Source organism: Diospyros lotus, chromosome 6 (genome assembly GCF_014633365.1).
Source record: "Diospyros lotus cultivar Yz01 chromosome 6, ASM1463336v1, whole genome shotgun sequence".
Classification (NCBI taxonomy): domain Eukaryota; kingdom Viridiplantae; phylum Streptophyta; class Magnoliopsida; order Ericales; family Ebenaceae; genus Diospyros; species Diospyros lotus.
Genome location: NC_068343.1, coordinates 8,244,991 through 8,529,060, shown reverse-complemented (window position 1 = coordinate 8,529,060; position 284,070 = coordinate 8,244,991). Strand labels below are relative to the sequence as shown.

Here is a 284,070-nt window from a genome sequence, read left to right as displayed (position 1 = left end):
AGTTATCTAAGACCCGCTAACGTGGCATGCCACTTGGCATTTTAAAATATTTTGAGTGGGCCCCACATGTACACATGTAAAAAAAAAAAATGTTAAATATATGTTATATATATATATATGTGTGTGTGTGTGTGTTATAGATATATTTACAAAAAAATATAGGCGGAGGACGAGGACGACGATGATGGAGGACAATGATAGCGACAGGCGACGATGTTGGGTTGGAGGTGATGGCGGATCTAGAAGTTGTAGATGGTGATGGAGGCCGAATCTAGAAGCCTGATGATCGATCGTTGACTTCGATGGGGTCAGCTTAAGTGATCAATAGCGAGGACGAGATAACTGGCAATGGATGTCATATGCCGGCAAGAGCAGATGATCATCAATTATTTTCTGTGAGGTGGCCTTGAGCAGAAAGAAGTTCAAATCAGTGATTGATCTAACTTCTAGATCGATCATTATCGCCATGAGCAGGAGGAAGCTTAGATTAATCGTCGCTTTCAACTTCTAGATCGGTCGTCACCGTTGCCATTTGTCGTAGTAGTCGTCGCCATCGCCATCCTCTTTCATCACCGTTCTCCACTTGCCTGCTTCAATTTCTCTATGCATGTATATATATATATATATATAACACATATATATTTAACATCATTTTTTTTTATTTTTTTACACGCGTGTACATGGAGTCAACTTAAAATGTTTGAAAATGGCAGATGACATGCCACGTCAGTGGGTCATGGACAGCTCTCGAATTAGATTCGAGTTGTGGATAAAATGATAATCAATTAATTAAATCGAGATTTTATTGTCAAAATTAAAACTTTTAAATAAAATTATAAAATTGAAAAAATATTTAGATAAAATACAAAGGAAAATTGGGAGTTGGATTGAACCAATTCATCCAAGCTATTTGATAATGCGGTGGCCGATCACCTTCTTTTGCCTTAGACCAGGTACCTACAATGGAGTCGGGGACTTGCTCTCCTAGGATCACTCCGATGTTCAAGTTAGATTATGAGGTTAACATAAGCTTTAAGTATCTTAGTTTAGGATTTAACTAGAAAAAGTTAAGTCTTACCCGTTCCTTCTCTTCATTTTTATCCGAGATAAGGATTCTTTTTCAAATCTCTGGGATCCCTATCCCGTTCTTCACGGAGTTGTGATCTTCTCGATATAGATCCCCTAATTGTTGGTGAGGAGTTTGAGGTAATTTCCATTTCCATAATTTTCGGTGTGATGATAGATCTCGATGAATTCAAAAAATCTCCACCGAGTAACATGCTAACTGGTGTAGTGATATGCATCTATCACTTGTTTTTTCTGGGTTTAAGTAGAATGATGTCAGTAGAATAGTTCATTAGTGGGCATGTGACACTATTGTCAATGACTATGTATTAGAGTAATTACATACCCGAGGTATTTTCCCAAATCACTACTATTTGATGACATTTTGATTCTTTTAAATACTAAGAGATTGGAGGTATACGTTGGAGATTGAACACAAATTGAACTGTCATTGCAGTTTACCAAGTTTGAGTTGTTTTGAGGTTGAGGATCGCTTGTTGGTTGCAAGATCGAGTGAAGCTTCATAATTGAAACTAGTGAACTTGACTAATTTCTTGTTGCTTGGATCGTATTTAGCTAAAAAAACTAAAATAATCTTCTAATCCTTGAGTTAACATATCAAATAACGTACACGTGTCTGGTTACTCACCCCCCAATGCATCAACGACCGAGAGTGGGCAATAGCTGTGTTATATGTCGATTGATTGATTGGAGAGAAATTAGACTAAAGATCATGTAGGAATGATAATTTAGTAATTAGTATTTTAAATGTTGATTTGAGGATAATTGATAAAAAGTATTATTACTTTTTGCATTTATTGTATACGTATAAAGAAAGCTCAAAATTATTAATTCTATTGCATAGTATAAATTAAAAAATTATTCTTGCTGTCAATAAAAAATAAAATATTGAACACCCAAAAGTTCCAAATACCGACAAAATTACAAAACTACAAAAAAAGAAAAGAAAAAAGAAAGAAGTAATTTTGTATATATATATAAAAAAAAATAGTTTTTAGAGTATCCAGCAGCGTAAGCATGAGAGTGCCTTGAGTAATTCGTCCGAGGGGTACGTCCTTGCGGTGAAGCCGGAGCAGGTGGCTGGTTCTGATGTTGGCTGTCGCTTGCTTGGGGAGAGGAATCAACACAAATAATATCAAGTTTGTACACTGGTAACTTCTGCAAAGGGGAGGGGAGAGAGAGAGAGAGAGAGGCTACGAAAAGGACTCATGAGAACCCGTAGCCGACAGCCGGTAGAGGCAGGCTGAGGACGGCTACCAGTGAAGTGAAGCCGCTCCCTCTCATTCCCATTCAACAGAGACAGCCCCCTTATTTGACTGACACTCTCCTTCTTCCCTCACTTACCTAATTTCTAAATGCAATTCCCTATTTCTTAACAAAAAAAAAAAAATAAAATCAAATGGGCTTCCAAAATTTGTATTCAAAATATCAATCCAAACTGATTTTTTTAATGTTTAAATTAAAGACCCGTTATCTTATTTTTTTGTATTAATTAAAGACCCACATTTGTGAAACTATGTTGTGGATGGAGCCGTTGGTTAATGATTAAAAGAGGAGGATGGACGGATGGATGGCTGGATGGCGGTGTTGATTTGGGGGGGATGAAACGTGATTGATGGTGAAGCGAGAAATCCGGCAAATAATCAGACAAACTAGTACGGAGAGAGAGATAGAGAGAGCGACAGCTTTGAAATCAGAGGGCCGGGGAGGGGCCTCAGTCAGCAGCACTATTATTGGCGTTGATTGTCTCCTTCGCTCTCTCTCTTTCATTCCGCCCACGCCATTCCGACACTCCTCTGCGCCCAGCCATCATGGAGATTCTCTCCCCCAACCCACTTTTTTATTATTATTAAAAAGTCTTATTTCATTTTTATGTGAAATGAAAATAAAAAGAAACACAGCCCCACCCCCCACTGATGAATGATTAAGAAAAAGATAAGGAAAAACCGAAGAATGGAGGGAAATTCGGAGGCCGAAACAAACGCATCTACTTTTCGAGCCGACTGAAAATGTTGGGACAACAGAGCTGAGAACTCTGCCAAAGCTGTTCACCGTTTGGATATAACCATTAGAAGAAGATGTCTCATTTCTTCTACACAGAATCTCCTCTCCATCCATCTCTATAAAACCCCGCTTCTTAATTTGCTTCCAAAAGCAGCCAAACATCTCCTCCCTCCTCATTCTAACCAGCACCAGCCTCGATACCCACCGTCAAACCTCTTCATCCTAAAATTTCAATGCTTTTCTGCTGCTGACGACCAAAATGGCGTCTGATTCCGGCGATCGACGACCCGCAAGGTCGGGTCCGCCCTCGGCCGAGCCGGAGCACCTCCCCTGCCCGCGCTGCGACTCCATCAACACCAAGTTCTGCTACTACAACAACTACAACTACTCCCAGCCGCGCCACTTCTGCAAGTCCTGCCGCCGCTACTGGACCCGCGGCGGCACCCTCCGCGACATCCCCGTCGGCGGCGGCAGCCGCAAGAACGCCAAGCGCTCCCGCACCACCGTCACTGACACCACCAACACTTCTTCATCCGCTTGCGCCGCCCGGATACCGCTCCCTACCGGCACTCCGGTTCTGGTGCCTATCTCTGCCGCCGATAACGGGGGCGCCGTACAGTTTGTGGGGCACGCCAAGCCTGGGGTGAATGGGTGCGGAAGCTTTACTTCGTTGCTGAGCACTCAGGCGCCCGGGTTCTTGGCGCTGAGCGGGTTCGGGTTGGGGCTCGGGCCGGTGTTTGAAGATGTGGGCTTCGGGCTTGGAAGGCCATTTTGTCCGTTTCCGGCGGTGGGCGACGGCGATGCTGGCGATAGAGGCTTGGGGAACATGATCGGACACGCGTGGCAGCTGGAAAGCGGGGAAAGTGGGTTTGCGGGTGGGGATTGCTTTTCTTCCCTGCCGGATCTTGCTATTTCAACACCTGGGAACTCCCTGAAATGAGACGGTGTTTTGTGTTTGATTACTTGTTTTGGAGATGTTACATAGAATGGGTTTTGTCGTCTTAAGCAGATTTCAAAATTAAGAAATCAGACTTTTGTCTTCTTGTTTTATTCCACCATCTTCTTCAATGTTAGATGTATTTAGCTTACTACTTCCACACCCGTTTCTTATCTTCCCCTTTCCCTTCCCCATACATGTTTGCTCAGCAGCAAGGATACATACTCCTCATTGAATTGAACATGGTTAGGTTAGGTTAGGGCAACAAGTTAATGAAAATTTAGTTTTATTATTTAATTATTAAAACATGTGAACAAAAAAAAAATAAAAAAATGTTGGGTTAGATTCATTTAATCACAAAAATTAAGATATTGTAATTAATTAATATTTCAGGATATTAAGATATTGTATATATTTCAGAATTGAGACTTAAAAAGGGACAGTTTTGAGTAAGCAGTTTCCTTAGCTTTGTTGTGTGAACTGTGACGTGGGTTTCCACGACTTTGAAGCCTAAAAATCTTTTTAAACAAACAATGGATATGGATGGGCTTCTCTGAATGAATCATGAATTACACGCGCTGAACAAAATCCACGCAGCCGAGCCGACTCTATGTATTCACCATTCACCCTCTATTCTGTTTTATATTTATAATAATAATATGGGGATGGGAGATGAAATAACATAAAAGATTACTGTTCTGTTCTCATTTCAAAAATGAAAAATAAGTGACAATTCCATCGTTTTTTACTTTGAGCTTTTATAAAAATATAAGTAATATTATTTATTAAAAATATTCCTTTATTTGTTTTTTTATTCTTATCTTTTTATTTATTAGGGACATTTGTTAATTAAGATATGAATAAAAAAATTAAGATATAAGATGCATCTCGAACTTTTATTCTTTTTAACATGTTTGTTAAGTTTATTTGATTATTTTTAAAAAAATTATTAATGATCTTTTATCTTAATTTTTCAAGTATATATATCTCTTTTATTCAAGATAAACATATCTTGGTTCCTATATATAAGAAAAAATGATTTTTGCGCCTTCTAATGTATTTTAAAGAATTTAACAAATAATTTAAAAAAAATTTTAAAATACTTTCTAACTCTATCTTGATTATTTTATATTTTAATTTAAAATTATTTTAAACTTAATATTTTTTTTATCTGATTCATTTTAACTGACTAATAAAGAAAATCTGAAAATTATTGAATGGGCCAAACAGGTGAACGGTTTATAGATTTTGGGCTGATATCGTGTCTTTACTGACGAGTGACGAGAGGGCCGCCTTCAATCTTCTTCCCCGCTCTGCTAGGGTTTTTAAACCAGGGTTTTTCAGAAGTTCACTCCTCCTCCATTTTCAGATTCCATTTCTCGAAAATGGCGTTCTCCTTCACGCCACAGCAGCCCCAGCCCCAGCTATTCCAGCCGCAGCAGCCGTCTCCGTTCCAACAAAGCAGCCCATTTTTCCAACCACAACCGCAACAACAGCAGCAACTATTCCAACCCCAACAACAGCAACAACTACAATTTCAGCCGCAGCCGCAGCAGCAACAACAACAGCAACAGCAACAGCAGCTGTATCTCTTCACCAATGACAAAACCCCCGCGAGTTACGGCACCAAGTGGGCCGATCTCCACCCCGACTCCCAAAAACTTCTCCTCCAAATCGAGTATGTTTGGACATTATATAATTGTCCGTTTTGGATGTAATTGTTGTCTTTTAGGGTTTTGAGTTGCTATGCAAGTGGTTTTTGTTCGTAGGGAGAAGATACTGGAGTACAGGGACGAAAGCCAGCTGCTGGACCAGTGTAGTCGGCTTTACGATTCTTCGGTCGCCAGTGACGGGTTTGTGCATGACGCTAACCACATTGTTCAGGTTGTTAACTTTCCACTTTACCCAATTTATTGCTGCTCGTGTCATTTTCGCAGTATAAAATACCCAATTTTGTCTTAGTTGGCTGTAATTTAACCCCAATAACGGTCTGTTTGAATGATCATCAGTGCCATTCCATCCAACATAAAATTACCCCTTTAACAAGCATTGTATGTTACTTGTCTGTGATGGATATCTGATTAATTCAATGAAATTAGAGTATAATTAGCAAACTAAATACTTCAGCCTGGATAAGCTGACATGTCGTATCTTCCCTGTACATACAAAAGCATTTTCCCAGCATTGTAGACCATAATTAAGTTTTTATGATAAATTTTGATGTTTATAAATAGTATCTGTTCCTAAAAGTTTTCTTAAGTTTCAAGAGTGTGGAGAACAAGCCTTCTTCTGTTGCTGAAGAAATACTTTTGGTTAAGATAGAAATGCAGGAGAATGTCTTGAATCTTGACCCGATCATAAGCTTAATAACATAACATTCTACATGTGTCACGGTTAGATATGATTCAGAATTACATAAAATAACATTTGTTGGCTACATGAATCTAGATGGTTAATTATCTCTATCTTTTGTAAGACCCTTATTAGAGATATATAATAATTTGTCCTTGAACAGTTAGTTGAAAATATAATCAATCTGATTGAAGTTGAATGGGTGAACTTGAAGTATCCTACAGTTAATTAAACTGTACTCATGTTTAGGTCAATGTGTTCTATAATCTGGAGCTTCATCATATAAGGATTTAACTAGGTTCAAGAGGGCCAGAGTATACTTGTTGGAACTTGGCACTGCCTTTGAGATGAGAATTTGGCCTGATGTGTAGCTTTCTCAAGCTTATTTGCTGATTCTGCTGGAAAATCATCTAAGATGATGCTTTGATATCTATAGCTGTTGTCTCCCACATTCAACTAATCTCGCAGATCTATGCAACAATCTTCTTGCTGTTGTCTTTTCTGTCTTATTCTTTGTACTGCCAAGGGTGTAAGCAGGCCAAGCTTGGCTACTCAGAGAGGTGTTTAGTGAAATTAAAGCTTGGCTGGCTGGGTAAATTGGTTGAGGTTTTGAGCTCACCTTTGGCTCTGTATATTGACTGGTGTGTATATATATAAAGAAAGATTGGTTTTGGAGGGAAAAAAATTGTGGTTTTGGAAAAAAAAAAACTTATTTTTAAGCATTTCTCATGAAAATTAAAATTATCTGATGCATGGAGTGCTCAGGCTACAATGTCAAACAGATCTAGTAAGTATTAACCAAATAAAAACTCAATGGTATAACCAGTTGTTAGATCTATTGAGTAATCCATAAATCAACACCAAATTGGAGGTCTTTAACAAAAGAGGGGAGGATTATTCAGCACATTGCAGTACTTTAGCTTCTAAGGTTCCTTAACTGTCTTAATTTTCTCATCAGTTCTGATTTTATTGCATGATCTTGTATTTTCATGGCAGGAACTTGGTGGAATCAGTGTAGCAATGGAGCGGCAGAAAGCTGTTCTGCAGGAATTTATGAATGTTGTGAAAGATATGCTACGGCACACAGAGGTTGCTATTCGTTCATACATGATGTTACGCCCAAGGTTTATTCATCCAAATACTGGTGCTGCTTCAAATCCCACTGCACCATTGCAGGCTTCGGGAGTGATGGTGGCTCAAAGTGCAAGTAGTCAACCAAAACCAACCTCGTTAGTGCCAGTCTTTGATTTCTATAGTGGGCTCCCTAGGAAACCATCTCCATTTTTGGAGCAAACAGTTGCCAGATTTGAGAAATATGTTGGTCAATGCCGCCAGTGGATTGAAGAGATAGAGCAGCTGCTCCTTGTAGATTCTGACAGGAACTCATTGAGCTCCAGCTCCTCATTGTTGCAGTCTCTTCCCAAGGTCATGTTAAACGTGCATGAATTTTTTGTTCATGTAGCAGCTAAGGTAAAGTGAACTGAAGTTCTTGTGTTTTTTAGCTGCTTGGTGTTGGTGTTTTTGTCTATTTATAATATTTATTCATGCATATTTAGAGGAAAAAAAAGAAATAAAACAAGCAGTGTGAAGCTCAAAACATTTTGAAAGACAGGGGACTATGTTCAGCTCATTCTTCTTGTACTATATATTGATAGCGGTGTTGCAAAAAAATGAATGCATTTTCCCATAAAATTTAACTTCAAAAATGTGAGAAACTGCATTGCTTTTCTGTAAATATGCCTCCTGTACTTATGCATGAGCATTCAGACTTGGAGCGCTACAAGTGTTTCCTACGGCCTTTAAAGATGCAGCTTCTCTGACTAGCTGCTTATATGATCACAGTTGCTTTCTCATTTGAGGATGCTGTTTTGTCATTTCTCATCAATATTTAACTTGCTTGTCTATAGGTGGAGAGTATTCATCAATACATTGAATCAATGAAAACAGCATATCTTGCTGACCAGCGCCGTCGTGGGGATGGGAGTGATCCGTTTCTTGAGGCTGATCGACGAGAAACAGCCAAACAAGAAGCTGCTGCTCGAAGGGTACATCCAACCCTGCATCTACCTGCAATTGCACAACCATCAACTCAAGTTGCAGGATCATTTGCCAGCTCAGCAACATCTGGGGCATCAACTGCTCCACGGACTTCTACAGCTATTGCAGTGGCTTCATCAGGGAGTGGGTCCTCACTTTTTGCTACTCCATCTACCATGTCTTCGTCATCTTCTCTATTCTCCACTCCCATTGCTTCTGCTCCAACGTCCTCCTTATTTGGAGCATCTGCTGCTTCCCCACAGACACCACTTTTTGGCTCATCCACCCCCGCCTTTGGCACTACTTCATTGTTTGGCTCTACCCCTTCTGCCGGTGTTTCTACATTTTCAACGCCATTTGCATCAGGTTTGTTCTGTCAACATCATTTACTACTGGTTAGTTTGGGTCCAGAAATTTCAATCACTAGTTAATCTCTTAATTATGCAATTATTGCAGTTTCCTCTGCAGATGTTACTAATGACATATATGATGTGATAACTACTTTATATTGTCCTAAATTATCATTTCTTGATTAATGAGGAGCATCATTTCTCCTTGGTATGTTCTGATTGAGTTTTAATTGCTTCTTTATTATCTGATTGAGTTCGTTACGTTGCCCTAGGTGCTGCAATGGGGTCAGGAGCAAGTTTTGGCACCACGTCTGTAAGTAGCTTCATTGGCAATATTTTCCTTTTATTCTCTAATGGTTCATTCCATCTGTATTTCCTACAAATTTGGAACAAGTCTTAACTGTTAACTGAAACCCTTAACCCTATGTATATGATTTCTTCAGACTAGGAAATTATCATTTCTTTTTGTCCTTTTTTTTTTGGTGGGGGGTTGTTAGGTTTTCTTGAAATTGGGGTTATCCTGTATGTGCATCTACATCTTCTGAGGCTTTTGACAGCTGACATGAGCCCCAACAATCCTAAAATTGGCTCACCCAATACTTACTAATTGAAGGGCATCTGTCTAGCAACTAAAATAGCTACCACCTATGAAGATTCTCGGGGATTCAAGTTTGAAAGTTTGATGTTTGAGCAAAATATTCAAATATTAGGATTCCATTTCTCCAGCTTCTTTTGTTAAATTCTCTTCTTTCCACAAAAGAATACTTCTGAGTGAAATTGACCCTTGTGAGTATGTTGCTAGTCTTGATGAACCCACAAATGTTGAAGACATATATACAAGGAATCATGGAGACCTCCCTTCTGTCTGCGGGGAGGGGATTAACCAAACTATAATCTAACATATATCGTTGGAGTGCTGAGGACGGTGCAGCTTTTTTTATATTATTCAGTTAGCCGGCAACATGCTTTTGTTCGGGTATGCAACTGATTCTCCTATCCATTGCAGAAGGCGAGAGTTAAAAGTCGCACAGGTCGACGCTAGTAGCCACCACTGGAGCTCATCAAATTGCAAATCTACTCGGCACTCAAGCCTCTGAACAAACTCATTTGGTGGGAATTATGCTTTTCAAGAGATCTCCAATGTGGGCTGTTTTTCTCGGAGACATGGATCTGCCATATCCACGTGGTGGATTCCAAACTTGCTAAGAGGAGGCTAATTTCTGGATGCTTTTGGGTCTCCACATCCAAGTCTTGTTTCTTAGATGATATTCAGATATTCAGATGATGAAGAGGTAATGCCCTGAGTATGAGATTCTCGTCGCTGTAACATGTGAAAATACAACCTTGCTAGATGTATTTGTCTGTAGGTTGAAGTTTTGGGCTTGTATTCCCTGATTAGACAAATTGAATGAACGCTCAAGTTGATCTGAAATCTGGTGCAATTAACTGTTACATTTGTCTTTTTTTTTTTTATTGCTAAATATTACATGTAGACGACCTTTGCGTCTTTTCTGGCGTTCCATAGAATTTTTTTTTTTTCCTTTAAGTTTGTGTTGATAGTGAAGCATAACGGCACCATTTAGGGCTGGAGGGTCAGATTCAATTCACCGTTTACGTGTTGGCGGATTGCTGCTCAGCAACTGCCCGAGATCGTGCCCATTCTCTTATTGATGGTTTTGTCCTTTACGAGAAGCAATGCTGGTCGTCGATGCTGTCTTTATCCGGTGCAATCCCAGTCTCTTCTATTTCCATTGTGCGTCTCTTATTTATTGTATAGTGCCTTGAGATTTGTGAGACAGAGAGAGCGAGAGTGAGAGAAAGAGAGCAGAAGTGGGTTAGCGAGGGGTTTCTCATTTCTGGTTGTTCTACCCTTTGTCCTTTTCCTGTTCTTTTCTTTGGTTTTTTAGGGTAAGCCTCTGATCTCTATTTTGTATGGTTATGGGATCTCTATTTTGTATGGTTATGGGACGATTTTGTTAAAAAAACCATTTTGTGTTTAGAGAGTGGTTGTGAGGCTTGTACATTTTGAGTGTTATAAATCCTATTTACTCCGATTGTGGAGTGTGCTCTTCTTCACTGAAACTCAACCTAAATGTAGCTCATTTAAGGGTGAATTATGGCAAAAAATCTCTGTGTTATTTTCTTCCATCTTTCTTTTGTTGTATGCATAATTTCTGTTGCTTTTGGTTTATGCTTCCGATTGAATCTCTGTTGTTGGGTTTAAAGATTTTCAGTGATAGGCCGTGTGTGGCTTGTTTGGTATTATTTGCCCAGTAGTTTGAGTTTTAGTTTTAATTATTATTTTTGTATTCATTTTCTATTTTAATTAACTAGTAAAAATTTTAACATGCTATTTGAAAAAAATTCAAGATAAAAAAAGAAAACTAGAAACAAAAGTTGAACCAAATGAACATTTAGTTTTAGTCTTTTGTTGGGTCTTTCGTTGTTTTTTGTAATTTAATAAATGAGGAAAACAATCTCTTTGACGTAAAGACGTGGTAATTGCAAAATGCAGGCTATATTTCTTATTTTCTTTCTTATTTTTTTTTTCGCTTGGTATATATTTCTTATTTTCACGTAAATAGAGAGTGTTTTTGGACCAAGAGATCCTGTGAAGTTGATCATTTGCAAACTATATTCCTTATTCTTGTAATACACGCCATGAAGGTAAGGGGAAATGTCAAAAGGTACTAAGTGTAGCACACTTCAAGCTCTAGCCAGCGCCTTCATTGGAGCTAGCGTTCGGAAAAATATCCATCTGTTCCTCTCCGGACGGCTAACATGAGGAAGCATAGAAATGTTTCATCTTAATCCTGCAGCCTGAAACATCAAGGAACCCAGGACCCTTGCTTGTTATAACTAGAGCTTATTCTTTCAAATTTCATCTGTTTCTAATTTTGTCATGTTTCCTTGTAGTCTTAGCAATTCAACTTGAATTTCACCAATCTCTGGGTGAAATTGATCACCCGAAGAGAATACATGGATATCATTTATAATCTCAATCCAACTTAGACCAGGATCCTTTTCCAACAATAATTCTCTGATCTTTCTCCTCATTCTTGTGACAGCTTCCCATTTCCCTGTAGCTGCATAAAGATTGGTAAGCAATGTATGCGTCGCACTGTCATCTGCATCCATTCTCAAAACACGCTCAGCAGCACGAACCCCTATTTCTAAATTCTTGTTAGTAATGCATGAGCTTAACAATGCTCTCCATAAGTCTGCATAATCTTCGCTAAAAAATGAATCCAAGATCATTTTCTCTGCCTCCTCTAATAGCCCAGCTCGACTTAACAAACTAACCATGCAAGAGTAGTGTTTAGGCCCGGGTCTCAATCCATTTTCCTTCATGGAATCCCATAGCAACTTTCCTTTATCGACCAAGCCACAATGGCTACATGCAGCAAGGAGAGAAACATACGTCACTTCATCCGGTCTCAGATTGCTCGCCAGAATGTCATCAAAAGCCTTCATTGACTCTTCTGCCTTCCCATGGTGGCCATATCCTCCAAGCATTGCATTCCAGCACTTCAAATCTGGGGATGGCACTTGGGAAAGTACCAGTTCAGCAGCTTGGAGTTTCCCAGCTTTGGCATACATATCTATTAGACTCCCACTGACTGTTATTTCAACTTCATAACCCGTTTTCACTGCCTGGCAATGAATCATCTCACCTTGTTTTGTAGTTGCAAGGTCAGCACAAGCACTCAGAACACCACTAAGAGCAAAGCTATCAATCTTTTGGCCTTCCTGCAACATCTCATGGAAGAACTTAACTGAATTCTCCCCATCAGCCATTCTGCAATGACCCATGATCATCTGTGTCCAGAAAATGACATCCTTTCCCGAAATTGAACTGAAAATTTTATGAGCAGAATCACTTTCAGAATTATTGAAATACATAGACACCAGCGTGCTTCCTACACAGGTACTCATCTCATATCCCATTCTGATAACTTGGGCATGAAGTGGTTTCCCATATAGAGAAGCAGGAAATAATCCTATTGCAGATATGACGGCTGCAAATGTGTAATCATCCGGTTTGGCAAACAATACTTGCTGCAACCGTACAAATATATACATGGCCTCTAGTCCGAGCCCATTTTCTGAACATCCTGATATCATGGAGTTCCATGAAACTAAATCGGGTACTTCAATTCTACTGAAGACTTCAAATGCCGCGTGCATGTCCCCAGAACTGCAGTACATATCAAGCAGTGAATTCTGCAACGGTAAATCCATTGGTGTGCCGGATATCATTAGTTGGGCATGCACAAGTTTCCCGAAGGAATGATCTTTCCTTCTGCTACAAGCATTAAGGATGGTCGAATACGTGAATTGGGTAGGAAACATAGAGCTCCCCACCATGTTGCCATATAAACGAAGACCACCCTCTATCTCATCATTTTTCACATACCCAAAGATCAATGAGTTCCAGGCCACAACATCTTTGTACACTATGGAGTAGAAAACATCTCTTGCAGACACCAAATCCCCACAATTCGAATACATTCCCAGTAACGAGGTTTGCACGCACGTATTACCCAAGAATCCAAACTTCATGACCTGGGTATGAAGCGCCGAGCCTAGCACGCAATCTCCAAGCAAGGAGGACGCCTGTAAGAGGCTGGTGAATGTGGAACCATTTGGTCTAAGTCCTTCAACACCCAAATGCTTGAGCAGTTCGAAGGCCGAGAGCGCATGAGTGCTTCGAGAATAGGCCGCAATTAGTGCGTTGAAGGAAACAATGTTTCTGTGAGGCATTTCGTCGAACAGTAGGCGGGAGTCGCCGAGTGAACCGCATCTTGCATACATGGAGAGGATGTTGTTCTCCAGAAAAGGCGATTTGGAGACTCCCAGGGTGGAGGAGGTTAGGATGATGGCATGGAGTTGGCGCGCTCTTCTGAGGGAATTTATGGAGGCGCATTTTTGGACGAGGAGGGCTGCCAGCGAAGAGGGTTCGCATGGCGGTAGCATAAAAAGGTCGGTAAATCTACGGTTTGTTTGAAGACTGGAATTTTAACTCTTACAACAAGCGTAAGCCCTGGTGGCATCGAGGTGGTAACTGGTACGGAGCTGGGGCATGAGATTGAGGGGAGGGCGAAAAAATGAGGAGTTGATTTAGATTTGAATTTTGTGGGAGGGGCACTGGGTGAATTAATATTTGGGATTATCATTTTTTACGTGATCCTCCTTAATTTTGATAAAAGAGATAAATTTAAAAAAAAAAAAAAAACCCTAATGGCTAAGAGCTAGCATAGCAAGGTTATAAAGTGAACTACCAATTTATTATTTTAAATAACAATAAAAAAATCTCGTTAAAGCAATTGAACCGGTTCGTTTCCGTTCCTTCTTCATAAAAGGAAAAGCCCGGTTCCTCTCCCTTTCTGAAATTCTTTACTAGGTCATTACCATGCTCGCAGAGCCACGAAGGGCGTCGCCGGAAAATGCATCATCCACACTCGCAACTCTGCCGTCTCATTCACCACTCTCTGCGTCCCTTCGCCGTCAGTTGGACTATTCTGTGCTTTTCTTCTTCATGTCTCCCTTCTCTTCTTTCTCCGTTCGTGCATTCTGTTCCCTCTTCTTTCTCACTCCATTTTTTTCTCCGTTTATCTCAGTATTTGCAGGATGAATCAGCCGTTTTCTTATCCAAAGATATTGAGAAACGCCTCTTAATAGCTCTCTCTCAGGTCTCTTCCCTTTGCCCTTTCTGTGTGCTTATTATTTGTTTTAATTTTTGGGGATTTTGGTTTCCTTCTCTGTCATATATGTTTTGAGTGTTTGTTTTCATGAATTGGCTTTCAGGTCTTTAGAGAAATTCAGCTTTGGATACATGAGTTTGATTGCGATTCCGATACTGTCAGTCTCTCTCTCTCTCTCTCTCTCTCCTCAAAGCACATACTGAATCACTTTCTTACTGATGATTTTGAAATTTGGTTGGACATTCGGAACCTTCATTTAGAACTTTAGCTTGGAACTGGACATGATGGTGGAAGTACCTGCTCGCAGCAGCAAATGTTCGGCTGACTCAAAGCCACTTCTTGGCGATCACGACTGCTTAACTGGAATTATTGGTGACTTGGTAACTGTTCTTTATCATTAATTAGCTATAGATCGAAGATGTTGTTATAAAGCCATAATCCTTTTGCCTCTTTATACGTTGTTGTATTAACTCATCGACATGATGAAGCCCTAAATTTTAAAAGAAGCTATAATAAAGCTCGTGTATGCCATATTGCGCTCCACTAAAGATAACTGAGAGATGCTGTAGTGAATTAGGTTCTTTTACTATAGTTGTTCTATCTAGACATAATGTTCTCACATATTTTATGATTAGTTTGAAAACACAAATTTTTTTGCCCCTTTTTCCAATTATGAATTTCTGATCCTTCATATATACTGAAACGTTATTCTGTTATGCGTGCATTTTGTAGAACTTTTTTTCCAGCCTGACATGAGAATAGAAAAGTTTATCAAGTGAATTTCTTATATCACTATTTATCAAAGTATATAGATATTTTAGTAATCATAATTTACCTGGTTCTTGCATTTTCTTACTTTATTATGGGACCTGAATTGATGTATAACTGCAGGGGGAAAGTTCTGATTTCCCCTGTGCTAACTTCTGCATTTGACTTTGTAATTTTTTGGCAGGTACTTTTATTATCAATTGAAAACAATATGTTCAACATTTAGCAGGCAACATTCTCGTGGTTATCTCTGATTACATAATTTTGTCTGTAAGTGTAAAGTTGCTAACCTGGATGTTTAATGCTTTTATTTTTGTTGTTTAGTCTTGTGCTTTATCTTCTAAAACTTTACCATTATACAGGGGAGCAATTGGGATGATTTTATGCAGTCATTTTGTGTTTGCTTGGAGTTGGTGATTTCTAATGCTCTTCTTCATTCTTTGGAACAACAAACTAAAAATGGCGTGGTTCTGAATTGTGTTATTGCCATAGCCTTGAAACAGAAAATGAAAAATGCAAATTGGTCTTCAGTGGCTTGTGTCGTTCAAGTTTTGCGTAATATATTGAAACATTTGAAGCGGGATTTTGATAATCAACTTCTTGAAGTATACTTAGATTCAGTTGGTTCCTGTCTTTCAAATGTACCTTGGAATTCAATAAATGACCTTCATATCAGTCAGAATGGTGAGGCTTTAAAAGTTTTGAGTGGGGATGCTTTATACACTAAAGCAACACAACTAGATGCAAGAGTGGTGTTTTATGGTACTCTTGTTCAGTTTTTCTGTTCCTTGGTTAATCAAAGTGGCCGGGTGGAAACTGCTGGTGGATCTTTCAATAAGCACCCAGTTCTTCATGAAATCAACAATCTTATCCCTAGACTTTTAGCCTGGTGCCTCAGCATTGTGGATCAAAAAAATGCATCCTTGTCTGAGTACTTCAGACACAAGATACTGGTATGAATTACCTTAATTGCTATTTAGATGAATTGAAGAAAAAAAGAGCATAGTTCTGTTGCATAGATTCACCATTATGCCACTGATTAGGATGCCCTTTTCAGATGCTAATGATCAGGCTTAGTTCCCAAAACCGTTTGAAGTGTTCTCTTCTTTCCTCATGGTTGCAACTTATCCACAAGTACTTTGAAGATCTTTTGCTTCTACCAGTGACTCCAACAGAGTTTCAGCAGGACAGTCTAGAAGGCTCTCCCTTTTTAGTGGGTACTACTTTTGCCAGAACGCATAATATGTCTTCTACCCATTTACAAAGGTTGGCTGTGTTCCTTTTTCTGAGGTGTTCCTTCAGTTTGGTTGGCCTGGGAGAGGAAGCTGCTGAACATTGTGGCTGTGCAAATTTGAATACTTCCACTAATCACGACTCCAATACTAATCCTGAGTGTTGCAGAAGAAAGGAAGGGTTATCCGAGCTTTATGGGTGGCTCCGACAGCATCTACCAGCTGAAACATTTGTGGGCTATGAATTCTATTATGAAAGATGCATTGGCTTTTCCATATCCTTCCTTAGGCTATTTATCCACGAGGTTATTTCCATACTCCCTTTAAACTATTTTGCTAAATTTATTTTGTTTTTAAGATTTATATCTTCCTCCTTGAAGCTGAAACATTTGCATATATGCTTTATTTGTTTATTCCAAATATTCTAAACATATAGGTGTTTTGTACCTCCACCTATGTTTGGTTTGTATAGTTGCTACCTGGTGGGGCTTACTGATATCCGGTGTACAAAATTGTTAGCAGCAGGTGTCAAAATTTATAATTTGTTTTAGTTTCAGATTTGGTTTGTTAAAATCATGGTATTCTTTCTCTACCATAACTAAGCAATAAATTGTTGGATTGTTGGAATGAAGAATTCTAGTAGGGAACAAAAGGGCACAGCATGGGAATAATGAGTTGGAGTCACATGGTTTTGCTTTTGTCCTACCAATAGTGATTTGATACAACAGCAATAACAATCACAGTTTTAATCTCTCTATGTGGGGAGCAAGGCTGATGTGATATTGGTCAATGGTCATAATTCAGGCATTATTGTAGATAATCTTCAATTGGGGAATACAAAGACAGGTGTTAGTCATTATTGTCTTTTATATGGTGTAAATGCGATGTTTTTTCTTTTTCTACATGCCTTGGGGGAGTGACTAACCATTGAAACTGTTTATAAGTTAAGCTATTTGCCTCATGCAAGAAATTCCATTGATTTTCAGCATCCAGGCCTTGAGAACATTTGATTGTTTAGAAGTAAATAAACAAAAAAGAAAGAGAAAATTCAAGTTATTCGGGTTAATTTTGGTGGGGGTATGCTTACTGAGTTCCATAGGTTGATTATTTCTTTTCTTTCCCATTCACTTGCATGTATATCTGTGGAAATGAAGGCCTTTAATCCTTCATCCCTATTCTGGAGTTATTTTGTATTTATGCACATTGTACTAGTTAAGAGCTCTTTCTTGACATATGTGAAGGCTGACTATAGTGACTGGTGACTTTGGCCCACTCACACCTACTGTTTGGAAGTTTGGGGTAGAGGTTGGAGCAGGGACAGAAGAGGAATGGGATGTAGGGGCTATAGTGGGTGGAGTCTCCATGAGAATGCTGGTTGTTGTTTTACTTGGTATAGATGTTAGTGTGAGAATACCAGTTATTGTTGACTTGGTAGATGATGGAGTTTTCTCATTGTGGTTTGGAGATCATTAATGGCTAATTTTTTGAATGGAAAATCTAAGGGAGGGAATTGGGAGATTGATGGTGGGCATTAATGATGTCGGTCTCAGTTGATGGGAATTCTGGTTGTCATTATACTTTGATAGAGAGATTGAGGTTGCTAGTAGCGATTTGCTGTGCTGTACAGTGGTAGTGGCTTTTTTGGATGGAGAATGATGGTACTGGTTTCCAGTGAGTGAAATGACAGTGTTGCCCCTTCAACAGTTTCTTTTGAAGTGTTTACGTGTCCGGTAGTCATATGCTATAGCCTCTCAACTGCCCTTTGTTGTAAAATACTACAAATTATCATGATACTATGATTTGGATTTCTTGACCAATTGATTAGGCAGATTTATTCATTGCGATATTTACTTACCTGATATACTTCTTTATAATCTCAGTATTGATAGTTGCTTTCATAGCAATCCTTTAAATAACTTCCCCTTCTCAATGTTTATTGCTAGTTCCCTTTATTTTGTTGGGGAGTCGAAGTATGTTTTCTTTATTGAGGTTATAGTGGCAGTCTGAAGGTATTCCAATTGAAAATTGTGGTTTTTTACCATTTAAATGTACTCCATTTGTAATAATCTGCGTATGTGATTTTCTTCAATCGTTCTTATTTTATTTACTTATTTTGTGGGCAAGAATGTCAAATTCAGTCAGAGAGAACTGGAAGGTAAAGGTTATGTTAAATTTCTTCTTCTATTAGTTCCTTTTTCCTAGATTATGTGCCTTCTATATACCTTCTGTGTCTTAATCTCTTATCTACTCTGTTTTCTAGGATGATATCCTGTTTGAAGTGCTCTTGCAACTGTTTTATGTGCCTTTTCATGCCAATCTAAAGTGAGTGATACACATACTTTAATTATTTCACTGGTGATGATGTTTTTTTTTTTGGCTAAGATGGTGATAATGGTTTTTGGTGAAAGATATTTCAATGGGCTTTTTGTTTTCATGTAGGGTCTGCCAAGATAGGTGCGCCTTTCATGAAATGAAGGATGATATTCTTTTTCACATTTCAAACCTTTTCAACCCCTTGCACTTATTTCATCTATTTCTTGCAGAGGCAAGTCCAGTATTCTGATATGATGGAAACACCCAAGACTTACGTTTCCCTCATTTTCATTTCATTTCCCTTATATTTTACTTTTACTGGGATAAGTTATTAGATAAAGTATTAAAATGATTTTTGCTTCTTTGTTACAGTTACACTATGATCATCAAGTGCTTCTTGATTATCTAATTTCAAAAGACACAGGAGCTAGTTCTGCTGAATATCTTTTGAGGTAGTTTTAGTTTCTTGAATTATACTGTGATCTCTCTCTTAAGTTTTGAAAACTAGATTTACATGAATCAGGCACCTGAGAAAATTGTTTTGCCTGCTTTAGCAGTGTTGAGAAGTATGCCTTTGGTTTTGCTGCCAACTTTATTTTGGCTCTCTCTCTCTCTCTCTGTCTGGTTTTCTTGCTCGGATAATTAATGCGAACTATTCTACTAGAGGATGCAACTTCTGGTTGGGCTCTATATCATGTACTTTTATCCATGTAAGCATGGTTGCACGAGGATGTTGTGATGTGCTTCTCACTTGTTTTGTTTTGTTTTTGTTTCTGGAAATCTTTCTTAGGTCTTTGCGGGTTGTATGTGATTCATTAGATGAATTTTTGGAGTTCAAGGTGGAAGGGAAATTTGCAAATGTGAGCAATATATATAAGCTATCTAGGAAGAAAAGAAGAGTTCTTGTGGATGGTCCAGATTTCCAGGGACATGTAACCTCTTCAACAGTAAAGAGCACTGTTACTCCCCGGTCACATGGAGACCAGTGTCAAAAAGGCCTTATGCATGCAAGAAAGCGTTGTAAAACTAATAGGCTACCATTTGAGTGTGCCAAGAATTGCTTGCTTTCACTGAAAAACTCCTTGCAAAATCTCCACGAGAAGAATTTGTTCCCATATAATCCAGAAGTGCTCCTGCGACGGTAAACTCTCTCTCTTCAAAATTTCAATCATAAGGCTTCCCAAATCCCTTATTTTACTTCAGTAGAATATCATTGACTTGGTAATGAAACTCACTCCTTGCTAATCAAATGAAACATAAGTTGTAGAGCTATTTATTCTCTTTATTTTTTCTAGCATGTTTTCCCAAATGCATGGACGAACTTCCTGTAAAAGACATGGTCATCTGACTATATTACCAAGGACATGGACTTCCAGATAATAAAAATCCATGCCTTCACTGTTAGTAGTAGCTGCATTATTTATTTTTGAAGATTGTCATGCTACATTATGTAAAACATGTGCAAGCTGCCAATCTATAGTTTAGATTTTTATCATTATCCTTCAGGTCTATCTTCTATGTTTTTAGGATACAGAAGCAATTGCTCCAGGGAATCTTCTGCTTTTAGCAATTCCAATAATATGCTATAGTTTAATTGAAGTGGTTTAGGAAGTGGTTACATATGGTACTTTGTTGGTGAATGCAGAGTCATATAATATTTTTTTGACAAATGGGCCTTCATATATTATTGTTGTATGCAATGTTTTATTTAAGCTTTAAGAAGTATAAGGAAGAGCTTGTCCTGAACAGACTTTCTGGAGGGAGCACATCAGGAGGGCTTTCAAGGGCTTAGAGAAGTTGGTTGCTTTTTGGAAGGGAACATTTCTCGAGTCCCTTTTTCCTGTAGACAAGGAAGGAGGGACCCTTTCCTGAATCATAATTCATTTCATTGATGATTTGCCCATGCCTGTAGATTACTGCTTCTTTTGCTTTGGGGCTCATGATAGCTGCCCTTTTTATTGAGTTCGTCCCCTTATGGTGCTTTTCTGTTAATATATTGTTATAGAAAGAAGTCTGAATGTTTATTCATTTCCTTAAATTACATTTTTAGTCATTTAAGTAATCTGAATGTTTATTTTTTCCTCAAAGTTATTAACTTATCCATGTGCATACATGCATCCTGCATATGTAAGCTAATATGAATCTGTATATCCATGTTAATGTGTACCTCTTGAATAGCTCTTGGGTGCTACCTGTGGTGAAGTGACCAATTCTGGTTTTTGTCATGTCTACTTTCAGCTAACCAACCAATTGACTTTCCCACTTTTATGATTAGATCAGTAAGCTGTGTTACAAAATGCCCCTCCTCCAAAGGCACTCACACAGATACACAAAAAAGAAGGAAAAAAACCCAAATCTATTGTTGGGTTCTAATGAGTTGACTGTTTCCTGTTGCAGTTTAAAGAGATTTGAGGAACTTTGTATCAAGCAGTTGTCTTAAGCAGTAGATTAACTTTCATAAAATGAATGAATTATTCCTTGAGGTCTGTCATCAGACCACCATCAAATTTTTTTCCTTGGTAGCTCGTCCAGGTTCATGTTCTGACACCTGAACAAAAAGCTTTCCTCAGGAACTGGAATTCATTTGGAAATGCTCTTCCCTAGACTTATAACAGGTATGTTACAGATTCTGATGGCTTCTTAAGTGCTAACCAATCTCTAATTGTAGCCTGAAATGTTACAAATCAAGTAAAACAATTGCTGTTGCAACAGAGACAATGAAGTTTGTCCATGGCTTGGATGCTTATACGAAATGTTTTGTACGAGTTTAATTCAGTTGACGTGTTTTCATATTTAACAAGTATCAATTAATAAATGTTGATTGATTTAATTGATTCATTGGCTTCGTGTGTAACCATTTTGGACGTTTTGTTTTCATCTAGGGAAGAATGCTAATGCATATTCTCACCTGTAATTCATCTGCCCGCAAAAGAAAAGTTTACTTGGAAATTTGAGTGATTACCCAGGTAAACTGTCTAATTTAGTATGATTGCTAATTGTTACTATGATTATTGCAAACATTGTTACTATTCTGTTATTCTGATTTGTACTATTAGTGATTGATTATCATCAGAACAATATTTCAAGCAATTGCTTCAAAGAGGGGTACTATTAGTGATTGATTATCATCAGAACAATATTTCAAGTAATTGCTTCAAAGAGGGAACTTTAATGTTGATGCTTCACCTGACTTTTACAGATTGAAATTTAGACTTCTGAGGCCTTAACGGGATTTCTCCAAGTGCCCAAGTCATGGTAAACTAGGCATGCGGAACAGTCCTGTAATGGGAATAGATGATGATGAGGGGCACTTCCTGCGGAGATTGCAGTTACTCGGTGATCGTCAGGTTGCAAAACTATAGATTTGGACTGGACTTTACCATCTTTGCCACTCACTTCTACCAGCTCGACTTCATTTGTGCACACTTCTTTGAGGTGTTGGGTTTCTTGGGCGGCTATGCCATCAATTTGAGTCGTTACTAGAAGGAGAGTAATTCCTGGTGGCTGGAGCCTGGAGGTATTGAAGAAGACGGCAAAAATCACCTGACAGTAATTTAGCCTCCTGACGGAACACAGAGTCTCAGCTAGACAGTAAGAGAGAGCAAGAGGACAAGGGCAAAGGGCCAAGAGCTCCTAGCAGGAGCCTATTAGGCCTGTACAAGACTGAGTCTGAACAAACTCTGGAAACGAGTTTGGTTGGATGACCTTCGACACTGTGTTGGTAGGGCATATGCATCCAATCTCTATTAGTTGAGGCAGATGTGCCTTGACGGATACTTGGTCTTGATCAGTTCCAATCCAGTGGCTCTCTACTTGGGACTTGTTATTGAATTTGAGGTGGAGCTGTCCTTGGAGATAAACCTGGGACCTGAGCAGGACCAAGGATTTAAAGCAGGAGATTCTTCTGCCCTTTTGGGACTATGTTAGTTGTTAGAGCCACTGGTTGATGGCTTGAGTCTCAAGTAGAGAGCGACTGCTAGACTAGGTTCCTACGTGTCCTATCAGGAGCCGATTTTGTCAGTAGGAAATTGCCACGCGTGGGCCAAAAAACAAATCTTTCTGACTTCCAAATAAAATCATCGAGTGTGACCCTTTTGATCTCACTAAACTTTCCCTTTTCTATATGTATTAATTTCTTGGGGTGAGGCTAAATAAGAATCATTTTTAAATTGTTCCAAATGAAACTGACGCATTTCATTTTAAATTGTTCCAAATGAAACTGACGCTTTTCATTTTAAATTGTTCCAAATGAAACTTACGCTTTTACTGCAAGCCCACCGACGGCCGGCCGGCTTTCATTCTTATATAAACACACAACATAATTTATCTATGCTTTTACAGCTTATTTCTTGTTCAGAAAAAGCAAACTTAATCAGCTTAGCTGTGCTCAGTAGCAATCTCCAAGAGACAATCGCATAGTTCTCGAGGCTTGCATAGCATTGGCATATGATCTGCACCCTTAATTTCCTTGACCTCGACCGAGGACCCAGTGTTATCGATCATCCAGAGTTGGAACTCTGGAGTTATAGCTTTATCCTCGTCGCACACAACAAAAACCCGCCTCACTGATCCAAAGCCTTCAGTCGACAAGTTATTAGAACTTGCCAAATCCTCCAGAAACAAAGATCCTGGCCTTACCAACATCTTCGCTAGCGTCAGATCCTGTGCGCGCACACACGCACGTCAATGTTGCAATTCAAATAAGGTCGCATTATGCGTCTACATATAATAAAATCTCATTTGCCTTTCTAGCACGGGCTGCTAGTGTGCCCGAGCGAGCGACTGTTCGTTGTGGTGTGGGTCATGTTCCTAACCATAATAATGTCTTGGGAAATTTTATCCGCAGTCTGTGTTTTTACTCTTCATAGCCCGCACCTCATGAAATTCCACATCAATTTTAAATTTCCTTTTTTACCCCTCCCACGGCCACATTCTCCTCCAGCCGCCAGCCTCCACCTCGCCTCTCTTTTTCTCTCCAACACACACACAAACACATACATATATATATACACACATGCGGCTGTTATGGCCGACCTACACACACTCTTTCTCTCTTTTTATGCGAAGCCATATATACACGAAAAGTATGGCCGCGGCCATGACAGCCGTAGCCATGGCAGTAGTCGACTGGCTCGAGCCGAGGAACGCTGGATTCCCCGACTGTTGGCAGTCGGGGAACCTAGCTTTCCCCAACTGCTGGTAGTTGGGGAAAGCTTCTTTCCCCAACTGTTAGCGGTTGGGGGAAGAGGTTTTATATTTTTTTTATTTTAATTAAAATTTTTATTATAATAAAATAAAATTAAAAATTATTAATAATATAAATAAATAAATTTTAAATATCTATCTTTTAAGTAGTTATAGTTTAATTAATTTTAAATTTTAAATCATTGTAATTAAGTGTTGAATTTTTAATATTTAAAAAAAATTAAAATTAATTAATTTATCTTATTGAATTACTTAAAGATACACATATTTAAAAAATCCTATCATCATTTAAAATTTAAAATTAATTAATTTATAATTACTTAAAATATAGATATTTAGAATTTATTTATTTATATTATTTTTTATTTTATTTTATTATAATAAAATAAATTTAATTAAAATAAAAAATAAATAAAACCTACCTTCCCCGACTGTTGGCAGTGGGGGAGGCCAGCCCTTGCAGTCGGGGAAACCAGCCTTCCCCGACTACTCAATTAGGGAAAGCTGGTAATATGATCGCGGCCATGGCCAACCCACTCTCTCTCTTTGCGACAGTCCTCTCTTTGCGACAGTCGCTAGGTGGGTTAGCTTCCATGACCGCAGCTGCCTTCCTTGACTGTTGGGTTCCATGGCCGCGACCATGGAACTAATTTCGTGTGTATATATATAGAGTCATGCTATATGTACATCATTTTTGTACATCTTGGGCTACACAAGATGTATCAATGACAAAAATACCCTGCGCCTCTCCATGCGCCTCACGTGCCTCTATGCGCCTCAGAGGGATATTTTTGTCATTGATACACTTTTGTGTAGCTCAAGGTGTACACAAAGGTGTACTAATAGCATTTTCCATATATATATATATATAGGTGTGTGAGTGTGTTGGGTTGCATGGCTGCGGTCATGCTGTGTGTATATATATATATTTATATAGGTGCGTGAGTATATATATATATATATTTGTGTGTGTGGATCGGTCATGACAGTCAACCCACTCCCTCTTTCTCTCTCTCTCTCTTTACGACAGTTGGGGGTGATCGAAAGAAATAATGGACTATGGGGTGGAGTAAAATAAGAATTTTAAAATTAAGAAAGAATTTTGCAGGATGCGGGCTATGAAGAGCAAAAACACAGGCTGCGAATAGAATTTCCCTAATGTCTTTATCATCCGAGTGAGAGTGGCGTTCTATAAAATTCTTCTTTACCATTAGGAAGGAGGATTCTTCTTCTATCTTGTGCCTTTGGGATATGGAACAAAAGTAATTAATTATTAGTATTTGAAAATATTTTCAAAATTTGTAAGTTATAAAAAATAGTTATTTTTAAAAACAGTTGTCGGATTGTGTTACCTTGAAAGAAGATCATTATCATCAAAGAACAAAGAATATTTAAGATAATAATAATTGTTTTGTTATTCAAAATAAAGATAAACCTGACTAACTAAAGATTAAAAAAAAAAAAAAAAAACTTAATTAATTGAATTCAAACTAAAATCTATAACACAAAAACCACCCAGTTTAATTAAAAGGAAAGAAAAAACTAATCTAAATCTACACGGAAGGAAACTACTAAAATAATCTAATCAATATCTAATATCTTCACACTATCAACTAAAATTGGTTATGTTGATTTAGAGACAAAAGAGAAATTTTACCAATATACTACTGTAAGTCCGGTAGCCACCCTCCATAGTTTAATTATATTTGTTTTCCCAACTACTAGTTAAACACTTAAAAATGTAATATTTTGATTGATATTGTATGTTAATATTTTAAATATTTGCATTGATATGAGATAAAATACAAAATATGAATAAAAAATTTCATCACAAATCAAATTGAGAGAGAATCCAAAATATGTAGTATTCTTTTTTCCTTTGGACAGCGCGAGAATTGCTCTTCCCGTGTGTTGTAGATGGCGTAAATTTTTGTAATTTCTGTCTGTAAGTTTCTTTTTTCTTTTCATGTATATATTAACATTAATCCCAGAGAGAGAGAGAGAGAGAGAGAGAGAGAGCCGTACGTACTTCAATGGAGCAGAGTTGGTACAGGCTAGAAGCCAGGCACTTGGGACCAAAGAACATTGATGTAAGAGGCTTTTCTGGAGTTCCATAGCTTTCAAACTTAGTGTCCAACCATATCTCTGGCGATGTCCTCTTCCAGAACTGTAACCCAAGAAATACATAATAATTAGCACCAAATTTCTGTTTATATATATATATATATATAGGGGTGCGTGTGTGTATATGTACCTGCTCCAGAACGTAGGAGGGCTTGTGGAGGCTATCCGGCATGAACGCCGTGAGGAAAACGGCGACTGCAATCTTGTCGGGGAACTTGTCCATGGCAAGAGCCAGGCTGAGGCCACCGAGGCTGTGCCCTACCAGTATCACCTTCTCGCCTTCGGGGAGCAACTTCAAGGTCTCCAGCAACGGTAGGCTGTACTCGTAAAGTGACCTCACCTCTTGTATGCTCTTCGCGGCGGTGTTCACGCCAGAAGCCAACAGGTCCACCGCCGTCACCCTGTGGCCGCCGGACTCGAGCAGCGGTTTGAGCTTGTACCAGCACCAGGCGCCGTGGCATGCTCCGTGAACTAGAACAAAATGCTTCTGTTGCTTGGCAGCAGCCTCCATCTTTGATTTCTGGCCGACACAACCCTGCACCCCTTCTTCTACAGGCGACTGGCGAGTTTGATCTTTTGGACGGACACCTGGAAAAAAAAATAATCGTGGCGTGGTCAGTGACGGCACTTATCACTTATGTTTGGCGACGTAGCGCAATTCACGTGCTGACTAATCGTCGATGGCGGCCAGTAAAAAAATAGAATATTTTAAATGAAAATAACTAAAAAATAAGATATGATTTGGTTTGGTTTGGACTCCCATTTGCCGAAAATCAGCGCATTTGATGTGAGCAGAGTTAGAAAAAATATCTCCACTAGTCTTTCTTCTTCTTCTTTTTTTTTTTTTTTTTCTTATAATATAATATCACTTTAAAATCAAGGAGAAGTTAAGGGATTTAATTTTTTATATAATACTTACGTCAAATCACTCCATGCACGGATTTAGTAGTGAGCTATCCGGATAATGCTACACGAACTGAAAGTTGGACAACTTGGTGAACAACTCAATTTTTTTTTATATTTTATATCTAAATTTTGAATGCCCGCTCATGTTCTCTTTCCTCCTCCCTCCCTCTCTCTCTCTCTCTCTCTCTCTCTTTCTGCTTCCCCTTCTCTTGCCTCATTCCTCTAAATTTTAAATGCCCGCTCATGTTCTCCTTCCTCCCCCTTCCCTCTCTCTTTCTCCTTCCCCTTCTCTTGCCTCATTCCTCTGCCTCCGACGTCCGCCTTCGTCTACCTCCGCCCTCGTCTACCTCCGCCCGCCTCCATCTGCCTCCACCTCCGCCCGTCTCCGTCTACCTCCGCCCGCCTCCATCTGCCTCCACCTCCGCCTCCATCTGCCTTTGCACGCCTCCACCTCTACCTCCGTCTGCCTTCACCTCCGTCAGTCGTCCGCCTCCGCCCCTCTCTCTCTCTCTCTGGATCTTTTGTTCTTACCTGTCGCTTCTCTCCTATCGCCGTCCACCTCCGTCGCCAACGCTTCATCTCTCTCTCTGGGCCTCCGTCTCCAGCAACGCCTCTAAATAAATAATATATTTTGGTTTAAAAATATTTTTATGCTGTTATTTATTTGTATAACATGAAATAAAATACTATAATTTTATACAACTTTACATATAATTTTTTACTTTTGTAAAATGTTACATATAATTTGACTTTTATTTTTTTTATGATGACTAGTGAATGTCAATTATCCATTCATTTTTCCTGTTCAGTGCCTATCTTGTAAGATTTTTATCATCTCGTAGAATAAAAATGTTGCATTTATATGCAAGCGTGTGGATGGTCTTGGATTTGGATGACAAGTAGTAATAAGCAAATTTTGTGATTCTTTGCCTGAAAAGCACAATTCAATACAACACAATAAATATTAAAATGATAAATTTCCCCTACTTATTAACTATATATTCAAATGAATTGAGAATTGTTGACTTGAATTCCATTATATAGACATTCCAGTAGGCCTTTCTTTCAAGGCAAATATATGCTTTCAAAGTATGCATATTTGTCGAAAGCTGAGTTAATAAAGATATCTATATGCATTCTATTGTTAAGGGATAATCATAACTATTGAACATATTTTAAAATATTTTGATCTTTAGTGACCTAAATATGAATTTCAATAAATATTATTTTTATAAAATAATCAAATAAATATATAATTATATATGAAAAATAACCTTTAACCAATCCTCCTCAAATAGATATTTTCTTCACATATCATAAACGGTAATAAATACATAAATAATTTGATTAATTCCCGAAAAAAAAAAACTAATAACAAAGTATGAAATCTGCTTTGTAAAAATAATATAAATAATATTTTCTACCCTAACTATCAAACATAGAACCAAAATAAATCATGTTATTTAATTTTTATTTCAACAATCAAATTATTATAAAAAAACAACAAAAGTAAACAGAAAAAAGAAAAATATATAAATATACGTAAATATATAAATGGTGCGGTACAGATGGGGGCTCAACGGTGGCGGTCCGAGCGACGGTGTGGTGGGTGCGGGCGGCGATGGAGGGTCTTTGTGGCGGACGAGTGGGGGCGACCGGTTGGGGGAGGCAATGGCGGTTCGAGAGGCGGTGTGAGGGGCAACGGTGTTCTGTGGCTGGTGGTGTGGGTGACGGCTGTGTGAGTGATGGAGGGAGAGATGACGGCGGTGTGAGCGGGGGGCGACGGCGGGCGGTGTGAGCCGCGTTGGCGGAGGAGACGGTGGCCAATAGAGAAAGAGAGAGAGAGTGAAAGAGAAAGTGAGTGAAAAAAGATGCAGTAAGGTTGAGCTAGCCCAACAAAGAGCACAAAGAGAGTGAAAAAGCAGAGAGCATAGAGAGAGTGAAAGATCTGGGAAAGTGATAGAGGGAATGAGAGGTGAGAGTGAAAAAAGGGTGTCTCCATCAAGGCTAAAGTAGTCTTTTACCCTAAGGGTTAAAATAGTAATTTTGATGGAGTTGTTCACCAAGTTGTTCAACTTTCAGTTCGTGTAGCATTATCCGAGCTATCCTATGTTGCTCAGGTCAACCCGTGTTACTCGTGGTTGACCCAGTACAGCCAATGATGGGCAACCGAGTGTGATTTTGTTCACCTTCTTTAACGAGGGTGAACGTAACCCCCAATGTTTTAAAAAATTGCACTCGGGCAACTCTCAAGTTTTTAAAAAATTTAAATTTTAAATATGTTGGTCAATGGGGATAAGGGTATCAAGTAGTTGCTTCTAATTGTAAAAAACCACCGATCACGATGGTCGGTGGCGACTGTCAATGCATTTACCCGCGTTGGATTTGGACAAAAATTTAAATTTAGATCTACAAAATTTGACTATTAAATTTTACTTATTTTTGGGTATGTTGGTTGATGGGAATAAGGGTGTTAGGTGATTGTCTCTAATCATCGAAAACTATCGACCACAATGGCTTGTGGCGACTACCAGTGCGTTTTTCAATACTAGTTGAAAATTAAAAATAAGATATATAAAAATCTAACCCACTTTTTTTTTTGTGTGTGTATGTTAACTTCCCTTGAACGTTTCTTTAATTATGTTTTAATTGAAGGGATTTTTTTTTTCATTTTTTGTTATAAATTTGTTAATTACATATTTGAAATTATGACATAAATTATATTTTCTGTCATAAACCTTGTCAAGACTCGGCTACCCAATTGAATTGGAGATCAATGATTGAACTAGAGTTTGCCGTGAAACTTATCAAGACTCAGTTGCATAATCAAATTAGAGATTAATAATTTAATGATAATTTAGTTGTGTATTTAAAAAAATAAATATTTAATAAAATTGACAATGATGTTATTATGCGACGTTATTAAAATATGAAAATGTATTGATTGTATAATTTATTGATATATTTTTTAATTATATTATTTTAAATTTTTTATACTATATAATTTTTATCCATCTTGCCTAAAATTTCTGCCCTTGCCTTCTACTGTAAGTCTTTTATCTTTGACCCATTCTTAAAAATTCACAAATAATATAGATTCAGTACATTTATTTTATAAGAGTTTAATTTATTAAAAACTACAAAACATCAACTATTGATGTTAGCCCACAATAACAAAATTTGTGACATTCTCTTACTTGGGATTGTTGTTTATTTTTATAAACCTTTAAATATATATTTATATATATATATATATAGTTTACACACAGATGTCATTACATCATTGTTAAATGTAAATTTAAATTTATCCATAGTTACAAATGTTAACCAATATTTTATTGACATGGATCCAGAGATAAAATAGCGTGGCAATGAATAACGCCCCACATGTGATCCTATAAATGTTAGTTTATTGTTGCTCCTCAATATAATTTTTTTTTTTATAAAAAATTCTTCAGTAATAAGCTAAAGAAATCAAAATTCTTTATCAAAATGTTTCAACAAATAAACTAGTGGAATCTCTAAACTTCAATAATAAGCCAATATGACTTCATAAAATATCATGTTGGTCCCCTAATTATGATTAACATAAGTTGCCCAGAAAAATACCTAAGAGGAGAATAAATTAGAATTTTTTAAAAATTAATAATTTTAACTTTTTTAAAAACTCTTAAATTTGTGATCTTAATATGTGGTAATTGCAATTGGATTGATAATAGTAAAATCACACAACCACGTAGAACAAGAAAAATTTATAGAAGTTCGACTTTAAAGAGTTTAATATTTTCTCTAAAGACTTAGCTTGAGGTTCCACTAAAGAGAATCAACATTAGCTTTTAATTTAAACTAGAACCAACATATAATCCTTTATCTAAACAAGAACCACTAGCATATTACTAACAAATATAATCCACTTACATAACAAGTGAGTAAAATAATCCATTCACACAAGTGAGTAAAAATAACAAACTTACAACTAGAGATAATTATAAACAAGTCACCAACGATTGAAAATTCTATTAGACAGCACACTTCTAGCACTTCGAATCTTCTCACTCTTGTTTGAATGCTCTATCAAATTTGTTCTCCACTTTGAGCCTCCATACTTATCCTAATATATACATTTTTCAAATACACTAATCATCAAAGAAAATATTAATATGAAGTTTGAAATTTAAAAAATGTTTAGATTTTCTCAAACAATAAGAAAACATGTCTCATATTAAATTCAAAATATATTTACTTTTTGCATGAGAAATTAAGATTTGAAAATTCAAATATAACATTTTGAGACATAAATGATTAAAATAAGAAAACATGTCTAAAAACAATTTCCTTTTAATTCAAAATAAATTTACTTTTTGCATGACTAAGAGAAAATATGTCTAAAAATAATTATCTTTTAATTCAAGATTTAAAAATTCAAATATAAGTTTTTGAAACATAAATACTTAAAACAAGAAAATATGTCCAAAAACAATTATGCTTTAATTGAAAATAAATTTACTTTTTACATGAGTAAGATAAAATATGTTTCAAAACAATTCTCCTTTCATTCAAAATAAATTTGCTTTATGCATGAGTAAGAAATGCATTTATCAAGATATAAAAAATTTAAACATAAACTTTTGAGATATAAATAATCAAAACAAAGAAACATGTCTAAAGATAATTCACTTTTAATTCAAAATAAATTTACTTTTTTTATGAGTAAGAGAAAACATATCTCAAAACAATTATTCTTTAATTCAAAATAAATTTACTTTATGCATGAATAAGAAATGCATTTATCGAGATATAAAAATTTTAAACATAAACTTTTAAAACATAAATAATCAAAACAAAGAAACATATGTAAAGACAATCCACCTTTAATTCAAAATAAATTTACTCTTTGTATCCACTTTTAATTCAAAATAAATTTAAATTTTGCATGAATAAAAAATATATTTATATCATAAAAATATTTTTTGTTATCATCAAAATCATATTTACTTATCATTGAGCTTAACAACATAGGTAATCATAATTTTTAATAATAATAATTCATAATTAAAATGTAACAAAATGTATATTATAAGCGAAAAAGCTAAATTAAATGCATCCATCATTGCATATTTAGAAAATAACTGCCTTAAATATACACTCAAAAAAATATAAAAAATTGTGGAATAAGGCAATCTACAAGAAAGGAAGAGAAAATTTCAAACATCAAAATTATCAATGCATCATTGAATTTTCTCAATTCTCAGGTCTACGACAAACAAATCACTTCCAATAAGTTATTGGAAAATTGATCTATAAGCAGCAAGAAATTAGCCATGTTTGAGTTTTATTAAAAAGGTTAACAGATGAGTTATTAGAAACGAATAAAATAAAAATTTTAAGTACTACATATGCAACCGTTCCATAAAACCCCGATTCAGCACAAAATTCCTCAGAAGAGACAAATAAAGAAATTTAATGAGAACCCAATAAACAAGCCAAAAGCTTCAAAATTTTTGAAAAAAAAAAAAAACGAACCATAATTCTAGCATAAGAAAAATCTAAGAGTGTGTTTGATTGCATACTTTTTTCATGAAAAATGGTCAATTTCTACCAAAATTCTAACTTTTGTAGTATTTAATTAACCAATTTTTTTCTAAAAAATAATTTCTCACTTTGGCTCACGTGACCCTCTGTTTCCACTTTTTACTGGAATTTATTTTTCCATGGAGGACTGGAATAGATTTTTCAGGTAAGGAAAGATGAGCGATTTGACAGAGGTAGAGGAGAAGAAGAGTGGTCGAACGAGAGAGAAGGCGATTGAACGAGAGGTAGCGATCGAGGGGACAATGAAGATGGTGATAGGGGAAGCTCGACAGTGGCTATGGAGGTAGCGGTGTCATTGGCCAACGACAAAATCGACGAAGAGGGACTCCAAAAATGGCGATCCAAATAGTAGCGATGGCAAAGATGAGTTGAGTTATGGACTGTGTCATTGGCGATGACGAGATCTATAGCAAGGATGGAAGTAGAAGAAGATGAGGAGAAGATGATGGCGATGACGAGATCTATGGAAATGATGGAAGGACAAGATGATGATGATGAGGAGGAGGAGTCGTCATTGGTAGGGGCGGAGATGATGGTTGTGAATGATTGCGATGAAAGCGGCAAGATCTGCAACGAGTGATGGAGTTGGTGATTGACGATGTTGACGGTGGTGGCGACCATGGGGGCAGCAACGACCATGGCATCCTCAAGCTGTATATATATATATATATATATATTTAATTTTTTAAATATTTTGTGTAATATATTTAATTTATTTTTAGATAATTTTTTGGAATTCAATTAAGCCATCAAACATCTTCAATTGATATCTTACTTGAAATTTAATTCTAAGTAATTCAATTATTTGAAATTCATTTTTTTTCCACTTAAATTCTACCCTTGTAATCAAATGCACCCAAAAATATCAAAAGAAGTATTCAAAATCTTAAATTATATATGTTGTTGAAATTGAAAAAGTCAAGTAACATCACGAAACAAATATTCAATCACAAAAATTAGGATTTTGTATCCATTTATGCCTCGATCTAATATCATATGTTGAATTAATATACAAAATTATACACAAATGTAGAACATGTTTAAGATTTTGAATTCATACATGTTTAAACCATGATCAGGAATAAAATGACAATAATTTACAAATCTCCACTAATCAAGAAAATTGTTTAACCCAATCTCTCTTTCTTCTCACAATGTGATGCAAATTTTAATAGGTAAAATTGAAGAGACAAATCAAGAAAACTTAACTTATTATATGACAAATTATATCAAGCCATCAATTAAGGCTCAATATATTCACTATCAGCCCTTATATATATATATATAAAAGAGGTGACTTGATCTATTTTTAAAAGATAACAAATAATATAAGATCAACACATTTAACTGGTTGTTGGACTCCAAACTAATAAAAACTAGAAAAACATCTCCCAGCTAGCAAATTCATTTATGTCGTTATATAGCTTCTGTCGTTTGTTTGTGGCCTCTTTGTCAAATGTCAAAGTCCATTTTGTTTGCCACTTGGAACGTGCAAAGCTTCTTCGCTTCGCCCGTGCTCGTGCTGCTCGTGCTCATTCATATTATAAATTTATTTTCCTTGGAACGTGCAAAGCTTCTTCGCTTCGCCCGTGCTCGTGCTGCTCGTGCTCATTCATATTATAAATTTATTTTCCCTTCCCTTTCAGCTTCTTCATCTCTTCTCCTTTTTTTTTTTCATTCATTCTCATGCCGTCTCCGACAATTGCAAGTGGCCTTCCTCCACCTAGAGGTGTCAAAAGGGCCGAGCGGCCCACGGGCCGCCCGGCCCAGCCCGTGACGGGCCGGGCTTTGGCCCGGCCCGTTACTGTTCATACGGGCCGGGCCGAGCCCGGCCCCCATTGGGGGGCCGAGCTGGGCCAAAGAAATTGGGCCCACGACCCGGCCCGGCCCGTGGCCCGTTGGGCCTTATGGGCCGGGCCCATGAGGCCCTTACTCATTTTTTTTTTAATTTTGTTATTCTTAGGTAATTATTGATATTGGATGCTAAAAAATTTAATTTCGCAATATATATAAATAATAACCATCAATTAATTTATTTAAAATTTTTAAGTTAAATTTTTTATATATTTAAATTATAAATAAACATTCTCCTTTTTATATGTACATTATTTTTCATATCAATTCACAACAAAAATTATAAGGCATATAGAATTTTGAAATATAAAATAATGAAATAATATTTAAAACTTAAGAATTAAGATAGAAAATATTTAAAAAAAACAAATTAATTTTTATATATGTATTATTTTGATATTTATATATGTATATATTATATGTATTATTTTTAAAAAAATTATTTAAAAAAAAAAGGGCCGGGCCCACCGGGCCCGGCCCACTAGGCCCTGTGGGCTAAGGGCCCGGCCTGGCCCTCTAGCCCACGGGTTGGCCCGGCCCGGCCCTTTTGTAGGGGGGCCGTGGGCCGGGCCGGGCCCTATCAATTATAAGAGGGCCCGGGCCCGGCCCCGGCCCGGCCCTTTTAGTAAAAGGGTCGGCCCGGCCAGTTTAAAAAGCCCGTGGGCCGACTCGGGCCGGCCCTTTTGATACCTATACCTCCACCACAGCAAAAAAATATCTATTGACACTGAATTTGATATATTCATATATAAAATCAAATCAATCAAATTATTCGAGTTGAATAGATGATAGTTGAGTGACTTGAGTCAAATACAAAATTATCTGAATTTGAATGTTTGTTAATTTATTTATATATATTAATTGGTACGAGTCAAATACAAAAACTTAAAAGGTTTGGACCCAAACTCTATCCGATCGAGTCTCATCTAAGCCAATTTTTTAAACGTAAGACTAAACCAATCTATTAAAAGAAGAAAATGAACTCAAGTTGTGATTCCGAAGTCTATCAAGACTCATAAAAATGAGGAAATAAGTAAATAAATAGGTCCTGTTTAAAGTTAAAATGAATATGAGAAATTCATACTTTGAGTTATAAAATAAGTCCTAATTATTCATTTGAAATTGAAATAAATTTTAAAAAATATATATATCTAAAAATAGAAATATAAGGTATATTTTAAATATTTATTAAATAAATAGATAAAATAGGCGATGAATTTGATAAAAGAATTTGCTAAACAGGAGGGAATGAAGAAGAAAGAATGGGGAAAGAGACTTTGGGCTTGATTCATCATACTTTATTTCAAAATAATTCTGGCTATTTATCAGCTACACATTACAGGAATCAGAAGTAGATATCTCCCACAACAAACACAACTAACAGAATTGGAAATAATGGGAAAAACTGCTAGCTATTTTTAGGCAGCCCTCAACCCACAACTCCTACTGTAAAGGCCACTGTTATTCAACAAGGGGGTGTTTGTTAATTAAGATAAAAGGGAGAAAATGTCAGATATGGGAAGCTTTCCGAATGTTTGGTCTTTCCAACGTGTTTGTTAAGCTTATCTGGCCATTTCCGAAAAAGGCATCACGTGACCTCTTATCTCCCCCTTTCAAGATAAATTTATCCGACCTCCCCCATCGGATAAATTTATCTGGCTCTTTCAAGATAAGCCTCAATTACTTATCTACCCCTTGTAAGATAGTTAATGCTATTTAATACATTTTAAAGATTTAAATTTATTAAAAAGTTTATTTATTTATCTCTTATAATTAATATTATTTAATATATTTTTAAATTATTATATGTTTTGACAATTTTTAAAATTTAAATGACATTATTCATTTTATTAATTTTTAAAATTTAAATTTCTCTCTCTCTATATATATTTTATTAACTAATATAATTCATTTCATCAATTTTTAAATTATTTTATTTAATTTTATATTTTATTATCTATTATGAAAATATGTTTTGGCTATTTTTAATTATGTAGGTGGAATTATTGTAATCCTAACAATTATTATTTATATTTTTCAACTCTTTTTAAATTTATTTTTGAACTCGAATTTAGAAAATAAAATATTATTTTTAATTTTAATCTTAATTTTTTTGACAATTCATATTAATCATAAAATACTATTTTAATCATAAATTTGGTAATAGGGATATTTTGGTAAAAAAACCCTTATCTTGGTGCTTATCATATGTATTAACAAACATGTGGAAAGAAAAAATACAGTTATCAATGGATTCTAAAAAATTTAACAAACAGTCTGATAGAAATCTTGGAATGCTTCCCGGCCTTATCTTGATCATTCCATATCTTGGTTCGGAAAGTATCCCAATCTTATCTTGATATCACCTTATCTTGCTCATTTTAACAAACGCCCCCCAATAATATAAGCAAATACTTGGTCCTACCTATGTAGCTCACCTTGCCACGCATTACGCACTTATCTTTCCTCCCCTCCCAAAGCATCATTGTCCGCAATGATGAAGTTAGGATAAGTTCAAGAGAACCGCCATAAGTTCTCACAAGTGGCGTCTTCGATACGAGCCCCTGCCCATTTATCCAAAGGACCTTGCTATTTGGATAGACTTGGTCAGGTAGAATTATCTTTTTTTTATTATTATTTTAATTATTGATGTTAAAAAAATTATGTCATTTAACATTTTGTTTACCAACAATACATTCTTTAGTCACAATTCAAAATTTCATTCTCTCTCTTCCTTGTTAAATTTAAATTTTAGTCTCTCACCCGATTTAATGAATTTTTAGAATCCCAAGAGTCACAATGGTTTTAAATACGAATTATTCTATTTTGTTCGAATTGATTGACTCAAGAGATCACTAAAGACATCAAATGACAAAAATATCAGTGATGAAGCCCACCCAACAATTCAGGCAGGCCCCAATTTCTGGCGAGCTGCATCTAAGATGCGGGTTGCATCTAAGATACAGTCCGCCAACAGGTTGCATCTTCCAGCAGACTGCATCTTAGATGCAATCCGCTGGAACTTAGATGCAGTCCAGCGGTAACTAAAATTTATAATTTTGTGACTAAATAAAAAATTAAAACTAAAAAAAAAAAATAGTTTTTGTGGGCTGCTAATTTGGCAGTTTACTGAAGCTTAAAACCAAATCAAAATAGTTCCAACGGACTGCATCTACTGGTAGAAGATGCAGTCCGCTGGACTGCATCTAAGTTCCAGCGGAGATGCAGTCCGCTAGACTGCATACTGCATCTTGCTGGTGGACTGCATACAAGATGTATGCAGTCCGCCAGATAGCGAACTGCATCTCAATGCGGATTGCATCTTAGATGCAGTCCGCCCGTTAAGTTCGAGACAAGGCGGTAATTTTAAGATAATTTATGAATAAAATAAAATAGAAAGAGAATGCAAATAGAATATATTGATTACAGCTAATGGTGTGCTGTCACCTAAGTATCATGACTGTCATTATTCATTTTCATAACTAATTTTTTTTGTTTTAGAAATATGTAACTTTAATGTGTTGGGCAGTAGTTTTAGGCGGGAGTTTTAAGAAGGAAGCATACGAATGAAGACATGAAATTTTTATAAGGTTAAAATTATTTTTTTGTTTTGTTTAATATAATTAAAACATTATAAAATAATATAAAACAAGCATTAAATGCCTTTTTATATCCGAATAGATTCTGCTCAAATAGATTTATCGTTATCCAAAATCTCACTCTTGGGCCGATATGTGCCTTTTTGAATGACACAACGATCGAGCACCTTCTCTGGTATCGACATGGTAGTTGAGTCATCTGAAACAGGTGGGAGTAAAGGAAGAGCCGGCGGGTGTTCGCCTAGATGTTTGCGCAAGAGGCTGACATGAACCACATCGTGAATTTGAGCGCCAGAAAGCAAGGCCAAACGATAAGCTACCTGTCCGATTTTTTCTAAGATCTCAAATGGCCCAAAGAAACGTGGAGACAATTTCATGGAGCTACGGAAGGCCACTGAAGTCTGGCGGTAGGGGTAGAGCTTTAAGTATACTAGGTCCCGCATCTGAAACTGAACCTCATAGCGTCCGCGATCGGCTTACTTCTTCATGCGCCCTGAGCCAACTACAGATTTCTTTTTGGAGTTCTGAGAACAGTCGTACGCTCATGAAGGAATTCATCTACTGCTTGGACTTGGGTGGTACCAGGAATATATGGAAGCAAAGTGGGATGAGGAATGCCATAAACAATTTCAAAGTGGCTGGTTTTCGTGGCTGAATGTAGGCTGGTGTTGTAGCTGTATTCAGCCCACTGTAACCAATCTAGCCACTTCTTTGGTTGATTCCCAACAAAACAATGCAAATATTGCTCCAAAATGCAATTAACAACTTCTGCCTGCCCATCAATCTAAGGGTGATAACTTGAACTCATCTTGAGGGCAGTTCCTTGGAGTTTAAAAAGAGTGCTCCAGAATGTACTTACAAAAATTTTATCTCTATCACTTACTATAGAATTCGATATTCCATGGAGCTTGACAATATTAGTCACAAAAGCTTGGGCCACTGCTGAGGTCGTGAACGGGTGTCGTAAGGGAACGAAGTGGCTATACTTTGAAAGCCTATCTACCACAACCATTATTATGGTATGGCCTTGTGAAGAGGACAGTCCCTCTATGAAATCCATGGACAAATCAGTCCATATTTTGGTTGGAATTGGAAGAGGCTGTAACAGGCCAGCGGGGCTGAGACAATCGGCCGGTTTTGAAGCGTTGACAGGTACTGCAATTTCGTAAAAAGTTCTTCACTGATTTCTTGAGTCCTGGCCATGTAAAATTTTGTTGAATGCGCGCCAATGTTTTATGGTAGCCGAAGTGCCCCCGGTTGGCGAAGAGTGATTATCAGCTAAAATAGTTGGAAGCAAGGTTCAAGTAAGACTCAAGTAGATTTTATTTTTTAAAAACCAAACACCATCACACTTGATATAAAGAGGTTCTGCCCTGGTGGAATTCTTCTGAGTCAAAGTTGAGTAGAAAGAGTTTTGTTCTACCTCCAATCGAAGTTCTGTCCACCAATCCACCTTAGGAGATGATATAGCCAGTAGATTAATCTCAACTTGTCTGGATAAAGCATCAACCCCATTATTCTCTTGTCCATGTCTGAATTCAATTTTATAATCATACCCAAGTAATTTAGGGAGCCAATGAGCTTGAGCCGGGGTAGTAATGCATTGCTCCAGAAGGAATTTCAAACTCTTTTGATCAGTTATCACAATGAAATACCGCCCCAACAAATATGGACGGCATTTTCGGATAGCCTTCACTAATGCGAGTATCTTCTTCTCATAGGTTGAAAGGGTCAAGGCAGTCCCTTTCAAGGCTTCGCTGAAAAATGCAATAGGTCGCCCTTGCTGTGACAAAATAGCCCCAATGCCCACACCACATTCGTCACATTTTACCACGAATTGTTGAGAAAAATCAAGTAATTTAAGTACAGATGGAGAGGATAAAGGTTCATTTAATTTATTGAAAGTCATTTCTGCCCCAGGAGTCCAGGTAAAGCTCCCCTTGGTTAAGAGACGGTGTAGAGGAGCTGCAATACTTCCAAATCCACTAATGAACTTACGGTAGTACCCGGCTAAACCCAGAAATCCACATACTCCTTTTGTGGTAGTTGGAACAGGCCATTCCATGACAGCTTGGATTTTTGTAGGATCCACAGCCACTCCCTTTTTTGAAATAACATGACCCAAGTAATCCACTTGTGCAACCCCGAAACGACATTTAGATTCCTTGGCAAATAATTGATGTCCACTTAGAATGCGCAACACCGTTTGAAGATGGATTAAGTGTTCCTGCCATGATTTACTGTATACCAGAATATCATCAAAAAATACAAGGATGAACTTACGAATGAAGGGTCTAAAGATGTTATTCATCAAGCTTTGAAAGGTGGCCATCGCATTGGTGAGTCTAATTGGCATCACCACGAACTCGTAATGTCCCTTGTGTGTTCAAAATGCAGTCTTTGGGAATATCACTGTCATGGACTCTAATCTGGTGATACCCTAACGCAAGTCCAACTTCGAAAAATATTTGGAGCCATGAAGTTCATCAAGCAATTCATCAATAATCGGAATTGGGTATTTATCTTTTACTGTAATTTCATTCAAAGCCCCGTAGTCCACACAAAACTGCCATCTGACGTTTTTACCAATAAAACTAGGGATGAAAAGGGGCTGCAACTAGGACGGATTAACCCAAATGCAGTAGCTCTTGAACCATCTTCTAAATTTCAGATTTTTGGTAATATGGATATCTGTAAGGCTTGACATTAACCAGTTCAGTGTTAGGTTGCAAAGGAATCCGGTGGTCATGCATGTGGATCGGTGCAAGCTACGTGGGTGACTCAAATACTTGTTTGAATCTGTGAAGGAAATGAGAAAGATCAATAGAATAAATGTCTCTGTTTTTGGTCTCACCTGGGAACGTTAGTTGAAGAAATAAACTGGAGCCTTGGATGCAATGACTTTCTTTGTCTTGTAAAGCTTCAAACCCCAAATGTTTGATTCCCCGAAGAGTATAGGTCCTACCTTCGTCCTTGAAGGTCATAGTGAGTTCCTGAAAATCAGTCTCCACTGGCATAAAGAGTGGCAAGCCATTGAACCCCCAAGACAAGTGGGCAAGCGACCTTAGGCAATTCATAAAAATCTGCTTTCAACTGGTACCCTTGGATTTCCAAAGACAAGCCCAAACATCTACCAATGCAGTCAATTTTATCTCTATTTGCCACCATCACTTGGAAAGTATGGTCATTGGCTATTATTAACCCACACTTTTTAACCAGTGAGTGATCCACAAAATTATGGGTGCTTCCACTATCTATCAAAACAGTGACATCCCTACCTTTCATCCGTTCCTAGAGTCTTATAGTTTGAGGGTGCAAAGTGCCGGTAATGGCGTGAAAAGAGATTTCTGGTAGCATTTCACTTGCTTGCTGTTCAATCAGTCCTTTAGGTGACTCATTTTCGATGTCATCTACATCTTCTATCATGAAAAGTTGTGACCTTTGACATTGGTGGCCGGAAACAAACCGTTCATCACAATAATAGCATAACCCATTTTCTCTTCATTCTAAGGCTTCCTGACTAGTGATTCGTTTGAAGTTTGTAGGGTTGGTATTGTTTCTAATTAGCGATTTGACACAGGTGGTGGTCCCAAAATCCCAACAGGGTTGCTGGTTGAAGGTTTTGGAGTAGTACCGAATATGGAGGTTCTAGCGAGGCCGACCCCTTTCTTTTGTAGGTTATTACGTTTCTCAACTAATCGGGCCATTCCAATCGCATCCGCTAGAGAATGAGACTGCTTAATCTTTACATCCAACCTGATTTCATCCTAAACCAGCTACAAAACAGCCAATCAAGAACTTTTCTGGCAAGTTATCCACTCGATGAGAAAACTTTTCAAATTCTTCCTAGTACAGAGAGACTGTAGCAAATTGTTTGAGTCTCGTAAGCGCTTCCGAAGGGTCTTCGTAGTCAGTTAGTCTAAAACGAAGCAGTAGAGCCTTGGTAAACCCCGTCCAGGTCATCGGCCTGCGGATCTTGGTGAGCCACCTATGCCATTGAAGCACTATTCCCTCAAGATGGGAGGAGGCGAGTTGGATGTGTTGCTCAGCAACTACTTCTTTGAAATCGAAATACTGTTCTGCCTTGTAAATCCACCCATGTGAATCTTCTCCATTAAACTTAGGGAAGTTCAATTTGAGGTGGTGCTTGTTACGATCGGTGGAAGGCTGTGAGTAACTAGCTGATGAAGGTTTCATATGATGTGCGGATTAAGTGGGGGCAAATGGGTTTGTTTCGGTTTGGTTGGGTGAATGTGTTTGGGAGGCTCGAAGGGATTGGAGCTCGGTTAACATAGTCTGCAACGTCGCATGTACTTCATCAATACTGGATTCATGACGACCCAATATCTCATGCACTTCATTACGGAACTCAGCGTTTGTCTGGTTGCGAGTAGTCATGGCGGTAACCTACCACTGATAAAAGAATTTGCTAAACAGGAGGGCATGAAGAAGATAGAATGGGGAAAAGAGAGTTTGGGCTTAATTCATCATACTTTATTTTAAAACAATTCTTGCTATTTATCAGCCACACATTGCAGGAATAAGAAGCGGATATCTCCCGCAACAAACACAACTAACAGAATTAGAAATAATGGGAAAAACTGCTAGCTAATTTTAGGCTGTCCTCAACGCACGACTATAACATTCCAAATTTTTTGAAGGCTTGAAGAGTAATTTTAACATGGATCATGATAAAATTATCAAAAGATTAAGGATTTAGGTATAAATTCTTACAATTATAAGTATTCAATCGACTATAGGGAATGTTCCAGAATGTAAAGGTCTAAAGAAAATGATATGATTTTGATGAACGTTTTGAGATATAATTTATGGTATCAAAAGAAATCAAATCAGATATGGTATTCGATACAACTAAGTTGTAGTCTAAAAGATCGAATGATGGTAAGGGGTTTTCGAGAAATCCACATAACTTTCAGGAGGCTTTAATTTTTTGAATAGAAGAACCTTGAGATAGTTTCGGGATGAAACAAAGGTCCTGTAAGGGTGTTGGAATGAAATCGTGTTTATCAAGTAAGCTTAGAGTTATTAATTTTATATTTTATGTATCGTAATGCAAATTAATTTGATGTTTAAGAATGTATTTGCAATTAGAAAATTACCTAAGCAAAATAAAAATGAAATTAGGAGTTCATGTGGTAAAATATAAAAGTTTGAGGACTTGAAATAAGGGCTAAAATAGCATATGGAAGAAGTTTAGGGTATTAGTTTTGGATTTCAAAATTCATTCCATTCTAGATTTGGATTTCAAAACTTAATCCAATATAGTTTTGGATTTCAAGTAACAATCAATTCTAGTTTTGAGTATTTGGAGTACAAATCTTATCAAGGGACAAGTGACGTCATGTGATTGGTGGATTTCAAAAACTAAATCCAATATGGATTTGGATTTCAAGCAACATTCAATTCTAATTTTGAGTCTTTGGAGTCTAAAACTTATCAAGGGACAAGTGGCGTTATGCGATTGGTTTGAGAAATCTATAAATAAGGACCATGAGTTGTTCTCAAATCATTCCAAGAGAGTTTGAGGATTGAGGAATTCTAAGGTGAGGAGGTTTCTCTTGAAAGAGGGGAGGAAATTTTGTAAGAAGAATGGAAGAAATCGAAGGAGAATAGGGGGAGAACGAGTCTTGTCGGAGTTTTGGGTTTTTGCCAAAGTTCATCCCAAATAGTCAGAAAAATAGTGAGGTAAGTCTCCCATTTTTAACAATTTTGTAGAGAAGGAAGAGAGGGATCGGTAAGTTCAAATGGGGGTCGAATCAGAGTTAAAATGAAGGAGATATGGTTGAAATACGAAAGTGACGCAGTGTTGTCATGACTGTGCATGAAGGCGCGTGAGCCACCTTCAAAGGGTGTGTGTGGCTATGTTGCACGAAAACACCTCATAGGTGCTGTTTTCCCGTTTTGGAAACGTTTCTTATTCCTGTTTCGGAACCCATTTATGCCTATTTTTTTAAAAAAACGTCCGTTTTCACGTTTCCGTTTCCATGCAACATAGGTGTGTGGGGCCTATTTTCATCAAAATTTTTCAGTTGACCCATATTTAATTCCCTTCAACTCTATGTAAAATTTTTGGAGATTAGATTTACTGAAACTCATGTTTTCTACAGAAACCTAGCCCATGTGCTGTGAAACCATAACTTCCACAGATAAACCTTCAATGCGAGTAATATTTCCTAAAAAATTTCATAAATTCTAAAATGTTATTTTATGAATTGTTATAGTAATATATTTGAGAAATATTTAATTTGGATTTATTGAGGGAAAATAGGAAGAAATAGAGAGAAAAATAAAGGAAATGTAATAAATTATGAAAAAATAAGTCTTAATACTTATTTAAATAAATATGATGATTAGGGTGCTTTGAGACTTAAGTTGAGGTGATTTGTGCGAATTTTGAGATTGACACACAAATCAAGATGATGCACGTATTTCAAGGTAATGTGCGAATATCGATGTATCCTGATAAGCTCGAGAATGTAAGTGGTTTGATCCTAAAAGTAAATTTCATGTTTATGGTTTTATCATGTTGTCATATCTTGATGTGAATATGTCATGTAGATTGTATTTACATGTATTGATGATTAAATATGCATATGTTTACGATGATACTATTAATCATGCATCGTATAAGGGTTTGAGATTATGAATTGATATCGCTACTCTACCAATGGTGCACCCATACACCTCAACCTAGCAAGGAGGCTGTAAAAATGGGGAGCAGCAGTTGGGTGCGATCGACTCAAATCAAAATGATATGGAATAAGGCATTTTGCATAATTGTATCCATGCATGAGATATGTTTATTGTTATCTTATTTAGATGATTCATAATCTAATTTGAGTTTTGCTCCTAGAATATTCAAATATTCTAAATAGAGATTGTAACATAAATGAAAATGAATAAGACATGAAATGACACTTAACAAAGTATATGATGAATTAAATGATGAATTAAACGTATGTTATGTAGCTCATGTATTTAAGTTCTGCTATTTTAAATTCTGAACATTTTGAAAAATGATGATATATAACCTTATTTATGATTAATGAGAATGTAAGAATTTATTTATGATAATGTTAAGATATTAGATTCGATTATACCTTTCGCAATTGATGTTTATAAATATATAGAAAATTTTGGATAAATAAGAGTAATTATATGGTTTAATCGTAATTTTGAATAGAAAAAAAAATTATTATCTTAAAATTATTCTAAATTATAACACATCCAAGAAAATGGAGTGTTGCAATGACTTCTACTATAAAGGCCACTGTTATTCAACAAGAATATAAGCAAAGACTTAGTCTTACCCATGCAGCCCACCTTGCCACGCATTACCCATTTATCAGAATTGCGATACACAACCCTATTTCAGGCCTAGATTATTCTTGCTACTGTCCCGCCAATATAATAATCAATGTAATAATGTGATGAATAAGTTTAACTGAAACAAGCAAGTAAAAGCGCAGCAACAATTAACTGGTATTTATTGTTATCATTTTATTTATTTGCTAAATTGCTAGTATCATTCAAACTTGCGATCGAGATGGCATATCATGATATGATATCCCTTCAACTTCCACGTACATCCCCAAAGCATATGTATGCATATATATGGCAATATATATATTAATATATATATATATATATATATAATAAAATCAAGCTATAGCATACTTGGCAGCAACCTCCTGCAAGCAGAGGCAGAGCTCCTCGGGTTTGGAAAGCATGGCCATGTGGCCCGCTCCTGCAATGGCCATCACTTGTTGAGGTGGGCTGTTCTCGGTGGTCCATCGCTGGAATTCTTCTGTGGCCACTTCGCCTTCTTCGCACACTATGTATATTCGATTCACCAATCCAAACCTGCCTTCACTTAGCAACCCTTCCTTGCTCAAGTCTTCTACAAAGAACCCGCCTGGCCTCACTAACATTTTGGCTAATTCCAGATCCTGCTTCACCCAAAGCATATATGCAGTGTGTGTGTGTGTATATTCATAGCTACCCCATTATCATAACAAATATATATATATATATATATATATACCTCTGGTTGGCAGTGTTGATAGAGATAGGAAGCCATGTATTCCGGACCAAAGATTGTTGAAGTCGGCGGATTTTCCAGGCCTCCATCAAATTCAAGTCGGCTGTCCAGAAGAGCCTCTACCCATGTCCTCCCCTTGAACATCTGTAGTTTCCAATTCAAAACCATCAAATCAGTTCTAGAAACTAAAATTAAATTAATTTATTATTACTACGCTACCATAGTTTTTTTTTAGTATTTTTAATTTATGAAAAAGATATCATTTTTAATTAATCGGCGTTACTTGTAAGAGAGTCGCAGGAGGCTCTTTATAGCTGGGCATGAGGGCGGTGACGAAAACCGCCGCCGAGATCTTCTCCGGGAAACTCTCCATAGCCAGAGAAATGGGAATTCCCCCGTAGCTGTGCCCAACTAAAACCACCTTCTCAACCGGCGGCAGCGAGGCCATCAACTCCATCAAGGGCTGCACGTAGACGGACAGAGAGGGGATCTCGTCCAGTCGCCGGGGGTCGATCCCACATCCGCCGAGGTCCACGGCGGTGACACGGTGGCCGGCAGCCTGCAGAAGAGTGACGAGCTTGTACCAGCACCAGGCTCCATGGCAGAGCCCGTGAACCAGCACAAAATGCGTTCTACTGTTCATTATTAAGTATTGTCTCTGATCTTCTTCTTAGAGCAGCCGGCGGCTTTGACGGGAGGAAGATCGAGGAAGCCCGAAAGAGAATTTCTCTGAATATATATGGTACGGATAAAATACGAAGAAATTTCGTGGAAGACTCAACATAGAAAGAGAGCTACAACATTTAATTATATGGAAGGAAAACGACGAAACTGTTGAAGCGACCGATTAATCGGCCCTACTTGTTTTTTACTATTGAGGAGCAAATCGGACAGAAATAGAATTGTCGGTCACTGCAATATATAATAAAAATAATAGTAAAACTAAAATTAATTATAATCAACAATCATCATCTTCAAATTCTTTAGAAAATTTAACATTATTTGCTGACACCAACAATATCGGACTTAAAAGCGTCCAATAATGACAAATCTTTAATCTAATACATAAGTGCTATATTATTATTTACGTTAAATAATAATATTTTTACTGAGATGGTACTCTAACGAGTTCCCATTTCAATAAAAAACGTATGCAAATTTTACCCATAATTAATGTTGAAGATTTAATCTTCTAATCACGATCCTCATAAAGTATAAAAGTTAGTTTCCCACTTTGTCAGTATGTCTTAGGGTAATAATTATATAAGTTGCTGATCTCTTACGCCTGTTGGAAATTCCCATTTCCCCCACTTTAGCCTTTTCATTTTCATTTTCATTTTCACTTTTGGCGGCCGGGGTTATCCTGTTTCTAGTTAATGTGGCTGGCCACGCTCCTCCAATCAATTCCAATCCACTCTCCACCAAATGGCCTGTTATTCCACAAGTAGACACACAATCATCCAAATTCAGTCAAAGTCCAAATTTGCCACTTCAAATGAATGGCAGACAGACTCTGAGTCACTTTCATCAATAATGGTGCAAAATGGCTGGCATTGGCAATTGCATCAACGGCATTATACAAGTAGAAGAAGGCAGCGGCGGAAAAAGATAAGATCGCTTGAAAGGAAATGGGAATGGGAAAGCGAAAGCGAAAGGAAAATGCTAAAGGCAGAACATAGAGGAATTTAATAATAATAATAATAATATGTACACACCAACCGCTTCTTTACAGATAGATCAACTTTGCTCATCTCAGCAGCTCTCTATTCAGGGTTATAAAGCTTACTATAGTATATACACACTTAAATATCAACATTAACATAAAAGAGAGACCAATTTTTACCCATGCTTGAGGGGTCTAATGGCAGCTCAGAGTGAGGCGCTTCATATATCAGCTAAGCATGGTCGGATGTCCAGTCTGAAGCATCCTTTTAAACATGTCAATCCCAAATGCGGAATCCGATGAACTGAAACAAAGCCAATATCCCCATTAAATCAGCAATCCAATGGTTGGCATTTCTTAATATGTTTCAAGCAATCACCACATCAAGAATTCTATTTAAGCAAAAACAATACGTAGAACAAATTAGAGGACGTCAGCAAAGCAGTTATCTATGTGGGCAGACAACAAAAGGTTCAAGATACAGCAATCTCTTCCTGGTTTTGACAGCTCAGTCATGTCTATTGATTAGGAATGGGCTGCTGTTGCATGCAGAACACAATCTTACACCTCTTGACATATCATGTTCACAGTTATGGGCACTGGAACAAATATTCTGACACACTTATCCCATAAAAAAAAAAACTACCACAGGATCTTCTCATCGAACAAAATAGCTGCCAGCCAGAAGGCCTGGATCATCAACAACAAACAACATTAAATCCCCGCAATCATTGATAAATGAGACTTTATCTACTTGGAGCATACTCACAGAAAATATGTTAAAATACAGAGTTTAATAGGAGACCCATACATTAGATTTCCATTCTTTGCATACCAACCTGAATGTTTTCACTTCATAATAAACAGATGGCCATTCAGAAACAGTGCCACCAAATAGTCAAAACATATTATAAAGAATAAAAAAAAAGAGTAAAAAGGCCTGTACAACGGAGGGAGTGGGGAATATCTACCGCTCAGGAAGGTGGCAAATATTGAGATAAACAACCATATCGGTAAAACAGTACCATGAACAAACCGCACTTACCTTGAGATAGTAATTTCATAGGGAAAAGAGACACCTTCGAGATTTGGTATGGGGGGAACATGATCTTTTCTCTCATTCACAAATTTTATTATCTGAAACAAGACCTCCCGAAGAGATGCTTCCAGTGCTGCCCGTCGATGGCTTCTCTCCTCCAATGCACTACTCTCTGTCATCATTTGGAGGGAAAGTTCAGTGGGAAAGAGGGGAGGCATATATCTTTATGAATCATTCATGAAGCATTAGTATGGACAGGAAACAGCACATGACAATGCTTGTACCTCCTGGGTCAACTACAAGTTTTGAATGATGAGACTTCCCAGAATGCACTTTCGGTTGTTGCACCACATTCAAATTTATATACCATTATTCCCAGTGTGAGCGCTCAACTTTGTTAGTGAACCATGTCATTGTTGCTTGTTTGTTTTTCATTTCATAGAAGGATAAACATATCTGCACAAGTAAGAATTAAGCTGTCCATGAGTGAAAAAAAAGTATAAGTAACAATTAACAAAGAAAGGTTTAAAGCTGTCCAAAGCAACCGATCGGTGGTGGGACAAAGAAGATGAGTACTGCAACGCCTGCATAAATTAGTTCATGTGGCAATCTAAAACTAATCACATCATACAAAAAACCAGATTATAGAGTAGCTGAAACAATATTAAATATTACAATAACATCTTCAGTGTAAGCTCCAGCCTTAAACAAAGAATTGCCTAGTAAAATACAAGCCAAAAAAAAAAGAAAAAATGACACCACATGAACAGGCTAGCTGGCTGTATGGCTACAATAAAAATCACAAGCTTTAATCCCACTAGATAGGGTCAGCTGTTTGAATTCTAAATTCGGAGTAGCTATCTATGGCTATAATAATATATCAAGCCTTAATCCCATTATGTAGGCAGCTATAAGAATTGGACAATGCTACATGAACGAACACAACGACAAACGGGTTGACAAACTCAGATTCTCGCGAGATTTTGACACCAAAATATCGCGAGAACTTGAATCCAAATTATTTGAAGAAGCGCCCAAAATTGGGCGCTTGTACTTTGCCCCTATCTCTCTCCCTCTTTCTCTCATTTCAGAGTGTCTCTCTTTCTTTCCTCTCTATTGTATCTCCAACTATCTCTCTCACTTTCTCTCTCCACTGCATCTCCTTCACCTCCAATGGATCTCCTCCACCTACAAACCCTTCGGTGCTCATTTTTGCCGTCATCGGACTTCCACTAGCAACAACGTTGGGCGTCGGCGTGCCTCTCTCTCTCTCTTCCTTACCCACCCAGCTTGCGTTGCCAGTGAGCTTGAAGATGAAGGAGCCATCGACGAGCTTGAAGACGAAGGAAATCGGTCGCCAGCGAGCTCAAAGAAGAAGGAGCCGCCTACGTTGCCGGTGAGCTCGCCTAAGTCGGTGGCCGGTGGTCGATGCGCGATGCCCACTGTCGTCGTCAAATCGTCACAAGGTTGCTGATTTGAGAAGTTTGATTTCTTCGTGCGATGTTTGAGAACTCCTCATCAGGAAACTTTTGTTTCAGAGAGAGATTGTGCAAGATTTTAAGAAGTTTAATCTCTCTGTTTTTTTTGTTTATTGTTGTTTTAGGCCTAACATATGTAACTTATAATAGGATAATTTAATTTGTCATTCTACAAAGTGTTCTTTTATTGTTGCAACTACAATATACTAGAGCCTTGACTCCAGTTTTCATATTTTATGGATTGAAATATAAGTGCAAGCAACCTGCAGAAAGACCATGGACCATTGATAGTATGTGAATCGTGGATGATTGTGGGTGCTGAGTGGCCTTGTCTTTTAATGAGAACTTGGATTGGTGGATGATATGCCTTGATACAGTCTTGTTTTTTTGGTGCTAATCTCTGATGCGTCCAAACCCATTGTGCTGAAATTCTCTATTGGATGTTCTTCCTTACTTGTTAGGTTGGATTGTTTTCTGTTAATTTTAAACATCCTTTAAAAAATTGGACAGCCAACAAGAATCACATAAAAGAACATAAAACAAAAAGAAGTTGCACCCACGTATGATCACCAACAAAATACTGATTATGGAATCTTCCATTCCTGGCTCCAAGCTACTCTTAAACCATACAAAACCCACTTCACAATCATACAACCACTTCACAAGCTACTCTTAACAACCAATCAATGTACTCTACAAGTTTATACATCTCATCTAAACATATAACCATACATAATGTAGACATTGATATAACAACACTATAAGTTCAAATATTATAATTAAATTTATACAGAAGAAGAATAAGAAGAAGAAAGGTTTGAAGCCATGGAAGGGAAATCTTTAGCCAGTCACGCACGCGCGAGAGACCCAAGGGATGCTGGACCGCCGAAAGTGGAGGAGACGCAGTCGCCGGTCACGCACTCGGGTGGAGTTGGAGCCAGATCTAAGGGATCCACTGTTGTGATGAGAAGAGAAAATGGATGGACGTGAGGGCTGGGCGAGGTGTATGTTGGGTGGGGTCAGTGGTAGAGATGTTGAACATCTTGTTGAGCTTGCCGGACCTCTTGATGTCGCTACTCGTGTACAAAACGGTGCAGTGGGCCTTGAGATGCTCGGGTCGATCCAAGATGTACTGTTGAGCTGGTGCGATGGGAAGCCGGAGAAGATGCAGTCGCATGCGGGAGAGAGAGAGAGAGAGAGAGAGAGAGAGAGAGAGAGAGAGAGAGAATGGGTGAGGAAGAAGCAACTGTTGGGCTGGTAGAGAGAGAGAGAAGGTGAAGAAGAAACAGGGGGAAGAAGCAACTGTTGGCCTGGTAGAAAGAGAGAGAAGGTGAAGAAGAAACAGGAGTTGGGCGGGATTTTAATTTTTTTAGTTGATTGAGGGTAGATTTGTAATTAAAGGAAAGGATAAATTTGTCATTTAATCTAAGTTTGTCAATCTGTTTGTCGTTGTGTTCGTCCGTGTAGCATTGTCCATAAGAATTATAGCACAGCAATCATTTTTATTTATGGTTTTATCTTTTACAAAGCCTTTATAACTCATATAATACCTGAGTTGCCCACCATATTTTTCTTGGTTTTCCTCTATCTCTTGTGCAGAAGACTTGTTCTATTGAATCCCCTCTTGATTCTTCTTGCAGGAGTCTCTATTGCTTTGTCTCACATGAACAAACCACATTTAATCATGTCTAACACATCTTATCTTCAATAGGGCCCACTCCAAAACCTCATTAAAAACATTTGATTTTTAATTTTATTTTCTTTTTTCTTTTTGTATGGTCACCCATCTATCTTAATATCCTCATCTCCAATAAGTTCATGTTTTGTCATGTTAAGCCCAACATTCTATGCCATAATAAAAAGCTTGTCTTATATTAGTCCTATAATTTTTCTAGAACATGCACTCTAATCTACCTGCCTTAATTCTATGCGTAACATCTTATCAATCTTTCCATCTTTTTGGATAATTGATCCAAGATATCTGAACTAACCTTTTCCTAAGAAGATTTGATCTTGTTTCGCCAAAACATCATCCATACTTATATTTTTACTCAACTTACATTCCATAAACTGCAGTCTGGACAGCCTTTCATGATCGTCTTAATGGCTTCTAGCCAAAAAGCCAAATCCCCTTGACATGTGCATTTTATCATTTTACCACAAACGCCTATAAAAGAGAGGCAAATCCATCATGAACTGGGGATACCCTACAAGCAAAATGAGTCTTTTTCCATAATGAACATTGGAGAGGATAAGAAGCCCCTTCCTTGCCCCCCCCTCCTCCCTCTACATACATATGGCAAGGATATTCCCAAGAAGCATTCATATAGTAGAATTATACATTGTTGTGCAGTAGCTTGGGATTTATCTGATTTTGACATGTAAAAAAAAATGGTTCTAGCACCTTCAATTATAAGTGTACCAAGGTGGAATGCTAGTTAGATAGACTATTACTGTAATACCCAAAGAGGCTAGAGAATGGTAGTATATATCAAGAAAAAGTAAAGAAGAAAACAACACCAATTGGATACCTTTTGGACTGAATGTAGGCAAAGAACTCTTGGGTTAAGCATGTTTGAACTAGGGAAACTTAAGGATGGGTGACCCCTGGGAAGTTCGCTTAGGCCCATTAAAGTAAGTTGTTCCAGTACTTCCTATCGCTCAATGCGGGATGTTACAGGTGGTATCATAGTCGACCCTTGGTGAAAGCGGTCCGATGAGGGCGGGGAGTGGGGCCGGGGCTCGAGGGCCTATACAAGGAGAGGCTTCTGGCAGGTTTCTAGGATGGTAGCCTCCAAAGGGGAGAAGATTTGGGACTAGTTGTAAGGTCGCATGACAAGGACGTCATGTACTCAATTGGGGGGGGGGGATTGTAATACCCCAAGAGCCTAGAGAAGAATAGTATATATCGAGGATAAGTAAAGAATGAAACAACACCAGCTAGATACCTTTTGACTGAATATAGGCAAAGAACTCGCAGATTAAGTTTGCTTGAACTGGAGAAGTTTAAGGATGGGTGACCCCTAAGAAGTTCGTGTAGGTCCATCAGGGTAAGTTGTTCTAGTCTTTCCTATCGCTCAATAGAGGATGTTACAGATGATGGTCCTTCCTATCACTCAAAGCACCTGTAACATCCCGCATCAAGCGATAAGAAGGACTAGAACAAATATAATATAATGAATAAAAAAATTTATAAGTATTTTGTCAAGTGACCTATTTAATGTGTTAATTATTCTTTAACATATTAAATGGCAGTGCATTGAATTAAAAGTGTTCTCCATTAGCATATTGAATAGTGAATAATTAGTTAAACTTAAATTTTGTTAAATAATTAAAGATTAAAAAAATATAATTATTAATTTTGTTAAAATTATTTGAAATAATAAATTTATTTTTTTATTTTTAAATTAAACTCTTCCGCACGAGTTCACCACTAGTAATAGTAAAACTAAAATTATAATCAAGAATCATCTTCAAATTCTTTAGAAAATTTAACATTATTTGCTGACACCAACAATATCGGACTTAAAAGCGTCCAATAATGACGAATCTTTAATCTAATACATAAGTGCTATATTATTATTTACATTAAATAATAATATTTTTACTGAAATTGAGTTCTCATTTCAATAAAAAAGTATACAAAGTGTATGATGAGTTGAATGTATGTTATGCAGCCCATATATTTAAGTTTTGCTATTTTGAATTCTGAATGTTTTGAGAAATGATAATATATAACCTTAATTATGGTTAATGAGGATGTAAGAATTGATTTATAATTAATATTAAGATATTATGTTCGATTCTAGTTTTCGCATTTGTGATGATTCTCTTTCGAGATAAATGTATGGAGATTTTGAGATAGATATGAGAAGTGATATGATTTAATAATAGTTTTTAAATAGAAAAAAATATTATCCCAGAATTGTCCTGAGTTTTAATGCGCTCGAAAAACGAGGCGTTACAGATTGTCCCATCACATCAATAGTAAAACACATAAGAAGTTCACCCTATTAAATACCGATGAGGGCAACGGATCTTATTTCGAACATCTGTCTCCATATACCAACAATACGAAATCATATAGATGAACGTTCTCACTTCCCAATTGGATGGTTAAACTCATTAGCAAATCTCGCACACTAATACACAAAACAACCGTGTTGGTTCAAATCTGAGAATCAACACACTATCGCAACCTGATGACATGACTATCATCTACCATGCCATGTGATCAGTAATTGGCATCGCATTAGACTGATCGTTCCCCAATGACCACCCATAGGTCTACTAACGACATTTCGTGTCACATGACACATAACACACTATCGTCCGATCAATATTCCAATATCGAACAAAGTAATAACTTCTGTGCTAGTCCATACTTGATTAATCGAAGTTCTCATCCAAAGAATCTAAGAACTAGAAACGGTTTAAAATATTCTGTTATTAGATAATCTTGTCACACAGTCTCAATACCTTAAAAATAAGATTCTCACACAAAAAATCTAGTGACTCATTTATATAATTGATTGGAGAAAATATAAATAAAGAAAATTTTATCTTTTATAAATTTATATAAAAATATAATTAATGCATTAATTACAAATAAGCCCTTTAAATGTTATTCAAATCTAACATAAGAGCACAAAATACTAACAAGATCAAATGGGGAGAGAGCATCATGCTGGAAAAAGGATTTTTTCGTCATAAAAATATAATTTTTTATTTTATAACTTAATAAACTCTCACCTTTTATCGTCGATGGGAAAAGGACAAGGGAACATCCATGCTCTTCCACCTATGATTAAAGGAATAAAATGCTAATTGGGATAGCATTAACTGGGATAGCATTAACTGGTAGAGGGTGTCCGTTACTAGTGTTATGTACCAATCTACAACCAAATCGATTTTTTTATTGAGCTTAATCTAATTTTATTTAAAACTAATCCAACCCAACCCAACCTAATAAAAGTCGAATTAGTTCAGTTTAATTCACAATTCATTAATACATATAATATATCTATTAATTTCAAATTTTTGTTATATGAGCTTTGAAGGAAAATGATATCAATGCTCAAAGAATAATTTTTATCTAACACATTAAATAATAGTTAACAATTTATTTTACAAAATGACTGATAAGTGGCGACAAAACACTAATAAATTCAAAAAATGTGTTAGATAATATTTGAATCTACTTATTTATATTATATATGTTAATTTATTTATATATATTAGTAAGTACGAGTCAGATACAAAAACCTAAAGACTTAGACCCGAAGTTAATCTGAGTTTCATCTAGTCCAATTTTTTAAACGTAAGAGTGAACCAATCTATTAAGAAAAAAAATTGAATTTAAGTTGGGATTCTAAAGTCTATCAAGACTCATAAATAAGGAGAAAATAAGTAAATAAATAGGTCCGTTTAAAGTTAAAATGAATATGAAAAATTCATATTTTGTGTTATAAAATAAGTCTTGATTATTCATTTGAAATTGAAATAAATAGATAAAATAGACGACGAATTGCGATACACAACCCTAGCTAGCTATTTCAGGCTTAGATTATTCTTGCTACTGTCCCAATACAATAATCAATGTAATAATGTGATGAATAAGTTTAACTGAAACAAGCAAATAAAAGCGCAGCAACAATTAACTGGTATTTATTATTATCATTTTATTTATTTGCTAAATTGCTAGTATCATTCAAACTTGCGATCGAGATGGCATATGATATTTATTTATTTATTTATTATATATATAATAAAGTCAAGCTATAGCATACATGGCAGCAATCTCCTGCAAGCAGAGGCAGAGCTCCTTGGGTTTGGAAAGCATGGCCATGTGGGCCGCTCCTGCAATGGCCATCACTTGTTGAGGTGGGCTGTTCTCGGTGGTCCATCGCTGGAATTCTTCTGGGATCACTTCGTCTTCTTCGCACACTATGTATATTCGCTTCACCAATCCAAACCTGCCTTCACTTAGCAACCCTTCCTTGCTCAAGTCTTCTACAAAGAACCCGCCTGGCCTCACTAACATTTTGGCTAATTCCAGATCCTGCTTCACCCAAAGCATATATATATGCAGTTTGTGTGTATGTATATTCATAGCCACCTCATTATCATAACAAATAAATATATATATATATACCTCTGGTTGGCAGTGTTGATAGAGATAGGAAGCCATGTATTCCGGACCAAAGATTGCTGAAGTCGGCGGATTTTCCAGGCCTCCATCAAATTCAAGTCGGCTGTCCAGAAGAGACTCTGCCCATGTCCTCCCCTTGAAAAACTGTAGTTTCCAATTCAAAACCATCAAATCAGTTCCAGAAACTAAAATTAAATTAATTTATTATTACTACGCTACCATAGTTTTTTTTTAGTATTTTTAATTTATGAAAAAGATATCATTTTTAATTAATCGGCGTTACTTGTTGTAAGAGAGTCGCAGGAGGCTCTTTATAGCTGGGCATGAGGGCGGTGACGAAAACCGCCGCCGAGATCTTCTCCGGGAACCTCTCCATAGCCAGAGAAATGGCAATTCCACCGTAGCTGTGCCCAACTAAAACCACCTTCTCAACCGGCGGCAGCGAGGCCATCAACTCCATCAAGGGCTGCACGGAGACGGACATGGAGGGGATCTCGTCCAGTCGCCGGGGATCGATCCCACATCCGCCGAGGTCCATGGCGGTGACGCGGTAGCCGGCAGCCTGCAGTAGAGTGACGAGCTTGTACCAGCACCAGGCTCCATGGCAGAGCCCGTGAACCAGCACAAAATGCGTTCTACTGTTCATTGTTAAATATTGTCTCTGATCTTCTTCTTAGAGCAGCCGGCGGCTTTGACGGGAGGAAGATATTTTCCGGTGATAAACGATCGAGGAAGCCCGAAAGAGAATTTCTCTGAATACATATGGTATGGATAAAATACGAAGAAATTTCGTGGACGATTCAAACATATATAGAAAGAGAGCTACAACATTTAATTAATTTTATGGATGGAAAACGATGAAACTGTTGAAGCGACCGATTAATCGGCCCTACTTGGTTTTTACTATTGAGGAGCAAACCGGGCGGGCAGAAATAGAATTGTCGGTCATTGCAATATATAATAAAAATAATAGTAAAACTAAAATTAATTATAATCGAGAATCATCATCTTCAAATTCTTTAGAAAATTTAACATTATTTGCTGACACCAACAATATCAGACTTAAAAGCGTCCAATAATGACAAATCTTTAATCTAGCTAATACATAAGTGCTATATTATTATTATTTACATTAAATAATAATATTTTTACTAAAATTGAGTTCCCATTTCAATAAAAAAAAGTATGCAAAATTTACCCATAATTAATGTTGAAGATTTGATCCTCATCCCTTTACATACATTGATAAAAGTATAAAAGTTAGTTTCCCACTTTGTCAGTATCTGCTAGGGTAATAATTATATAAGTTGTTGATCTCTTACGCACGCTTGTTGGAAATTCTCATTTCCCCCACTTTACCCTTTTCACTTTTGAGTATCCTATTTCTTAAAATATATAAAGATAAGATTATATTAAAATAAATTTAAAATATTTTTTAAATTAACATGTAATATGGTTAAAATAAAAATAAAAAATATTCTAATATTTTTATCTGAGTATTTATTAAAATTTTAAAATACATTAGGAATATATGAATTATTTTTTTATTTGTAAAGTTGAAGATAAATTTATTTAAATAATTTTATATAAAAAATTATATAATTTTTTTAAAAATCTATTATAAATAAATTTAAAATTTAAAATTTATTTATTTTTCAATGGCTCTCGTTTGGTTGGTAGGTGAAGGCTAAAAAAAGAAGGAATAAATTCAAATCAAATCAAATCCTATATAATTTACATTTAATTCAAAAACACAATCATTTTGATTTTGATGCAGAAAGGAGCATCAAATTGAAACAAAAACCAAGTGGATAGTTGCAGGGGGAACCCATTACGAGTACAGGGCTTTCCCAGCTACTAAGAAACCCTACCCTACCCTACCCTATGTTATGAAAAAATAATATTTATCATCTTATCACCATTTAAGATGTCAACCCATTTGAATTTTTTATTTCACTTCTGGAGAATTCTTCCAGTTAAATTTTGAGGTTATAATTGAAATTTTAATTTTATCATTACTATTAATTTTAATTCATGTGTACATATATATATATGTAAGCAAAATCCAAATAGGGATTTAATTTGCTCACACAGCCATTAGAACAAGCTGACTTGAGTTTGAAACTTATTATAATGCAAATTCCATGTAGAAGACGACCCAAAAAGGAAAAGAATGAAGTGAGAATTTATGATTTGATCTGACCAAATAAAGTGTCTGCTCTAAAACAATACAATACCAAATCAGCTTTGATAGTGAAAGGCCGTGAAAACGTTCATGACTTTATAACTTAAAACATACAAATTAAAAAGCGTGACAAATTAAGTGGTGCTTTGATGCGACTGCAGGTATCATTCAAATCCTTTCAACATCCATCCCCAAAACGGGCATTAAGTTGCATATATTTGGCAGCTATCTCCCTCCCGCAATGTTAGAGAGTCAGAGGTAACACTTATGATGTATTTATTGTGTCATTATGTCGGCTCAATCAATTTAGAGGTTTTAAGCCCCCAAAAAAAAATAAAAATTATTAAATATATTCACTTAAAAGCCCTCTCTCTATCTACTGGATGTGTGTGTGTGTGTACTGTACTGTACTGTTTATATTATATTAATTTCGGATGAAAAATTAAATGACTCAATTATATTTTAATTTAAAGTTTGAACTAGGTATTATATTTTAAAAGAGTCAAATAAATTAATATATTTTTAGATATGAGATTAATCTGATTATTGTATTTTAAACTAATTAATTAATTTTATTTTTTTTTTAAAAATCTTCCAATTTAAATTTGAAGTTTGAGTAAAATTCTTTTGATTGAGATTCTTTTTAAAGTATAATAATTAATTTTAAATTTTAAATTTAATAATATAATAATTTATTTCATCTTTAATAATAAACTATAATTACAAATTTAAACCTCTAATCAAAATAGAGTGACCCATTTGATATATATATATATGCACACTGGCTTCATTCATTGCTACATCACTAATTTAAAATGTAAATGGGAGTGGCTTATTCTTTACACACATATATAAAAATAAAAATATACACATTTTTTTATAAAATGTTAAATAAATTACTAAGTTTTAATTTTAAAATCAATTTAATCACTGTAATTTAAAAAAATTAAATAAATCACTTTAGTTGCAAGTTTAAAGCCAATTTAGCCATCCTACAACAAATATTAATTATAATTTTAAATCCAAGATCACATTAAATTTCTAACATTATTCAACAACATTTTAATTTTATCAACCCAATCCTGCCTCTAATCAAAATAATCTTATAAAATCACAGCCATACAATTTTATTATTTAAAATATTTCAAAATACAAGAGCTAATTTGAGTCCAACTTTTAAAATACATTAAGGTTACTCTTTTCAATTTTTTAAAACAATAAAATCGTGTTTATTTTCATATTTTTAAGAAGGAGATTTGCTGATTCGAGAAGACCTGCGGACTGTAATAGCAGGGAGAAAATTAAGCCTGGAAAAATTAGACTCTGCTACATATGAGGATTGAATGGGTGAATCATGTTCCAAGGAACAAGAAGAAGAATCAAGGTTCAAATGGAGTAAAACCAAACTGGAAAATGATCCACCACCTCAGTAGGAGAGCTAACAGAATGAAAAGGAAATATATTTTTATGAAAAATGACATCACGTGATACAAATATATTTTTGACAACAATGTCATAAAGTTTATAGCCTTTCATACTCGGAGGATATCCAAGAAAAACACAAGCGATAGCACGAGGATGGAATTTTGCCCTATGAGAAGTCGAAGTAGAGGTAAAACATAAACTATCTGTAATATCTCAAATTTTCTAAAGGGTTCAAGAATAATTTGAACTTGGACTACAGGTGAAATTATCAAAAGATTAGGGGCTTAAGTATAATTTCTTATAGTTATAAGTACCGAATCGACTATAGGGAATGTCCCGGAGTGTAAATGTCTAAGAAAAATGATATGGTTTCGATGAACATTTCGATATAGGATTTATAGTATTAAAAGAAATTAGAATCGTGACAGTTTTCTATACAACTTCAATTCAGGTCGAAAAATTGAATTGTTGTAGAAGACTTTCGAAAAATAAACGAAATCTTGAAGGGGCTCCGATTTTACGTAAGAATTAACCTTTGAATGGTTTCGGGACAAAACAAAGATCTGGTGAGGGCGCATGGGCAAAATCATCCTTATCAAGTAAGTTTAAAATTATTAATTTTGAATTTTCGATATAGTAATGTAAATTAATTTAATATTTGATGATATAAATACAATTAAGGAATTACACAAATAAAATAGAGATAAAATTTGAAATTTAAATGTATAAATTCTCTTATATTATGGTGTTATATATATATATATATAAATATATGCGTGTCTGTGCGCGTGTCATGGCTGGCCATACTTTAGAAACTTAATAGGTAAGTTTTGTGCAAGTGGTGCAAATGGTTGGAAGAAGTGATGGCCAAACCAGTGGGTCAGTGAAATCAGTGGGTAAAGGAAATCGATGGGCGATACATGGTGCCAAAGAGTTGTGAATGTATAATATATATATATATATATGTATGTGCGTAACAGTCAGGATAATGCTACACGGACGAACAAGTTGACGCACGGATTGATGAACCCAAGTTATCGCGAGATTTTAGTGTCAAAATCTCGCGATAACCTAGGTTTCAATTTTGAGTTAATTTTATACTTGCCCGCCCATTTTCAAACCCACTTTTTCTCTCTTCTCTCTTAAAACCATCCTCTCACTCTGTCTCTCCCCCATTCTTTCTCTCTCAAAACCACCCCCTCTCAAACCTAATCTCTCTCAAACCCACCCTTGCGGGTGTAGCCTCCGCCCCCCACACAGCTCTCACATCTCCATCGCCGTCAACTCCGCCATCGCTGCTCACACCACCGTCGCTCAAAGATGGCTCCACCACCATCTCCCTCGCCAACACTGTAATATTCTAGTATTTTGCGAATAATAATAATTAATTTTATATTTAAAATATTTTTGACATCAATTAAATATTATAATTGAGAAAACTAATGGACTTAGAGTTAGTGGGCTAAGTTGAAAAAAATGAAGGCTAAGTAAATGAGCTTAGAGTTAATGGACTAGGCTAAGTAAATGGGCTTAGAGTTAGTAAACTAAGAAAGTGGGCTTAAAATTAATGAACTAAATAATAATCTATTTAAAATAAGATTTAGTGAAAAAATAATTAAGGTGATAAAATAATTAAAGATAGTGGGTGAAATAATTGAGAAATGTGGGAGATAAAGTAGGGTGTGGAGAAATAATTAAATATTATGAGTGAGATTTAGTGGTGAATAATTAAGAAATGTGACAAAATAATTAAAGATAATGAGTGAAATAATTGAGAAATGTGGGAGACAAAGTAGGGTGTGGACAAATAATCAAAGATAATGGGTCAAATAATTAAGAAATGTGGGAGACAAAATAGGGTGTGGACAAATAATTAAAGATTATGAGTGAGATTTAGTGAAAAATAATTAAAAAAGATGACAAAATAATTAAAGATGATGGATGAAATAATTGAGAAATGTGAGAGACAAAATAAGGTGTTGACAAATAATTAAAGATAATTGGTGAAATAATTGAGAAATGTGGGAGACAAAATAGGGTTTGAATAAATAATTAAAGATTATGAGTGAGATTTAGTGAAAATAATTAAGAAATGTGATAAAATAATTAAAGATAGTGGATCACTACAATTAGGCTGGGTTTAGTAGTTTGTGTGAAAATTTGTAGCAGAAGGCGTTGTTGGATATGCAAATCGAGGTTTCATCGCAGTATTGAAGAATACCCGTATCGCTATGCGGGAAGGTGAGTTATCTTCAAAATTTTCTTAAAAAATTTCAGAAATATGAGAATGATATTTTAGAATTTTTTATGATGAAATTGGAAGAGAAATGCATGATTGATATTTATTATGGATTTTTGAGACAATAGATATTTGAAAATCAAAGAGAAAATGAGAAATAAATAGAATATGGATTCTGAAAATTATGAAGAAATTTCTGGGGCTTAGGAATTATTGAGAAGAGAAATTGAGAAAATTTTATAAAGAAGTATTTATTTCATAATCTTGAGGAAATAATAAAAGGAAATGAGAGAAATTAGGAAAATTAGAGAAAATTAGAAATTTGATTTTCTTAAATAATTATAATGTCTAGGGTACGACAAGGTTCATAATTGAGTACGATTGGAAGTCCGACGTGAATTTTGAGGCAAAATTACGCAAGGGGCAAAATTATCTTTTTCCAAGGTAAGTGGTACTTCCCAACTGAATTTAGTTCTATGAAAATACTTGGTTTGTAAATGGTTCGATCCAAAACTTGATTTTACGTAAATGATTTTATCATGTTGCCATGCCTTGATATGAGTATGTAATTTAGATTGCATTTACATGTTTGATTTATGAAATATGCATATGAGCTTGATGAGATTTACGATCATATGTTGCATGGGTTTGGGATTAGGTATTGGCTCCGTTACTTTGCCACGGGTGCACCCATACACCCCGGTCTGGTAGGGAGACTGGAAAAATGATGGATAATCTTAAGGTGCAGTCGACCCAAACATGAGAGTTATGATGTTATGTGCATTACATACATTCATGAGCATTAAATGTTTTGTTCCCTTACTTAGATGATTCATCATCTAACTTGGGCTTTGCCTCTGAAATATTCAAACGTTCCAGATGAAGATTGTAACAAAAACGAGGATGAATGAGACATGTAATGGCACTTAACAAAGTGCATGATGAGTTGTATGATTAGTTGAATGTATGTTATGTAGTTCATGTATTTATGTTCTGCTACTTCGAATTCTGAACGTTTGAGAAATGATGATGTAAAACCCTATTTAGGGTTAATGTTAGTTGAGAACTTATGTTATGTATTAAGTCATGTTGAAAAATTTATGTTCCCGTGATGTAAGAGCTGATTTATGATTAATGTTATGATATTAGATTCGATTCTAACTTCTGCATTTAATGTTTATGATGATTCTCCTTGGAGATAAATGAATGAAAATTTTGGGATGGATAAGAGCAATGATATGGTTTAGTCTTAGTTTTAGTAGTATAAAAAAAAATTATTCCAAAATTGTCCTGAATTATAACACGCTCGAAAAATGGGACGTTACAAACACTGCCCGTCGTCGCCCCCTGCTCGCATAGTCGTCTCCCTTGCCAACAGAACAAACACCGCCCGCCATCGCCGTCGCCATCACCGTCTCCCCCCACTGTCCACTTACCATCGTTGCCAGCCCCCCACACCGTCTCTCGCACCGCTTTCCCCCCCTCCCGGCTGCTCGAACCACCCAAACTTCACCCACTCTCTATTATGTTTTTTTTTATTTAAGAAATCAATTTTAATACAAAATAAGAGATGATTTTAAAATATAATTGATACTGTTGCAATAAGTTGGTATTTAAAGTGATCTTAAATGATAAAATAAATTATTTAATTACTTGTGTGATCTTATTATATATATATATATATTAATATTAACATTTTTAATGACAACTATCAAGATTGCTGTTGTTAAAGTTGATTGTAAAATAATAAGAAAAAAATTGTTGTTATATTTAATAGTAAAATAATAAAAAATGTATCTAATTATATTAGATTTGATCTTAAAAATATTAATTTTACTCCAATATTATTTTACACCGATTTAAGTAATTTTAACAAGTTATAATTTTACTCCAATCTTATTTTACACTGATTTAAATAATTTTTACCAAGTTATAATTTTACTCTAATCTTATTTTACACTACTCCAATTTTACCAAGTAATTTTACTCCAATCTGATTTAAGTAAAATATTAATCTTATTTTACACAAATGTTATAATTTTATACATAAATGATTTAAATTAAGTAATTTAATTAATACCCTCAAATTGAAGAAAAATTAACAACAGAGCATGAAATAAGCGAAAATAACACAAGCAATATTTTTTACTCAATTGTCAAATATACAATCAAAATAAATTATATTTTTTAATTTTCATTTCAATAGCTAAGTCACCATAAAAAAACAACAGAAGCAAAAAAAAATAACAGCAGAAAAAATAAAATATATAAATATATATAAATGTATATATGTACATGTAAAAAATTAAAATATTTATAAATATATGTATAAACGTTGTCTTTTATAGTCACGATAGGGCTTGACGGTGGCGGTCCAAGCGACGTGGGGGATCAACGACAGGCGATGACGGTGGGACCATTCTTTGGTGGCGGCGATGCTAGAGCGGTGTGTTGGGGAAGGGGGGACACTGCAACCCACAGGGTTTTGAGAGAGAGAATGGGGGAGAGATAGAGTTGGTTTGAGAGAGGGTGGAGGAAGGCAACCCACAAGGGTTTGAGAGAGAGAATGAGGGAAAGATAGAGTGGGATTGAGAGAGATGGGAGACACTGCAACTGTAATATCCCAAAAAAAAAAAAAAAAATAAAATAATAAGAATAATAATATAACTAAAATAATAATAAACTAATAAATTAAATTAATTAATTTGTTAAAATTTTGTGGCTGTGCGCGTGTGCGTAGGGGTTAAGCAAAGTGGCCACTTTTCTGTCAAATGGAAACAGAGAAGAACAGTGAGTAGAGAGTGAGAGATAGAGATCGGGTGAGAGAGAGCAAGGTAGGCCGAGAGATTGGGAGGAAGGGAGTGATCGATAGAGGGAGAGAGAGAGAGAGATTGAACTAGGGAGAGAGAAAGAGGTGGAGGCCATGGGAGGCTGGCCGAGCAAAGCTCGGCCATGGCAGCGACGAGGAGCAGCCACAGCTTGAAGAAGTCGCGGCCATGGCGATGTGAAGCAGCGGCAGTCGGGGCGACGCGGTGGCGCGCGGTGATGGCCGGAGGTAGGCCCGGCGACCAGCGGAGGGTCGGACAGCGAAGGCTGGCTGCAGCCATGCGTGGTTGTAGGCGGCCGGACGCGTGGGAGGAGAAGAAGGAGGCAGCAGCGCGGGGAAGAAGAAGAAGAAGAAGAAGAAGAAGAAGAAAGGAAGAAGAAAAGAAGAAGAAGGAAAGAAAAGGAGAAGAAGAAATGGAGTTGCAGGCGCGGGAGATGCAGGGAGGAAGAAGAAAAGAAGAAGAAGAAAGAAGAGGAAAGAAAGAAAAGAAAATGAAGAAAATAAAGGAAAATAAAATAATTTCAGGATTTTTCGGCATGAGAAGTGATCAGGTACGTGGGTAAAAATTAGTAGAAGTATTACGTGTTTAAATTATAAATTTTACGCGATTAAAATTAATTAATTTGAGTCCCGGTGGTGTTATTTGCCAGGAAATGATTTAATTTACCTCGGGAGCTTGAGAGAGGTCGGAATCAGCTGATTTCAGGCAAGTTCCTAATGCTTTCCTCGTATTCTTTAATTCCCGTGAGAAACCCTGTGATTTCTCGTATTTTATACCCTCCCTTCGTCTGTTTCGACTCGTTTATTAATTATGGAATTTGGAGTCGTTTGATTTAAATTTAATTTATTAAGCTGGCTTTATTAGCGTGATTTAATTTAAAATAAATATGAGACTCGTTGAGATATTAATTGTGGTGCGCTTACGAGGGATTTTAGACGGTTAAATTAATTATATTACACGGTAGATTTATTTAATTAAGCTGCGATTTTATTTATTGCCAGCGAACGTTTTACTTCGCAGCGGGTGCGTAAGAAAAGTAAGGAACGGCCGTGTAAAGGCAAGCTCTTAACCCCCTCTTCTTGATCTTTAATTCCCGTGAAACACCCCGTGATTTCCTGTACTTTATTCTCTCCCTTACTTTAATTCGGTTCCTAACCTTATTTGTTAAATTATTATTCATTTGTTCTAATTTATATTAAATTCGAGGCTTCTATAATTTTATCCGTTGTGAGCCTACGGGGGTTTGTACCGCCCCCACTCCTTTCGGGAATGATGCTGAACCAGTTTGGGGACTAGGTTCCTAGACGTGAGGGTTTAATTACGATTTTATTGGGTTTATTTACAGTTTTTCTTAGATTTATTTATGGTTCGGTTAGAGCTATCGAGCAGTAGGGCAGGGGTTGGTTGTTGGTGACGTTGGGGTAGACTATGGTACGGCCCTGATGTGGACCGTCGGATGGACACCCCTAGTCACTGGCCGTTGACCGGTGCCGGGCATTGCTGACTAGCTCTGCCGGTATGTGATTTACTGCATGATTAGATACATTGTATTACTGTTCATGATTTGATATGCACATGGGTACGGGATGCATATTGGGATATCCATTTATTGAGAATGCTTGGACACGGACATTCTAGTTTGGTTAGGTTGCATCCACCGCGAGCATATGCATGGCGTGTGGTTTACTATGTGGGCGGAGCATGGCCTGATGCCTGGATGTATGGGCGCCTTGTATCACGTTGATGCTCACTACGCCATTGCATTTCTATGTGCATTGCATGGATACTGGTAGTATTTAGTTCTCGGACGGGAGTACCGTTCCGAGGGAGCCTATGGCTCGGTTGTCGGGAGTACCGACGGATACAGGTGACGGGAGTACCGGCCTGGGACAGCGCGCGCAGGTTTGTGGAGACATTTGTTGCCTTTCAGGGCAGCGGCAGGTTGGTATGGGACTTGGGTGCCAAGTGTCTTATGTGGGCCCCAAGGACCGGTATGTGCTTTTATTTTGTTATGCTGTTGAGCTGTTGTGTTGTAGCGTCTCATGGCTTGTGTGTACCTGGGGGTTTATTCTGGGGTGAGATTTCTGGTTTTGTGTAGCCTTCAGCCTTTTCTTCTTTATGCTTGCTGAGTCTCTCGACTCACTTTGCTTTCCATCATTCCAGGTAGTGCCAGCGTAGGTCCGAGCAAGGGAGTCAGCTTTTGCGGCAGAGTCGGTGTGGTGTACAGGCAGTCTCGTCAATCCCTATCCACTCTGATATCTAAGTAGAATTTACTCTATTATTTCGTACTGTGCCGGGTGTTTTCTCGAGTCTTGTGTATGTCGGCACAGGAGTTTGTGTTTATTTATTTATCTTGTGACCGCTGTGTTAGCGGGGTACCCATAGTGCATGCATGTCTTGACCTTTGCTTCCGCTGTTCTTATTTTTTGTGTATGCATGCCGGGGTGGTCTTTGTCTGGTGTCTCATTCTTTTCTCCTCCCGTAGGCGCTCCCGTTCGGGTAGTCCTGGTGGTTGGGGATATCCGGGCGGGGGTGCTTACAGCAACCCACAGGGGTTTGAGAGAGAAAATAGGAGAGAGATAGAGTAGGTTTGAGAGAGGGGGGAGGGAGACACTGCAACTCGCAGGGGCTTCAGAGAGAGAATGGGGGAGAGAGAGAGTGAAAGCGAAAATGAAAGAGAAAGAGAGTGAGAGCTGAGGGCTAACTTGTAATTTTGGCTGAGGGTTAAACTTGTAATTTAAAATAGTTTGTCAACTCGTGCGTTCATGCGTTTGTCCGTGTAGCATTATCCTAACAGCCAAACTTGGATTGCTTGGCCAAGATTTATGTGGATGTATTATATATCATATATAGCGTGGTGCCCAAATTGGGAGATCTCTATAAATTGAAGGAGATATGAGTGAAAATGGGAAGTGAAATGAAATCAGAGAAGTTGTAGAGAGAAGTTGGCTGAGAGAGCTTGGCAGCAAGCAATGGCCGAGAGGTCAAGGGAAAAGCTATGAGAAAATTTCAAAAAAATCTGAGAATTATTTTGGGACTAGAGGAGCATATCCGGAGCTAGGAAATTGATCATACACGTATTTTGAGGTCATGACACGTATATCGAGAAAACCTGAGAGACTAAGTTAAGCTGAGTAAAATTTTTTAAAAAATTATAAAAAATCAGGAAAGTCATTTTATGAATTGTTATAGAAAAATATTTGAAAAAAATATTTGAGAAATGTTTAGTTCAGAATTATTGAGGAAATTATGGAAGAAATTAAGAAAATAATAAATATTATTTTTTTGGATAATTATTGGCCAAGAAAGAATCGCTATAAGGGTTGAGATTTTACACGTTATTCGAGGTTGACACATTTTTCGAGGAACACGCTGAATTATTGTCGGAGGTGAGTGAGCAACCTTTTCAAAACGTAATATGATTTATGTAGGTGGTTCGGCCTGAGGTTCACTTTATGGTTTCACTTTGAGGTGGTTGATTTATACGTGGTCATGCTTTTTTATTTTATTTTATATAAGCATATTGTCCATATCAAGTTATTATTCACATAATGCATCAACTGGATATGATTTATGAAATTGCATGGCAAGTGGTTTACGTTGCATTATTATATTAAAATCATGTCATAGTCCGATGAGATGAGATGGGGTCTTCTTAAGAATGAGGCAAGGTTAATCCCCATGATCAAGTGACGTAGATGGGCACACGGGAATTAAGTATGTCACGGAAAGGTCAATCCCAACGGTGTGTGGAATGAATTTTTCACGAGAGATTGGATATGTTAGGTAGATTTCTCAAGCTTGATGTGTCGTATTGTTTTTGTATATGCCATGCTTATGTACGTTTCATGCATTCTATAAAACTGTTTTATGTGCCATCACTTAGATGATTCAGCATCTAATCTGGGTTCTGCCCCTGGAACATTCAAACGTTTCAGACGAGGGTGGCAACAGGGTTGAGGACGTGATCGGATAGAGTTGAGGAAGTACGAGCGATTTATATTAAATTTATGCTTTCATTCAGTTATGTAATCTTTAGTTCGTTTGAAAGACGGTTTGTATGAAAGGTTGTGATTTGATATAACTTCTAGTTATGATGTTTTTCGCTGCGTAATAATATACCTAGTTTAGTTTAAGATTGTTGATCTTGTTAATTAAACGGGCAAGATTGGGGTTCTCGAGATCTTGTGTGCATGTAAATATTGTTCTTGAAAACATTGTGTGTGCTGGGCATGTTAAAGCATGTGACGATTATTCTTGAAGCACCGTGTGTGAGGAACTTGAAAAAAAAAAAGATTGTCAAAAATTCCCTTATAGGATCCATTAATAGTAATTGACCCCTGACTTTGTAAAAGAATCATGCAAACCCATTAAAAACGACATCACATACTCCATGTGATGATGCTCTACTAACGCCCTAGTTCCTCTACATGAACAATTATCGCATGTATAGATAGGCCTAAAACTACCAAGTTCATCCCAAATAGTTTTCAATTTGGTAAAGCAAGCACTTATAAACAATGAACCCTGAGTTAGGTTCATTAATTCTCGCCTCAACTGAAAGATCCGAGGACCATTACTCTACAGGTACCTCTTTTTAAGTTATGTCCAGATATCTTGCACTGACTCAAAGTATATGACACTCGCAAAAATTTCCCTAGATACAGAGTTAAGTATCCAAGATATGACTATATTATTATTCCTTATCCAGGCATTAAGTAAAGATTCATCACCTGTAGGTTTTGATATTGAGCCATTTACGAACCCTAGCTTGTTCTTTACTGACAAAGCGATCACAATTGCACGACTCCAAGAGGCATAGTTATCTCCTGTTAACGGTTGAGACACTAAGACTAGGCCAGGGTTGTTAGAATGATGTAAGAAGAAAGGATTCATTCCGTCGTCAATGGTGGAATTGAGCCTTGATGAGGAAAATGATAGATTCTCTGTCGCTATGGATAAAAAATGGACGAACAGTTTTGCAGATGAAAAATAAGCGCAAGATTTGCGATTTTCAGAAGAAATCATCGATAACAGATCTCCGAGCAAGGGAGAAAAGTTTCTTATCTAAGAAAAAAAATTTCAAATCTCTCGATCTCCAAACAAAGAAGATATGAAGAGAAAATCAAAGAGAAAATACGAAGAATCGAAAAGAGAATCCTAACAAAGAAGATATTCACAACTCACTAAATCATTGATTATAGATCTTCATATCACAGATATTCGAAGATTCGAAGAAGAAGCGAAACATGTGGAAGACAGCAACCTAGGGCATGACAGAGAAAAGCCCTAGGGTTTCAAAAAGCTCTAATACCATTTCATGAATACTAGGAGAGTTTCAAACACAGAGAGAAAGAGAGAGAGATAAGATATTAAAATGCTTCGTTGATCTCAATATGATCTCAGCCCTTATATAATAAAACCAAAGTATCAATAATTACAAAAATGCCATGCCAGCAAACAACAAAATACAACAACTAACAACTAATATAGATAAAACAACTAATATAACAACTAAGGTTGCGTTCTCTTTACTTTTTAATTTTTAATTTTGAGTTTTGAATTCATTTTCAATTTTTTGTTTTGGTAATCTATTTTTAGAAAATTAAAAATACGTTCTCTTTGTCATTTTGAAAAACTATTTCTTAAAACAGAAAATTAGAAAATACGTTCTCTTTGAAATTTTGAAAATAATTTTTAATGATATTTTATTCAATAAATTTGATTATTTAGTAAATTAGAAATATTTAATGTTAATATATTATTAAAAAAATATACATTTTAAAGTTAATGAATTTTGTAATATTTTTTTTTCATTATAATAATAAAATATGAATAAATAAATGTGTTTTTAGTTTAGAGTTTATTTTGAATGAAAATACTCAAAACAATTTTTTATTCTTTTGAGTTTTTTTTATAATTTTTTTTTTTGTTTTCAAAAATACATTTTTAAAAATAGTAAAAAGAATGCGTTTTCATTATTTTAGAAAATTGAAAACTAAAAATGATTTGAAAACAGTAAAGAGAACGCAACTTAATATTCTGTGACCATTCTTTGCATACCAACGTGAATGTTTTCACTTCATAATAAACAGATGGCCATTCAAAAACAGTGCCACCAAATAGTCAAAACATATTATAAATAATTAAAAAAGAAGAAGTTAAAAGGCCTATACAACAGAGGGAGCGGGGAATATATACCGCTAAGGAAGGTGGCAAATACTGAGATAAACAACCATATCGATAAAACAATACCATGAACAAACCACACTTACCTTGAGACAGTAATTTCATAGGGAAAATAGACACCTTCGAGATTTGGTATGGGGGGAACATGATCTTTTCTCTCATTCACAAATTTTATTATCTGAAACAAGACCTCCCAAAGAGATGCTTCTAGTGTTGCCCATCGATGGCTTCTCTCCTCCAATGCACTACTCTCTGTCATCATTTGGAGAGAAAGTTCAGTGGGAAAGAGGGGAGACATATGTAACGCTCCACTTATTTCCATGCATGCGTTAGCTCGAGATTTTAGGGATTTTTTTTTTTCAATATCATACACACAACATAAATTTCTCGATATACATACCCTCATCATAATCATTACCCGACAATCCCGATTATATCTTCTCAACATATTAAATTTAACAATTAATAGACTAAGACAGGCAATATCAATCATATCAACGAAAGCAGAATCGAAACCTCAATGATATATAACCGACAAATTCCTTTTAATACCAAATCGATGTTTCACATGAAAATATCAAAATATTACATAACCTCTGAACATCATAATCATAGACAAAGACCTACAAAAACTAAACATAGCAGCTACATCTTGACGACATCCTTTCCCTTGGCGCCACTGCTTTCACCTGGAACGTTTGAATATTTCAGGGACATAGTCCAAATTAGATGCTGAATCATCTAAGTTAGAGTTCAAAAACATTTTCATGAATATATGCAAAATCATATAAAACCGACAAATCCTGACATGCCCCAACCTAAGAGAATCCCACACAGCACTTAGCCCTAACCGGGAAAAATGCAATCTCTGTAAAGGCGACACGACCTCATCGACCCATTGGCAAACACAATCCTGCTTAAGAGAGATAATCTCAACATATGAACTCGGGAATCACCCGATTCACCCCATTATCATTGTTAGGCATTACGCTCATACTCAAAAGCATTCCAAAACCCAACGCAAGCCTAGTCCCAAAAGTATCATATCAGTACTATCCCCAGAATCAACGACACCTCAGTATTAATGCTATTGCTCAAAGGAACCTGGGGTGGTGTCTACTCTCAGCCCCGCCACTTGAGCCAACAACCGGGGTGGTGTCCACTCTTAGCCCCGCCACTTGAGTACTGATTAGTGATTAATTTTATAAAAATTTTATTATAATTATACCCTTCTTTTGATCTTAAAAATAGTTTAAATTAGATATTAATATATATTTTATGGTTATATGCAAGTTTAAATTGAAAAATGAATGAAATGAAATTTTAAAGTAAAATTTAATAATAATAATAATAATATATAAAATTATATATAATACATATACATCATTATATGCATTCATGTAATATATATATAATATAATATAATATATATATATGTGCCATGTGTAATACATATATATAATATATAATTTATTAATAACATTAAATTATTTATTTTTTTTTTTTTTAGGCATGAAGAATTCAAGTCCATGAAGAAATCAAACCCATGGAGAAATCAAGCCCATGAAGAATTCAAGTCCATGAAGAAATCAAGCACATGAAAAATTAAAGTTCATGAAAAATTCAAGCCCATGAAGAATTAAGGCCCAATTTGAGCAACCCATGGAAGATATTATTTGGAGAAGGCCCAAGGATTATTTTTAATCCTAATGAAGATTAAAAACCAATTTATAGAAATCTATTTTTATTTTTTATGTGAGAGCTTTATTAGGTGTGTTTTTTAGCTAAAATCCATTTAACTATTAGGTGGATATTATAGCTAAAATCCATTTAACTTTATGAATGCTTTATTAGGTATGTATTTTAGCTAAAATCCATTTAATATTAGGTGTGTATTATAGCTAAAATCCATTTAACTTTAAGTGTGTGAGTGCCCATTAGATATAATTATGTCTAGTTGAATAATTGAAATTGTGTGGTTTGTATTGCATCTTGTGGCCTATAAATAGATCACTTGATTGCATTTGTAAGTGTGATTATTATTCTTGAATCAAAGTTTAGTTGTTTCCTTATAATTCTCTCTTTGAGAATTGTTCTTGTTCTTTCCCCTTTTCTTTAGTATTATCTCTTGTGATCTTACTTCCTTCCTTTCTTCTTTTAAATTCTTATGTCATTTATTATTACTTTATTATTCACCGCCTAAATGGCCGGTTAATTTGTGCCTTTAAATTTCTGCAATTTTAATTCTTGTCATTTAATTATTCACCGCCTAAATGGACGGTTAGTTTATGCCTTTAAATTTCTTGTCATTTTAATTCTTGTTATTTAATTATTCACCGCCTAAATGGCCGGTTAGTTTATGCCTTTAAATTTTCTTGTCATTTAAATTCTGTTATTTAAATTACGTCGTTTAAATTCATGTCAATTAACTTTTAAATGGAAATGAGTAGCTAAATCTAATCTTGGGTTAAGGCAAGGACAGTGTCCAACGCCAATGATTCCCAAAGAAAGCTGCGCTTTAAATAAGTAACATTAATTTAAATTTCAGTATGAGTGTATCTTAATTATTGAGAAATCACTAGGTTTGGATTGGAGCGTAAGCCTAACTTAGAGCTTTCATGCCATGTATGAGAGTTACTAGAATTGGAAACGCTATCATACCCAAACCCGGATGATTAATTTAGTTGTTTTGTGTATTAATTACAATTGAATTTATGGTGGTTGCTTAAATTAGAATCCCGCATATCATGTATGGGGATTGCTTAACCTAGAACTATCATCATCTCTAATTGCATTTAATAACAAACCCTCATATCTGAAATTAAATTAATGTTGCTAATCTTTTATGCTAAAATTTGGGAATCAACGGGTTGGCACTGAAATTGTCTTAACTCAAGTACTATCCAATTTTATATTCTCACTTAAAGTATTTATTTCAATTACTGCCTTAATTTATTTCCTAGTATCTGTTGTTTAAAAAACCATAAAAAACCTTGTTGCCAATTTATCCAAATGCGTGTGTGCTTGTGTGACATTCTTTTTATTTTGCCATAAATAAATCTCTCAGTGGACGACCTGGACTCATTCAGAAAATATAAATTTAAATTTGGACTACAACTGCACTCGTACACTGACGAGTATAAACCTCTCACCTAAACAAAAAAAAAAATATAAAATTTTTATTGTGTTTTGTTTTGTGTTTTAATTGCAGGGTGGGAGTGCAGTCAAGTACCGTAGGGTGAAGTCCGTCTCAGCCCCGTCCCAAGTGGGTCACATAGCCTTAATCCTCGACACGCATCCTGAGTACTGTCACTCAAGGGCCACGTCACAGGTTAACAACCCACGTCCCACATGGACAACACATAACATGCTAATGTCGAAAATCATAACATGCATAACATAAAATCCACATTTTAATGTATGCAATTTTTCGTACGAAATTCAATGCATAAGCAAATAATTGTTTGGACGAACCATTATACGAAACCAATCATTCACGGATAGAATGAATTCATCATAGGGTTTTACCATTCAAGTAAACACAGTTTTATAACTTCTCACAATAAGTCAAGCCATATGAATGAACACTCACAGTAAACCATTCACATGCCACAAAACAAGTTTTTCTGGTAGAACCATTCACCTTGCAGCTAAGTTTTAGATTCCTCGAAATGCGTGCCTGACCTCGATTCTCGTGCCAAGCGTACTATTGTTCAACCTTGAGCCTCAACGATACCCTAAACATCATATGTATTCAAAGAAAAATCAATATCTATTTTTTCAATTTTCTCATAAATTTTCTCTAATTTCTTCCCAATTTTCTCTCGATAATTCCAAATAAATACCTCTTCAAGCATTCTTTTCAAATTTTCTCCACAAGAATTAATAAAACAATATTTATAAGTCTCTGTAATTTTATGGAAATTTTCCATATTTTTCTCCTATTTTCTCAAATTTCCATAATTTCTTTTCCTTGAGAAAATTTATTTCTCCTTGGTTTTCTTCGAATCTCCTCCATAACTCATAAAATAAATTCCTTAGCCTTATGGAATTTTTTCAAAATTTTATAAAAATCCCTCATATTTATTTTCCATTTACCTTTCCTTTCAAAAATCCAAAATAATTATCTCCTCGAGAAATTTTCAAGATAAAAATTCATTAAAATAAACTATTCTTTTTTCTTGAATTTCTGGATATTTTTTCAGAATTTTATTTCCTTTAATTCTATTTTTTCTCAAATTTTCTATATTTTCAGTATTTAAAAAAATACAGAAATTATCTTCGGTCATCTTCTCTAGCACCGGCACACCAGAAAAATCGAACTGATGACATCAGGCTACTCCTCTCCCTTAGTCGATCCCAATGGTACCCCTCTTTATCGGAAAACACCATTGGAAGACCTCCGATTTGGTCAAAAATCGTCCGCCCAGGACGTCCGCCACCGAACTCCGGTGAATCAAATTGACCTCTGATTCGAACTCTGATTGACATGAAACTTTCTAGACTACCTTCCCATAGCCTCGCGACCAAAAGCCTCTTATTAGATCCTTCGATCGTTCACTCTACAAGCCGATTTCAATCCTGACTCAATATATATATATATGCAGTCGAATGTATAATTTGCGAAAACACCCCCTATACCACTCCAAAAACTCTCAAAATCTTCAGAATTGCTTCTCACAATCTGGGGAACAAAAGCCCCTTATCAAAATGCTCCAATTCCTTCCCAAACTCTCAATCTAAGCCTATGAACTTTGATGGAAATCCTTAACGTGAGCTAGAGACCACCCCCAAGTCCGTGCCAGGCTTGGCCATGCCGTGGTCGCTGATTTGACAGACGATTGATTTAATTTTTATGGCCAACCATGAAGACTGTTGATTTAATTTTCATTAATGCTCCAGCATTCGGAGACAAGGCTGGCACAGGGAAAGATAAAAGAAAGGCAAATGCAAAATGGTAGTTTTCTTAGATGGAGAAACTGCAACCACAGAACTACAATCAAATGAAATAATATCTACAAATGTGAAGAAAGAAACTCATATATAACTTGCAAATCATGCAGATTAAGTCTATACTCACCACAACTGATGTGAACTTTGACGTGTAAATCATACATAACTTCAAGGATCTGTTTACATAAAGCCAGATAAAGAGCGGACCTGATTTTTCTTGTTTGGGTGTTTCTCAACTCTATCAATGAACTGATTGATCTTCTCACCAATTTTCTTTTCAAGTTCCATGTCACCACATTGGACCTATCCAACAAAACTATTAGAAATACATAATAAAAATCAGAGTGCCAAAACAAAATGATCAACTATGATCACGCCTGAGGTAAAATCCAGTTAAAAGGAAAAGACAACACAGATTTCAAAGACAATGTAGAACTTAGTCAACAACTGACAGGAAGAATAAATGTTTGCTCTGTAAGCATAAAATTACTTGATCCAGCTGAGCTTCGAACATCAGGTTTTTCTATGTTTCTTATGGAAAATTTAGCAATGAAATTTGCAGTGCGAAACCACCTAATGCCTCAATTTTTAATATAACCCTATAGACATAATGAAGCGCCTTCAAGATAAAAAGGCCAATCCAGCTTATAAAAAAGTAAATTAATTAAAAATGAAAGGTTAAAATATCAGGTGGAACATAGCACATTTTCTTATGGTACAAAACTCTAAAAAAAAAAAAAAAAGGCAACTCTTAAGGACCATGCATCACTGAAGTCCAAAGCCAATGCCATGCAAATTAAAAAAATGTATAACATTTCATTCACCACATGCATTTGCTGCTTTAGTTTCAATGCTTCCATAATACACTGATACATACCAAACAAATAGCGAACTCCATAGAAGCTTTTATCTTCCTAAACTTTTTCAAAATACCCGGTGGAGCACAAAAGACTATAATAGAATTGGGAAAGTATACTATCTGAACTAAGGCAGATCTCAAGTATGTGGACATAGAAAGAAGCAAAAAGAAGCATGCATGCATACATACATACATATATATATATATATATACAGAGAGAGAGAGAGAGAGAGAGAGAGAGAGACAGCTAAACAAGCTAAAGGCAAAGGTCACATTTGTTGTGGTGTTGCACCAGACCAGTGGAATAAAAAAAGATTACAAACCTCAGCTAAGTTGCATTTGTTATGGTTGGGCAGGAAAGGACAAGGTGTACTGGCTAAAATAAACCAAATTCGATTGGAAGTCTCAGTTAGTGCTACAAAAAATTACCAAATGATGGCCAAGGAACAAATTTCTCTAGCCAAATTTGGTCAAACCACAAATCTACCCCAAAAACCTTCTCCCGAGACAAGAATCTGATGCTTGGGCTCTTGCCCACATCAGTCACCAATCCCCTAATCTGATCGTCAGTATTCCACAGGCAAATAGAGGAATTCTGATGGTTATTTTGTTTCTTTGGAGAATAAACACAATCCCCCACGGAATTGGTGGGGGGAGATCAACATCTTTGGGCCGCACAAGACCTAGAGCCCTATGGAACAGTATTGTGTGCAGAATACATGCAAATACATTCACTTTGATTAATTCCTCAAGCAAATAGTAAATAATATTCAATGATTGATCAACAAAATAAGAGAAGTACAAAACAAAAAAAAAAAAAGTAGTATAAGTGAATGTTGACACACAAGGATACAGAAAAGAAGGATAACAAGCATTGTTGTTAAAATCCCGATTTTATGCGTACGATTATACGATTTTATAATTTGAAAACTCCTAAACGATTCAAATCCCATGTAAAAATCCAATTTGGGATAAAATCCTATAAAATCTCGATTTTACATATACGATTTTACGTTTCAGAGATCTCCAAACGATTTTACGATTCAAAGACCTTCATTGATTTAAGTTGCAATTTAGAGGATACTTCCAACGTCTCAATGTCACATAGCATCTGACATTGGAACTTATGTAATGAATTGTTATATTTTGCCTCTAAATTGGAACTTGATTTAACATTGATTGCATAAGTTCCAATGTCACATAGTATCTAACATTAATTGCATAAGTTCCAATTTACTTGATTTAAATTATAATTTATACTTGATTTAACATTGATTGCATAAGTAAATCAAGACAAACAAGTAATTAATTAATGGACCACCAAACCCCAAATCGGGATTTTATTAGATTTAATCAATATTAAATCAAGAAAAAAATGCAACATAAATTTAATGGAAGACGTTGAAAGAATCCTCTAAAGAATTTTAAACTATATTTTAATTACCTCTAAATTACCTATATTTTACCTCTAAATTGCCTATACCAACCTACTAGTTTTTTAGCTATATTTTGGAAGTATCATTTTTTGAACTATAATAAGGAATAATCAGGTTATTAAAAAATATTAATTTATTTTTTACAAAATTATGTTATTATAAATATATATTTACAAAAATTGAAAGGTATTTTTAATTATCTCTAAAATCTTACGATTTTACGATTCGATTTTATGGATACTTTTTCGATTTCACTTAAAATCCTGATGTTAACAACCTTGGTAACAAGATTGCCACTAGACAATTGCTCAACAAGCTGCTACGTGACTGACGCATAAGCCATGTTCATCAAACCAAGATGATTCAATGGTTGTAACATAATTGGTTAGGGAGGCAAAACATCCCAGGTCTCAGAAGGTCCAGGCATAACTGTTTAGAATGATAGTCAAATCTGGAGATTATGAACTTATTGCATATTATTCTTTATGGTATGTCACTATGAACAGCTCTGGTGCTCAATCTTGGGTCTTAGGTATGGATTGAATCATATTCAAATATATGCCAGAGACATTTAAAAAATTACCATCAAGATATGGTCAAGTACCTAGAAAGGATATATACACTACAAGAAAAGAGGATATTGCTGGCGAAGTTTTCCCGATAGTTTAAACAACCATCGAGAAAACACCAAAATTACCGACGATTTAGGTGATGGGTTAACATGACCGACAATTTTCAAACCGTCGATTATGGGATACACATCTCTGGCGGTTTTAAAAAACCGTCGGTTCTGTTGACGCATCACCGACGATTTTTAAACCACCAATTTTGTTTACCCATCATCGGCAGTTTTAAAACCGTCGGTAAATAATTTTGCCGACGGTTTCTAAACCGTCGGCAAATTTTTTACTTTGCCAGCGGTTTAGGGATACTGCCGGAAATTACCAACGGTAATAATTATTTTTACCGACGATTTTTAAAAATCGTCAGGAAATAGTCTTTTTCGGCGGTTTTCAACCGCCGAAAAACTTTTCCAACAGAGGTATTTTTGGCAGTTATAATTACTGTCGATAAAACTTTTACCTGCGATTTTTTTACTTTTTTCGACGATTTTTTCACCGCTGGAAAAAATTAAAACTCTTATAGTGATATGGACCATGCATTATAAACTAATTATTGATCATTGAGCGTCAAACCAAATTCCATGATGCCCTTTTCTTAGTAAGTGGCATGCAAAAGTCAGATAAAATTAAGAAAAATGTTATATTCCTCTCTCAAAAAAAAAAAATTGGTAGCACTAACAAAACTGTGAAGTAGAAAACTGTTAAGAAACAATACAATTTAAACCGTCTTTTGCATAGTCTTCATTGTTGCAATACCATTGAACATGTCATGGACTAGAAGTACAGATGCAGTCTCTAGAAATTTCAACTCCAAGGGGACCTTAGGAAAAACACTAACATCCTGAATCATTTTCCTTCCTTCATATTGTAGGCAGTCCCTCCTTTCTCACCCCATAGCATTAGCTCTCTAATCAAGAAACAGGATCATCATTCACATGTCAGCCTCGTGAAAATGTGCATGCACAATGTGAGATGACATAATGCACTCGTATTGGATTAGACATAACTATGGTTCAAGCAAGTGATGCAGCTCAAGCCACTTCTAGCTCTCACTTGTCCAGTCTTATTTTGGACTAACATATGAAAAGTCATATATAATAACCACATTTACCATGGTGATCCCTGAGCTAAAACATCTAGCTAGTCTTTTGTCTTTCCCCATGAATGATTAGTATTTATCCTTGACATGTTAAATGACAAGTTTCTGAGGCCGTTCATTAGTCATACTCTATAATGCAGGTACCTTCTTTACCCAAGAAGGCGACTGCTATTATTATGCCAACATCATTAGAAGGCATGCATCAGAAGGTAACAAGCATGTCACTTTAATCGTGCTGGTTCAGACTGCACTGGATCAAGCAGCTGAACTGTGGCTCAGGCCAGAATCCCTTTTGGCTCAAAAGAGTATGCCTCGAGCAACTCTCCAAGACTGGCTCACCGCACCCTCTCTTGAGATCATTCCATGATGGCTCTTTGTACAATATCTCATTTATGCCTTTGGGCAGCCTCTACCCATAGTATCTCTATGTATAGTCTTCATTTATGCCTTTCAGACAGTCCTCTAAGCCTTAGTACCTTAGGGTACGGTTCTCCATCTATGCCTTCAGGTAACCTTCAAATGCAATTTCTCATTTTTGGCTTCGAGATCAGTAACTATTGGCAGCCTCCAGACTTACTACCTTCAAGTATAGTTTTTCCCCTTATATCTCCAGGCTTAAAATTTTCCATCATCGCATTAACTATATGCATTTATGAGTACAACTTGTCATGGCCCAAACAAGTACCATATTGGTTTCTCTATCAGGATCAAAAAAAATATAGCTTGGAAGGCTAAAATAGTAGGCCTATTTAGTGGCTTGGCCCCAAAGCCGGTCCAACCAATCTGGGGGCTCTAGGCGAAAAAATTTATCGAGACCTTCTTAAGAGTATTAATTCTTTTATAAAAAAATAAATAATATATTTTTTTACTAAAAAATTTTATCATTTCATTAAATTAAAAAAAAAAAGTTGAAGTTCAATCAACTACAAAATCTGATAATTTCTTAATGATAGTGAACTTTTAATTAAAATATAATATCTCAAAGATTAAAAAATGCTAAACAACCTACTACAATAAACAAAGAAAAAATAAAACTAATTTTTTCTTGAAACTCTAATAAGGTTAATGCACCTCGAGTAAAAAACTATACATTCTTGATTTTCCTATAGAAGAAAATAAAATAAAGTATTAAACTAATAACATTAAAAAGGTAAAGTTCACAAATAATGAGCAAATTTTATTCCACAAATATGCGTTGAACTATAATTAGTTTTATGTAAAATTAAATTTTCTTGCTTTTTGAGATACAAAATCGTTGATTAAATCTTCATAATTAAGTTTATCTAATAAACCATGTTTAATGGATAATATAGTTAATCTATTTAATATTTCTTATGACATAGTTGACCTCAAATATGACTTTATCAATTTCAATTTTAAAAATTTTTTCACAGCACAAGCCACAGAAACTGGAATTGTGAATAATATTCTATAAGCAATAATATATGCATTTGGAAAATAATCAACTATTTTGATGTAGTGAAGAATTTTCAATGTACCATTTTTTTTCTTTTAAAAAGTTTCTCTTAACACTATTAATTCTAAAAATAAATTTAAACCATCTATATCAGAAAGTCCATCAAATTTAAGAACATTTTTAAGATTCAAACAATATCCTTTTAAGACATCTTCATCCATTGATTTTAATTTCTTAAAATTGCATAAATTTTTTTCATATATTCCAAATTACTCAAACCTATTTCGAAGTGAAGAAATGACTTGATCAATTGTGTACATAAAATAATCAACTTTAAAGGATTTTTCAACAGATTTTGTTTTATCATCATTGATATTTTTTTCAAATTGTATTTTATATTTAATTTTTTAATAAAATATTTATTATTAAAAAATAAAAATTTATATAAATAACAGATTTTTAAAATTTGGGGCCCTCCTAATTTGGGGGCCCCATGCGGCCGCCTAGCTGGCCTTACTATAAGGCTGGCTCTGCTTGGCCCCCTCAAGTGGCAAGTTTGAGCTACAAAATCTAAAATCATAGAGAGAGGTCCACCCGAGCTAGTCTGTTATGGGCTACAAAATCTAAAATCATGATGGTATAATCTACAACCGCTATCTCCAAATAACAATTAAATCAACCTCATTGTAACCTTACCTTACAAGGTAAGTTTTCTAGGCAATCTAAGCATGCAAGCCTTAATCCCCTTGACATGTGCATTTTATCATTTTACTTTTTACCACAAAGGCCCGTAAAAAAGAGGCAAATCCATCATGAAATGGGGATGCCCTACATGAAAAATGAGTCTTTTTCCATAATGAACATTGGAGAGGATTAGAAGCCCCTCCTCCTGCCTCTACATACATGTGGCAAGGATATTCCCAATAAGCAGTCATATACTAGAATTATACATTGTTGTGCAGTAGCCTGGATTTATCTGATCCTGACATGATAAAAAAATTGGTTCTAGTGTCATGACCCTAGGAGCAATAAATGAGTATTATTATAATATGGTATAATAGTCAGTTAGGGATATTTTACAAGTTGTTAGAAACATATGAGTGTTGTTAGGATGTTGTTAGAAATCAGTTAAGCATCTAGCTATGCCTATAAAAAGGTCAATTATAACAGGGGAGAATTTTATGATTGAATTGATATTGAACCTCTCATTTTTCTCTCTCCAAATCTCGCTCTCGTTTCTCTCTGTTGCTCTCCTCCTTTCTATTGATTTCTTCCCAATTTCTGCTTCATTTCTCTCTCTAATCATTATGTTCTCAGTTCTATTTCAATTCTGATTTCTTTCCTCGATTTCTATCACAACCCTAACTAACTCTAGGATTGTGACAAATGGTATCAGAGCATCATTCATCGGCTTTGAATTCATCGATTTTAGTAGTGAATTATGGCAGATACAACTTGGTGAAGAGAGTTGATCAGTTCGCAGTGTGAAATTCTAGCGATACGATGAACTCTCTTGCAATAACCTCAGCGAACTCAAAAGCAGACAGGATAGGCTTCACTCCTCGAACTCCAATGAACTCTCCCGCAATGACCTCAGCGTCAAAGGGAGGAGCAAGCTGATGTTCCCTAAGCAGCTTGTCCATAAGTTCGAAGTCTTCCTAACCCAACCCCGCAGCAGCAAGAAGGTCAAGAACCTCAACCTCTTCGGCTAACAAGTTAGGCCTTCCGCTTCCAAAGTTTGCACAACAGAATGAATATGTCAAAAATAATGAAATGAAATAAAAGGACATGTGCGAGCAAGTGTGCCCTTACCCGGAACCAGCGCGAAACTATAATTTTTAAGCGACTGGAGAGAGGGGTAAGAAACGAAGAACCAATGGGACTTGTAATCGCCCACATTGGATTTTCCCTTGGCCTTGCCCTAGGAAGAATGGCTTTATAGGTCGAAGAACAAGCTATCAAGTAATACAGTCCATCCTTAGCATTCTTGAAAGAATAAAGGAATGTTATGAGTTTTGGGGATGGAGGAGAAAGGTCATTCCTAAGAAATATGATGGCTAGGAAAGTGAGTTAGGCATTTGAGTTCGAGGTTAATTGAAAGAGTGCGAGCTTGAGCTCGTTCAGTAAGTTAAGAAGATAGGGGATAACAGGAAACCTAAACCCAGACTCAATGTGCTGGGGGCTAATGGCTATAAAGCCGGTTGAAGGATATGTTGTGTGGCAGCTCAGAGAGGGGACCATCACTTGACAGTCCCTTGGAAAACAGAACTCCTGCGTATAGGTCTCTAGCTTGTTGAATTTTACTTTGGACATCTTGTCCTCGTAATATTATACTCTTATTTCAAATCTTATGTAAATTGTAAATACCCCACACTATAAATAGGGATAAAAAACCATTGTAGAGTGGGGACAATAATGATAAATTGTTACTCTAACAGAATAACCAAAGAACAATCGTGGACTAGACATCATTCCGGCCCAACCACGTAAAAACTTCCCTGCGAGCTGTGTGACACGTAAAAACTTCCTTAAAGAAGGGCCAAGGGTCAACTTTTAACCAACTATTTCCAGAGACATATTGGGCACACGATATCGATATCAAACGCAACACTATATGGTGTGTGACTTTCTAGGTTCACTACCCATTAACAATTAGATAATACCAAAATCTTTTTCGATAACGGTCAACCTCTTGACCCATCATTGGAACTTCTCCAAATCCCGACAACGTTTCAAGAGTTTATGAATAACACCTAGCAGTAGTTCAGGACAATATAGATGGCAATGAAGTCTCACTTCAAGTGAACTTATTACAATTGACGATTACCGTATGTTATAATTCTTCCATCACCTAACGTCTCGACTAAGCGAGAGTTATGGAGTGACCAAATGACACCTTAAGAAACATTTTTCCTTACTTTCAATTTGCCCTGGCCAAGGATTGTCCCATCACATCAATAGTAAATCACATAGGATGTTCACCCCATTAAATACCGATGAGAGCGACGGATCATATTCCTAACACCTGTCTCCATATACCAACAATATGAAACCATATAGATGAATGTTCTCACCTCCCAATTGGATGGTTTAACTCATTAGCAAATCTTGCACACCAATACACAAAACAACCTTGTCAATTTGAGTCTAAGGATCAACACACTATTGCAATCTGATGACATGACCATTATCCACCATACCATGTGGTTAGTCATTGGCGTCGCATTTGACTAATCGTTCCCCAACGACACTCACAGGTCTACTAACGATATCTCATGTTATACAGCGTGTAACACACCATCGTCTGATCGATATTCCCATACTGAATAAGGTAGTAACCCCTGTGCTAGTCCATACTCGATTAATCAAAGTGCCCATCCAAAGAATCTAAGGACTAGGAATGGTTTAAGATATTATGTTACCCAAGAGTCCTGTCACACAATCTCAATACCTTGAAAATAAGATTCTCATACAAAAGATCCAGTAACTCATTCATATAATTGATTAGAGAAAATATGAATAAAGAAAACTTTGTCTTTTATAAATTTATTAAAAAAAAATACAATTAATGCATTACAAACAAGTTCTTTAGATGTCATCCAAATCTAAGATAAGGGTACACAATACTAATAGAATCAAGTGGGAGAGACAGCATCATGTGCCGCGGAGAGAGAGATCATGTAAAAAGGAAGGCTTTGTTGCCTTAAGGCAGTTAGAACCATATTTATTTTCGAGGCATTTTTAAATGTTATTACATGGAAAACTAATAGGGATATCTTGATGGATTTACACAGCATTTGTAAGTGTCTTAATAATCTTTTGGGGCATAATTACATGCAACACTTTTATTAGTGCCTTAATAGCTAAAATTGAAGCATTTTTAAATGCCTCGTAATCTCAAAATTGTTGTAATGCTCTCGTTGCCTTCGTCTGGCCTCCTCGCCTCGCGCCATCATGCTTCTCTCATGCCAATCGTCGTTGCATCTTCCCTCCCTATCACAATAGATGTAGCGACAATTGGTGCACGAGAGACGAGGTAGCTAGGCAAAGGTAGCAAAAGGAAGACAGTTGTTGGAGACAACCATAGGAATGAGAGAGACATGAGGTAGCCATGGGAAGGGGAAGGAGAAATAATTTTGCAAATGGGTGGAGCGTACTTTTGTCATTTTGGCGTGCTTTTGCCAACTAATCGGTAAACTTCTCAAGCAAAGTAATAATTATCTATAAACTACATAATGCTTATTTTTAACAATCATTTATTAGAACACATAAGTTAGGTTACACGGAAACGGAAACAGGAAACGTTTTCAACACAAAACGAAAATAGGGAAACGACATTTTTATGAAAAAGTAGGAAAAGAAAATGCAAGGTAAAGTGTAAATTAAAAAATATATATAATTTTTTTATAAGTATAATTTTTAATATAAAAAATTATAAAAAAATAATTCAAACATAAACAATAGACATAAGTTTCATAATAATCAATAGTCAATATATTTTTCTATAAAAAATAGAAAACACTAGTTAATAATATTATTACTATAATTAATTTGAAAGTAAACTAAGAGCAAACACATACTGGTGTTAACTTATGACAATAAGTAAACTGAATTTAATAATTAAAAATAAAATATGTAAAAAATATTATTTAATATATATACATACATATCATCATATTCCTCATACATATATATCATATACATGCATAAGTGATAAGTTGGCCTCTCTCCCCAAATAAACCCTATTTCTCTCTCTCCTCTCTCTATCCTGCGTGTTCCTCCTGAAGATAATATTCTTCTCCAGCAACCCACGAGAAAAATAATATTCTTTTTTCAGCTGCTGCCCGTGAGCAAATTTTCTTTTCTAGCAATCGCCTTTCATTGTTGTATGACCCTTTCATCTTCGATTGTCGTTGCATTCTTTTTTTGTCGTCTCTCATTATCGCTGCACACCCCTCCCTCAGTTATTATATCTTTTCTTTATGTTGCCTCTCATTATGGAAAACGTGTTTTATAATTTATAAAACAATCCAAAACGTTTCATAAATTATAAAAATGACCTCTCCGAACCATTATCATCCTTCAGAACACATAGGCTGGCCAGGGTTTTACCAACTACGTGTATGCTCCCATTGTAGTGTTGACTGTTGTGTTGGATGTCAAAATCCCACTAAAATGCAGCAGTCCTAGCCCCACATTCCCCATTAGAATTTGTGCAAGGAATAACAAAATTCCCGTGACATATATAAAAAGGCATGTGCATGAATAATTCTATTTTCTTTTTTTATTTCATCTAAAAGATCTTATTGTTATAAATGGAATAAATATTTTGTTATTAGATAAGCATATGAGTTTGGCTCACCTCATGTCCACATAAAAGATCTTTAGATTAATATGTCACTTTCTAGTTAGAGACTTTTAATCTTTCAATAGAAAATTAAAATTAATAAAAATTAAAAATAGTTTATTTTATAATTTGATAAACTCTCACCTTTTAGCATCCATGCTGGAAACAAAACACAAATTCCACCTATGATTAAAGGAATAAAATGTTAATTGGGATAGCATTAATTGGTAGAGGGTGTCCATTACTAGTGTTATGCACCAATCTACAACCAAATCGATTTTTTATTGAGCTTCTAAAAATTTTATTTAAAATTGAATTAATCTCTACATAAAACTAACCCAACCTAGTAAAAGTTGAATTAGTTCAGTTTAATTCTCAATTCAATACATATAATACATCTATTAATTTCAAATTTTTGTTATATGAGCTTTAAAGGAAAATGATATATATCAATGCTCAACAAATAATTTTTATCTAACACATTAAATAATAGTTAACAATTTATTTTACAAAATGAAAGGTAACTGGTAACAAAATAATAGAGTTGTAATAGAGTTGTATTTTTTTTTTATATTCTGCTTTGTATTGTAATAGCTTACATTTGTATTTTCATGTTTTGTGGCGTTTCTGTATTTTTTGTCTCAAGGACATTTCTGTAATTTGTGTATTAGTTTTAGGGCATATTTAAGGCAGAGATCTCTATGAATAAAGTGGGTCAGTGAAGCCTTTAATTCTCGTGTGTTTTCCTGTTAGATTTCAAGCTCTCTGTTATGGTATCAAAGCAAACCCTAGCCTCCACCTCCGTCGATTCTTGTCTTCATCGGTCTCTGACGCCGTGAGTTCTAGGTACGCTTCTTTTCCTTCCTTAATCGACGACGCTGTGTGTTGTTTCTTTTCCCGGTGTCGTTGTGAATCTCCATTGTTCGGAGTTCTGCAAATCGGTATTACCGTCTTCATCCTTTTCCTTCATATTTTTTTTTAGATCGCGAACCTTGCGATCTTATTCCGTCACTATCTTCATTTGCTTTACTATCTGATTGATCGCTCATACTTGTTCTATGGCGACTTCATTTTCGGAACTTTCTTCTCCATCACTGAGCACTTCTGTTGTTGACAACGCCTCGAGTCCATATTTCCTACATCATTCTGATAATCCTGGATTGCTGCTAGTATCTCAACCGCTCACTGGAGACAACTATGCGTCGTGGAGCCGCGCCATGCTTATTGCTCTCTCGGTAAAGAACAAATTAGGTTTTGTTAGTGGCTTGATTTCTCGGCCACCAGGTGATGATCCTCTTTTCAATTCCTGGATCAGAAACAACAATATTGTGATTTCCTGGATTTTAAACTCTGTTTCTAAAGAAATATCTGCAAGTGTGATATTCTCTGAATCTGCCTATGATATTTGGCATGATCTTAAGGAAAGATACCAACAGTCTAATGGTCCTCGGATATTTCAACTTAGGAGAGATTTGATGAATTTAACACAAGGTCAGTTATCTGTTAGTGCTTATTTCACAAAACTTAAGACCATATGGGACGAACGTAGCAATTATAGGCCAAACTGCTCTTGTGGAAGATGCTTATGTGGTGGTATAAAGTCCTTAGCAGAACATTATCACACTGAATATGTAATGTCGTTTCTGATGGGCCTAAATGATTCTTTTGCACAAGTTCGGGGACAACTGTTGCTAATGGATCCAATTCCTCCCATTAATAAGGTGTTTGCCCTAGTTACTCAAGAGGAAAATCAAAGGAACATTTATACTGTTGTTAATGATCCAGTCACATTCTCTATCAAACATGATAATAATAGGCCCAATCAAGGTAGATCTCAAAAGAGGGAAAGATCCATATGTAGTCATTGTGGTTTTACTGGGCACACAATTGACAAATGCTATAAGCTTCATGGATATCCTCTCGGGTATAGGCCTAGGCAGAGAAATGTTACATCTAATCAGATCCCTTATAACCAGCTGAAAAATCCTATTGTGAGTCAAGTTTCTGAATCAAATTCTAACTCCTCTCAGAGTCAGGTTGTTGAAAGTTTTATGCAGTCGTTAATCCTCAGCAATATCAAAATTTGTTGAGTATGTTAAGTTCACATCTCACATTTGCTAAGACTACAAGTGCAGATCCTGCTCCTGAGGCCTCCACTTCGGATCAGGCTTCAGGTATCTATTTTTCTGTGTCTGTTGGCTCTTTACTTAGTGACCCTCAATATTGGATTTTGGATTCGGGAGCTACTAGTCATGTATGTTTTTGTCTATCGTCTTTTGTTGAAGTAAAACCTATTCAGAACACTTATGTTACCCTTCCTAACCATACACGGATCTCAGTATTCTATATGGGTTGTGTTCAACTTACCTCAGATTTGGTATTAGACAATGTCCTCTATGTGCCTCAATTTAAGTTCAATCTCATATCTGTCAGTGCATTGGTTAAAAGGAATACAATGAGTCTTAATTTTGCTCATCATGCGTGTGTTATTCAGGATATACGCACTTTGAAGATGATTGGCAAGGGTGACTTGGTTGGAGGCCTATATGTCCTTAAAGCTGGAACTGATATGTCAGTTAGTACAACTGTAAAATCTGCTCATCATGCCATGATAGCTAATGTTGTTAATAAAACCACATGGCATAAGAGACTAGGACACCTTTCTTTAAGCGAATGGAATTAATAAAGGATCAGTTACATTTTCATGATGTTAACAATGATGTTTGTTCTGTGTGTCCACTGGCTAAGCAACGAAGGTTATCTTTTGTCTCAAATAATCAATTGTCAAAGTGTGCTTTTGATTTAATTCATTGTGATACTTGGGGACCGTATCATACACCTACATATGCTGGACATACATATTTTCTCACATTAGTTGATGATTGTACGAGGTTTACTTGGGTTTTCCTTATGAAACATAAATCTGAGGCCAAGACTATTGTTCCTAAGTTTTTTTCCTTTGTTGAAACTCAATTTAACAAGGTGATTAAGAAATTTCGGTCTGATAATGCCCCTGAATTGAGATTTGTTGATTTTTTTGCTTCTAAGGGAGTCATACACCAATTCTCCTGTGTCGAGAGACCTGAACAAAATTCTGTTGTTGAAAGGAAACATCAACATCTTTTAAATGTGGCTAGGGCACTCTGTTTTCAGTCTCGGGTTCCCATAAAATTTTGGGGTGACTGTGTCCTTACGGCTGCATACTTGATTAATAGATCTCCCACCCCTCTTTTACACTCCCAAACCCCCTATCAATTGTTGTATCAAACTCCCGTCGACTATTCTTCATTTAGAGTTTTTGGTAGTCTATGTTTTGCCTCTACCTTACCCTTGCATAGATCTAAATTTCATCCTAGGGCCAAGGCTTGTATTTTTATTAGCTACCCACCAAACATCAAAGGCTACAAGCTGTATGATCTCACAGCAAAATCTATTTTCATCTCTCGGGATGTTCAATTTCATGAGCACATATTTCCCTTTCATTCTATAACCTCTTCTGATGAGATATTGGACCCATTTCCTGATCTTGTTTTACCACTTCCTGTACATGAACTTGCTGTTGAACCATCTCCTTCATCTTCTACTCATTGCCTTGATCCTGCTGTTGATTCATCTTCATCTCCGTCCATCTCTCCCATTCTCATCCGTAGGTCTTCTCGGGCTACTCGACCCCCTACTTATCTACAAGACTTTCATTGCAGTCTTTTATCTCATCACCCACCTCTTTTGACCAACACCTATTATCCTTTACATTATTATGTCTCTTATTCTAAACTTTCTCCTACTCATGGTTCTTTTCTTCTTCAAGTCTCCACTGATTTTGAACCTCAATACTATCATCAAGCCGTAAAGCATGCTCATTGGAGAGATGCAATGACAGCTGAATTAGATGCCATGCACCTTAATAACACTTGGAGTGTTACCTCTTTGCCTTCTCACAAGCATGCTATTGGGTGTAAAAGGGTTTATAAAATTAAATACAAATCTGATGGTTCTATAGAAAGGTACAAGACCCGCTTGGTAGCTAAAGGATATACACAACAAGAGGGGTTGGATTTTCTTGATACATTTTCTCTTGTAGCAAAATTGGTGACTGTTAAAGTTTTACTTGCCTTAGCTGCCAGCCATAAATGGGTTCTTACTCAATTGGATGTGAATAATGCTTTTCTTAACGGGGATCTTTTTGAGGAAGTCTATATGAACTTAGCACTTGGGTATAAGCCCTTTTACTCGGTTGGTAATCAGGGGGAGAAATTAGTTTGTCGGTTACATAAGTCTATATATGGGCTGAAACAAGCTTCTAGGCAGTGGTTCTCAAAATTTTCTCAAGCTATTCTTCAATTTGGTTTTACACAGTCCAAATCAGATTATTCCCTTTTCACCAAGGGTAGTGGTTCTTCATTTGTAGCTCTTTTGGTCTATGTGGATGACATCATACTTACAGGACCCAATCTTTCAGTTATTACTGATCTGAAATCTTTTCTACATAGTCATTTCAAGCTTAAGGATCTTGGTCGTTTGCGTTATTTTCTTGGTCTAGAAATTGCACAATCTGCCAAAGGGATTTTCTTCTCTCAAAGGCACTACACTTTGCAACTTTTGGAAGATTCTGGTCTCTTAGGCAGCAAACCCGCTTCTGTTCCCATGATTCCTAATCTAAAGCTTAGTGCTAATGTAGGGGATTTGGTTGAGGATGCTTCTCTCTATCGTCGGCTTATTGGCCGCTTACTATATCTTACCGTCTCTCGGCCGGATATCACTTATGCGGTCCACAAACTTAGCCAATTTGTATCTAATCCTCGGAAACCTCACTTGGATGTTGTCTATCACTTATTGCAGTATCTGAAGGCTGCTCCTGGTCAAGGATTATTTTTTTCTGCCACTTCTTCATCACAGCTTCGTGCTTTTTCCGATGCTGACTGGGGCTCGTGCTTGGATACTCGTCGATCTGTTACTGGATATTGTGTTTTCCTTGGAGCATCTCTGATTTCTTGGCGTTCTAAGAAGCAGCCCACTGTTTCCCGTTCCTCCGCTGAAGCTGAGTATCGTGCTTTGGCTTCTGCTGCCAGTGAACTTACATGGCTTACTCAACTTTTATCGGATTTTCAGGTTCCTTTTTCCCCTCCTGCCTTACTTTTTTGTGATAATCAAGCTGCTGTTCATATTGCAACTAATCCGGTTTTTCATGAGCGTACCAAACATATTGAGCTAGATTGCCATTTTGTTCGTGACAAAATTCTTGCTGGACAAATCAAGCTATTACCTATTCGCTCACTACACCAGCTAGCAGATATTTTTACTAAAGCTCTCCCAGCTTCTCATCTTCTTCCGCTATTGTCCAAGATGGCCATCATCAATATTCATGGCTTATCTTGAGGGGGAGTAATAGAGTTGTAATAGAGTTGTATTTTTTTTTTATATTCTGCTTTGTATTGTAATAGCTTACATTTGTATTTTCATGTTTTGTGGCGTTTCTGTATTTTTTGTCTCAAGGACATTTCTGTAATTTGTGTATTAGTTTTAGGGCATATTTAAGGCAGAGATCTCTATGAATAAAGTGGGTCAGTGAAGCCTTTAATTCTTGTGTGTTTCTCTGTTAGATTTCAAGCTCTCTGTTACAAAATACTAATAAATTCACAAAATGTGTTAGATAATATTTGAATGTACTTATTTATATTAATTATATATGTTAATTTATTTATATATATTAATTAGTATACGAGTCAAATACAAAAACCTAAAGGCTTGGACCCAAAGTCAATCTGAGTTTCATCTAGTTCAATTTTTTAAACGAACCAATCTATTAAAAATAAAAAAATTGAATTTAAGTTGTGATTCTAAAGTCTATCAAGACTCATAAATAAGGAGGAAATAAGTAAATAAATAGGTCCGTTTAAAGTTAAAATGAATGTGAAAAATTCATATTTTGTGTTATAAAATAAGTCTTGATTATTCATTTGAAATTGAAATAAATAGATAAAACAGACGATGAATTGCGATAAACAACCCTAGCTAGCTATTTCAGGCCTAGATTATTCTTGCTATTGTCCCGCCAATATAATAATCAATGTAATAATGTGATGAATAAGTTTAACTGAAACAAGCAAATAAAAGCACAGCAACAATTAACTGGTATTTATTGTTATCATTTTATTTTATTTGCTAAATTCCTAGTATCATTCAAACTTGCGATCGAGATGGCATATCATGATATGATATCCCTTCGACTTCCACGTACATCCATCCCCAAAGCATATGCATATATATGGCAATATATATATTAATATATATATAATAAAGTCAAGCTATAGCATACATGGCAGCAATCTCCTGCAAGCAGAGGCAGAGCTCCTTGGGTTTGGAAAGCATGGCCATGTGGGCCGCTCCTGCAATGGCCATCACTTGTTGAGGTGGGCTGTTCTCGGTGGTCCATCGCTGGAATTCTTCTGGGATCACTTCGTCTTCTTCGCACACTATGTATATTCGCTTCACCAATCCAAACCTGCCTTCACTTAGCAACCCTTCCTTGCTCAAGTCTTCTACAAAGAACCCGCCTGGCCTCACTAACATTTTGGCTAATTCCAGATCCTGCTTCACCCAAAGCATATATATATGCAGTTTGTGTGTATGTATATTCATAGCTACCTCATTATCATAACAAATAAATATATATATATACCTCTGGTTGGCAGTGTTGATAGAGATAGGTAGCCATGTATTCCGGACCAAAGATTGCTGAAGTCGGCGGATTTTCCAGGCCTCCATCAAATTCAAGTCGGCTGTCCAGAAGAGACTCTACCCATGTCGTCCTCTTGAACAACTGTAGTTTCCAATTCAAAACCATCAAATCAGTTCCAGAAACTAAAATTAAATTAATTTATTATTACTAAGTTACCACAGTTTTTTTTTTTTTTTAGAATTTTAATTTATGAAAAAGATATCATTTTTAATTAATCGGCGTTACTTGTTGTAAGAGAGTCGCAGGAGGCTCTTTATAGCTGGGCATGAGGGCGGTGACGAAAACCGCCGCCGAGATCTTCTCCGGGAACCTCTCCATAGCCAGAGAAATGGCAATTCCACCGTAGCTGTGCCCAACTAAAACCACCTTCTCAACCGGCGGCAGCGAGGCCATCAACTCCATCAAGGGCTGCACGGAGACGGACATGGAGGGGATCTCGTCCAGTCGCCGGGGATCGATCCCACATCCGCCGAGGTCCATGGCGGTGACGCGGTAGCCGGCAGCCTGCAGTAGAGTGACGAGCTTGTACCAGCACCAGGCTCCATGGCAGAGCCCGTGAACCAGCACAAAATGCGTTCTACTGTTCATTGTTAAATATTGTCTCTGATCTTCTTCTTAGAGCAGCCGGCGGCTTTGACGGGAGGAAGATATTTTCCGGTGATAAACGATCGAGGAAGCCCGAAAGAGAATTTCTCTGAATATATATGGCATGGATAAAATACGAAGAAATTTCTCTGAAAGATATTTGATGTAATCAATCACGATCCTCATCCCTTTACATACATACATTGATAAAAGTATAAAAGTTAGTTTCCCACATTGATAAAAGTATAAAAGTTAGTTTCCCACTTTGATCTCTGACGCATGCTTGTTGGAAATTCCCATTTCCCCCACTTTACCCTTTTCACTTTTGAGTATCCTATTTCTTAAAATAAATAAGATAAGATTATATTAAATTAAATTTAAAATATTTTTTAAATTAACATATAATATGGTTAAAATAAAAATAAAAAATATTCTAATATTTTTATCTGAGTATTTATTAAATTTTTAAAATACATTAGGAATATATGAATTATTTTTTTATTTGTAAAGTTGAAGATAAACCTATCTAAATAATTTTATATAAAAAAATTATATAATTTTTTTAAAAATATATTATAAATAAATTTAATATTTAAAATTTATTTATTTTTCAATGGCTCTCGTTTGGTTGGTAGGTGAAGGCTAAAAAAAGAAGGAATAAATTCAAATCAAATCAAATCCTATATAATTTACATTTAATTCAAAAACACAATCATTTTGATTTTGATGCAGAAAGGAGCATCAAATTGAAACAAAAACCAAGTGGATAGTTGCAGGGGGAACCCATTACGAGTACAGGGCTTTCCCAGCTACTAAGAAACCCTACCCTATGTTATGAAAAAATAATATTTATCATCTTATCACCATTTAAGATGTCAACCCATTTGAATTTTTTATTTCACTTCTGGAGAATTCTTCCAGTTAAATTTTGAGGTTATAATTGAAATTTTAATTTTATCATTACTATTAATTTTAATTCATGTGTACATATATATATATATATATGTAAGCAAAATCCAAATAGGGATTTAATTTGCTCACACAGCCATTAGAACAAGCTGACTTGAGTTTGAAACTTATTATAATGCAAATTCCATGTAGAAGACGACCCAAAAAGGAAAAGAATGAAGTGAGAAAATTTATGATTTGATCTGACCAAATAAAGTGTCTGCTCTAAAACAATACAATACCAAATCAGCTTTGATAGTGAAAGGCCATGAAAACGTTCATGACTTTATAACTTAAAACATACAAATTAAAAAGCGTGACAAATTAAGTGGTGCTTTGATGCGACTGCAGGTATCATTCAAATCCTTTCAACATCCATCCCCAAAACGGGCATTAAGTTGCATATATTTGGCAGCAATCTCCCTCCCGCAATGTTAGAGAGTCAGAGGTAACACTTATGATGTATTTATTGTGTCATTATGTCGGCTCAATCAATTTAGAGGTTTTAAGCCCAAAAAAAAAAAAAAAATTATTAAATATATTCACTTAAAAGCCCTCTCTCTATCTACTGGATGTGTGTGTGTGTACCGTACTGTACTGTTTATATTATATTAATTTCGGATGAAAAATTAAATGACTCAATTATATTTTAATTTAAAGTTTGAACTAGGTATTATATTTTAAAAGAGTCAAATAAATTAATATATTTTTAGATATGAGATTAATCTGATTATTGTATTTTAAACTAATTAATTAATTTTATTTTTTTAAAAAAAATCTTCCAATTTAAATTTGAAGTCTGAGTAAAATTCTTTTGATTGAGATTCTTTTTAAAGTATAATAATTAATTTTAAATATTAAATTTAAAAATAGAATAATATATTTCATCTTTAATAATAAACTATATATAATTACAAATTTAAACCTCTAATCAAAATAGAATGACCCATTTGATATATATATATATATATATATATGCACACTGGCTTCATTCATTGCTACATCACTAATTTAAAATGTAAATGGGAGTGGCTTATTCTTTACACACATATATAAAAATAAAAATATACACATTTTTTTATAAAATGTTAAATAAATTACTAAGTTTTAATTTTAAAATCAATTTAATCACTGCAATTTAAAAAAATTAAATAAATCACTGTAGTTGCAAGTTTAAAGCCAAAATTTAGCCATCCTACAACAAATATTAATTACAATTTTAAATCCAAAATAACATTAAATTTCTAACATTATTCAACAACATTTTAATTTTATCAACAGGTTTGCCACCAACCCAACCCCCTTCTTTCTGTGCTTCTTTTGCTTTCATCTTCTGTTTGGGAATTTTGCTTCAGATTCATTTGGTGCGCAGTAGTAGGTAAAGGAAGAGAGATTTTAACAAAGAAAGAATAAATGGGCTCAATATGTTGATTAACAGAGGGAGGGAGAGAGAGAGAGAATAAACGGTGTGGGCTTTGGAAGAGGAATCCAGGGGGATTCCTTCTCCTTCGAGCGGCCAGAAATAGAGAGAGAAGGGTTATATTAAGCATATATTAATGAATGTTTTATATTGTTAATCATTAACAAGCATTTGTATGGCAGAGCAAGTTATGGCCACTGAGACCTTGCTCTTGCTCTTCCATCCTATGTAATTTGGTTTTGTTTTTGTTCTTGATATAATTTGTTTGCCGAGCAAGAAAAAAAAAGAACCAAAAATGTGGTTCTCTACACTAGCCATTCACAGACAGAGGGTGATGGCTGCAAAGTTTTGGGAGTTTTGATAGTTCAAACAAGAAGGGGTACATCGATTTACCACTTGTTTATTCTGATGACAAAGCTATGGTGATTGGGAGACGAATACCAGATCAGGGAAATGTCAAGTTGATTGCAGACTAGTGAAATATTCATGCTTGAGCGCATCACGAGCAGTAATAATTACATTTTTGTTAAAGCGCCTTCGAATAATTATATGGAGCTTGAAATCCAACACATGTTTGTGAAGCATGTATTTTCTGGAGTTGTTATCATCCTAATGAATGGCCAGTTCATCTTATTACACATGCTCATGCATGGTAAATTAAACTTACAGAGAGAAGATCAACTCCAGCAGCAGGTTCAAGACCTTGGAACTCCAGTGCCAGATCCTGCCAATGCAGTAAAGTAAAACTTATGTTAAGTATCCAGAAAATTTAAAATAACAAAAAATCCTTTTGATTATTTTTATCATAAATACGCTTAAAATTTTCAAAATGAAGAAAATACTACAAACAAAAAAAACACATTTTCAATAATCTCAAAACAAACACTCAAACACACAAAATTAAAAATAAATTTAAAACTAAAAACTGAAATACGAACAGAATAACCCCTAACTTATTTAACTCTTTTTATAATATAATAACCAATTTAACTCCCACTCTAAAATCAAAAAACAATAACTTATGTCACCACCTCTTTTTTTGTTCGATTGTACAAGTTTAGGTCATATACTTAACAATATCAAAGAAATAAGTCTTACCTCCAACAAAAATTTAGAGAGCTAAGCTAATTTCTTCACTCCCACAATGCTAAATTCATTTTTCAAATCGATAGCAAATAGTCAAAACCTCATCAGACTTGGTGATCCATCACATCTAACCAAGCCTTACCATCACTCCCATCTCAACAGCCGATTTATTGTCGGAACGGGCTCATAGAGGCTCTAGGAGGTCGGAGACGACGATCAACAGTGGCAACAACTAACATCTACAACAATATTAAAGGGGAATTGGTGGCGACGAGCAAACAACGACAGCGATAACAATGAACAGACTAATAGCATCAAAAGGGAAAGTAGTGACAAGCATATGAGTTTGAGATATTTTGTATTTATTTTTATATTAAAAGAATAATATCATATATTTATATATTTAATTATTAATTTTAAATATGTACATATTTGATTATTTTATGTATTTAATTATTAATTTTATGTATATTTAATTATTTTATATATTTAATTATAAATTTTTATAGTAGTAAAAATTATATGTAAGGTAAAATAAATAAAATTAAAATTTAATAATAAATAAAATAAAATAAAAAATCAAATAGAGAAGAAAATATAAATTGTTGTCTGAACAAACATAATTTTTAAAGTAAAATTAGAATAAAAAAATTATTTATAATATAATAACAAACAGATATAAATTCTTGTTAAAGTTAGTCTAATAATTTAAAACTATTTATTTGATATATGGTGGGGTGCATTTTTTTTTTTGTGGGCGGCCGGGGGTTGTCCTGTTTCTAGTTAATGTGGCTGGCCACGCTCCTCCAATCAATTCCAATCCACTCTCCAACACCAAATGGCCTGTCATTCCACGAGTAGACACACAATCATCCAAATCCAATCCAAGTCCAAATTTGCCACTTCAAATGAATGGCAGACAGACTCGAGTCACTTTCATCAATAATGGTGCAAAATGGCCGGCATTGGCAATTGCATCAACGGCATTATACAAGTAGAAGACGGCAGCGGCGGAAAAAGATAGATCGCTTGAAAGGAAATGGGAACGGGAAAGCGAAAGCAAAAGCAAAATGCTAAAGGCAGGACATAGAGGAATTTAATAATAATAATAATAATAATAATATGTACACACCAACCGCTTCTTTACAGATAGATCAACTTTGCTTATCTCAGCAGCTCTCTATTCAGGGTTATAAAGCTTACTATAGTATATACACACTTAAATATCAACATTAACATAAAAGAGAGACCAATTTTTACCCATGCTTGAGGGGTCTAATGGCAGCTCAGAGTGAGGCGCTTCATCTATCAGCTAAGCATGGTCGGATGTCCAGTCTGAAGCATCCTTTTAAACATGTCAATCCCAAATGCGGAATCCGATGAACTGAAACAAAGCCAATGTCCCCATTAAATCAGCAATCCAATGGTTGGCATTTCTTATGTTTCAAGCAATCACCACATCAAGAATTCTATTTGAGCAAAAATAATACGTAGAACAAATTAGAGGACGTCAGCAAAGCAGTTATCTATGTGGGCAGACAACAAAAGGTTCAAGATACAGCAATTCTCTTCCTGGTTTTGACAGCTCAGTCATGTCTATTGATTAGGAATGGGCTGCTGTTGCATGCAGAACCCAATCTTACACCTCTGACATATCATGTTCACAGTTATGGGAACTGGAACAAATATTCTGACACACTTATCCCATAAAAAAAAAAAATCTACCACAGGATCCTGTCATTGAACAAAATAGCTGCCAGCCAGAAGGCCTGGATCATCAACAACAAACAACATTAAATCCCCGCAATCATTGATAAATGACACTTTATCTACTTGGAGCATACTCACAGAAAATATGTTAAAATACAGAGTTTAATAGGAGACCATACATTAGATTTCCATTCTTTGCATACCAACCTGAATGTTTTCACTTCATAATAAACAGATGGCCATTCAGAGACAGTGCCACCAAATAGTCAAAACATATTATAAAGAATAAAAAAAAAAAAAAGTAAAAAGGCCTGTACAACGGAGGGAGCGGGGAATATCTACCGCTAAGGAAGGTGGCAAATATTGAGATAAACAACCATATCGGTAAAACAGTACCATGAACAAACCGCACTTACCTTGAGATAGTAATTTCATAGGGAAAAGAGACACCTTCGAGATTTGGTATGGGGGGAACATGATCTTTTCTCTCATTCACAAATTTTATTATCTGAAACAAGACCTCCCGAAGAGATGCTTCCAGTGCTGCCCGTCTATGGCTTCTCTCCTCCAATGCACTACTCTCTGTCATCATTTGGAGGGAAAGTTCAGTGGGAAAGAGGGGAGGCATATATCTTTATGAATCATTCATGAAGCATTAGTGTGGACAGGAAACAGCACATGATAATGCTTGTACCTCCTGGGTCAACTACAAGTTTTGAATGATGAGACTTCCCAGAATGCACTTTCGGTTGTTGCACCACATTCAAATTTATATACCATTGTTCCCAGTGTGAGCGCTCAACTTTGTTAGTGAACCATGTCATTGTTGCTTGTTTGTTTTTCATTTCATAGAAGGATAAACATATCTGCACAATTAAGAATTAAGATGTCCATGAGTGAAAAAAGAAGTAACAATTTACAAGGAAAGGTTTAAAGCTGTCCAAAGCAACCGATTGGTGGTGGGACAAAGAAGATGAGTACTGCAACGCCTGCACAAATTAGTTCATGCAGCAATCTAAAACTAAGCACATCATACAAAAAAACAGATTATAGAGTAGCTGAAACAATATTAAATATTACAATAACATCTTCAGTGTAAGCTCCAGCCTTAAACAAAGAATTGCCTAGTAAAATACACACCAAAAAAAAAGAAAAAATGACACCACATGAACAGGCTAGCTGGCTGTATGGCTACAATAAAGATCACAAGCTTTAATCCCACTAGATAGGGTCAGCTGTATGAATTCTAAATCCGGAATAGCTATCTATGGCTATAACAACATATCAAGCCTTAATTCCATTATATAGGCAGCTATAAGAATTCTAGCACACCAATCATTTTTATTTATGGTTTTATCTTTTGCAAAGCCTTTATAACTCATATAATACCTATGAGTCTCCCACCATATTTTTCTTGGTTTTCCTCTACCTCTTGTGTAGAAGACTTGTTCCATTCAATCCACTCTTGATTCTTCTTGCAGAAGTCTCTATTGCTTTGTCTCACATGAACAAACCACCTTTAATCATGTCTAACACATCTTATCTTCAATAGGGCCCACTCCAACCTCATTAAAAATATCTGATTTCTAATTTTATCGTCTTTTTTCTTTTTGTATGGTCACCCATCTATCTTAATATCCTCATCTCCAATAAGGTCATATTTTGCAATGTTAAGCCCAACTTTCTATGCCATAATAAAAAGCTGGTCTTATATTAGTCCTATAATTTTTCTAGAACATGCACTTTAACCTACCTGCCTTAATTCTATGCGTAACATCTTATCAATCTTTCCATCTTTTTGGATGATTGATCCAAGATATCTGAACTAACCTTTTCCTGAGAAGATTTGATCTTGTTTTGCCAAAACACCATCCATACTTATATTTTTACTCAACTTGCATTCCATAAACTGCAGTCTGGACAGCCTTTCATGATCGTCTTAATGGCTTCTAGCCAAAAAGCTAAACTTAATTAAAATTGGAAGTACCTCCTCCATGGAAATTGATGCCTAATACAGTGGTAGTGCAAAATATCTCTCAGCCCTGCAGTATTTGTGCTGTTCTTGGAGAAGATAGAGGCAAAAAGCTATGGGATTTGGGTCTATTGGAGATGTAAGCAGCTTAGAATCTCAATTTTAGAATACCATCCAACAAAAAGGACAATTGTTCAGGAAGTGCTTGCTTTCTGAGACTCATTCAAGCTCAGCCATAGCCATCATCCAGGAGCAGATGGGGCTAAGCATTGTCTCAGAGGTATGGTTGAAGATGGCAGATTATTCATGCATTAGATTCAATTGCCACCTCATGCACACCCAAAAACAAAAAAAGCAAAAGCAAAAACAAAAACAAAAATTGCCACTCAAAACACTCCAAAAGGCAGAGGAATAATTGTGCGCGCATGGCCAACCATGAAGACTCGTTGATTTAATTTTCATTAATGCTCCAGCATTCGGAGACAAGGCTGGTACAGGGAAAGATAAAAGAAAGGCAAATGCAAAATGGTAGTTTTCTTAGATGGAGAAACTGCAACCACAGAACTACAATCAAATGAAATAATATCTACAAATGTGAAGAAAGAAACTCATATATAACTTGCAAATCATGCAGATTAAGTCTTTACTCACCACAACTGATGTGAACTTTGACGTGTAAATCATACATAACTTCAAGGATCTGTTTACATAAAGCCAGATAAAGAGCGGACCTGATTTTTCTTGTTTGGGTGCTTCTCAACTCTATCAATGAACTGATTGATCTTCTCATCAATTTTCTTTTCAAGTTCCATGTCACCACATTGGACCTATCCAATAAAACTATTAGAAATACATAATAAAAATCAGAGTGCCAAAACAAAATGATCAACTATGATCATGCCTGAGGTAAAATCCAGTTAAAAGGAAAAGACAACACAGATTTCAAAGACAATGTAGAACTTAGTCAACAACTGACAGGAAGAACAAATGTTTGCTCTGTAAGCATCAAATTACTTGATCCAGCTGAGCTTCGAACATCAGGTTTTTCTATGTTTCTTATGGAAAATTTAGCAATGAAATTTGCAGTGCAAAACCACCTAATGCCTCAATTTTTAATATAACCCTATAGACATAATGAAGCGCCTTCAAGATAAAAAGGCCAATCCAGCTTATAAAAAAGTAAATTAAATAAAAATGAAAGGTTAAAATATCAGGTGGAACATAGCACATTTTCTTATGGTACAAAACTCTAAAAAAAAAAAAAAAGGCAACTCTTAAGGACCATGCATCACTGAAGTCCAAAGCCAATGCCATGCAAATTAAAAAATGTATAACATTTCATTCACCACATACATTTTCTGCTTTAGTTTCAATGCTTCCATAATACACTGATACATACCAAACAAATAGCGAACTCCATAGAAGCTTTTATCTTCCTAAACTTTTTCAAAATACCCGGTGGAGCACAAAAGACTAGAATAGGATTGGGATGTTTAAATACAGGGAAAGGCTAAACATTCTATCAACACAGATACACTTTCAGGGGGGGGGGGGGGGGGGGGAAGGAAAGTATACTATCTGAACTAAGGCAGATCTCAAGTATGTGGACATAGAAAGAAGCAAAAAGATGCATGCATGCATGCATACATATATATATATATATAGAGAGAGAGAGAGAGAGACAGACAGACAGACAGACAGACAGCTAAACAAGCTAAAGGCAAAGCTCACATTTGTTGTGGTGTTGCACCGGACCAGTGGAATAAAAAAAGATTACAAACCTCAGCTAAGTTGCTTTTGTTATGGTTGGGCAGGAAAGGACAAGGTGTACTGGCTAAAATAAACCAAATTTGATTGGTAAGTCTCAGTTAGTGCTACAAAAAATTACCAAATGATGGCCAAGGAACAAATTTCTCTAGCCAAATTTGGTCAAACCACAAATCTACCCCAAAAACCTTCTCCCAATACAAGAATCTAATGCTTGGGTTCTTGCCCACATCAGTCACCAATCCCCTAATCTAATCGTCAGTATTCCACAGGCAAATAGGGGAAGTATTCTGATGGTTATTTTGTTTCTTTGGAAAATAAACACAATCCCCCACTGAATTGGGGGGGGAGTTCCTTCTCTTCATCAACTATTGGTTCTGTATTAAACCAAGTATAATATTCACCACAATTGTGGCAATTAATAAAAGACTTACATATGTAATTTCAAAAAGTTCAAGATCAACATCTTTGGGCCGCACAAGACCTAGAGCCCTATGGAACAGTATTGTGTGCAGAATACCTGCAAATACATTCACTTTGGTTAATTACTCAAGCAAATAGTAAATAATATTCAATGATTGATCAACAAAATAAGAGAAGTACAAAAAAAAAGTCTTAAGTGAATGTTGACACACAAGGATACAGAAAAGAAGGATAACAAGATTGCCACTAGACAATTGCTCAACAAGCTGCTACGTGACTTACACATAAGCCATGTTCATCAAACCAAGATGATTCAATGGTTGTAACATAATTGGTTAGGGAGGCAAAACATCCCAGGTCTCAGAAGATCCAGGCATAACTGTTTAGAATGATAGTCAAATCTGGAGAATCTGAACTTATTGCATATTATTCTTTATGGTATGTCACTATGAACAGCTCTGGTGCTCAATCTTGGGTCTTAGGTATGGATTGAATCATATTCAAATATAGGCCAGAGACATTTAAAAATTTACCATCAAGATATGGTCAAGTACCTAGAAAGGATACGGACCATGCATTAGAAACTAATTATTGATCATTGAGCGTCAAACTAAATTCCATGATGACCTTGTCTTAGTAAGTGGCATGCAAAAGTCAGATAAAATTAAGAAAAATGTTATATTCCTCTCTCAAAAAAAAAAAAAATTGGTAGCACTAACAACAGGAGGACAGAAAAGAAAAATTAAGAAACAATACAAAACTGTCTTTTGCATAGTCTTCATTGTTGCAATACCATTGAACATGTCATGGACTGGAAGTACAGATGCAGACTCTAGAAATTTCAACTCCAAGGGGACCTTAGGAAAAACACTAACATCCTGAATCATTTTCCTTACTTCATATTGTAGGCATTCCCTCCTTTCTCACCCCATAGCATTAGCTCTTTAATCAAGAAACAGGATCATCATTCACATGTCAGCCTCGTGAAAATGTGCATGCACAATGTGAGATGACATAATGCACTCGTATTGGATTAGACATAACTATGGTTCAAGCAAGTGATGCAGCTCAAGCCACTTCTAGCTCTCACTTGTCCAGTCTTATTTTGGACTAACATATGAAAAGTCATAATAACCACATTTACCATGGTGATCCCTGAGCTAAAACATCTAGTCTTTTGTCTTTCCCCATGAATGATTAGTATTTATCCTTGACACGTTAAATGACAAGTTTCTGAGGCCGTTCATTAGTCATACTCCATAATGCAGGTACCTGCTTTACCCAAGAAGGCGACTGCTATTATTATGCCAACATCATTAGAAGGCATGCATCAGAAGGTAACAACCATGTCACTTTAATCGTGCTGGTTCAGACTGCACTGGATCAAGCAGCTGAACTGTAGCTCAGGCCAGAATTCCTTTTGGCTCAAAAGAGTATGCCTCAAGCAACTCTCCAAGACTGGCTCACTGCACCCTCTCTTGAGGTCATTCCATGATGGCTCTTTATACAATATCTCATTTATGCCTTTGGGCAGCCTCTACCCATAGTATCTCTATGTACAGTCTTCATTTATGCCTTTCAGACAGTCCTCTAAGCCTTAGTACCTTAGGGTACAGGTTCTCCATCTATGCCTTCAGGTAATCTTCAAATGCAATTTCTCATTTATGGCTTCGAGATCAGTAACTATTGGCAGCCTCTAGACTTACTACCTTCAAGTATAGTTTTTCCCCTTATATCTTCAGGCTTAAAATTTTCCATCATCACATTAACTATGCATTTATGAGTACAACTTGTCATGGCCCAAACAAGTACCATATTGGTTTCTCTATCAGGATCCAAAAAAATATAGCTTGGAAGGCTAAAATAGTAGGCCTATTTAGTGGCTTGGCCCCCTCAAGTGGCAAGTTTGAGCTACAAAATCTAAAATCATAGAGAGAGGTCCACCCGAGCCAGTCTGTTATGGGCTACAAAATCTAAAATCATGATGGTATAAGCTGCAACCACTGTCTCCAAATAACAATTAAATCAACCTCATTGTAACCTTACCTTACAAGGTAAATTTTCTAGGCAATCTAAGCAAGCAAGCCTTAATCCCCTTGACATGTGCATTTTATCATTTTACTTTTTACCACAAACGCCTATAAAAGAGAGGCAAATCCATCATGAACTGGGGATGCCCTACAAGCAAAATGAGTCTTTTTCCATAATGAACATTGAGAGGATAAGAAGCCCCTCCCTTGCCCCCCTCCTCCTCCCTCTACATACATGTGGCAAGGATATTGCCAAGAAGCATTCATATAGTAGAATTATACATTGTTGTGCAGTAGCCTGGGATTTATCTGATCCTGACATGATAAAAAAAATTGGTTCCAGCACCTTCAATTATAAGTGTACCAAGGTGGAATGCTAGTTAGGTAGATTATTACAACTTGCTACAAGAAGTCACATGCTCAAATGGGAACTACTTGACTTAAGATCAATCTTGCCAGTCCTTTCTTCTTCAAATTATGATCTCATGACAGCTTAGGTTGACAAACAGACTAGGATACTAAAGGATAATGATTAGGTAGTAAGGTGCCCAAACACACTGTGATCCCCACATGAGACCTCTACATAACTTGGTGGGAGAAGTTATGTATATGTCAAGATGCCAGTCCCCTTCCCACAAGGGAATTGCAGCTTAATCAATTCCTAAAAGAGATTAGCTTCCATGAGAAGATATATCTCTAAGTGTAAGCAAAACATGCTAATGCTCTGTCATGGGAATGCACTGACCAGCTCCTCAACTTCTGAGACCCAAAAACCGTATGGATCTCAATGCTTCTATCAGTAAAAGGCCACAAAGTCTTTGTAGTCCACAATATGAAAAAAAAAAAAAATTTAACTTGTCTTCGTTTATACTTAACGTAAATATATATTCTTTCAATGACTACTAATGCATTGTCATGTTGGTTAATCTAAATTGTGTTGTGTTGGGCAGCATAACATTTTATACCGCTTAGTATCAGATCACAAAAACAAAAATTAGGGATGACAATTGCAACCGAAACCGTGGGAAACCGAACCGAAACCGAACCAGTCAATGCGGTTAAAAACCGTTTGACTGGGTAATGGTTTGGTTTGGAGAAAAACCGAACACTGTTTCAATGGGTATGGTTTGCTTATGGTTTTCACTAAATCTAAACCAAAACCCAAACTGAATGTATGAGTAACCGAACCAAACCAAACCGAATATACATATATATAATAAATATTTATTTATTTAATATATTATATATACACATAATATATATTGACTAATGCATTTTTTTACAAGTATTTTAACTAATGCATTACAAATATATAAAATATTTAACATTTATAAAGTAATTAACAAATAAAAGTAAAACCTAATCTTAAATTATTTTATTTTTATCAATCAAATAATTATATCCAAGAAGTTTGAAGTTAATTTGTAACTTTATGCAAGAAGAAGGTAACTTTATTAGATTTTGTCTTTGTTTATTGTGGAGTTATCAAAAATTTTTGTGAATGCTATTTGCAAAAGTTTGTCTCTGTTTGTTGGTATGGATCAAGCTAAAAAAACCATAGTTAAAACCGAAACCGAACTGAAACCAAATGGTTTGGTTATGGTTTTTAATTTTTAAAACCAATGGGTAATGGTTTGGTTTTGGTTTTAGTAGTTTAAGTTTGGTTTGGTTATGGTTTTCGCAAAAACCGAAACAAAACCGAACCATTGCCAACCCTAACAAAAATCAGAAGAAATAAAGAACACAGAAGTTTAACGTTGTTCGGCCTCAATGCCTACATCCTAGATCCCATGATTACACGATAATTCACTCAATGTGTAGTTTTGCACAAAAGAACTAAAAAACATTCAACACACAGGTACACTTTCATAGTGTTGCCTTCAATGGCACTCATATGGCATCAATAGCACTCACCTTGGCACACTTACAACAAGGGATGGGGTGCCTATCTATAGGCAACTCCAAGTGTGAATGGCACTGGTTTAGGTTGGAATTGGAGAAATAACTTAACATGTTATATGTGTGTCCCCGAGTCCATATTCAAACCCACCAACACTTAGGTAAGGAGAAAATTAGCCTAGAGTGCTGTAATAGAGTACCTATTGTATTGACAAAACATGATAACTAAATAATCAGTAACAAGAACAGGGAGCTGGCGGTAGTTCTAAAAGAAACTTGGAATCGAAAACATGCTTGCATTGTTCAGGCTCTCTGAAAAGCTTTGTATATGCTGCCATACAATATCTGGATTGAACGGTTGAACCAAAGACCTTACAATCTTGTACGTGGAGCCATTATGCTATAAGTGATAAAAGTAACGGTAAGAAACAGTGGAACAGTAGGTATTGTTGATTTTCAACCAGCAGACTTTGAAGAATCTTTTCTCTTTTTTTTTTTTTTTTTTCTTTTCCTTGTGTTGGGGATTGGTAGGATTAGGAACATACTACATAATGATTCTTTTTTAAATATAATTCTGGGTCAATTAAAATCTCTTAGCTCATCGTAGAAACAATAATTAAAAAATCCTACGCAGAAATAAAACCTACGGAAACTGTACTTCTCAAGAAAAAATAGAAGCAATGCAATCAGAAGGATCAACGAAATAAATCAAAAATTTGAGACGCTAACTTACATCGCAGAACTTCCCGTATCTCGAAGTGCTCCACTTCCTTAAAACACAAAATATTACAATCCCACAGTCAATGAACAAACCCAAATGCACCGAAAACAAGCGAATTATCTCAATTAGGCAGTTTTGTCCAATTTTGATCAGAACCGAAAACCTTTTCAAGCAGAATAAAAAATTGTAGGACTCTGAATGTGTATATAAAAGTTTCACAGAGGCATACCAATTCCTCGAGCTGACAAACTTCACAGTTCATTTTACCAACTACGACGGAGTTGAAGAGCGTTTCCGATTGACGATCGAATTTTAAGCGTCAGAGAATTGATAGGAACCGAGTTTAGAGGGGATGAAACCCTAAAGTTGCTTTGCGTGAACTAGAAGTGATGTAATGAGTCACTGTTAATGGGGGCCTACATCGGGGTTAAGAAATCAGAGACGTAAAGTACAACATTTAGGGAAATTGCATGAAGTCCTTCAACTAAGAGAATATGTCAGCTCAATGCTCCTGCATAAATTGTGACCACATCCCTTATTTTAAGTAAAATAACTCTTTTACCCGTCTTTTGAAAATCTTCTTTACTAAATTTCGTTAGCAATGCACAAAAACATACGTGAATTATTTAATTAAAAAATTAACATGAACTTATTATTTAATTTTAAGAAAAATCTGTGTCTATTATTCGAAACTTGTCTTTTTTTTTTTTTCTTTTATCAAATAATTATGAGTTTAATTAGTGCCAACAAGTGAACAAGATATATATATATTAATGTATTTACTCATTTTTTATTGATTACAAAAAAATAATTTAATATTAAATTTTTAAAAATGATTTTGCAAATTGGTATGGGTAATCTATAAATTTATGATTATTTGATTTTTTTTAAACTACTTACATATTATTATATATAAAAATATAAATCTAATGGCTGTGGTTTAAAATATTCATTCTATAATTTTCTAATATTATTTCTATTGATATCCTATTTAGATTTATGACTTTCTAATTAAATTTTCAATACCCATATTAGTAATATGAATATATCGTAAATGCACAACTTCTCACTTTAATAAATATACAATTATTATTCTAACTATAGTATTTTCAGAACGAATTAAGGTATTAAATCAAAAACGAAAAATAATTAAGGGTTAATAGTCAAACAAGTATTGAATTAATTATTAATAATATCTCAGTTCCTTTCACTATGACACCCACAGTCTTGTTTTGATGAGTAATTGAATATATATATTTCTTCTTCATTATTTATTCTAAACAGGATGGATATTGGATAGCCCGTGGACCAAGGTAAAGGGTTTGGTTGTGAGAAAGCCTGGTCCAATAACCAATACTGTGGGCAGTCTAACTTGATACCCTTGGGCCAGTGATGGATCCATCTAAGACTAAAGATAAGTGCAGTCTATATCTATATATATATATATATGTTACCAAACCAGTGTAATTAATACAATAATGAATGTATTCACATACATTAATTGCTATATACAGTACTGCATACATACACACTGTTGTATGTACATATAACAGTGAATGTATTATTGTATTTATTTGATTTTTGGTCTAAAATTAAATTAGACTAAAATGAACTGAAGATCAAAGACTAGACCAAACTTATTTAGTCATAAATCCAGTCAAAATTTGAACACCTCTGGTAATAACAGTAGCCAGCAACATTGGCCGTTGTATTTTTTTTTTATGTATTTTGTTTTAGACAATATACAATAATTGTATATTGTTGTTAGCACTTAAATAATTATATTCGTTAGTAAATATTTAAAAATACAATGTTTTATTACTGATTGATAAAAATGTTTAAGAACTAAAAACAATGTACAATCATTATATTCTATCTGAAAATTAAGTATATAAAATACATCTTAATGAGTGCTGTACATTTTTACTAGCATTAGTAAAAAATTAAAATATTTCTAAAAACAACAATAAACACACATTATTTTTAAACAATATGTTTATATTATATATGTTATACATATTTTTCACACCACTTTTTATGGGCTAGACTCAGTCCAATAGATCGGCCTAATCACCTCAAACCCAATAAGTCAACCCGAGCTCGTTAGAACAAGTTCAGACGTCGCTAAGATTCGAGCTTAGATCGTGGAACCAAGCGAGTTTCTTGTGAGCTCCCAGCAATACTTCTAACTCGCTGGCCTAATTATATAGCTCGTCGATTAAACTATTTAGCTCGTCTAGTAACAAAATTGTTGAATAACTGGAAACAAAGACCCACTTACTTTCGAGAGGCAAATCAAATCCTTAGAAATATGGAACACAACTCTCGATTTTATGGAGACGATAAAGACATCTTATCTCCCATGATATCATCTTTACATTTTTATATTTTATGCAATTATAAACACTCATCATTATAAATAAAGGTCAAAAACACCATTGTAAGTAGGAGACTGGGAATATGATACTGTTACTCTGCGGGAATACCTAGAAAATAGTCGTGGAGTAGGTACCGCTCCGACTGAACTACGTAAAATCCCTTTATTTTTACTTCTACTTAGTTATTCCTCCTTACATATCAGTTCATTTTTTTATTGCAGGCCTACAAATCACGGTCGACTGAATTTAAACGTCAATAATATATTTTTTTTAATATTCGAGTAGTTTTATTGATTGATGGTAAATGAATCATGTGTTTGAACTCTTTAATTAATTAATAAAATTATTTAAATATTAAAAATAAGATGTATATATTATATTAATATTAATTAACCTTTATTCCATTATAAAAAAAATATTAATATGCAATAATGAAAAGGGATGGACTTCCGAAGAGGGTAGTTGTGATTTTGTTGTCACATATAGACTACAAGACAGTAAAAACAAGCATCATTAAAATCTTGAAAAGAAAGCGATGGAAACACAAACCAAAACAAAGTTGACCGGAAAACGATAGATTTGTATAAAACAATAAAAGCATGCATGCATGATGGGATGGCTGGCTGGCTGGCTGGCTACAACGCCCCCGCCCCCCCGCCCCCCCCCGCCCCCCTTTTTCTTTCTTTTTTTTTATCTTTTAATTCTTCCTTAGAATTCATTAATTAATATATATAATGCTTTATTAAGTAAATTTATGTTGCACGCATAATAATCATTAATAAATTATTATGTGTTAGATAAATAAATAAATATATATATAATATTATATTATATTCTCTTAATTATTACTAACTTTAAATGAAAATGATGCATGCTACATTGCCCATACATATTCTTGGGGAGAAAAGAAAGGCATATTGGCGCAATACGACAAGTCCATTTTTCATTTTAAAAACCAGAGACATGATGATGACTTGCAAACAAATTCTTGGCTGTGGGGAATCCCACTAGCTACGAAGTGTGACTGCACCATAAACAACCACTCCCACCTTAACACTAATCCAATCGCCAATCGCCCCCATATTACGACAACTCAAACTAAATTATTCAAAGTGTTTTGTCGTCTCAAAATCAGACGTTTCAACCAGGCCGGCCCACGAAAAGATCCTTTGGATTCTCTATATCCCAATAGTTGATCACCATACCAAAATTTAAAAAAAAAAAAAAAAAAAAAGAGTATGATTTTATATAATATTCATTCAATTATGAACACCTCTTGAACTAAACGATAACTTAATTTCTGTCAATTACAGAATTGTTGAAACTGATGACAGATGATGGGCAGATGGTGGACGTTGACCCAAGATTATTAATTAATTAATTAATTAATATCGTATTCTTTTTAATATATTATTATAATTATGTGTACACCAAAATAATTGCGGACATATGAAAAAATAGATTAATTAATTATTCTACTTATGGGTTTTGGCCCCTATATTAAAATTAAAATTGTCCCATCATTTGTACCATGTACAACATCGGTGTTGATTTCGGATTCGCTTTTGTTTCGTTTTTCTTTTTCCTTGTGTACAGTCTACACTTCCATTTGACTGGGGTCTGGAGCGGAACAGGTTTATATATATTTTGCGTCCAAGGACACGACAGAGTACTACATGTAATGTAATCCTAGCTAGCTAAGTTGATTAATTTTATGCAATAAATTATAAATTTGACATAATTTTATATGTCCAACTCCAGCCAAACCACCAGAGATTTTTAATCTCACTAAAGAAAATTACACTACTTTTAGGCATCTTAATTTTGTTTGGTTTCAAACTAACCAATATTTCAACTCCTAGCTAGCTAGCTACTTTTATATTTTAAGCTAATCTTATATCATTCCAATTGATATATATACCTTGCTTTACGTTAGAGAAAGGATCTCATAATCATGCATTTCTATCTCTTGCTGATACTCTTTAAAAAGCGATTAAGATTATTAATAGATTCCTTTTTGCGCCCATCGTTCAAATCTTATGGATATATATATATATATATGGAGAGAAACTATTAGTAGTTTTTATTTTATTTTAATATTTCTAGTTAGATTGTCTCTCCCCAATATTTCAATTTTCAAAAATTTGAAGAATTATGGCATTTGTGAAGGAGTATTGAACTATTATATATATATATATATATATAGTCCGTGCATGCTTAGGCCTTATCAGAATACAATTAATTAATAATCACGTGAAAACTGAACCGTCAATATATATACATTTACAGACACGATAAGATTAGTTTACTGGCAAAGCCTGCATTCTGCATCTCCGATGCAAACTTCAAAACGGAACAAAATCTTACTTGGTTAAGCAAAATTAACTGCTAAATTCTCTCCTCTCCCAGGTTTAACAATTTTAAAACTAAGTGAAATTCGTTACACAGTGCACTTATTAACAAAACCCAACGCACCTGCCAATTAACTTTGTCCAGTCATACACATAATTAATAACTGACATCATTTGTCATAATTCATAATCTATATATGCTATTAATTTCCTGGGGGAAAGGATACGATCTTGTCCATATCTCCGACGTTCTGTCTGGTTGAAGTTCCCATAGCAGCCCATTTCTTTGGCTGCATTTTCTTTGAAGTGGGTTCATGAGGAAGAATCGCATTGAACATAGATATATACACATACTTTACTTTCTCCTTTCCCTTAGAAAAAGGGAAACATACAGGATGTATAGTAGATACATTGACTGCTAATAAAAGTGCTAATATACACCCACTTAATTTAGATGCTTAATTATTTATTATTTTTAGTAAAAAATTTATATTGAGACATTTTTATTAGCATTATAAACATTTACTTTCTTGAAACTGTGAATGGTATAAGTAATGCACCATTAAGTTATAAAAGATGGTGAAAGTCACGTTTTCATAATTCAAACTTTTAACTTTGAATACTTTACCTTCCGACATTAGTTATTTGAACGTAGCACTTAGTCTCTCTCTCTCTCTTTCTCTCTCTCTTTCTCTCTCTCTCTCTCTCTCTCTCTCTCTCTCTCTCTCTGTTTTTTTTTTTTTTTTTCAGTTAAACCTTAGTATCTACTTTTATAACATTGGCTCTTTAAAAATTCAAATAATCAGAGGAGTTTTTTGTTCTTTGTATGAACGATTGAGTTTGACACCATGAAGGTCTATAATATACATATATATAGGAAGTGACTACCAATACCAATCAGGCAATGCCCCGGTCTACAAGGAATTGCTAGTTTTTTAATTTTTTATAATAATATTGGTCCTTCTTTATTCATGTGACTAACAGATAATTTGGTGTGGAAGCAAGCAAATTTGCATTGCGTTACAGGAGAAAGGAATCATCTTAGGAAAATAAGCCATAATTTGCCTTCTTAATTACTTGTTCTTTTCTTTTTTTCTTTTTGGTAGGGTACTTATCATCAATTTTACGTTGTAAGACAAATGAATTAATAATTCTTAGGAAAAGAACCAACAATGAAATATAAGAAGTCGCACATTATAATTTTGACGAAACTATTATCCTATAATAATCTCAAAAAGTTTAACTTCATACTCAAGAAAATTTAAGTGCATAGACTCTACTCATTATGGGGAGACCTTTTCAAAAAGGCATTAGGCACTTCAATAAGAAGGCTGAGAGTTGGGAGTAGAACTGATTGGTGGGCTATTCATTTACATAATTTTTTTTTTATTTTTGTTACATAGAGAATCACTATATGACACACTAGCTATTTGCATAAAAAAATATTTTTTTCACTTAACAAAAAAATATTAAAAAAAAAAAGAGAAGAGAAATCACTGTAACATCATGGTGGTGTGACTTGTGGTAAATATTTTTTCAACAAGCTAATGTTGTTTTCAGAAGCATGAGGCCATGTTCGAAAGGTCCGAGTTTTGTCATCGGATTCAGGGGAGCTACAGCAAATGATTCACTTTGGTTTTGTTGCGAGCTAGCTAGGACAAAACTGAACAGGCACAGAACAGAAGCAAGCAAGCAAGCAATAACAAGGAGTCAAGGAGAAGAAGCTAATTTAGCTTCACTACAACTCAATATAGAGTTGCTGCTGACTGACTACTGCCCATGCATCTCACCACCATTCTACTACTGCATGCCGAATAATAAGACAGCGGGAGAATCTTAGTTGCATTTTCTGCAATGCAGAGAGAGAGAGAGGGAGAGAGAGAGTCGAAGGAAGGAAAAGGAAAGATCACCGAGAGAGAGAGAGAGAGAGTAATTTATCAGATTTATTTTATATGTATTCATATTCTAAGCCGTACCCCTCCATAGAAAAGGGGGAGAGGACCTAAGGAAAAGCAGGGCTGCCGCTTAAAGGGAGACATCAGGAGAATGTGGGATTGAATTATTTGTTCAATTTAATTTAACATATATATTCCCTATACGTGTAGCTCTCTTTCCAGCTAGCTAGGTGTCACGTCACTTCATATAGTATACATAATGTACATTTGCATGGCACGTATATATATCTTAGCAAGTTGGTTGTATTAGTAATTTGGTTTTTTTTTTTTTAATAAAGTTTAGTAAGTTGGTATATACAACCAAAATAATAAAAAAAAAAACCATACAATTATTATATTTTTTGTTATGCAAAAATTAGAGGAGAATTGCTCTTGTATATATACGATATCCCTTTTACTGTAAAGAGAGTATTTGCATAATTAATTGAATACAAACTAAGAAAAGAGACTGAGAAGTAGGTATAAGAAAACAAATAAACCAAGTTCAAATGTTAATCTTTATACTTCAGAGTGTTCTGTTTGAACAGTTTAAGTAGGTACAAAGATTGAGTAACTATATCCTTATAGCAGTGGTCGGGACATTAGAGTGCATATCTTATGTTCGTATTGGTGTATCAGCTGGGCGGTACGTTTATGAATGCAACGGGGTGCTTTTTATATATATGTATATATGTCGCATGGACAGGTCTTTTTCTGGTGTGGAGCAGGTTGAAGATGACAGAAAGATTCGAGTTAGGAGAGAGAAAATATGGCCACTGAGAATGAATGAGAAAAAAAAAAAAGGAGAAGAAGGAAATATATCTATACATATATATGTATGTATATGGCGATTATTATTATTATTATTAATATTGTAGCAGCTGTACATATATGAATAATCCTATTTTTACAGGTGAGGCTTTTACTGTTGGGTTTTTGAATGACTATTTTGTCCCTGTGTAGACCCGTCTTCTCTCCTCTCTCGACGGGAATGAGGCGACAAGAGGCGATTACTAGAAAAGAAGAAGAGAGAGCACTTTTGTCAAACCGACCTGTAAACCTCAATTGTACAAATAGCATTAATTACTAGTACATATAGAGGTGGAGGTGTGAATTGTGGAGTGGAGAGAGCCCGCTGATCGAGGGGCGCAAGAGCCTTTAAAAATGTCATCTGTTCGTGAAATTTATATATTTTATTTGCATTTTAATCTGAATGTACTGTACATTTTACGTACTCATGGTTTAATGAATACATTATTAGTGCATATATAGGTGCACAATTACATTCAAATTAAATGTATGATAAAGCATAAAAATAACATTTTCGAACAATCATGCACCACCATGGCATGCAGTAGTTTAATTTTAATGTGTTATACATTTTACTCTTGGTTTAATGAATATATAATTACCAATTAGTGCATAAGAAGGTGCTTCTCATGATCAAAAGGTAATGAATCATAGTATTTTTATATATAAATTGGTAAATGATAATAACTTAATCATTCAAGATAAGTATAAAAGTTTATGTTCTTCATTGTGGTAGGGTTAGAATGAGGAGTTTGCTTTCGCAAACAATAAAATATGGCTTAAATTATATATTCTTGATCAAGAGAGACTTCTCGTTTATTCTTTAATTTTAAAAATTGTAAATGATTTTTCACATATTAACCCTTTGTAGCAAATAAAAAATGTTAAAACAATTTTTAGAAATTAGGAAGAAACAGCAGTACTGGTTTCTTTCTTATTTTTGAAGACCTAATTATTAGTTTATTCTTTAATTTTGAAAACTTTAATCTAGTTTTTAATATAGTATCTTTTATGTGAAAGATAAAATAAAAATTGTTAAAAGATTTTTAAAAATAAGGAAGTAATCACATTAGTTTCTTCTTTATTTTTTAAAATCATTGATAATGCTGGAGAATCAACCCGCAAGATAAGCCTTGCCTTACGAGCCAGGCTTCACTTGGTCTCAACTTGGTAGTTGGGTTTTGCTGTGCTGTGCTTCAATACTTCACAAAAACCTCTCCGATTGGATCATTCAAGACAATGTGGAGTACCAAAGTCGACCTCTCTGATTGGATCATTCAAGGCTCATGTGGAGTACTAAAGTCGAACAAGGCTCAACTAGCATACCGAGACCAAGCAATGCCTAGCTAGTAGCCAGGTCAAGGTTGAGCGAGACCTATCCTATAAGCCAACTCTCAGGTATTATCAATTGTACTTCAATTTATTTTTTAATTTTAAAAATCAAAAATTGAGTTTTTTGATAAAAAAAAAAAAATCCAAAGATAAAAAGAAGAAATTGTAGTGATTTCCTTTTTTTTTTTTAAATAATGTTATAATTTATTATTTAATTTTAAACATTAAAAACCAATTATATTTACCACCTCACATCCCTTGTTATCCACAACAAAAAAGCAAATTAAGATAATTCCCGAATTCTTCATAAAATTGGGGGAAGCATCTCATATTTAAAATATTGTGGAATTGGTTAAAGAACATTTTGAGGAAAGCATTGAATTAGGCGGTGGTGTCAAAGGTTTATGGATTTATTGAAGAAAATTGATTTTTTCTTTAAAATATAAAACTGGTTTGCGGTTTCAAAATTAGGAACCACATGTGGGTTTTAGTTAAAAGGTAGACAAGGGGATTTATGTGAGGTAAAAAATTGATCATTTTTTATTTTTTATAAAATCAAATGATCTTGCTTCAGCTCCATATATATAAATGATTTCTGGTTCTATATTTTCTAGTAATAGTTTTTTTTTTTTTTTTGTTAGAGCTTAACTACTATAACAAATTCATTAGTTAACAATAAATTAATAATAGCAAGAATTAATCACCCCGCCATGTGATGTGATCAGTTCTTGTGATTCAACTAATTAATTCAGACCACAGGACGCATTGCCCCCCAAAGCTACATTATGATGACAAGTCAAATGGACTTTAAAGTCTCAGCCATCCAACTTAATTAATTATAAGGTAGAGGTTAAACCAACAGTCGCTGTCTTGAAGATCAAGCTAGCTAGCTAGCTAGCTAGATTTTCAATTATAATTAATTGCAGGATCATATGCTGTGATTAAATTTTCCGTTGAATATTGTTTATGCATGTATATATACAATTGGGGATTATTATTGGATCAACTATATATTTAGTTAATTTAATTCAGTTCAATTAGTTTATGCAAGGACTCATGATGGAGTGATTTATTCCCAAAGAGAAATCATATGAACTATTAATTAATTAATATATGAATTAGCGGGCGGAGAAAACAGTAGTATGAAAGGCCTTAATTAATTACAATATATGGGTGTTAATATAAAGATTAATTAGCGTTCCCAATCAATTATGTCTGAATCACTGCGGTGATTGACAATTAATTGTTTCTGAAACGGGAGACATGTAGACCCCCATTTCCATCTCAGTCTCTCTCTCTCTACATCTCTCTCCCCAGGCAGGCAGGCAGGCAGGCAGTTCTTTTTGTATCTTGCGGGGAAAATTTTAACCTTTTTACATGGATCATTTTCCTTCCACTAGCTTGAATATTGTTTGAAGTTCACAGCCACGCATTCGCACAACGAATATTTCATTTCATTCCAAGCCAAAACGTGTTAGTTGAGGCGTTAATATTTTTTTTATTGTGAAACTGCACGCACAGTGTCTCATAATTAATTGCCCAATTCACATCACAGGGAGATTACATCAACTTGATTGGCACATCGTCGTCCCCTAATTTATATATATATATATATATATATGCTCCTGTTTTGTTAGGTAAACTAGTGTTGAAATGAAGACTCATTCAAGAAAAAAATATCCCTACCTAATCAAACCTCTTGACCATGGTCGTCTATAAATATATATATATATATATAAAAGTAATGTTAATTATTTTTTTAATACTTCTTTTCAGACCAATTATATTTATTATATTTTATTTTAAAACATTTAGATAATAATTGTATTAATCTATGATAAACACAACGTATATATTTTGAATCACTTAATTAACAATATAATTATTTCAACCTTAAAAACAAAATTTAGTAAATACAATTTAAATATATATATATATATATTTATCGTTGATTAATTATTAATCTTAAAATAATAATTAATAATATTATCCATACATGTATATTTAATATTATCAAGTTGCATTATGAAAGTCATGACCTCAACTGTGAAATTGGATTGAGCCAGTTAAGTAAGTAGTATTCAAGTGATCTCTCACTGTCCTTCACTTCCTAAGTTGAAGCAGGTTCCAGGCGTCCCATTAAAAACTTTGTAAGGAAAAAAAAAAAAAAAAGAGGTCTGAAACAGCCAACAATTTTCCCTAAAATCTACAGAACCATTTACAGTCATGCCTCCTCATCATGTCAAGATTACTACTAATAGAAAGTGACAACAAATAGTAATGTATTGATTTTCATTTTCAGCGTTACCCTTCGTCTTATTATATAGTTTATTCTTGGGTTTTTCTTAAAGACAGAAAGCGACATGTTGTTATATAAATTATTTGCTAGAGTATGAAGTAGTCAAAAGGTTAGATGGCATGTTTTTTTTTTTTGGGTGGTGATAGTAAATTAAACAAAAGAACAATATATATATATATATATATATATATGGAAAAGGTCCTAATTACTCTTTTGCTAAGGCATACTTCAAACAAATAAATTAAGTTAAAATATGGCAGTACAAACTGAGTTAGAATATGCCATAATTTAGAAAATATGCCAAAGCTAGCGCACACACAACTAACAATGAACAAAATCTAATGAGATTAGATGAGCTGACACTACTCTGACCCAAACAAGCTTCGTAAGAAAGATCTTATGATTTTAAATTTTAATTAAGCTAAATTTAATCAAAATTAAATATAAATTTAATCAAATAATAATAATAATAAGAAGAAGAAGAATACAAGTAGTTACTATCGGCTACGGGTTCTAGCCGACTGCTATCTAGTCTGAGAACCCACCAATGAATTAAACGATGGGTTTGCTGAAATCCAGCAGCACCATTTATATGTGGGTTTTAGAGGATGAAAAAGCCCTCTTCTTACTTTATTTCCAAAAAATGTATCGCATTCTTTTTATTATTATTTTATATTACATCTCTTTGTGTTGCACGTTATCTCCATCCATCTCTTACTTTTATACTGTATTTTTTTTTTTATTATTAAGTGTATTCAATCTTTCTTTATTTTTATACCATATCTCTTGAGTCGCGATGCCTATAAAGTATTGTAACATTGCCCATTATATATAATATGATCTCACGCAGGCCAGGTGTAATTTGGCCGCACAACCACAAGACCCCTTACTCCCTATTGGGAATTAATGAATTTTATAAAATATTATATAATTTATTTTTTAATTCAATTTTTTTTCATACTTATAATAAAAAGAAGTTGGATTTTAATTCTAAGAATTCAATTGCATGAATTCAACATAACTAAGAACCCGTTTGGTTAATTTGGTCTTGAGGTAATTAAGGCGAGTTAAGTTTGATTAGATAAAAATATTTAAGTGAGTTTTAATTATAACTCTTTGGTAAAACATTAAATAAGTTGAGTTAAATTAAAATGTATAAATGAAATAAAAATTATAATTATATATAAATATGAAAAAACTAAATTACATACATAAACTAATCATAAATAAATGTTATTATTACATATAAAGTATATTTTAACAAATTTGTGTAATTTATGATTATAAAGTATTTAACTTAAAAAATCTATTTTATAAAATATAAGTAATATGAAAATAGATACATATATATAAATATAAAGTAAGTAAAAGTATAGATGGGTTTTTATATATAGAGACGTATGAGTAATTATAATTTGTTTTAGTTATTATGAAAAGGTAAAATTAAAAAATATAAAAGATTATTCTCTCAAAATCAACCTCACCCAAAATTATGAGTTTGAGATTTAGTATTATAACGATAAATAAAGGTTATAAATTTATTTTAATTTCGCATTTCAAATTTATTCATTCCCAACATAGCTTTAAAGCATGCAGCAACAGCAGCAGCACGCGCAAAAGCTTCACTGTACTGCTTTGATCACTCGTGTGAACATATATAATTCACCTATATGGCTATATGTATGTATATATATATAGGTATGATATACGGTTCAATCACCCAATCAAAATGTAGCACACGATGAGGATGGAGAAGGCAATAATCATCTTGATGAGTTAATTTCTGATCATGATCTGATCAGCTAGCTAGAGGCAAAATTGAAGCCATAAGTTTCGGGGACAGAGGGAGGGAGAGAGAGAGAGAGAAAGAGAAAGAGAGGGGCAGTGGGCTTTAATTGGTATAAGGTTGATGGTGGGGACATGAAAGCTTTACACGCATCTCCATGCGATAAGCTCTCTCTTTGAAATGGTAATCATTGTTTTCAACAGCGCGCTAGCTGCTGCATCTGCATAGCTGCTACCACTACCACCACTACTTAAATAAGCAAAGATTATTCTTAATTAACTAGTAATCTTGATTGCTACTATCATTGTCAGTCCCTGCCGCTTCTCTCCACTTCCAACTAAACTATGGCTATTAATTCTTCTATTGTGTATATATATAAAAAAAAAAAAATCCACAACGTACGGCGACTAGCTAGTCTCTGGATATACTCCCACCCTCTAAGCTAATCCAACTTTGACAAATTAATCCATGTGTGAATTTACATTGACACCCTCTCTTCATCATATTCGAATCCCTATCAATCGTTCTCCCTCCCTCTCCGTCTCTCTCTCTCCCCTTTATAATTTCAATGGAGCGGGGGCGGGCGGGCCGGGGGGTGCGTGGCACATGATCTGCCTGGCGAAGTGCTGTGTCCAATGGAAAATTAATGATAGTTTTTCTGAATTTGTTTCTATAAATATTGCTATTAATTAATTAGGATGCACAATATAATCTCATTATTATGGGTTGTGTGTAAAAATATTATTTTTATTAGCAGTATAGCTCATGTAGTAAAAAGCAAATTAGAGCAGCATGGCAGCGGTGAAAATGACAAAGACAATAAAGAATGATGTGTGCCATAGAAGAGATCGAGGAAGGTTGTCTGTGAATTTTTATCTTAGCTCGTCAAAGCCCAAGTGAACTCCAATAGAAGTCGAGGGAGGGAGTGCCAAAATTCTCCCTGGTATGATAATTTGGTAAAAGGATGATGTTACGTACCAAAATTTGATTGGTGATGAGTGAGAAAAAGAATGTTCAGAAGGGTAGATAGGGAAAAAGGAGAAATTGACTTCCGTATGCTTCCTTCCACAGGGCAAAGCAAATCAGAAAGAAATCTATAGCTAGAAGGCCACTTGTACATTTTAATTAATGACACAAAGTGGGTGTTTCTCTCCTCCCTTGTATTTCGTCTATATTAAAGCTTAATTTGCCAATCCCTCCCCGACCCACTTCTCCTCTATTCTTTTACACCCACAAAGACCTGGACAAAGCAAATCCCTTCAGCTCTTCTGCTTAATTCAACAAACAAAGGCAAGTCAGTCATCTTTCCACCCCCTCTCTCTCTCTCTCTCTCTCTCTCTCTCTCTCTCAGACACAGAGATGATCATACATACAGTAATGTACAACAAAACCTACTTTCTTTAGCTTTTCCACTTCTCTAAAAGAAAAAGACTAACCCTCTTTGCTTTCTTGTTTTTGGATTGTTGTAGATCTCCAAAGAAGAGAAAAATTAAAAGATGATCCAAGAGTTGTTGGGTGGCGCTGGACTAATAGTCGGAGAGAGAAAAATCTCCACAAATGGTGTCCTTGAGGCCTCACCCTCTCCTTCTCCTTCTCCTTCACCCTCGCCCTCTCCTTCTTCTTCCACAACCACCATTAACCCTCCAACCAGCTCGTCAGCAGCTTCCGAGAGCCAGAACCTGAGGTGCCCGCGCTGCGATTCCACCAACACGAAGTTCTGTTACTACAACAACTACAACCTCACTCAGCCACGCCACTTCTGCAAGACTTGCCGCCGGTACTGGACTAAAGGAGGCGCCCTCCGCAACGTCCCGATCGGCGGTGGATGCCGGAAAAACAAGAATGTTGGCGTAGCCGCCTCCGTCGGAAAGTCGACCGCCGGGAGGCTGAAGAACATGTCATGCGAAATAGGAAAATCAGGGCTGCTTGATGGCTTCGGCCAGGAAGCGTCATCAAATCCGATTCTATGGGCCTCGCCACAACATTCTCATATCCTAGCCTTACTGAGAGCCAACCAAAACACTAACCCTAACCCTAATCCTACCAACACTCTTCTAAACCCTAATCCGGTGTCAAATTCTCTGGCGGTGAAGGAAGAAAGCGTTTTGATTGGATCCCACATGAACTCAGAAGGTGCTCGAGCCCTGGGCTTGGATCCGTTTAGCCAGGCTCCTTCTATCGGCCCTTTCTGGAGAAGCAATGAACACCACCTAGCTCAACAGCAAAATGGCGGCTTTATACTTGGTGAAGTTCATAACACAGGCATCCAAGAACTGTACCAAAGGCTCAGACCATCTGCTCACTACTACCCAGATCATTCGTCGCCAATTCTTCTGAGCAATGCGGCGTCGACTTCGGCTAATTCTTCCACCATCTTGGAATCGGCTCCGGTGGCCGCCAGTGAATTGGGTTTCTGCAATCCGACGCTTTCTTGGTCGGATCTACCAACAACCCATGGTGCATATCCTTGAGAAACCCTTCTCTCTTTCTTTTTCAGCTTTGGTTTCCCATTTCATAAGCTAGGGTTTGTTGCTTCCCGCTGTTGTGGTCTGGGTTTGTGGTATATGATTATTATGGTTGTAGAATCAGTTTTTTCTTGATTTCTTGCTGTTTCTGCAGCGTGCGTGTCTCTTAATTATTGTGTGTTTGGCTTATGAGAGAGGGTGTACTAATTAAGGAACAAGTCAAGTGTTAAAATGGAAACTGTTAATTAGGTCTTTTCAACTGCTTTTGCTGTTGCAGAAATTCTTTCACATGTTGCTTATAGTATCATAGACATATAGCTAGCTAGCTAGCTAGGTTTGCCTAGAAGGAAGAAAGGCCAGGACTGGACTCCAATTTCCTAGATATATAGGCAAGTGTTGATCACTGGATTTCATTCTACTTACATGGAAGACGAGATCTGGAATAAAATCATAAAATATGCGGCAAAAAGAGTGAAGTCGCAGACAGAAGAATATATATGTCTTCAGGTCTAACGCGAAGTTTTAGGTCTCCTTTCCGTGTATATATATAGATACACCATATCTTTAGAGGCGGTGGTGGGTGGTGGTGGTGGCGGCAGATGGAGATTCCTTCGTTGTTTTGTTATGACTTTCGAGAAAAGGGATGAATGGAGGGCTCCGGCAGCCTTTTGAAAAGAGTTCATTTTCCTTAAAACAACAAAATTTGATTCTCACGCAGTTGGAAGGATTCCTCATGCATGCAGCCTTATGCAAGAGACCCGTGCTTGCTTCTCTGTATTTATGGAATTGACAACTTATATATGTGTAATACATATTCCTTGTGATTGATAATTTCAGCTCCCTCTTAGGCTTCCCTTCTTCTACACTCATGACCACAGCAAAAGACAATAGGGTTTTACCCTTAATTTTAATTTCTTCTTCATAGGGTTTTAGCATATGAAAGTTGAACTAAAATTCTATATATGTCCGTAAATGAAGGTGGGTGATTTATAAAAGCCTTAATTCATTTAGGCAGAAGATGGTGGCCGCAAATATTAATTAATATTTCACCCTAAAAATGGAAAACAGATATCGAAATTCCAACGTACAAGAGTCAAACCTTATCCCATCCATGAAGATTTAGGTTCACTTTCATGTACTGATCGAATCTACTGAGCCTAGCTCTCAACAAGGTGACATTATTAGACAAGATGGCTCGCAATTGTGAGAATGACCCTCGCTGCCTTTGATGGAAATTTGTGTACTAAAACTTTGCTAACAACGTTAGTTTTCTTAGTCTTCTTGGATACTTTTGACACTCCGCCAGAGATGTCCGCAATTGATGTGGTACTATTTTTACTTCTTATTTATCTCACTAAAAAAGAGAGTCTCGTGTCCTAAAAAATATATATCACTTTTTGCTTGATGATTACCACACTTTTTTTAGTTTAAATTTTTTTATTAACATGATTAACTAATAGTCGAAGTGCATAAGATTATGGTTGGATATAGTCATTTTGACTTTATAGTTTGTTATTTAAAATTTTAAATTCATTATTTTTTTTTACATAATTAGCAAAAGAATTTGGATTTGGATTTGAATTCAAATCGAAGGTAGATTTGAACTCAAACCGGAAATAGAAAATTTTAAAATTATACCTATACAGGTTGCTAATGACAAAACTTGAAAATATTCTATCAATCTAAATTTTTTTTTAACAAATTTATAATTTAAAAGTTTCTTTTTTGTGCTGAAAACTACGTTCTTGTTGAGATCAAATTTATAATTTAAAAGTTACGTTATCATTGAGATCAAAATGGAAAATGGATTATTCTTAAATGATTTAGTGGAGAGAAATTAAATATCACCAAACAATTTTCATATGCTTTTTCATTTGTATTTTAAATATTTTTTTAAGTTAAAACTAGTACTTGAATCTCACAACTTTGAATTTAATAAATTTGTTTATATTTTACCTTAACTCAATCTATGAACAATTAAGGGTGGAACATTTAAACTTTTCGGGTTTTATTTTTGCTATTCAAATTCAGAAGAGATGGAGTTTAAATTATCCACACACAAAAAAAAAAAAAAAAATGAAGGGAGAGGTGGGGAGGGGGGTTTGGGGATGTGGCCAGAAAAAAGAAAGTGACATTTGATTCCATCCTATTCCTTGCTTTTGGCTGTAAAGACTAATAATAAAGGGGGGGCATGACTGGTCGACTGACCACTACATGCCCTCTTTTCCCTTTACATCTCTGATGTCAGAAGACCCATCCAAGTGTTTCCTTCTTTCTCTTCATAATTGGTGAATATTTGCGACCAGGCTAATTAGATGGTACTATTGATGCACGTCCAGTATAACACCTGCCTGCCCTGCAGGTTCAAATTAATAACCCAATAACAGTTATTATTATTATTATTATGAATCCTCCTTTTTTTTTTTTTTTTGTATTCATTGAACCCACAGAACACAAATCAGAACTTGTAAAATGAGCTAAGCCTCTATGAGAGGTTTGGATGAATGAGGTGGGCTTGTGGTTGTGGCACATGCCCTGAGGACCCAAATTCCAAACTATCGTTTAATGGCAATAGTAAGCCTACTGATTCACACACGTTACAACACGAAGAACAGTAAAAGGAGGAAAATTGGCAAAATCTGTTGCCACATTTCTCTTCGGGTTTCTTGTGAAATTTTCCTAAAATCATGGGATCGAAGAAGAAGCTCCAAGTAGACTAAAAGATTCAGATACAGAGGGGAAGTCTTTATTAAGATTGTGACTACAAAGACATCGATTGATTTTTTTTTTTTTTTCGTTTTACTTTGGAGGGACAGTCACGCCTTTGTGACCGAATCACAGATTGATGAAGGGGAACAGAAAAAGAACCAAAAAGAAAAGGGCAAAGAGAATTTATAGAAAGAAAATATTACAAGGAAGAATCGATGCAGCTATGGATGCACCTTGCCACAGAACAATGCATTTCGAGGAATATCATACTCAGTGAAGAGGCTGCGTTCAGCATTCCACACTCTAACATAACATTGCTGTCCCAAATACTGATTTGGCCAGATTGCAGACCTCAGATTCCACATCCCCTTGTTGTCCAAAGACGCCAACACTGCAGTCCACCCTTTAGGATACACCTGCACCACCACCAACAAATTTCAGTATCCATGTATTTGTCATAATCCAATCCAATCCCAGAACGGTAGTTTACTGAAAAAAGTCTTGGATATATTACTTTGCTCCATGAGCCGAAAAATTACTTTCAGCTAACACTATTGAGTACTTACCTGAACCGTATTATCTGCTGCATGCATCCACCAGATTGTAGCGTCTTCGCAGGGTTGAGTTCCACTGGCCATAGCCAAATCTGATTTCCACACAGAAAACTAATCAGATGACCAAATAACATGAATGCCTAAAGATGTAGAAGGATGGGAGGATAGATTGTCCTGAAAATTGGACAGACAAGTTGCTGAAAGTGAAGCAACATGCAGGCCTACCCGACTGGCCAGACATCAGAACCATCAAGATGCCATGACTGGACGGTGTTCTCATTATTCTGGAAGACAATTTCCACGAAGTCGTGAAGCGTAACGCCTATGACGGAGGTGCCAAGAACTGTGGGGCCATTGGTAGGAGTGTCCTTGATTGTGTTCAAGTTAAAGATTTCATGGATGTTAAGATAGTCAGCAAGCTTCAGAGGAGTGCTTGGGTTAACGTATGAGACACCATTGACAGTATAACGGAGCTTTCCATTTATCTTGGTTGCTGAGTTTGCTAGCACAAGTGTCCGGACTATCTCTATAGAACCATAATGAAATGATCCTTGGGGGTTAGGCCTGGCTGCATTTGCCGTCAAATTCCATCTTGAAAGGAAGAATAGAAAATAAATGTTAGAAAGCAAAATTAATAAGTACGATTTCGATATAGATGGTACTATATCAGGATTTCCGCAGATGCATTGTGCCTGATAGTCCGGGCTTGCTTCATCGACCAGTGAAGGTGATAAGTAGGACCAATGGGCAATGGCCCAGAAGGTTTGCTATTAGAACCGGTATAGCGAATAATTGCAATGGCAGTAAGAACACTTCTTGTAAAACGAGATGAAGCAACAATAAAATAGTCCTTTGTTGACCCGTCTAAGGTCACCAGAAAGGATGCAGATTGGCCAACATGTAGATCAAATGAGTCATATAGTTCCTGCTGAGTATGGGACCCTTCAACTTCAACCAGTTTCAGAGTATGGCCCTGAATTCTGAAGTTGATTGAAGTTGTTAAACCCACGTTTGACACCCTAAACAAACAGGTTTTCCCTGAAAGTAGAAAAAAACAAGCTTTAAAAAGCTCACTGCAAATCAACAAGATTTGATAATTGGAAAGAGCCTCAGACAACACCTATAAGAAACCAAACTACGCCCAAGTTACAAGAAAAATTTCAGCCACTGGATCAAGGAATCAGAGGTAAACAATTAACGGGGATGGTTATTACCTGGCTGACCAATAAAAGAAGCAGATTTAGGAAGTCCATTTATAAGAATAGCATCAGGGTAAGGAAAAGGTTTCCCTGAGTCCAGTGTTTGTTGTAATGTCTGCAAGCACAAAAACAAAAACAGCATCAATCACCCTGGCTTATGGAACAAAGTTGAGCTAGACAGTTTAGTATAGTAATGAGTTAAACAGAACAAGATATAAAGAATGGCTTGCGGCAGGAACCACCCTTGGAGACTGAAAGATTTGCAACCATGCTATGAAGATGGAAAAGTTATTTCTGACTTCGGCCTAACCATAATGTCCTCTTCTGCTTTGCCACTTTTATGGTTAAATTCAAGATTTCTGCACTTAAGAAGTACAAGAGACATGTTGACAAAATGCTGACATTATACAAGGCTAGGGCAATTAACATGATTTCCACAAACCACCTTTCCTAAGAAACTATTTTTATCCTTGTCTGGAATATAACATGCATTCTGAGCCCACATAGAGGAGCACGTAATTCCATATACTCTTCCCATTATCTGCTTGAATGACCAGTTTTTGTGTAAAATTTATAGAGACATCTCAAGAGGTAAACTAAACCTAGAGAAATATACTCCCCCTGCACGATAATGTTCCTGCAATAAACTCTTCTTGGTTCCTCTCAGAATTTAGATTACACCAAGGATAAGGGACACCAATATAACCTATTTCAGTTTCAGAAATCTAATTAAGGACATAATGTTAGAACCGTAGAGGAAAATAAATGCAGATTGTTGAGACAGCAGCAACAACCAACAAGATCAACAATTATGTAGAAGCTCCCAGAGTCAAAATCCCCAATAGCACACCAGCACAGAAACGAAATATATATATGTGGAGTTTTCGATAGCAATAAACAGTCAACCCACGACAATATATTCTGAAAGTAGCAACAGGATTAGGAACTCAAACCCAGCTTTCGGCAATGGCAAAAAGATGATGGAACGACCGAGGCACGCAGGGATGCGCTGGCCTGAAGACAGATGCGCCCTGCTCCGGTCACTGGCAGGCTACGGCGACTGTCAACGCAGGCTTCAACGGTCTATCTCCGGCGAATGGCGACCACAATCGACCGGATCTGGCAGAACTCGAGGAAGACTTTGCTCTCTGTGATTGAACGCAAAAGAAAAAGGAAGGCAGACACTGCAACTCGGATGCCTTGAACTCGAGGAACATCCATCCTTTTATAGGCTGGAACGAGGGCACCGAGGCGACGCAACATTCAAGTCGGCATTGATCGCTGGCTTGAATGTCCGACGATTGGGGGAGACGAACAGACCAGCGACTTAAATAAAGGACACCACTTCGGGTACCCAGAGCCACTTCTAGAAGATGGAAAAATAAAAATAATTTAATTTTAGATTTTCTTTATGTAAAAAATATATGACCCGACGAGACGGACGGCAGCGGCGTGCGAGGGCCAAGGGGTTCGCTCGCTCACAAAATCTGGGTGCCCCTTAGGGCCCAAACCCAAGTGTGAGGGAGGAGTATAAATACCCACTCTCACCTCTTTACACAACCAATGTGGGACAACCACCCACACACACACTTACACTCACACACTAGGAAAATCCAACACATAATTTCTGTAAATGGAAAATAATATAATTGAAGAGAGTTCCTAGACAATCTTTCTATAATACAATTATGAATTATATTCTTATCACGTTTCAGATGTCACGATTTTAGCATATTCCTAAACCTAGGGCACTTAGTAGTCCTCCATGGCAAGTACTCCACATACATCATATAGCCTAATTCATATATAGTAACATGGCATTACTTTAAGAATTCAGAATGTTAACCTAAACCAAAAAAAAAAAAAATGGGTTTCAAAAGAATGAGCAGGCTTCCCATTTGGTTGCATATTCCACCAATTGATTTACTCACTCATCTGCTCTACTAATAAAATCAACCATAGCCCAGCACGGACCAGTCCTGGCATAAGAAATGACGCAGTAATGTTGTATATCAGATGGTAATTTTAGGTTGCATGGCTCCATTGGCAACTTTATAAAATTTTCACTTATTGCTACTGCTAAAAGCAAATGTTCAAGACGAAGGAGGGATTCCTATAACAATTGTTTACTGATCCATAAGGCAAAATTCAAACAATTTTTCATTTGTAACTGAGAAAAGGTTGCATTTCTCACAAACCTTGTGATCAGATTTCCACCAATCGCTAACAAGAAGAGTGAATTCCGCAGCCGGTGTGGGATATGGAACTGGTATAATTGACCTTGCAGCAATATTGAACCCCCCATAACCACCAGCAGCTCTATGCATCAAAGTCGAAGGGAAATAAGTGAATGTCCCAATCTGATCTTTCATTTGCATCTTGTATGTCCAGTTTGAGTTTGGAGGGATTGGGCAATTAGTCCCAAGCACTCCATCTTGCCATGAGGACTTTCTCTGTTTAATTCCATTCCTGGTTCATGAGAAAATAAATAAGAACAGAATTCAAATCTCACTGGCCTATGGATACTTTTCCACCAAGGAAATCAACACATTGAAAACAGGAGACACAGAGAAATGAAGAAAAATCTTAGTTGAATGACATATCATCATTCCTTCCTACATCAATTTTACCTGCAACTTCCTCCAAAACTAAATTGCAGTCATTCCTTCACTTCTAAGAAAGCAAAGTTCGTTCCCCATGAGGTTGGAGACAAGAGTCTAATAGACAATACTGAGTCACTCAAACAAAGAATGCATCCTATTCAACCTCCTAGGAAAGAACTTCCGATTATCACATTTCCTTCTTGTACTTTCACCATTACCTCTATGGTGTCTCTCTCTGTGGCCAAAGTCTCTCTACATTTATGAGTGAGTAAAATCAAAAAAGAAATACTTGACTATAATAAAACCCCAGACAACGTAAGCAGCTAACCCTACAGAATGGGTTTCAGACAGTTGTTCCACAAAGGGACTAGGCAAATCCAAAGTTTGAATCCCCACAAGGGGAATAACACATACTCCAAACAGAGTGAAACCCAGATCTTTTAATGCCTAAGGATAGCTTTTAGTTAGGGTCAACAAACATTTGATAGATGTCATCTATCAAACATGCAGGAGGCACGTACCCAAGAGGAAGGGAAGGATAAAAACACTGACCATGTGATGAGGAATGGCTCATCCATTTTATTAATGACATTAACAATTACGTTGTCATTTGTGATAGAATCAATCGTGGGGCCAGGAAACTGCCCATTGATAAGGATGCCCTGAAAAAACCCAGAGGAAAATGATGAAAAGAATTGCCTCAAAGAAAAGAACAACTAACTATCATAGGAATCAACGAAGAAAATGGATTAGAAAGCGAGCCCTCTGTTTGCTGCCAAGAGGAAAAACTGTTCCATATGTAACCTCCCATGTAAAATATCTGTATGGATCTTCAGCCTTCTCCCAAGAAACAAACAAGCAAGCCAATGCCCCGAGAAAAATTTGCAGCAGCATGGCACAACTAACTATCATAGGAATCAACGAAGAAAATGGATTAGAAAGCGTGCCCGCTGTTTGCTGCCAAGAGGAAAAACTGTTCCATATGTAACCTCCCATGTAAAATATCTGTATGGATCTTCAGCCTTCTCCCAAGAAACAAACAAGCAAGCCAATGCCCCGAGAAAAATTTGCAGCAGCATGGCCCGTGTCATTTTTACCTTGTCCTTTGTGCCCATCCTGATAAAAATAATAGGCAACATGTTAATAACAAATTAACTCAAGTTAGGAGCTTCCTTCAGTGTAAAAATCAGAATACAGTTTGTTATAACAGTTGAAAAGAGGAAGCTTTGTTGGAATCAGAACAAAAAGTTCAAATAATTCAAAACAGACCCCACATAGTGGGATAAAGGCTGGATATGTTGTTGTTGTTGTAGAAAGTCAGAAATATGATACTGAACAGAAACTTTCATGTTGTTGTAACGTGTATATCATGAACTATGAACAAGCAAGAAACGGTTATCTTGTATGAGAATTGAAATATAATTCAGCAATTACACCTGTCAACTATCAGATGTTTAAAAATGTGAGACTACAATCTTTTAGAAACATGAAGAAATCAAATCCTAATGGAGCAGACCACAATTGACTAAACATGATGCTCATTCAGACAAAACGTCGGATAGGTTACTTACAATTTGAAAAAGTCGACAATGAAACAGCCTCCTCGGTGGCCAGAGGAGATAGAGAAACAACCAAAGTGGTATGTCGACGATGATCCCTGAGGCAAGTACACAAACACTTATATACTAGTAGTACTGAGTAAAACAAAGGTGCTTTGCGGCGCACTTCATGGTAGCCCCTCTGTACTTGTTCTTCAGAACCCATTTGCAGTTCAGCTGGCCAACCCAACAATCCATATGCAAGAATTTCTTGAAAATCGCAACTCTTTCTCCCATTTTAAGAGAAACAAATTAATTTTCTTTTGTTTTTCTTTCTTTCTGGGTCTGGGTTTGGGTTTGGAATCGTCGGTGAAGGAAGATCCAGGAACGACGCGGGGACGGCGCAGCTCAGAACGGATCGACATTAATGAGACTTAATTATGTGTGAGATTGAAAAATGGGGATTCAGAGAGATGGATTCACATGGATGGAAGCATGGAATTGAAGCGATGACGGGAAGAAGAGGGCTGGGCCGATCGGGTGTCTGTTCATGGGGTTTCCAGATATTGGAGGGAAAATTTATGCCTAACTGTCAACTGGAAATCTCGCTTCTACGCCGTCCGATCGGATGTTTAGTTACGCGGATTAGCCGCAAAATTAACACAGAATTTCTTGTTTGGTCGCCCCAAAACTTCATCATGCTTTAACCTGGACCAACAACTACCATTAAGTTGGAAGTTGAGTATTGTTTAGTTTAAATGAAATTTCCCAATTGAATTTATTAATTTTGGTTCATTTCCAAATTGAATTTAATTAATTTTGTTGGCTTAACAAACAATTTAGTTGTTTTATTTTACGAATTTATTATCACTTAATGCAAGAAAAATATATATTTTTATAAAAAAACTTAAAATAATTTAGAGTTGGGGCAAAGATAATTGGAGTGAACAATTGTATTGTTATTATATGTGGACAAGTATTTTTCAATAAATAAAATTATGAAGAAGCAGGTCATAGGTATATGTAATATTTGAAGCATGAGAGAAGGGGAAGTCAAATTAAAAATAGAAAAATCAACAACAATATATGTATAGCCAACATTAATTATAGCACAAGTGTGTGAAGCCTTGAAGTCAACCAAACCAATAGGAGGAGAGTAGATCCCAAGAACAGATCTCAGAATGAATGAAAGGCAGAGCGTAACATAGAATGACTCCCAAATTGACATTCCGATGGCATTAAATTTTGGTCATGTGCCCACATTTGAACCTCCTCAGTTACAAGTATAATTGTTTTTGCAATTTCCAGTGCACTGGCAGCAGCTGTACCATTTCCTAATAATCTCTGCATCCCTAAACAGTTGGTTCCCCAGCAAATAGTTAAATCGCTTTTTTCTTTCTTTCTTTTTTTTTTTCCAGTCTCCTCTTTACCCCCTTAGTTCAGGAAAACAGAAACAAAACCCATTTACTTTGAGTTGATGCTGAGTTTGTGTTGAATTCAAATTTATTCTATTTTTGATGTTTTAAATTAAGATCCTTCTGCCACCGCAGTTCTGAGCTGTGACAATTTTATTTTTGGGCTACAGAAATCATGGAATTTTGATATTCATTCCCTCCCAACTGTTGCCGTTGAAAGTACATCAAGATGAATATCGACTTTCAACGAGATTAAATACAACTGGTGGAAACAGGACAACACCCAGAAACTTTGGCTATTTTCTCTAAGATTAAGCAGAAAAAAAAAAAATTAGAATTTTTCCTCCTCCGCCTCCTCCTCCTGTCTTCTCTTGCAGCCAAACTCTCATGACTGACAGAATACAGAAGAAATAACCGAATCAAAGGTGCCGACCAACAGCTTTGCCACAAAGAAGAGCATTAGAAGGAATGTTGTATTCGTTTTTAAGGCTGTGGATTGGGTTGAAGACTCTCAGATAGAATTGCTGTCCTAGATATTGCCTTGGCCACATTGCAGACCTGATATTCCACATGCCCTGATTGTCCAAGGAGACCAATATGGCAGTCCAAGAGTTCGGGTATACCTGCAAGAAAATACAAGCATTTAAGGTAAATTTGGGGAACATGAGTGGATATAATTGACAAATACATTACGCAAAATACGAGCATCTGTTTGCACTTTGTTGTTATATACATATACATTACGAAAAAATAGAGAGGCTCCTTAACCACCATTTAGCTAACCTGTGCAGTATGTCTTGTAAGAGCATCGACTAGATTGTAGGCCTTTCTGCTGGCGTTAGTCCACTGTCCGAAGCCATAACTGAAATTGTTACAACGGCCAAGTGATCAGCACCAAAATGTTTCACTAAAGGTGTGAACGAATTTGACAAGTGAAGAATTTAACTCACCCCACAACCCAAAAATCATAGCCATCAAGATGCCAAGATTGAATGGTTTTTTCATTGTTTTGGAATACAACTTCGATAAAGTCATGGAGGGAGGAGGGAACAACAGATGTGGATATGAAAGCCGGGCCTTCAGAGGGAAGGCCTTGGATGGAGTCCATGCTGAAGATCCCAGGGATGTTAAAGTAATCAGCAAGCTTCAGAGGGGTATCTGAATTAATGTAGGAGACCCTGTTAACAGCATATCGTTGTTTCCCATTGATTAGGGGTGCTGAATTGGCCAGCACAAGTGTCCTTGTTGTTGTAATCTTTCCATAATGGAATGATCCCTGGGGGTTGGGCCTGGCTGCATTTGATGTCAAGTTCCACCTTCAAGAAGCACAAAGGAAAAATAAATCGGTGCCAGCACTTAAACAACCATCTCACAACTATCAATGAGGAAATATAAGTATTATAGAGTAAGTATTAGAGCATGAGCATACGCATGAGAGTATAATAGGCTATAGTTTTCGCTTGTACGCACCTCAGGGTTCTGGCTTGCTTCATAGACCAGTGTACTTGGTAAGTCGGACCAGCAGGCACAGGTCCAGAAACTGGGGCGTGAGAATTTGAGTAGTGTAGCACTGCCGTAGCTGTGAGAACACGCTTTGTAAAACGAGTAGATCCAACAATATAATAGTCTTTCGGAGTCTGATCCAGCGTAACTAGGACTGACAACGATTGGCCAACATGAACATCTAGAGAATCATATGTGTTCTGAATAACATGAGATCCTTCAACCTCAACTAGCTTCATCTTGTGGCCCTGAATCCTAAAGTTGAAGGAGGTTGACAATCCCACATTTGAAATCCTGAACATGTAAGTTTTGCCTGCAAAACACAGAAGAAAAGTCCTTTCAGCAGGATTAGACTACCCGTGCAAAATTCAAGCTGTGGAAATTTCGCAAACACGTTTGTAACGATAAAAAAAAAAAAAAGGAGTTGGAGTAATCAAGTTTTTACAAGATTTACCTTGATCACCAGTAAAGGTGGATTGAGTTTGCCCGTTTATGAGAACGCCATTAGGAAAGGGAAGAGATTTCCCTGAATCCAAATACTGGCGTAACTCCTGAAAAGGAGCAAAAACTTTTTATTTACATTTTATTACACAATGATACACACACGCTCTAGAATGCCAATTGAGGATGACAAGGATGTGTATTTCATAAAGGCACCATTCTCTTATCATACGACGACAGTCACATGCCTTAAGTTGGCTACATGAATTCTAAACCTTCCTCCATCTCTATCCACGGCTGGATCTTTGAATTAAATAAAAAAAAAAAAAACTACTAGAATTATTGACAAACATCTCGGCAGTATTATTGCCACAAGCCTAGCTAATTTGAAACAGAATCCAGCTAAATTTGCAACATGTATTACCAACTAAACTGGGCTTCTTTCTAAAGGAATGAATGTGTGTAGTACCAGATGAAATACCAACTATAGCATCATTTGTAAGGTGAAATCCTACAAGAATATTTCTACAACGTGGAAAATATGAAAATAAAAAAATAAAAGATTTTGATCCAGCTCCGCAACCTGGCTCCACTATACTGGACAGATTTCCAATCAGAAATTTTAGCATCAAATAGTAATTAAACATATTCATCAATCATACTAATTCTTTACCTTATGATTGGCAGTGTACCAATCACCAATAAGTAAAGTGAAATCCTCAGCGGGTTTAGGATATGGTACAGGGATCACAGATCTTGCATAGACATTTAGCCCTCCAAACCCTCCTGCAGCTCTGTGCATGAGGGTTGATGGGAAGTATGAGTACGTTCCAATCTGATCTTTTGTTTGGAACTTGTAGGTGAAGTTCGAGTTGGGCGGGATAGGGCAATTAGTCCCTAGCACACCGTCTTGCCACGAATTCTTCCTCTGCTTTATTCCATTCCTAGAAGTGAAAAACTAGTACCATTAGACTAGTATTCTGTTATAATACCACCATATAAATGGACCAAAATTATATGAATGGTATTAGTAGCTTAAGCAAGTTTAAGACCTTCAGCATTTGTTTTTTTCCAAAAATGCAGCCTAATTATATCCTTGGGCCAAAGTCATCTGCCTCAAGGGAAACTACTGATGAAATCCATGTTTATTTTAAAAAATTTAGGATCATGAACAACTATAACATACATACGCAGACCATGGACATTTCTAGGGTTAATTACATCAATAATCATTTAACTTTATATTCTATTATTATTTGGTCACTGAACTTTGAAATATTACCTGTTAGTCAAAACTGTTACTACTTAATTATTAAACTTTAAAATGTTACCTACTAGTCATTAATATTTCAAAACTGTTTCTCATTCGTTACTCTTGAACTTAAAGTTCAGTGACTAACGAGTGACGGATGAAAAATAATTTTAAAATATTAGTGACTAGTAGGTAACATTTTAAAGTTCAGTGACTAAGCAGTAACAGTTTTAAAATATTAGTAACTAACTGGTAACATTTCAAAGTTCAGTGACAAATAATAACAGAATGTAAAATTGAGTGATTATTAGTGTAATTAACCCAACATTTATATGCCTAGCATTCCAAATCTGCTACTGTCTAAACTCAAAACACTCCAATATCCATTAAAAACAATGCATATTGGATGAAGCATATTTAGAAAGAAGATATCAACACATAAACTTGCCAAATTGATACTTTGATAGGGTAACTCAATAAACTGGACTAAATGTTTTGAACAAACAAATATTTTGATGTTTTACAAATACTTCATGTTGGCTTTGGCTCCAGTTTCAGTTTCAAATAGAAGTGAACAGACAAGTACAGATCTAAACTCAAAGATGGACCCTGAAAGTGGAAGTAAGAAAGCTTACCATGTCAAGAGAAAGGGCTCATCTAGCTTGTTAAAAACATTGATGATGATGTTGTCATTGGTGACAACATCAAGTCTAGGACCAGGAAATTGGCGGTTGATGAGGATGACCTTCAAAACCCAACATTCGAAAATTTTCAGAAATCTGAGAACTACACGATGCAGACAACTCGTTGTCGAGAAAGAAAAATGCAGGCCAAAGCAAACCTGTTGAGGGACACCCAGAGGAGAAGCCGTTCCATAAGTGACAGTCCACGTGTAATATCTGTAAGCATCCTCTGCTTGCACCAGATATACATTCAATAGAGCCAAACAAGCAACAACCAAATAGGCTGCTCTTCCCATTGGAGCAGCAGAGATATCCACGAAGCTTTGTTTCTACAAATCAAATGAGCCCACATTTACGAAAAACAATCGAAAACCCAGAAACATATTGTTGCATAAAAAATGCGTATAACATAAACATGGGTTTATCTAGTTTTGTCAGGATAGACTCTTGAATCTTGGATGCTTCTGAAGAAATAAGAAATGAAGTAGAAAGCTGGAGAAACCGGAACCTACCAAAGTGAGAATGAATATAATGAAAGAATAGAAAGAATCAGAAAGAAAACGAAGATGTCTCTGTCTTTATATGTTCATTCGTAGTCGAAATGTAGGGAACATTGGGCTTATATATAGATAAATATGTTATAACAACTGGCCCGGGAAGAGCCACACTGGATCCGAGGTCTGACACAGGAAAACCCATTTAAAAAAAAAAAAAAAAAGCTTTGACAATAAGTTCATATTCCGCGTATTCAGGGAGTGAGAAAATTAGTCTTGTGGTCAAAAATTCATGGCTTCTCTGCATGCCACTCTCCGTTGCTTTGTCCAATAGAGAACATATCACATGCCTGGCTTTTTTAGTATTTTCCACTTGGTAGACGAGGATTCCGCTGCTAATAACATGTCTAATCTAATAATTATTTGATTTACTTAATTTCACTGGCAAGAGAGAGAGAGAGACAGAAGAAAAAGGAAAAAGATGGTTATTGAGCGGTGGGAGTTTTAATAATATGGGCCAACAATTCGTGCATTCACACTCACGACAAAAGAAAGTAGAGGAAAGGCGTTAACTGTCGGGTGGAAGTTGACCGGTGAAACCCATAAATCTCGCCGTGGTTGGGTGGGGTGCCCATGGGAGGGTATTTTAATTATTAGGTATAATGTCAAGAGAGGCGGGGGCGGGGGTCCACGGACTGGGTGAGAGAGAGAGATAGAGAGAGAGAGAGAGAGAGATTGGATTGATTAGCAATGATGGGGGATCCATCATCCATGTGACTTGTGAGTGTGTATGCGGGGGAGTGGGTACCCACGCCGACGCGGATTGGCTCTCCGCGTGGAGCTGTAGCCCCCCTCGTTGAGGCACTCGCCCGGGAAAAGTTGCAGAATTGGGGGTGCAGTCATAGTTGTGCCGCGGCTCATCATTATATCACTTCGGTTGAGAAATTCCATCACCCACCCTAATCCATAAAAGGTGTTGACGTAAAGAACAAAAATAAATTCAGACTATTCTTGATGCGACCACTTTCCTCTTGTTTATTATGATTTCTTGATGACTTAAATCATGGATTTATCAAGGATGAGTTTATGATGCTAATAAATAGTTTTTTAGTAACGATTTTACTTATCACTTTCACCAGTTTAACAAATCATCGCCACCAGGGATTATGACTGTAAATATTTATATACAAGCTTAAAAAGGTATTGTTTTAGTTTCTTGACGATTTATGTGTGAAATTTTATTTTATGTTTTTTTAATAGAAGAAAATATTAGCGCTATTGCTTGCTTATCCAATTTGGATAACTCTCACTTCCAAAGACATGATTTCGCTGGCACTGTGCTGGCTTACAGATTGTAATATATTTTAATGCAATGAATCTAACTCATAGGTGGATCCGTGGCGCAATGGTAGCGCGTCTGACTCCAGATCAGAAGGTTGCGTGTTCGATTCACGTCGGGTTCAAGTCGCACTATTTTATTTGCTTTTGCGTCGATATTCCAATTTTTAAGGCTTTGTTTAAGACCAGGCCCATTCAAGGTTATCGGGGCAGGCTGTTGTTAATTGTTCCATCATGTCGGGTTCAAATCCCAATTTTGGGCTTTTGTCTCGATTTTATCTTTTTCAAGGCTTTGATCAACACCAGGCTCATTCGAGGTTATTTATTGGGCCAGGTAAATCCGACACATAATAAATTCCTTGGGAATAGGGAAGCACATATACGGAGTATTTATAAATTAATTTTTTTTTATTGAATTTTACTAAATAATTAAAATTTATCCAGATAAAAATGATTTAATACTTATTTTAATGATATTTAATAAAATAAAAAAATAATTTTAATCTTATAAAAAATCTAAAAATTATAACTGAAATGGATATGGTTGATAAATAAAATAATAAATAATATAATTATCTTAACATCAATAATTAAAATGACAAAAAAAGATAATTCTATTTGAATAAATTTTATTTAAATAGATTTAGAACATGTTTGATTTGACATATTTTTTATATAAATTTTTATTTTAATAGTATTTGATAGACTATATTTTTTAGATAATTCAAATTCTCACTTTTGCTCTGCCAATCCTAACTTTTGCTGGAAAATCAATTATTAGGGGTGATTGGAAAAGAAATTCCAGGCATTTTGGCATTTGGGGAAGAAGAAAGAAACAGCAGCAGAGGAGCCAAAGCACGAAGGAGGAGAAGAGGGGAAGCCAACGTCGTCCTGCAGAAACTCAGCCATCTCATCAACAAAATCGACATCCTAGAAGGTGACGACAGCGTCGGCACTATTCTCGGCCTCCAATTTCCACCAGGTAATGATATTTTGTCCTATTAATTAAGTAGTCCCTCAGATGAAAGCGAAGAGTTTGTGCCTGTGAGATCGAATCTGAATCGATTATTGAATCTGTAATTGTATGTATTGTATGAATAGGGACGCCGGGGTTTACGTATTACAAGGAGAAGTTTACGAAGATCGACGATGAGAAGCGAGCGAAGGAAGCGGAGGTGATCGAAGGAGGGTATCTGGATTTAGGGTTCACGTTGTATCGAGTTCGATTTGAAGTGATTGAGAAGAGCGAAGATTGCTGCATCACGAAAGCCACCATCGAGTATGATTTGAAGGAAGAAGCTGCGGTGAACGCTTCCATCATCAGCATCCAGTCGCTGGTGATGATTATGGAAACCGCCGCCGATTATCTCACCGTCAACGACGAAGATTGATGGCGATGGCTCCATATCTTACTTGGTTCGTCATTAATGTATTTTAGTTTGCTTAGCTGATGTTGTTCACTGGACAGTTTCTCTCTACAAATCTATGAATTTTGGATCCATGCACAGATTAATACCAGCAGGGTGTGTGTATGTATGTATGGGTGTGTGTATGTATATTTGTGTATATATATTTGTTTTTTTTGAATATTTTGTATAATATATTTGATTTTTTAAATAATTTACGTAGTATATTTGATTTATTTTTAGGTAATTTCTAGGTAAAAAATTAAGTCAATCAAATGTCATATTTTTCTCAGAATTTAATTCTAAATAATTTAATTCTCTAGAATTTATTTTCTTTCTATTTAAATTTTACCTTCGCAATCAAACGCACCTTATTGTTTTCTATTTACAGTTTAGTTAAATCAGGAACACGAATTGTATTCAACAATTTTAGCAACTGGAGCTGGAATTTCTTCAATTTCCTGATTCATTGTGATTCTGAAAATCGATGGTAAAAAATTGACACTCAACGAACATTCTGCGAATAATTGATTCTCTTATCTTTCACAAAAGCAAAATAAAAATTTGAGAAAAAATGCTTATAAATGATAATAAATTACACAAAGAAGAATGCACAGAGCATTCAGATCAACCAGCCTTTAGACTTTTGACACCTGCTAACTGCATACTGTGAATGAATATCCTGCAAGGTTCAAGAGAGTAATAACTAATAACCCCACAACAGCAAGGAAAGCTTCAGTTCCTCCAACCCCCAAAACTTGACCATTGGTCATCATCGATCCGCCAAAATGCATTCAAGCAACTGAAAATAGGTCCTTTTTTGGCTCCATGTCCGAGAATATTGATAATTTACAACAACAAATAACATTTGCTCCACGAGCAACTAAATTTTATTCACCTTAGCGATATGAACTTGCCTGCAGGAGGTTAATCTTTGATATTTTCAGAGGTCCAATGCTTTACATCCACTCTGCTCCATATATGCCCTTATTTCCTCTTTCCTCGCACAGATTTTTAGTGTTATAATTAACTTTGACATCTAAACCAGCTGGATTCTTCATAATTAAACCATCCACATTCCACTTACACTGCCAGGCTGCAACAAGAGATGGCAGAAGCTCTTCATTTCAGATGATTTAATTTGCAGGAAAATATACAACTTGTCCTACTTCCTCCTTTCAAAGTCGTACTTAGGTCAAGGATTTATTAGGCAGGCACTAGACTCATCACCAATAGTCTTTACAGGAACAGATCCCAGCTTCAAAATAATGGAATCGATGTGAATCCCTCACAATTATCTTCCTCTCTGCAATCTTGGATATAAATTTGATGGCTGTATGGCAGTCAACACAAGTTCTCAAATTCTTAAAAACCTTTATTGGTGTCCCTGGTGGAGTAGCAATTATTCCAAATGCAACTGCAAGCTTCTCACTGTGATAGGAGAGGTTTTGCTCCTTTTGCTCCTCTTCCACATCATGAAGCACATAAACTGTATGGGGAACATACCCTTCTTCCTTCATTCTCTTTGAAAGCTCTCCCAAAAAGTCATGTATTTCCTTTGATTTTGGATGGGATGAGTCTCCCACTAAAAACACGTGGACCTTTCGCTTGATCTCAATCCAACTTAAACCTGGTTTTTTCACCACCATTCTGTCATCCATAGACCTCCTGATTTTTTCCACTTCGTCCCATTTACCAGCAGTGGCACAGATGTTAGCTAGAGTTACATATGTAGCCGCATTTCCAGGCTCTATTTCAAATAAAGCTTCCGCAGCTCGTTTAGCCAGTTCAAGATTTCCATGAATTCTACAACCGCCAAGCAAGGAAGCCCACAAAAATTTATCAGGTTTCATGGGCATTTGATTAATCATGTCCTCAGCTTCTTTAAATCTGCCAGATCGGCTCAACAGGTCAATCACACAAGCATAATGATCTGCCGTATGTGTTAACCTATGTTTCTTTTTAATTGAATGGAAATATTCAAGCCCTTTTTCAACTAATCCAGCATGAGTGCAAGCTGAAAGAACCCCAACAAATGTGACGTGGTCAGGCTCCGTTCCTGATTTGAGGAGAGACTCAAATAACTGAAGAGCGTCGTAGGGTTGACCATTTTGAGCATGTCCATTGATCAAGGAAGTCCATGAAACTAAATCTGGATGAGGCATCCCATGGAAGACTTTCTTTGCATTCTCAATGTTCCCACACTTTGAGTACATATGAACAAGAGCACTTGCAGCAAATGAAAATGGGTCAAACCCAATCCGCGTCATGTAGCCATGAACCTGCTTGCCAAGCTCCTCTTCTGTTTGATCTGCACATGCATTTAAAACCCCAGAAAATGTGTACTCATTAGGCCTAATGCCCGATTTTAACAAATCTGAGAACAATGCAAATCCCTCCTCCTTCCTTCCAACCTCAAAGTATCTATCAATCATAGCTGTCCAAGAAACAACATCCCTATCCGAAGTCTTATCAAAAATGTGACGAGCTTCATCTATACTCCCACATTTCCCATACATATCACATAGGGAACTCCAGACCACTGCATCAGAATCCAGCCCCGTTCGCATAATATGACCATGAATCTCCTTTCCTAGACTCAAAGACTGGATGGCAGCAGAAGCAGAAAGAGAAGTAGAAACAGTAAACTTATTGCATTTAAAGTTCTCGTGCACTTGCATAACCCTGTACAACTCTAATGCATCCTTAGGCTTATTGTCCCGAACATAACCCGAAATCATCGCAGTCCAAGAAAAATTATCTCTTTCAGGCATTGAATCAAACAAATCCCTGGCTTCTTTAAGCAGCCTGGATTTCGCGTGCCCAGATATCATTATATTCCAAGAGCACAAGTCCCTTTCACCCATTTCCTCAAACAGATTCTGGGCATCCAAAAAGCTCTCGCACCGGCAGTACATTTCAAGAAGGCGATTGGAAACCAAAATCCCCGGAACAAAACCCGAATGTTTAATGTGCCCGTGAACCCTTTTTCCCTCAGTCAGAGCTCGCTGTTGTGAGCAGAGCTGTAAGAGGGCCGAGTATGTTGCCGCGGAAGGACGATCGGCAATCTCCAGTATTTCAATGGCCTCTCTCAAATGCTTCCGTTGACAAAGAATGCCAATTGCTTCGTTGAACTTATTTTCTCGGCATAGCTGGATTATGAAACCGTCTTTGTCGTTGGATTTGAAGAAAAAATTTTGGATCGGTGCTTTGCGATTCAGTTGAGTTTGGGGGGAAGAGAAGGAAGCGAAAGTCTTGTTCAGATGAAGGGATGTAGGACGAGAGAAGATGAATTTCCTCAACTTCTGGAGATGAAACTGACAGACACTCATATTTCCACAGCGTAGTTTGATTTGATCACACACGACGAAACTGTTTGAAGAGCGATTCGGCGCGGTATCTCTACTTTCCAACGGTCAAAGATAAGGGTGTGTTTGGAAAGGAAAAGGAATAGCAAGGGCATATGGGGCTGATCTCTATCATTATTTATTAAACATTTTGAAAATATTTTTATTTTCATAAAACTAGTAGTTTTTGCATGAGAATAATTTTGAAATTACTTTTTGTTATATCATTGAAAAGCATTTCTCTTGAATTATTATGAGTCTTCAGAAATAAAAATAAAACATGTAATATAAATTATTGAACAAAAATTATTTTAATTCAAATTACAGAAATTCTTGCATTTACAATTTTACACCATACACAATTAGTTATTACTAATATTTTTTTTAAAAATTTAATCATATTTTTACATGCATGCATTCAAATAGCTTATAATATGTATTTGTGTAAAACAATCACAAATTAACACGTTCTTAGGTTAAGTTGAGTTGAATAGATTCTTATTATCTAAATAAGCAGTAAACATTTATTTTCTTTTTTCCTTCTAATTTTATGTTGACAAACAATGATATCTTAAATTCAAAAAGAAAAGAAAGAGACAGACTAAGAACCAAATACAGCACTAGAGACAAAGTAAGGAAGTAAATTTGATCAAAGAGCTAGCAATTAACAACATCCAGGTGGTGTGTATTATTTGGTACTTGTCACACAACATGCATGTACAATAAATGTTCAGGCCTGGCCAGCTTCACAATGAACCCTTTTCCATTTACAAGTTACAATAAAAAAAAAAAAGAACAAATTACAACTCTTTAGTTTTTGAACCTTATAAGCTAAAAAGAAGACCCATTAGTAAACTCATCACCCCCTCATCTCCATCAAGCCAGCAGCCCTTGCCTTTATATTCTTGCAGGTGGGGGTGGGTGTTCTTGCTTGCCAGCCGCCATCTTTGGAAGGTTACAATTCTTAGTTTTGAAACGGGGAGACGGTGGAATCTTGTGAAAGCAGCTCCGGAAAAATGGATGCTGGAGGGCCTCTAAAGCTGTCGGCCTCTTGGAAGGATCCCAGGAACAGAGCAGCGTCATAAGATTGATTGCTTCCTCACTGGCGGTTGGCACCAATGCAGATAGATGGACCCCTTTCATCTGTGGCAGCTCGTAGTTAATAATAACACTTGCAAGTTTCACCCCATCGGCCCACTCGCTCTCTGTTGGCGTGCCTATGACGCTGCATATTTTGTACATCTCATCCGCTTCACTTGAACCTGGAAAAAGAGGCCGTAGGGTGAATAGCTCGGCCATTATTGCACCCATTGCCCACATATCAACTGCAGAACTATAAGTTGGCGACTTGAGCAGCACTTCTGGGGCGCGATACCAGCGCGTTGAGACGTATTCTGTGAACGGTGGCTGTGAATCATTCTCGCGGGCAAGACCAAAATCAGCAATCTTGATTGCATCTTTCGAGACCAGCAAGTTCTCTGGCTTCAGGTCGCGATGAAAATATCCTTGCTGGTGAATGTATGCAAGACCCTTTAACACTTGGAAACACCAGTTTCTGATTTCGGCCTCTGAGAAAAGCCTTGCCCTGTCTTTCATGAGTTGGTATAGGTTGCACTCCATGTATTCGAACACAAAATACAGCGTGTTATTTTCCTTGATGACTTCCTTCAGCTTCACAATATTAGGATGCGTCATTCTCCGCAATGACTTGACTTCTCTCGTATTTATGCATTCCTCCCATGTATGATATTCTCTCTTCAATTTCTTAATTGCAACAGTTTCGCCAGTCTGCTTATTTATGGCTCGCCAAACAGTGCCAAAGGTTCCCTCGCCAACTTCATTAATTGCCTTGTACCTCTCCATCTTTTATGAACTTGATGACCAGTGAATAGTGATGCTTCTCTGTTTATTGAAGAAACGAATGGAACACAGAGGTTTATGATCTTTTCGATAGAAGAGTTATGCAAAAAAATAACAAGAGGAATATATGTGAATCTCTTTCTGGCTAGTTGATCTAGCAAAACCCATCATTAATTTTCTGTTGCAACCAAGTTAAGCGTCTTCACCTGTTGTGAAGAAGAATCTCCAAGAAACAGATGAAAATAAGACTCGTATTCTTGAGAAAGAGAAGACGGGCAAAGAGAGGAAAAACAAATCACTGCATTTACTAAGCGATGAATGAATGGAAGAAGTTTACATTTTGAGCGTTATTTATATTATTATTATATGCCAAAGTTAATCCTGACCCATATATAATAGAATATGAATCCAAGTCAAATCATAACTAGGAAACCAAATTCTATCGTAATTATATTGTCTAATAAAAATATGAAAGAAAACAATATACCAAGATAAATCCTAATCTAAAGCTAATTTCAGAAATCAGAAAATATATAACAATTAAAATAAGAAACATATATATGCCTAGCACTACTATTGACTATCCTTATCATTAAGTTATCCTCTTTACAGTTACAAATTCAAATAAAAATGTTTTCCTCTAACCAAGATCTCTCAATATGCATCAAGATAAATACGTCAATTCAATAGCACTTGATGATAGCAGACAAACCTACAAATTTTCTAGTTATTTCGTAATTGACCCACCAATATACTAAAACGAAAACAAGATGCATTACAAATTGTTGTCTTCATTTTATTGGTTTGCAAAAATGTTGGGTTTTGAAATTTATACCCTTACGCGGTTTAAAAACGCTGTTAAAAATTTTCATTTCTTTCCATTTTTGTTAAAGAAAATGAATTCTGTCAATATTGTTTGATTTTATTGTGAGTTGTTTAAAAATTAAAATTAATGTTTAATTTTTTAAATCGGTATTCAACATTAAAAACGCTGTTAAAAATTTTCATTTCAGTCCATTTCTTTCCATTTTTGTTAAAGAAAATGAATTCTTTCCTTAATTGTTTGATTTTATTGTGAGCTATTTAAAAATTAAGATTAATGTTTAATTTTTAAAATTGGTATTCAACATTAAAAACTCTTCCGTTACTTTGTTAAATTAACTTAAACTATATTAACTAAATGTTAATTAATATAATTATACTAGTTTTATTATGATAGTTAATAATAATTCATTATAGTATGATAATTAGCATAATTGTATTATAATTAATTAAGTATAGTTATGCAGTACAATTAATTATTATATTATATGTTACATCAATATAATTATATTGTATTATATTAATGAATATAATATAATTAATTGTAAATCAATCAGTATATTGAGGTTTTCTGGCAGGTTCAAGGGTACTGCGCCTCCCAGTTAAAAACAAAACAAAACAAAACAAAACGCAAAGGTAGATAGAAAGACGCGTGATATATATATAACAGACTGGAAACCAAATACAGCGCCACGCAATGCAAAAATGACAAATAAACAACAATTCTAAGGAAAAGAAGCGCCACCGGGCTCGGGCAAAGGAATAAGCTTTTTGCCCCAAGGGAGCATACCGAAAACTGCAGATTATACCAGTATCTTGACCTGACTTGACTAGCTTCCCAAACAGTGGAGGAAAACCTACCGTGCCAGACTTAAAAGCTCAATTTCTCACATTACAGGCCCATCAGACCACACGGTTCTTTTGACATATATGGAAACTGATTTTCAACACTAATTAAGGGAGAAATATTGTATTCACATTGCATAGATGACCTCTCCACTGCTGTCAGCATCGAGATCAGGATCAGAGTCTAAATCTTCCGTGTCATCATCGTCCATGTACATGTCATACAGTCCCACTGGCGGTATGGTGGCCTCGGATATTATTTGCATGATCGCATTAATGCTCTGAACAGGTTGATCAGGCTCTTCGTACTGGTTGTTCATTGTGTTTTCCTGCGTGAGCTCTATGGGGAGGTTCTTTAGAAACCACACATGGTTCCTTATCTCAGGCATGGTAATTCTCTGTTGCATGTGTACAGCAAAAAGAATGAGGTCTATATCGTAACGCAATTGAGATAAATAAAGGGCAAACCCAAAAGCAAGGCAAGATTAACGTCAGGGTCCAAGTAAGGAAGTAAATTTGATCATGAATTTCAACGAGCTAGCAATTAACAATAGCCAGTGTGTATTTGGTAATTTTTGCACCACATACATGCAAAATAAAATGTAGTACTAGCCAGTTTTCGAATGATGATCCTTTTCCATTTAGAGCTAGCAACGAATAAAGAACAGATTGTATAACTGGCATCCCTTTTGCAGTTCATGATCTGTGAAAAAGCATCAATTATTAAGCTGACAAGATGTGATAGGAATCTATGGGCTGTTTCCCTTGCACTATTGTACTGTATCCGTTTGGTCACCTCAAGCTTTTTTGTTATTTAAGCACACGCATAAATTAGTCTTTTACCGTAATACTATGAAAAAACATGAAGAAACTCCGTGGTTATTGCATAAGCACATAGATTAGTCTTAAGTTATCCCATAACCCACCCAAACAAAAGTGGAACCACAGCTGTCATTTGCCAGTGACAGTCCAGTGCAACAGCCACCAAATGAAGTGCGATTTTGTTCATCCTGAGGGTAAAAACGTCATTTTGGTCTCTCTCTCTCTACCCACCACCACGTTTCTCTCTCCTTCCTCCCACCGCCGACAGCTGCCTCACCCTCTCTCTCTCTTTCCTCCTGCCGCCGACCCGCTGCCTCGCCCTCCCTTCCCACCACCCCATTTCTCTCTCCTCTCTCTCTTTCCTCCCGTCGCCACCAATCTGCTACCTCGTCGACCCATCGCCGCCTCGCCATCACCACCCCGCCTCGCAGGGTCGGTGATGGCAGCAGGAGGAAAGAGAGGAGAGAGAAACGGGGTGGTGGGTAGGAAAGGAGATCAAAATGACATTTTTACCCCCAAGGTAAAGTCACCCCAAGATGAACAAAATCGCACTCCACCAAATGCATCTAGTTGAACAAGTGCAATTTTGTTCATCCTGGGGTGACTACTTATGATAAAAATGTCATTTTGGTCTCTCTCCCTACCCACCCACCACCCTGTTTCTCTCTCCTCTCTCTCCTTCCTCCCACTGCCGACCCATCATTGCCTCGCCAACCCGCTACATCGCCGCCTCTCCTCACCACTGTGGCGCAGAGGCGAGGCAGCGATGGGTTGGCCAGACAGCGGGAGAAAAGAGGGAGAGGAGAGAGAAACGAGGGTGTTGGTAGAGAAGGCAAGGCAACGACGAGGAGATGCGGCGGGTCGGCGAGGTAGTGGTGACAATGCAGGTTGGCGGTGGGAGGAAAGAGAGAGAGGGTGAGGCGGCAAGGCAGCAGTTTGCGTGTCGGCAGCAGGACGAAGGAGAGAGGAAAGAGAAACGGAGTGGTGGGTAGGGAGGGAGACCAAAATGGCGTTTTTACCCCTAGGGTAAAGTCACCCCAGGGTGAACAAAATCGCACTCTAGTTGAACTCATAAAATATAACCAGCCCTCCCTTCACATCCAAAAACCATCCTCTTGCAGTGAATTTTAAATAAAAATGCTGTTCCTCCTACCAAGCTTTTCACCATGCATCAAGATAAGGACATCAATTCAGTTGTGCTTGATAGCAGACAACATGGGTCAGTTTATGGTAAGGATAAAAAATTATGATTCCCCTCAAAAATATCACTGAACAGATGCACCGAAGTCGTGGTATTTCTTACCACTTCCCTAACTGTTACATAGCATAATGATCATGGGTCCACACTAAGCATACTAGGTTTCTTCTATTTACTAAAATTACTAACCTCCTTGGGATCTGCAACAAATATCCTTGAGATTAGGTGTCGGCATTCAGGAGATATTTGAATATCGGCTGGGATTAAATACTGGACCTGAACAATTCTCTGCAGACAACAGGAAGAAAAAGGTTTCACTCTCAGTAAAACAACTTGTAGAAGTAGATAGTGGGTCATAAAATGTTAAAGAGATACATTTATTGTCCTTCGGATGTCCCTTGGTTCCTCAGGGTCCTCAAAAGGATATGCACCAACCAGCATGACATACAATGTCACCCCACAAGACCATACATCCGCAATCTGAGAATGCAACCAGTACATGAGATCCAAAGTTCAGAAGCTTCAATCCTTAGACACATTTCACACGTCTCAAAGTCAACTCAGAACAAGATATGCATGATAGGATACCAGATAGCAAATCCAAACAACAATCAAATATTAATAGTTTCCAATACTTTTCAGCAGAAAACACGAACAAACCAAGGCATTCGAGAGGCCCTTACTCTCCCAATTCTTCTATCAAAAACTAGCTCCCCTATCCCTCTTCTTCTCAGCTCTTTATACCGCTCCTCTGCCCCTCTCTAACTGAATTCCCTTGCACATGCAAATTATTCCCTCAGTCTATGGATTACAAAACTACCCCCCATGCGCACATGCTGGTTGTAACAACCTGCATGTGCTAATTCCCTATTCTCCCCTTCATGTTTGCTGGTCTTTGGTAAGTCCAATACACTGGTGGCCTATCATTACTCCCCTCCCGCACTTTCACCTTGTCCTCAAGGTGAAAAGTAGGAAATTGTTGTTGAACCGTAGGGTTCCCAGGTGGTCCAGGACCCACTTGGGCTTGGAGTATGTGAATCTTGTCTTCGATTTGCTGGGTGGTCTCCATGATTTGCAATAGACCCGATGGCCGTAACACCCTAACTTCTATCCTGATTTTTGGCTTCAACCGGTTAACAAATGTGCCCTCCAACATGGCCACTAAAACTTCTCCCACCCGAGCCGCCACTTCCCGATCAACCTTAAGGAATCGCTTGGCAAGCTTATTCAGATCCGAATACTCTTGAGTATCATGTCGGCTCATCACAAGAAATGGGTGATCATAGCACTGGCAAAGACACAATAGTAGTTCCAGAATAGAAGCATAATTATGGAGAACTCGTCCTTGCTCAACAAATTGGTCAAATTTCACCTTGGATCTTTTAAACAAGGCCTCGTATAAATCTTTTTCAGCCTCTGTGAGTTCACCATAAATCACCTTAATGTCTGCTGGCAGAAGAACTCTAATTGGCCTTAAAATTGACTGCACCAACTTAAGTCCTCTCTCATCACCCTCCTCGAAAGGCCTTTGGACAAGTTTATTCCACCATGCCCACTTCCCCCATGGTTCCACTCTCAAAAAACGAAGGAGACTATAAATGTCCTCCAGATTGTTCTCATCAAAAGTGGTAGGAGATGGCTGGACCATTGATGGCGCCCCAATCATCGATACGATGCCCTCCTTGGACGTTACTAGATACGCCTTCCTCAACATCAGATTCCTGATCTTCTTCCTCGGCTGCTTCAATGCCTTGGTCGCTTCCAGTCTCGTCTTGAACTGGACGAAGCTGTACCCCTTGGTCTTGCCCATGACCCGGTCAAAGATGACATTGCAACTCTCGGTCTCGACGCACGACTCGAAGGCAGAGGCTAAGGTTTCTCGCGTCATGTCCCACGCAAGACCGTAGACGACGAACTTGTGACTAGATATGTCGCGATCCGCGGCATCGCGGAGGCGAGTGAAGAGGAAAGCGCCGGGCACAACAGTGCCGACAAGGAAGTTAATCCGCCGGTACCTGGTGTAGGGCTCAAGAAGTTTCTGGATCTTCTCGGGCTTGGTCTCACCGGAGGAGGAATCATCGTCGGCGTCCGAATAGGACTGAATTGGCACCGCGGTGTCTTTGGTTGGGACTGGAGCTTGGTATTTCTGAAGCTTCTTCTTCTTCCTGCGTTTCTTCTTGACGCTTTTGTTGTCACCTTGTGGTTGTCTAGTCACCGCCTTTTTCTTCTTCGCCTTCCCCTTCTTCGCCATTGCTTGAGCAGAGATGCGATGGTGACGCCCTATGGCTTCGTCTTTCAGGTTTGCTTTCTTACCCACACGAATCTCTCTTCGTCTCCGTCGCTCCCACTAGGCCCATGGAGGTGCAGCACCCTCCAAACACAATGTTGTTGTGTCCGTCTTCTCGTCAGCCAACACCGCAACTCCCAACCCCTCACCCATCGCCTTAGCGAAGGCCGAAGGCCAGTGTGATGAGGCGGGGCTGGGCATCCCCCATTTTTGTGCCATCATCGAAGGAGGCAATATCATTGCCCGCTGGTGGTTCAAAATTGAAGACGACGGGGCCTGACCTTTGTTTGGGCCAGGTCCATCAATCCTTCCACGAATCACCAGATTCATCTCCTCAATTGGTTGGGCTAGGTCCATCATCTGCTCCAGCCCAATCGGCCTTGACACCCTCATCTCGGCTCGGATGACCGGCCCTATTCCGTTGATAAAGTGGCCCTCCAGCGACGCCTTTGGCATGCCTATGAGCGGTGAGGTCAAAGTCTTGAAGCCAAGGCGGTAGTCCTTGACGGAGCCCCACTGTTGAGGCGCAAGGAACCTCTCCTCCACCGTGCCTTCCTGTGCGGTCCTGAACCTATCCCTCAACATCACCTTGAGCTCCGTCCAACTCCTCACCCATCGTCATCTTTGCTCCCACTGGAACCACAACAGAACTGCTCCTTCAAAGCATGAGGCCGTCGACTCCAACTTCTCCGCATCGGACAGCTAGTTCACCAAGAAGTAGCGCTCAACCCTAAAGACCCAGCCATCTGGATCATCTCCCTCGAAGTTGGGTATTTCCAGGTACTGCTGCCTTCCGACACCATCGACCCAGCCGCCCCCTTCGCCACTTCTCCCTCCAACTACCAGCGTTCCCTCCCTTGACACGGGCGAATCCGCAGGTTGGTCTTCCTCATCACGCTCCCCCTTTCTCTCTCTCTCTTGCTCCTCTCGTCTCTCCTCGTTCTTCCTCTTGCTCGCCCGCTCCTGTTCTTCCCATCTCGCTCGCATCCTCGCAAATAGCTCTAGCAAGTTCGCTAGGTGTCTCCATCTTTTGAAACGCACTCCTCATGGCATCATCTCCCAGCGGAATGCCTTCCACCCTCATCTCCGAATCACCGACTGGATCAGTCAAGTTCACCATTAGGATCGAAACGCTCTTATACCAAATTGATAGGATACCAGATAGCAAATTCAAACAACAATCAAATATCAATAGTTTCCAATACTTTTCAGCAGAAAACACGAACAAACCAGGGCATTCGAGAGGCCCTTACTCTCCCAATTCTTCTATCAAAAACTAGCTCCCCTCTCCCTCTTCTTCTCAGCTCTTTATACCGCTCCTCTGCCCCTCTCTAACTGAATTCCCTTGCACATGCAGATTATTCCCTCAGTCTATGGATTACAAAACTACCCCCCCATGCGCACATGCTGGTTGTAACAACCTGCATGTGCTAATTCCCTATTCTCCCCTTCATGCTTGCTGGTCTTTGGTAAGTCCAAGACACCGGTGGCCTATCAATGCACATATTTAGGACACTCAGAATTCCGTACTACTGCTGCCCCAGGTTGATGCAAGAAAAGATTTTCTCAAAAACAAGGTCAGAATTATCTCAAACATCAAATTTTGTCTAGCCATATGTGGGCTACTAGCTTATGTTGAAAGTATCAAATAACAGGATTGAATAGCAGAAAAGGCCATCTATTAAGAGATGTATGTGAGCTGGTTTTAGTTTTATTCAAGCTCAGTATACGTATATATAGGTCCTGTTGAACTCCTATTCAGGTTGAACCATCCATCAAGAAGACCTGTTCATGCTAGGTTCACATAGTCCACTGAAGCTCAACTTTTGTTTGGCTGGTATTGCTGTAGGAAACTTCACATCAGTAAGCAAAAAGGGGAAAGAAGAAACTCTTCCCTCTCCCTATCCATAACCACAGTACAAGTAAATATAAGCTATATCAACAAACTGATTTTAATTTAATAAGAACAACTGTACACTTGAAAATCAAGAGATTCAAGGATTCAATCTTCTTAGGCAACTGAGGGTCTCAACAATTAATATTAACTATTAAAAGAAAATAAAAAATGGAACAGCTAGAGAGTGTGTTAAACCTAGGGCTTGCTGCAGAGACATGGCCTTCATGCCTAACCCTTCAAATACCTAAAAGTAAAACCCTTTTCTTAAATAAGCCCTTCAGAGTGAGGAACTTATGTATTTAAGATCAAACTCAGCTTATAGTTGGAAAGAGAGCCTGAAAAAGCTACAAAATGAGTCACTTTCAAGCTACTCAAAAAGAACGGTTAACTTGAGACTGCCTGGAATAACCTGTTAGTGAATGTATTCTGGCAGTGCATAGCAGGAGGTCAGAAACCAAACGGGTTTTTGAAAATGCTAAATGTTGAATTAATGAAAGGGCAATATCACATATGCCAATAAGATGAAATGAGCTTCACAGCCAAGAACCTATAGGGTTTCAAAAATAAGTAGATAAAACATGACAAGAGGCATAATGGTTTATTATTTTGGAAGGGGGTTGCAGGGGGTTGCTCTTAAACTCAGATAGAAGCTCTAAGGACAACCCAGGACGTAAGCAGTTGTCTTCAAAGATGAGAACAATACCGAACACTATGGAAAAACCAAGTAAAAACACCAGCTCGGACTCTGATGAATGAAACATAGAGGTCTGACAATCTTTTCAGAGAACTTCTGTACCAAAATTGGTGAATGGACAGTCAAGAACTTTCAGTGTAGAGATATTACAGAGGCCTGAAGTAGTCACATGGAAAGATTCAACTGAACTATCATAAGTAAAGGAGGAAATCAGCATACCAACCAGTTAGCTATCACGAGAATAGAATGAGAGCTCTAAGTAGTTCTGGACCATCTACATAAACAACTTGGATTCCCTCTGCTATCAGATGTTGGTGAAGTAGCTTTCTAGCAGACCGAGTGTTTTCTGCCTCTATTATATCACTGTGTGTGTGTGGATTTTTTTTCTTTTTTCTTTTTTTTTTTTTTTTTTTTTTTGGGGGGGGGGGGGGGGGGGGGAAGGGGGGGGAGAAAATGGGCCTGATATAAAAAGTACAGAGAGCTCTATTCAAATCCTTGGTTCTTCGTATAAAAAATAAGTACATTAGTCATAGAACTGTTTCCAAATACATTCTAGTAGTTCACCCATTGCAGCTAAAGCTAAAGCTGTGCCGCCTAACAGGGTCTTATGAACAACACAAATAAGTACAGAATATACATACAAAATAAGAATTAGTTTTACCTTTCCATCATAATTCTGTGGCTGCCTAAGTAACACTTCTGGAGCAATGTATGCAGGAGTTCCAACTGCTGATTTGGGTTGTGAGTGCAACACAGAAGACTGAGGAAAACTTTGTCACAGTCAGATAAAGTACACAAGAATTGATACAAGTTGCATATACAAAAAAAATGATTGACAATAGGCTCCATAATACAGAAGTATGAAATCAGTGGTGTTGTAGTGCCAAATTAACCAAATTCTTCAGAAAGAAGATACCACATTTTCAAAATTCCATCAAAGAAATGCTGAGAGAGAGAGAGAGAGAGAGAGAGAGAGAGAGAGAGAGAGAGAGAGAGAGGGGGGGAGAGTGATGCTCCTGCATCAGAGAGTCCTGCAAGTGCCTTGATACAGCTCAATCACAATCCTCATTTAATAAATATCAATGTCAATCAGAAAATTTTGTACACAATTGAGATCCATACTAAGATTATATTTCAGCATTCCAGTCATCAATAAATTCAAGTCTTCCGTAGTCCACAATCAGCATACAGCAAGGTTGTTAAAATCGGGATTTTAAGTGAAATCGAAAAAGTATCTATAAAATCGGATCGTAAAATCGTAAGATTTTAAAGATAATTAAAAATACCTTTCAATTTTTGTAAATATATGTTTATAATAACATAATTTTGTAAAAAATAAATTAATATTTTTTAATAACCTGATTATTCCTTATTATAGTTCAAAAGATGATACTTCCAAAATATAGCTAAAAAACTAATAGGTTGGTATAGGCAATTTAGAGGTAAAATATAGCTTAAAATTCTTTAGAGGATTCTTTCAACGTCTTCCATTAGATTTATGTTGCATTTTTTTCTTGATTTAATATTGATTAAATCAAGTAAAATCCCGATTTGGGGTTTGGTGGTCCATTAATTAATTACTTGTTTGTCTTGATTTACTTATGCAATCAATGTTAAATCAAGTACAAATTATAATTTAAATCAAGTAAATTGGAACTTATGCAATTAATGTTAGATGCTATGTGACATTGGAACTTATGCAATCAATGTTAAATCAAGTTCCAATTTAGAGGCAAAATATAACAATTCATTGCATAAGTTCCAATGTCAGATGCTATGTGACATTGAGACGTTGGAAGTATCCTCTAAATTGCAACTTAAATCAATGAAAGTCTTTGAATCGTAAAATCGTTTGGGGATCTCTGAAACGTAAAATCGTAAAATTGTATATGTAAAATCGAGATTTTATAGGATTTTATCCCAAATTGGATTTTACATGGGATTTGAATCGTTTAGGGGTTTTCGAATTATAAAATCGTACACGTAAAATCGGGATTTTAACAACAATGGCATACAATATACATGAACAAAGAATAAAAAGCAATGTGGATAAGAAAAACCCCATCAGTACCTTTGAGTACCCAAAATCACATATCTTCAAGCGAGGAGCAGGACTGCCATCCAACAAAGTATTTTCCAACTTCAAATCCCGATGACATACTTGCTTAATCAATAAACAATTTCAAGCGAGCCAAATAAGTAATCCCATTTGCATCCACAACATCTAAAAGCATTAATGAATAAATCTAACATTGACATACCATTGAGTGGCAATAGCTGACTCCAGATATTAGCTGTTGAAAGAAAAAGCGAGCCTGCAACAGACACCAGGATAAACAACCACAGAAATGTATATCAACCAAAAAAATAGATATCCAAGTTTAAATAGTAAATAAACAACCTCATCCTCACTGAAACGTTCTGCCTTGCGAATTCGATCAAAAAGTTCTCCCCCAGCTGCATACTCCATCACAATAGCCAGATGGGTTGGTGTCAGTATGACCTAGAATACGAAATTTCAACAGAAAAATGGTTAATTAAGCCATAACACTTTTTGGTGGCTATTAAACAAGACAGTGAGAAAATGAGAAAACCTCCTTAAACCGAACAATGTTGGGGTGCCTCAGAGACCTATGATTTATAATTTCCCTTCGAACATTTTCATCTATCTGCAAGCAGAAAAAGCATGGCTCAAAAAGAAAGCAGTGCCTCCCAACATTTGAAATTCTTATCTTAGAATCGGATTTAGATACGACCGCAATTGTTATGTGTATCCACTTGAGAGAGAGAGAGAGAGAGTCAAACCCCATAACATATCAAAGAAGTTTCACTCAAAAAGCAAATATGGTTAAGAACCAAACATATTAGCAGATTTTTTTCACTGTCAAACCATAAAGCCACTTTGTTAAAGTTTATCAAACAGGTGCATAGCCATCCTATCTTGCAGCATGTCATGGAGTACTATAATATTTTGATCCTTGTCTTTGGGTGATGGCACACATCAGCTTGCCCCACTGAATTTGGGTAATCTATTTGCACTTTGTCTGCAAGTTGAAAGTGCAAGATTGTTCAACCCTGCCCGTTGAGGAAATACAATATGTAACCATAATTCAAATCCATTTTTTTTCTGTAGTATTTTTCTTGAAATGAACAAATAATCCATTTGCACTTTGTCTGCAACTTGAAAGTGCAAGATTGTTTAAGCCTACCCATTGAGGAAATACAATATGTAACCATAATTCAAATCCATGATTTTTCTGCAGTATTTTTCTTGAAATGAACAAATTCAAAGTTCGTAATGTCATTCCTTTAGAAAAATGGATGAAGTCCGAGACCAACTGCCACCAGAAAGGTGGAAAAGAGAAAGTGTTCCAACTTGAGCCAAGAAAGTATCACCCTTCTATGTACATCCACAACTTCTCACTTTCCTTCAAGCTGGGTGAAGAATAGGCAGAGAAGAGGACAAGGGGAGCAGGAGCAATAGACGCTTCGCTTGCACAGGAAAGGACGAGTTGGTTTTTCTAAAAAATGGGATCTAGCTCGAAGATTCTACCTAGAATCATTTTGTTGGAACAAGGATTGTAACATTCAAATGACATATGGAGAATGAAGAGCAAAGTATCAGTCAATCAGAAGAGTTCCTCTCTGATATAACCATGTCAAGGAAAGCAACATCTGTACCTCAACAGGTTGACACGGAGATGTAACCCCAGCTTGCCTTGCCCCTTAGTCACCGTGGCAGACTAATCCCTCAAACCAGCCGTGACCACAATACAGCTTGCAGGTCACACCTATGATGGCACAGTTGCAGAGGCAGCACAACATTAAGACTATAGAGGATCCTGCCCCCCACACCAACTACCATAAAGTCACTGAGCATCTAATACCTCTTGTAAGAATATTACTTCAGGTACCCTCCCTCAAGATAAGCCCTTGTAAAAATCTTTTGACCCCCAGGCCATACTAACAGATACACGACCCTCATGCCTACTGGGACTTAATATGAAAGAAAAACAAATGAGGTTTTAATTTAACAAGCATACCAATCAACTTTGATTTCCAGCAGTACGAGATTAGGGTCAAGCAATATTTTTTGGCCACGAATCAATAGCACTAGCCACTAATAACTTCTCGTGATATTTTGATTTTGTGTATCTGACAGGCCCCGGTCCACCGGACATACCAAAGATGATCCAAGGAGCAGGGATAGGAGAGTAAATTGGCTGGCTAGCATAACAGCCAGCCATGTGCGGAGGGGTAGAGTTGGAAATTGCTAGTTTGCACAAACCAGCAGGTGCGAATCCAAATTCGGTTAGAGGAGGAGGAGAAAATATAAAGAGGAGAGAAAATTGTACGAGAGGAGGCTGATTTTGGATTTAGTTTTCTGGAGAGTTAGGGGCCTCTCTAATGCCATGTTTTCCTTGTAATCTTGATCGAATTGGTGAATTGAATCAAAGTTCAGTGAATTTTTTTCTGGTACTCATCAGTATCTTTTTCCATTGTAAATATATGAAAATTCCCATCCCTGATGAAAATTTTGGTTTTGCTTCATACATGATACCATAAATCTTTAATCTCATTGCTTCTTACATTGTGAGGTAGCATGCCATGTAGAGGAGCTCACCTAACAGATAAAACGACAATATTTTGCAACTGTGTCCTACATAAATTGTGTGGTGTAGTGCAATGGACTGCTGTTAGTGAATTCCATGGGCATTACGGCCTCAAATCTGACTGGAGTCTTTCAGGTTGGCCGTATATACTTGTCTCCCCAAGAACAGAATATTGCTTCCATTCTTGCACACCAGGTCCTCATGAGAACCTCCCAGAAACAGGCAAAAGGTCAGTCTAGATGTCAAGGAGTCCTCTACCCAATGGACTTGCAATCATCCAGCAGACAATGATCTATGCTCTTGTCCTTTAAAATGCCTTTAGTTGGGTTGATTCCCCAGGACATTTGTCTTTGAGAAATGAGAAGTTTTCTTGTGTTCGTTTAGATCCTTAAAGGGTTCTAGGCGATTCGTCTATTATTGGATTCAAACTGTCAAGGGATTGGAGCATTGATGGCTCAAAGACCTAACAGCAGATGACCATAAAGGTACTTCTATCTTGAAAGGCCAGAAAAACATCCACAGGATAACTAATTTCTCCTGAAACAACCAGACGCACCTCAGCACACGAAGAGTTGTCACATAGCATTGCATCGGCTTTCTTTTTTCCCCACTAGTTCAATTGCTTTCAAACATAGTCTATGAAATGATGTAAAGACGTATAGAAGCTAAGTCTGGTATAGCTCCAAAGACGCATCTACTCTTTCTTCCATTGTTGGCTCTTCCATATAACCCCAAAGTTAAAGGCCTTACCTTTTGATTTGTTCTTTTTTTAACGATAAACACGAGAGCACAGCACTAATGCAAAATTTGATGTATGCATTAGGTTCCTGAGCCCCTAATTATGTGAAAAAGCCAAATTTCTAAATGGATATATTGATAGGTTCCGAAAGCCAAACGTCGAGATAATGCCCAGAATAAAAGGGACTCGAAGTGTAGGTGTATTTGGCAAGAATCACGATCGCAGACACGTACTTTGCATTATTAAACGGGCAGCCAAAATCATAATTACGGAATTAAATGCTCACAAACAGGAATACAACCAACAAACAAAACATAATCTCCCAAATTAACTCATTAGGACAACACAAATCAACAAGTATCAAAGTCGGCAACCAGCCGAAACTGACCTTATGCCCACGCTCGATGTACTTGACGGCGACGAGCTCACTGGTTCGCCTGTCTCGCATAAGCCTGGCGACGCCGAATTTGCCGGAGCCGATGTCTCGGATGAATTCGTATCGGTCGCTATCGTGCATGATCGGCATGTCCATGCCAGTCCCCACTGCGTTCGGCGACCGCTCCATTCTCGAGGCTCTTCGAAGTCCTACAACGAGCACTTAAAATCTCATCACGCAGGATCGCAGAAACGGCTACGTTTCACAGGGAATCGTCCCTGGATGGGAACATAAGAACATTGGACGCCGTCAAATCACCGGTCATCCGATTAGAGAGATTCGTCAGCTACGGCCTAAGAGGCGGTAGTTTCTGTTCCGTAGGTTTTGGAAGGTTAGATATTTTTTGCTGGTCGAAGGTGAAATGGTAATTTCTGTGTGCGAGAAGAGCAGAGAAGAAAGGTAGGGTGATGTTGACAGGGCGGCATCGGGCGGTGTCTGGACGACATCGTTTGGGGTGGGGTGGGGTGGGGTCGGCGGCCTTCTTTCCTAGTGCCGTTGGTGTTCGGTCATTCTCATCACCACGAAAACACCTTATGAATAGTTTTTTCATTTTCGAAACGATTTTTATTGTCGTTTCGAATTTTATTTATATCTTTTAAAAAAAATATTTATTTTTATATTTTTATTTTTTATCAAAAACATTTCTCATTTCTATTGTCATGCAACGTAACCCATCACTCATCAACGCTGCTGGCTGGCGTTTCGTTTCTCTTCCTCTGGATTGGTTTATAGTTCTAGGTCGCTGCTGATTCATAGGGTCGTTGTCCTTTTTCCTCCAAATTACGACGGCAGCCTTTTTAGTTTGGGATAATTACGAAGTTATACACCGGGGGGGTGGGGCAGTGGCATGATGGTAATAATGAGGGATTATGATGCCGATTCCTGGAAACTTCCACTTGCCAAATAAAAAATTGTGGAAGCAATTGGAGGACACTGTTAATTGGTTGGACTGATTGTGAAATACAACGAGGGTGGTGGTGGTGGTGGTGGTGGGATAGGAAAAGGAAAAAATATTCCGTCGTTCCAAAAAATGCACCAATTAGCAGTATTCATTGGAGCCAAGTGCTTCAATCTCCACGGATAATTCAAATCAAATCTTGGCTCTTTGCCCGATATTAACCCATATGTTATTATTCAAGTAGTAAAATGAACTCAACTTCAATCGATAATTTAATTTTAATTTTAATTTTTTAAATCTATTTATATTTGTTGAATTTGGCTGACTTCTAAAAGCTTTTATTTAGCCTATTCATCAATTGTAAGTTTAATGTGACATATAACTATTTACGTTTTTAATAATTATAATTTCCTAAAGCCCGCCAATTAAGGACTCTTCCGGACCCACCCGTCCACGTGGCCCCAAGCTATTTTGGATCTACTGGGGCAACACTTGTTATGGAAATTAGGTATGTGCGCGTGAAAATTTAAAAATTTGATAGAATGTTGCCATCCAGTGACATTTGGAATCTGGTTTGTATATTATGTTAGAATAAATTTGTAGTATTTAAACATTATTTTCAATATTATTGTCTCTACGCGGTCTCCTGCTACTCGTGCCTTCAATTTTGACATTAGAAGTAAATTTTGTATAAAAACTTTATTTCACTGCGCTGGATAACGAATCGAACTCACGATTTTTTATAGTCCAACCACTTGATCGGTGTGATGAAAGAATATTATTTTTATTTTTATATAAATCTCCTTTCAAGATTAAATCAAACTATTGCAGCTTTATATTTTAATTAACTAATACAATATTCATTAAATTTTTGCATGATAAATAACATACTCGTGCGTTAAATATGAATTTATAAAATTTAATGGGTGAATCAGATCAAGCTAAATTATAAAATTTATTCCAATTGTAGATCAACCAATTTTTTTTTATTACTTTGTGACATTACATATATACACATATTCAGAAAGAATAAGAACCCTTGAGGCCTTAAGTGCTAACTTTCAAATATGTAAAAAGTAAGCTAAAATTGATAAATTCCTATCAACATCAGCTAAGTTTTTATTCGGGGTGAGGTTTAGGTTGATTCAATAACTGAATTAAGCAAATTAATAAAATAAATAAATAAATAAGAAAAAATCGAATAGATCAAATAAATTACAAAATAAAAAAAACTTAAAATCAAAAAATAAAATTATCCTCACTATTGCCGTCGACCACCAAGCCAGCCTGTACTTCCGATTATCAAACTCAATAATCAATATCCTCCAACTACAATAGTTTATATATCTAAAAATAAATTTGATCAAATAATTGATTGTTTGTAGATTTATAATTAATTTTATTGTCAAGATTTGTATATTTGAAAAAACGTTGTTGGCCATCGTCCACGATGGATTCCAACAATCAAAATTGACCATTAAATTATCATTGCCTTAACAATCTACATACCTAAAAATTAAAAGAATATAATAGTCAAAATTTAGTAAATATAGGTTTTAATGTAAAAAATACTCATCACATTCATGTGTTTGTGTTTATATACCATAAAAATAAGAAGATGGTCAAAAACCTTCTTGAAGGGACCAAAGCCTAGATGTCATAAATTGTTGAGGGAAACAAAGGCCGAGTTTGAGATAATGATGGTTGTTGAGTAGGTGTTGAAGGGTGAGATAGTTGTGCGATAGAGTCAGTGGCTTGCAGTGGGAGGAAATGGTAAGAAAAAAATAGAGATGTTAGTAGCGATGGGGACATGTGTGGGCATTATTAGTATTGAAGCAAGAGAATAAGAGTTGAAAACGGTGATTGAAGATTTTGAAACAAGAATTGCAATATTGCAGTTGCAAATGAAGGGTCGAAGACGAAGGGGGAGAGAAAGACGAAATGATTGGTTTGGTTTTTTTATATTTTTTATTTTATTATTCAATTTGGATAAAAAAAATATTATTTGATAATTTTAATTGATTCAATTATTTCAACCTTTTTAATAGAAAAAATGAATTAAAATTAAATAATTAAAATTGTCAAATTTTAAAATCAAACTAAACTGACCGTTAATAAAAATCGAACCAAATCAACAATTTCGATTAGTTCCATTTGATTATTTTATTTAAACCAAAACTTTAGATATCCATTGTAATATCCCGAAATTTGAAAATAAATAATAATTATTCAAACCAGTGTTTGAGGACATTACTGAATATTTGAGAATTTAAGAGGAAGTATTTATTTATGTAATTTTGAGAAAATAGGAAATTTAGGTATTTAATTAAATTATTTAAAAATATTTATGAAAATAATGATGGAAGTAATTAGGTGATAATTATTAAATATTGCATATAAGGTGATTATCAAATATTTATGGGGATCATTGTATATTTATGGATTTAAAGAAAATATTAAATTATTTGTATTAAAAGGAAATTAAGGTAAATAATAATTTTATTTGGGAGTATTTAAGAAAAGAGGAAAATAAATTAATTTAGTGAATTATCTAGAAATTTCGGGGTGAAAGGGAAATAAGGAATAAAAGAAGTGTGGGCGGTGTGTGTGATTTTCGGAAGTTTTTGAGGGTTTAAGTGTAAACCTTGGAAGTGGCTGAGGATTCCTTAAGTTTATTGATGTGCGTATATATTCTGAAGATGCAGCCAGGGCGCCCAAAACGGCGCCATTTTGGCCTTGAGGCAGTGGTGTGCCTGTGTTGCCACGCGGCAGTTTCTAAAAGCTCTTCCTTTTGCCTTTTAAAGGCTGAATTTCAGTGTGTAATCGGCCAGTTCAAGCCAGCAAAAACAGCAAGGAAAATGGAGAAGAAATAGCGCGCAAAATGAAGAAATTTGAGTGAAAATTCAAGATTAAATGGGATTTATTCGCTGTTTAATTTGCCAGGTAAGTAGAGAATTATGTATTAAACATTCTGTATGGTTAGAATTTCATTTTGGATTCAATTTTATTAATTTTGGGAGTTTAATCTATTTTACAGCGTGTATTATTTTGGTGACATTCGAGCGTAGAAACACTGTAATCAGCTTAAACGAGGCAAGCTCCCTCTACCATTACGATCTCTTTCAGTTTTGTGAACCCCACGCATTCTCTTAATTCGTTTTGGTTTCGTGTATTAATTATACGAATCGATGATTTTATTGGCACGATTTAATATAAAATAAATATGAGACTTATTGGGATTTTATTTGTGGTGTGCCTACTCGGGATTTTAGACGATTAAATTATTTATATTACACGGTTAGATTTAATTAATGTGAACCACGGGTTTTATTAATCGTTATTAAACGTTTTACTTCGCAGCGGGAGTGCAAGAAAGACAAGGAACGGCCATGTAAAGGCAAGCTCCCAACCCTCTCCTCCTGTTCTTTGATTCTCGTGAGAGACTCCATGGTTTCTCGTACTTTACGCCCTCCCTTACTCTAATTCGGGGCCTAGCATTATTTATTGATATATTATTTAAATATTTTAATTTAAATTAAATCCGGGACTTCTAGAGTTTTATTTGTTGTGTGCCCATCGGGGTTTGTACCACCCCTATTCCTTTCTGAATGATGCTGAACCACTTTGGGACTAGGTTCTTAGTGGTGTGGGTTTATGTATAGATTTCTCGGGTTTATTTATGGATCGGCTAGAGCTATCGAGCAGTGGGGTAGGGGTCGGCTGTTTGGTGTTGTTGAGGTAGACTATTGTACGGCCCTGAAGTGGACCGTCAGGTGGACACTCCTAGTCACTAGCTGTTGACCGGTGCCGGGCACTGCTGGCTAGCTCTGCCAGTATATGATTCATTGCATGATTTGACATGTTGTATTATCGTTCATGGTTTGATATGCACATGGGGTACGAGTTGCATGTAGGGATATTCATTTATTGAGTATGTTTGGATACGGACATTCTAGTTTGGTTAGGTTGCATCCAGCACGGGCATATACATCGCGTGTGGTTTATTATGTGGGCGGAGCATAGCCTGATGCCTGGATGTATGAGCGCCAGTGTATCACGTTGATGCTCACTACGCCATTGCATTTCTACGTGCATTGCATGGTTACTGATAGTTATTAGTTCTCAGACGGGATGACCGTTCTGAGGGAGCCTATGGCTCGGGTGTCGGGAATACCGACATGGACATATGGGTGGCGGGAGCACTGACACGGGATGACGCGCACAGGTTGTTGGAGGTATTTATTACCGTCTAGTGCGGAGGCAGGTTGGTATGGGACTTGAGTGTCGTGTGTCTTGTGTGGGCGCCAATGACCGATATGTGCTTTTATTATGCTATGCTATTGTGTTGTAGCGTCTCATGACTTGTGTGTACCTAGGGGTTTATTCTGGGGAGAGTTTATTGGATCTATACAGTCTCCAACCTTTATTTCTTTATACTTGCTGAGTCTCTCGACTCACTTTGTTTTCCATCATTTTAGATAGTCACAACGTGGGCCATGGGCAAGAGAGTCAGCTTCTGACAATAGTGTCGGTATGGTGTACAGGCAGTCCCGTCAATCCCTGTCAACTCTAATGTCTGAGTATAATTTACTCTATTATTTTTACTGTACCAGGTCATTCCTCGAGTTTCGTGTATGTCGGCACATGAGTTGGTATTTATTTATTTATCTTGCAATCGCGGTACTAGCAGTGTTCCCGTAATGCATGCATGTATATAGCTTTCGCTTCCATTGTTTTAATTATTGTGTATGCATACCATAGTAATTTTTGTCTTCTGTTTTCTTCTTTCTCCTTCTGTAAGTGCTCCCGTTCGAGTGGTTGGAGTCTTGGAGATATATGGGCGGGGTGCTTACATCCATAGTTTTGAACAAATTTAATGGAGGATTAGGCCATGGTTACTGATGTAAATGAACTTTAACCAATATAATTTAAAAGAAATATATAAATAAGTTATTTAAAATTATTAAAATAAATATAATAAATAAAATTAATTAAAAATCATTGCAGATTTAAATTTTAGAATTTAAATTGTAAACAGTAAAGTGACTTACCTCCTTTTAGTCATGGCCCATGTCTAAGCATAACAAATCCGGTCCAGCTTCGTGTACCTTAAGGCACGTGAAACAGCCGTAAAGAGGAATCACGCGGCAAGTGTGCGAGTGGGCTTCACAAGTAGTTCAATCGCTAGGTATGGCACGGGGTTTCTAGGGGAATACAAGGGCATAACAGTCTAAACAATAAAATCCTCGTAAGGCCCACAGAGCACCCTTGCTTCAACGATAAACGAGATACGGCGGCACCATTTTTAGCGAATTCCCAGAAATACCTCCCCTCCCCAACTTATCTACGGTTGGTACCCTTCAAGAATACCCTTTCTTCCCTTCACGTTTCGGCTACCTCATTTCGAACCTAGCCTCGCCGATACAGAAACCTGACGCACCGGAGAAAATGGTATCAGACTCGGAGCTAGTCGGCCGGCTTCGGGAGTTTCTAAGTACGTCGGACCTGGACACGACGACCTCCGCAATCGTGCGGCGGCGACTGGAGGAGGATTTTGGGATCGACTTGTCGGACAAGAAGGCGTTTATTCGAGAGCAAATTGATCTTTACCTTCAGAGCCAGCTCGAGAAGGCCGAGGAGAACGAAGAAGACGGCGATGCACTGGACGGCGGCGAAGGAAACGAGGAAGAGGAGGACGAAGAAGTAGAAGAGGAGGAAGAAGAAGAATCGCAAGAAGGCGGCGATGGTAAGGGTACTTCTAAAAGTGGGTGAGTTTTCCGTCTACTTCTGTCCACTAGTATAACGTACATATTATTGTAATTGATTGTCGTGACATTCACTGAAGTTGGGGAATCGTTTTGAGTAAATTAAGGTCAAAATCGTTATGCTTTTTTGTTTGCTATGAGCATACTTCAGAATTAGTCGTTGAGTGCATTTGATGGTGCAATCTTCCAAATGCAAATTAATCTAGCTATTTACTGAAAACGTGATTGGAAAAATGTTCGATATTGATGCTGGCCGTAGTTGTTGCTAATTTTTGTTAACAGATGCATACCTGATTCTCAAGGAATGTTTTTCCGCGGAACCTAAACAACCTTGTCACGAGAAACTAAATACTCATATTGAAGCATTCTCCCTTACCATCCTTCCAGACGTTAGCCCGTAATCCCAGTCCTCGTATCTCTTTCTTAGATGAAGCTGTTCTTAATTTTCTTAAATGACAGGGTTTCCAAGTTCATTTTCCTTACATGAAGCTGTATCCGTTGGGGTTGGGGCATTTTTTATGAGAACGCAATACTGCTAACACTTCTACATTCTTTCATGGTACACACGTTGATGCTCAACTTGAACTATTTCATGTCCAGGAATTTTGGGTTGGTTTTTGTCTGGGGCTCTGGAAGTGTGCTCTAAAGAAAGAATATTGTTTCTTTATACTTCGATTTTCTGAGTCAGTGTTTGATCTTTATCAATGATTTCGATATTTATCTGACTGGCATTGTTTTGTTGAGAGAATACCTAGGTGATCAAATAGTCAACAAATAAAAATTCTCACCTGTGATAATATAATAGGAGTACCAGATAACAATATTAGGTGAAAAACAAATAAAATGAAATGGTAACTCCAGACAATCACAAAAGAGCACTAAAATTTTTGTGAAAAGACTGGAAAACCACGAGATAATCTCCAATGAATTATCATGGAAAACCCTTTGATGTGAAGGGAAAACCATGTGAAAATATCCAATGGCTTTTAATGGAAAACCCTTCAATGTGAGGGGAAAGCCACGAGGCAATCTCCAACACAGTTCCACTATGAACAATCAATGCATGCAAAAAGTTTAGCCTCAAATAGCCTTTCAATAATAAAATATCAACTCCTTATAACTCCACAGTGGAAATATTAGAATACTCAATAGGGATTAGAACAAGCACCTAGAATGACCACTGAGGGTACCTTGTGAAGCATCAGAACTAATATGTGAGGGGGGATTTACATTGAAAACCTTCCTAAAACAGGAAGAAACCACTAAGGAAAATATGAATTTCAATTTTTTGAGCCACCATTACAGTAATTTATGTTTTTGCCGTTTCTTTAGCAATTTCAACCAAATGTTGCTTGGCATCATCAAATATTTGCTTGATAGAATCTCCTGTTCCTCAGCACTGGGGAAATATCTCATATTTCTTCTTATGATTTGGAAATAAAACTTTCATCTAGCCTGCAATTTGCACCAAAGAAAGTAACTCATGGTACCACCATTAATGAAATAGTGGGACTTAATCATGTTTATTGGCCTAGCGACCCACATGTGTTGTGCCGGTTTCATGAAACTGCTAAGCATATGCACAGAGTCTAAGAAAATATGAAAGAGAAATAAGTACATGAAATCTTAGGATTTTGACATTCTTTTCTTTTTCTATTTATTTATATACAGAAAAAAATACATTATTTTCTTTTTATAAAAAAAAGTAAAAAAAAAAGGGACTTGTTTGTTTAGGTTAACTTTATCGTTGTCCTCTAATATTTCTCTTGCCAAATCATTTCAATTTATGATGCCAATTTTGATATTGGAGTAAATTATACTGACCACCCTTGAGGTTTGTCTTAATTGCAAATCTTACCCCTCATATTTTAAAACATGACCTGCCCTAATGTTTAAAAGGGGATTTTACCCCCCCCCTTCTCTCTCTCTCATTTAAAAAAATAAAAATAAATAAAAAATAGTGGTGGCCAACCACTTCGTCAATGGCTGGACCCCAATGATTGCTAGGGTTCAACCATCAAAGCTCAGCAATTTGTCAGGGTTCCATTGCTAGAGAGAGAGAGAGAAGGCCTGCAACTTCTTTATTTCTTTGCCATCCTCCTCACTCTTGTCTCTTGCTCACCCCTTGCCGAACAAACCCCATGGATGGTTTGTTGATGGTCAGACCATGGGGCTTTAAGAAAAATCTGATGGCCAGACCATGGGGCTTTATGAAAAATCTGATGGCCAGACCATGGGGCTTTATGAAAAATCTGATGGCCATAGAATAACGGTAGGAGGGAACCTCGCAACATGGTTTGCTAAACAAGGGTACTTGTTGTAATTTCTCAAATGTTGGGGTAATCTCTGTTTTTATGCCAAACCTTAGGGGTACTTGGTGTATTTTACCCTTGATATTGCTTTGCCTAACCAATTTATTAGCTAACATTATTTTGCTTTCTCCAATCAATCTCAATTATGCTCAAGTAAAGTCATATTGAATAATAGGAGATGTTTGATAACCAATTTATTTTCCATTTTCTCTAAGAGGTTTCCATTTCAGATATTACTGAAAAATTATTGTCCTTTACACAGGTCTGCAAAAGAGAATAAAGAAGTCAAGAAAAGGGGAGGTGGATTTTGCAAATTATGCAGTCTTTCTCCAGAGCTTCAGAAATTTGTTGGTGTACCTGAATTAGCCCGAACTGAGGTATATCTCAGAAGATGTATATTCTTTCTCTCTTTTTGCTTTGTCCTGTGTTGATGCAGTTTATTAGGGACTTTCTCAGATCTATGAATTATTTTGTTATAGGTCGTCAAACAATTGTGGAGCTATATCCGTGAAAAGAATTTGCAAGATCCTAGTAACAGGCGAAATATAGTTTGCGATGACACATTGCGTTCCCTTTTTGGTGTTGATAGAATAAACATGTTCCAGATGAACAAGGCCTTATCGAAGCATATCTGGCCATTGGGTACAGATGATGGTACTTTTTTCTTTTATCATTATGTTTCCTCGTTTCAGGAAGGCTTTTGTTCAGTATTTTCAATGCTGTACCATCTTGCTTATCTGGTACCACACAACAAAGTAAATATGGAATGTGATTCAGAACTAAATTTTGTAGGTTATTAGGATTATTGGAACTTTATTGACAGGAAAAAAATTATTTCAGGCGCCCTTGTTATTAAGGGTTTCTTTTTAAATAGAACATGAATTCTTTTTTGCTTTTGACTCCACTGTGTTTTTTTTTTAAAATATCAAAAGTCTACAACTGTATATCTCATAATGTTTATTGGATGGAACGAGAAATTGTTAAAAATTAAACTATTTGAGGTATTATGATGAGACAACTTTCTTTTTCTGAGTGCCATTGTTTTAGCCAAATTATTATTCATGCTACTTGATAGGACTACAGTCCACTGAATCTTACATAATGGGCATACATTTTCTGGATGGTGACATAAATCTCAAAAATTATATGAATTCTGAAATTTAGAGGGATTTCAAGTCCACATTGATATTAATTTGTTCCTGGATTATTTCAGTAACAGTAACGACTTGGTGGCAGAAAAATATGTTGGCTTCAAATGGGGCAACTTTACACCACCTGTACCAGAACTCCCGCCAGTTCTAAGCTTGAGTTGTGTCTTCTCTCAATCCTACATAGGGAGTTTTGGGGTCCAATTCCCGGTTGGGATGTGCAATCATGATAATTGTCTACCAAAAATTAGAAAAGCACAATTTTAACATCATTTGAATTACTTGAACTGGAGAGAGAGAGAGGGGCTGTCCCAAAAACTTAAAAATTGGGTAATGTGAAGGCAGGATTGAATTTGAAGTGTTTGCAACAGGATGTCATAGTGTCGCTTCTTTTAGGCTTCTTAATCTTTGAGAAGGGAGCAAGCTGATTGAGTGGTTATTTCACATTCAACTTCACCATATTGATAAACCTTACTGCATCATTTTTTAGATTACATTATAGGTTTTAATTTCATTTCTCCAGTTCAACCAACAAACCATATTAACTAGTTTGTGATCTGTTGATCTAGCCTATTTTATCTGGATCTTACCTTGCACAGTTACTTGATTTTCATGTTCTGATACTTATCCTGGAATCTTTTTTGTCCTCCATCTTCTAATTATTTGTAAGGGATTTCAATATATGTTCAGTCTACAGCTAAAGTTAACAACCATTTGGGGATGCATTGGTGTCAAACAGTGAATCAATCAAAACTAATTGTGGCATTATCTTGTTCTAATGATTATCATATAAATTATATGATTTTGGGGCCTCTTGAGGATCTTCTATGTTCAGTCAGTCTTTTTTTTTTTTCATCCCATTGTTCCAAGTATATTAACCCTTCTGTTTTATGCTATCAATTGTCCTAAAAATTCAACTGCTACCAGCAAATTCATGCAAGCCCTTCAATTATTGCTAACAATTTTTTTACATAATTTAGCAGTTTCAGTTAAACCTACTCAGAGAGAGAAGCAACGGAAACAAGAAAGAGAAGAAGGTACACAAAGTCATTCTAGTTCTTAGTTTATTTTAGTTTGGTTTTGTCAGTTATAATTTAATTGTTGTTTATGCATGTGGAATTTCAACTTTTCAAGGTTGTCTCTTTTAGTACCAGCTACAATAGTGACATTTCTGGCAGCTTAACCCGGCCTTGTCGGTTCTATGTTGGCAGGCTTCAAAAATTCTGTTTCACTATTTTCAGGATTCATGTGCATATGGACTCATCATGTATTGCACCAGCTGTCTATCCTTCATTCTGTGCATTTTATATTATTATTTGATAAGTAAATTGATTTACAACTTGTTATCATACTGGACAAGTACTTGAAACGAGATTTTTGTCCATCCATATTCCTTTTATGAATGTAGCTTCAGATGAACCAAAAAGAAAGGAGAAACGGCAGAAGGGAGGGAACTCGGGCTTTCTTGCTCCTCTTCCACTTTCAGATTCTCTAGTCAAGTTCCTTGGAACAGGAGAAAGTGCATTACCTCGATCTGATGTCGTGAAGAGAATCTGGGAGTACATAAAACAGAACAATCTCCAGGTACATGGTTGATCTCTTTCGATGAACAATTTTGTTACATCATCATATTGGTTATATTCTTTTTTGTAAATGATTTCATCTTTAGGTTATAATCTCAACTTATATAGTCAATTTTCAATCAATTTATAATAAAAAGAAGAAGAAGAAAAGAAGTCAATTTTTGTGGCTATGAGCTCAATTATTTGAAATTGTTGCTGCACAACCAAGGAATTGCATGAAGGCCCAAGATAGTATTGCAAATCCTTAAAAGTTTACCTCACCAACATCTGTAAGGTTCTATTGTCCTAATTCTGCAAGGTCTTGATACTACTGCCCTTTTGCTTGCTACTGTCACCCAGTGGCGGAGCCAGGATTTGAGGCCAGTGGGGTCAATATATTAAGGTTTAAAATAATATCAAAATAAAAATAAATAAATATTACTTCTAAAAATGCAATTAAGCACAGTTATAAATAACAAAAAAATTATGCCTATGATAACATTTTAAATGTCAAAATATACTATTATAATTAGTATAAATAACTATAATATTTTAAAAGTGTTGTATAATTGTATCATTATTAATACAACTAGGGGTCAGACCTCAATGGGGGGCTAGCTCACACAAATTTGTGAGAACACGTAGTCGTGCCCATGGCTTGTGGGTTATTAATAATTATGCATGCCTTTGAGTTAATTAGTTTGTACACAACCAAAGGGTAGTGGTTGTGTTCTCATTGATTTAAAAAAAAAAAAAAAAAACCAACTTAATGCCATGCAAAGGAGCAATATTATCTCATCAAAACAGATATTAAGCTATTGAAGTTTCTTATTTATAATAGTATAACACATTTCAACTTGATAATAATACAAAATTGTAACATTTGTAGATTTGCACATTGATCTTTTAGGATTTGCGCATGCATGTTCTATGTTATATATGAACCATAATTTCATATTTATCACAAAATGAAGAATACTGATCTAACAAATTGATATTCTAATTTCATCTCTCTCACAAATGAAAAACCTTAACTAACAAATATCCTAATCTTTCCTCTGCAAAACCTTTAACAATTTATTTGTAATTATTTCACACACATTTTTCATTAATTTTAACACAAAATCAAAGATTTAACCAATCACAAATGACAATTTTTCTTAGTTACTTTCTGTAATTTTCTATGATGGGTCAATATAAAATTTTTATTTTTTTAATGGGGTCAAACTAGAATTAATTTTGAAATTTTACACAATTTAACCTATACAATGTAAAGTGAGAATTAAAATTCAATTGACCCCCTTGAAGTATAGAGTGACTCCGGCACTGTTGTCACCTGGTTTCAAAAGTTCTGGACATGGAACCTGGAACCTTAAGTAAATGCTAAAAAATTGAGAAGAAGATTGTGAAAAGACATATGAGGAAAAATTTATAGTAGTAGCTGCATTGAGGATGAGAATATGGCCATAGATAGAGATGTTTGGAGGTCTAGCTAGTTGGGGTGTTAGGGCCTGTGATTCTTCTTGTTATTCTACCCTCGTTGAGGGTGACATATTTTCTTACACAACTTTGGGCGTTGTTTGCATTTTTTCAAAAGCCACGAATCACAAAAATATATCCACAAAGATTATGCTCCTGAGATGCCTAATCAAAAGGATGGATCCAGTGAAGCATTTGCATCTAAGAAAGGAGTTGATGCTGTTTTTGGTGCTTATGGGGTCATCTACCTTCTTATGCAGTGATATCTATGATCTTAAAAATTATAATTATAATAATAATAAAAATAAAGGAACCTGAAAGTTACTCTTACTAATTAGTTAGTTTCTGGTGTCACTAATAATCTGTCGACTGAATCTGCTTCAAAGAGCTGGAAATCTGCCAGCTATAAAGTAGTATATATCTAATGGTTTACAATCTTGATGCTTTTTAGTATTTATCCTGGCTTCTTCTTGGTAGCCTGTCATTTAAAAGCTTCTCAAAGTGTTTCTGCCTTTTCCTTGAAGGATCCATCTGATAAGAGGAGAATATTATGCGATGAGAAGCTGAGAGAACTCTTTGATGTTGACTCCTTCCATGGATTCACTGTTTCGAAACTCCTGACGACTCATTTCATAAAGACAGAGAAGTGAGTTGCTAATGGCATTGTTCTTGTTCAAGCCCAGAGATTTGGGGATTTTGCTTGTGAGTTTAGTTTAGACCCCAACTGTAATCTGTTTTGTTCTTTTTTCCTTTTTTTTCATCATCAATGATGTATCTCCCTTACGGACCAATGAGGGGCAAATAGAAAACCTTTGGTTTTGAGGGGTTGGGGGGGTTGCGGAAAGAAAGTTAACCTGTGAACAAAAGCTAACTGTTACCTAAGTCTTTACATAGTACAATTTGTTATGTTTCTTCTATAGAAGCTGATAAATTATGAAGAAGTGCACTTCAGTTTTGTTTATTACTTACGATTTCTGTGCTCTCCCTTGAGAGTTATAGGGGGGACAGCCAAATATACTGGAAAAAGTGAAATGGCTGACTCCGTTATGGTCATTTGGAAGACACAGTATGCTGTTAATCAGTTTGTTCTTTTCCATACTTACAGGGAAACAATTGAGTGGAATGGTTCTAGAAGATATTTCTCAAAGCATCATGTTTTGTTCTTTCTACACTTGCAGTGAAATAGATATACAAAATGGTTCCCGAAAATATTGCATAAGCTTTGCCCTTTAGGCAGATATTCATAGGGAATGCTACCATTATTGTTTTAACATTAGGAAATTGACACCACCTAGTGGGGTTAAGGTTTTGGTATGTCGTAGTGTTTCAAATTTAAGAAACCTGTTTGTGTGACAATTTGTTCAGCCAGCTCATTCCTGTCAATTATCAGTCTGGTAGGAGCAAATAAATAAAAAAATAATAATAATAAAGAGAGAATTTGTCATGAACCCAAGATAAAAAGTTCTTACGGATTCCACTTGGAGTTTGTCATGTAAAGGTTCGATTTTCCTTGAATTTAGCACAAGCCATGAAAATAGCTTCAGAAACCAGAATCTTGTTTTTAGACTGCGAAAACCCAAATGAAATGGAGGAGGAGGAGGAGGGGAAGGGGAAGGGGAACAAACAAGATAAGGAAAAAGAGAAAAGAAAAGAAAAACAAGGAGAGAATATCAATCTCAATCTCATTCGAAAATCTCTTTCACTGGGAACAGCTTTGCCTGGGAATCTCATGTGATGATTATTTGGTGTTCTCTTGATAATCACGAGTAGCAAAATTGTCAAGAAGATCGATCGCTTTCACGAGCAGAAGATTTCATACCACTGGTCGGAAGAATTTCTGTGAAAATGAAGATGTTCAAAACTTGCCTCGGCATTGTTCCTTGGGCTACTTGCGATGGGGTTCCTAACCGTTGGTTCACAACGAACAAGCATATAATTCTTTTCAGTCCCGGGTAGACACCGTTTTCGTGGGCTGTACGAAAGGATTTTGTTGCAAGATCGGATATGAAGCCACTGGTTCGTTCTATGTTGTAATGAAACCAGCGAGTGATCTGCAGAGAATAAGAATCGCAGGCGACAATCTTCACAAGCCAAAAAGACGACTGAACCATTTTCCACAAATACTATGCGCGCGCGAGTGGATATCACTGCCACGCAGGCGGAATAATCCCATTTCCTCCGGATAAAAGATTGCGGTAATTGTCTTCCTCTTGTTCACCCACCAACTACTCGATAAAATGCCAGGCCAGAGCCAAGGAATCCAGTCATTTCATTTACTCCTCCTAGTCCTTGCCTTTGCTTTCTCATTCGTCCCAATTATTTTCATTTCATTTCTTCCCTTTCTTCTATCTCATCACCAACAAGTGTTTACGTTTTCTATTTAGCCAGAGTCCACAAAGAATTGTGTTTATATCCAAAAAAATTTCTTCTTATTTTTTAATAATATATAAAAAAAAAACAATTTTTGCAGCCCAAACTTGTAAAGAAAAATTTACAAGTCTGGGCCAGTCTGTTTTTATTAGAGTTACTGTCCAAATATATACGCAATTGCTCAAAACTCAACTTCAAATCTAACTATATGAATACGACAGTTCCAGGCCATTCGATTTGCATGAGATAACATGTGCTTGTTCTTGAAGGGAAGAAAGGGAGATGGATCACTTTTCTTGTCATACTTGGAAGTGGGGCCAGTCTATTCAATCCCATGCGCCCGTGCAAATGCCATTCAATTTCAGGGATAGAGAGAGACAGACAGAGACAGAGACAGAGACTGAGACTGAGAGATAGAGGAATCCTTATCTCCATCCAAGTTGTGGATAGGGCAAAAGGATAAACCCTAAACCCCCTCCCTTCCTCCTCCTCTTAGCTTTTTTTTTTTTAAAAAAAAAAATTAAAAGAAAAAAAAAAAACAATCACATGCCGAAATAGTGATCCTTTCGGGCACGTGTCAGGGTGGAAGGGCAATTGGGTGTCTGGATTTTCCGAGGAACGCGAATCCTGCAAGAAAACGATTGATTCCCTCGTAACCGATGCCAAACCAAGTCAAAAAGAAAATAAATTCACCATGATTCTCCTCACGCTTCTTCCTTCTTTGCTCACAAACTCCCTACATTTTTTGTTATCAAGCAACAAATAATATATTATATTCATAATTATGAAAATTTTAATGTTGCACTATTTTGATGACGTTTATAAAAACTGAAAAGAATATCGTCCTCACTTTACGGTGGATAAATTATCAAAAAAATATTTGTCTAAATTTTATAACTAAAACTTAAAAGTTAAGTCCCTCTTCTTTTCATGCTTTTTTTAGTTTTTAATTTTTAAAATAATATAAACATATTTATTTTTATATTTTTAAAAATAATAGAAAATTTTGTAAATAAAACTTAAAATAACAAAAAATTATTTTAATTATTTCCATTACAAACACTCTCAAAATTTTTAAAACGTAAAAAATATTATAGATAAAAATAACATATTTTTTAACAATTTCAAAATAGATATTTAAAATATAAAATAAAAAATAAATTTAAAACTGAACACTAAAAACTGAAATACAAATAAAACAGTTCTTGAGTTTCTAAAAATAGATATAAGAAATTATATCATTCTTTTCTATATAAAAATTTTGTTAGTATTAGTTCAGAAGAGTAGAAAACCAAAATGAATTTTTTAGTTCTTTAAGAAACGATCACACAAAACTTGTTTGATCTCATGGCTCGTTTTTTATGAAAGGGATACTCACTCTTATTTATAATTATTTTTTAATTTTTAGTTTTTGAATCTTATTTTCCTCGCGCAGTCCGAAGTTGAGGGTGGGGGACGACCATATTGCTGTTTGATGTACTTCTTTTTTTTTTTGGCCTTTGGGAGCAGTTGGGATTAAGCAAATCCTTCATGATTTTGGTTCCTTCATGCTACTTCAGTAGGCATTTGAGTATAGATGGGATGAAAAATGCTGCCTTGTTCATCATCTCTTTATTCATTTACTTAACTATTATTTTTTTGTGATTATTTAAATCTATAACATCAAAAATAAATTGAATCAAATGACCATGCAAGACTAACAAATGTGAGTGATAAAAGCACATCTATTTTGTATTAACGAAGTTATTTTTGATAAATAATTCATCAAAATCAATACCCGTTATCGAATTATGATTTTAAAACACTAAAATTATCGGTACCTCCACATACTTCATATCGTTTATATAATCCTATTTGGTAACATGGTAATTTTATTTTTTATAATTTTAAAATAAATAAATATGTATTGAGTTATTTATTCATATATAAGCGAAACATAGTGGCTACACTTTTTTTTTTTTTTTTTGGTAATAATAACATATATAAATAAATTTTATTAAAAAAATTGAAATTGACTTCTTTATGGGTTTATTTGTGGGTGGTGAATATTACCGTAATCCAAGATGCGTTTAAAGCATTGTTAAAGAGAATCTGATCACAAGTTTCAACAGCTTGCTTTGACATTGTAAAAGACTCATTTACCCCTGAAAGAACCCCAAAATGCTAGATCTCTCCCCAAAAGTGGAGGCCAAAAAAGTAAATCACATTAGATCCCTCACGCAGTCAACGAGTTACCCCATGCCTTAGTTCCGACGTGCCATAACATAAATATGCTTATTTGCCATTTTTTAAGTTGCTTAATCACAATAATTTAAGTCTAACCCGGTGCCTTTCCGGGTCACCGTAACCGCGCCACCGAGTTGACCCAAAAACGCGGCGAACCGCATACAAAAGCCGCCGAATTTCTGCCTGCCTCTGCTATTCCAAACGCCCCCCATTCCTGTTTTTCTCCGACCCTCCGTTTCTCTTTACCTTTTTCTCCTTCGCGCTCACGTATATATACACACACATTCATGCACAGCACAGAGCCAAATCTCATCCTACTTGTTTATCTGCGAAACATGAGGGAGAGAGATGGGTGAGAATCCGATGGGACTGAACTTGGAATTGGGTTTGAATTTTGTCCCGACAAACACCATTGATGTTTCTGAGAAATCCCCCAAGCCCAGTGGTCGTGTCCAGGTTTTGGAAGACGAACTGAGGAAGATTCAAGCCTTTGAACGTGAACTTCCTCTCTGCATGCTTATCTTGAACGATGGTTTACTCTTCTCTCAATCTCTCTCTTTGAGTTTTCCCCATGTTTTCTTATTTGATTTCTTTGTTCAACAATTTTTTGCAGCTATTCGGAGAGTGAAGGCAGAAACGTCGAGTGATTTGAACGATAAGAAGAACTGGATGAGCTCCGCTCGGCTGTGGACCAATTCTACTGGTTTCAAGTCTGAAAACAAGTTAAATAACTCGGCGTTGGACCTCAAATTGGTAAAATTGATGCATGTTTGTATTTGCGTTAATGTTTAATTCTTTGTTTTTTTTTTTTTTAATTGTTTGTGGGTTTGGGTGAATATTGAGGACAGTCTGGTCCGAATCCGAAGAGAGAGAAGGCGGCTCCGCCGGCGGGGGAAATGATGAAGCCGGAGAGCAAACAGAAGCAGCCGCAGAAGAAGCAGCGGCGGTGCTGGTCGCCGGAGCTTCACGGCCGATTCGTGAGTGCGCTTGAACAGCTTGGAGGTGCACAGAGTATGGCATGAAAACTCAATCTAATTCCAAACAGTGTCTATTTCTGCACGTTTGTTCGATTTTGGTAGAGAAGTTGCAAATTTTGTGTGGGTAAGCTAAGCGATTATCTCGTGTGCTTTTGTTCTGGTTACTGGTGGGGATCGTTTCTAGAAAGATTCCCTAGTATTTTCTCGTGTGTTCTTTCGGGGATTGTTGTTGAGCGTTTTTTCAGCGGTCTTTTTTGTCGTCGAACAGAAACTGCTTTCGTTTGTTTGAACGGAAAATGAATAGTGAAAATGGGGACGTGTGATTCTTTGTACTGGCCAGAGAGCCCAACTGGATTGGACTATACAATCTGTTTTCAAGTCCCATTTTCCAGAAACTAATGGTATCCATGCCCAAGAAAGTTCTTTTTGGCAGTCCATGGTTAGCCGGAGAAAGTCCCGTTTGGATTTTTGTGTGTTTGCCTCCTCTTTTGGGGTTATTACTTGTATCCGTGAGTGTACCTAGATATATCCGAAGAGTTGTATTACCCAAAAAAAAAAATTTGTTTTTTGTTTGAAAATTTCACACCTTCTGTGGATAAGGTCTATTTTCCTATACCAATGGAGTCACGGACTGAATTTGTGTCTGTGTTATCTAATTCTGCATCTCCTCCTTGTTTCAGTTGCTACACCAAAGCATATCAGACAACTAATGCAGGTAGATGGTCTCACAAACGATGAAGTGAAAAGCCATTTGCAGGTAATTCAACTAGAACTAATTGACTACCATTTTTCAACCCATTTGATACTGAGTTTTTTAGTGATCCCAGAAATACAGGATACATGTCCGAAAACTTCCAGCTTCTCCAACCACAACATCGACTGTCTCATGGATGTCCATGTATGAGTGTGGAGATGGGTCAAATTCGAAAGCAAGTAATTCCCAGTCAGGCTCGCCACTAGGCCCTTTCCAGCTGGGTGGCTCGGCCAAGGCGGTCTCCACAACCACCCATGTCAACAGCATTGGAGAAGAGGAGGATGAGAAATCAGAGAGCCATAATTGGAAAGGCCAGTTGAAGATTGATGTATAGACTCTGATCAACCTAAAATTTTTGCAGATAAATAGACCGCTCCAGTCGAGTCATGAACATTACCAGAGACATGCTTCTTCCTTTTTCTTTTTGTCCCCGGCACGAGAACAGGGACAATAAGCCTTCACCAATTCTAACCTTGTTTACGATGCTCAATTGTCTCAATGTCTGGTTAAATTTTCTTCCTTGACATGAAAAGTTTTATGCTCTTCTATTATATCTGTTTGTACCAGAAGATGGGGTTTAATTTGCCAATATATATTTATTAGTCATTTTTCTTTTCTTTATATCTGATGGTCACTGTTTCTATGTTTTGTTATTTATGCTCTCAGGTTTTCAGCTCACATGATGAAATGTTGATTTGTTGATATTTTATCCTGCTCAATGCTCGTTTTCTCTTTGTTCTGGCTATAAATTATAGCCTATAATACTATACAGAAAGCTTTCCAACTTACAGGCCGTCGGTCCGGATTGCAGGATTTGGAAAGAAAGTGAAGGATTTCCAAAGAATTAGCAAAATGTTGGCTTGTTTTCATAATCTTTCTTTTTAGAAGGATGAGTAGGTGAATGGACAAATAAGTTTTATTTTTCTTATTTTCTTCTAAATCTCACAATACAAAAGTTCTACCTTAAACACTCTGTGTTTGTGGTCTGATTATATTATTATTATTCTTTAGAGAAATATTCTTCTGTATGCGTTGATGCAGACATATAAGGGGGTGTGTGTTTGAGGGGGACATGCTCTCTGTCTGATTTTACTCACGTCAAACAAATATTATGTTGCTCTATGCAGACAACATAACAATGTTGTCACTCTTTATATATTATATTTTTTATACATGATATAATAAATAAATCAATAGTTAAAGAACAATTGAAAATTTTTTATTGACTAGAAAATTAAAATTTTAAAAGGAAGATGAAAAATAGGAAAATCAAAATTTTTGTAATTTAAGGATGATTTGTCAATGTTAAATTAATATTATCTATGTTATATATATATATGTATATAGATATTTAATTACCAAGTAAAATAAACACAATTTTTATTCAAAACACAATGCTTAATTTATTTTCATATTAAAAATCACAAATTTATCAAATGACATATTCAGCATAGTTTTTTTTTTAAATGAAATAAAAAAATAAATAAACACAAATTTATTTAGCATAGTTTTTGTGTTTTGCTTTCTATTTATTTATTCAACAAATTTGTGTTTATTCAGCATAGTTTTTGTTGTTTTGCTTTCTATTTCTTATTACAGAACTTAAATTTATTTAATTACACCTCCATCCTTTTTTTTTTTTATTATTGGAATTACACCTCTACACTTAATATTTTTCTTTTGGAAAAGTCCAAAATAAAAATACTTTTTAAAATGAAGAAAAGAAAACTAGGTTTCACAATACGCGAACTAAGTCAAGTACCCGCGACACGACGCGCCCCGGTCTTCCCTCTAGCGTTCACTGTCTTCTGCCACCACCTCCCTTCTTCTCCACCGTATTCACTGGACGAAACTTGCAGAAGAACGAACCAGACTGTATTCGCCTTGTTAGCTGTCCTCTGTATTCGCAGTTCTTTGAGCTTTGAAGATGTACGAGTAAGAAGAAGCCTGAACCTGCCGACTACGTACTGACGTTCAGGTGTGCTCTTGTATTCTCAATTTCCAGACTACTAGGGAGAGCCCTAGGCAACTTCGATTTGAACACCAATGGGCCGCATCAGTTCCGATTTCCAACTTGTGGAATAAAAATTGTAGAAATTTCGAATGTAAAGCTTTCACAAACGGCGAGTAAGTTTGCAAGTATAAAAAGTAGATATCGAATTGGCACACTTGCAGAGTTTCTGCGGTGGCTCCGTTGATGTGCTTTTTATTCTTCTTGTTTGTGTTTTTGTTTGTGCTTACGTAGTTCACTCACTACTCCAGTTCCGAGTGAATCGATTCTCTTTAACTATGTGCCTCGATGAGTTCTTGGAATGATTTAACTCTTGAAATCAAATTTCTTTGTTTTCAACAAATTGGCATGAGTTGATAAATAAAAACATCGTTTGATTTATTTTGGCAGGAAATATGAGGGAAATCGTGACTATCCAAGTTGGAGATTTTGCGAACTTCATTGGTTCTCATTTCTGGAATTTTCAGGCAAAGTCTCACACCTTGATTAGTTAATTTATGTGATTATATCTCTGCTTTGCATTTTCTCTTTCTAATTGCCACAATAGGCTGTTTGCTCATTTCCATTAAAACTGTTGATGTTTTGCATTGAGAAGTCTGTCTAGAAGATTAAGAGAACAGCAGATCCCTTAGGTGAATGAAAGCGGCTGGAAATTCTAAGTTAGGGAGAGGCTAACTTAGGTGTTTTATTATAAGGGTTAGTTTAGTCTTTGTGTAGGCTAAAATTAAAAGACCTTGTAATTACCGCCTTCTATCCTCTATAAATAGAAGGCTTTGGCGAGGCAGTTGGACAGAACAAACTATCATTCTTTTGCCTCTGAATGCGAGTGATATTGCTGTAAAGAGAGGAAAGGCTTTTGTGTAAGGGAGAGCCCTTTGTAATCTCTGTGAGTGTGCAGTGTACTCTGTGTGATAGAGGATAGGGATCTTGTAACTGTTTTCACTGGATTTCTAGTGGATTGCTCTTGGACTTGTGGCTGGATGTAGGGCTGTATTTGCAGCTGTCACGGTGGACAAAGAGAGTTACCTTGAATCAGTGTGATTCAAGGGCGAATAGAGATAGAGAGGGGGGAAAGAGAAACAGAATGGCGAGATAGGGAGGAGAATATGAGAATAGAGAGGGAGTAATAGAGAAAAAGTTCTTAATCATTCGATATCCTCTCTCAATCGGGTGGAGGAGTTAATATACTCACTCGGTGGGGTAGGAATCTCGCCCACTCAAGTGGTTACAACCGATCACCTTTGTCCATTTCCCTAATAGATTCTTTTGTCTTTTCCTCAGGCCTTACACGTGACCTGACACCTAACCGTTTGCTAGCTGGAATGGAAATATACTAACGGAAATGAGCAATTACAAGGTAGTAGAAAATTAACTATGCTAAAAGCAAAAATTTAAAAGGTAGCAGCAGCAGGTTCGTGACAACTTTTCCCCCCTTGAAACGTTTCTTGTCCTCAAGAAACGCTAAGGAGGCTTGCAACTCCTGGGAAATGTTGTAGTAAACTCGGAAGATACTCCCAGGTGTTATCGTGAGTGCCCTCTTGCCCCCATTTCACCAAAACTTGAATGAGGGGAACCCCTTGGTTGTAAATCACTCTTCTATCCATGATAACCTCTGGTTCCTTCTGATCATCCTTCTCCTTTCCCTTAGGTAGTGCAGGCAAAGCTGAATTGACTTGTTCGGTCCCGGTGGATTTCTTAAGGAGAGATACATGAAAAACCGTGTGCATGTTAGTACCTTCCGGTAGCTAAAGCTTATAGGTCACTTTGCCTATTTTTTCTGTTATGGTGAATGGGCCAAAGTACTTAGGGCTTATTTTAGGGATGGGCTTCTAGCTGATGGACTTCAAATGCTGGTACCTGAGCCGCAAGTATACTTGCTTGCCCACCTCAAACTCTCGGTCGCTTCTCTTCCTATCCGCGAATTGTTTCATCCTGTTCCTAGCAAAGGCCAACCCCTGTTTTAGTTGTTGCACCACGTCCCTCCTCTGTTGTAGGTAGTCATCCACTGATAGCTCCGTAAAAGGCCCTCCTATAGTTGGCAGCAGCGGGGGTTTAAACCCATACAATGCTTCATAGGGAGACATCTTTAAGGCTGTATGGTATGTGGAATTATACCACCATTGGGCTAAGGGGAGCCACCTATGCCAGTGCTTTGGCTGCATGATACACATGCATCTCAAGTAGGTTTCTAGTACCTGATTCACTCGTTTCGTCTGCCCATCCGTTTGTGGATGGTAGGCTGTTGACATATTGAGCCGGATTCCCATTGATCCCATGAGCTCTTGCCAAAAACGGCTGGTAAACACCTTGTCACGATCTGAGACAATGGTTCTTGGTACTCCATGCTGGGAAACAACCCTGTCAATGAACAACCGGGCCACTTCCTTGGCCGTGTAAGGGTGAGCTAACCCAATAAATTGAGCAAATTTGGTAAACCTATCCACCACCACCATAATACTGTCTTTTCCTTCTGACTTAGGCATTCCTTCGACGAAGTCCATGGCCACGCTAGTCCATGCTCTGTCTGGTATAGGCAGAGGTTGTAGGAGACTCGGGTAGGCCACATTTTCCAGCTTGCACCTCTTGCATGTATCGCACGCTAACACAAACTTCTTGACATCACTCCTCAAGTTAGGCCAATGGAATATCTACTTAATCCTCAGGTAGGTATTTTGAATATCGGAATGTCCACCCACTGGTGACTCATGTAGAGTTTGCAATATTTTCTGTTTGAGGTTTCCTCCATTCCCTATTACAATCCTCCCCTTGTATCTCAACAACCCTTCTGTTAAGGTGTAGCCGTCAGCCCTTCTTGGAGATACCACCGCTTCTTCTAACGTCTTCTTCACCTGCTCATCATCAGCATAATTGTCAATCACCTCTTGACACCATGCTAGCACTATCGCAGTAATTGCTGAAGTGATGCCCTCTTCTTGGCGCCTTGATAGGGCATCAGCTACCACATTTTCCTTGCCCCTCCTATATTGTATCGAATAATTGAGCCCCATCAGCTTAGCCATCCCTCTTTTCTGCAGTTGAGTGTGTAATCTTTGCTGTAATAGAAACTTGAGACTCTCATGATCTATTTTAATAATGAATCTACTGCCCTCTAGATAATGCCTCCATTTTTCCACTGCCATCAACACTGCTAAGAACTCCTTTTCGTAGATACTTAATCCCAAATGCCTTGCGCTTAGGGCCTTGCTCAGAAATGCCAGCGGTCTACCCCTTTGTAGGAGAACTGCACCAATGCCTACCCTACATGCATCAGTTTCCAGTGTGAAAGGTTCATTGAAATCAGGTAATCCTAGAGTGGGGACTGTTCCCATTGCTTCCTTAAACTTTTGGAAAGCCTCCTCAGCCTCCTTTCCCCACTTGAAATTACCCTTCTTCAATAGTTCTGTTAGTGGCCGACTCAACACCCCATAACCTTTTACAAAGCTCTTGTAATAGCCGGTTAAACCGAGGAATCCCTTTAATGCTTAGGTTGTAGGTTTGGGCCAATTGAGCATAACTTCGATCTTCCTTGGGTCTATTTTCACCCCTTCTCCAGAGATCAGATGACCCAAATATTCAACTTGGCTTTGGCCGAAAGAACACTTAGACCTTTTGATGAACAACTGATTGGATCGAAGGACCTCTAGGGTAGTTTTCAGGTGCTTTAAATGCTAGTCAAGGGAGGGACTATACACAAGAATATCATCAAAGAAGACTAGTATAAACTTTCTCAAATATGGTTCAAAAATTTGGTTCATAAAAGACTGAAAAGTGGCTGGGACATTAGTGAGCCCAAAGGGCATCACCAAGAACTCGAAGTGCCCATGATGGATCCTAAAAGCAGTTTTATGGGTATCTTCAGGCTTCATTTTGATCTGATGGTAATCGGATCGAAGATCCAGCTTGGAAAAAATGGTTGCATTGTGTAGTTCATCCATGAGATCTTCTATTAGGGGTATTGGGAACTTGTCTTTTATGGTTATGGTGTTTAATTGGCGGTAATTCACACAAAAGCGCCCGGTCCCATCTTTCTTTTTAACTAAGAGTACTGGTGAGGCGAATGGGTTATGGTTGGGCTTATGAAGGACTGGTTCAACATTTCCCTAACCATTTTTTCGATTTCTGATTTTTGGGTTGGCGAATATCTATAGGCCCTGATGTTTATGGGTTCGAAATTTGGCTTGAGATTGATGGAATGGTCCAGGTTGCGGGAAGGTGGTAGGGTGTTGGGCTCAGCAAATAGGTCCCCAAATTCAATAAGTAGTTCATCAATAAGGTGTTGAGAGTGTACCTGGTCAATTCTTTCGTGTGGGCTGCAGGTAACTACGTTTAGTTCACCCATCGCTAGCTTTTCCCATCCTTCGTCCGCAGCTACCATTGAGAATAATTGAGCTAGCATGCTCCAGTTATTCTTGAAGGCTTTATGCAGCATCTTCCCAGTTATTAGCTTGCATGTCCCAATCTCTCTTCCTCCTTTTAATGTCATCCTCTTTCCTCCTTTATCAAAGGAGACTTCCATCCTATTGAAGTCGAAACTTATGGGGCTCACCCCTTTCATTCAATCAACCCCAAGCACCATGTCACAGCCCCCCAATTGCAATAGCCTAAGATTAGCTTCGAACCCCTCTCCTTGCATCTCCCACTTAAACCCATAGCAAGCCGAATTGCTCAGCATCTTGCCCCCATCCACTATTGTCACACTAAGGGGCTGGATATTAGAGAGCGGGCACTTCATCTTTCTAGCGGTTTCCCCATCTAGGAAGCTATGGGTGCTTTCGCTATCTATTAAGACCAGCAAGCCTTTGTCCTTCACTCTCCCTTCCACCTTGATTATCTTATTGTCGGTCACTCCCTTCAGTGCATGGAATGATATCTCTCCATTATTCTCATTCCCAGACTCCTCATCTTCTTCACTTCTATCTCCTTCCTCTTTTTCCAATGTTTATGAATTGCCCTCTAAAAGGAGAAGTTGGCGCTTACATTGATACCCTAGAAAATACTTGTCTCCGCACCTGAAGCACAGGCCGGGCTGTCTCCGTTGGTCATTGTGCCTAACACTTGGCTGGGGCATCGTCGGGGGCCTAATTCCAGTATTGCCCCCTGCCCACTCGTGGCCTACTCCTCTCCCGCTTTGGTGGGAGGGCACTGTTGTCATAGCTTTAGTTTGTTGCCTCTGTTTTTTCATCAATGCCTCCACTACCATCTCTTGTAACCTGGCACTCTCCATTGCTTGTTCCACCGTTCGAGGTCGGATCATCTTAACCATTGGTCTTAAATCGTTGCTAAGACCACTCAAAAAACTAGACACAAAGTATGCTTCGGACAGGTGCAGGTCTTGACTACTCATGAGAAATCGCAGCTCTTCGAATCTTTTCAAGTAGGTTTTCAGCTCACCCACTTGCTTGAGTTTGTTAAATTCTTCAATAATGTCGGTCATACTTTGTTCCCCAAATCTCTCACATAGCTTCTCGGTGAACTCTCCCCACGTAGGCTGACCCCTCACACTAACTCAACCTTGGTACCATGCATCCACAACATCATCAAAGTAGGCAGTTGTTAAGGCATCTCTCCGGCCCTCTGGTATGTCACACCAATCAAACATTCTTTCACACTTCCACACCCACCAACGGGGGTTGTCACCTTAAAAAACAGGTATCTCCATTCGGGGCATGGGGAAACCTGCTTGTTGGCGATGTCCTTGCTCATCACGTCCCCTATCCTGCATCATTCCTTCCCCCTCGTCCTGACCATTCCCCATATCAGGAGTTACAGGCCTATTCAGACCCCTATTGTGACGTAAGAGAGGTTTCATTCTATCTTGGGGAGGGAAGTCGGGGGCCAAACTGATTGGGTTTTGACATGTAAACATCAACATGAATTGCGGAAGCTAGTTACCCAGTTTTTCCCTCATCTGTGCCATCTCTTCGCACAGTTGAACCAGCATTTTGTCCAGCTTTTGATCGAGCGTCATGATCGGCTCGTGGTTACGAGCATTTCCCAGTTTGAGCTGGTCTACTCGTCTCTGGACCTCGGTCGTGGACGAGCTGACCTGTTGCAGTTGAGTCTCCATGTTTTTCATGCGAGTTCCTTCTGCCATGAGCTAGCGACAATCCTGGCCTGGAATCGAACTCTGATACCAATTTGTCACGGTGGACAAAGAGAGTTACCTTGAATTAGTGTGATTCAAGTGCGAACAGAGATAGAGAGAGGGGAAAGAGAAACATAATGGCTAGATAGGGAGGAAAATATGAGAATAGAGAGGGAGTAATGGAGAAAAAGTTCTTAATCATTCAATATCCTCTCTCCATCGGGTGGAGGAGTTAATATACTCACTCGGTGGGGTAGGAATCTCGCCCACTCAAGCGGTTACAACCGATCACCTTTGTCTATTTCCCTAACAGATTCTTTTGTCTTTTCCTCAGGCCTTACACATGGCCTGACACCTAACCGTTTGCTAGCTGGAATGGAAATATACTAACGGAAATGAGCAATTACAACGTAGCAGAAAATTAACTATGCTAAAAACAAAAATTTAAAAGGTAGCAGCAGCAGGTTCGTGACAGCAGCCTGAACCAGGATACATTGCACGCCTCTTGTGTTGGTTTGGTTGTATCTTTTCGTTCTTTTCTTTTGTTAAATTCTGTTCTTGTATTTACAGTTTATATATTTCTGCATTGGTTGATTTCCGGGTGAGGAGTGTTGAGAGAATTGGCAAATAAAGTATTGATTGAGTATCTAAAGAGCTCCTAATCTTAACAAAAACTTTCTTGCTATTTTTTACATGACCTGCAATTATGTTTCCAGTGTTATTGATGTTTTGTGAGTTACAGAAAATAACTTTCATGTCATGTGTTTTCCGTTTCTTATAATTGAAGTTACATTATTGAAGGATGAATTGCTTGGATTGGCTGAAGACTCCCAAGCTGATGTTGTGTTCAGAAATCAATGTCTTAATATGGATCTGCTCTACCGTACGGGTGAAACACAACAGGTGGAACTGCTTGTCCTTAACTTTTTTGTATTCTATATACTAACTTTTTTGTAATCTATATGAGCATTTACATAAATATGTATTTTTCTTAAAAAATTAAAATGAAAGTTACAGCTTGAGATATGTATTTCTGTTGCATGAATAAGATGCTCCTGATTTAACTTGGTAGGGCCTTAGCTTTGGGACCTTGGGGTTGGTTATGTGAATCCAATTCTGCCATTTGCTCTGTTAAAGGATAACTGCCCATACATTGTAGACAATCAGTTTTCTTTGTTCATCACCACTTCCGTTGCTGTTTCCCTCTTTTGGACTTGTGGCATTTCTGATATTCATCTTCCATGCCTTCCTAGTAACTTTGCTGATGATGCAAAGGACTACTCTAGGGCTTGCTGGGAAAGGCCCTCCAATGCTTAATTTAATATTGGAAAGGATGTATGTAAAGCAAGGTAATCCGGTGAACAGTAAACAATGGAACAAGGAAATGTGTAGAGGGAGGGAGGGACTAGGGAATCAATGGGTGGACTAGTGATGACATTAATATTCTATTTGAGAAGATGCACTTTTGCATATTTTTAGCTTCCTCTATTTGAGACCTTATACTAAGTGATACGTTCATGTGATTGTTTGTAGAATGTCTTTGTTTTTTCCATTGAGAAACTGGGTAAGGTGATAAGCTTGACAGCATTCACCTTCCTTTGCTAATGAATGACATTTATGTGGTAACAAGCATACTTTATTATATATTGACAGCATTGTTATACAGATTTAACTATGGCATTTCCTGCTTAAATTTGTTTTACGGGTAATGTTGATCATTGCCCTAAGGGCAATGGTTAAGCTGCAATAAGCGCGCATTCTTTTTAGACAAGGTGCATTTATTGTATTTTGTTTTCAGCATCCAAACAATATGATTGGTTGATGATAAATGCATTGTATTTGGAAATATTTAACCAACCAATTATATTGTTTGAATGCTGAAAACAAGGCACAATAAATGCCCTGTGTCTAAAAATAAGGTGCATTATTGCAACTTAGCCATTGCCCTAAATAGCATTACCTTTGTTTTATAATTTGGTGGTGGAGTTTGTTTATTTGGTAGTATTCTGCAAGCCAAACATGTTGGATTTCTATTCATACCTATGTGGTGTGATATTGAAGACCGTTTGAGATACTTAGTTGTGCATCATAAGGTTATTGTGTATAATTATTTCTTGATCTTTTGCAGGGAATTCTTACATATACCCCTCGCTTAGTTTCAATCGGTTTTCAAGGTACTTGACTGAGTTAAGAGTATTCAGTGCAGTTCAAACATATTCCATTTGTACTACGTCTTTATGTTGTGCTTCTCTTATTGAGCCATATCATTTGCTCTTAAGGTCTATCTGTTCTTTCAGCTCAGCTACATCCTGAACTAAGAATCATGCACGAGGCATTAGGGGCTGAAATCTTGAACCTCCACCTTTTTTGTTTTTTTGCTAGATGAATAGATGAACCTACACCTTCTCTGTTTTTGTCTATAAATTACCCCTTGTTCCTTGTGAAAATATTTATTTGGTTGGCCAATGGTATTGAATCATACTTTTATTGCATAATATCCATCTGAAATTAGGGGCAAGATGGTGGAGTCTTCTGAGAGAGCTGTCAATGAAAATCTTGGACTTTCTGCAGTATTTATTTTCAAATGTATTTTTGATGGAGTTATATGCAATTGCTACTTTAGTTAATGTGTGCATTCCTTTGTACTGCATGAGGGGTGAAGTTTTGTGATGGTGAGGAAATGCCAGGAAGATATAAAAGAACAGTGTAAATCAATAATTTTTCTTGCTAATTTGGTAAACTTGCCTCATTCACACCTACGCTATAGAAGTGAGCAGATTCATGCAATGATTGAGCACTGAAACTGTCCACGAAAATGAGAAGCTCAGGAGATGATGCCACTTTTAGATATCAGCTGTCCCCTAGAGAGGCTTTCATGTTTTGAACTCATCAATTGTCGTGGTGGTGGGGGGTGGGGTGTTAACTAATTTTTTTCCCTTCCTTTTTCCAGTCTTTTTGGTATTTTAGAGGGGAGCTTGATTTGGTTGAATAATAAGAGTCAATAAATCTGTTTAATCTACCAAAAAAAGGCCATAAACCCAATTCAAAAGATGTTTTACTATGTTATTACAGAATAAAGAAATGTAGATGGTTCAGCAATGAGGATTCTCTAATGTATGATGTAGTTGCAGGAATAATTTTGTCCTTGGTATGCCCCCTTAAGGTGGTTGTTCCTCTATACATACCCTCACTTATCAAAAAGAAAAAAAAAAAAAAAAAAGCCACTGCCTCTTATTGGAGTTTATTGAAACTGCACTCACCCAGGAAATTTTCAAAGAAAGATAAATACTCAGATTTTATTTTCAGATCAAAGTGATGAGAATAAAGTAAATGTAAGTTCATAACAATTTCTTTACCCTAACAAATTCTTGAGTCCTCTCAACATTTACCACATCAAGCACAAAAAAGCTGCTCTCCTGTCCTCTTACAGTCTCTTGTAATGGTACTCATTATCCAACTTTCATGCATTTTAATTAAGTGCAAGTTGACATTATCCCGTATACACCAAATTAGAGAATAGCATGCTTCGATTAGTCTGTAACAATATTACAATTTATAGCAAATTATTTATTGTTCCTTTGCTGTGCTGCACAGTGTTCTAAAAGGCGTTAGGCGCTAGTCGGGCACCAGGCTGGGGCCTAGTGCCAGGCTGGGGCCTAGCGCCTAGGCGGGGCCTAGGAAAACTGTTATTTTTTTTTTTGTTTTTTAAATTTTGTGATGTAATTTGATATTATTTTCAATTAAATCAAAGTTGAAAAGCATTAATAATGCAACACAAACCAATAATACAACAATAATGGAATGACAAGTGAAATATAGAATTAAGCATGAGAAAACAAATTGTTGTAGATCAGTTCTAGGTTCAATAAGACAAAAGCAACAATAATGCAACATAAACCATACTTGAAGAATTTAAGTATCTAACTATCTAATTAGACTTCTCCCTCTCCATATTCTTCTAATACATGATCTTCATCAGACTCAAAATCAAATTCATTGAGCTCTTGCTCATCTTCTTTTTCTTTTGATTGGAAATCATCTTCATGAAGCTCTCTCATCCTAGAACTTCTTTGAGGTTGAAGCATCTCGTCTGCTCCAGATGCTTCACCAACCACTTCCCAAGTAAGCCCCGTACCAGGATCAATTTCTTCATCATCTCCTCCTTCAATAATCCATCCTTGTGCATTGCTGGCATAACTAGCAAGTAGCACATCAACATTCCTTTCCTTCTCCCTGTTTTGCTTTTTCATCAGTTTTGCATTAAATTGGACATAGACAAGATTGTTCAATCGATGCACATCCAGTCTATTTCTTTTCTTCGTATGTATCTACATAAATAAAATAAAGGTAATATCACTTTAAGTCTTTAAATGATAGGAATAATGAAATTAAAGTATTAAAAACGTTTTAAAGTATACAGTAACCCCTTCAAAAGTGCTCCAATTTCTTTCACAACCAGACGAACTATTGGTTAATGAGAGGATCCTTATCGCCATTCATTGCAAGTTTGGAGTGTGATTTCCATAAGTTATCCACCATTTAACTACATAGGTCAAACACGTATAAAGTAAATAAACTTATACACAATAGAAACTAAGAAAATGATTAAATAAATTTTATACCTGGATTATAATTGTCATCATTTTCTGCACATCCTTGAGTTGCCCACGATTTTCCAAAAGTTCCTTCTTTATGAGTATATTTTGGCAACTCAATATTTACAACCTGACCTTGCAATTCACCATTGGCATCATAAAACATCTCCACACAGTTAAAAAATCCATCCATGACTTCATGATCAAGTTTTATACCCATATCCTTAAAAAAGTAATAGGGATTCAAAAGGTAAGCCACAAAATGTAGTGGACTATCTAGCCTATCTTTCACCCTTGCTTCAATAATCTGTATAATAGGCTGATAGTTCTTCTCAATATTATTTAGGGCCTCCTTAATAGCTTCCTTTGCATGCTTAATCTCTCCATATAAAAAGCCCATAGAAGGCTTTTTATCTGCATCAACAATTCGAAGCACCTTCACCAAAGGAGCAAAAACCTTAAGGCATAAATTCACACCATTCCAAAAAGTAATGCTCATCACAGTAGCATATGTTGCTTTCTCTTTAACAGTCTTTGACCATTTGCACTCATCCCATTTAGAGCTAGTAAACATTGTCCTTATTTGAGTTTTTTTCTCCATCAAACTTTGCAAAGTAAGGAAAGAAGAAGCGAATCTAGGGACTCTCGGTCTCATAATATCCCTCTTCTTTGTAAATGATCTCATTAAGGATAAGGTCTTATGGTGTGCATAAATGAAGATTGTCAAACTCTTGGCCTGATCAATGACTTTTTTAAACTTCGGTAGTTTTCCAATACTTTCCAGCATCAAATTGATAGTGTGAGTAGCACATGATGTCCAAAAGATATTTGGCCTCTTCAACTTCAATAATTTTGCCATTCCCATATTGTTGGCAGCATTGTCTGTTACTACTTGGATGACATTTTGTGGGCCAACTTGCTCAATGCACTTGTCCACATATTCAAAAATGAGTTCACTTGTATGTGCTTCGTCTGAAGACTCTCTGGAAGACAAAAAAACAGTATCTGCATTAGAATTAACACATAGGTTCATGATGCTCCTCCTTTTTCTGTCTGTCTAAGCATCTGTCATAATGGAGCATCCATTTTGTGCCCACTCTTCTTCATGCTTCTTTAGTAATTCTTTAGTTCTATCCACTTCTTCCTTTAACAACAGTTCTCTCAACTAGTATTGACTGGGAGGTTTGAAGCCCGGGCCAAACTGACCAACCGCCTCAACAAACAATTTGAAGTTATCATGATCTATAGCATTGAAAGGAATACCAGCTTCATACACCCATCTAGCACAATACTCACGAACAGTCCGTGTTCTTTCTTTAAAGAGTGCTTCATTGATATTTTGTTGCCTTTTTGTCAAACAAGTTTCAAGACTGATGGAGGTTGCAAACTTATCCATAGGGCTAAGAGTATGAGGCGTTTTTTTACTACCTAACTCTTTCAATTCATCTTCATCATCCCCCACTTCAGAATTATTATTAGAAGATCTCATCAAATCTTCCTCCTTCTTCTTATTTTTCTTCTTACTCTTTGCCTCGGCAATAGCATTCTTGTATTTGGTTTTATCATCCGGAGAAGATTTTGGATATGTAGAAACATTTCCGAAAATATGACCTATGTGTTCTTTTATTCTGTAAACTCCGCCAGACATAACTTTACCACACAACTTACATTTAACTTTATCCATATTCTTCGGATCAATTAACATTCCATACTCCTATCCAATATCATTGGACTTCCTTCTACAAACCGAAGCTGCATCAAACGATGCTCCCTTACTTCGAGTCCCATCCGACATTTTTAATTTAATTGAAGAAACTTGCAATAGAAACCTATATATAATCAATAACCTCACTTAATATTCAAAATAACAATAACATATCATGGCTGTAAAATAATCAAATGATTCAAATTAAGACAATAAAATAGCAAAATAATTTATGTTTTACAATATAATAAAAACAGAAATATAATCAATACTATAAGCAAACAACGGATTTTTTGGAAATATTATAGAATATATATAATTAATAATAAAAACTAAATATGAATCTAATAATTATATATAAATAGAAAAGAAAAATGAAATAAAATAAAAAATAAAAAACATAAAAAAGAAACCAGAAACCAAAACGCAGCAAACGCAATAACCAGAGAGAGAGAGAGAGAGAGAGGGGTTACGAGTTGATGGAGATGGAGCTCGACGGCGAGGACAGGGGCGGCGGTGACAACGCTGAGGCAACGAGGACGAGGAGGACGCGACGGATAAGAGGCGGTGACGATGAAGCTTAGTGGCGAGGATGGAGTTGGACGCAGCGACAGCGGTGAGCTATTGGGGGGCCGATGAAGCTTGGCGGCGTTGAGGCAACAGCGTTGAGGTGAGAAGAGAGTGAAGAGGGGGAGACGCTGACATGTCTGATTTAATGATTTAGCAAAAAAAGCCCTAAAAAGATGATATTTAAAGCCAACGAGGCGGCGCCCAAGCCGGTCGATTACTCGGGCCGGTGCCTAGGAGGCTTGACTAGGGCAATTTCGGGGCGGCCAGCGGCCGCCTAACGCTTAGGCGGCGCCTAGCCCGATTTTTAGAACATTGGTGCTGCATAGTAACATCAATTGGTAACAAAGCAAACCCCTCCTGCCCAAATTAGCACCAGAGAGCATTGAGTTCAAATCTACTATCCATAACAATTCATCAAGGCACTCTGAGCTTCCAAATGCTTCTCTATTGAAATGAATCTCAGCTCCTGGTTCACCATAAATAAATAAATAATAAAAGTATTTCACTAAAAACTTTGCATAATATCTTGGCTCTTCTCTCATCCTTCATATTCCCCAAAATCTTTAGCCTATGGAGAAACTAAAGAAAGGATTGGACCTCCAATTTTCTGCCACTGTACTTTGGGGCTGGTATAGGTAAATTTTACAGCAGTAGTATCCAATTCTGGACATTGCCATTCCAAATGAATTTGGTGCACTAAATCTGACCCTTGCTCTTGTTCCTGGTAACAAGTTTGATGGCCACTATATCTAATATCTCCCAACAATTTTGTAGTTAACTCGTCAAAGGCTGACCTTGTCAGAGCCTTTATTTTTTCATAGATATGCTTCCCTCTGCATTAAACTTTATTCCATCTTTGTCCAAATGCTACTGGCTTTGTTTACACATCTATGTAGCCACTTATTGGTTAAAGCAAGATAAAATTTGCAAGCCTCCTTCTCTTATTGGATTCAACTACGTTGTACTTTAATTCATCTTCAAGTCCTATGCACAAGAAATTCCTTGCATTTGTTGCAGTTACTCAACCATTTAAATTATAGCAGTAAGGAGGGACATTATTCACATTTCTGGGGTGCGGTAATGTTTTTATATTTGTTAATCAGATCCAATCACATGTATAACTCAATGTTCTAGAAGTTTGAGTATTTAAAGTTAAAAGCAAATGAGACAGGGAGTTTTTAAAGTATTTTTGGGATTTCCTTGGGCTTTAGATGGAGAGTTGTGGTGGGTGCAAAAGTGTAATTATAATCATATTTCTGTTTGATATATTGTGAAATGAATGAGATCAGGGATTTTTTTTTTTTTTTGGGGGGGGGGGGGGGTGAAATTTCCTTTTGATTTGCTCTACCTATTACTTTTTTTTTTTAGTAGATGGTACTCAGACTCAGTTATGGTTGAAAACCTTATTGAGAGTATGTCTCTTATCATGTCCTAACTCTTGTAGCAGATTGCAGTATTAACTAAGCTTTTCTTGGTGCTACATATTATCTAACTCTTTGACTTTACAGGATCCCTTGGGTCTATGAGTTCACGTGGTACATTGTACAATGAGAAACAACCTGCACCATCAGATGTTGTCACTTGGTAAGAAGTTGATTTTCTTTTTCCATGTTTTTTATTGGGCTTCTGGAATTACATATCATGTGGCCTTTTAATCTATAATATGAATAAAGAAAATTCGTATTTCTGATTTTAAATATTGGTAGTTGTAAGCAGTTGATGCCTATTTTGACAGACACCTGCAATATGACTATTATTGAGGTAGCATCCTAAAGAGTTTTGCTGGACTTGGTTATGCAAATTTCTCATATAAAAATACTGATTGCTTCCTGCCATTCATTAACCGCCTTGCTTTCCTCTCAATGTATAAATTTTTTGATGAAGAGCATGCCAGAAGCAAATGTTTGTATTTCAAAATTAGTTTCTTACCATTCTGAATTATATATACATGTTTTGGTTGAGTTTGAAAAATTTTGTCATAGAATCTGCAATTATTGAGTGCTGGTCTGCATGCTGCATCTCAACATTCACATTCACATGCACATGCATGTGTGAGTAGGTTCAAGGTTCAGCTTTGAACTAACTAATGTTTTATGCATTATGTTGACATAATTTCAGAGTATAAAATGTTTCGTGCTATACATGTCTACTAGTTCTGAAACAAACTACTGGTGTTGATTGTACGCATGTAATTGTATGCTTCTATTTGTGCTTGCAAAATTTCTACTTCTGAGATTTGACATTATCCAATGGTGCTGCTTCTTATAGCCTGGAGTCCAGATTACATTTGTTAAAACATGAAATAATGCTAACAAAGTTTTTATGCGGGCCTTAAGTGGAATAAGGCAAAACAGTTTTGGCAAAAGTTAACTAGTTTTCTTGTATGTATAGGAAGAATATGCTATGAGTTCTTCTAGAAAGAAACTGAGTTTTATTTAACTTTCTTAGATGCTGGCAGTAGTCTTGACTGAAACATAAGAGTCTGCCCTTCTTTCAAGTAGGCCACTTTCTCAGTGTGACTTAAAAGTAATGTGTTTATGTAGTGAATACTTTTAAGTCTATTGATTGATTAGATAGAGAATAGGAGTGGGTTTTCTTAGTCTTCAACTAAAGTTGTCTCTAACATCCAAGAGTCGAAGTCCCAAGCAGTAAAGAAATGGTTTACAATAGTGAAACAAAAAGAACATCAATCACAAGCCTTAATCCCACCAGGTGGGGTTGCCTACATGAATTCTAGACATCCAATCATCTTTATCTATGGCCATATCATTTGTAAAACCATTATATTTTATGTCATGTTTAACGCATTTGTAGCAAGATTACACAAACATCATGTTGGAAATGATCAACCACTTGAAGCACCACCATTGGATAATATGTAACAGGCCCTGATGCATCAAAATCAGCCAATTCCTTTTTTCTGTGGTTTCTCACTAGCTGTTGATGAGTATGGATGATTGGTGGAAATTTTAGTGGAATACTCATGGTCAGTTTATTCCTTCATCAGCATTCATCTCCAACAATCTCCTGTAAACAATCATCAGTGTGGGAATTAAAGGTGATCATAATTTGTTAAGAAAGAAGATGTATAGGTCATTATCAAGTCAACCATATAGACTTTTTTAAGGAATGGCAATTGCTTCTTGGGATGGTTCTTTAGATCAGACATTTTTCAATAAAGAGTCATGAGACAATATAGAAGTTCATCTGTTGTTTACCATCTATTTTGAAACACAAGTGGGTGTATCTCTTGTCATCCTTATGTACAACATTTAGACAAGGAAATGGGTAAGTTACTATTTTCCAAGATTATAGTTGGCTTCAAATTTACCTGGGAAATGTAGAAGTTTTTATGATTCTGATTTAACCTTAGTTGCATATCTGGTAATGTTCTCTATTTCTTCTGATGTGGCATTTAGATGATTTGAGTGTCCTGACCAATATGCAGGAGTGGTAATCTCTCAAGTCAAGTATCTGAGCCTCAAAAGAAAAACTTGTTTTTGCAAAGTTTGTACAAAGAGGAGGAGAAATTCCATATGATGAATGGAAACACCAGTGTTAGACACGATATTCATAGCGACATTTCGGACAAGGACATAGTCGAATGCCTAGAAAATGAGGTTCAATATTGGACAGACTTTTCAAAAGTCCACTATCATCCCCGGAGTCTTTATGAATTGAGTGGATTGTGGGTTGATGTTCAACAATTCAACAATTTTGGGATTGGAAGAGATGCATTCTCTGACAGTCTTAGAGGAGAAGAAATGAATGAGAGCCTTCGCTTTTTCATAGAAGAGTGTGACCATATTCAGGTACTTTATGAGTATAGCCTCTTGACTTTTCACATCGCACTGCCGTGGCAACTCTTAGGTTTGCTATATTCTTGATCTTTTTGTTATTTTTTGATTTTTTTTTTAATTTTTGATTTTGGTTGAAATGAACTATGTACAACGGCAAGAAGTACCAGTATGATATAATTTTTTTCTTGGTAATATTGATTAATCATTCTTGTATGTTGCCTGATGTTTATAATTGCTGTAACATCTTTATTTCCTGTCCCGTTGACAGAAATGTGAGCCTGACACTGATTTCTTGTGCCCAATAGTGGTGCTTATCGCCGTGCTAGGTGCTAATTCTAATAAATAAGCCAATAGTATCTGCAAATAGTGTTTCTTTCCTTGTGCACATGTAGTTGCATAATACATAACTGAATCCAAGAAATTAATGCATCCTTATTTAATTGTCTGCATATCAAAGCATTGTTCAAGTGGATTTAAAAAGGAGGCCAAAAGAAGAATACTTGTATGAATTTCAGGTTTCTTTTGCAGTTGTTTTAGTTTCCCTTGGTAAGGAGGTGTTTTGAACTTTCATGCCAAACCTCCAGAGGAGGTGGTTTGAGATTCAGCTTTATATGTGCATGCCCCATAAGAATATATGCATTACAGGTACTCAACTTGGTATTTGTCGAAGTGTGGCAGCACACAACACCTAGGTTATGGGGTGCTGGTTTTTCCAAGTAAGCTTTTATCTGATATCTAAGGGCTTTTCCAGTTTAAGTTACTGACATGATTTCAGATAGACAATCTGCCTGATCTCGGTTTTTAATTCCATTATTACTATGCTTAATCTAACTGGAGTATTAGTCCTAAAACTTGGAATTGGTGTACACATCTGTTGTCTTTGGTTGGTGTTCACGGTACTTTTATGATGCAATATAGGACTCTGTTACTATGCTGGATTAAGAATATTTGTTAGAATATGCTGTCTAGATGATGTAAAGCTTTTTTCTGGTTGACTCTTATTTCCTTTTGGGTACCAAGCGTAGGGAGTCTGTCATGGTGAACTCTGACTAAAAGCTTTTCATGAATAGATGTTCATGGTTTTTCTTAATGAAAAAAGGTCTTCCTTAATAAAGCCCAATGCTAGTCTTCATTTGCAAAATTTCCCAAAATATTCGAACAGAATTTTGATTCTCAATTCTTTTTAATTCTCTGAAGCCGGGATCATTTTTCATGGATCTTGATTTTGATTTGTTGCTAATTTTCTTTCCTTGGTGCTGAAGCTCTGATATTTCTCTGGCAGGGAATTCAATTTGTTGTTGATGACTCTGGAGGATTCTCTGGTGTTGCTGCAGAATTTTTGGAGAATATTGCAGATGAATACACAAACACTCCAGTGTTGCTCTATTCTGTAAGGGATCCTGGCCAAATAAATCCAAGTAGTCAAAGAAGGACAGTCTGCCAGAATCTTCATGATGCAATTTCGTTTTCAAGGCTATCATCCTTCTGTAAATTGATTGTGCCTGTCGGTTTGCCCTCCCTCTGTAAAAGTAAGTACTACTGACAAAACACATGATGGGGTTCATTTTTAATTTATAAAAGCTATATTAATGTAAAGGTTGCCCAGCATTGGAACAAGCAAATTTTTTGCCTGCTATTACCAAGCACAAGTGCAGAAAACACATTTTCCCCAGGACCGAAAACAACCTAGGTCACTGTGACTTCATAATTTCATGTACATGAAACTTTGATACTCTGCAGTCTGCACTTTAAGTGGGAGCAAGAGATTGGTAACAGAAAAGAAATTGTTACGAAACAATTTATCAACATGACATAATTTCTCCAGAGGCTTTATGAAGATGAAAAGTTCCATCTGTAAGGAGGAACTTAAGGACCTCCATACACCAATCATGAGCGGGCTGAAATAAATCCTGTTTAAGGTTGTTAGGAATAGGGAAAACCTGCACCTTTCCTGCTGCCTTTCCTTTAAAAGAAACTTCAAGTGGTCTGGTTCATTTCTACTAACATTAAACCTTTGCGTCAACTCAGCAAGAGCTTATTATTTGTTGTTCAGGTCAGCTCAGTACTTAAGATTTTCGTCTCTTGGTTTCTGAACATGATATTAGATATTTGATTCTGGAGGTCTTGGGTCCACACTTTGTTTTGCGATTGTTCCATATTCTTTCTCTGTATGGAGCATCTTATGAGGGAGGCTTTCAAGTCAACTACTTGGTTGATTGCCCTACAGGTTAAGCTTTTAGGACACATGTGTAACAAACTCCAAATTATAGGTACCTGGTTAATGGAATGCTTGATATGTGGTATGGGAATGTGGTACACCGCTTTTTTTGAAACATGATACAAGGGGGGGTTAGGCTTCTTCTGTTCACCAAAATGGAACACCTCCAAAACATACAATATATATATTCAAAAACTATTTTTGAGAGCATTTTGGGTCTTGTCTTATTTTATTTCTAACTTGTCTTTCTCTATTTCCTGCTTAATTTTAGGCTTATCCCCTTTCTTCCATAAATTAAAATTTATTTTTTTCCATCATAATAACTTAATATAATAAGTTACGTATTTGGTATTGTTCCACTAAATAACTTTTATGTTTTCTCCATTATAACTAAGCCCACCAAATTCTTTTGGCCCTTAGAAAAGAGAATATGACCAAAACCTTTTACCCTCCCTCTTGCAGTATCCACCTTCCATTCCCGCCCTTCCTTTTTTCTTTTTCCCCTGACATTCTTTTTCTCTTTCAGGCCATTATTCTCCCTTCCCCACTTTTTTTTTTTTTTTTTTCTTTTCCTGCACACTCCATTCTCTCCTCCTACTGACATCTCCCTCCCTCCCTTCTCCCTCTTCACATTTATTGTTACGTTGGGATGTCACCGCGGCTCAAAGACAACACAGCAAGACCCATCACTGTGACATCTCTCTGTACCATTCTTTTTAATCTCGGTCTCCGATCTAGGTGAATTGGAACACATTCCATGGCGTTCGAAGACGCCAAAGCACCACATTCCGGTGCATGGTAACTGGAACATGGTTCATAGGGGGATAGTTGGGCAGGGCAAACCTGGTAACTATGCTCCAAATAGTTGCCATTAATTGTTGAAGGTTATAACTCTTTTCATCTAATGAAGATATATCACATCTGGCATATTTTAAAGTGGATGATTAGGTTTTATAACCCTAAAGAATGTCGCTGGTATAGTCTTGAAGTATTTGCTTATGATGCCCCAATGTTACCATTACTACATATGTTATACATTTTCTTGGACTATGCAGACTAATCTTCTGCTTAAACAACTGTGAAGGTAAAGTTGGCAGGTTTCTCTGTATAGATAATGGAAAGCCTTATCATACCAGTGCAGTTTATGCCTCTGCTATACACTCTATTAGTCTCCCCTTTCGAATGGAACCACTTGGGCCCACTGATGAATCACTTTATGTGTCTGGTGCTGTGGATATGAATGGTGCCATACAAATGTTAGGGGGTCAAGCTAGGCAGAATATTGTCACTATTCTGGATGTTGCAATGCCAGCACCACCTTTGACTGGTAAAAGATCGCTCTTGCTACTGATGTCATATTCTTTGTTATTAAGTGATAAGTCTTTTCATAAGTTTTGTATTATAAATCAGGGACTCAGGCAGAGCAATCTGTGCTAGAGAATTTACATCCATTGACCCCAGAAACATCAGAGGACGTGGAAGATCTGCAGGCGGTGGAATCCTTGACCATTCATGGTGCCCATGGATCAGGTACTACTTGACTGCATCAATAAATGCTTTATGTATGATTCTAAATGCATATCTGCATGCTATTAGCATCTGTTGAATTACCATGGGCTGCATTATATTTGAACAATGTGTCTCCATATGCACGGGTTGCTTCCCAAACTTTTATATGCTTGTCCATCTTAACACTCTAAAATTAAGGGTTTGAATAGGTCAACTAGTAATCCTTAGATGCACACTCATACATGAGTCTTTTAACATATTATGTCTACGTTCTCTTTCATATTCATATTCATGTCTGCTTCATTACCACTAGGCTTAGAATTTTAAAGTTTTTAACTGTCAGAATAAGGGCCCAACATATTTATCAAGCTTCAACACACAGTATAGAGGATGCACATGCACATGTAAATAAGACTTTAACCTAGGACCTTAGGAATTTAATTTTTGATGTGTATTAAATAACTGACCGCCATTTTATCTATAACAGCTTAAAAAGTTAGGAAATATGCCCAACAATGCATGTCAAGCTTTCAAACAATATTAGGCCAGATTCAGAGCTTTTCTTGAGAGGGTGGGGGTTGATTTATTATATTTGTGCTCACAAGATAGACTAAACATATAATTGTCTTTTGTTTGGATAATTGCAGAAGGTAAAATATAGATGTTATATGTTACAAGAGCCAGAACCAGAATTGAAAGAAATACTTCATAAAAGAAAGTGTAACACCATTTTCTTTTCATAATAACAGAACTCTTTGAAGCATATATAAAATTTTCCAAAGCATAAGTAAATATCTCCAAAGCATAAATAAAAATCTCCAAAGCATGATTCTCTTCCAAATATCACCAAAAAAAAAAAAATCCCAAGTTCAAACACCACGTTAATATAAATAAGAGTCTCCAGAATAGAGTATTTAATGTGTGTCTTAGACCGAACCTAAATTGGACTACAATTTCCAAAGTAATATAAGTTTTCAAACAAAGGTCCAAATACTCATTTAGACATAGTTGAAATCTAAAATTTTAAAATAGTATATAAGTCCAAATAAGATGACTAAAATATACACCACTTTCTCCTTTCCTTTACTAGAGCTTGGGCCACTTGACATGTTTGAATATGTCAATATAAAAGATGAACCTCTAAGTTAGAGTTGGAAATAAATTTCATGAAAGGATAAATGCATATATGAAATGTTTTTCATGTTCTAACACTGCCACATGACTTGCGGGAAAATCCACTGAATTATTTATCAAGATAAACAATCTTGTGGGGTGCCAGATTGATGTGTGATCATCAAAAATGAAAATGCTATATTCATCCCAGGATCAAGATGAAAATGCTATATTCATCCATGACCGGTAAATTATCCACTCATGCCACCAAATTAGAACATTATCACCATGTATGGATTTGATCCACCAAATGCAATTATCGGAAATAATGACAAAAATTGCAGCTTAAATGGTAAATATGAGGTGTGATCATCAAAAAATGATGAATGCATGCTTCAATATGCTCCACATGAAACATGAAAGTAATGAAGATTTTTAGGGGGAAACCACACTTTGATTCACAGAATTTTAGTATTCCTCGAAAATGTGTCAGCCTCGAAATCCATGCCCATGCTTTTTGAGCCCGAAGTTTTTTCTGGACATAAAAATTTTGACAAATTATTTTCTATAATTTTCCCAGAAGTTTTCCTTTTTTTTCTCATTTTTTCCTATACCTCATATGCCTACACACACTCGATCTATGTGCCCGCACGCCCAAGAATCTGCTGACTCCGCCTATCTTCTCCAGCTTGCCGGTCGTTGGAGTGGGAAAATTCCAGAAAACTCACTGATTTTGATCCATTTTCCCCTTTTTTTCTTCCTTTTTCTTTCTCTTTGTCCCTTCTCCCTTCCTTCCCCTTTTTCTACTCTTTCTGGCTGAAACAAACCTAGTTTCTGGCCAAACTCCGGCAGAGCCTGAATTTTCTGCCAACCCCTCAAACTCACTCAAATCAACACCAAAATCATTCCCTCTACCACCAATCAACCCCTCTTCGGCCTAGGAACAAAGGCCATTCATCCAAATCTCAAAAAAATTATTCAAACCCACCCAATCAATCGACAACCCACTTGAGTTTGTGAAAAACCCTCTGCCATACTTGATATTTATAGGTAAATCTGGCCATAGAAACCCTTTGGTTTATTACACTTTGGCCCAGATAATTTCTATTTATTACACTTAGACCCCCTCCATCTTGTAAACATTCCATTTTGAACCCGAAAAAATTTAAAAATTCCCTCAAGTCCTCAAGATATTTCAAAAATAATTTCACTTCCACCCCTTTAATCATTACTTACCCTATCCATATGCATTGATTTTTATCTTAAGTTTCTCTGTTAAATTGTCATTTAATTTTATTAGTGTAATCTTAACCATATATTTTTCTTATAATTTTATATTAAATTCTTTTTCATTAAATTTCATCTATATATATGTATATGTATTTCCTAATCTTTGTTTATTTGGAGATATACATACATATGTATCTGCCAATACTCAGATTGAAGCAATTTGTGTGTATATATATATATTGAAGGAATTCAGAATTATACTTTCATTCGTTCTAATCTGATGAATACAGCAGTCCTCTTATAGAGGGAGAGATTACATCAAACATGGAAACTATCAAAAAAGAAACTATCTCTAAGGAAACAAATTAAAACACAAAGAAGTAAATATACAAAGAAGGAAATATACACTAAGATACATATGGACATAATCAATAAAGATTCCTACATGATAATTAGGAAAGATTCCTAAATGGTAATTAGAAATCTTTCCTAATCTAAGTAGATCTCTTAATATTTTGATAAATCAACACTCCCCCTCAAGCTGGAGAGTGGATATCAACCATTCCCAGCTTGGTTATCAAAACATCGAACCTTCTTCCAGCTAGCCCTTTAGTCAACACATTTGCCACTTGATCTTCAGATGGCACATATGGAATTCGAATTAACTCAGCATCCAATTTTTCCTTGATAAAGTGCTGATCAATCTCTATATGTTTAGTTTTGTCGTGCTGTACTGGATTATGGATAATATTAATAGTTGATTGATTATCACAAAGTAGGTCAATAGTACCTTGAACCTTGATTTTCAAGTCTTCTAAGATAATCCGAAGCCACAGAAATTCACACAATCCAAGGGCCATTGCCCTAAACTCTGCCTCTGCACTGGATCTTGCCACAACACTTTGCTTTTTACACCTCCAAGACACTAGGTTTCCCCCCAAAAACACACAATAGCCTGTAGTGGATCTCCTATCAACCAAGGATCCACCATAATCTGCATCCGTGAATCCTTGTACATTCAATTCAGTCCCTACTTTAAACAAAATGCCTTTACCTGGTGTTACCTTTGGATAGTTCAGGATTTTCCGCACAGCTTGCATGTGCTCCTCGGTTGGACAATGCATGAACCTATTTACTAGACTGACAGCAAAGGCAATATCAGGCCTAGTATGTGAGAGATATATCAATCTGCCCACAAGTCTCTGGAACCTCCCTTTATCTACCTTTTGTCCCTCTGAGTTCTCTTGCAATCTGAGATTAGGATCCACAGGTATACTAGACCCTTTTCCTCCTGTCATTCCAGTTTCAGCTAGAAGATCAAGAATGTACTTGCGCTGTGATAGAAAGATTCCAGTATTCGAGTAGGCTACCTCAATTCCTAGGAAATATTTAAGTACCCCAAGGTCTTTGATCTCGAATTCTTCAAATAATTTTCTTTTTAAACTCTGTTGTTCTTCCATATCACTTCCAGTCACAAATATATCATCAACATACACTAAGAGTGCTGTAACTTTTTTACCTGAATGTTTGAAAAAAAGAGTGTGATCACCTCTGCTCTGAGCATATCCCATAGACTTCATTGCCTTAGAAAATCTGCCAAACCATGTTCGGGGAGACTGTTTAAGTCCATATAGGGCCTTTTTAAGTTTACATACTGTACTTGGATCCCTTTCCTGAAAACTAGGAGGCACTTCCATGTATACCTCCTCTTCTAAATCCCCATGTAAGAAAGCATTTTTCATATCTAACTGTTGCATTTTCCACCCAAAATGAGCTGCCAGGGATATAAGAATTCTCACCGTTGTCATTTTTGCCACTGGTGCAAAAGTCTCAAGGTAATCTAGGCCATAAGACTGAGTATAGCCTTTGGCCACTAGTCTAGCTTTATACCTTTCCAATGTGCCATCAGCTTTATACTTCAAATTAAATATCCATCTGCATCCAACTGGAGTGATTTCTTTAGGCCTAGGCACCAATTCCCATGTCTGATTTTTATTTAAGGCATTCATTTCCTCTTGCATGGCTTGCTTCCAATTCTGGTCTTTTAGAGCCTCTTCTACTGACTTGGGAATAACAATAGAGTCTAATGAGGTGAGGAAGCTTTTATGGTTTTGGGAGAAGTGATGATAAGACAAGTTATCAGTTAAAGGGTGTAAAGTACAGCTTCTGACCCCTTTTCTCACAGCAATTGGTAGGTCTAAATCATCAGAAACAGGGTTGGAAAGGGATGTATCTAATGATTGTGCAATTTCAGTACCTGGATTTGATGCTGGTGAGGGCTGAGACTCCACAATAGGTTGCCTCCTTTTGAACACATAGGGAGAACCCTTAAACTGAACTGGAGAGGATGGCCTATGAACTGCTTGTTCAATACATTCTGTAGGTAGAGGAGAGGGGTTAGGAGATTGGGTTGGAACAGCAGAGGAAGAAGGATTAGAACTAGACAAAACAGGAGTTGGTGCTAGGACAGGAAAAATTTCAAATGAGTCTTGGTCCTCAATTCCTCGAGTCTCCCCCTGAGGACCAAGGTTTGGAGAGCCAAAGAAGGGCTGAGATTCAAGGAAAAAGACATCTTTGGATACATAGAACTTCCGAGTTGGAGGATGATAGCACTTGTAACCTTTTTGGGTTGGAGAATACCCTAGGAAGATACACCGAAGGGCACGAGGATCAAGCTTATCCCGATGTATTTTAGGGATATGAACAAAGCACACACAACCAAACACACGAAGAGGGAGAGGAGTATGCAAATAGTAATCGGGAAAAAATGAGGATAGGCACTGGAATGGGCTACGGTGATTTAGGACTTTGGAGGGAACACGGTTGATGACATAGACTGCGGTTAAAACGGCTTCACCTCAATAGGTTTTAGGAACATGAGTGTGATGAAGGAGTGTGCGAGCTACATTAAGGAGATGTCTCATCTTCCGCTCTGCTACTCCATTTTGTTGTGGAGTGTCTATGCAGGAAGACTCATGAACAATACCCTCATGTTGAAAGAAAGAATTCAAATGATTATTAAAATAATCTTTAGCATTATCTGTTCTGAATTTTTGGATAGGAGTACCAAATTGTGTGGATACCATTTTGCAAAAATAAGGTAAGATGGTGCCAATTTCAACCTTTTCTTTCAAGAGAAATACCCAAAACAATTGGATATTTTGAAAGGTCCCCAAACATCTGAATGAACTAGGGAAAAAGGTTTAGAAGATAATTTGTTGCTCATAGGATAAGACACCCTATGGTGTTTGGATAGCACACACACATCACATTGAAACATCCTAGGATCTAAAGATTTAAACAAATGAGGAAACATAGTTTTTAATAAAGGAAAAGGCGGATGACCTAATCTATAATGTTGAAGCCAAATGGTGTTGGATGCTGAAACAGAGTGAGATGAACAAGCAATTACAGGTTGCTATTTCTTTGTAGAATGGCCTGCTTTGTGTAAGGTATACAACCCATTGTGCTCCTCAGCCACACCAATCATCTTCCCCGTTATCATGTCCTGAAATTCATGCATACGAGGATAGAAGATAGCACGACAATTTAATTCTTTGGTTAGTTGGTGAATAGATATAAGATTGGCAGCTAACTGTGGGACATGAAGAACTTGTTTGGTTGTTAGCAAAGGGCTGAATTTAACTGTTCCTTGGCCAGCAATAGGAACAGTGGTTCCATTAGCAATAACAATCTGTTTAGGGCTAACAAGAGGTTGGTAAGTGTCAAAGGAATTTATGTGAGGGGTCATGTGATCAGTAGCTCCTGAATCAAGGACCCAATTGGTATTCCCAACAGTTTTAAAGGCAGAAAAACACTCAGAATTGGTGAGTTTACCTTGCTGTGCAAGTGAACAGGCTCCATCTTGGAGAGTTTTGAGGAAATTCTTGAGTTTGTTCATCTCTTCTGCATTCAATTGTGAAATATCAGCACCAATAGATTTAGTTTTACCTGCTGATTCAGCTTCCCCTTGATCTGTGATGGAAAAATAGGCTTGACGACTCTTAAATCCGCCTATCCTGCTTAGCACAACTTCTTTGCCATGGAGTTTGAAGCAATTATCCTTAGTATGCCTAGGTTTTTTGCAATAACTGCACCACAAACCTTCTTGTCCTGAATTTTTCCACGAATTTTCTGCCTTTCCTACTTTAAACCGAGATCCATCTCTATGGCTTGACACCATGGCTGAGCCTTCAACACTGTGATCTCCTAGCATAGCCATCCTTCTGTTTTCCTCACTTCGAACAATGGAAAAAACCTCATTAAGAGTAGGTAATTTTTCCCTACCAAGCACTTGGATCCTCACTTGATCATATTCCGGATTAATCCCTGCTAGAAACTCTACAATCCTGTCCCTTTCTTGAATTTGTTTAAGTTTAACAACATCATTGCTACACTCCATCTTGATATCTTGATAATGATCTAGTTCTAGCCACATCCCCTTCATTTTATTATAATATTCTGTTATAGTGGATGCCCCTTGCCTTGTCCTACTAATCTTAGTTTTAACCTCAAAAATCGCCGAAGCATCTTGAACTTTAGAATAGGTTTGCCTCACAGTCTCCCAAATGTCCCTAGCTGACGTTAAAAACATGAAGTTTTTACTTACCTCCGGCTGCATGACACTCCAAAGCCATGACATGATTGATGAATCTTCAATTTCCCATGCTGTGAAGGATGGATCCGAATCTTTTGGAGGGGTTCCAGTCAGGTGGCCTAGCTTTCCGCAGCCTTTGAGGAATGTGCTCACAAGTTGAGACCATTGCAAGAAGTTTCGCCCATCAAGTCGATAGGAAGGATGGATCCCAGGCAGATCACCGCCTCCCATTGGTTGCTGATCACTGGGATAGGATTCAGCAGTGGTAATGATCGGAGTCGCCTCTGATATCTCGGACATGTCCTAAGAAGATTGAGTTTGGAAAGGGAAACTAGAAGTGCAGCAAGAACAAAATTGCTGAACAACAGAACAGAACAAAACAGCAATTAAGGCTGGGCTGAAACCCTAGAGGAGTTCGGCGCAAAGAAGTGCAATGAAGGCACTATTAGGGTTTCGAAAATATTGGAAGGGAAGGGAAAGGCTCTGATACCATGAAGGAATTCAGAATTATACTTTCATTCATTCTAATATGATGGATACAACAGTCCTCTTATAGAGGGAGAGATTACATCAAACATGGAAACTATTAAAAAAGAAACTATCTCTAAGGAAACAAATTAAAACACAAAGAAGTAAATATACAAAGAAGGAAATATACACTAAGATACATATGGACATAATCAATAAAGATTCCTAAATGATAATTAGGAAAGATTCCTAAATGGTAATTAGAAATCTTTCCTAATCTAAGTAGATCTCTTAATATTCTGATAAATCAACATATATATATAGCTACTTGTGAATATTTAATTTTTAATTTATCCTTGGGATATATCAACCATTTTCCTTATTTAAAATCCTCCAAGTATTTTTTCCAAATACCCTTAAAATTTTGGGGGATTACAAAAAGGGTAAGAAGAAAGGAAACAGCTTGAAAATAGAGTTCAGTCTAGGCCTGCCTTGTCTGCTTTAATTAGTAGCTACTTTATTCCTAAAAGAGTAAAATAAAACTTTTTCACTATGATTCTCTTGACAATTTTTATGATTAGGGAAGGCCATGTGTTGAACTTTTTCTAATTTTGTTTAGTTTTGGTTTTTCTGTTAGGTAGTCATCGCGCTTCAGTTTCTGAGGTTAAGGAGGCAGTTCAAGCTGCTTATGAGCATGTGGTGACTAGGCCAAGGTTCTCTCATTTATCAGTGGCTTCTTGTCCCCTTCCGATACCCTTGCCTTTTCCTTCAATCTTTGCAAACCTTGTTGGGAAACATGGCGAGCTGCTGGGCAGCCCCATTTCAAGTTGCACGTCAAGAGGATCAGTGGATGTCCATTCCATCCCCATGTCAGCAAGACTTCGTTCTAGCACAGCTATCTTACCGTTCTTGGAGCACAGGCTGAGGAACCTTCAGAGATTTGGCATTCAGCGAGGGGCTCTTGGGAATGAGTTGCTTAGAAGTTGGGGTTTTGGAAAAGATGAAGTAGAAGACATTGGAGAGGCACTGTCTAAGATGGTTATGACCCTGGATCCTCATTCTGAAGAATGCTCCGATTCAGATTAATTTTATGGTGAGTGTGGATCCAAGTGGCTAGTTTCTTTTACTTAACACCCACCCACCCCCTCCCCCCTAAATAAAAAGAAAAAAAAAAAAGATCCCCTGCTGAGAAAGAGAGAAAAAACAAAAACAAAAAGCGAAAGAAAAGAGGGAAAACGTCTTCCATACTCTTACAGCACTAGCGATCAAATGGTTTGATGGCACAATGTTTTTCCTTTTCTACTTGCTGCGTTCTATTTCTTGGCCTGCTTCCTTACATCATGATTGTTTTAAATCCCTCTTGCACGTCAGCCTTTTTATTTGACAAGGGCAGTTGTGATTTCCTGTAGTAGACAAGCTAGTCTGCTCTAAGTTAGTTTCTATTCTTTGCAGATGTACAAAAGACGTCGAAGAATGTTCTTTTAGTTCCTGATGTGAACGGTAACATGTACCCCGGAAGTAGCGTGACAAGTTCAACTTCAAAGGTTTACCATACAAAAGCCTGCAAATTAGTCCAACATGTAGCAGAATTTGGATACGCAACGGTACTGTTGGCATGGTTTGGTTTCATTACAGGTATCTTTGTGCTTCAGGTGCGAGTTTCTGCACTCTTTTTGTGGCTCATGTATCAACATAGGTGCCTTCTTGCCTTAAAAAAAAAAAAAAAAAATTAGCACGGTTCGTTTGTTGAGCTATATAATATATATGGTTATTTCTCTGATGTGATTAAGCATATGAATGAAAGAAAAAAAGGAAAGTGATGTTTTTGTGGGGGAATCATGGTGCAGCCTCAAAATTCGAAGTCATTTCTTTGCAATGGGCTCGAAATATTAGAACAACTTCAAATTTGAAGGTGAGAGTGACTGCCTATATCTATTATCTTACAATCAAACCTGAAATTATGATATATTTTAAGGAAATTCTATGATATCAAAGACATCATACCTTCTATAATGCAAACGATATGACTTATGACACGAATGATATATCAAAGACATCATACCTTCTATAATACAAAATATTCTGGAGTATCACAAAATTCTATTTACGCCATCGCCCATATTTGCTAGCGTCCAAGTTTTTCGCGGTGTTACGAGTTTTGTTCAGGGCAACAAATAGAATGAGGCTTCTCCTAGAAACTGATGACCCTTCTCTGAAGTCATGCTGATGTTCCTAGATGTATAAAAATTGCTAAATTGTGTTTGTCATATTTATTCTCCCAATAAATAAAAGTAATCATATTCTAATAGCAATAGCAGAGATAATTATTATAATTCTTATTTATATAAATAAAAAACTCAAGAAATAAAATAGAAATGATAATTCAATTGAACTGGTCAGTTAGTTAATTGATTCAACCGATCAGTCTTTTGTAGGTTGATTCAACTGATCACCTTGTAGTTTAACTGAGTTTGGGCTTGAATTTCATCATAGCACTAATGGTCCAATGTCTGCAACTCACGTTGCTGTAAATTGAACGTTTTATTTGGTTGCGATTTTAAAATTTTTAACTTTTGTTATTATTATTTTGGTTTTGGAACTTACGTCTAGTGAATTGCTTTGAGAAATTATTTTTAGAGATCATAAAACACTTCAATTTAGAAAGAAAAAAAAAAAAAAAAAAAGAGAGGAAGAAAACATGTTTGATTGACAGAAGAACGAAAATTATATATATGTATATATATATATATATATGTGGGAATGGAGGGCTTCCCAGCTTGAGATTCAGTGACTTCGCGAAGTTGTTCTGGATGCACAAAGAAATGGGTTTGATGAAGAATTAAAATAAATTTTCTAAAAAAAAAAAAAAAAGAAACTATTCTAATTCAAAAAATTATTACAAAATACGTACCCTTCTTTAAGGAACACCTTGACTATATATACCTAGTGAGATCGGTTAAGACTTGCATGTTTTGCACGCTAGTTTAATTAGGAAACACAAACACACACACACACACAAGAAATTTTAATTAATCAGGGTCACAATTATTATATAAATTTAAAATCCATTTAAAAGCATTTGATAACTAATGAAAGAAAATGAAACCTGATGTTTCCTTTCTATTAATTGGGTAAAATTTGAAAGTCGACTTGATAAATAATTTTAAACCATAAAAAGAGGGGAAGAGGTTTAGTGGTTTATATATATGTATTCAATTGTATAATATCTATCTATTTCGATCTATCGCATGCAATTGCATAGCCATCCACACACTCACACCCTCCTCTCATCCTTCCTATTCATGATAAAATGCATAGAAAGAATTGATCAAGGAATTAATGCTTAGCAGTGGCACAAAAATCTCTTTGTACGTTGCGTGCAAGTTTACAAGAAGCAATTTATCAGTAAGAAAAAGGGAGCAAAACAGAAGCAGCTTGTTTAATTTCAAGACCCGGAATGGGATTGAAACTTCCAGAGAAGACCATTGAAAAATGGACTGATTTGCATCTGATGTGAATTGCCCAAATTAATAAAACCTTGCCCAGCTACGCTTTGGCAGCACACGACCATAAGTCAAAAATGACCAATTTAAAATGTCAATACGATATTGATGTTCCTCTACCCGGCCGGGTTCATTGTCATTGACCATACAAAGGGCATTGATCACATTGAGATCATATTTTTTTCAATCTTTTTTTTTTTTTCCATTTTCTTATTAAGAGATTATTTTTCCAATTTAAATTCATGATTTTCCAATCATATAAAAAATAAACTTACTGGTGGTACTATTAAGACTTGCCTCTTTGACAAAACCTAGTCAAATGTTGTAAATGTCTATAGACAATGATTCAATCATGTGATAAAAGGGCGCTGGCTAAGCTGTGAGAAGACAAGGAGAGAGCTAGGTGGGTGGACGATATTGACATTCATGGCGGTTCAACTTTCCCTTTATGATGGATAGAATTAAGCAAAGTAAACTAAACTAACAAAGACTATTAACACAAATCAGTATGAAAGTCGTGTGTGTAGAGAGAGAGAGAGAGAGATCCCTGTGTCTATTATATATATATGTGTGTGTGTGTAATGGAAAAGTTTAGGCAGGCTGCAGGCTGACATTTTATGACTTTCCAAGCTGATGAATATATTTACTGACTTTGGGGGAAATGAAATATTCTTCCAATTTGTCTATAAGATGAAAAGTAAGGAGTAACTAAAAATAAAACTGAATTGATTATGCCCATTGAGGAACGTTCCTACCTTGATTGACCAACCCTGGCGCTCTAAAGTTTCATGGACAAGTTTCTTCAACTTTATAATTTGGCCAGCAGCAGCCACCCTCCTTCCTCCAAGCAAAATGGCAAGTAGCTAGAGAGTCGACTCTGTATTGCACCACAGATGAACCAAATAGAACTTTTTAGGAAAAAATTCAGCAGCCTTAATTACAACTAAACAAACATATGCATATGCTTAATTTACTACCTTCAGCGCTCTACCTTGAGATTGACAAACCCATTAACATTTTCACCTATATATATATATATATATATATGATGCGTCACGTGCCAGTGGGCAATACAATAGCAAATTCATCTCTCTCTCTCTCTCTCTCTGAGCCCTGAGGAGACTTCGAGTTTTCAGTGGTAGTTCAATATGATATGAGGGGCATTTTAATTACGAGGATCTGAGCAGTACTACTATATATATATATATATAAGTTTAAATGTATTATTGGAGGATGCACATGGCCATCCGAGGGGAAATCAGAAAATCTATGAGCCTGATCAGGAAACAGAAAAAAAGAATAAATATACAAGCTAGCTAGGGGATATAGAAAAGGCCAAAAGATGGAGCAATGGAAATGATTCTCAGGAGATTTAAGAAAACGATGGTCAACCCCCCCTTCCATATAACTACACCACACTGCCTTATGCTTTTTCTTTATCCTTTTTGGCCTACTTTTATTAAAAAAAACAAGAAAAGAAAAGAAGTGAGCTAGCTGATCAGTCTATTAATATATATATATATATATCATATATCAATACGAGGGATGCACACGACAGCCATCAACCAATACGTAAGATTTTCGATCACTAGCAAGAAAAAGTCATCATAATCATTCATTAATATTTCTATATATTTCAGATTGGCGTATACCAACATTGACTGACACTCCTGTCTTGTGGTCATCTCATGATTCCGATACCGACTCAGAAGTTATTTAGCTGAAAATGAACTCCAGAGAGAGAGGGGGGGAGAAGATTTTTAGAAGTTATTCACATAATAGGTAAAATATGAGATGAGACGCTTAAAGAAAGATGGGATGGGATGGGATGGAAGAGGGCGCAGAAAATAATATGGCTACTGACATCAAGAAGCTTTCTAAATGTAAAAACTAGACGAGAAGGGAAGACTTGGTAATTCACATCAATGCATGCACCTCACTTACTTTCTTTCATTTTTAAAAACGTAAGTCCCAAACCCAATTCCGTAAATACACTTAAAACCTTCATTATTTAAAAAAAAAAATCACCCATTTCAGGGGGAAAAAACCAAAAAAATAAAAAAAGAAAAATTAATGGGTACTACAAACTTTTGAGCCCAGAAAACAAAGAGAAAAGGAATAGTGGTGGACGTGTCCGTGTCCTTAAATATAGGCCTCACTATCACAACCCTGACCTGCCAATGGATCCCCGTCTTCCACAAAAACAACACCCCCCCCCCCCCAACCTGGGTAGCAACCTCATTCTGAGACGGCCATTACCGAGTGATAATTGAAAGCAGTAGATGTGGCCTCTATAAGATTTAAGGATCATGGAAGAAGGGAACATTAAAATGGCAGGAACCCATTAGCTTTATCTATGTTAGCCTTAGATTATTCAAAATCTGTGTTGTATCCATTAGGATCAAACAGAAGTTTTAGCCCTTTAGGGGAGAAATGGAAGTGAAAAACGCTTACTTGCAATGTCAAAGACTACAACAGCAAGAAAGAGTTTCAACTTTAAATCTCATTTAAAATGGTAAAAAGCAGAAAAACAATTAATTAAATACAGTATTAATGGATTAAAGGGTGAGAGGGAAATCAAGGTACGAATTATGATTACTGAAGGAGACATCTCTAGGCAGTGAAAAGCCAATAATTCTCTTAACCTACGCCCTTCTGCGCTATGCAATAAAGAGTAATTTTTGCTTTCCACTGCCCCACCAAGACATAACGCCAACTTCATGCAAAAAAAAAAGAAAAACCCATAAAGGAAAATTCAGATGCCGAATTTCCACCCGAATGCTGGAATCTATTATCCACAAAACCCTCAAATGCAAAAACAAAAACCATAATAAACATGATCAGAAAAGGAGAGATTTTTACCAGGAACAAAAATTGTTGAACGAGTAAGCAAAGAGGGCCGTCTGAGCTTCCAAAACCATCAACAGGACGGACCAGCGCTTCGACCCTCTTCGCTTCCGGACCTCTGCTGCTGCGCTACAGGTCCCTGCGGTTCCTGCTGTTGCTGCTGCTGCTGCTGAAGCAGAAGCTGCGGCTGAAGCTGCATCTGATGATGATGAGGATGCGCGTGATCCTGCGGCTGTTGTTGAATCTGGTAAGGGTTGTCGAACGAGCCCAAAGCCAAGGATGGCGATACCGCGGCTGCACCGGTCATCTGCCCGAAACCACTTGCTCCGACAGGTCCGGCGACGTCGAACCCACTGTTGAACCTTGTTAAAGATTAGGATCAGATCAGTTTAAGACTGGGCGCACACCAAGTATAGAAAATTATTCAAAGCAATATACATTTTATTGTTTTTGGGTCTCGTGTTTCTTCTAACAGACAGACCTCACAAGCTCCTGCTGCTGGTGTTGCTGTTGCTCGTAACTCCTCAGCATCTCCTGCTGCTCTCTCGCCACCGCCAGCTGCTGCGCCTCCAGCATCTGGTGGTGCAATTGCTGCTGTGGATCACGAATCATCAACTGTGCACCATGCGATGCCCCTCCCGCCGGCAAGCCCAGCATCGGCGACATGTTGTAAGGAATCACCGAAGAGGAGGAAGGGTTGTTGGCCGGATGGGGCGGCACGAAGACGGGGTTCTGGAAAATTGGGAGCATCGCCGAGGGGCCGATGTAGTTGGCCAATTCTTTCTTGGCGTTGTAGAGATCGATCTGGACTTGCTTGAGGCGGTGCTGGAGAATAGAGATTAGGCCGACGCAGCCGTAAACCGGGTCGCGAAGGCGGGCGTCGGCTTCGTAGGCCAGGGAATTGACGGCGTCCTCGCGCTGGGCAGCGTTGAGTTCGTTGAGGATCTTGGCTACATTGCTCGCGCCGAAGACCCTGTGAATGTTGGCGAATTTCTGGGGATTGTCCGGCGGGAAGTAGGGCGCGAACACGCACTCTTGCGTGCATTTTCGCCGCTGTAACTTGCAGGCGGCGCACGGAGAGTTTGACGATGACATCGTTTTAGTTATTCCACGCTCTCTAGCTGCTGGAAAGAATCAAAGACAAGTAAATTATAGACAGGCAAGTAAGAAGTAAGTAGATAGGGAAGAAGATGTCCATTAATAAAGGCTTCGGGTATAATGAAATGATTGTTCATAAGAAGAAACAGAAATTTAGGGGGGGAGATAGAGAGAGAAGAGATGGTAAAAACTACAATGGGAACAATTAGGAGCAAATGCAATAGTGATATCGGCTTTAATTAACGCATTGTCAAGCCTTAACTCTCGGCGGATTGAGGAGGAAGCTGTCTCTGTGATCAGACATCAGCATGTATAAATATATATATTATATATATCTAGAACTTTCTCTTCTCTCTAAAAGTTTTTCACTTGATCAACTTGAAATTGAAGAAACTCAGCCTACCGGCGTATCTAGATTCGATTCCTATCAGAATAGCTTTCAAGGTCCTTAAAAGAAAAGAACCTATCAATCACAGAAATCTTGACATCAAATCACGCATCTTTATTCTCTCCACAGTTAATCCAATCATCAAGATCTTTCCTTTTCTAACCGAATTCCTCTCAGTAGAAAATACAACTGGAAAGAGACAAGGAAACTTAGCAAGAAAAAAAAAAAAAGAATGAAAGAAAGAAACAAGGGAAAATGAATTTGAAAAGAAAGAGGAATGAAGAGATAAAACAACAGAGAATCGCAGCTCCAATTACCTTGCTGTGAAGAGGCCAAAACCCTATTTCAGATCACCTTGCCCACCCTTTGTTTCTCTCTCTGGAAAACTGGCTAAATCATCTGCAAGAGACAAAAACACTGAAAACCGGGTGAGGAAACGAATCGGCGTCGTCACTTTTGGCGTTGAAAATGGCGTGAGATTCGAAGGAACCTTGGTTCTTCGGAGAGAGGGAAAGGGCCTAGCGTTCGTTCGAGAGTGCGAGAGCTCTCGATCCGATCTTCCACTTTCACGATCCCAAAAACAACCAAAACGAGATATAACACCCTCCCCTCTCCCCTTATATGGCTTCTCACACATCCATATATATATATATATATATGCAGAGAGAGAGAGAGAGAGAAAGAGAGAGATTTTGCGAAATAATAACACAGAAATAGTAGAGAAGAAAAGCTATAGCTAGGCATTACCGTGGCTATCTACGTCATTTTCACATAAACACATGACCACTGATTCGGAAAACCCAGCGTGCGGTCTACTGTGGGCCGTCCAGATGTGGATAGAGATGTGTTGACCGTCCGATTAGAAAATTGAGAGAGAAAGAGAGGGAGGGAGATAGAGCCTCTTATTCTGAGCAATTAAATGAGCCTCTGAGTTTCCTCTTTGTCCCTGTACTCTTTCTCCTCTGCATCTGTTGCCCTAATTACTTAATGCCTTTCTGTTCTGCCCGCCCAAACAAACAGCCCCCCCCACCCCCTTCCTTCCTTCTCCACCCCCCCCCCCCCCCCCCCCTTTTCCCCCTTTTGCCCTCTGTCATTTTTCCAATTATCAAAATAATTTCCCCCTTTTTTTTTTACCTATATCTATTTTTATATTTGGAGGACCTTATTCACCATCCATCCTATCAAATTTTGTGAATTGAATTCAACTTTCTGTTCAATGCTGTTGGAGCCATTCGAGTTTGTTGCATGCAATAATTTTGAACAGAAAGTCGGGTTGAGTATAACTTTATGAGCATCGTAGCAAAGTTTCAATTCGATACATCAATTTTTAATGTATCGACGCGGTAAGTAAATGACACACAACGCCCAACGCACAACAATCAAAATAATTAAATGAGATTTTGTTTGCACTAGTAATTACTTATCTTTTAATCATAAAATTGAAATTTCAATTCAAATCTCTTTCTCTTCTTATCCACCTTATTGCTAGTCTTTGTGTACGTACATGCACAAATCATCATCAAATGGCTTGAAGCCTTGAACCCACATGGGGGGTGGCTCTCTCTCTCTCTCTCAATCACGATAGTTTTAAATAATTAATTAATAACGTTATAATTTGAGAAATTTGGGTTCAAATATAAATTAATGCAAACATGCATTTCATGGATTAATAAATAAATATATACACACACACCATCCAACTGCAGAATTTTTCTTTTAATTTCCTTATTGCATGGTGGTGCAATATATTTTTTTAAATATTAATTAAACATCTTGATATATACTACTATATGCGACCGACATACGGGAAGCCATCAAAACTATACATTACATTTCGATCATTTTTAAATATTTAATTTTCCTATATAAGTAGCATTTTCAATGGAAATAAAAACCATAAAGTAACGGGTATGTTGGTAATTTTTGGGGAGGATTGAGGGCAACAGTTAGGAGAGAGAGTGAGAGAGAGAGAGAGGAGCACGTCCGAGTAGCATGCGCGTAAATTCAGAAATTTCTCCACCAACCGGGCGACAGTTGTCTCAAGTGTCCGGGGGCATTTTTGTCAAATCGAGAGGCCAGTACATCGTGTCTCGATTCGCTCATTAGTACGTCTTCAAACCTTTCTTCCTTCCATATGCATCGCCAAACCCCCTCCCTGCGCGCGAGTTTCGAGAGAGACGCCCCATTTTTTTTTATTTTTTTAAAATATTATTATTATTATTATTATTATTATGATATAACACCGATAGTTTAGAATATTATTTTATATTGCTCTTGAAATATAAAATACAAAATAAAACAAAGGAATTTTATATTATATAATATATTTTTACTTTCTTGGGGGGGAGAATTTATGTATGAATATGATTTTGCGACTGACTGGCAACCTGTTATTCCCAGTCAGAAGAGAGGAGGGAGTTCTGGTGCTACTTTCGGGACACCCTGCCCCAAAACAGTGGACTTGATTGACCCAAATATTGCCTTTTACATTCATGTCGAAGTGACTAATCCTTAAGCTTCCCCCATTGAACTGTGAGGCGAAAACCCACACCCCCTCTTCCTCTCACCGGCTAACTCGCCCTCCCCGACCGGTGGTCGCCTTCCATTAATGCCCCCCTGCAAAAATAATCAATTTAGCAAAGAACTTCTTTATATATATATATATATATATGTAAAAGAAGAGTCCTTGTTAGTATTATTTTCAAGGAGGGAATAACTATAAGATACGAAAAGGAATATTTGCATGCGCCAAAAAGTTGCATGCCGTTGAACGCCCCGGCGGGGGGGAATTATTATTTAAGAATTTAAAATCGTCATTTGCTCTTTAAAAAGCCATGATTCTTACGGATAAGATTGCGAAATCAATTCGGTTACTTTTTCTAATTAAAAGCAAAAAACTTCCTCTTGCTTGGTTTGACTCTCTATCTCAACGAACTAAATTAAGTTTGAATGCTTCAAAGCTCGTTACTTTTTCAGTTTGTTTCAAACTTCAACCCTCCAATATATGTATATATATGTTTGTGTGTGTATGTATATATGTCAAACTGTCAAGCGTTGTTGGTTTAGTCTTCTATATTTATATAGATATATATGTATATAGAATATGTTTTCCAAGGAGAGATACGTAGTCATTAAGTATGATTGAACAGGAGCCATCATGTGACCCTACAACGTTGGCTTGTGGGCTTCGTCAATCGATCGACCCATCTCTCAGTTTTCGTCCCACCTTTTCATGCCAGCTACTTTCACAGTACATGTGATCCCAAGGTCCTGTCTTTCCTAATCCATTCCTAGCTAGCACAGTTAATTCTCTTCCTTTCTTAGAAACTTTCCTATTAATTAGGGGCATCCAATTACATAGCTAGCCTTTTTGTTTTTGTCCTCAAACCATGGAGAAAATATTCTTGTTAGCTAATTGCAGCATTATTACTGATGCGGCATCAACTGAAATTACTAGAATACCCTTACGCTCTGATAGTCTCACCTGCCACGCGGACCACCTGAGAGACCGACACGTGGCAAGTCAACACTCCGGAGTGGAGCCCGGGAAATCCGGGCCGAACCGCAAGACCCGTTCCAGCTTGACCGGGATTCTCGGGGGTCGTGCCCGCTCATCTCGGGTACCCCAAAACGGTTTCGCCTATAAAAGACAAGGACTCTCGCCAGGTATAGACAAGCTCTACAGCTCTCTCACTTACTACTACTTGCTTCACTCTACTGATTTGAGCGTCGGAGTCCACCCCGGGGGATCCAAGCCCCGGCCCTCCATTGTCTTGCAGGTCCTACACCCGAGGTCCGACATCCCCAAGTCCGAGGTTCCATTCCCGAGGTCCAGTCGCAGAGGTGGCACGTGGTGGTCGGTCCCAAAAACCATCATCAATTACATTAGTATATAGTATAATATGTAAAAACGTGACATTACAGTTGCATTTAACTTTTATTTCAAGAATGCTTGTAGTTGTTTTGATTGATGGAATTAGCCGTAATGGCTCTCACACGTGGAGGGAGCATCTCAGGTGATGCTATAGCTAGCTAGCTAGCTAGTGTGGAGAGAGTGAAAAATGGAGGCCCATGGGGGCAAAGAAGACGAAGAGAGAAGTCGGTGGCAAAAGGGAGAGAACAGTGTGGAAATAGCTGAAAAATAGTACTGCTGCTGCTGGTGTCTCAGAGGTACAATTACTCCTGACATACCTCCGGCCGGATATCCTCTCTCTCTCTCTCTCTCTCTCTCTCTCTCCACTCGCACCCCCTTTGTTATTAAGTAATTTGTGTTTTCAATTTTCGATCTTTATGCGTACGTAATTGAAGCTTTTGAGGTTTAATTATTGAAGCGGGCTAATGAAGTAAAGGAGATTTGAAAAGAGGGTGAATTAATTAATATTAGTAATGATGATGAGGAAGCAGAAGCAAGTGTTGTGGGCTTTGTTAGTAATAGTGATCGGATGAAATATTGTGTCCCTAAGGCATGCAATAAATTGGGGGCATATTCAATAGTCACCCACCAGGAAAAGAAACTCGAAACAGTGGCACTTGCATTGGGGAATTTAATGAAAAGTGACAACACAATCGGCCAATTTATGTCTCTCTGCCATCTCCCAAGAATTACTGTTTCATTTCCCCATCTTTGGTTCCACCTATATGGACCGTAGCTTGCTTCTTCTCCCATCCCAACAACTACTTCTTGTAAGAAAAAAAAAAAAAATCTCTCAATACCATACCATGCCATGCCATGCATTTCGTGTGTATTCAACACGTTTCTTTTCTCATTTTTCTTTTCCTCTTATATTCAAAGGAAAGAGAAAGAAAAAATAATATACATCAACTAATTAGTCTAAAGTCTGAGATTAAGCAATTAACGAATCAGAGCTAAAAGCTAGCCACTAAGTTCACATCCAAATATTAAGAAACATCAAAATCATGAGCCAGCACATCCAGCTTAATTAATTTAGAGGAGTGTCCAAAAAAGTAACGTCGTATCTATGAACAGGTCTATTTTTGAACAAGATTAGCCGAAGCCCAAAGTCATATATAGCTGTGCGTTGAACACGTCATTCTTGTAATTAAAATGACTCAGCTTAATTATAGTTTTTTTTTTTTTCTCATATATGGACGGGAATGAAGAAAGTACAGAAGAAGGCAGCAAATCAACCACTTTTGTCTTGACGCAGAGATCACTATTCCAGAATAATGTAAAGTTGGTGTCATCTTCTTATACTTTATGCCAATTCCATTTGGCTAATTGACTTTACATGGCATGGGGACTGGGGGTGGTGGGGAAGATCATCACGTGCATGGATTTGACATCGAACTCCCAACAACAAATATACATATTTCTAATGACTTTACAAACGTATAGAATAGAATTGATTGAATACTATGCATGATCATCATGACAATGAATATTCTGATACCATCATCATTCAATCTGCATCCTTCTCCCCTTCTTCTGTGATTAATGACTTCATTAATTCATGACACCAGGACCTTTTTTTGCCTCTATATATCCTCCCCACCCTGGCCTCTCTCTTCACACTTTTTCATGGCTATATTATAGCTTTTGCTTGGCTTTCTTGACCACTAAAGGTCAAACCTGTCCAACTTATTTGAGACACAGAATAAGTCTTCATTCCCATACACAACTACCAAGAACACCCCCCTCCCTCTGTGTTGTTACCTGTTGGAATTATAATGTACGTATAATTATCTGTATTATACTAAATATTATAAAGATAAAATATTTAATTAATTATAGAAATTGGATCTTTAGTTCTTGTTGGATCTAATATTTATTTATTTATTTTTATTTGTACGGTATATCCTATGGAGAGGCCTCTATATTTAATTTAATTACATGAGAGAAAGCTTAACTGAGATAAGATTTAATTTTAATTTTTTTTATCTCATTTAAAGATATATAATATTACCTTATCAGATTAAACAAAGAACTTATCCCATAAAATCTCTTGAATCAGATTTCACTCATCATTATCAAATATTATTTTTATGATAAATAATTGATTTATACATATTTTTATAATTGCATATGAGCTATTTTATAAAGTTCCTGTGCATCGTATGATATTAATTAATTCCCCCGAATAATGCACGAGTGCTATAATCATTGGATGCTCTCACTTTCAGTGCCCTTTGATACTTTTGACGTTAAAAAGCTTTCCTTTTCCTTTTTATGTTACTTACGCACTTCATATTTAAGCGCTTTTTTTTTTTTTTTTCCCATAGAAAAATCCCTCTATAATTTCTGTATTCCCTAATGCTGGGCATGGATGGAATGACAATGATAAAAAAAATAATATAAAAATTATTTATTTATTTGAAGAAGTAGTGAACGTGGATGTACACTTTTTTTTTTAATTTTTTTTTTTATGGTTTATTTGGCTTTCAGATGAGGTGGGTTAGATGAGATAAGTTAAAAAGGTGAGTTTGATTACATATAAATGTTTGGTTTGGTAAATACTGTTAAGTGAAGTGAAGTTATAAAATAGTAAAATAAGAAATAATGTATTATTTAGTAAAAGATAAAAAAATTCATTTAATACAAAATTTTTATGTCATGAGAGACAATTGGACGCAGCCTCACCAAAATGATAAGGTCCCATTAATTTCCAAGCCAACTGGGGTGGTGGAAATGCAAACATATCTTAAAGTGGGCTACAACTCAAGCCCACTTTTTATATATATAATATAATAAAATTAAATTTGTCATTAACTTAACATATATAATTTATGATGGCGATAATAGATACTCGAACCCTAGATCCAAGGTTGAAAATAAAGGGGACATTGTCAAGTTAAGGGCTACAACTAAAAGACAAATAACTAGAAACCTGAAACTAGAACCTCGTCGCCGATGGATGATGGCATTGGGGCAAATTGTCAGAAGAGACATGCTCTTCAAAACCACCAAGATGGAGCAAAATCAGAATCTTTGAATAGCTTCGGGGTGTCGCTGGGTCTTCACGTACTTGTCACGATCTTGCAGGTGTTTTGGCAGAAAAACTTGAAACATGATATAGAATATTATAGCCTTGTCGAAAAATATAATCATGAATATGGATGGTTGAAGAGTTATAATTTATGTCACCAAATTCACCTAATAAGAACAAGGTCTGTGATTGTTGAGGCACAAACAATGCCAATGGAAGAAGTTGGGCCTTGAGACTATTAGAAAGGGTTCGTTACAGGATGGGCCGGTATTTGGTCGTAGGCCCATGGGCTAGCCTAAGCAAACCACTTTAAAAGACTCTCTACATTAGTGTTAGTGGCCAAGTAATAAATAATGGGCCAATGGGCTCTAATCCCGTTTTCACTTCCAAGTCCGAAATGCGGTCCTAAAATGCCCCCCCCAAAGCCGAAACCCTACTATCGGACGGCTCGCCGGTGGCTAAGTTGAGTTGGAAAAAATGTCGAATTGGTGGCGCGCCACCGCGGGCGGCCTGAAGATGGCGGCGTCGCAGGCGAGTTTCAGGTCGTCATCATACCACACGATTCAAGGCATCCCTAGAGAATTCACCGGCTGTAGGGTTTCAACCAGGGACAGAGCCCAGGGTCGAATCCCCGCAGTCGTCTTCACTCAGGACTACCTCCAACCAAACCCTAGTCCCGGCGCCACCAGGCCGGTATCCAGAAAGCACCTGCTCACCACTGAGAAGAAGCAGATTCAGGCCATCCTCAAGTCGGTGCAACTCCCATTCTTCTACTCCACCACCTTCCCGCTCCAAATCCGCGCCGGCCCCGGCTCGTCTACTCTTCTCGATTCCGGCACCGTTCTCCCGATCAAGGTCAGTACTTCATTGTGTTCTTCCGTGTGTTGTTAAATGCATACTTGGATTTTGTTTCTTCTGTATGGTTGGCCGTGTAGGTTCACAGAGACCAGGTGACTGGAAGGATTTTGAATTTGGTTTTTGTTTGGGCCGACGACGGAACGGAATTGAAGGTTGATGTTCCTGTTGTTTTCAAAGGAGAAGACATTTCTCCTGGTCTGAAGAAAGGTTGGTTCTCTTCTTCTAACTCTCTTCTTGTCTGCGTGCTTTATAGTTTTTATCAAGTAATTGTAGTGACTCAAGCAGTGCAAATGGTCCTGCCCTCTTTTTCCCTTACGCAGTTACACCCATTATTGAAGTCTCGATATGAGTTACCGTTATAAACCCGAGCTTATGCTTGCAACTCCTGAAGACAGTTTGAGGTTAGGAAGCTGAGAGAACTAGTTCCATTAATAATTCTTAATACCATGTTTTATGAGTCTAACTCTCAACTCTGAGGACAGTGTTAAATGGAATGCCTAGTGAGGATTATTCTTCCCAACAAAGTATGGTTTAGAGTTGGACATTTTACAGAAAACTGTTCATGATAAAAAAATGTGTTGATAATTGCAATGCACTTTTCATGCTAAATTGGTTCCTTCTCAAAGTCCTCTTGAAGAACTCAGCAAATGCGGATTTATAATTTTCTCCAGCCTTTGATGTTACATCAAGATTGGATTGCTGACTTGGGCGTGTTACTGTCTTTGATAATTACTGTTTATTTCATGTTGATCTCTAGATGATTGTGTTCGATATTTGTTCCTTCTATCTTTGCTAGAGTTGCTTCATCAGGACATGTTTTGTGCCTTGAAACTGCGAATTCACTTTTGTGCTCATATAAGTGCATGAGTTTTACTCATTGATAATTCTTGTTACTTGCCTCTAATTGTGGACTTTGATTGGAGCTACTTAAGGGAAATTTTGGTTATTTTACTTGACCCCATCGATCTCATTTCCTGAATCTTCCACTACTGGCACAACCTCCTAATAGGACTATGGGCCCCACTAGGGTGTAGTAAGCCTCGAACATTCACATATGTGATCAATGTCATCTATGTGCAATAACTAACCAAATAAACATCTCATTTGAACAAAATCAATTGACTAATCTGAATTCATATACTGAATTGTCATGTGCCTATGGTTATCCTCACTTGAATAAGTTGGTAGGCAACAAGCAGTTGTAATATTTGAAATTTGGGCAGCCATTTGGTGCCTTTTCCCGGAGCAGAGGATCAGTATAAAGCTAACTGATCCCGTCCCCTTTGGGCTTCTTTGAATACATTGATCACTCATCTCCCGCCCAAATTCTTTCTTCCTCTCTCTCCCTCTCGATCTCTCCCCCTCGTATCCTCTGTTCTCTCTCCCTTTTCCTTCTCAACCCCTCTCCATTCTCCCCAATTCAGAGGAGAATTCCCCTTTGTCAGATCCAAGTCTGACATGAATAAACATGATATCATTCGAATATCAATGTCATAGTATTATAGTGCTAAATCTAAATTAGAATATCTATATAAAGACTGATCAATTAACGAATCAATAACTACAAATATCAAATAGTTAGTGTATCTCCTTTGTCGTTGCACTATTCTATTGTTAGTGCAGTAAATGTCGTATCCAAGAACCTATCCAAGTCATTATATCATCCCACTAGTAATAGCAGAGAGAGAGAAAGGGGGGGTGGGGGGTTGGGAATATGCAAGAGAGGAAAAGGGGGCATTCAGTTGAAGCAAGGGATTTATGTAGTTCCCCTTTCCTAATCCTAACGGGTTTCCGCAAGTGTGGTGGCCACGTTGGGCTAGCCCCTTCTCTTTTAAAACTTTTAAGGCCCTAAACCATGGGCCTTAAAAGTTTGATGACTGGGGATATGCTGCGTTGTTTTTTGCTGACAAGAATTGAAAGCAGGGCATGTTTCCTTACCAATCAGAAATTATTATGTAGCATGTTTCCATGTTTTTAGTAGTATTCTCTGGTGTTGTTTTTTGCTGACAAGCAGCTAAAGCAGAACATGCTTCCTCACCACTCTGAAAATATGGAACATGTTTCTGTGTTCTTAGTAGTATGAACTTTCACTTCGCTTTCACATGTTTTCATATTTGGAACTTGTGTTTCCTGTTCTATTCTGGTCAATATTTCAACAGCTTTGAAACATTGAATGCTAGCATTTTCTCAAGCATGTTTTTCTTTTAATGTTTGCAACAACTTTTAAAAAACAAAAGCATAAGACAATCCGTGGTCAATGTACTCCAGCGGAAGCATGCCGTGATTACTTGTTTGTGGATTGTTTTGCAACGTAGAAAGATGTCTCTCTGCAAATTGGGTTCAGAAGTTTTGGCCGTGTAGTCTGAAATTTATAGAAACAGGCCTGGAAAAAATGGGGGGAGGAAGTGCAGTTTTCATTTGGATTTTGTTATTCTGTTATCTGTATTATTATATGAAGGGGAACACCCATTTGGTGGCTCCCTCAAATAAAGCTCTTTCAAGTTTTTTACTCGACAAATGCCCAAGAAAAATTTTTAAATTTCAATTTAATTGTATTTCATATTCAATAACAGGAAGAACAAAAAGGAGGAATCTTTATCCCTAAAGCACGTGCTTGTAATATATCATGGCATCACTCTTCATTTGTGTCTATACTGACTACTCTTTTCAATGCGAACCAGGAGGTCGATTGAATAGGATAAGGACCGCTCTGAAATACCTTTGCCCAGCTGAAACCATTCCCCCTAAAATTGAGGTTGACATAAGCAATCTAGACATTGGGGACAAGGTGTTCATGCATAATGTCAAGGTTCATCCATCCCTGAAGCTTCTGAGTAAAGACGAGAGCATCCCAATTTGCAAGGTTGTGGCTACCAACTTGGACAATCCTGAATCTCTGCCCCACAGCCAGAGTTGAGAGGAAAATTCTGTTCTCTTTGGGGTTAGATCTAGGAGGGGTTAGTTGCAAGGCTTGAGAAAATATCCTCAGCTATCATGGTGCCTAGCAAAGAGGACTGATTGACGATATTGTCACTTAATTGTGCACGAGAAGAGTTTGATTTTTGATCATATTGCGAGCAAGATCAGTTATGAGATGGTGGTTCTTGCAATTGGAAGTATCTTATATGGACATCTTTTTAATTTGTGATTTTTGCTGTTATATTTGGAGAAGGGCGCCGCACCAGCCCTTGCCCGTGGTCGCTTTCTTCCCCCCCCCCCCCCCCCCCCGCTTCCCCTTCCGACCTTCACCTGACGTGCTCAATTTGATCCAAAATGCCAGGTAAATAACTTCGGTTTTATACACAATTTTACAGATGAGTCAGGCCATTAAACATAATTAGCATGACTCATTTGGTATTACTGTGTTCAATTATACGAAGATTGTGAATGCACAAGAGAGAGTGGATTTGATGAATTTAAAAATTATAGAATACTTTCTCACCACGAGTGATAGAAATGGTCCACGAGATTAAAAATTATAGAATATTGTCTTAGAATGAAGAAAAGAAATTGGAAGAATGTGTCCACCTGTGGGGGTTGGGTGGGGGGCGCTGTGGAGCCTACCGAGTTATTTGACAGATTGACTAAGAATGAAGTTTTTTTTCTTTGAACTTCTACCCTCTTTTTTTTTTTTTTTGCCTTTGAACTCGTAGCTTTTTGTCATGTGGCTGCATCCATCCACAGGTGGACCATAATAAAAAAATCAAGAAGAAGAGAAAAAAAAAAAGAGAGAAGAAAAGGAAATTCTATTCTGAGAGTAGGTGCGGTGGGGAAGGAGCGCCACGTTTCGCTAATTGCCAAGAAGCTGAGGTGTCAATTGGTTTCCTGGCGTCAGCATTTTAGGGGTTGACCATTGACTGAAGTAGCTTGCCTGCCTGCCTGCCTTGTGGACTCAGTCCTCGATCGTCGATCAGGATCCAATCCAATCCAATCCAATCCAATTGAAACCTTTCTTGGCTGATAATGAAATTGTATTATATAAAATTATTATTATTATTATATTCAATGAGTGGAATCTTGATTGATTTATAGAAGAAGAAAGAATGATAAAAGAAACAAAGATGCATGCATAGGTGCTTCCGTACGTACAACGTGGAACTCTGGAAGTGCCTGCCAACGGCGTTGGCTGGGTCCAAACTCCAAACTCCAATCCGATGCTTCCTTCCTTCCTTCTTTCAGTCATTACACGATTTATTTACAACCGGCTTAATTAACCTTGCGTAAACATATATATATAATATATATAGATATAGATATATTTTGTTTTCAGGATTACTCGGATCTCTCTGTCATTGGATAGCCTCCAACTTGTTTCAATTGTTTGAATGATTCTTACCACTCCCTTTTTTCTTACATTACACCTGAAACCCTACCCTGTTCCCAACACTACTTATTTTAATCGTTTTATTAAAGCCTATTGTGATTGATTATAACATTGTAGCTTCTTAATTTCATTTTTAAGTAATTTGACAAATGATAATTATTTCTTCTGCTTTAGCAGTCAATTCAATTCAATTGTTTTGAGGGGTCAACATTATTAATGCTTTATGAAAGTTTAGTGAAAAAAAAAAAACACTTAAAATTTCGGTTATTATTTTTATAAATCTGTTTATATAAAAATAAGTCAATATTTGTATCACATTTAAATATCATTTAATTAGGCTACTTAGTTTCGCTTATTCAAATACAGATGATTGATCCATGATGTATGAGGAAAATGAAGTTGAGGAACAAATATTCAAAAAAAAAAAAAAAAAAAAGGTGTGTTTTATTGTAGGTTTTATGTTTGTGTTTTACTAAACGTAGAATTATAATCAGAATTTAGTTAGTAAAGAGTGGGTCGGAAAAAGAAAAATAAAAAGGAAAAGGAAGAAGAAGTGGATGTTGGGGCATGAGCGTTGACTTAGTTGTAATAATATCGATGATAAAGGGTGAAGGGCATTTTTTTAATTTATTAATTTTATGTATATGTAAATAATAATAATAATAATAATAATAATAATAATATGGGTTTCCCGTTTGGGGTGGAAAACAGTTGCTGTCGTCGTAAACAAAAGCGCGTTACAGCGAGCCAGAAAACCGATGAAGAAGAAGAAGAAGCAGCAGCAGGAGGAGACGAGAAGAGACTCTTTTTGAGAGATTTTTCTGAGATCTCCAAATTCTCGCCTCGCCTCGCCTCCTTCCCATTCCAATCCAATTCCCTATGTCTCCTCATCCCTTCCCTTTTACGGCGGCTCTGCGCCCCACCGCCACCGCCATTCCCGCCTAAGTACCGTTTTCCAATGCGTTGGTGGCAAACTCCTTTCACCTCCTCTTCGTCTTCGTCCCCGTCTTCGTCCAGGCAACATTCGGACGACGGTGGTCTCCACAAGTTCTTCTCCTTCACCGCCCGCCGATCCTCCCGCCCCCGACGCCTCACCCGCTCCAGGCAGTTCCGCCGCCTCGGCGACCGCGACGTCGTCGTCGGCGGCTTCCCTCCATCCTTTTGGCTTTCCCCTACCAGCCACGTGGATTCTCCTTCACGCTCCCCTTCGATTCCGCAGCCGCTGCCTTTGCCCGAGTTGGCCTTGCTGCTCCGCCGTGATGCCGCCGGTGCGGCCTCCGGCAATGTTCCGTTACCTTCGCCTAAAGAGTTCGTGGTCAAAAGTGGAGAGGAGAGAGGAAGGACCGACGGGTTGACCGGAGATCAGAACGGAAATGGCGGCACGCCCGGTTCAGGGTTGGGAAGGTAGAGTTATTGAAAATTATTCAAATTTAATGAATTTCATTGGATGTTGTGGTTTGGAGATGTTCATTAAATTCTACTTTTGTGAAATTGTCCTTGTATTCATGTATCTGGTAATTGCTCTGCCTTTATTAATTGTTAAGTGTCGGAATATTTATCCATCCAATTTGTACCTCAAATATTGGATTGTATGCTGACTTCGCATTTTAGGGCATCCATATGCCTCTTGAAATTATTTTGTTCCATGTAAAGAAGTTGCATTCATTTTCTAGTTTTAGAGATGCACGTGCACCTTTATGTACTTGCCTGCAATCATAATCATGTCTTTTTCTCTTCTTCTTTTTTTGTTTGGATTAAAATGCTGTATTTGGCATAGCACTTACTTGAACTTTGTTAATTGGTTTTCTCATTATTTTAGTCAATAATAATAATCCTTTAAAAGGTGAACTGATTCTGTGCTTTAATGTTCTAAATTGCTCCACTAGAATAATTAGACATTAGAATTCTTTGAAGTATATGCCAATTTAATCGGTCATTTTTCTTAAACTGATGGCATGCCACAACATTTTGATTAAAATTTCTATCTACCTGACTACCCTTCTGTTTGCATAGCAGTACCTATTTTGTTTTAGATTACTATACTGAATGCATGCATGCTTTTTTAGTACTCTTGAGAGAGATTGGCAAAGTTCCTTCCGCTTTGCAACTTGCTTATTTTTTATTTTAAAATTCTGAGTAATCATTATTTTAGTTTTATTTCCTTTGTTTTCTTATCTTATGTGGCTGTTCCTTTCTTCTTTCTCTTTCTAAATGTAATTGTATTTTGTGTAGATTGTTTTTAATACACAGCTAATTGGTTTAGCATGGTAATGCCTTGCACTTCTAATGTTATCTTTTTTTTTTTTTTTTTTCAACTTTTAGTACGTTTGCTTACCATGACTTATGGAAAAATAAGGAGCAAGCTGAAACTCCGAGATCCAGTAAGGCCCCTCAAGAATTAAATGGCATCAAAAGGTTTCGAGAGAAGTATAGCATCAATGTACCTCTTAGTTCTCCAACCAGTCCTTACTCAAGTCCTGCATTTAGCTGTCGAAGAAAATCTGGGGATGTCTTGACATCTCACCATACGGCCCCTCAAACATTTGAAATGTGGTCTGCACCAGAGATGGCTCCTTACGATACAAATCTAGGTCTAGGCTTTTCCTATCAGCTATCCCCCAAGAAAACTGCTTTTAGTGTTGGTAGTTCACCTCTACATAGCCCAAGACTAAGTCCTTCCCGCGGAACTAAAAGCCCTAATGGACCCTCATCCCCAACGGCTAAGAGGCCATCCATTGAGATCCCAGTGGCATGGCGTGACAGTAACCACAATACTCAGGGCAATGGCCACCCCTTGCCTCTTCCCCCCGGATTCAACATACCTGTTCATCCAACTTCCGCTCCTCAAGTTACAGCTAAACCAGATTTAATGCCAAAAAAATCTCAATGGCAGAAAGGAAAGCTTATTGGCCGTGGTACATTTGGAAGTGTATATGTTGCCACCAACAGGTATGTAACTGTTCCTGTATTTCTTCAGCAAGTTGTTTGTGCTGCACTAAAGAGTACTGGTATATTTTTCTTCCTCAACAGAGAAACTGGAGCTTTATGCGCTATGAAAGAAGTTGAATTACTTCCTGATGATCCAAAATCTGCAGAGAGTATAAAGCAATTAGAGCAGGTTTATCTTTCAGTGTCTACTCTATTTCTATTATCTTATGCATCTCTGCACTTTATGTTTAGCATGTCAAATATCTACCTTGATGAATGTGAATATGTTCTGGTGAACTTTTAACTGAGATCCCACACATCATGGTCTGTATAGTAATCAGTACAACAAAAAAATGTAAGAACGGAGAAGATGAAGATGAATTTAGTACCTGAATAGTTATTTTCTTTTCTTCTTCTTCTTCTTCTTTTGGTTTCATGCCATCAAGTACTTTTGCTGACTCTTAAATTATAGTATTTGCTGCCATTAGAATTGCATAAATGTGTCATGTTTCTTCTTCAGCTTCTAATGGGAATGAACAATTATTAAACTAAAGCCTTCTCAATATTGCAGGAAATTAAAGTTCTCAGCCACCTGAAGCATCCAAACATTGTTCAATATTATGGCAGTGAAATTGTGAGTATTTTTCCCCTTGTTCAATTTGGTAATGTCATGCAAGCATCTAAGCTTTTATATGTTGTGCTTGATATGTTCTATAATTACCTGCAGAAAAAAGATATGTTCTATAATTAAGTTTACTGAACTTGGCATGCAGATTGAAGATCGGTTTTACATATATTTGGAATATGTTCATCCTGGTTCAATCAACAAGTATGTCCGTGAACATTGTGGAGCAATTACAGAATCTGTTGTCCGCAACTTTACTCGCCATATTCTCTCTGGCTTGTCTTACTTGCATAACACTAAGACCATACATAGGTAACAATCAAAGTTGGCTAAAGAATCTTTGATCTCTTCGATGTGTTGCTCCAATTGGACAAATGCTATTTATCAAGAAAAACCTGTTGATTTTATGCTGCTTCTTATTTTTTTCTCTCTTTTATTTTTTAGGGTGCTTGGTGTATATGATGTGATGCCAACTTTGATTACGTTCTATTTTATAGGGATATTAAAGGTGCCAATTTGCTTGTTGATGCAAATGGGGTTGTGAAGCTTGCGGACTTTGGGATGGCTAAACATGTGAGTTGCAATGCCTTCTAAACTTCTAATAATTGCAAATATATATTTTTTAACATTATAAAATACACTTTCTTGGATGGTAGGGTGGTAGAAGCTACTTCTAGCATTGCTAGGATGGGCGAAGAGAATATTCCCTAGGAATAGACATACTCATGCCTGTGATTTTCTACAAGTTGCTTAATTACTCTGTGATGAGGGAAAATAAAGAAGAAGTTCCAAATGTTCAATCTACACTTTTTACGTGAAATGAAACTGTTGAAATGGAAATGAGACAAATCCCTTGATTAGTGGGGATTGGTTTCAATCTCTTGATTGTGGGGAAGGAGACAAATCCCTTGTTTAGTGGGGATTAGCTCCAATCCCTTGATTAGTGGCCTAAATCTTTGATTGATTGATTATAGTTTAGAATTAAAATAGCCTAATTTGTTCCTCCCTCTATGAGAAGAGAGGAGTCATGTTGTTTCATTTATGGTGAAAATAGAAATCAGGCTTCTCTTAGCTTATATGGTATCAAAGCATTTTGAAGCTGCCTATAGAATCCTAAGGTACCTAAAGCGAACACCTGGAAAATGATTACTCTTCAAAAAACGAGGACACTTGCGCATAGAGGCCTATACCGACACAAATTGGGCAAGCAGCATTACAGATAGAAGATCTACTTCGACTATTGCACCATCATGGGAGTTTATCTCGTCACTTGGAGGAGCAAAAAACAGAATGTAGTAGCCAGAAATGGTGCTGAAGTTGAATTCCGTTCAGTAGCCCACGGGATTTGCGAGGTTATGTGGATAAAAAGATTACTAGAGGACTTGAAGGTTTCTATTTCCTTACCGGCAAAGGTTTATTGTGACAACAAAGCTGCAATCTCCATTGCTCATAGTCCCGGTTCTCCATCACAGAATGAAACATATAGAGGTGGATAAGCATTTTATCAAGGAGAAACTTGATGATGGGGTAATTTGTATGCCTTACATTCCAACAATTGATCAAGTTGTTGATGTCTTCACTAAGGGATTACACAAGAAACAGTTTGAAAATCTAGTGAGCAACCTTGCCATGGAAGATATCTTCAAACCAACTTGAGGGGGAGTGTTGAAATGGAAAGGAGACAAATCCCTTGATTAGTGGGGATTGGCTCCAATCCCTTGATTGCGGGGAAGGAGACAAATCCCTTGTTTAGTGGGGATTGACTCCAATTTCTTGATTGTGTGGATTGGCTCCAATCCCTTGATTAGCGGCCTTAATATTTGGTTGATTGATTATAGTTTAGAATTAAAATTTCCTAATTTGTTGTATCCTCCCTCTATAAGAAGAGAGGAGTCATGTTGTTTCATTTATGGTGAAAATAGAAATCAGTCTTCTCTTAGCTTATAGAAACATTGAAGTTTTATTCTTAAAAGTTTGTTCTTTTTAGTGTCTAGCAAACACACTCACTTGAACACAGGCAGAACAAAGATTGTTGGCACATGGTTCCTGCAGGATAGAAACTTTGTTGTGCAATCATATCATGGTAAATATATCACTTATTGTTTGTTCTTTTATAATCTACCTTGCGCTACAACTTTTCTTTTCTTTCCTTATTTTCTTGTTCTCTTCAGTGGTTTATTATCACTTGTCATGCAACTAGTGTTTGTATAAGCATTTCTTGGTATTTTTACAGCAGTTGTACTGTAACAAGCTGCTCAAAGTTGTACTTTGTATTGGCAGCCTTGTTGGCGCCAAACTAAACCCCATGCTTTAGTATAAAAACCTAATCCACCTGAATGCAAAGGCATCAAAAAGCATTTTATTTTTTCCAGAAATTCTCTGTTTCTCTCTCTCCACTTTGCTTTCTCTCTCATCTACTTCTGTTTCCCTCTCCTTTTCCAAATCTTCCTCTCATTTCACCCTAAAGTCTGCCTGAATTCTCTCAATTAGTAGAGAATTGACCTTGTCAGATCTGAGGACCTGGCATCACTATTGGTTGATAACTTGATAGAGCCCCTATTTCATTTATCAGGATGTACCATGATCAAATATTTGAGTTAATTATTGGGGTTGTTTGTGTTGGAGATAGATAGTGACAGTGCCTGACCAGTTCCTAATTTTAACATGGGCCCATCCACCCTCTTCATTGCAATATGCATGCACAGAGTTATTTGGTTATATGAGTTTAATTCTTTTGCTTAGATAACTTGTGCAATCTTTTAGGACTCTGGATCATAATGCAACCATATATTCTTCATAGAAATTCACATAATGTGGTTCAAACTTCACTTAAATGTATACATATTTGATTTCATAAGCTTCATATTAATGTAGAAAGTGCATGTATGTCAACTGCTTTTTCCAAATTGCCTTGGATTACTATTATCTCTTGGGCATTCAACCTCAGTGGAATTAAATCTTAGGTATAAACTCAAGAAAATTTCTTGTTGAGACGTAGGCCATGCAAGATATCTTGGTTATAATCTTAGCTATAATCTCAAGAGAAACCTTTGATGAGACGTCGGCCATGCAGGATGCAGGGGTCATTACATTTAACACACATGACCATCTTTTAGTTCTAGATCTCTTATTTTTCTTTCTTATGTCTTGTTTTTCTTGAAGGTACAAGAATATTTAGATGATAACTCTGTGCAGTATTTGTGAAACTTTTACTTAAGATCTGTAAGTTTACTTTGTGAACAAACAACTTTGGGCACTTGCAAAGGATGGGTCACTAATTGAAGATCAACCATTTTATTCTCTACTTCAGGACTACTGATGCCATATCCATATAAAAAGAAAACAAATAACACAAATAATAAGTCCAAGTGCCATATGTGTGGGACGTTGATATTAGAGAAGGATGTTTTCTATTTATAGGTACAAAATTGTCTTTTCAATTCTTCCTCACTTGTATTTGTCTTCTCTTGGATGGAAGAGTTCTTGAACGAAAAATTCCACTTGCCTTGAATTGCCATTGTCTCATATGGAGTGGATGGCCACCACTAGCCTTAACTGTCTGAATATGTTTTAAAATCTCAGTAGACATTTTCTTGAAACACAGTGGTGGCCATCCACTTGTATCCACTTAATGGGCATATTATTGTTTTAGTTGGAGTTGGCATTCCTTCAGATACACTAGAGTGATCGCTTTGATGTTTCGGCATTAAAAATTTTCTGTTTGTTATTCAGCTTGCTGGACCAGCATCTACCCTTTCCTTAAAGGGTAGTCCTTACTGGATGGCTCCTGAGGTATATTCTTATTTCAACGTCATGATTTTGTGACTTGCCCATCTACTTTCCTTCCCTTTCTGACATTGTCTCTCCATGCAGCTCTTACAGTCTGTGATGCAGAAGGATGCTAGTCCTGATCTTGCCCTTGCTGTTGATATTTGGAGTTTAGGTTGTACTATTATTGAAATGCTCAATGGGAAACCTCCGTGGAGTGAGTATGAAGGGGTAAGTGCTTAATGGTATTTAAACGTTTTGTCGCTCATTGCACAAGTCAAGTGGAGCATTCAAACACGTTACTTTCATCATGAAAATTATTCTGACTGTTGCCTTACATCTCGTGTGTTTTCTTTGACTCACTTACGCTAGATGGCTCTTGTCAGCTATTGGATAGATCTCTGTGTTTTGTAATCATATGATCTGATATCCAATTTTTAGTTTTGGGCACTGAGTTCCAACTTACTTACATGCATTTTGAAGTTGATATGGCGAATGATAATTTTGCAAGTTCTGATTGATTACTGCATTTGATTTTTAACTCTCCCTGTAAGTTGAGAGCGTCTTACAATCTTCCTTTCTTCTGATGCAGGCTGCAGCCATGTTCAAGGTTTTGAGAGAGACCCCACCTATACCTGAAATGTTGTCAGCTGAGGGCAAGGATTTTTTACGACGTTGTTTCTGTAGAAATCCCGCACAGAGGCCGACAGCTAACAAGTTACTAGAACATCCATTTCTGAAGAACTCGCAACATCTGGATGTTCCAAGTTGCATTCAGTCACTTAATGGGATGAAATTGACGGTAAATTATGGTTTATGCCGTTATGGCGTCTTACTCTTACCAGTTTTTCTTTCAAAGGAATGACTTGCATATTTTTTATAACACGTCTGATATAAACAGGATAAAGCAGAGTCCCTGAAAGAGCGTTCTTTTCGAACACTTGAGCATCTGGTTGTATCTCCGCGTTCACTGAAACTTGAACATTCAGGTCTCAGATTTGAGCCCTTGCTGATGTCCCCGGATGCACAGAACGGTGGCAGGAAACAAGCCAACAAGTAAGATTTACTTTTTGCATGAACAAATCTCACTGTTGACCATGCACTGAACTTGCATTCTCAATATTTGCCAATTCTTTGACCCTTTGCATGACTGCCGGCCCCAGCTTCATCCATGCTTCTTTTTCTCCAGTGAGACTGGCCAACGATCTTTCCGCAAAGCTTCAGAGCTAATAATGATCACCCGGCGCCATTCTCCTCGTTCTACTCTCGAGGCCCTTCCTAGTTTATCTCCTCCCCGCTCGGGCGAAAGCCCGCATCATCCCAGCCCTTGTGCGAATATGCCCTGCAGTCCAGGTCGGGCATATAGAAGGTGAAGAAAAAGAACTAAATTAAAGATGGGTTAGTATCACCAGTGCGGTGGTTCTGCATTGAGAGGGGTAGGTTATTTCGGTCACATCTTTGAGTGTTGACATCTAACGGAAGTAGAAGGCATACTATATATCTGTGTCCTGGAACATTTCCTTGGAGCGGGGATCTCTGTAGGAGCAGGTTTTGTACACTATATTTCCTGCGTAGAGTTCCAGCCATTATTGCTATTGGCTATTGCAAAGTTTGATGTAACATGCAATTGCAATAACAAAGCTCTTCCTGCGGCATGCTTGTGCGATTCAAGTTCCTTTCAAATTACTTTGTGTAGATAATCAGAATATTCAGAGTTCTTAACGGAGTAGCCTATCTGTTACAGTTATTTTGAGATCTCCGGTTTTCAACAGGGGCAATGGAGTCTTTTCAGTGCTTCAGACAACACCATTGGACCCTTTCTCTCGTTGGACTTAATAGCATTATTATCCTTGAAATCATAATAATAATAATAACAATAAATTACTAAAGAAAGAAGAAAGAATAAAGAATAAAGAGAGTAACAATTAACAAATTAAATAACGGAAAGTGGAATGGCCGTTCTGACGCTGTCGTCTTCCTGAGCCCAAAGTTTCACGTGTCTCCCTCTCTGTCCCCCATTATCATTCTTCTTCCTCCGTCCACTTAATTTCTGCCCCACCAAGCACACACGCAGAGAGAGAGAGAGAGAGAGAGAGAGAGATGGAGCCGCCTCCTGCGCAAGCCATAGACACTTCCAGTCGGAGTAGTGTTTACCAGACGCAGGAAGATCCCCAGGACAAAATCGTCGACCAATGGTAATTTACTAATTAATCAGCTCCTTCCGCTCTCCTGTGAATTCATATATATCTGTCTTGATCATTTATTCTTTCTCGCTCGCTTTCACAATCAACTAATTTAAACAGTTCAGGTTTTTCGTGAGAATTTTCGTTAACGTCTCAAGTGCTTCGGTGATGGGTGGTGTTGTGTTGCAGTTGCTCTTGCTGCTTTGTCTGCACGGACAGCTGTTTTGAGTATTTGTGTTGCTACTAGCAGGACACTGATCAATCTCCTGTTGTTATTAGAGAATCAGTAGTATTAATTTCTGAGTCATATTGGCTCAGAAACTAGCCAGTAGGAGTTTGGACTATGCGATGAGCTGCTTTGAACTCTCAAATTCATTTTAAATGGGACCAACTATTATATGAAATTATGAATAATCTACTGCTCTTCTTCATAAACTTTCTATTGCTTTCTTCTTCTTTTTTCTTTTTACAAGAATAAATAAATAAATTCAGAGACTGAATTTCATGGTACTGGTTGTGATGACCCTATTGGGGCTTGTCTTTAACAGAATCAATTGACGACTCGCTGCGAGTCCTATAATCTCATTCTATTTGGGTTTTTCTCCTATTGAATTCTGTACTGGGTCAGCTTGGATACAGGCAACTATTAATCGCCAAACAAGTATTTGTAATCCTGGAGATTTTGATTTTGGTATGTGAAGCTTGTTTACCAGTTGGAGAGTCGATACCAGATGATTAACACATGCATCATCATGCATATTTGACTGCTAGAAGGGGAAGTAGGCAATTTTATTCTTAGTTTGCTAAAAAATTGTTTTCTCCAGAGAACAATTTTACTATTATTATTAAAGCTTATCCTCATATATTCGACTATCAGAAGGGAGATTGGGTTTATTCAACCCTTGTGATTAATTAAGGGAGGGGCCAAAGTGCAGAGTCTTTAGTCTAGGAGGACTGGCCAAGTCACTTATGATTTATATATAATTGGGTTTTAAATTGTGATATAAGAAAAATATGATTAATGATGACATGTCTCCAACTCTTCGCAATCACACGTGGAGTTGCCTCATTCCTGGATAAAGATCAAGAATCAAATAGTTGGATTCCAATAAGTTGGAATTCACACTAATAGGTCTTAGATTCAATTTCTTACTTTGAAATAAAACGTCCATGTGCGATTTATTTCTTCAGTCGAAATCGAAGGTACTAGCAGCGGGAGACTGTGCCAGAGCAGTAATCCCAAGAATCAAGACAACTGTGGCCCCTTTTTGATTGATTAATTGGTGAAACAATCTTTGAAAAATTATGTTTTCGAAGATAGATGTTCTAGAGTTAAGAAGGTCAATTACAGGGAAATGTTCTCGAACCAAATTTGTTTTTTTTTTTTTTCTATTAACCATGCTATTTTGCTACTTGTACAGTTACAAACTTGTGCATCTTGATCAATGTTCTGGTGTGGACAAATATTAGTTAAATGGATATATCGTGTAATATTTTTTGTTAATTAAATAAAATTTTAAATAATAACAACATTAAAAGAAAAAAAATAGAATTGGAGATAGCTTGATTGTAAATTGGTGCACATTGACACGCTCTCCTAATAGTAGAAGCGCCTCACCTTACATCGGATATTATAGCGTTCTCCTTACAAGATACAACAATCTCTTTGGGATTCTTGTGTAGCAAAATCACTCTTATGAACTCCATTTATCCCATATACTCAAAGAAAATATATATAAATTATATGATTGTAGCTCATTGCGAAAACAAAGACTCAGACTACCAAGATTTCAAGTGAGTGAAAGAAAAAGGGGAGTGAAAGGGACAACAATATGTCAATAGAATATGTCTCCTTTTTTTGTTGTTGCTCTTTTTCAAGTGTTGTGGTATTCTTATATATAGTTTTGATCTTTTACTCGTGTCAGTCATTTCTTATCTTGTTCGCAGACATATCAAGCATACATATAATGTACAACCCCTCATTCCCCCCGACGGTATACCACCCCTATGTACAGAACCCTCCTCCCTCCCCCCCCCCGGCAGTCAGACAACATAACATTTGTTCAAAATAGGTAAATATGAGAGGGTGGGCATGCCCCTCCCTTGCTAATTAGTATCGAGCAAATCCGATGCAGGCAACATAACATAACTCTAGATTAAGCTCCATTATGTGTTATACTGTCAACACACTAGGCATGCCTATCGACCTCTCTAATATATACCCATCAATTATCTTCTAATCTAGATTATTTGTAGGTAAGGGTGCTAATGAGTGGAGCCGTTTGGGCTCAACTCGATGTTTGACTCGATAAAATATTGTTCCGGTTCGTTCGTTAAAGTAAACGTGATGAGTTTGAGCCTAACTTTAAAGCTCGATTCATAAACGAGCTGAGCTTGAACTTAGTAAAGTTCGACTTGTTAACTTGCGAGTTGGCTCGAATAGAAACTCATGAGCGGACTCGATTATAGGCTTGTGAGCTGTCTCGAATAGAGGCTTGCAAGTTAACTTACTTATAGGCTCATGAGCTGGCTCGAGTAAAGACTCGCGAGTTGGCTCGTAAATTGATTTGTTTACAAATGCATTAATAAAATTATTTATAATTTTATAAAAATATATTTAACATAAAATTATCAAACTTTACTTCATTATAATAATATCATAATAAGAATGTGTTGATAAAAATATTTATTGTGATTTAAAAATTAATCAACTAATGTATGAATTTAATAGAATAATTATTAGGGATTTAGGGTACAAGTAGTGAAATAGCGTTCAAAAAAACTGACAGAATCAAACCTCACCACACCGCACCTCACGGTTTGAGCATTTCTAGGTTCGGTTCAAAATCGAACTACCCTAGTATAATGTAATAATAAAAAAATTTTGAAACAATTTATTTTAGTTCATGATGTTTATATAGATAAACCAAAACATATCTCAAACCAGAACCAAAACAAATTGTGTAAGCAATCTGTTTATATAAACAGATTGTATAAATAAAAGATTGTTTATATACAATCTTTTATTTATTTTAGTTCATGGGCTAAATGGTTGATGAAACAATTTATGAAACCGTGAAAACCGCACAACAAAAATGGGTAGATTAATGTTTTGGATGTTTTGGGCAAATAGTGAAAATTGCACCGAACCGCACCTCATTTTGCGATGCGATTTCCAATCACCAAACCAAATCGCGCAATCTGGTTTGACAGAAAAACTACACAAGCGATTTGGCGTACTAAAAATGTCAAAAATCGGTCAAACTGGACCGTGCACATCTCTAATAATTATTGTTTTAATCAAATAAAAAAATGTTTAGTTGAGTAACAACTAATAAATATTGTATTCTATTGATTCTTCTTAATCAAATAAAATCTAAACATTTAAGTGATTAATCGATTATATACTTGTCTTACTGGAATATATGATGAAATAACATTAATTGAATAACTAAATAGTTAATTGACTAAGTGATGCATTAGTTAAATAACTTTGTTGTGGTGTAATTTTGATTATATTTGTATTTTGAAAATAATTAGATAAGTAATTTGATTATCTTTTTATACGGTAAATAATATTATGTTTATTGTAATTTGTGAAATTATTATTACTTAATTATCATATCGATGTTATATTTGTTGATTATCATATTGATATTTATTTTTATTATACATCAATTTATTAGGTTTTTTTAAATAAAACTTTGATAAATTTCAACCCGAGCTCGAGCTTGAGCCCAAGCTCGAGTTAGGGCTCGCTTGAGCTCGAGCTATGCTAATTGAGCTAGATCAGCACAGCTCAAGCTCGAGTCAAGCTTCCAGGCTCGACTCGAGCTCGAGTTTGAGTCTGTGATAAAATTTGTCTAATTGAGCCGAGCTAAGCGAAGCTCGGCTGGGCTCAGCTTGGCTCATTTGCACCCCTACCTATAGGTATTAGGAGGACAGCTAGTATCAACAAGATGATCACATATCTGAGTTGTGAAAAGTTTTTCAAAAATTAAGGGAAAAACTGTTATTATTTTTTAATTTTTATAAAGTGGGAAGTCTTGTGAATTAGTTATTAAAAGATTAAAAATTGGAGTTATGAAAACCTCCTTTGTTTCTAAAAGCAAGGGAAAGACACGTTCAAATAGGATACTCTTATAAAAAAAAAAAAACATTTATAAACGAAAAGCTTTGTAAATTAGAAATACTCTTTTACTGCATGTTGGTTCTCTGAAGTATGAATCTCTGATTTTTGGTCCAGTTAGATCTTAGGATATCTCATTCGCCAGAATTATACTTCAATCGAAGAAAGAATGCAAATGACAATGCCTGACTTGTGTTTGCTAGCTATATTTAGCAGGCACACTTTATTCTATATTTGGCTCTTCCACTGTGAGATTTTTTTCTTGATTTTTCCATTTCATCCCCTCATCAGAAAAAGAGAAACTGCTAAGTGGAAGGTTAAGTTGGGACACTCGACGATGTATTTGACATATATGAGAAGTTCACAAGCTCTTACGTTGGCTTGCTGCCCACTACCACCTCTCCCTTCAACTTGTATTGGCCATTTGTGCTGGCTTTATCTTTGTTCACTGTAGTTGCATTGAATGTTCCATTATCAAAGTCTTCATCATATCCAATTAGCTTAATTGCACTGCACTTAAACTAGTAGACGTATTAAGTAGTGGTGACTTCTTAACATCAGCTTTGATGAATCATTTAATTTGGCCCCTTTGGTTATGGTTTCATAATCAATCAGCATGTCGAGACTGCCGTTGTACTTATAGCAGTCTTTCTCTTTAAATTTTTGCAAAGAGACTTATTCTCGTAACTTGAACGTGCAATATTTGATCAAAAGAAATAACTTTACTGTTTTTCCATGTTCTAAATTCTAATATCATCTATGAGATTGAGAACAGAGTTGTTTTTAAACTTTTACGCTAATTAATTTTAAAATCAATGAGAACACAGAGATCAATAATTAACCAGACAGATCCCTTCCCAAGTCCTATTTACTTCAAAAGTGAAGGAATCTAGTCCAAAATAAGGGAGTGAATTCTTCTGTGCAATCCCCAGTTTTTTCTGCACTTGTGTGAAGGTACAAGTCAACTTGAAATTCTTAATAATGAATCCACTAATGAGCACTTCTCTACTCACTTACTTTCCCACTGCGGAATTGCTTTGCAGTGAGTGGAGTTGACTGGCTTCTTCACCCATTAAGAAAATTGTGGGATAATACCGAACTTGATGATAGAAAGCGACAAACTCTTAGTGCCTCTGCCACTTGCTGAAAAACATAATAAAAAATTCATTAGCAAATCACATAATTAATCAGTTTGCTGGCATATAAATTGTTTCAACTTCTTGCCACTTCTTTCACAAGTAATAGCTTTGTACTTTGTTGTTCGCATTCAAGATATGAGCCGAAAATCCTCCTTATCTTCATCCGTTCCCTTGTTTTCTCTCCTGTTTTTCGGTTCTTTTGTATTCAGTCAACTTGATTACAGATTTTATGATACCACATGCCCAAGTCTGACGAGGATCGTCAGATACGGCGTCTGGTCAGCTCTTTGCAATGACACTAGAATGCCAGCCTCTCTCCTGCGCCTCCACTTCCATGACTGTTTTGTTAACGTAATTAGATTGCTTAATTTGTCTCACTTCACTTCTACCTGATTTATCTTATTTCCAACAACTCAGAAAATGTGTTGAGCCCCAAAAAAAAAAAAAACTTAGAAAATATGTACTTACTGCAAACAATAAAACTAAGAAATTCTAAAGTATTCTTCTTCATTTTTGTTTATTGAATTCTGTGCTTTGGGGGCATAGGGATGTGATGGGTCTGTGCTGCTGGATGGTGGGGAGAAAAATGCATTGGCAAATAAAAACTCAGCAAGAGGTTTTGAGGTCATTGATGCAATCAAGGCCAATGTGGAGAAAGCTTGCCCATCAACTGTTTCTTGTGCTGATCTTCTGGCTCTTGCAGCGAGAGAGGCTGTCATTCTTGTAAGAAGCTTCTCAATTATGCTACCTCTTGCCTAATAACACCACCTGTTCATTAATTTTGATCCTTGTCTATATATGAGACCATTCATTTTAATCTTTTAGATGAGCTAGTGATGAATAATATTCTCAGGTTGGAGGGCCTTCCTGGCCCCTACTCCTAGGCCGCCGAGACGGCCTGATATCAAGTGAAGATGCAGCCAACAGAAATATCCCATCACCTTTCGAGCCCTTGGAGAAAATCACCGCCAAGTTCACTTCAAAGGGCTTAGATTTAAAGGATGTAGTTGTCCTCTCGGGTATTACGTCGTTATCCCACTATAAAAGATCGGTTACGTGAAATTTTTTTAATTCATCAGTGTTTTGTATCTATCCCTCTACACAGGTGCACACACCATCGGCTTCGCTCAATGCCTCACGTTCAAGCCGAGGCTGTTCAACTTTGACGGGGCTGGCAACCCTGATCCAACGCTGGACGCCTCACTGCGCAGCAGCTTGGGGACATTGTGCCCGAACCGGGCCGATTCGGACACCAATCTGGCCCCTCTGGACGTTGTTTCTTCTTCCAAGTTCGACAACAACTACTTCAAGAATCTCTTGAACAATTCCGGGCTGCTCCAGTCGGACCAGGCGCTTATGGGGGACAACACAACGGCTGCACTTGTTAACAGCTACAGCAAGTATCCTTACCTGTTCTCAAAGGAGTTTGGGGCATCAATGGCTAAGATGAGCAGCATCGGGGTTCTTACTGGCCAAGATGGCCAGATAAGAACCAATTGCAGAGTGGTGAATTGACTGGAATTAGCATACAGAAAACAGTCCTCCTTGTATCAACAAGAAAGCAACAATGTGAAACTTGTAACCTGGTGTAACATGGTGAAACTTTTGTTTCGTGTTATGTATAAATAATTGCTGTTGGGTATTGGAAATTTTCATGGATCTTGGAGAATCCTTGCTCCAAAAATTGGAAAACTAAAAAACCCAAATATTCATTTTTAACCCTTTTTTTTCCAGTGAGTTTTGAACCTCGGACCCGGGTTCTAAATAAAGTGAAGAATAGTTAATTAAGAGCTAACAGTGGATCAAGGTTAAATCATGGCTTAACAATCTAAATTTTATTTATACTAAATAAATAAAACTTATATATGAAAAATAAAAAAATAATAAAATTCATCACAAGTAGTATAAATAATAGATCCAAGGAGTTTATTTAAATTATTTTTCAGATTTTTCTTTTCAAATTATTGTTATGTTTTAACATTAAAAAAAATAAAAATATTAAAAAAGGATTGATTGAATAAGACTAATCGCCATGTTTTTCTTTTTTTGGGCTTCCAACCGAATCAATTTATCAATTAGTTCTCCATTTTTTAGTTGGTTTAGTTGGTCAAGTTCAATTGAGTCACTTAGGATTACTCTTTTTAAGATAATGAAGATAAAACAAAATTTGTCATTTTTATGAACTTTTTTATGAGATATGACATCATCTTTGGTTAAGGGTATTCTTTTTTTCTTTGCCTTTTTCTAATTATTTAAGGTAATCATTGTGGTTTTTGATATCGTGCAATGCAAAAATTAATCTCATAAAAATTACAAAATAATTTTTTTAAGACTAAGATTTTAGAGAAAATTAATTACTTTATTTGAATAATTAACAAAAATAAGAGAAATTAACTACATTCTACAATTTTTTAAAGTAATTACACTCTTGTGAAATAATTTCAAGTTCAAAGGAAGCTTAAAAAAAAAAAAAAAAAAAGAAAACAAAAAAGAAAAGTGGACTTCAACAAAAGCATGAAAAGATAAAGTACCCCTTAAACTTATTTAGAGTACTCAAGCTTTGACTTCTTTATTAAATGAGTTTAAAATTTTAATTTAAATTTATTTATTTATTTAACTACATCAATTGGTCCTATTAAGTTGAGCTTCAAGCTATTTGTGAGTGACTTATTCATTTGTAATTCTATATATATGATACAATTGAAAAAAAATAAAAAATTCTATAATACCTAAGACATCATCGGTACCTGAAAATATTTTGTATGATATAAGAATGTGTTGTTAAATCTGTCCAAAAAAATAAAATAAATATTATATAAAATAATTGAAATTATAAATATATTTTTTATATTATACAAAACACCCAATTACCCGATACTCGCAATTTACGTTGAGAAAAAGTTCCCTCCCAGGCCAGGCCAGGCCAGGCGAGGCGTACCATAAGGTACCGGTGCCAGACATCGCAGTCACGCACGGCCGGAAAACTCGTTTTGACAACTCAGCACCAAGACGATGAATCCCACTGTCCCAGGAGCTGGTCCAATGCCTCGTTGTCACGCTTTCGTTGGCGTTCACTATCAATCGAAATCAGGGCCACATCACCGCCATCGGATCCATCAGTCTTCAGTCAGTGGTGGGTACCCCGCGTGGTGTACGTGCTCCTGAAATGCACTGAACCAAACTCTCCCCTAACGCAAATCCAGACAAATGCGCAAGCTTTGCACCGCGTACCATAGCAAGCACCAATCGGCAGCGCATTGTAGTCAAATCACTCGCAGGCGCTGCTTGCAGTTCAAAACGAAATGAAAAGCCGGGTTTAGGGCTTCTCCGTTGTCTCCGCGTCTTGTGATTGAGAATTAGAGAGTTGCAGGGGATTTGAAAGGGAGCGAAAATGGTGAATCCGAGGTGCTTCTTGGACATAAGCATTGGAGGCGAGATTGAAGGAAGGATAGTGGTGGAGCTTTACAGAGATGTTGTGCCTAAAACCGCCGAGAACTTCAGGGCGCTCTGTACCGGCGAGAAGGGCATTGGCCCTAACACCGGTGTTCCCCTCCATTTCAAGGTCCTTTCTCTGCTCCATGTCTTCACGTTTGTATGTGTATATATATCGTGTAATCTGTATGTGTGAACTTTTTGTCTTATCTTTATCTCCTCCGTTCTCTTCGCCCCGAGTTCTAGTGGGACGTGTAGAGACTTCCATTATCGTAGCTTTGGTCACTACTTTAGCTATGTGACACGTTTTACTTGAATGACTGGCTTAATCACTTTGACATAATTCTAATAATTCTAAAAAAAGAAAAAGAGAGAGATCGTCTTAGTGATTCATTCCACGATCAAAATAAATGGCTACCGATGCTTTAGACTATTTGATTTGCACCAACACAACATCGAAGTCCTGTTGTTATTTTGTTTTTCACCTAGCGAAAAAAAAAAAAAAAAAAGTCCTGTTTTTTCGAGTGATGCTCCAATTACATTTTCCATGCGTTTCTCACTTTCCCTTTTTTTTTTTTTCCCTTTCCCTAGAAATTTATTGTTACTACAATTCATCTGTTCTTTTTTTTTTTTTTTTTTTTTATGAACTACTACAATTCATCTCGTTGAGATTAGAACCAATGTATAAAAAATGAAGCCAGCCCTCTGTCTACAAACTTGAGCTTTCAATACATGTGATGTGAAGCTATATCAACCCCATTAGTAACGAGCGGATAGTAATATTTTATAAAACACTATAATGGCATGTTTATTTTTAATTTATGGGTGTTACGAATTTGGAGAAAACAGCTGGTATTTTGAGCTGGAAAATTGCTGTCTACTCTATTACGTACTAAATCTAATTAGCACCTTTAATCTATAGCTTTCCCCATGGTGGAAGGGCTTACCACTGAACCCATGTGCATGTCCCATGTCTTGATTGGATGAATGTTGCTTTGAAGCTATTGATTAGTACGAACTAGACTAACGGAAGTGGGCTCTGAGAGGATGGACTGTGCTGCTGAGCATCTAAATAAATTCGTTTGAAAAATGTCCGTTACACCCAAAGGAACACATTGAAAACTCTGACCCTATTGTTACTGCTGTATTTGATTACTGTCATTTGAGAAGTTTATTTTTTATTTTTTTTATTTTATTTTTAGTTGATTATCATTTGTTTGATATGGTGTTCATAGATTTAGAAGAAGTTTATGACAAAGTTCATGGAGAAGTCTTATGGAAGATTTTAAAAAGACAAGATGTCAAATTGCTTATATACATGTATCATGGAGCAGAAATCCATGTCATAACACATGGGGAAATACTAAGGTTTTTCCAATTACAATTGGATTACATAAAAAATCTGCATTAAGCCCTTACTTGTTTGCTCTAGTAATCTATGAACACACTAAACATGTCCAAGTAGAGCCACATTGGTGTATGCTATTGTCATGAACCTAGGGTTCATAACAGTTTTAAGAAGTAATTGGGGAGGAATTGAGAGAGTTAGATCTGAAGAAATGAAGGGAAATTAAGAAGAACAGGGATCCAATAGAGAAATCCAAGAACAGAGGGAATTAGGGGAAGATTAGACAGAAATGGAGAAGAATTTAGAGAGAAATGAGGGAGGGTAGTAGAGAGAAACTAGAGGGAGATTGGTCTTAGAGAGAAATGAGATATTTGTTTATTAATTCTAAACATAATTTCTCATCCTCAGTTGTGGCTTTTATATAGCCTAACAGCCTCCCACATGCACCTATGTGTAATACAACAAATAACCTAACTACCTATAGCTAAGGACAATGCCTTATAACATAAAATACAAAAGGAAATTCCAATTATTTTATAATGCATGAAAACACCTAATATATTTACTAATCTATCCTTGAAAATCTTTGGGGCCATGTCAATTTCCCCCTTCTTGAGAGAGTTCTTGTCCCCAAGAACTTGCAGCAATTGGGTCACTGCCCTTATCCAATACCCGCTTTATCCATCTGTTTTATTTCTCTTTCTTTCTTTCTCCTTCTAAATCTCTTCTTCTTTGTTCTTAGGTTTCTAAGATCAATTCCAAACATAATTTGGCTTAGAACTTCAATAGAAGCAACCTAATCGAGTTCAAGCCTACTACATCTGCCTCCTACAATAGTTGTCCAATCAAGATTGGTCTCCACTTTAAGAATATAATCAGCCATCAGTTCATCCCTCAATGTAGTAGACAATAACTTGGATTTGCCCTCGGGTGAACTCACCCTCAAAAGCTAGCTGTTAAGGGGAGGGTGCCCAAGAGGTTATAAACCCCACACCAGGAGCCTAAACTTCCAATGTGGGATAAGTCTCATACCTTGCAGTGGACCATAACATACCACCACGCTCCGCAGCTCGACGCCCACAATGGTAGGCTGTGCACTAGCCACTGCTAGTCCCAGGTGAACACTACAATGCCGACGTCACCTCCGTCGCCACTCTCTTGCACTAGGAGCCATGGGGCCGGCTTTGATACCACTGTAGGGTATGAGACTTGTCCCACATTGGAAGTTTAGGCTCTTGATGTAGGGTTTATAATCTTTTGGACACCATCCCCTTAACAGCTAACTTTTGAGGGTGAGTTCTACCCAAGAGTTGTAACAACTATTTGCAGATGACCTTTTGTTGGTGGATGAGACAAAAGGAAGTGTGAATATTAAGTTGGAGATATGGAACTATACTTTAGAATCTACAAATTTTAAGTTAAGCAAATTTAAAACCAAATCTATGAATTTTAAGTTGAATAAAAGTATAAGTATGGATGACATTATAGTAAAATTGAATGATTGTCATACCAAAGAAGACTAGTTCAGATATCTTTGATTAATCATCCAAGATGATGGGGAGATTAATAAGGATGTTCTTTATAGAACTAAGATAGGATGGTTAAAATGGATGAATTCATCTACCATTTTTATGATAGTAAGATTTCATTAACTCTAAAATGGAAAATTTTATAAGACTGCAGGACAAACTTTGTTGTATGGACAAAATGTTCGATAGTAAAGTGCCAACATATGTAAAATATGAGGGTAATAGAGATGAGATCTTAAGATGAATGCGCAACCATACAAGAAAAGATAAAATTAAAAATGAGATTATTCATAATAAAATCAAAGTGGCTCCTATTGAAAAATAAGATGCGTGATGTGCAATAAAGATGGCTTTGTTAGGTGATAAGAGGACCAACAGAAGCTCATGTGAGAGGAGTGGATAGATAAAGGAGGACAAAAAAAAAAAAAATTGTTGGGAGATACTTAGGTATAATATGAATTATAAGGGTAGAAGAAAAAGCAAACTGAAATAATTGATGAGTTATAATTCATATAGCCGACCTCGCATAGTGAGATAAAGGCTTGATAAGAAGTTGTTACAATTATCATCTTCTTTGATTAGAACATAAAGTTGAAGTATCATGCCAAACAGTATTAGAACAATATGAAATACCCAATGGATGCAATATGAACTATTTTTAGTAGTGTTCACTCTATAATCTATTCATCTATCCAATAGCAGGGGGACTGCATTCACAAGTGGAGGAGGATTTAGTGACATCGTTAAGCTTGCTAACAGAACAACTAGAGCATTAATCCTATCACTGTGTTTATACTTTTACATGTTCATGTATTTCAAAACTTAGATCATGTTGGCCTGTTCCCTGCTGTTCCTCTCAGAGCTTATTTTGTAATTTCAGTAAACCTTTAGCTTTGCAAATGATAAGAAAAGAAAAAGAAAAGTTTAATTCATCAATTTGATGGGCATTGCGGCATTTTCACAACCCTTTTTGTCTGTTAGAGAATTAGGCTCTGCTGCTTCTATGCCAGTCTGCCTGTGATGAGAGGCTTTGTAATCTATCATGATTGTGCAGATGGGCTGTTTGAAGGATTGAATATAATCAAATGTTAGACTTGCCCACACCATTCCTTTACATGGAAAAGTTGACCTGGAAATCCCTTAAAAAGTGTGTTCTTTGTGCTTCATCTTTCTTATTACCTGAATGTTTGTCTTCTGCTTCTTCTCTACCCCTCTCCTTTCTAAACTGCAATCTTGGGTCTTTGTATATATATCTGAATGACTGGTATAGCTTTTATTTGTAGCATGCTTTTGTAAAAAGCATTAATCTCAAGATTATATGTGTCACCTCTTGTAAGCTTAGAAACCAAGCTCATATGTGTAACTCATATGGTTTGATATTTATCCCCTCAAGGTCTATGCTATACCTCACTGCAGGGATCCTGTTTCCATCGAATCATAAAAAGTTTTATGATACAAGGTGGGGATATATCTGCTGGGAATGGAACTGGTGGTGAATCCATCTATGGCTTGAAGTTCGAAGATGAGAATTTTGACTTGAAGCATGAAAGAAAAGGAATGCTGTCAATGGCTAATACTGGTTTTAATACGAATGGATCTCAATTTTTTATAACTACAACTCGAACCTCTCATCTAGATGGAAAACATGTTGTTTTTGGGAAAGTAATCAAAGGGATGGGGGTAGTTCGTTCGATTGAGCATGTGAATACAGGTGACAATCATTATCCAACCCTTGATGTGATAATTGTGGACTCTGGAGAACTTCCTGAGGGAGCTGATGATGGGGTATCTAACTTCTTCAAAGATGGTGATACTTACCCTGATTGGCCAGCTGACCTTGATGTGAAACCAGAAGAAGTTTCTTGGTGGATGACGGCTGTGGACGCCATCAAATCTTTGGGAAATGAACAGTACAAGGTTGTTGTTGGATATCCTGTCTTGCTTTCTCTCCTGTTAATATTCTCATTATCTGTACTCGCTCTACCTCCACCCCCTCCCTAACAAAGGGGTTAAAAAGAAAAGAAAAGAAAAAAGGTTTCAGCAAATGTTTGCTTTCTTAGATTATTTTTTTCATTTTCTGGAAAGCAATGCAGTTCATACATGTATAATATGTATATAAGTCTTACTAATTCATGTTGTCTTAATCTCGTCAACACTAGTTCATACCAATTGTATAACTCCACACCGACATTTATCCTTGCTATTTAATTTTCTTTATATGGTATTTTACACTAGCTGGTGACTTTAGTCGTAACCATTTTGAATATAGAAACAAGAATATAAAGTGGCTCTTAGGAAGTATCGGAAAGCTTTGCGCTACCTGGATGTATGCTGGGAGAAGGATGAAATTGATGAAGGTGAGCCATTTAGTTTGCCCAATATTTCTCTGTTTGATTGTAGTAACTAGGAATGGCACTTGTCAAAAAACCATAAAAGTAACTAGAAATGGTAATGTTACCTTATGGCTGAGATTATCTTTGTTTTGTACAGAGAAAAGCTCATGCTTGAGGAAGACAAAGTCTCAGATTTTTACAAATAGCTCTGTAAGTATTTGACTTTCTTTTTCTAGTTGATGGAACTACTAATTTTTTTATCGGAATTTTCACTATGTGTTTAATCATAGTTTATGTTAGCCTTTTGTTTGTCATTTGATATTTTGCTAATGGTTCGCAACTTTTTACTTTGTCTTTCTTTGGTGTCTTCTTTAAATTTACCAGCAGTTCTGACCTTGAAAAAGGAAATTGAGACACCAAAGAAATTGAGACACCAAGGATTTACTTGGAATTAAATGGATGAAAAAGGAAATTGAGATTTTTGTCCTGTATTCATGTGAGAACCTTTGGGGCTGTTTAGTTGCGGAAAATGTTTTCAAGTTTTCATTCTCCAATTTTCTATAAAATCTCTACTTTCCAATTTCCGTAGAAAATTTGAAAAATGCAAACAAATGTTAGTAAGTACAGAAAACTGATGGACAAATAGGTTTTTCTTTTGTGTGATTTGTGGTAAGAGAATGAGATGGAGATGATTCAGGGAAAAGTTTGTAGAGAACTGTGTTTTCTAAATCGCCAAATTAGTAAGGAAAATTTGGAAAACTCATTTTAGGAGTTTTCCCGTGTTTTCCAAATCACCTTTTTCTATTTAGAAATTTTTGTACTCAAATAGGTTCTCTAATTTTCTATTTTTTGTGGAGTAATTTTTTGGAAAACTAGACCATTTTCCACAACTAAACAAACCCTTGGGGCTTCCCCTTTTTAACAAATGTGAGTTCTTTTTCCTCAAGTATCTTAACAATTAGAGACAAGTGCCCAATTTCACAATTTGGATATATGCATCAGACATATTCCCATACAGCAGCCCTTGTCACATAAGGTGAATGCAGGCATCCAAGGGGGAATAAAGGAGCCCATATAACATCAGTTCCAAGCACATGACTTGTGTCTGAAAATAGAAATTATATCACCATTATCTGCTTCTTGCTATTTACCTCATTAAACCCAGCATAAGTCGGTTGTATCTACTCTTGTTATCTAGTTCTTGTATTAAAATCAACCTGCATGAAGTTGGTTTCAAATTTCATGTACATACTAGGGTCCTGATTGCTTACCATAAAATGTGACCTCAATGTCTTGGTCATTTCATTTCTCTTCTCTTATTAGATCCATTCCTGTGTTATGTTGATTTAATTCCTTCGCTTGTTAGCCAAGGATGGGTAGTAGTTTAAGCGACTCATCAAGAAAGAAAAAGGAAAAGAGAATGGGTGAAAGGGAGAATAAGATATTAGAATGGTGTTGGGGTTTCTTTACTCAGTTCTACAGTAGCACAAGTGGGCATGGCATCTTTTAATTGTCAATTGGTGGTTTCTAGTTTGCTTGTAGGGGTTTATGTGAGCAATGTGCTTTTTTCTTACTATTTAGCAGCTTTAAGAATAGGCATTGAATTTTGAAAGCTGGCAATAGTAATAGTAGTTCATCCTGCCTGAATAATTGTTGCATAGTATAATCTTGGTATTCCAAAATTACAATTTCATCATTCTATGGGATAATTTATCATCTGTGTAAACATGAAAGAAATAAAAAGCCATTTCTCTCTCTCTCTCTCAAAGCAGGTTAATTTTTTTATTATTAGTCCAACTCTATGTATCAACTGATCGAATGATCTTTTCAGAAGTGTGGCCATTGCAAGGCCAATTAGTTTGCTATAATGCCTGTAATTACTTAATTCTGTTTAATATAAATTTGTTTTGCTCTTGGAAGTTTCCATAGAAATCTTGAAGTTTAGTTGCTCCCTGCATTCTTCTGGGGTGTCTTCTCGAATGACCACTATCTACTCTATTTCAATTTTCTTTTATTCTGCCAAATGATACATTTCTACATACCTTTGTGTAGGCATGCAAATTGAAATTAGGAGATCTGAAAGGAGCATTACTGGACACAGACTTGGCCATGCGTGATGGAGAAGATAATGTAAAAGCTTTATTTCGCCAAGGCCAGGTTGGTATTCTCAGTTGATAAGATGATGCTTACAGCTAGCATGAAACATGGTCCATTTATGTTTCCATTATCTTATATGGATTAATTTAAATTGTCTCCGCACTGATGTATGATTAGTTCTTGCTCTACTTTTGGAGGTCATCTCAGTAATTATTATAGTTTTCTGACTGTTGTTTTCTAGTGTAAAACTAACAATAGTAAGAAGTTTTTATGAAGTTACAGCATCTGTTTGTGTACAGTAACATTTGATAAACTGATTACTTTTCTTTGTGGTAATCCTGAATAAAATTAGCTGATTAATCCAGATACACACACTCTCTCTCTCTTTTGTAGTTTTCCCTTACATCATCAATTATACCCTCAAATCCTTTCACTTCTTATTTTCTGTTTTGCCAGACTCATTAAAGTTTGTGGTATTGACTGACTTGGAAAATCATTGTTTGTTTTGCACACTTGTCACATTTGTATCTAAATTAACAAAGGTTACAACATGAAGGAAGTCAACTCTGCCTCCTTCTTGTCATTTCTTATGGCATCAAGTATTAAAGCATTACTGTGTGAAAGATCTGACTTAGGTTCTTTTCATTTTGAGGACTGAACGCACAATATTCCTGTTGCAGGAGATGGTTGGTAAAAGAAGAAATCTTGCATGATATAGGAGGCTATGTTCTGCATTAACATTGTTCTAAAGAATATAGTGTTCTGAAAAAGTATACGCTGATTCTTTATGTGATGGACACTCAGCAACATCGTCTTCATTTTATTCTTGATGGATACTGACTATGGTCTGCTAACTTAACAGGCACGCATGGCACTTAATAATGTAGATGCTGCAGTTGAATGTTTCAAGAAAGCATTGGAGTTGGAACCAAATGACGGTAATGTAATTAAGGATAAGAATATATTGTTTACTTGGGGTCTAGAGGACCTAAAATTGTGTTAAGAATAGCTGTATGATGTATAGATTCTAGGATGTGATGTAAAACATCACTGGAACATTGAATTTTTAAGCTTTTGATGCAGCACATATAACTAGTCCTGTTTGTAGAAAATCAAAACTTAGGCATTTTGTGCTTGGAGCCCACATTCAGGAAAAGAAATGGGAACTGGAAACTGAATTCATTGCCACTTTGATCTCTTTAATTAAAGCTTCAAGAAGTTCTAAGAACTGTTCAAAAATTTAGAGAAAGAGAAGTTGGAATTACACAAAAATTATCCTCTTGTTTGGTTTTTTTTTCTCTTTTTAGTTTTTTTATTTTCTGTGTCCTGTTTTGCTTGGTGGCCAAACAAGTAATATTTCTTTGATTGCTTTCCTTCCCTTAAAAATTGGCAAACCATAAAGAGCCATGACATTTCCAAATTGCACTTCTGTTTTCAGCAAACAAATGCCAAATTCAATGAAAATAAGGCAGTTGATGGGTGTAAAGTGAATAAACTAAGAAGCATTTTGGTTCCAGTGATTATGAAGTTCTGGGTTGAAGTCTTTTTTCTTGATTTTCTTGTGAGTAACAACTCCTGTTTCCCTCCCCACCTCCATCAAATAAAACAATAATTATATTAATAAAGCAAATAAATAGGTAAAGATATGTATAATGTATTATTTATTCTTTGGTTGAGGATATCTTTGATGCTGCTCCAATATTTGCTAGCTTAAGCTATGTATGATCAAGTCCTTGCCGTAAACTTCTATCTTTCAGGTGGTATAAAGAAAGAGCTTGTTGCAGCAAAGAAGAAGGTAATGTTTTTGTTGATATAGCCGTTCCTTATGTTGAAATCAAAATTTTCCATATTTGAAAATTTATCTTTGTTTTCTTCGTTTGATTGCAATTTGAAAGTTAAAAAAAAAAAAAATTGGCTACAGATTGCTGATAGACGTGATCTGGAGAAAAAGGTTTACTCAAGAATGTTTCAGTAAAGCTCGGGCAATGACATGGTACATTGCATACCTTGCAGTGAGCATTGCTTTATTCTTAATAAAATTTGATGGTGCTACTCGTGCAATGTTCTTAACCGCTGGCATGGTTGTGTGAATAGTTTATTTATCAGTCTTCAGGTGCACATGCTAGATCATATAGACCCTGGTTCAGGCTTCTACATATGCTGACTGTGATTGGCTTTAGGGGAGGACTCAGGTAGGTACTGGGATGAAGCTCTGTTAATCAAAACCCGATAAGGAGACTTCAGTTCAAATCCCGTCAAGTTACCTATATGTATATAGACATGTATTCATAACAGAAGTTGCAGTATGATCCGTTTTAAAATTATATTTCTTTATCCTACATTTTCCATAATTCAATAAAATGGAGTCAATATCCACAAAGCTCTGGATGGCCATGTCTACACTTGCTTTTCTCTTAATTGTCTGACTGAGTTCTTTTTCCTTTTAGTTTAATTTCACAGGTTTTGCTGGAGGAAATAAAAGGTTTCAAGATCTTTTTGGAGAAAAACTATGAGACTCAAAGCTTGAACCAAATTTTGTTTGTTTTTTTACTTTCTTAAGGGCGACAAGAACTTTATTGCAAGTAGAAGTTACATAAAAATTGATGAATGCATTGAATCATCTAAACAATCTTGCTATCTTCTGTACAAGAAACTTTCTGATCCGAACAAAAATTGATCGTTTCTTCTTATTGGTCAATACTTTGCCTTTGCTTCTTGATCTTTTTAATTGTTCTTGAGGGTTGGTAGAGTTGGCTTTTAACTTGGCTTGAGCTTTAGGGATAGCAGTCTGTCTACTGTTGACTCGAGTTTCCACAGGGATCCTAGTTTCTTCTCCTCCTCCTCCTCCTCCTCCTCCTCCTCCTCCTTCTTCTTCTTCTTCTTCTTCTTCTTCTTCTTCTTCTGCATCTCTTCTACTCTCGATATCTCCAGTTATCTTGTCTTTCATTTTCTCATTCCTTGATTTGTTGTTGGAGTACAGTTCTTTGAGCCTCCTTAATGCCAAGTCTCGACTTGCCTCCACTGCAAGTTTTTTTTCCATGGACGCTGAAACTCGCCAATCTGCCAGTGAGGCCTCTTCTTTTGCCCTTGTTATTAATGCACAATATTCTAGTTGAGTGAGTTGGACTGTCGTATTGTCCAACTCCGAATTGTTGACATAGTGCAGAGCTTCTGCAGCAGATGCTCCAAAAGCTTCAGATTCTAACCTTACAGCTCTAAGCTTGAGTGCCAATGCATGAAGCGACTGCTTCCTCTGCCGTAGTATCTGTTTTAGTTCTGATCTCACTCGTCGTTCTTCATCCTTTTCAAGCTTGAGCTGTTCCATCTCTTGATGGGCCTGATCCAAAGCCTGATTGGTTTCATCGATCATTGTTCTGACCTTTAGTTCTTCCTTCTTTTTGGCTCTAATGGACACAGTGGCTGCTTCAAGCTTAGATTCAAGCTCCAGCATGACATTAGTAGATATAGTAATCCGATTGCTTGTAGCAGCAAGGCACGATTGTAGCTTTTCGAGCTCATCAATCAGAGGCCTGGAATCTAACCATGATTGGGTAGCATCGTCTTTAGCTTTCTGGAGTTCTTCCTTTATCCCTGCCAATTCCATCTTCTTGATCTCCAACATATTGCCATGAGTTTCTTGCAAATCTCTTGGTTCATAATAATCTCTCTCCATTTATGCTGAGAGGATTGATGGCAGATAAACTCTGCTAGCGTTCTCTATAGAATCTTATGTCTTCTTTCGTGAATTTCCCAATCAACTTTTTAGTGACATATATAGATGTCTGTCTGTATGAGCTCTCGTTCTACGACACCGAATCAACTATAGAGGGGTCTTTGTCGATATTGTTGACTACAGAAGTTGCCAGCAGAAATGCTTCGCTGTCATTGAGTTGTATACGGAATAGGTGTTTCTGTATGTATGTGTGTCGATGTCCTATATGTTTGTATTTTGGAAGTTTGAACGGCATCAGCATGGGGAGAGAGAGAGAGAGAGAGAGAGAGATTGGTGTTAATGGTTGCTAGGGATTGGTTTATTCCCGTGACACCCGACTCCAGAGGCTTGTGCATGCAGGCTGTAGCCTCGTCAGCATATGCTGAAATCGGTCTGTGGTAACTTCTATGATGATTTTGGACCATTGGAGAATAGTTCAATGATCTACATTTTATTATTAATTATTATCATAATCTTTAAAAAAAATCTTATTAATTCTCAAGACAGTAAAACGATAGCTACCCAAAACATAAGAAATGGAAATGGAAGGGGCTGCTTCACGTCATTATATTATATATATATATATATATATAATAGCAGAAGCTACTGGTACTGCCCAAATGAAAATGCCATTCTGTATCAGTTTACTTCCCGGAGCTTGGTAAAGCGGTCAAGAGCTTGTTCATTAGCAACCGCTTCTTCAACAGGCTCAAAAGCTTGGCCCCTCGGCACCGGCTTCGCCAACAGCACTTCTTCAGTTATTTTATGTTAAAATATATTGGTGCTTCAAACTAATGAAATGTCCAGATGTCTTTAGTGGTTTTATGTGTCAACATTTTCATTAACTTGAATTAAATGAATCCTGAATCAGTTCATACCGGCCCTTGGGAAAGAATTTGGGTTAGTGGGTGAAGTACAATTCATTGAGTGCCATTTTAGGAGTAAAAATGTCATTTTGAATATTCATCTCTACTCACCTCATTTCTCTCTCCTCTCTCTCACCGTGGCTCGCCTCGCCAACCAGCTGCCTCGCCGCTGCACGAGGCAGCGATGCAATGGGTCGGCAAGGCTGTGGTGTGACCTGCTGTCTCTCCTCATTGACTTGTTGTCTCGCTGCTGCGCAAGGCAACAGTGATGCAGTGGCGAGATGATAATTGACGGCGAGAGAAGAGAAAAAGAAGAGAGATATAAGATTGGTAAGAAAAGAGAATCAAAATGAATTATTTACTCTTAAAATAAAATCACTTGGAACAAAATTAGGAGGGAGAGTCAAAATGACTTTTTTTACTCTCAAAATAATGTCACCCAGAATGAACAAAATCGAGGAGGAGAATTAAAATGATTTTTTTATCCCAAAATAAAGTCATCCAGAAGGAACACAATGGAGAAGGAGAATCAAAATGTCTTTTTTTTATCCCAAAATAAAAGTCACCAGGATAAACAAAATGGCACTCGAAGTGGGTGATGTCCTTGGCGGCAGCAAACATGGGATCTTGTCGGGAACTGTAAGCATGGCGGTCCCCAGTCCACCTGTACTTGTCCCCCCGCTATATTACATTGATTGAACATCTTTCCTTTTCACAATGCGCTCTGCAGGCGTTTTGTGGTTCTGAAAATAGAAAATATATTGTCATTTGCGCGAGTGAATAATGAGCTCAACTATTTATAGCAACTAACTACGTGGATGGAAGAAGCCAAACTATTTACTCAGGGCTAAGAAAAACGATTGGGATATTATATATATATATATATATATTTACGTTATCCTTCTAAAGTATAACCATGTGAGCCAATTTGAAAAGAAAATGGAAAATGAAATTATAAGTAACAAAAAGTAACCACCACAATGACAAAAAAATGGTAGTAGAAATTGTTCTTCTTTAAGGTTGATATTCTCAAGGATATTTATTTTAATTTTTCTTTATAACTCGATATTACCTTATCACTTGCCATTGGATCTATAGGTTTAATTTTCATGGGGGTAACTAATGGTACTTATACTCCTTATGGGAACAATCTTTGGAAAAGTTTTCTTTAATTAATTATACTATTGCAGTTTTCTCCTTTTAATTAAAAAATAAAAGATAATTAATAATTATATAATATTTTAAATTATTCAAAGGGCCAAAAAACGAAATGGGATGAGTGCGAAAGTTCTTTTACAAATTTTTGAAAAACAAAACAAACCAGTGGATGACTTTTGTAAGTAATTAATTTCTTCCAGGACCACAATAAATTGGGTTAATTTCTTTGAAGCACTAACTGGCCATCGACTTAGGGCTTGGATTATGTTCCTAAAAGATTCTGCCATCCCCAACTTTGTCAAATGACAAGGAAATTAATAGCAAAGCCTGTACTTCTCCTCTAGCTAAATTAACAAATGTATATAGTTTGTAAATGAATAATAATAATAATAATAATACACTAGTCCGTGGAGTGGACCGACTTCATCGGTCGAGGGGCATACTTGCCATTTTGTAGACTACAAGTGTATTAATCATATTTTATTTTTTTTTGGTGTAACAAATCCATCAAAATATAAATAATAGGATGGTGGCATTTTCATAATATAGCAACGACTTCACCTTCAACATCCAATTGTTAGTAAACTATAGTTTATACTTTCTATGATTGAAGCGTTATAATTAAGCAAGCAAGGTGTTTTCAAAAACAAACCATCGTCTTATTAAACGTTTGATTACAAAGAAACATCATCTACCCAAACCCGACACATAAAAATGCACGGAAAATGAACAAGCGGTTGCAGCAAGCCAATATTGTGCCCAAATTTATATTATTATTATTATTATTATTATTATTATTATTTTTATGTATTGTGGCAATCATTGTGAGAGAGAGCTAAAAGAGGTGAACAAACGAGTGGAAGTTCGGCGAGCCGGTGGACGGTCGGAGTCTCATCGGAATCTCCATTAATAAATTGTAATGGGAGCGAGCCAGCCTTCCGGCATGGGCATGGCACAGAGAGAGTTAATTTTGTTTTCACATGAGCATGATTTTCCCGGAACTTCTTTTCTTGGGAAAGACGATCGGCAAAGCGTTCAAGAGCTTTTGCATTAGAACCTGCTCCTTTAAGCGGCTCAAGCTTGCCCGTCTTTAAGTTCACCCTGGACACCGGCTTCCTCAACAGCACTTCTCCAATCCCCACAAGGCTTTCCATATTCTCCTTCGTCGCGATATCAACCGACGCTTCATCGCCGGCTAAGTCATCAGCCTGAATGCGGAGGAAGTTTTTCTCGGCCTCGGCGCCGAGGGACTTGAACGGAGTGGAAACGTGAAAGTCGACCAAGTCGGTGCCGGCGGAGGCGTACGCATCGAACAGAGGAGTGCTTCGAAGGCCGATCGAAGTGATACGCCCAGCTGATCAAACCCCATTTGGAGGCTTTGGGTGCGTCGCATTTGGCTGCCTGCTTGGCATCCCCTGTTCCCAGAGACAAGATCAACAACCTGTTGCTTTCCAAGGGTTTTATGTCCACAAACTTGAAGTTCCCCATTAAGATTTCTTTCGAGATGTTGCTGATGGCCGCTAGGGTCTGCGCATTATATTCTTTCATTTTCACCATAACATGTAATAATTTTGTCTTAATATATATTCATTCATGGAAGGAGATTGATTACTTACGGGATTATTTGCAGCCATCAATTACATTGTAAGTTTCTCCGTCGACCTCGAATTAAGTAGAGTGTGGCGGGAGAAATGTAGGAGCTGCGGAAGTGCCTAAACAAACATCGGATAGCAATGCATTCTTGGAAGGGTCTTCTATGGCCTGTCATCAGATTATGTATTTCACTACTTAATATATATATATATATATAGGATTAGGATAATTTATGCCACTTAATTGAGAGATCGATTGATAAAATAGGGTAGAGTAATATGCGTTTCGTACATCATTGATGGAGAAGATTGCTGGTTGATGTTTCTTGATGTCAAATGTTGGAAGGACCACGTCTGTTAAGGTTTCTTTTACTGTAATGTTGCCAAGTATCCCTTCAATAAGTGACTCGAGGTACTTGCCGTCATATTTGGGCCCTCGAATCAAGTGTTTGAGGGTATCCAACCAGCTGTTCCGGCTAAGGATCGAGAAACAAACTACATTAACTGGTACGGATATCATCATTATTTTTTTGACTTCTATGTCCCTCAATTATTAAAAAAATATGATGCATAATTTTTTATGTGAAAAATATCAAAATTTATATTTTAATTATTAAAAATTATTATTTTATGTTCGTATTATAACGGAATATTAGCATGTGTATGAATATATTTGTTTTCATAAGTGACACGCTATGTGGATGACTAGTTGACAGTATTTGAATAGGTTGGCTAGATTGTTGTGTTCTCTTAACAATTAAAAAATATAACGTTTGATCTTAATATGTAAAATATCAAAATTATATATCTCAATTATTAAAAATTGTTGTTTTAAGTTCTTATCTTGAGACACAAAAGATGATACAAATAACAGAGTGATAAAACCAAGTTCAACAAAGAAAAATGATGGAGATTAGTTCTATTGTATTTTGTGATTGAGAATATATAAAAGAATGTAGCATTTTTTTGGTTAGTGATTCAAAGATTTAGATGTTTGGGATTTTGGATTTTTTTTTTTTAATTTATGAGTAATTTGGTCTTTTTCTCATCAAGGTAAAATTTAATCTAATGTGTCTTGCTGACGTGATTTTTTTATAACATGACACTTTCTTTTATCTATATGTACATTTTACGTGACGTAGATAATAACTTTATTTATTCAGTCAAAATACGGATTTAAAGTAATAATTTTTAATAATTGATATATAGAATCTTGATATTTTTGTACATTAAGAATCAAACACCATATTTTTTAATCATTGAGGAAGCATAACAAATTAATCAATCTATTTAAATATTGTCAAATAGTCATTTACATGGTGTGTCACTCGCAAAAACAGACAGGTTAATGTTCTATTATACTAGGAATTTAAAATAATAATTCTCGACATTTTAAATATCAAATATTAAATGTTATATTTTTTAATTGTTAAGAGGGGCATCTGATACCTGAAGTGTTATTTTTTTTATTTTTTAGTGTGTAGTAAATAAACCCACCAGCTATGCATACATAATAACCTATAAATCACGCACATCAGATTAAGGTCTAATTTTAGTTGGATTCTAAATCTATACATGGACAACCCAATATATGTATGTATGATTCTAATTCTAATGAATTAATTAATATCTCAACGGTGCTCAGGGAAGATGTTGGGGCAATGCTGGAAGTAGAAGTCATTGATGTCCTTGGCAGCATAGAGAGGACGATTATCGGCATTCTTGTTGGGAGCTGTGAGCATGGCGGTCACCTATCCGCCCGTGTTGGGAGCTGCGAGCATGGGAACTTCCCCGACTGCTGGGTTTCATGACTGTGCCCACGTGTTTTTGTGTATATATATATATATATATATTTGTGTGTGAGTCGGCCAGCAATAGCGTATGTGTATATATATGTATCCATTTGTGTGTGTACGTGCATATATGGTGCAGGAGAGAAAAAGAAACATGAGATAGCGGCCGGTGATCAAGGGAGATCAGAGGAGAAAGTGAGCTGTGGGGATAAAATAAGTATTTTAAAATTATTAAAAAATTTGGTGAAGATGTGAACTATGAAGAGCAATTTTATAGGGTGTAAAATAGGTATTTTAAAATCATTGAAGAATTTAATGGAGGTGTGAACTGTGAAGAACAATTTTATGTGACCCGAATCAAATTTTTCTATGTTTAATTAGCACGTACGGTACCTGAAGCTCTAATTCGAGAAATGCTAGAAGGGTGCCGGGAATGATGCCTCTATCGCCCCCTCCGTCAATGCTTAGCACTGTCACCATATGTCCTTTGACAACATGATTAGGTTTAGCCAGGGCCGGACCTTCCATGAGGCCCATGAGGCAGCGCCTCAGGGCCCATGGAAATTTCACAATTTAGGGACCTATAAATTGAAAGTGGTCCATGCAAATTTCACAACTTAGGTCTCATGCATTTTTCGCTGGCCCACCCCTTTCTCGCAACCCTTCTCCCTCTCTCTCTTTCGCTCGTTGCCCTAGCCCTATCTCTCTGGCTTCGTTGCGCCTCGCCCTCACTCTCGCCTCTCGCTGTTGCTCCGTTGCCGGTAGCTCGCTGCCTTTCTCTTCTCTTACTGCTTCTCGCCTCTGGCTACTGCTCCGTCACCGGTAACTTGCTGCCTCTCTTTCCTTTTGCTGCTCCTCGCCCTTCGCCCTCGCTTTCTCACCTCTCGCTGCTCGATCAGCGATCGCTCGTCCTCATCGACTTGCCTCGCCCTCATGGTCAGTGGCTCGCTACTCGGGCGCTCGCCTAGCAAGCATCGCCTCTCGCTGCTCTGCTCGATCGCTGGCTCACCATCGTCCTCCGTCGCTCACCCTTGTGGGTTGTGGCAGGTGGCTCGTTGCCTCTCGATTGTCGATTGGGTCATCAGATTCAGTCTTTTAGATGCTCTAACTCTAGATTTGCTTCAACTTTCAGTGGTTAGTTGCTTCTTCATTTCGTTTTGCTAATGGAAGTATCATTCATTTCGTTTCGTTGTTTATGATAGTTTTTAATTGATAATTTAAATTTTTTTTAATTTTATTCTTATAGTATAAATATTTATTTATTTTTTATATTTTATTATAAAAAAATAAATTTTGAATATAGTATACAATTCGGGGCCATTTTCACATCTCGCCTCAGGCCCCAAAAATTGAGGTCTGGCACTGGGTTTAGGTGCCATTTGGATCAGCAGGCACTTGTAAAAGTTTAATTTCAAAGCTAATTAATAATAACTACTATTAATTAACTAGCAGGAAGTTGCACTAAATGAAGAGTAGAGCTTCTTCTTTTGCACATTAATTGCTAAACTATTAAATAGCAACTGCATGGAGAAGGATTAAGGCAAAGTGGGAAACCAACTACATCTTCTTGGTGGAAACTGTATGCATGGGATACATCATAAGAACGGGCACACCCTTATTGAATTGACTTATGGGGGGGGGGGGGTTCAAAGCTCCATTCAACGTGTCAACATCTATCGATTGTATGAAATATTAATTTTCGTGTAAAAGTATTTGACAATACGTACGTTAACACTCAAATATTCATAATTGTAAGTACTCAACTTAATCTTTTAATTTAGGAAAATGCTACACGAACGTAAAGTTAAACAACTTGGTGGACAACTCTCTCATAAAATTACAAATTTATCCTTTACTTTTCCCTCCCATTTCCCTCTCAAATTTGTTACACTGCTTCCTCTGCTTCTTCCTTATACTCTCTCTCTCTCTCTCTCTCTTTCTCTTTTCATTTTCCTTCCCCTCTCTATTTTTTCTCCATGCGTGATTGAAGCAGTTGGAGGCAGCGGGTGACCGGAGGCGACAGCAAAGCAGCTGTGACCTGCGAGTGAAGCAAAAATGTTGATGGCAGCGACGACGAACAGGGATGGCTGCTGCGGCGGTGATAACAACGACGACGAACTATTATTATTATGCAGTTCACACCCATATATACATATTTCCACATATATATTCAAACACTATTTGTGTGTCTAGGTTCATGTCTTCGTGATTCATGCTCATTGTGTTTCGAAATTGAACAGAAGCATCGAAGGAGGGTTTGGGTTTTGGGCAATGCTTAGGTTGTCTCGACATATATGATCATTTTCTCTCCACAATAGATTTTTCTTTCAAAATAAGTATTTGATTTTGGCTTTCCTCCGAAACTTGGCTTTGCTGGGGCGTCCAGTTCTTGTGTTCTATACTTATATTTTATTATTTTTTGTTTCTGGTTGAGTGCATTTTTGGTTGAGTTGTTGAAACACATGTGAGAAGGCTATGGGTTTTTTCTACGTTGCAAAGGAATGGCAATAGTTGTGGCCTGCAATAAATTTTTGTTTATAATTTTTAAAAACTTAAACTAACACATAAATATATAATACTGAAAATATAATTATTAAAATCAGCTGCCTTTGCCTTTCAGCCTTCGTTTACTTTCATCAGCATTTAATCGTCTATACAGTTAAAAAGAAAAAGTATTTTAGTAATAATTAACCATACATACATCCATAGTGTTAAGTCCACAGAGATTCAATCTGGTAGGAAAGATAGATCTTCTTGGGTAGCCAGGCTTCATTGCAATGGAACATACAATGCCAATGCTAGATTTAAAGAAACGGAGATAATCACCAAATTAAGGAGTAGAGGGTCATTACTATTTAGCAGAAATCAATATTGGGCCGGCAAACACCCACTCATACATGTATACATACTTTCAGCTAAGTACAATAATACATTTCACTAATTAATTAATGAATCAAAATTCAAACTAAACAGCTGAACACTGCAATCTAAAGTTGTTCCTTACAACTAAATATTTACAAAATTAGACCATCAATCAATTTCTTCTTTGTTGTTCTTTTTAATATATGTATATATATATATATACACATCTAAGTGATGAGATGAACAGCAGCTAAAACTTCCCTGCTCATCTCCTTCAAATGAAACAAAAGCAGGCCAGTTGAAGCCAGCACGCTGAAACCAACGAGAGCCACCATTCCCTGGGCCAAACACGGCCTTGTGTCCATCAGCTTGGCTTGAAGAAACCCCATTGCCTCACACACAAACTCGTCATATCCCGCATAGCAGTTCTTCTCCCACTTGGTGGCCGGAACAGCGACCAGAAACTTTGATGCTGGCCGTTCAACGGCAGCGAACAGCGGCGACTGAGGCTGCGTCGGAGGCGGCTGTGTCCATGGCGAAAGACGGCGGAAGCGGCTGCGGCGGCCACTACAACGGCGGTGACGACGGCCAACAACGATGGAGGAAGAGAGAGAGAGAGAGAGAAAGAGAAGAGAGAGAGTGAGAGTATGAGGAAGAAGAAGAGGAAGCAGAATAGCAAATTTAGGGGGGAAAAAGAAAGGACAAATTTGTGAAAATGAAAAGAGAGAAAGAAGAGTGTGAAAGTATAAGAGAGAGAGGGAAAAGTATAAGGAGCAGAGGAAGCAGTGTAACAAATTTGGGAGGAAAAAGTAAAGGATAAATTTGTAATTTTAGGAGAGAGTTGTCCACCAAGTTGTCTAAGTTTACGTTTGTGTAGCATTTTCCTTTAATTTATAATGATAAAAAAATGTTATCTTTTATTTATTTATTTATTTTTATCAATGAAAACTATTACTTTTCCACCATTTATTATTATATATGAATATGTAGCATTTTTATAGTAAAATGCTAAGCAAACAGCTATATATATGTATTGATCTAATGGACCACTAGGGATATCCAATTGTCCATTTCATGAATGAATAAAAATACATGACAACTAGAACAAGCAAAATTTTTGTGTACAGTTCCCCTGGCATGCATGGATGCATGCATTCACCACACATGTCAAAACTCGTCTACAAAAATCATACATATTATGTATATTAGTTTTGCTCAAGTCCAAAATTAATCCTCCTTCCAAGCATAAACAAATATACAAGCTAAAAGCTGAAGGGTGTCAATGGTACACGAATTGATCTTTTTGCAAGTCTCGATCAAAATTGTTTGCTTCTTACATATCCTGTTCATATAAAGACCGATCCATAGAATTGCAATTATTGTGAGGATTTTAAGGTGTGCTTCTTTCTCTATTAGCAAGTCGGAAGACTATTATTGAGAGTGAAAGCATCCTACCAGTGGAAACTGGCTTTCCCTTCCCACTTATATATATATATATAGTGGGGGTCCTAATTTTCATGACAATTCAGAACATATCAGTCAACTTATGATGAATGGTCAACCCACCAACCAATTATATATCTTATTTTCTCAGAGTTATTATCATGCCTATATATATGAAATTATGAATATGAAAATCAAATGCTTGAGATTTTCTTTCTTTTTCTTTATTAAAATGGATCAGCTCTTCACTGAAAATATATATATATATATATCAGAATATATACGTATTATACATACAAAAGAGATTATATCAAAAGGGCAGTCATTATTCATTAAATAATTTGGTGAAATACCATTAATGGAGTGATGAAGATTTCTTTCGATTTGGGGACCCAAAAAAAAAAAAAAAAAAGAATCCCAACTTCCCAATAGAGGAAGCATTAGGCTCTGGTTTGCCAGTATGGTTAATTTCTTTCTCCCTAATTTTACTTCCAGATGTATGATATGTATCTTTGATTTTACTATATATTAAGTTTTAATTATGTGTTCGCTTATATATAGTGTTGATTTTACTATATAAAGTTAATCGCCAAAAATTGGGCCGACAAGTATACAAGGGCGAGATTGTTGTGGGCTGGCCCATGATTAGACTAGCGAAGTATATCATTCCCTTCCCAGTCTGGCTGCCCAACGAGCCTATTTCCCATCTTAATAAAACCACGCGATTTTGCTGAGAAAAAGAAGAAGAGGAAATGTCGATTTAATTTACTGAAACCATTGAACAAATTAAGTCTGGTTAAGTTTTAAAAAGTATTTTTGAATTTTTAAGTCTAATTTTATAATTGAAGATATTTTATGATTTTATGTTTCAAAAAGTTATATCATTTATTTTTAATTTTTTTTAAAAAGGAAAAGATGTTTTCAAAATTTAAAACTTAAGTGTTGTATTTTTTAGTAAGAGATTCAATTTTTAATAAAAAAAATAGAGTTAAAAAATAGAAATTGTTATTATTCCAACACTAGCTGAAGAGTGAAATTTGATGTTTTGTAAACACAAGTTATTATTGCTTAACTATAATAATTAAATTTATTTATTTTGAAATTAGGTACAATAAGTCTTTCACTACGACAGAGGGTCCCAAATGTACGCTAGAGGGTCCCAAATGTCATGAGTGAGGTCAAATGAATTTGGAATGGATCCAGGTCGAAACCTAATAAGGCAAGAACCTGGATGGTTCTCGAGAGCTTCTAGGTGAGCCTTTAGAAACTCAAGAGGATGGAATCCAATGAGTCATCAGGAGATAAGGTCTCAGGTCTTTCGTATGAGACATGATACTTGTGTTCTCAAATGAGTTTTAGAGATAAATAGAGTATCAGGAGAACACAGGTACGAAATGAGTCCAAAGGATCCATGGAGCCAAAAAATTTGAAAAGTCTAAGATTTTAAAAAGATTCAACAGTCCCAAAAGAGTTTGTTTGCCTTAGAAAAGATGGGTATTTATAAACAAAGTTGTAGAACCCACACTTAAGCTGAAATACTCTTTCGGGGGTGTCATAGAGAGGTTGGAGGGAAGTTTTCGAAGTGGGACACCCCAATAGTAATCTCTGAGTGGCTTCAAAGAGGGTTTTGAGCCACCGAATGGCTTCAGTCTAAGAGATCCCGAAGTCAAAACTAATGCATGCTAGGCCGATCCTAAGAGACTCATCGAGAGTTTAGGAGACTTTCGTCTAGAGACTATCCAAAAAAACGATCAACTCAGAAATTAAAATTTTAGGACACCATACGGTAAAAATTGAACAAAATCCCAAGTTAGTGTGTTCGGCTATATGGACTAAAAGATTTAAGAAGACGAGACCTGGAATACCTCAATTACATCGCACGGTGCGTTGGAGCAATCGACATCGTCAATGTCCTTTCCCCACACTCGAAAGAAGAGAAAATTGCTGGCCCGTGTTTATTTATACTCCAATGGCGGCCTACTCCTAACAATTCTCAGTTCCAATTCCTAAGTCGCAGCTTCCCGGAACCTCCTTTCATCGGAGAGACGCTTCGCGAAGCGGCTAAGAGCTTCTTCATTGCTCCCTTCCCCCTCTACCGCCTCGAAATTCCCCGTCTCCAGATTCACCCTCGCCACCGGCTTCTTCAACAACTCTCCCCCAATCTCCGCAAGATTCTGCAGATTCTCCTCCGTGGCAATATCCACCGAAGACGCAGCTCCCGTCAACGTGTCATCCTGAATGCGGAGATAGTTCTTGTGGGCTCGGAGGGCTTGGAAGAGGGTGGAAACGTGGATGTCCACCATGTCGAAGCTGGCGTCGCCGTAGGCGTCGAGCAACGGCGTGGAGCCATTCTTGTAGATCCAGTCGACGAGGCTCCATTTGGAGGCTTCCTGGGCGCTGTACTTGGCTTCTTTCTTGGCCCCTCCGGTGCCCAGCGACAAGACCAGCATGTTGTTGCAATCCATGGGCTTCACGTCCACGAACTTGAACCTTCCCCTTGCGATTTCCCTGGAAATGTGGGTCATCGCCAGTAGAGTCTGCGGTAAGATGGAATCAAGGGAAAAATTACTCTTATAACCCATTCCATTACATTTAATTTTGTGAATTTGATAAATTAATTATCTGATATATAGATATTGTTAGGTGGTAAAAGACAAATTTTAATAAATTTTGAAGAACTACGTACATATATATCATCGAATTAGAGTCACTCACAGGATTATTTGCAGCCACGCCACCATCGATGAGATCAAAGCTCCGAGTATTTCCATGAGCATCCTTGGTCTCGAAGTAGTGCGCCGGTAAATACGTAGGAGCGGCAGATGTACCGAGGCAGATGTCGGATAGCAATGCATTCTTAAAGACACTATCTTTGCCCTGTCTCAATCATTTCAATTCAATTAATTATTAGTTATAGGTCGATTTTCCCTTTTTTAAGTTTTAAAAATTAGTAAAATGGTGGGACAATGAATGAACTGAAGTTCATACGCACATCTGCATTGGAGAAGATGACTGGTTGCAGATCTTTGATGTCAAACGTTGGTATAACAGCATCGGTTAGGGTTTGTTTGATGGTGATGTTGCCAAGTAGGTTGTGGACTAGTGACCTCAAATACTTCCCATCGTACTTTGGCCCGCTACTCGACACACTGAACCAAAAGGCCAAAGACTCAGACCTGTTATATATCTACGACTACGAACAATTTTGGCTAAACAATAACAAGGTTCCTCCTCCTCCTCTAGCCTAAAAATAGTCTTTAATGGGTCTTAATTAATTAATTTAAAATAAAAATAAAATATTTATTAAAATAAACATGTAAATATAATTCATTGGGAAAGTCATATTACATCCATCTACATCAATTTCTATTTCATTCATAAAGCCAAACTTGTTAGATTTTACTATTGTTTCGAGTTTTTAGTATCCTGTTTTTGTTTTTAATTTTTTAAAAAAATAGAAAAGATGTTTAGTAGATTATTTACAGTTTTTTTTAACGTGTTTGTATTTTCATTTCCATTTAACTAACTAATTAGTAATTACCTGCTTCATTAATGTAAACTCAAACGACCAATTTTTGTATGGACTAATGACCAATTAACTCAACTTTCAACAATCAACTAGCATTTTTGTTTTTTTGTAAGTAATAAGTATTTTTGTTAATATAAATAAGCTTTAGATATGTTTGATCACCGGAAAATACAACATATTTTTAGCAAAAATTAAAAAAACGAACATTAAAAGAATAAAAAATTAATATAAAAAGTAAGCACGTTAAATAAAACAAGTATAATATATTGCAATGGTTAATTATGATTAGTATGCTTTATTGTTTTCTTTCTTTTGTACCGTGACCAAAAGCATCATTTCTAAAAGGAAACCCTATCTGGTTATGTTTTTTTTATCACCCATCTTCACGTGAGAAGAAAATTGGGGCCTGGCCTGGATTCATTCATCTCCACATATAATAATAATAATAATAATAATAATATTATGTGCTACCTACTTTCCGACCTGTCCTGTGGAAAGATCTTGGGGCAATGCTCGAAGTAGAAGGCTTTGATATCCTTGGCGGCATATATCGGACGGTTGTCCCTGTCGGGAGCTGTAAGCATGGTGGTCACCAGCCCGCCGGTGCTCGTCCCGGCAATGACATCGAAATAGTCGGCGATTCTCGCATCGGCTCCATCCAGTTCCTATATATATATACACACACAACAAACGTCTTTAATCAAACTTATCAGGGAAAGAAATTAAGATGATAAAGGCTAAAAGAAAGAAGTGAAGCATGCAAGCGCGCACATACACACACACACACACACACCTGAAGCTTGGACTCGAGAAAGGCGAGAAGGGTGGCCGGAATGATGCCTCTGATGCCGCCTCCATCAATGCTCAATGCCGTCACCTTCTTGGCTTTGGTAAATCTACAACAAGCCATTTGAAGAACAGGTGCGGCGATTGTACGGAACAATCAAAAGAGTGCTTTCTGTTTTCTGCCTCTTTTGCTCAGCAAGAACAAGAAGAGTTGTTGCTTTAGACTCGATTTGTAAGAAAGCACTAAGCATCAGTATTTATGGGAAGAAAATTAACTCTCGTTTTCAGTTTAACAGATAGGAAAATGCTACACGAACTTAAAGTTAGACGACTTGGTGGACAACTCTCTACTAAAATTACAAATTTATCCTTTGCTTTCCCCCCAAATTTACTACCCTGCTTCTTTTGACTGTTATCTAGTAGATTAGATAATTAATTAGTTTAGTAGACATGTGAAAAAAATATAAAAAAGCATGAAGAGTGAAGACATGAAGAAGCCACCCCCCTTAGGGCGGATCTAGGGGAGGGCTGCTCCAGATTCATAGCTCATTTCAATTTCCCTCCACTTTTAAGTGGTCCCAGATCTGAGAGAGCTCAATCCGGGGAGGGCTGCTGCAGCCCCCCTGCCCCCTTGTAATTAATAAATAAAAACAATGCCAGTGGAACCACGCCTAGCCGTCCCCGCTTTATTAATGCCACATGCTGCATTCTTTTATTTTTCCTTTTAGGATTTATATGTATGGATATATATTTTTATTGCATTTCCACCGGCCGATCGAGAAAAGTCCGGCGACTGTTAGCTAGTAGTAGATTAGATAGTTAGTTTGACATGTGAAATTAAAAAATATAAGCAAGCATTGAAGACATATATAGAGAAGCCACCCCCTTTATAATAATTAATAAATAAAAACAATGCCAGTGAAACCACGCCTACGCCTAGCCATCCCCACTTTAATGCCACATGCATGTATAGATATGTTTTTGTCTTTTTAGGATTTATATGTATAGATATATTTTTTTATTGCTTAAACTATCCCCCCCTCCCCAAAAGAAAAAAGAGAGTTTGGATTGGGCTGATAACAATCTTACTCGTGGCGGAAGGCAGACCGCCTTTGGCTGTATTACTACACCAGATGGGTTCACGTGAATCATAACATTTGGATATATAATAATTTTATTAATTAATTAATTTTAACACGTACGAGATGGGTTCAGGTGCATGAATCATACCATTTCCAATCTGGCATTTAGATATATAATTTTAACACTTTATTTTGTAGTTGGATAAGTTCTCGACGGGTTGTTGACCTTAATATTGATGCAGTATTATATTAATTAATGATAAAAAGATACAGTAAATAATTCCAAGTAATTTATAAAACAGTGCCAAAATTATATATCAAAATAAATATTTCCACATAACTTTCTGTACCATGCGATTTACTTGTTTGACAACATAATTGATAAAAATAGTGCTATATTGTGTTTATATACTAAAGAAAATAAATAATTTATCCCAAATAATAAAAAAACTATATTGTGTGATATAGTTCATTAAATTATTATTAATGATATCCGAAAATCGATTGTCCTCGTAATAGGTCCCATGCAATCTCAATACTCTCCAAAAGGCTTGAACAAAGGACTTTTGTAAGCAAATCCTCGAGATTGGAATTTTTATAATCTAGTAATCAATCATATAATAATAGGACTTATCTTGCAAGTTTGCAAGGACAATAATTAAACAAACATATTTCTTTTCTAATTAATTTATAACAAAATGGCGTTCAACTGATTTGGTACAAATACCAAAATTTGGTCACGACATTCGAAGCTTCTATTTTATTTTTATTTATAAACAAATTAAAAAAGTCTTAAAGACCAAATCTTATCCGGCTCACGCATCCACCTGAATTAAACGAGCATTCTCCCAATCTCAGTGGCTACTTCCGGAACTTCCTTTCTTCGGAGAGCAGTTTAGCGAAATCGCTCAGAGCTTCGGCGTTGTTGCCTTCTCCTTCCGCTGCTGCCTCGAACTTGCCCGTCTCCAAGTTCACCCTCGACACTGCCTTCTTCAGCAGCCCTTCTCCAATCTCCGCAAGCCCCTCCAGATTCTCCCTCGTCCCCACATCAACATAAGTTGCATCGCCGGTTAACGTGTCATCCTGCCGCCACCGGGATATTATTAGCATAATAACCAAGAGACAATTAATCAATTAATGATTTACGTTCTAGACTTTTTATATATATATATATATATATAAAATGTACCTGAATTCGAAGGTAGTTTCTCTCAGAACAGGTGGCTTGGAAGAAAGTGGAAACGTGGAAGTCGACCATGTCGGAGCTCGCGTCGGCGTACACGTCGAGCAACGGTGTGGCGCCGTTGTCGTATAGCCAACTCAGCATACCCCATTTGGCTGCTCTGGAGGCGCTGTACTTGGCTTCTCGCTTGGCCTCGCCGGTGCCCAGTGATAAGACCAGCATGCTGTTGCCCTTCAGGGGTTCCTTGTCCCCAATCTTGAACTTTCCCATTAAGATTTGTTTCGAAATGTGGGTCATTGCCATTAGAGTCTGCACATAGTTAATTTGCCACCATTTGTTATTTAGTCTGTAAAACAGAGTTGATTAATTAATTTTGCAAAATAAAACAATAATCTCAAAGTAATGAGACTATATAGAGCAAATTATCTTAAATCTCTGACAGGATTATTTGCTGCGACTCCACCATCGATGAGATCAAAGCTGCGGGTCTTTCCATCGGCACTCTTAATCTCAAAGTAATGAGCTGGAAGAAACGTAGGAGCCGCTGAAGTCCCCAGACAAACATCTGATAGGAGAGCATTCTTCAGTGGACATGCTTTCGCCTGTCCATTAATTAATTTACATAAATTGTTATAGAGCACCAAAATTATGAATATATAATAAATAGCTGTTCCTGTAGCCGAGAAAATAGCACTGTAATTAAGGTTCTTCATTGTTGATTAGATTCATATATACTCACATCTTCTCTAGAGAAAATTACGGGTTGAAGAAGCTTGATGTCAAAAGCTGGTATAATCACGTCCGTAAGGGTGTCCTTTATGGTAATATTGCCGAGTAGCTCCTTTAGCATCGACCTTAAGTACTTTCCATCATACTTCGGCCCTCCAATAATCGTTCCAAAGAGGCTTGAAACCTTATTTATGAAGCCGATGCGGCTAAGCCAGAAACAATTATGTGATAAACTTATAACTATTTATGTGCGTACAATAGTCTAAAAATTAATCACTATCACGCGTACACAGATAAAAGCTAAAAAATTTCTCCGTAAGCTCGTTTTTGGTGAGTTAGAACCTTGGTTGCAGAGATGAAAGAATTATATATCATCTCTTACCAAGGGCCAACCCTTTTGGGGTCTCCTACTAAAACTTGATACTTAATATTAGACGGATGCTCACCTGGGCTGAGGGAAAATCTTGGGGCAGTGCTCGAAGTAGAAGTCTTTGAGATCCATGGCGGCGTACATGGGACGGTTGTGCTTGTTGGGAGCCGTAATCATGGTGGTGAGCAGTCCGCCGGTACTGGTGCCGGCGATCACGTCAAAATAGTCTGCAATTCTAGCGTCGGGTCCGTCCAGTTCCTAGAAAATTTACGTATGTGTTAAGGTTCATTGAGATTGGAAGACAGTGTGGGAGTAGGTTAAGAAGTGAAAAACCAGCTAGCTGCGTGAAAGCGAAGCGCACAGTACCTGAAGCTTGGATTCGAGAAAGGACAGAAGGGTGCCCGGAATGATGCCTTTGACGCCGCCCCCATCGATGCTCAGGATTGTCACCTTCTTTCCTTTCTTAAGCGAAGAAGCCATTTGAGATCAATTAAACTGAACGTAAAGGAGATGGATCCAAGAGAGGGAAGAGCAAAGGCCCTCTAGCCAGTTGGGTGGAGCTTGCCTTGCTACCCTTCAATTTTAAACCCTATCTAAACGCTGTCGGCTGTCCCATCCACTGTCCCCCTCTCCTGTCCCTTCAATCAAATTAAATTATTTCATCAAATTAATATATAATAATACACATTAACAATGTAAAAAAATTCAACGTTAAAATAATGTGCTTCTTGCCAAGGGGCAGGGGAATGGAACAGCAGAAACTTGACTTCTTAAAGTCATGTGCTTCCTGCCATGGACATCTCTTCATCTATCGCATATTATTTTATATGAAATAAATAAATATTAATAGATCAATGGAAGAATCTTAAAACAGAGTCCAGTGTCCATGCTGCGCGTATGGTGTGTTTTTTTCAAAAAAAATATATATATATTGAATTAAACTAATGCCTGCTACTTTCACATGAAGGAAGATTCTAGCCCGACTCCCCCCGTCCATGAAGGTTGGTTTCGTAGGATTAATTAATTTATCATTAATCCCTTGCTTACATTAAATGGAACATCGAACGAAACCATCTTTTCATTTATTCAAATGTGCTATAATATGGTTGTATTGAAGTTTCATTTACTTTTTGGAATTGAATTTTGTAATGTTAGTGTTCCTTCTAGCTTAAAGGAGTGTCAAACAAAGAGATTATGATAGCGTCAAAGTTGGTTCTGGTGACTGAAACGAAGGGTGGTGGCACCTTAAAACTCTGATGGTAAAATGAGTAACAAATTTAGTGGGCAGCGTGTCAATAGAGTAAAAAGAACATACCTTAGACTATGAACATGTTGGTTTATATAGAGAAAAAAAAAGGATTCCCAAACATGCAAATTAACAAGTGTTGTAGTAGGATGGGATGGAGATATTCGACGTCGACAAGACTTTTTGATAGAAATGTAGTGTCAATGAGACCTTCATTAAATGCTGCATTGAATGTTGATAGAACTTATAGTGAGCGTGTGAGTGTTGCATATACAAGGGTGGTGATGATCATTGTTGACAGGTATGGCATCGAAATCGAGCTAGAAGGTCGATAGAGGTCTTGGGCCTCCATCGAGCCTGACCCAATTGGGTTAGTACTACCCACAACCCTCCAGGTTGAATGTTCGCAAGGGGAAGCATTCGAGCTCAGAATGCAAAGATGATGGCTGAACTCTTGATGTGTAAGACTGAGATAGTTTGAGATAGTTGAACTCGAGACAAGACCCCTAGGTCGGATGTTTACAATGGCAAGTTTTCGAGCTTGGATTGCCAAGTTGTAGTAAAAGAGCTCGAGGTGCATTATTCTAAAAGATGGGACTTTGTAGTTAGTCAAAGTGCATTATATAAAAAGATGAGATTTTGTAGTTAGTTAGAGGTCAAGCTCAGAATGTGTAATCGATGTGATTATTTAATTAAATATAAATATAAATTTCATCTTCTATTCAAATAAATATAAATACAAATTATTTTTATTTTTAACATGGTCATTAGAATAATAAAGACAGAATTACTTTCATCTTTAATATAGTCGACAAAAACACAATATTTTTTTAACATTGCGAATGGTTACAAAATATTTTAAAATTTTAAAAATAACTTAAAAATAATTTTTTTTAGTATTTTTTGATATTTCCAGATAAAAAATGTTTTGAAAACGCAAATTCAACACCATTTCTGTGTTTCCGAGCATTATAGTTATTTTACTAGTGGATTACCCATGCGATGCATGGATATCGTAAAAAAAAAAAAACAAATCGTTAAAGCGAAAGTTGTATAATTTAGTAATTACAATAAATGAAAACCACAATAAATAAGTAAAAAATAAACAAAATAATCGTGTTACAATCATGAGAATACAACAAAATAATTATAAATTTTGAAAGATTTCCTTATATACATTCAAGGGTAGACAAATAATAAAAAGTACATAACTTTATCCCGAAACCATATAGAAAATAAACCTAAATTAACATGTAATACAATAAGCAATGCGTAAAAAAATACAAAAATTACACGATAACAGGAAAAAAAATAAATAAAAGATAACCAACCTCTTTATTCTAAAATATGCATTCAATGGTAGACATTTTTTTTTTTTATTTTCACATGTATTTGTCTCGTATGTGCGTGCCACACGAACCCTCAATGCTTAATTTTTTCTAGTTGTATTCATATCACTCACTTCATAGAATAGTGGTGCTATGTTACACCAGAAGACCAAACTGGATAAAAAAATACGGTTAAAATTTACTAAATAAAAGTAAAGAATAAGAGAAAATTTAAGAAGAAGAATTGAGAAAGGAGAAGAGAGGAAATGAAAGTGTTGAACGGGAATGAAAATGAAGAAGAGAGAGAGATATTTGTTTTATTCTATTAATTTTTCTTTCTTCAAATTCTTCAATTTCTCTCAATTTATCAAATCACATATCACCATTAAGTTTCTCTTTTTTTCCCACGCTTTGCCACACAATTTGAATCTTACTTAACATAATTTTCAAAACACAAATTTAATTTGTATTTAATTTCTCCAAGTCCAACATATAGCACATCTTCGGAGTAGACCAATGGAAAAAATGAGAATTAAATAAATGACAATAATCAATTAAGTTGAAAAATAAAATTATGACATTTAAAATTATAAAAAATAAATTTAAATTAATTAAATTGTATGTAAAATAAAGATAATTTAAATAATCAATTAATTATATAAATAATAATAATCAAATTTTCAAAATTGATTATTCAACTTTATATATTTCTCCTAATAATTAATTACCACATTGAAGATAGGTCAAATTATTAAAGAAGTAAAAAAAAAGTTAAAAAATAAGATTATAACATTTAAGTTATATTTAAAATTATAATATTTAAAATTATACGAAAATAAATTTAAATTAATTAAACTATATATAAAATAAAGATAATTTAAATAATCAATTAATTATATAAACGGTAATAATCAAATTTTCAAAATTGATTATCCATGATTTTACATGTTTAACAATTTAAATAATCAATTAATTATATAAACGGTAATAATCAAATTTTCAAAATTGATTATCCATGATTTTACATGTTTAACAATCAATTACCACATTTAAGACAAGTCAAATTTTAAGAAAATAATAATAAAAAAGTTAAAAAGTAATTTAATATTTAAATTATATATAAAATTATAATATTTTAAAATATAAAAAATAAATTTAAATAATCAATTAATTATAAAAATAATAATAATCAAATTTTCAAAATTGATTATCCATATATGACTTTACATATTTTTCCTGACAATCAATTATCACATTTAAGACAGATCAAATTTTTAAGAAAGCAACAAGAAAATAAAGTTAAAAAATAAAATTATAATATTTAAGTTATATATAAAATATAACATTTAAAATTATAAGAAAATAAATTTAAATTAATTAAACTACATAAAATAAAGATAATTTAAATAAATAATTAATTATATAAATGATAGTAATCAAATTTTCAAAATTAATTATACATACATGACTTTACATATTTTTCCTAGCAATTAATTACCACATTTAAGACATGTCACATTTTTAAGAAAACAACAAATAAAAATAAAGTTAAAAAATAAAATTATAACATTTAAGTTATATATAAAATTATAACATTTAAAAATATAAAAAAATAAATTTAAAATAATTAAACTATATATAAAATAAGAATAATTTAAATAATCAATTAATTATATAAATGATAATAATCAAATTTTCAAAATTAATTATCCATATATGACTTTACATATTTCTCCTTACAATCAATTACCACATTTAAGACAAATCAAATTTTTAAGAAAGCAACAAAAAAATAAAGTTAAAAAATAAAATTATAATATTTAAGTTATATATAAAATTATAACATTTAAAATTATAAGAAAATAAATTTAAATTAATTAAACTACATAAAATAAATATAATTTAAATAATTAATTAATTATATAAATGATAATAATCAAATTTTTAAAATTAATTATACATACATGACTTTACATATTTTTTCTAGCAATCAATTACCACATTTAAGACATGTCACATTTTTAAGAAAACAACAAATTAAACTATAAAAAAATAAAATTAAAAAGTAAAATTATAACATTTAAGTTATATATAAAATTATAACATTTAAAATTATAAAAAAATAAATTTAAAATAGTTAAACTATATATAAAATAAAGATAATTTAAATAATCAATTAATTATATAAATAATAATAATCAAAATTTTAAAATTGATTATTCATACATGATTTTACATATTCCCTCTAGCAATTAATTATCACATTTAAGACATGTCACATTTTTAAGGAAGTAATAAAAAAAATAAAGTTAAAAAATAAAATTATAACATTTAAGTTATATATAAAATTATAACATTTAAAATTATAAAAAAATAAATTTAAATTAATTAAACTATATATAAAATAAAAATAAAATAAAAAATTTACTTGGCAGTTAGTATTCGACGGTATTACCTGATATCTCAAGATTTCTCTCGATTTAAAAAAGTTTTATTTTTTTGTAATTTATTTCAATTAATATTTTATATTAATATTTAAAAATTAATAATATAGATTACATCTTGTCTCTTCATCTATCAGCATGCTTACACATTTTCCAAACTCTATTCAACCATAAAAAAATCATTTACGTGTTCTAAGAACTACATGTTTTTCACCAATCTAGACTTAATTAATGACCTATAAAAATTCTATTTTGGGTAAAAAAAAATTAAAAAATATAATAAAATATTAAAATAGTAACTGAAAATTGGCGGGAAAAATTTTGACGGCTGTTTTGTTATAATATATATATAGATACCCAAAAATTTAAAATTTAAAATAAATTCGTCAAAAATTCCAATAAAGGTGTAAACTATTTCCTCATTATTTAAAATTTTGTGAAATTCTTTCGTTACAAACAGGGCGCAGACGATTTCTCCCTTGCTCCATTATTCGTGAACCACACGAGCTTCAAAAGACTTGTCAATGGCGGACTTCGATTCCAGGTCCGTGTATAAATACATCCGATCATACAAATAAATGTATGTGCGATATTCACAGATTTATCGCTGCAATTACTAATTTTTCCTTTTTTAGTGAATTCTATATCTCGAAGTTTGATGCCAACAAACAAACTGGCCTAATGGTGTTGTTTAGGAGCGAGGATTGAATCTTTGATCCCCTAGCAATTGTGAAATATGCGATCCAAACATATCATTTGTGTTTTTTCAATGGTGATTTCTGGGTAGGGTTTTACCCCAATTTGATTACTGTGATGACAGGATATCTGGGACTAAGGAATCGGAGTATGCGGAGATTGTTGTGATACGACATGGCGAAACAGAGTGGAATGCATCAAAGAGACTGCAGGTCGGGCGCACGTTTTTATAATGTAGAAGAACAAGTTTGTCTTTGTTTCCCTTTTTCGGTCTGGTGGTTTGCCACTGTTGATATATTCAGTTTAATTTAAGACTAAATTATTAGCATCTACGATCTTTCAGACATTGTATTACGTAGTTTTCGGATATTTAAGCAATTAAATTGTTGTCCAATTGGCTCAGCACTAGCACTTTACCTCTGACAATATTGTCTTGTTCAGGCAATTTTGTTAAAATACAATTTCACTGAATCTGACTTGAAACACTATTTGTCATCGATCAAGTTAACTAGCATTGCCACTGGTACCATAATTTTGAGAAGACAGCTTGACTGAATCTTACTTGAAACTCTTTTTTGTTATTGATCAACTTAATTAACATTACCAGAGATGCCATAACTTTGTACTGGAGAATTGGTTCTAGAAGCACAGAAAAGGGTGTTTGCCCTCATTTATCAGTTGTTTTGATGAGTTAGAGCAGAGGAAGGAAGAGAAACCCCAATCCTTCACAGCACAAGTCATTACCTCCAAAAATGGAGGAATTTGAAGATTAAAAAAATGAGGGGGGGGGGGGGGGGGGAAGGGGGGGGGGGTAAGGGGGTAAAGAGAGAGAGAGAGAGACCACTACACTTTATCTTTTCTTGTACTCCATATGTTATACAGACATGAAGTATACCATTAATTGGTAAGCAAGTTGACAGTTGCATACTATGTCAGTGGACTGCAAGCAGTAAGATGTGGGCACGGCTAACTTCTAAACTTAGCAAGATCAAAAGTAACAAAATTAAAGACTTATACTCAAAATACACTATGTTCTGCTAAATGTACTAGTGAGTGACATGATATTTTCACATCATTCCTGTAGAACTTAAAATTTTTTCCTTTTTTTATCTATATGCATTAGGGTATTAAGTTTAGTCTTGGTTTTCATTTGAACACACTCGCAAGTATGCTGTTACCCCCCCCCCCCCCCCCCCCCCTCTCTAGTTTGATTCTCTATCTGTTGTATCTATTAGTATATTTCCCATTCTTTTATTTTTTATCAATCTGCCTGCTAGTTCTGTCAGACTTATCTGCCTGCTAATTCAATCTAACCAGGGCCAACTGGATGTTGAATTAAATGATGTTGGGAGACAGCAAGCAGCTGCGGTAAGTAATGAATCACTTGACATGCTCAGATGCCCTTGCTTTATATTTCTTGACAATTTTCCATATTTGAAAGGTTGGTCATCGATTATCCATGGAGCGTAAGATCTCTGTTGTATACTCGTCTGACTTGAGGAGGGCCATTGATACAGCAGAGAAAATAGCAAGCAGCTGTGGTGGGGTGGAGGTATGGAAATGGAAGCAATATTTTGAATGTGGCACCTTTTATTTTTAAAGTGAAAGATAAGAGTAGTATATCAATCCTGCTGTATGGCTTAATCGGTACATCTAGTGTTTATTTATTCAATTGTGCAGCCGCTATTTTTTCTCTCTCTCTTTTCATTTCTTTTCTTTCTTTTTTTTCCGGAGAGGGAGAGGGGGGGGGGGGGGGGGGGGGGAAGGCATTGTTTTGTCTTCAACTAACTATAGGTTTATAAATGTGGAAGAAACACGAAGCAGGAAAACAAATGCACAACTTTCTCTAGTAGCAGTTGGGAGTTGATAATGAGAAGCAAAATGATATTTTCACATATTAAGATATGTGAATTCTACTATTCTAGAAAAGGAACTCAGTTGTTGCTTTTAGGCACCTGAAAGAATGATACTAACTTTG

At 36.6% G+C, this 284,070-nt stretch overlaps 27 protein-coding genes, 1 non-coding gene and 1 pseudogene across 62 annotated transcripts in view; 14 read left to right on the top strand and 15 right to left on the bottom strand.

Annotated features, from left to right (window-relative positions):
* The first annotated feature begins 2,986 nt into the window (after positions 1 to 2,986).
* Positions 2,987 to 4,187, top strand: LOC127803194 (dof zinc finger protein DOF3.4-like). Its single transcript, XM_052339266.1, has one exon. The coding sequence runs from the start codon at positions 3,350 to 3,352 to the stop codon at positions 4,028 to 4,030; it is 681 nt and encodes a 226-aa protein (XP_052195226.1). The 5' UTR covers positions 2,987 to 3,349; the 3' UTR covers positions 4,031 to 4,187.
* A 1,093-nt stretch (positions 4,188 to 5,280) lies between these two features.
* On the top strand, positions 5,281 to 10,218 carry LOC127803119 (nuclear pore complex protein NUP58). Its single transcript, XM_052339153.1, has 6 exons — positions 5,281 to 5,705; positions 5,797 to 5,911; positions 7,376 to 7,849; positions 8,287 to 8,782; positions 9,039 to 9,079; positions 9,773 to 10,218. Exons 1-6 carry the CDS (start codon positions 5,413 to 5,415, stop codon positions 9,806 to 9,808), a joined length of 1,455 nt encoding a protein of 484 aa, XP_052195113.1. The 5' UTR covers positions 5,281 to 5,412; the 3' UTR covers positions 9,809 to 10,218.
* Positions 10,219 to 11,067: 849 nt separating this feature from the next.
* Positions 11,068 to 13,963, bottom strand: LOC127803117 (pentatricopeptide repeat-containing protein At3g50420). Its single transcript, XM_052339150.1, has one exon. It carries the CDS (start codon positions 13,741 to 13,743, stop codon positions 11,641 to 11,643), a length of 2,103 nt encoding a protein of 700 aa, XP_052195110.1. The 5' UTR covers positions 13,744 to 13,963; the 3' UTR covers positions 11,068 to 11,640.
* A 186-nt stretch (positions 13,964 to 14,149) lies between these two features.
* On the top strand, positions 14,150 to 22,988 carry LOC127803118 (uncharacterized). The gene is given in 15 exon segments (XM_052339151.1): positions 14,150 to 14,290; positions 14,388 to 14,459; positions 14,575 to 14,628; positions 14,732 to 14,851; positions 15,424 to 15,445; positions 15,448 to 15,509; positions 15,602 to 16,192; positions 16,297 to 16,505; positions 16,641 to 16,776; positions 18,732 to 18,793; positions 18,911 to 19,016; positions 19,157 to 19,236; positions 19,575 to 19,925; positions 21,182 to 21,750; positions 21,984 to 22,988. Coding segments are annotated over 14 exon segments (2,019 nt in total). The 5' UTR covers positions 14,150 to 14,179; the 3' UTR covers positions 21,225 to 21,750; positions 21,984 to 22,988.
* On the bottom strand, positions 22,361 to 26,707 carry LOC127803120 (salicylic acid-binding protein 2-like). The gene is made up of 3 exons (XM_052339154.1): positions 26,244 to 26,707; positions 26,019 to 26,156; positions 22,361 to 23,446 (listed from the first exon to the last, which is right to left on the bottom strand). Exons 1-3 carry the CDS (start codon positions 26,622 to 26,624, stop codon positions 23,162 to 23,164), a joined length of 804 nt encoding a protein of 267 aa, XP_052195114.1. The 5' UTR covers positions 26,625 to 26,707; the 3' UTR covers positions 22,361 to 23,161.
* An 18,853-nt stretch (positions 26,708 to 45,560) lies between these two features.
* Positions 45,561 to 46,926, bottom strand: LOC127803594 (methylesterase 10-like). The gene is made up of 3 exons (XM_052339959.1): positions 46,410 to 46,926; positions 46,130 to 46,270; positions 45,561 to 46,034 (listed from the first exon to the last, which is right to left on the bottom strand). The coding sequence occupies exons 1-3, from the start codon at positions 46,767 to 46,769 to the stop codon at positions 45,747 to 45,749; spliced, it is 789 nt and encodes a 262-aa protein (XP_052195919.1). The 5' UTR covers positions 46,770 to 46,926; the 3' UTR covers positions 45,561 to 45,746.
* Positions 46,927 to 47,870: 944 nt separating this feature from the next.
* LOC127803595 (autophagy-related protein 101) lies at positions 47,871 to 108,759 on the bottom strand. Of its 4 annotated transcripts, XM_052339961.1 has the most exons (8): positions 108,587 to 108,754; positions 108,370 to 108,406; positions 103,719 to 103,804; positions 102,249 to 102,344; positions 100,240 to 100,411; positions 99,962 to 100,127; positions 99,096 to 99,219; positions 97,213 to 97,473 (listed from the first exon to the last, which is right to left on the bottom strand). In XM_052339961.1, exons 1-7 carry the CDS (start codon positions 108,617 to 108,619, stop codon positions 99,144 to 99,146), a joined length of 666 nt encoding a protein of 221 aa, XP_052195921.1. In that variant the 5' UTR covers positions 108,620 to 108,754; the 3' UTR covers positions 97,213 to 97,473; positions 99,096 to 99,143. The 4 variants fall into 4 exon arrangements, with proteins under 4 accessions (XP_052195923.1, XP_052195922.1, XP_052195921.1 ...); XM_052339963.1 differs by lacking the exons at positions 97,213 to 97,473; positions 99,096 to 99,219; positions 99,962 to 100,127 and adding exons at positions 47,871 to 48,093; positions 48,835 to 49,000 and having other exon boundaries at positions 108,587 to 108,759; XM_052339962.1 differs by lacking the exons at positions 97,213 to 97,473; positions 99,096 to 99,219 and adding an exon at positions 47,946 to 48,093 and having other exon boundaries at positions 108,587 to 108,755.
* LOC127803591 (methylesterase 10-like) lies at positions 48,865 to 94,563 on the bottom strand. Of its 3 annotated transcripts, XM_052339955.1 has the most exons (6): positions 94,022 to 94,563; positions 93,737 to 93,877; positions 93,374 to 93,645; positions 76,484 to 76,579; positions 49,113 to 49,284; positions 48,865 to 49,000 (listed from the first exon to the last, which is right to left on the bottom strand). In XM_052339955.1, the coding sequence occupies exons 1-5, from the start codon at positions 94,382 to 94,384 to the stop codon at positions 49,260 to 49,262; spliced, it is 897 nt and encodes a 298-aa protein (XP_052195915.1). In that variant the 5' UTR covers positions 94,385 to 94,563; the 3' UTR covers positions 48,865 to 49,000; positions 49,113 to 49,259. The 3 variants fall into 3 exon arrangements, with proteins under 3 accessions (XP_052195915.1, XP_052195916.1, XP_052195917.1); XM_052339956.1 differs by lacking the exons at positions 48,865 to 49,000; positions 49,113 to 49,284 and adding an exon at positions 71,887 to 72,012 and having other exon boundaries at positions 94,022 to 94,562; XM_052339957.1 differs by lacking the exons at positions 48,865 to 49,000; positions 49,113 to 49,284; positions 76,484 to 76,579 and adding an exon at positions 88,342 to 88,363 and having other exon boundaries at positions 94,022 to 94,559.
* Positions 55,967 to 57,367, bottom strand: LOC127803592 (methylesterase 10-like). The gene is made up of 3 exons (XM_052339958.1): positions 56,741 to 57,367; positions 56,461 to 56,601; positions 55,967 to 56,367 (listed from the first exon to the last, which is right to left on the bottom strand). The coding sequence occupies exons 1-3, from the start codon at positions 57,101 to 57,103 to the stop codon at positions 56,080 to 56,082; spliced, it is 792 nt and encodes a 263-aa protein (XP_052195918.1). The 5' UTR covers positions 57,104 to 57,367; the 3' UTR covers positions 55,967 to 56,079.
* Positions 108,760 to 122,389: 13,630 nt separating the features above from the next.
* Positions 122,390 to 123,847, top strand: LOC127803169 (dof zinc finger protein DOF2.4-like). 3 transcript variants are annotated; one of them, XM_052339224.1, is made up of 2 exons: positions 122,390 to 122,537; positions 122,717 to 123,847. In XM_052339224.1, exon 2 carries the CDS (start codon positions 122,744 to 122,746, stop codon positions 123,716 to 123,718), a length of 975 nt encoding a protein of 324 aa, XP_052195184.1. In that variant the 5' UTR covers positions 122,390 to 122,537; positions 122,717 to 122,743; the 3' UTR covers positions 123,719 to 123,847. The 3 variants fall into 3 exon arrangements, with proteins under 3 accessions (XP_052195184.1, XP_052195185.1, XP_052195182.1); XM_052339225.1 differs by having other exon boundaries at positions 122,461 to 122,621; XM_052339222.1 differs by having other exon boundaries at positions 122,468 to 122,626.
* Positions 123,848 to 126,424: 2,577 nt separating this feature from the next.
* Positions 126,425 to 133,017, bottom strand: LOC127804938 (L-ascorbate oxidase homolog). Its single transcript, XM_052342048.1, has 9 exons — positions 132,349 to 133,017; positions 131,725 to 131,893; positions 131,330 to 131,439; positions 130,373 to 130,643; positions 128,190 to 128,289; positions 127,668 to 128,013; positions 127,201 to 127,566; positions 127,002 to 127,067; positions 126,425 to 126,850 (listed from the first exon to the last, which is right to left on the bottom strand). Exons 2-9 carry the CDS (start codon positions 131,890 to 131,892, stop codon positions 126,643 to 126,645), a joined length of 1,635 nt encoding a protein of 544 aa, XP_052198008.1. The 5' UTR covers position 131,893; positions 132,349 to 133,017; the 3' UTR covers positions 126,425 to 126,642.
* Positions 133,018 to 133,817: 800 nt separating this feature from the next.
* LOC127804564 (L-ascorbate oxidase homolog) lies at positions 133,818 to 138,265 on the bottom strand. The gene is made up of 9 exons (XM_052341437.1): positions 138,122 to 138,265; positions 137,768 to 137,938; positions 137,562 to 137,671; positions 136,348 to 136,618; positions 135,688 to 135,784; positions 135,201 to 135,546; positions 134,681 to 135,046; positions 134,514 to 134,592; positions 133,818 to 134,353 (listed from the first exon to the last, which is right to left on the bottom strand). Exons 2-9 carry the CDS (start codon positions 137,903 to 137,905, stop codon positions 134,150 to 134,152), a joined length of 1,611 nt encoding a protein of 536 aa, XP_052197397.1. The 5' UTR covers positions 137,906 to 137,938; positions 138,122 to 138,265; the 3' UTR covers positions 133,818 to 134,149.
* A 1,229-nt stretch (positions 138,266 to 139,494) lies between these two features.
* Positions 139,495 to 139,566, top strand: TRNAW-CCA (transfer RNA tryptophan (anticodon CCA)). The gene has a single exon. It is a non-coding gene; the product is annotated as a tRNA-Trp (tRNA).
* A 631-nt stretch (positions 139,567 to 140,197) lies between these two features.
* On the top strand, positions 140,198 to 140,940 carry LOC127803735 (norbelladine synthase-like; the record flags this gene model as incomplete). Its single annotated transcript, XM_052340175.1, has 2 exons — positions 140,198 to 140,423; positions 140,543 to 140,940. Coding segments are annotated over 2 exons (516 nt in total), but the record flags the coding sequence as incomplete, so codon positions are not given.
* A 386-nt stretch (positions 140,941 to 141,326) lies between these two features.
* LOC127804563 (pentatricopeptide repeat-containing protein At4g37170) lies at positions 141,327 to 144,286 on the bottom strand. Its single transcript, XM_052341436.1, has one exon. The coding sequence runs from the start codon at positions 144,177 to 144,179 to the stop codon at positions 142,074 to 142,076; it is 2,106 nt and encodes a 701-aa protein (XP_052197396.1). The 5' UTR covers positions 144,180 to 144,286; the 3' UTR covers positions 141,327 to 142,073.
* A 631-nt stretch (positions 144,287 to 144,917) lies between these two features.
* Positions 144,918 to 146,090, bottom strand: LOC127804566 (cyclin-dependent kinase F-4-like). The gene has a single exon (XM_052341438.1). It carries the CDS (start codon positions 146,055 to 146,057, stop codon positions 145,092 to 145,094), a length of 966 nt encoding a protein of 321 aa, XP_052197398.1. The 5' UTR covers positions 146,058 to 146,090; the 3' UTR covers positions 144,918 to 145,091.
* Positions 146,091 to 147,513: 1,423 nt separating this feature from the next.
* LOC127803224 (serine/threonine-protein kinase SRK2E) lies at positions 147,514 to 160,774 on the bottom strand. Of its 2 annotated transcripts, XM_052339304.1 has the most exons (9): positions 160,361 to 160,774; positions 157,215 to 157,289; positions 157,022 to 157,123; positions 156,882 to 156,935; positions 156,692 to 156,784; positions 155,282 to 155,380; positions 150,118 to 150,222; positions 149,932 to 150,030; positions 147,514 to 148,120 (listed from the first exon to the last, which is right to left on the bottom strand). In XM_052339304.1, the coding sequence occupies exons 1-9, from the start codon at positions 160,535 to 160,537 to the stop codon at positions 147,851 to 147,853; spliced, it is 1,074 nt and encodes a 357-aa protein (XP_052195264.1). In that variant the 5' UTR covers positions 160,538 to 160,774; the 3' UTR covers positions 147,514 to 147,850. The 2 variants fall into 2 exon arrangements, with proteins under 2 accessions (XP_052195264.1, XP_052195265.1); XM_052339305.1 differs by lacking the exons at positions 149,932 to 150,030; positions 150,118 to 150,222.
* A 5,841-nt stretch (positions 160,775 to 166,615) lies between these two features.
* LOC127803225 (upstream activation factor subunit spp27-like) lies at positions 166,616 to 174,533 on the top strand. Of its 4 annotated transcripts, none has more exons than XR_008023469.1 (7): positions 166,616 to 167,074; positions 169,646 to 169,760; positions 169,863 to 170,037; positions 171,515 to 171,568; positions 171,743 to 171,798; positions 171,940 to 172,115; positions 174,097 to 174,174. XR_008023469.1 is itself a non-coding variant. In XM_052339307.1 (6 exons), exons 1-6 carry the CDS (start codon positions 166,755 to 166,757, stop codon positions 174,220 to 174,222), a joined length of 966 nt encoding a protein of 321 aa, XP_052195267.1. In that variant the 5' UTR covers positions 166,618 to 166,754; the 3' UTR covers positions 174,223 to 174,533. The 4 variants fall into 4 exon arrangements, 2 of the variants coding, with proteins under 2 accessions (XP_052195267.1, XP_052195266.1); XR_008023468.1 differs by having other exon boundaries at positions 171,512 to 171,568; XM_052339307.1 differs by lacking the exon at positions 171,743 to 171,798 and having other exon boundaries at positions 166,618 to 167,074; positions 174,097 to 174,533.
* A 3,847-nt stretch (positions 174,534 to 178,380) lies between these two features.
* On the top strand, positions 178,381 to 180,520 carry LOC127804196 (transcription factor HHO5). Of its 3 annotated transcripts, none has more exons than XM_052340998.1 (5): positions 178,381 to 178,664; positions 178,782 to 178,921; positions 179,017 to 179,179; positions 179,826 to 179,902; positions 179,973 to 180,520. In XM_052340998.1, the coding sequence occupies exons 1-5, from the start codon at positions 178,517 to 178,519 to the stop codon at positions 180,231 to 180,233; spliced, it is 789 nt and encodes a 262-aa protein (XP_052196958.1). In that variant the 5' UTR covers positions 178,381 to 178,516; the 3' UTR covers positions 180,234 to 180,520. The 3 variants fall into 3 exon arrangements, with proteins under 3 accessions (XP_052196958.1, XP_052196957.1, XP_052196956.1); XM_052340997.1 differs by having other exon boundaries at positions 178,381 to 178,700; XM_052340996.1 differs by having other exon boundaries at positions 178,381 to 178,921.
* A 1,118-nt stretch (positions 180,521 to 181,638) lies between these two features.
* Positions 181,639 to 211,636, top strand: LOC127803552 (uncharacterized). 3 transcript variants are annotated; one of them, XM_052339851.1, is made up of 11 exons: positions 181,640 to 181,877; positions 182,301 to 182,377; positions 188,797 to 188,898; positions 190,124 to 190,169; positions 196,374 to 196,449; positions 198,314 to 198,677; positions 199,948 to 200,194; positions 201,968 to 202,210; positions 202,294 to 202,413; positions 210,438 to 210,893; positions 211,253 to 211,401. In XM_052339851.1, exons 2-10 carry the CDS (start codon positions 182,306 to 182,308, stop codon positions 210,884 to 210,886), a joined length of 1,719 nt encoding a protein of 572 aa, XP_052195811.1. In that variant the 5' UTR covers positions 181,640 to 181,877; positions 182,301 to 182,305; the 3' UTR covers positions 210,887 to 210,893; positions 211,253 to 211,401. The 3 variants fall into 3 exon arrangements, with proteins under 3 accessions (XP_052195813.1, XP_052195811.1, XP_052195812.1); XM_052339852.1 differs by lacking the exon at positions 181,640 to 181,877 and adding an exon at positions 181,890 to 182,026; XM_052339853.1 differs by lacking the exon at positions 210,438 to 210,893 and having other exon boundaries at positions 181,639 to 181,877; positions 211,253 to 211,636.
* Positions 211,637 to 212,491: 855 nt separating this feature from the next.
* Positions 212,492 to 218,400, bottom strand: LOC127803553 (LOB domain-containing protein 36). Of its 6 annotated transcripts, none has more exons than XM_052339858.1 (5): positions 218,127 to 218,400; positions 217,954 to 218,035; positions 216,632 to 217,274; positions 216,166 to 216,503; positions 212,492 to 214,180 (listed from the first exon to the last, which is right to left on the bottom strand). In XM_052339858.1, the coding sequence occupies exons 3-4, from the start codon at positions 217,243 to 217,245 to the stop codon at positions 216,224 to 216,226; spliced, it is 894 nt and encodes a 297-aa protein (XP_052195818.1). In that variant the 5' UTR covers positions 217,246 to 217,274; positions 217,954 to 218,035; positions 218,127 to 218,400; the 3' UTR covers positions 212,492 to 214,180; positions 216,166 to 216,223. The 6 variants fall into 6 exon arrangements, with proteins under 6 accessions (XP_052195818.1, XP_052195820.1, XP_052195816.1 ...); XM_052339856.1 differs by having other exon boundaries at positions 212,495 to 214,180; positions 216,166 to 216,512; positions 217,954 to 218,053; positions 218,127 to 218,370; XM_052339857.1 differs by having other exon boundaries at positions 212,495 to 214,180; positions 216,166 to 216,512; positions 216,632 to 217,271; positions 217,954 to 218,053; positions 218,127 to 218,370.
* A 6,563-nt stretch (positions 218,401 to 224,963) lies between these two features.
* Positions 224,964 to 228,586, top strand: LOC127803762 (uncharacterized). Its single transcript, XM_052340228.1, has 3 exons — positions 224,964 to 225,435; positions 225,516 to 225,645; positions 228,120 to 228,586. Exons 1-3 carry the CDS (start codon positions 225,058 to 225,060, stop codon positions 228,353 to 228,355), a joined length of 744 nt encoding a protein of 247 aa, XP_052196188.1. The 5' UTR covers positions 224,964 to 225,057; the 3' UTR covers positions 228,356 to 228,586.
* A 1,843-nt stretch (positions 228,587 to 230,429) lies between these two features.
* Positions 230,430 to 239,708, top strand: LOC127803760 (mitogen-activated protein kinase kinase kinase 5). Of its 4 annotated transcripts, none has more exons than XM_052340225.1 (12): positions 230,430 to 231,166; positions 232,085 to 232,711; positions 232,793 to 232,880; positions 233,262 to 233,324; positions 233,464 to 233,627; positions 233,813 to 233,888; positions 237,048 to 237,107; positions 237,189 to 237,314; positions 237,676 to 237,885; positions 237,985 to 238,139; positions 238,273 to 239,278; positions 239,456 to 239,708. In XM_052340225.1, the coding sequence occupies exons 1-11, from the start codon at positions 230,445 to 230,447 to the stop codon at positions 238,454 to 238,456; spliced, it is 2,475 nt and encodes an 824-aa protein (XP_052196185.1). In that variant the 5' UTR covers positions 230,430 to 230,444; the 3' UTR covers positions 238,457 to 239,278; positions 239,456 to 239,708. The 4 variants fall into 4 exon arrangements, with proteins under 4 accessions (XP_052196185.1, XP_052196186.1, XP_052196184.1 ...); XM_052340226.1 differs by having other exon boundaries at positions 239,392 to 239,708; XM_052340224.1 differs by having other exon boundaries at positions 239,387 to 239,708.
* A 4,910-nt stretch (positions 239,709 to 244,618) lies between these two features.
* On the top strand, positions 244,619 to 246,183 carry LOC127803301 (peroxidase 10-like). Its single transcript, XM_052339426.1, has 4 exons — positions 244,619 to 244,885; positions 245,081 to 245,257; positions 245,388 to 245,553; positions 245,640 to 246,183. The coding sequence occupies exons 1-4, from the start codon at positions 244,670 to 244,672 to the stop codon at positions 246,047 to 246,049; spliced, it is 969 nt and encodes a 322-aa protein (XP_052195386.1). The 5' UTR covers positions 244,619 to 244,669; the 3' UTR covers positions 246,050 to 246,183.
* Positions 246,184 to 247,635: 1,452 nt separating this feature from the next.
* Positions 247,636 to 257,943, top strand: LOC127804772 (peptidyl-prolyl cis-trans isomerase CYP40-like). 8 transcript variants are annotated; one of them, XR_008023728.1, is made up of 10 exons: positions 247,636 to 248,096; positions 252,260 to 252,760; positions 253,113 to 253,200; positions 253,334 to 253,386; positions 255,229 to 255,333; positions 256,136 to 256,211; positions 257,031 to 257,068; positions 257,195 to 257,266; positions 257,387 to 257,465; positions 257,721 to 257,943. XR_008023728.1 is itself a non-coding variant. In XM_052341775.1 (9 exons), exons 1-8 carry the CDS (start codon positions 247,926 to 247,928, stop codon positions 257,246 to 257,248), a joined length of 1,086 nt encoding a protein of 361 aa, XP_052197735.1. In that variant the 5' UTR covers positions 247,636 to 247,925; the 3' UTR covers positions 257,249 to 257,266; positions 257,387 to 257,707. The 8 variants fall into 8 exon arrangements, 4 of the variants coding, with proteins under 4 accessions (XP_052197735.1, XP_052197734.1, XP_052197732.1 ...); XR_008023727.1 differs by having other exon boundaries at positions 257,368 to 257,465; XR_008023726.1 differs by having other exon boundaries at positions 257,195 to 257,285; positions 257,380 to 257,465.
* Positions 257,944 to 261,706: 3,763 nt separating this feature from the next.
* On the bottom strand, positions 261,707 to 262,844 carry LOC127804613 (patatin-like protein 3; annotated as a pseudogene).
* Positions 262,845 to 270,441: 7,597 nt separating this feature from the next.
* On the bottom strand, positions 270,442 to 273,312 carry LOC127803537 (patatin-like protein 2). Its single transcript, XM_052339822.1, has 5 exons — positions 273,022 to 273,312; positions 272,712 to 272,893; positions 271,692 to 271,848; positions 271,415 to 271,576; positions 270,442 to 271,236 (listed from the first exon to the last, which is right to left on the bottom strand). The coding sequence occupies exons 1-5, from the start codon at positions 273,136 to 273,138 to the stop codon at positions 270,706 to 270,708; spliced, it is 1,149 nt and encodes a 382-aa protein (XP_052195782.1). The 5' UTR covers positions 273,139 to 273,312; the 3' UTR covers positions 270,442 to 270,705.
* Positions 273,313 to 274,754: 1,442 nt separating this feature from the next.
* Positions 274,755 to 276,950, bottom strand: LOC127803536 (patatin-like protein 5). The gene is made up of 6 exons (XM_052339821.1): positions 276,745 to 276,950; positions 276,455 to 276,636; positions 276,019 to 276,214; positions 275,720 to 275,881; positions 275,286 to 275,588; positions 274,755 to 275,179 (listed from the first exon to the last, which is right to left on the bottom strand). The coding sequence occupies exons 1-6, from the start codon at positions 276,856 to 276,858 to the stop codon at positions 274,958 to 274,960; spliced, it is 1,179 nt and encodes a 392-aa protein (XP_052195781.1). The 5' UTR covers positions 276,859 to 276,950; the 3' UTR covers positions 274,755 to 274,957.
* A 4,884-nt stretch (positions 276,951 to 281,834) lies between these two features.
* The window catches only part of LOC127803534 (phosphoglycerate mutase-like protein 4), a 6,329-nt gene continuing 4,093 nt past the window's right edge, over positions 281,835 to 284,070 (top strand). For 4 of the 5 annotated variants that reach the window (XR_008023529.1, XM_052339819.1, XM_052339817.1 and 1 more), the window contains exons 1-4: positions 281,835 to 281,940; positions 282,217 to 282,304; positions 283,410 to 283,460; positions 283,534 to 283,644. Coding sequence is in view for 4 of the 5 variants with exons in the window: in XM_052339819.1 (XP_052195779.1) it covers positions 281,921 to 281,940; positions 282,217 to 282,304; positions 283,410 to 283,460; positions 283,534 to 283,644 (270 nt within the window). In the remaining variant the exon portion in view is untranslated. Of the gene's footprint in view, positions 281,977 to 282,216; positions 282,305 to 283,409; positions 283,461 to 283,533; positions 283,645 to 284,070 lie in introns of all 5 variants that reach the window. The other variant, XM_052339820.1, reaches the window with a different exon arrangement.

Bases quoted from the DNA above. Each gene is read 5' to 3' on its own strand.
- LOC127804938 (XM_052342048.1), bottom strand. From the start codon at position 131,892: ATGGGCACAAAGGACAAGGTAAAAATGACACGGGCCATGCTGCTGCAA. The intron at 127,068-127,200 runs GTAGGCCTGCAT...TGTGGAAATCAG, and splicing joins TCTGATGTCTGGCCAGTCGG to ATTTGGCTATGGCCAGTGGA. The intron at 126,851-127,001 runs ATAATACGGTTC...CTGAAATTTGTT, and splicing joins CTGGTGGATGCATGCAGCAG to GGTGGTGGTGCAGGTGTATC.
- LOC127803536 (XM_052339821.1), bottom strand. From the start codon at position 276,858: ATGGCTTCTTCGCTTAAGAAAGGAAAGAAGGTGACAATCCTGAGCATC. The intron at 275,882-276,018 runs GTGAGTATATAT...ATTAATGGACAG, and splicing joins TAATTTTCTCTAGAGAAGAT to GCGAAAGCATGTCCACTGAA. The intron at 275,589-275,719 runs GTCAGAGATTTA...AACTATGTGCAG, and splicing joins GAGTCGCAGCAAATAATCCT to ACTCTAATGGCAATGACCCA.
- LOC127803591 (XM_052339955.1), bottom strand. From the start codon at position 94,384: ATGAACAGTAGAACGCATTTTGTGCTGGTTCACGGGCTCTGCCATGGA. The intron at 76,580-93,373 runs GTATGCTATAGC...TTTGTTGGATAG, and splicing joins TTGCAGGAGATTGCTGCCAT to GTCCAATGTGGTGACATGGA. The intron at 49,285-76,483 runs GTCCGCTCTTTA...TTACTTGTGCAG, and splicing joins ACCCAAACAAGAAAAATCAG to ATATGTTTATCCTTCTATGA.
- LOC127803762 (XM_052340228.1), top strand. From the start codon at position 225,058: ATGTCGAATTGGTGGCGCGCCACCGCGGGCGGCCTGAAGATGGCGGCG. The intron at 225,436-225,515 runs GTCAGTACTTCA...TTGGCCGTGTAG, and splicing joins GCACCGTTCTCCCGATCAAG to GTTCACAGAGACCAGGTGAC. The intron at 225,646-228,119 runs GTTGGTTCTCTT...AATGCGAACCAG, and splicing joins TTCTCCTGGTCTGAAGAAAG to GAGGTCGATTGAATAGGATA.
- LOC127803194 (XM_052339266.1), top strand. From the start codon at position 3,350: ATGGCGTCTGATTCCGGCGATCGACGACCCGCAAGGTCGGGTCCGCCC.
- LOC127803119 (XM_052339153.1), top strand. From the start codon at position 5,413: ATGGCGTTCTCCTTCACGCCACAGCAGCCCCAGCCCCAGCTATTCCAG. The intron at 7,850-8,286 runs GTAAAGTGAACT...GCTTGTCTATAG, and splicing joins TTGTTCATGTAGCAGCTAAG to GTGGAGAGTATTCATCAATA. The intron at 9,080-9,772 runs GTAAGTAGCTTC...TATCCATTGCAG, and splicing joins CAAGTTTTGGCACCACGTCT to AAGGCGAGAGTTAAAAGTCG.
- LOC127803553 (XM_052339856.1), bottom strand. From the start codon at position 217,245: ATGTCATCGTCAAACTCTCCGTGCGCCGCCTGCAAGTTACAGCGGCGA. The intron at 216,513-216,631 runs GTCTGTCTGTTA...ATCTTTAACAAG, and splicing joins CAGCAGCAGGAGCTTGTGAG to GTTCAACAGTGGGTTCGACG.
- LOC127803301 (XM_052339426.1), top strand. From the start codon at position 244,670: ATGAGCCGAAAATCCTCCTTATCTTCATCCGTTCCCTTGTTTTCTCTC. The intron at 245,258-245,387 runs GTAAGAAGCTTC...TAATATTCTCAG, and splicing joins CGAGAGAGGCTGTCATTCTT to GTTGGAGGGCCTTCCTGGCC. The intron at 245,554-245,639 runs GTATTACGTCGT...CCCTCTACACAG, and splicing joins GGATGTAGTTGTCCTCTCGG to GTGCACACACCATCGGCTTC.
- LOC127803592 (XM_052339958.1), bottom strand. From the start codon at position 57,103: ATGAACAGTAGAACGCATTTTGTGCTGGTTCACGGGCTCTGCCATGGA. The intron at 56,602-56,740 runs GTAACGCCGATT...TGGAAACTACAG, and splicing joins CTGCGACTCTCTTACAACAA to TTTTTCAAGGGGAGGACATG. The intron at 56,368-56,460 runs GTATATATATAT...TGGGTGAAGCAG, and splicing joins ATCAACACTGCCAACCAGAG to GATCTGGAATTAGCCAAAAT.
- LOC127803594 (XM_052339959.1), bottom strand. From the start codon at position 46,769: ATGAACAGTAGAACGCATTTTGTGCTGGTTCACGGGCTCTGCCATGGA. The intron at 46,271-46,409 runs GTAACGCCGATT...TGGAAACTACAG, and splicing joins CTCCTGCGACTCTCTTACAA to ATGTTCAAGGGGAGGACATG. The intron at 46,035-46,129 runs GTATATATATAT...TGGGTGAAGCAG, and splicing joins ATCAACACTGCCAACCAGAG to GATCTGGAATTAGCCAAAAT.
- LOC127803552 (XM_052339851.1), top strand. From the start codon at position 182,306: ATGAGGGAAATCGTGACTATCCAAGTTGGAGATTTTGCGAACTTCATT. The intron at 198,678-199,947 runs GTACTTTATGAG...TTTCTCTGGCAG, and splicing joins AAGAGTGTGACCATATTCAG to GGAATTCAATTTGTTGTTGA. The intron at 202,211-202,293 runs GTAAAAGATCGC...ATTATAAATCAG, and splicing joins GCCAGCACCACCTTTGACTG to GGACTCAGGCAGAGCAATCT.
- LOC127803169 (XM_052339224.1), top strand. From the start codon at position 122,744: ATGATCCAAGAGTTGTTGGGTGGCGCTGGACTAATAGTCGGAGAGAGA.
- LOC127803224 (XM_052339304.1), bottom strand. From the start codon at position 160,537: ATGGAGCGGTCGCCGAACGCAGTGGGGACTGGCATGGACATGCCGATC. The intron at 156,936-157,021 runs GTTGTTTATTTA...TGTCTGTTGCAG, and splicing joins AACGTTTCAGTGAGGATGAG to GCTCGCTTTTTCTTTCAACA. The intron at 148,121-149,931 runs GTTAGTAATTTT...CACATGCAACAG, and splicing joins TTGTTGCAGATCCCAAGGAG to AGAATTACCATGCCTGAGAT.
- LOC127803225 (XM_052339306.1), top strand. From the start codon at position 166,755: ATGGTATCAGACTCGGAGCTAGTCGGCCGGCTTCGGGAGTTTCTAAGT. The intron at 167,075-169,645 runs GTGAGTTTTCCG...TCCTTTACACAG, and splicing joins AAGGGTACTTCTAAAAGTGG to GTCTGCAAAAGAGAATAAAG. The intron at 169,761-169,862 runs GTATATCTCAGA...ATTTTGTTATAG, and splicing joins CTGAATTAGCCCGAACTGAG to GTCGTCAAACAATTGTGGAG.
- LOC127804772 (XM_052341775.1), top strand. From the start codon at position 247,926: ATGGTGAATCCGAGGTGCTTCTTGGACATAAGCATTGGAGGCGAGATT. The intron at 253,201-253,333 runs GTGAGCCATTTA...TGTTTTGTACAG, and splicing joins GAAGGATGAAATTGATGAAG to AGAAAAGCTCATGCTTGAGG. The intron at 253,387-255,228 runs GTAAGTATTTGA...ACCTTTGTGTAG, and splicing joins AGATTTTTACAAATAGCTCT to GCATGCAAATTGAAATTAGG.
- LOC127803760 (XM_052340225.1), top strand. From the start codon at position 230,445: ATGGGTTTCCCGTTTGGGGTGGAAAACAGTTGCTGTCGTCGTAAACAA. The intron at 233,889-237,047 runs GTGAGTTGCAAT...TTTGTTATTCAG, and splicing joins ACTTTGGGATGGCTAAACAT to CTTGCTGGACCAGCATCTAC. The intron at 237,315-237,675 runs GTAAGTGCTTAA...CTTCTGATGCAG, and splicing joins CGTGGAGTGAGTATGAAGGG to GCTGCAGCCATGTTCAAGGT.
- LOC127803537 (XM_052339822.1), bottom strand. From the start codon at position 273,138: ATGGCTTGTTGTAGATTTACCAAAGCCAAGAAGGTGACGGCATTGAGC. The intron at 271,577-271,691 runs GTGCGTATGAAC...TGATTGAGACAG, and splicing joins TCATCTTCTCCAATGCAGAT to GGCAAAGATAGTGTCTTTAA. The intron at 271,237-271,414 runs GTGAGTGACTCT...ATCTTACCGCAG, and splicing joins GCGTGGCTGCAAATAATCCT to ACTCTACTGGCGATGACCCA.
- LOC127803120 (XM_052339154.1), bottom strand. From the start codon at position 26,624: ATGGAGGCTGCTGCCAAGCAACAGAAGCATTTTGTTCTAGTTCACGGA. The intron at 26,157-26,243 runs GTACATATACAC...CTTGGGTTACAG, and splicing joins CCTCCTACGTTCTGGAGCAG to TTCTGGAAGAGGACATCGCC. The intron at 23,447-26,018 runs GTACGTACGGCT...GTGCGCGCACAG, and splicing joins ACCAACTCTGCTCCATTGAA to GATCTGACGCTAGCGAAGAT.
- LOC127803595 (XM_052339963.1), bottom strand. From the start codon at position 108,619: ATGAACTGTGAAGTTTGTCAGCTCGAGGAATTG. The intron at 108,407-108,586 runs GTATGCCTCTGT...TTGTGTTTTAAG, and splicing joins TTTGTCAGCTCGAGGAATTG to GAAGTGGAGCACTTCGAGAT. The intron at 103,805-108,369 runs GTAAGTTAGCGT...ATGTATTTGCAG, and splicing joins GATACGGGAAGTTCTGCGAT to GTATTCTGCACACAATACTG.
- LOC127804196 (XM_052340996.1), top strand. From the start codon at position 178,517: ATGGGTGAGAATCCGATGGGACTGAACTTGGAATTGGGTTTGAATTTT. The intron at 178,922-179,016 runs GTAAAATTGATG...TATTGAGGACAG, and splicing joins CGGCGTTGGACCTCAAATTG to TCTGGTCCGAATCCGAAGAG. The intron at 179,180-179,825 runs GTATGGCATGAA...TCCTTGTTTCAG, and splicing joins ACAGCTTGGAGGTGCACAGA to TTGCTACACCAAAGCATATC.
- LOC127804566 (XM_052341438.1), bottom strand. From the start codon at position 146,057: ATGGAGAGGTACAAGGCAATTAATGAAGTTGGCGAGGGAACCTTTGGC.
- LOC127804563 (XM_052341436.1), bottom strand. From the start codon at position 144,179: ATGAGTGTCTGTCAGTTTCATCTCCAGAAGTTGAGGAAATTCATCTTC.
- LOC127803117 (XM_052339150.1), bottom strand. From the start codon at position 13,743: ATGCTACCGCCATGCGAACCCTCTTCGCTGGCAGCCCTCCTCGTCCAA.
- LOC127804564 (XM_052341437.1), bottom strand. From the start codon at position 137,905: ATGGGAAGAGCAGCCTATTTGGTTGTTGCTTGTTTGGCTCTATTGAAT. The intron at 137,672-137,767 runs GTTTGCTTTGGC...TGGGTTTTGAAG, and splicing joins CTCTGGGTGTCCCTCAACAG to GTCATCCTCATCAACCGCCA. The intron at 134,593-134,680 runs GTGAGTTAAATT...TAACAATTTCAG, and splicing joins TATGATTTTTGGGTTGTGGG to TTATGGCTTCGGACAGTGGA.